Here is a 288,358-nt window from a genome sequence, read left to right on the forward strand (position 1 = left end):
TAACTCGCACCTCTTGAATAGTTAGTCTGCCTATTTAGCTGTATTTTCTCATAAAAAATGTTTGAGGCTATATTTTAAGAGAGGAGTGTTACTCTGTCGACTGTGTCACTAACTGTCTTGCTGCAGGCTGACACTACGTCTGGGTGTGTGTGTGTGTGTGTGCCATCTGTGTCCTCGCCCTGGTCTTGCCAGGGGCTCCCGTTCCTCTCACACTCCGTAGATGTGTTGCAAGTGTTGATGGGACATTTCTAAACATTCTGTTTTTCCCCTAGGGTTTCCTGGCCACTCGCCACACACCCTGCCTGGGAACATATGCCTCTGGGGTTGATTTTAAATGCCATGTTGTGTGAGAAACATACCTGTACTTGTCCTTTTCATCCAGATCTTATTACTGAATTAAAGTTCTCAAAGCAACAGCAGTGTGTGTCTTGGGGCCTGGCTTGGTTTCTTACTCTAAAATGCATATCAACAAATCTCCTACCAAAAACTGTAAGAAATGTATTTATGTAATCTGTTAAATTTTAATATTATGACTCATAGTGTAATGAAGGAGGAAAGGCCCCTACCCCCAAGGCCAAGAAACTGTGGCATAAGAACCCTGGTCTATCATTTATAATTCATGGCCTGAACAAATAATCAAAGAAACAACCACAATACTGCACTCCTTACTATTACTTGTCTCCTTCTCACATCCTTGTTAAACACACAGATGGCACACACAGATAGGATAGCTGGTGGTGTGGTGGTTAGAGTTGCTAACTGCAGAGCTAAAGGTTGTGGGTTTCAATCTCCCCTCCAGCTGTAGAACCATTAAAAAAGCTACTTACTGTATATTGCTCTAGTGAAGTTGTACAGAAGGGTAAATTTTTGTAAGTTGCTTTAGCTGGAAAGGTTAGTTAAGTGGGGCAACTGGGAGCATAGTGGTTAGAGCCCCTCATGTTGGACCCAAAGATTACAGGTTCAAGTTTCACCTCTAGCAATAGTATGGGGTGGCATAGTGAGTAGTGCTGCTATCTCACACCACCTGGGTGATGTGAGAGGAAATAGGTTCAGTCCTTGCTCAGTTTGTGTGGAGTTTGCATGTTTGCTCTGGTTTCCTCTCACAATCCAAAGACATGCTGTTCAGATTTCCCCATAGTGTGTGAGTGACCCCCTTGTAAGTAGTGTATCTAGCAGTGAAAGTCACCTTGGTGAATAAGGTGTGTGGGCTGATAACACTACATAGAGTTCATTGAAAAATGCTTTGGGGGGAAGTAGCTGTTAAATGAATAAATGTAGTATGTGTGAGCAAGGTACTTACCTTAAATTGCCCTAGTAACTTCCCCAGCTATAAAAATGGGTCAAAAGTTGTATGTTCTCTTGGAGAAAATCAGCTACGTGAATAAACATGTATGTAGCAATGCAAGGGCTGCTAAGAGTGCTCAGATCACTCACACAAGAGTCAGCCTTTCACAGTCAAACTGGTGGGTGTGTGCTGGTTGAAGCTTGTGGAGGGGAAGGTGTCAATGTGAAGGAAATGTGTGATGGCATAGAGGTGGTAATAGTTTGCTCTCTAAATGATCTATTCTTCTAGCAATGACCAGCAATTCCTTTGCCATCATGCTAATGGAGTTGAGGAGGCCACTTTCACCGTAGCACAGACACGCACAGCACCCACATCCAGAAGGACCTTTTACTACATTCACTTCTTGACAACTAAAGGGTGCATGAAGAAAACCTTGCCGGTTTTCCTTTTAGTTGTCAAGAGGTGAACGTGGTGATAGACGGGCCATGGGTGCTGAAGTCGCAGTAACGAACACAAGATTGTAGTTCAATACAGAACGTGAGTGTGAGGTTTTTCCAAACGTGGGGTCTGAACGTGATTTCCGTATCTTCATGTGCACCTGAGGAAAGGGACAGAATAATCTGGAACAAACTGTGTGTTCCCTTTTATCCCTTTTATGTAGTATGGGCAAACCCAGTACTCTCAGTACTCTCAGGTAACGGGGTCTTTGTACAAGGGAGACCCGCCATAACAGCTTCTTCTTTCACACAGCGGTTCATGCCTTATTATTCAGTGCAACGGCATTTTTGCGAGCACGCGCTCACCCTCCCGCACGTGTCTGGCGCGATTTTAGCGTGGGCTCGGGAGGGGGCTCCAAACCCACAAAGACGCGCTCGAACCCTCGGAACTGGTTGTCAACAACACTAGTACTGCTGTTCAAGGTTCAGAACAGTAATTCAACAACAAAATAAAGATGTAACAAATTGTCACGGGAACGATAACTTTGAGAAAATAACAGAACACTGACACCAATAAATCATTGAACAATAGTCAGAAACTAAAACTTGAAAAAAGTTTAACGAGAGACGAGATGGCCGAGTGGTTAAGGCGATGGACTGCTAATCCATTGTGCTCTGCACGCGTGGGTTCGAATCCCATTCTCGTCGTTCTTCTGAAGCGCGCTAACGCAGCAGGTGCTTGTTTTTCGGGCGAAGCGGGTAGCGTTAATAAAGCTCCTCAATTATGAATTATGGGGTTTCCTCCTACATTTCAAGCTAAGTGTGTCAGTCATGATGATTCATTGCTCTGTACAGACGGTCGGCAGAACTTTACTCCGTCCGTGTATCTACCTCTCTGTACCGCACCGCAGACAAATGTGTACACTAAATACTACTGTTCTTTTGTCAGTAGCCGTTGTGCTCGGACCCTGGTCTGAACGCTGTGAGAAATCGCCGCTGTTTCGGGTTGCTCCGCCGAAGCTCCATGTTGTTGCGGACGGCGAGAAACTGGAGACCCAGTGACGGCTGCTGGGCGACGCGGCTCGATTCCCTTCAATGGAGGACGAAGATGTAGTAGAAGTAAATACAATGAATTACGACGAAACAACCTGGAATAACGAGAGCAATCGTATCTAACGTGGAGGCACTCGGTTATTTCGTTTATTTACAGTTATGACGAGAACCTGCTCAAGGCCGCTGCGCCACCACACCCCTCAAACACCAACCCTCTAGCCTACATTCCGAATGAAGACATCGCATATACACATCATATATACTGTGTATATAATATATATATAAATGATGTCAGGCTTGCGTGACCCTGCTCGAGCAAAGCGGTTTATGACAATGCATGCGCGTTTGATGTTTATGTTCTACTTTCTAGAAATTGACAAGAAGGTTCGGGCTGTGCGAATTACGTTATACACTCATGCGTACACGTTCTTTATCTTCTGTGTATATGGATAAAGAATCATGTTATCAGGGAGCGTAATGTAACGACCCGCGTTACGGAGAGTTTTGGTGGGAAACGGGTCTATTGGAAATAGTTGTTTTGGGGGTAGAATATAAGGGGGTGACTGTTTGCCAGCAAGAAAAAGAGAATGTCTCAAGAGTGCTAAACAGGCTGGTTTGAGGCACAGCTCCTTGAGGAAAAGGGGTCTTCGGACCGACGACATTATTTCTCGGTGTGCCGCTGTTCCAATAAAATGTTAGTGGTGAACGCTACCTGTGTGTCCTATTTCACCCCATTCGAACCCAGGGTGCTGCGCGCCATAATAATATAAAGCGAAGCAAACAGTACAGCGCTGTGTTACAGCATCAGACAGCGGGGTATATGGTAGGCCTATATATTATATACAAAGTTTACGCGTGGTATACAGAGTGTGCTACAGTACCACACTATACTGTTATATTATGGACTCCAGGCAGTATGATAGTTGGGAGAAGTCTCTGTACCCTTGAAGGTACTTATCTTAAATCTGTCCACCTGTATGAATGGACGCGTGACTGTGAGGAGTGTAAGAATGCATGTTACTTTAGAGACGAGTTATGTAATGTAATACTGTACTTTATTTTACTGTACATCACTGGAATGAAGCTGGGGTAACATGCGAAATGCGCACGAGACTGTGGCATGACCACGTACGGAGTCATTTGTGAACGCAAAGACTTTCAATGTTCAGAAACACTTCTACTATTTAACGTTGCATGTACACACAGCGCCGTCGGGAGTCCATGGTGCAGAGGCGCGCGCGCGCACACACACGTCACTGTGCTCGTTTTATGATGTAGGGGACGCTGCAGACGGGCAGTGAGTCAGCAGCTGCTGCTGCGTGTGCCTCATCTACACACTGAAGAGCTGTTCTGTCAACGAAAAACTGCTTCGAACGGATCCTGCGCAGCGCAGAAATGGCGGTTCCCGCAGCCGCGGATGCGCGGCCGAACTCGGCGAGACAGAGCGGCCCGACGAAGAGCTCCGAGCCCGAGTTGGACATCGGGGAGAAGGAGTGGGAGAAAATAACGCGGAGCAGCGGCGGGGACGGAACCTCTCTACCGCTCCACTCGCCCTGGACCTTCTGGATCGACCGGTGAGAACAGGGCAAAGGCAGAGGGACTGAGTGAGTGAGTGAGTGTGTCAGTGTGCGCGCGAGCAAGAGAGAGAGAGAGAGAGAGAGAGAGAGAGAGGGAGGGAATCAGCTCATATCGCACCACCTCACGTCGGCTCGGGAACTGACATAAATGCATTGGCATTTTAGTTCATAGCGATATTATGTGCGCGTATATAAGGGGAAATACGTTTAGTGGTCCTGTTAATTTGTATGGGCCTTGTGATTAAGGCCAACCTGGTAGCTGTTTATTTAATTGGCCAAGTAACTTAGATATCGTCACAGCCGCGCTAGCAAAGCCGCGTTGTGACACCACCTGTATTTACCGTAATAACTCATAGTAATTGCTCTCTAAAACCCTGAAGTGTTCGGGAAATTTAAGAAATGCCCCATTGTTTGCTTAAAACTACTTAGATTTTCTCAGTGATTCAACCAGAACAGATCGCATTGTGAATAGCTATTGTATTATTGAACGAAATGTGTTTGTGTTTTAAATCTACAAGTTGTTATACTGAGGTATTTAATTTCCCTTTACCTGTCGCTTATAATAAGAACTAAGAAATAGCATAGGTTATCGAAGGTCAAAGGTCGACTTTTTACTAATTACGATTATTTATTGTGTTATTTATATTACTTTTATCTTGTAACAATGTAATCAAGGCTTTTTAATAATGGGGGGGAAAGTTATTCTTACGTTTTGGGTTAATCTGCAAAATCACTATTTAATGTGGTAGCTATTCTGTGCATTTTTAGCATAATTAATGGTAATTATGTAAAATCTCATCTGGTTTAAGCCCACATGTGTATGTGGCATTTGACACACAGCAGCAGGACAGACACTGTGTCATAATAATAATAATAATAATAATAATATTGCTGCTATTAATAATATAATTAATTAATCTAATAATTGATTTAATTTTAAATTAAAAAATTAAGATTTAATTTATTTAATTTAAGAACTAAAACATGATATTTATAATAATAATAATAATAATAATAATAATATTTCTTGTTTTAATTTCGCAGATGCTTTTGTCCAAAGCAACTTACCATATAAGGTTTGTGTATGAAGTTGCTTACAGTTATTTGCCCATTTACACAGCAAGGTATTCCAACTGTACTGGTTCAGGGTAAATACTTTGTTCAAGGGCTCTACACCAGGAGGTGGGTTTCGAACCTGTGTTCACACTGAGTGCATGGCAGCCACCACTCCTCCTGCTGCCGTGGTGTTTTATGTGTTTTATGCTAGTCTTGAACAGCATCGTTCACTGTGGTCTACATTTCGCATGACACACACACACACACACCCACCCCCCGTAGCTGCTCAGGTACAAGCTTGTCCGTCATACCTGCTTAGAGAAGAAACTCTGTGCCAAATGCTGCAGGAACCAGGACTAGCTTGTCTTCTTTAGGTTTGTATTCTTTTGCTGGAAGTTAACATTTCTCTTTACCTGTTAGGCAGCAGACTCACGAATGAACACCGTTAATAACACGTACCGTACACTGTATACGTGTTCCTTTTGAAAAAAACAACAACGACATGATGCAGTGTCCTCGAGTTACTCTGGAGTCAAAACAAGTTGAAGCTCACCCCCAGGGGTAGGTAGGGGTTTTGTTCTGCCGAAGATCACCTTGGGTCTTTTAACTCGTGAGCGGTGTATTGTACAGCAGGCCACTCATTTTTGGGTGCGCTGACCACTGTTGACCTTGTGATCACAGAAAATTCGGGGTGTCCACCCTGCTGCTGACATTACATGAGTGCGTCCTCTACAGCATTTCCTGTGTCAAATGAAATGTTTCACTTGACAGACTCCACTGCAGTTTTATGCCGTTGCTGTTTTTTTTTTTTTGTATTTTTAACCATAAGTGATTAATGTTGATTTCATCGGTCTGTTTTTTTTTTTTCCTCCCTCAAATCAGCACATTCTAGTGCCATCTTTTCAGTGGCATTGTCACCGCTGACCTGACTGGCACTGGTCCATTATCACTGCAAAGAAAACAATTGTCAAAGTAGGGTTTTTTTTACACTTTAAATTTTCCAAACATGATCTGTTTCATTTTTTAAAAAATTTTTCGGGAAAATATTTTTAGGCCCAGATATGCTTCGATACTCTTACCTCACCGAAGTATGGGGACAGGAGGTAGTGGCATTCTGATTAGAGCCATCGTCTTGCAGTCAAAAGAGCTGGGTACGATATCCTCACTCCTGCTGTAAGCAAGGTAATCGGCCCTGAACTGATACAGTAAATATTTTCCAGCTGTATGAAAATAATTTTAAATTCCCTAGTATCTAACCCTAAAATTTCAAGTAGCTTTGGAGAAATCTTAGCTAAATAAATTAACAATGACGTACTTCACCTTCAAGACTAGGATTATGAATACAGCACAGTATAGCTGTTGGGTATCCAGCAGTGGAGGACAATGGATTATTTTACCTCTCATACAGTAAAAGAGCTCAAAAAGTCAGAATTGTTGCTCCTGATTATTATGTTTTGCATTAATGCAGTAAATCTGATTAATTTATGTTTCATAAACTAAGATTAAAAGTGAACCATGTCATGTTTGCTAAGAGAGCAGAGTCCAGGAGTTGTTCTCTCGGACCCCAGCTCACACAGTGACCTGGAATGACAGTGCAGCTTTGCTAGCGATGTTATTTGGAAGTTGGCAGATGATGTATTACTTTGTAACACAACAAAAAACAAGCAGTTAAAGTTTAATAATTCGTCTAGCTGACGCCTTTTGTCGCAGCAAGTAGTGCTGCCGCCTCCCAGCGGCTGGGTGGTGCGAGAAGACGTGGGTTCGATCCCTGCTCAGTCTGTGTAGAGTTTGCATGTTCTCCCCGTGTCTGCATGGGTTTCCTCCGGGTGCTCTGGTTTCTTCCCACAGTCCAAAGATATGCGGTTCAGGGGAATTGTTGACTCAAAATTGCCTTTAGTATGTGAATGGGTGTGTATTTGTGTGTATGGCTAACCTGCGATGGAGTGGTGTCCCGTCCAGGGTACATCTTCCTCAGCCTTTCCTCCGGTGATTCCAGGACAGGCTCTGGTTTACTGTGGCATTGCTCAGGACAAATGTTATTAAAATTAGAGGGATGGGTGATGGGGGGCGCAGTGGCGCAGCAGGCTTGGCAAGGCCCTGCTCTGTGGTGGGTCTGGGGTTCAAGTTTTGCCTGGGGTGCCTTGGGGCAGACTGGCATTCCGTCCGGTGTGTTTCTTCTTCACCCCCAGCCCTGCGCCCTGAGTTTCCAGGTTAGGCTCCAGTTTGCTGCGACCCCACTTGGGACATGTGGTTTCAGACTGTGTGCGTGCGCGTGTACGTGTGTGTGTGCGTGTGTGTGTGTGTGAGAGAGAGAGATAGGTGACGCCTTTGTCCAAGGAAGTTTACATTTGGGTTCTACACTAGGCTACTTACCATTGTTTATCCTTTTATACATCTGGGAATATTTATTGTGTTGGTTGAGGGAATGACAGCAGGAGTGGGGATTTGAACCCTGGTTCGTCTTCTGGGATTCCGTGCCATGTGATTACATAAAAACACTACTTTAATCACGGTGTTAATAGTGTTCAACTCCCTTCCAGATCATTGCCAGGTACAACAGCAGCGGAATGTGAATCAAACCTGAAGAAAATCTACACCGTTCAGACGATTCAGGTAAGACATTTTCACCACATCATGGCTTCCAAGAAAGATCAGGTAGAACCGATGTGCAAGATACTTGGGGAACATAGAAATGAGTTTGTCATTTCCCACACCGAAATCCGGTCCGGCTGTGGGTACGGTGTAGACGTGTTTTACCAGCTGATTGGAGCCTGGAGTTCTCCGTTGCTGGCCTGGTTTGGCAGTGGGTGCAGTGGGGAGGTGGAGGTAGGGTTTAGAGCAATGCAATATCTTGATGGAAGGCTGTATGATGTCCACATGGGGTCCTGGGCATCCTTTGCGATTTATCCCCAGGCAGAGATTCTCACCCAGTAATCGGTGGCATACAGAGTGACCTATAGTACAGCCGAGTACCTTGGAGTTCTTCCCCTCTGTCTTATGTGTGTGAACAGAGCTTCTGGAGTGTCTACAACAACATCCCTACAGTCTCTTCCCTGCCGCTGAGGTGTAGCTATCATTTAATGAGAGGGGAGAGGAGACCACTGTGGTGAGCTTATTTGTCTTGTACTCTCTCTTTCCTCCCCTCTCTCTCTCTCTCTCTCTCACTCACTCACTCACTCACAATTTCCAACCTGCACACAGACTTCTGTTTTGTTTTTTTCACAAATGTGTATATGACCCTTACATATTGGGGAGATTTTCCAGTGTTAAGTGGCTGCAGTAGCGTTTGACTGAGGACATCAAAAGAGATTAAAAGAGATTATTGGTTCCCATTTGTGTTTCGATATATACACTTCACACAGTGAAGTTTCTGTACATTATTGCATTTTTGGTGCTTTCGATACTTCTGTTGTTTTTAGTTATTGTTCCTCGTACTGTCAACAGGGAAGAAGAAAGTAATGCCAAGGGTGGTGTTTGGAAGATGAAAGTGCCCAAAGAAAGCACTGTAAGTTTGCGCGGCTTTTTCACGTTCTTTTGTACGGTGAGCATAATGAATAAATCAAATTATTGTTCTTCTTCTGAACAGACCGCGGTTTGGAAGGAGCTGCTGCTTGCCACCATCGGAGAGCAGTTTACAGATTATTGTGCTTCAGGTGACTTCCTATGGCTTTCCAACCCATTTCCCATCACCTCCATGCTGTACATAATCTGAATTTGTGAAAAATCAAATTTTTTGTGTGAAACATAGGCCGCATTGTAATGAACAGTTTAGTTCTTTGAGTTGAATGAACAATGACAGTTTTCATGTGTGGTACACTACTGGCTGTAGGTGTGTGTGCTACAGCTCCCTGTGGGGAGCACAGGATCTGAACAGTATAAAGGGATTTGATCTTTCTCTAACCTTAAAATAAGGATAGTAAAAATGGGGCATTTCTTCATTTTGTTGACCCTTTTTTCAAAGACAAGTCAAGCTACTTACAATTATTTATACAGTCGAGTAAAATTTTACTGGAGAAATGTAGTACCTTACTCATGGGTGCCATAACTGGAGGTGGGATTCGAACCTGCGACCAAAGGCTGCAGTTCGGCAGCAGCTCAAACCACTATTCTCCCAGCTGCCTTTTAATATTGATGGAAGCTATGATGGTTCTCCTTTAAGTTGTTTAATATAATGCACCAAAATTTACATTTTACACTCTTGTATTAAAGAGCAGTGATTATGTGTCTTATGACATTTGGCCCCAATCATTGTCTTTACTTGCTTGTAAGCTGTGACAGAGGAAGTGACAGAACATGAAGGATTCTTCTTTCTGGTTTAGAGGATGAAGTAGTTGGTGTAAGTGTCAGCGTGCGGGATCGAGAGGACGTCGTTCAGATCTGGAATGGAAGCGCCGCTCTTGCCAGCGAAGCCAAAGTCCTCGGGAAAATTTATGAACTTCTCCCGCAAATATCTTTTAAGGCCGTATTTTATAAGCGTAAGTGCCACTCTCGCCTCTTTTATACTGGATGTCAGATGAATTGGAGCCATTGTACCATATTTTCAGAGAACTACATTTTTTTTTAAAAAACTTGTCATTGCCAGTGCTGTTGTAAATGGTTTTCTCTGTGGTATGTGTCTTCCAGCGCATGTTGAGCACCGTGCCTTCGAGGGAGGCCGATCCAGACATTAACAGCCACTGAACCCCCGTGTTGAGAAAAGGAAGGGGATGAAAAATACCCCCTAGGGTGATCACTACTCTGCCGACTTTGGAATTTCAGTTGTCCTTGCGTTATATTCCCATCTGGCTGCACTTCTCGTTGACTCAGAATCAAAATGTGAAACCCCATCTTGGCGTTTATGGGTAGACATTTGCGTTGCGGACATTTAGAGTGGTACCTAGGGATGTAAGAAGGGCCTTGCCTTGTATGTGCAGGGATTGTAGCGTGTTGCCACTGATCAGCATGTACCTTTGGCCAGTGATGTCACAAGCAGAAGCTCATCGACTGCCTTACAAAGATGGCTTTCACTTCACTGTATCACCATGGCAGCTGATGCAGTGAGAACGAGCCGACTGCACCTTGCGGTGATGTTCTCCAACACGTCACGTGGGGAATAATGCTGAAATAGGATTATTGTAGAATTGCTGTGCACTGATTTTTTTTATGTCTGCACATGTGGTAAATCGTGCTTTGTCTGTTTTCAGTCTGCAACCATCACACACAGACAGAAAGGATAACATGAAGTTTGGTGCCAAAAAAATGTCCACCTTTGCAGCAGTGACTCTTCTGTTTAATGAAGTAGACAGCTCACAAAATTGCGTGCAGGGACAGCTATGAGTAACATTGAGCCTGTTTTACCTGTTATGACTTTAGCAAGCTGAATATTATTTTTAATTTTGTCTCTTGGGATTAAAAAATTATGCAAAAATGTTTATTAGCGTTATGTTACACAGTACATGGAAAAAATGTGTTTAACTGGACAGATGTTTGCTTATAGTTTTGTGATTGACAGAACACTTTTTTTTTTTTTTTTTTAGCCCTTTCTCAGAAATGTAAGAATAATCAGCCTTTTTTTGTTGAATTGAATAATGTTACATTCTGTTGTTTGACTTCATTTTCTTGGGCCATTCATTTGACTCCTGCAATATCAGGAATCAGAGCAGATGCTGTGATTTAACAGGTTTTTTCTCTTGAACTTACCACAAGTGGTTCACAGGGTGTCCTTAATTTGCTGGGTCTTTTTCCCTATGAATTCAGTGTTACTCACTGAGCTGTGTTTTCAGGTGGCTTTATTTGTATTTGTGTCTGAATATTTGTGTGACAAAAATATTTTCTCTATTGCTTTTAAAAAATATGCCACCAGAGTTTGGGTAGAAGGTGTATTTTCTTTACTTTTTTTTATTTTTACCAAAGAGGCTGTTTCCTTTTCTGGTTCTTTCTCCACATTGTAATGGGTTCATCAAGTACTGCACAAACAAAGCAATGACTGTACACTTTATCTGCCTAAATTTTTATTAGACAATACTAAACTTTTTTTTTTTTTAAAACCAGTAGTACAATATTTTTATATTAGTTTCCTACAGTTATACATTGTCTGGAATTTTAGAAATAAAATGTTTTAAAATTTATTCTTGAATGTATGTTACATTTTGTTTTCTATCTGCCAAAGCAGAATCAGTAGATCAGGGAAAGGCTGCTTTGTGACTCAGGTCTGTCATTTGAAAATGCGCCAAAAGCACAATAAATGTCAAGCCAGTAATATTTAGAGGTGAAATAATTTTGACATGTATGCATTTATAAGTATTGCTTTTTGTTATTCCTAGGACATATTGCTGTGAGAGCATATATGGAAATTTTTTTATTTTTCTTATTTTGTTAATCCTTGGTTGCCACTAAAGATCTGAGACCTCACACTGATTTGAGTTTCTCTTTTGGAATTGTGCCTTGTGCCATAGTTTCAATCTTGAAGTGTGTTGATTTATTTGAGCATATTTAATCATTTGTAAAGAAAATACATTTTTGCCTGTAGGTTAAAAAAATAAACAAGTTAAATTGTTGATGTGGCTTTACTGTTATTTTGTATTCATTTAGATGGTGCATTTCTTCAACATGTGGGGGGCGCAGTGGCGCAGCAGGTTTGGCCGGGTCCTGCTGTCAAGCACTGCTTAAGGGTGCCTTGTGACGGACTGGTATCCCGTCTGGGGTGTGTCTTCTCCCCCTCCAGCCCTACACCCTGTCTTGCTGGGTTAGGTTCCGGTTCGCCGCGACCCCGCTCGAGACAAGTGATTTCAGACAGTGTGTCTGATTTCTTCAAAGTGACTTACATTGTTAAGTTGCTTAGTTATTTATTCACTACAATTTGTACATCTTTTTGATTTTATTTTATAGTTCTTCCTACCTGCACAATGCACCCACCTGCTGTATATTAAAGTTTAGCTGTACCAGTTGTTACAGTTTAAGGGGCTCTTTGGATGTAGCCCTACCATAAGTAAGGTGTTTTGGCAGTGTTATACGAGAGATGGATGGACAAGCAGTTATAAAATATTGTATAGGAATCCAAGGGGTGCGGTGGCGCAGTGGGTTGGACCACAGTCCTGCTCTCCGGTGGGTCTGGGGTTCGAGTCCCGCTTGGGGTGCCTTGCGACGGACTGGCGTCCCGTCCTGGGTGTGTCCCCTCCCCCTCCGGCCTTACGCCCTGTGTTGCCGGGTAGGCTCCGGTTCCCCGTGACCTCGTATGGGACAAGCGGTTCTGAAAATGTGTGTGTGTGTGTGTGTGTGTGTATAGGAATCCAATAGTGACTTACACTCACCGGCCACTTTATTAAGTACACCTGTTCAACTGCTTGTGAATGCAAATATATAATCAGCCAATCAGATAGCAGCATCTCAATGCATTTAGGCATGTAGGCATGGTCAAGACAATCTGCTGAAGTTCAAACTGAGCATCAGAATGGGAAAGAAAGGTGATTTAAGTGGCTTTGAACGTGGCATGGCTGTTGGTGCTAGACGGGCTGGTCTGAGTATTTCAGAAACTGCTGATCTACTGGGATTTTCACGCACAACCATCTTTAAGGTTTACAGACGATGGTCAGAAAAAGAGAAAATATCCAGTGAGCGGCAATTCTGTAGGCGAAAATGCCTTGTTGATGCCAGAGGTCAGAGGAGAATGGCCAGACTGGTTCAAGCTGATAGAAAGGCAACAGTAACTCAAATAACCACTCGTTACAACCGAGGTATGCAGAAGAGCATCTCTGAACGCACAACACATCGAACCTTGAATCAGATGGGCTACAGCAGCAGAAGACCACACCAGGTGCCACTCCTATCAGCTAAGAAAAGGAAACTGAGGCTACAATTCGCATGGGCTCACCAAAATTGGACAACAGAAGATTAGAAAAACGTTGCCTGGTCTGATGAGTCTTGATTTCTGCTGCGACATTCAGATGGTAGAGTCAGAATTTGGTGTAAACAACGTGAAAGCATGGATGCATCCTGCCTTGTATCAACGGTTCACGCTGGTGGTGTAAAGGTGTGAGGAATATTTTCTTGGCACACTTTGGGCCCCTTAGTACCAATTGAGCATTGTTTAAATGCCACAGTCTACCTGAGTATTGTTGCTGAGCATTTCCCTCCCTTGATGACCACAGTGTACCCATCTTCTGATGACTACTTCCAGCAGGATAACGTGCCATGTCACAAAGCTCAGATCATCTCAGATTGGTTTCTTGAATATGACAATGAGTTCATTATACTCAAATGGCCTCCACGGTCACCAGATCTCAATCCAGTAGAGCACCTTTGGGATGTGGTGGAATGAGAGATTCGCATCATGGATGTGCAGCCGACAAATCTGCAGCAACTGCGTGATGCTATCATGTCAATATGTACCAAAATCTCTTGAGGAATGTTTCCCTCACCTTGTTGAACCTATCCCACGAAGAATTAAGGCCGTTCTGAAGGCAAAAGGGGGTCCAACTCGGTACTAGCAACATGTACCTAATAAAGTGGCCGGTGAGTGTATATGTCCAAAAGCATACTTTACACACACAAAATAACACTTTTCCCAAGATGTTACGTTACCTTTTTGCTAATGCTGTTTCGGTATTCCATTGTAACCTTTGGTGAAACATTCACTTAAAAACTCAAGAGTGACTGATATATTCAAAAACATATTGTACAGGCTGAATAATACACACACATTTTCTGAACTGCTTGTCCCATACGGGGTCGCGGGGAACCGGAGCCTACCTGGCAACACAGGACGTAAGGCCGGAGGGGGAGGGGACAGACCCAGGACGGGACGCCAGTGTATCGCAAGGCACCCCAAGCGGGACTCGAACCCCAGATCCACCAGAGAGCAGGACCTGGTCCAACCCACTGCGTCACCACGCCCCCCATGGCTGAATAATAAAGAACATGTATTCTGTCACTATGAAACGAAAAGTGCTCAATAAAAAGAAATTGATTTTTTTTTTCCCCCCAAGATGTAACATTACCTTTTTCGATATAATGCAATGACCCCCGTTACTGGTGTTTAGGCGGGAAGATTTGTTTATCGTAGATAGTTGGATTATGGGTAAGTTGTAAATAACCTGTTAAACCACTGGGGACACTTCTGGGGGAAATAATGGGGTGACCCTGTTTGGGACTGTGTTGGGTGAGAGGCTGGGGGAGTTAAGCAGGCTGGGAAGATGGCTTGGAGTATGTTTTTTTTTTTTTTTTTTTTGTGTGTGTTTTAAACTAGGCTTTGTCATGTGATCTTTATTTTATATTAGTTGGGCTTGTTGATTTTTATTGTTTTATTTTAAATTTTCTTACTGATGTGGCAGTTTTAGGATTCATTTATTTGAATAAACATTTAAGTTATCGGAAATGATGAATGCAGAAATTTATTCCAGTATGGGGAACCAGACACCCTTGGTGGGCTGGTGATCCATTCTGATCCGCGGGCGTACCCTGCTGTAATACCCTACTGTGTGTAAAAAGGGGTAAAGTGCAACGGAGTGCATTATGTAAGGCCGCAACAAGTCGTCTCGGACAGAGGAAGCAGGTGAACAAGGAGCTGTGCTCACGAGCATCAAGAGCGTCGCGAGCGAGTGTGAGAAGCGACCAGAGTGTGGCGGTGCGCGGCCAGTAACGCAGTAGCCAAGTCACGTGCGGCTCTTCCTCGCCGACCGCTCTCTGAGGACACAATGCACACATGTACACGGCGTACCGTCCGAGTAACTTCGTTACTTTCTGTACTGTCTCAGAGAGGACCAGGGCGGAAGTGCAGTGTTATCATTTAATGGTTAGCGGAAAACATTTTTTCGTTTCCAGGTACAACACAGAAAGAAGGAACCGGGTTTCAAAGTGTGTGACCCCACGCAGGAGCAGATTTTTGTTTCCTTACTTATCTTAACGGGCTGCCGAAACTACGGTCCTTTGCCACCCCGGACTGAACAGTCTGAAGTGTTCCTTCCTTACCGCACTCAGGGTGCTGCGTTTACCTTTCACCTACTGTACTCATTTACAGTTACATTTTATTCCTTTACCAGACGCTTTTCTACAAAAGCGACGGACATCTCGCATAAAAAAAAAAAACACACACACACACAAAAGATCAACAGAAATTGAGACTTGTCACGTCAGTTGTGCCAGGACTTACGTATCGATGTTGTTTATTGTTGTTTACCAGCAGGTGGATGTGACGTCACACTCATGGAACATCAGTAACAAGAGCGTGCACGCCCCCCCCTCCACCCCCCTCCTCCGGGTCTCCCGGGGCGCGTGCATCGGTGGCAGCGGCGCACGCGTGGCTTCGCACGCGGGACGGGAGGTGTTGTGAATCCGCACGGACGGACCGAGTTCAGAGTTAGTCTTCGCAAGCGGAGTAACACTGTTCCCTTGTACCATTCGTTGATGTGGCGCTCGAGCCTGCGCGTGCGAGGCTTTCCCGTCGTGTCAGGAAAGACGGTGAGCGTCTTGTTTTCGCCTCTCTCTCGTCGGAGCGGTTTCTCTGTCTTTCTTTGGTAAGTAAGTAAGTGTGTCCGCGGCGCGTCCCCCTCTCTCTCTCAGTCATCATTGTGTGCGCGCGTGGAGTGTGACTTTGTTATTCCGGGAAAACACAGCCGACGGAAACGGGTTCTTCTCGCAGAGACGAACGGTGACGGTCAGTTTCGGTGGGTCCGAGACCAGAAGAGCAGAGAGGGGAAGAAAGAAGCAGAAGGCGGTGAAGAAGAACTGCTGCCGGGCGACACCGCCGGCTCCTCCCGCCGCCCGCAGCCCTCTCTGCTCACGCTTTCGTCGAGCGCACGCGAAAACGAAACACAAAAAAATGTGATTATTTCTTAACGCGTTAGCGGCGAAACGGTAGAACTGTGTGTACGAACGGAACGAGCAGCTGAAGGCACAGGTACCGCTAGAAGTAATTATAATCATGTGTTCCGTGCGCACTGCGTGTCCGTTCCCGTCTCTGCCAGCGCGCCGTCTCGAGGAAAAGTGGAATTTCCAGAGAAGGGAACGAGCTGAGGACAGTGGTGGTGTGGAGACCCCGCGTGGGCTCAGTCGGTGCACAGTATTATACAGTTTACCTCGTTTCAGTGCTCTGACAAGCCAAGGTCACTTTCTTTCGAATTCGTCCCTCCCTGGTGTTAAGTTCCGAACGGGCTCCCCTTCCCCCCCCCGCCGATTGAGCGACAATGAATGAGCGAACGATGCGCGCTGTGATTTTTGCGCTCGCTTTCCCAACTAAGTTCCTCCTGCATTCACTCCTCTCGCTATCATGTTTACGGCGTTTACTCCGTTACTGTGTTTGCAGGCGCGAAGAGAAGGTTTCTGGCAAGGTTCAGGTCAGGATGTCACCGCCGAGTTCGTCCGTTTCCAAACAAACGACGTCCTTGCTTTTTTTTTTTTTTTTTTTTTTTTTTTTTTTTTTTTTTTTTTCCCCCCCCCCTGCACGACAACGGTCACAACCGCAGCCGTTCGAAGTAGCGGTGCTCTTCAAGAACGTACAAACATGACATATCCCTGAAAAAAAAAAAAAAACAAAAAACAAGTACGCAGTACAGGAGCGACATGATGATGTACACTTACTCTAGTGTGGTTACAGAGCTACAGTGAGGGGTACCGTGTGTGCCTGTGTCAGAAATAAGTGTGTCAAGGTGACCATAGCATCACCATAAGTCACTTAAGTCCCCCAGGTGTAACTATGGCCTACTTACACCTGGGGGACTTAAGTGACTTATGGTGATGCTCTCTGGGGAAAGCGAAAGGTGAGTAAAAAAGTACTTAACTAGCTGCTTTTAGTGAGGTTTACATTTACATTTATTTATTTAGCAGATGCTCTTCTCCAAAGCAACTTCCAATGAAGTCTATGTGGTGTTATCAGCCCGCACACCTTATTCACCAAGGTGACAAACTGCTAGATGCACTACTTACAAGGGGTCACTTGTCCATACATCAGTGAAACGCACACTCTTTGTCACTCACACACTATGGAGAAACATGAGCAGACTTTGGACTGTGGGAGGAAACCCACGCAGACATGGGAGAACATGCAAACTCCACACAGGCTGAGCGGGGATCGAACCCATGTTCTCTCAACGCCGACGGCAGCGCTACTCGCTGTGCCGCCGTGCCGCACCGGTGAGCCTTTATGTTCCTTTGTACATTAACTGTACAACTGTACTATATATATTTTTAAAAAGCTTGACAATAATATGAAAATTTAAAAAAAAATCCAAAAAATTGCAGATGGTGCTGTTGTGTTAAGATTTTGGCCCAGCGTGTTTGCACGGTATTTGTGGGCAGTGTGTGCCCTAGTTTAGTCGGTGTTTGCTGTACCCTGCACTGTTGTACAACATACAGGCACTCTGTACAGCGGACTACTGCTTCCCACAAGTTTGACCTTCCAGCTGAAAAGTTCACTGCTTTTATATGCTCGTAATAGTCATAGGAATAGTCCAATTTGGACGTTTAATGGGATATTCCAGTTAGGGTGCCTTCCATCAAGCTACCTAATTAACTAGTTATATTTGTGTTCTATCAGAAATTGTATTTTAAACATAGATATGTTTTTCCACCGCAGTTAGGCAATTAATGGTCCTGCAAAAGCCTTGCAAGATTTGTCATTACAGAGATACTTCTGAGATGGGCGAGCAATTTCTCCAAGTCATCTAAGATGACTGTTGTGTCCGGCTCCTAAGGCACCGTGTGAACTTGCGCACTTCAGTTAACCATTGATTAAAGTGGTTGCATACATATGCATGCTATCTTGCCCATGTTTCTCAGAAGTGGAGTAAGGAGCACATTTTGTTAAATGCTTTTTGGGATAAAATGTTCACATGTGCATTGTTGAATGTTCTCTGTAAGATAAATGCATAGATATACTTGTAAATATGGTCACTGATCAGGAAAGGGCAACGTCTGAAAATGTAAGATAGCTGCCACATAGAGAAAAGTATGATGAACACAGATAAAAATGGCGGAAGATAAATGTTCATATATGACAACATGAATCAATGTTAGAATTTTGGACTCGGTAATCGAGAACGTTACCAAACAAGGTGTCCCAGCCAATGTTTTGTGGCATTTCATAGCATCTGCTATGTGAAAAATTGCATGCAGCAGGTGCAAAGAACTTTTAAATATAAGAAATCCACGTGAACGCACTGTTTGCAGTAGGTGTTTGAACATTTCAACCAGTGGACATGAGGAAGTTGCGGCCATTTGGAATAATTTGAACAAGATTGTTGCGATTGGAACTGCATGGGTGGTGGTAGAATGTGCTGGGAGGAGGAGCGTGTCTCGAGAAGCTTGCTGCCACAACAGTGACGCATGTGGGATGAAAATGAACAGCCAAGTAAATATTTACCCAAGGCCTTGGTCCTGAGAGGAAAACAAACACACTCAGACTAATAAACAGGAAAACAATGTTGGATGCTGTGTCTCCTATATCTGTGTGGCTAGGACAGTCCAGCTGTTTGTCTCATTCTCCATGACAACGGACCTCAGAGAGACCTGGTGAACCCAAGTTCTGTGTCTCAGTTGACCACTGTAAATTAGTGGGTCAGAAATGTCTGGAAACTGAAGTTTCTAAAGAAACTAAATGTCATCTTCACATGGTATGTATTTTTCTTTAGCTTGCTCAAGTGTTTCTTTTTCATATTATAATTACTTCAAGGCTTACCTAACACCTTTATCCAAAAATACTTGCTGTTTTATGCATTTATAAAGCTGAATATCTTGCTGTAACAGTTCAGGTTACAATTCTCAAGGGTGCGCAGATGGTGTGCTTGCCAGGACCGGCAAACTTTGGATCAGAAGTTGTTTACCTGATGCTTCCTGGGAGTCAGAGTGTAGCATTCCTTTGCACCCCTCCCACACACATCTTCCACATGACCCTTGAATAAGGTAATGCAGCTGGAGAGCTGACCTCTAGACATTGCCCTCTTTCCTGCCATGCTTTGTGAAAGCAGCAGGGCCTCTAAAGCAGCTTGATCTGTGCCCTGTGCCCTCCGTTGAGTAATGGCAGTTCACTCAGTTTTCACTAGTGTAAGACAAGGGAAGCAGATTAGGGATAAAACTGTCTAGCCAGTGCTGTACTCATTTAGCAGCCTGTATAGTTGGTGGATGTTGGACTTCAACCTTCTGCTCATTTGTGACTGATGTTGCTTGCTTCTCTCTGACCTACAGTACATGGAAGCATATTTTTTTAGCTAACTGATTTACCTAATCCCCCTGCCCACCCAACTTGCTTTTCTTACTTACATTTACATTTATTTATTTAGCGGACGGCTTTCTCCAAAACGACGTACATCTCGGCAAAAATAGAATTTGTGCATCACGTTAAGAGAAAGAGACATGGCTGCAGGCATGTGATTCTTAAGTAAACCTAGTTTGTTACTTTCCACTTGATGCACCAATGTTCATTAGTTGAGTAGGTGCATAAAACACAGGATAGATGAATCCTGATAACCTTCCTACAAATTTTGTAAGGTACACAGACATTCACATATAATGCAGGAGTATTAGCTGTGTAAATGCTTGTCTGGGGATGATCATAAAGTTACGGTGCATGAGCATTTACACCATACATGAGCTGTCTCGTTCTCCTAGTCATCCCCTTCTAGAAGTATAACATGAGGTATTTTTGGTACCATGGGGGTGTGGTGACGCAGTGGGTTGGACCGCAGTCCTGCTCTCTGGTGGGTCTGGGGTTCGAGTCCTGCTTGGGGTACCTTGCGATGGACTGGCGTCCCGTCCTAGGTGTGTCCCCTCCCCCTCCAGCCTTCCGCCCTGAGTTGCCGGGTTAGGCTCCGGTTCCCCGTGACCCTGCATGGGACAAGCGGTTCTGAAAGTGTGTGTGTGTGTGTGTGTGTGTGTGTGTGTGTGTGTGTGTGTGTGTGTGTGTGTGTGTGTGTGTGTGTGTGTGTATTTTTGGTACCTTTTTCTTTCCTTCTCCAGTAATTGATTGCCGTTACCATGGTTTAACAGGAGTTGTAGAGGATTTAATCTTGCAGTCGCCATTCCAGGGTTAAAGTAAAGAGGACTTAGATGGTTCGTCTGAGATGACATAGTGATTACGTAGTACCTTTACTAAAATAAAAAGAATGTAGAAGTCTTGTGTTTTGCTTTGAAAAAAGATAAAACAAACACAAAAGGTTTAATCAACAAGACTGGAAGGAGAAGTCTCCCAAAATAGCACTAACGCAACATGTAAACTCTCGCACACATTGACTGAAGCCACTTGTCCCGACTGGGGTCGTGGCGAGCCGGAGCCTAACCCGGCAACACAGGGCATAAGGGACACACCCAGGACAGGACGCCAGTCTGTCGCAAGGCACCCCCAGCAAGACTCAAATCCCAGACCCACCAGAGAGCAGGCACAGGCCAAACCCGCTGCGCCATCGCACCAACATGTAAACTGCCACTGCAATATAAGAGAGAATGCAAAAAATAGAAGCTGTAAATAAAGAGAGAGATGTTTGTCTTTGTGTTTCACAGTGATGATGACTCTGTAACCATACAGAAAATCTGAAGTGAGTTGGTGACCTGTTTCTGGGACGGAATGACCCTTTTGCAGAAAGCAGTAAAAGGGGTAAGCATCCCTCTTTGTCCATATTTCAGATTTTTTTGCAAATTTACAAATTCTTTTTCTCATATTATACACCATTAATTATAAATCGTATAACTTTGCTTTTAATGGTGTAGTACAAGTGTTGGGTGGCATATTTATTGTCTATTTTACATGTATTGATATGTTTTTATCTTTATGTGAAGCTTCAGCCTTAAGCTTCATAGGTTGGATTTGTTTTGATGTAATCTGTAATGCACTAATTGTATTTTTCTCTGAGATGTACGTGGATTTGGACAAAAACATCCACTAAATTAATAACTGTAATGTAAATGCTTTTTTTTGGTTCAAAAAAAAGCTATGAATCACCAGCATCCTTGCGTCCTTCTTCTTAAACAGAAGTGAATGGAACGACTTATGTTCTCTGAGCAACATTTTTGTGGAGGGTAAAACATTTGAACTGGATTTTTGATGTGGTTGCAAGAAAACAAAAAAGTAACTTGTTGACAGAAAACATCCCCCCCAGTTGGAACCCGTGGTTCCCCATTTTACCACTGTGGCTCAGTGAGCAAAATTAGGCTTCTGAGAGAGTTCAGCAACAGGTGATGCTTCTGTGCTCACATTTGAAATTTTACTGTTCTATGCATGCGTTTCTTATCAGTTTCCCAGGACAATTTTAGATATTTCCTGTCCCGATGGTATCACAGATGATAAATTGCCTTTTACAATCAAAGGGATAAGCAGCTTGTTGGAATTCCATAATATGCATATTTATTCATTTTCTTTGCAAATCACAATTGATGAATTTTATATTTTTGAGGCAAATCAAAATTTGTCAAGATGACCTTATCACTCCCTTCAGAATGAAAAACACATTGACCCAGACAGAGTGTGAGACCTTGCTAGGAGTTTGTTGCTGTCTGTGCTTGGCTATAACAAGGTGATTAACATCTATAGACATGCACACAGCACTGAATAGCTCCTAAAAACCCTCTCTGGGTCACAGCCATACCCTAATGAACCAGGTTTCTTCTCTGGCTAGTCAGGTGGGGGGTTACCTATGCACTCGTTGAGTGTCATCTACAGCCGCTCAGCCTTTTGAAATACCTTGTAGCAGATGAGTTCTATGTACCCTTAAAGAGATGTGGGCCATAGGAGGGCAAGAGTGGAAAAGCAGCATGTGTTAAGTCATGGCCCACAAACCCTAACCCCATCTCCATTACTTTCCTACTGAAATGGTTTTTTAAAAAAAAAAAAACCACAAGAGCCTGAAGACCTGTTTTTTAGCTTGTGCCAAGGCAGTGACAGTTGACAGAAGGGCTGCGAGGCGAGAGTATTTACTTACAGTTAGTCCCGAGAATACACATTCAGGATGCGGTTTCACGCAGGATGCTTGCCTCCCCCCACGTGTATTTGATCATCTTATGAAAGAAAAGCAAGTGGGATTTTTGACCTCTGCAGTCGGGAGAAACGGTCATTCAACAGGTCTGGGATGACTGTCTTTGCTTTGAAAAGCACAGTAAGCCCCTTGACTATTGAGCTGTTTGCTTTGAACAACAGTATTTCAGCTTTCCTTGTGCTACTGGCATTACGTGAGTGATCAGAAAAGTTCTCGTGCTACAGTCAAATGATGAATCTGTGAGAAGTGCAGAATAGGCATTTTATGATGTTTGATTACTTCACAACGATGAGTCATAGCGTTCCCTCATTCTGCTTGCCTGTGCCCATGTCTAGAATGTCTTATCTTGCTCTCATGAGATTCACAAATTCTTTTGTACGACTGAAAACTTCTGTAGCCAAATCATTTCTGCAGTCTACATCGCAGGTTCCCGGTTGCTGTTTTTACTGCTTGAACAATCTGTAGCAGTGTTTGTGTAAATCTGAAGTATTTCTGTGATGACAATCTAGCCCGCCAGTTGGAAACCCACTCTGTGTAATGCTGCCACGTGTACCAGTTTCTTTGCAGTTCTCTGTATTCGTTTTCATTGTCCCAACATGTCTGTGTGGAAACTTCAGTGTGAATGAGTTCAGGAGATCTAACCGTGTCTCACCGCATCCCTCATGGTTGGAAACCAGCGACAGCAACTCCTCACCTGACATGTCAGTGTTCTCAGTGATCACTGGACTCATCCATGCCCTCTCTTCCTTGGTGTAGTAATACCAATATTTAAGGGTCAGTACTTGTTTCCTTTATTTTATTATTTTTTTTTTTAAACCAACTACACCAGTTAATCTGTGATCATTTTTATGTGATATTTTTACTTGAAGTGAGAGCTGTGTGGCCATATTTGGAGCTTTGTCCATGTAACTTCTTTGTCAGCATTTTCATGCTGCTAGTTTTAAAATTCACTAATGTTTTAGAATGCAGTTTCACCAGCCCTCATGAGTTTAACCGAACTTGGGGTTCACACTGACCCAGTAGAGCTTCCAAGATCCTTCATTGCACGTCTCACTGGGCTGAATCCATCGTGACGTTTCCTGGTGTGTTTCCGTCAATGTATTACTTCTGTGAATACCATGTACCCTGACAGTGTGTAGTGTTCTGCAGGAAGTGAGCTGTTTACACAGAGCCGTACTCCGCAGGGATGTTGTGTATCTGTTTTCTCTGTTGTCATGGTGACTCTGGATACAGCTCTGCAGAGATGATGAGGTCTGAATAGCACTGTGGAGAGTTGTCTTTTGCTGGTGGTCTGAAACAGCCCCCTCGTAATTCTTTTCTCATTTTCTCATTCATCACCAGCCACCATCTGCCTTGACCTGTTAGGGAGTTCTGACTATACCTCATTCACACTACCGTCATGTCTGACATCTGTCAAAGAACCCCAAGGCATGCAGTGTTTCTGATGTTCACTGCGATGGAGTTGGGAATCATTTCATGCATTAAAGTGCATTTAAGGAGTAAAATCCCCATAAACATTGGGGGGAAAAAAAATGTGTGTGCATGTGCACTAATGTGAGAGAACATCCATGCCCTATTGTTTGGTCTCGCAATGGCCAGGTTGTCACCTATCTGGTCCAGCATTATTAATACCGCATTTTCATGTATCTGGACCGCCACATCCAGGCTGGTCCGTGACATTCTGTCTGCTACAAAAAAAAGACTGCATTTAAAAATTGCCTCAAACGACTGTGTAACAGAGACTTTGAAACACACTGCATAGTGGGACCATATACTCATGCTGTGTTGTTCTGGCACTCTGTCTCACTTGTGTACTCACGTGTTTATTTGCATCCTCTGTTTTGCACCATTGTGCTTTAATTTTCTAGTTATTCATTATCTAGAAGTGACATACAGCCTTTGTTTTCCTGAAAACTCAACGTTTATAAAATCATTATCATTAAATAATATATTTTTTTTGTATTTTAAATAAGTCATTTCATTATGCAGCGGGTGTGATTTAAGCCTGCATCCTTTGTATTTAAAGGGTGTGGCTCTAGCCACTAAGCTACCGGCTTCCCCCTAAAAAAAATTTAGCCAATATTAAGGTACTCTCATATTCTGCAAAACATTTAATGGATTTAATGCACCTGTTGGCTTAATATGTGAAAGAATTATGTATAGTTTTACATGTACTTATGCAACAGCCTCCAAATAATAATGAACCTTTTAATTTGAAACAAAAGGCAGCTTGTTCAAGTTAAAATAACTTCAGTTCATCAGAAATTATACCCTTCACATTTATGGTTATATTGTTCTTTGGCATTGCTAATCAGCTGTGCTTGAAAAGCTATCCTGTATGCAGTCGGTGTTGATTGGATTTACATGTGGACTATAGGTGTGTTCAATACAGGTTTTGTCTGTTCGGCACAGATTTCACAAGAATATTCATGATGGGGAAAGTAAGTGTCTGGAGGCGGGGGGAGTTATAACAACCTTACTGTGTACTGTATTTCTGTGTCCTCATTGTAGAGTTTTGAGAGGCATACTGTATGTCTGATACTGTGGCTTGGAACACATTCCCAAACAACGGATGAGGCGTTTTCAGATCTGCTTATCCTTCTGAGGGGTGCAACAGGATGAGGCAACTCATAACTTGTAATAATTTGGGTAGATCTTTGTTCATGTATTTCCAGTCTATCTGTTGCCACAGGGCTGGGTGGGATGTCTTTGTAAAGAAGTGTAATACATTATAGTGCTCCCTTTCCTGCTTGGAAGGTTATGCCATATGCAAGACAAGCTAAATCAGAACAAGGTCTGCTTATTGTAATTTATTTTGCTTATTTTGTGGACTGATTTGTCAAGTCTCATTTATTAAAGGACTGAACGGTTAATCTCTGGCTCAAGAGCAGTTCAGTAGTTGCATTCCTGAGTTTTGATACTTTGGCTATAAAAGCTGCTTTGTAAGAGTTTAATTTGGAGTAATATGGTGAACATGATTATCAGATGAAATGTAAGCAATTTGCGTTGTTGTAGAAAACCAGTGCTTACACAGGCACAGGCATTGTGAAGGATAGGTGTTTAGTGAGACTTCTGAAGGAATGTAGGGCATTTTATGTACTTCAGGTACCACACGTAAGATGGAATGCAGAATGAGACCATTTAGACCAGGTGTATTGAATGTACAACCTACATTATTGGGTGGGGATTTGGGTGCAACTAAAAACTGTAATTACATGCTACGTGAAGAAGCAATAATAACATGCTAATAACCAAAGTCAATGAATAAATCAATTATTCTGCCTATAAAGTTATATAGTAAGTAAATCTATCTCTGTACAGCCACAGTGTCAAATGCCTTACCCAAGGGATCAATATTGTGACGTTCTGCCTCAACCATGCTGCTTGCAGGGGTGCTATTAATGAAGGGCTCATGAGATGGGACCCCAGGAACACGTACTTCGTTGTGCCTTGATATGTCTCGGCTGCAAAACTTGACAGTGTGCAGGTACCCTGCTCAAAGCTCCAAGAACACACACAACTGGCATAGCGGTTAAAGTTGCTGCCTTTGGCTCTGATTTTGAATATTACCTACTGCTTTAATGCCCTTTAGCAAGGTACTTACCTGAAATTGCTCCAGTAAAAATTACCCGGCTGCATAAATGGGTAACTAGTTGTAGGTTAGAAAAAAAGCATTAGCTAAATGAGTAAATGTAAAGTGAACAAAATTTATACAAACGCTGAACTTGAGCGGCAATTCATACTGGATAGGACATTGTTGCTACAGTTGTTTTACTTATCCAGGTTCATCGGAAACAGTTATTCACAGATGTAAGTTGTTCTGAACATTGACCTAATTCTTGCACTTAAGATATCACCCTTAGGTATTCTTATACATGTGCAGAAATAAAATATTTTATGCATGTATTTATTATGTTATATACATATCTTTATTGTCATGGGCATACCTTGATGAAAACTGCCAGCTGAGCAACATTGGTTATACAATTGCTTTCATAAATTCAGTGACTATGCCCATGACAGTAGCTTTAGCTTTGTTGGACAGCTGATTCTTCCTCGGATGTTAAAAGTTTGTGGTTTGCAGCCACCATGAATCCTAGTCAGCATGCTGTATGAAACAAGTTTGACGCCCTTATCTAGACTCTCCGGGACCAGAAGCCAGGAAAACCCTCTAACCTCCTGGTCGTTGCCTTTGCGGCAGGTGAGCAGATTGTTCTCCACAATCAGTCTCCTCTTATTGTTTTTGTCGGTAATGTGGGTGTATGATGTCTTGATGCAGTCTACCAGTCAGACTTGAAGATAATTGCCTTATGAGTCTTATTTCTTTGAATAAGTAATTGTTAATCTACAAAAACAATGTAGGTGGCACTTTGTAGAGCAGATGTAAGCAGTTAGATTCATTTCAAAATGACTGGATTTTTTTGTTTTACTTTTTTTTTCTTTTTTTTTCTTTTTAAAGCAGTAACTTTGTTTTGCACAACCTAAGCAGAGACAGAACTGGACTAAAAAGAAATGACTGAATGGTTTGATTTTCTTCCGTCATGCAATTTAGCCATTCATCTGGTCACACTGTTAGCTGTGAAATATGATTAAGGTGAAACAATGCATTAGGGATGAATTTTGTATCTACATCTCAATTTGGGATGGTGCAAATAATTATAACTCACTATTGTTCCATGCTTTTAGTGGTGCATGTAAATAAAGAACAATGGCAACATGTTTTAACCTCTGAAGGCAAAGTAGCCAGCGTGCACAGAGATAACAGAGGCCCGTGGCCATAATAGTTTTTCATTGCTCCTACCACCTGCTATACATCATAAAACAAATTGCATCGCTGTCTGTGTTTGATATTCTGTGGACTTCATGCTGTTTGTTTCTCAAACAGGTTTGTAACGTGCTTTACTTAGAGAACCCTCTGTAAAATGTCCAAAAAAGCTATGCATTTGCAGATCATATATATATTTTTTTTCCCCCCAGAATGCCGCACACCCCTTTTCTGTATTACAGCCTTTTTTTCTTGTCGGGAGCAGTTACGGCACAACTCAATTGTTTTCCAGTGAATATCAAACAAGTTATACATAAACAAGTCACGTATTTTGTTATAAACATGAAATGATGCGGAAAGAAAGAAATGATGATGCTTTTTGCCTTCAGTATGTCTTATCGGAAAATGTCTCGCAGGCTGGGGTTTGGGTGCCAACTTGCACTCCGGTACAGTATATATCACCATGTGTTTGGCACTGCTGAGAAGTGCAGTTATGTCGTCATGATCTGCAAAATTTCCAGTTTGCAAGCATTCTTACTCAGGGTTACATGCATAGGCATAAATTTAATAATGTCTGTCTACCTGCAGTATGTTTACTGATGTCACTTTGGCTGTTGATATGTTTACAGCAGTCCCATTCTACAGTCTGGCATTAACATGTGCAGCAATTTTTTTTTTTTTTTTTTGAGCCATGCATCCGTGTTTGCAGAGTGCTTGTAAATACTTTTGGTTAGGGTGCACAGTGTGCAACCAATTGCATCTTGCCTTGTTCTAGCAAGGTAAATTGAACAAACTGGAACAAAGGGTTTTATGTCAGAGTTGTACCTTGCTATTTGCTGTTTGTATGGTGCCATTGTGCTTGTTGAATTTGTAATAACTGTGATGCATTGCCAAAAAATTGTTTGTAAGCCCTTCCATTTTTGTCATTTAAATTTAAAGTAGCATAAACTTGATATAGAAAACTGTAGGTGAAAAAAAGATATGAAAAAAAGATCTTTTGCTGTAGCCTTAATAACAATTTGGGGAAAAAGGAAACCCATTACTGGAATAGCTGTGTGACATGTGGCATAGGTTTAAAATTTTTTTGGATTGCCAGGGGTTTGGTCAGGTATGGGGACAGTTTGTGGCATAGTGATTGGAGCTGTTGCCTTTGGACCCAGCGGTCGCAGGATCAAGTCTTACCTGGAGCAAGGTACTTACCATTAAATTACCCAGCTCTATAAATGGGTAAATGATTTTAAGTTGCTTTGGAAGAAAGCTAAATGAATAAATGCACATACTGAAAGGAGACCTGCAGATGATACTGCAGGAGACGATATTGTTTGTTTTTGAAGTAGCATTCAGACTTGCATTTAAAAAAAAATCCTTATCCAAAATGGTGTTTCATAGACTGAACAGTTTTCGGTGCCCTCAAAGTAGGTGATTTAAGTTAAATTAATCTAGACTTTCACAGCTTCACATCTCATTACTCATGAACTTCATCATCATGTGAGCTGAAGCCATTAAGAAATGTCAGTTTTTTTTCAGTGGGGGGAGAAGGCACCATATATAGCTGGGTAACCATGACAACACTGAAAGACCTTTAAAGTTTTAGAGATTACATATTTTAATGTAGTGAATATTTTTTGCTGCAGTGTATCTTATAAATCACGTTTAGAGCAGTGATTTGAAATGTTTCTACAACTTATTATTCCGAAGAGCACATTTTTCAAAATGCATTTTTCCAAACTGTACACACTTATTGATAAATATTATAAAGAACCATTGTTTTGTACACTTGTCCATGTGTGTATTGTGTGTGTGTCATGTTAGTTATTGTAAATATATGGGCTCAACTGATGTAGAGAGCTGCTCAAAAATCACAGTGAACATCATAGCTGCTTTAAATGTCATTTGAATTTTGAAACATTTGTTTTCCAGTGAATAAACTAATTAAAAGTTTAGAACTATACAGCAGAAAACTAACAACAGAGCTGGATTCCATTTATTACATGTTTTCTTAATGGGTTATTCCTCTCACATAAAGGTGTAAATGTTTGTTTTTTACATTGAGTCTGCAATGTCAAGCCATTTATAGCTAGTTCTATTTCATTATCATAATGGCCTCTTGAATCGTGCTTTTTCTTTTTCCCTTCAAAAGAAAGGTGCTAAACATTGTTAAAAAGATGTTAAAGCTTCTAGTAAAGTTGGCGTTTTCTTGGTCACTGCTATTTTTGCAAATACTGAGGCAGCCACTTGTAGCAATTGAAAATTTTGCTGCTGGTTAATGCTGCTGTTGTTTTGCTGCTTAGTCTGATGCTTTTATCCAAAGCAGCTTGAAGTATTTCAATATCTATTCAGCTGGGTTTTTTTTTTTTTTTTGCTAAAGCAATTCAACATAAGTGTGAACCTTGATCAAGGGTGCCACAGCAATAGCAGAAAAAAGAATCAACTGAAAAAATTGACTGTTAAATAGTAACTGTGAGAATGCAGGCATCCTTTATGAATCTTTTATCCAAAATTTTGCTGTAACGGCTCTTGGGTTTTGATGCCCAGTTTTTGATTTCTGGAACAAATAATGTATAACAATTTATTTCGAAGCATTTCCAAAAAAATGTTGAAAGTCACACATCATGCAAGTGAAGCAGATATGCATTTATGTACTGTAATTGGCAAAAATGTACCATCAGCTCTTTCCTATTGGTTTCCTGTATCGTGTTTGCTTTCTTTCCACGCATTTGTGCAAGAATGACTACCAAGGCCCCTCCACCCACCACAACTCACAATCAACTGTGATTGTGACTTCACTTGTGAGAACAATAACAGTTCATCACAGCAGATTTCCTTGTTTCTTTTAAATTGCACTTTTGTTTTTTAAGCATAAATTTAATTTTTGAGTGTTCATTGCTGTCTACTGGATATAAGGAAAACCATTTCTAAAATATACTGCCTGGAAAAAAAACATTCATCAATTGCCTCATTCATATGTGATAATCATTAAGAGAGTCACATGTCTGCATCTAGATCGCTCCATCTCTTGATCTAATACATGTATTGTTTTCTTTGGAGAAAAGAATCTGCTAAATTAATAAATGTGTTCTATGTCATGCTGAAATCGGAGTTTAGTACCGCAAAATCTCTTTAACGCCCCTGGGGGCTTTACATTTTCCAAAAGGGCGGCGTTTATTAGAGGTCATATGGTAGTGAAATTGATCATCATTTCTCTCCCTAAAAAGTTCATGCAAATGCCACAGGTACATCCTGAGTGAAAATGTGCTTGAGAATGTTGCTGGGGGTAGTACTCGCCTTGCTGGGTGTGAAATTTCGGACTCTGAATCTGACCAATCACATGTGATAGACGTCGGGGAGGCGTCGGATCACGATAGTCCCGGAAATTAATAAACAAGTCGATTATCTTTGTTGTACAGTGTGTAAATCATGTGTTAATACAGTTTAACAGTTGTCAGTGTCAGTGTTTTTCATGGAAGTTTGATATGTTCACATAGTTATTAATGTGTTTGTGGATTGTTTCATGTTATGGACTCCGGAAGAGAATGGGATTTAAAACTTGGTACCGGTAAGTGGCTTCCCCCCTCCCCTTCTTTTCTGATTACTCAAAAAAAATATACCGAGTATTTTCAAAAATGAGTGGGGGCGTTAAATAGGGATTTTACGGTGTTATATTTGTGTTTTAGTGATATTTGGAAAAGTGATTTCGGTTTTTGGATGGGAGGGGAATGCATGTCCCCCCCCCCCCCAATTTAAATCAAGCTGTTGCTGTACATGGCAATATACACTCTGATAGGTTGATATGTTTCAGCCATGTGCTGCATTAATTGGTTGGCCATTTGTCTTATTTCACCCCACTTTACTTTCTGTCCCTATTTAAATATACAGCTGAAGATGTGCACATAATGAAAAAACGTTTTCCCAAATCATTTGCTTGGGATGTTCACAGTACTTTTGCATTTTTTTTTTTAAATTGTAGGAAACAAATTCCAGGAAGTGAGGACAGATTTGGTTTCGACTGATGAGCAAATGGTTTTTTTTTTTTTTTTTTTTTTTTTAAAAAAAAAAAAAAACAAAAAAACTACATGGGGAGTATTTACAAATGGTGACTTTTTTTTTAATGCTCCACTAAAATAAATATAAGCTAGATAAATGTAATCTTTGTTAGTATATTAGTCATTGCATTGCCAACCCACGTGCAGTTCTGTGTGTTTGACAGTTTCGGCCAGCATGTCCTCACATTGTAAACCTCTGCTGCTATGACATCCTGAGGCGCATAAGGACATATTCCAGTCTCTCGAGCCCTTTGTTAGTAAACTTGCCACTGACAGCGTGGCCAGAACAGGATGTTTCAGTAGTGGTGCCATCTCAGTAGTACAGATTTGCTGTTGTGAAGCTTGAAACTGTTGTGTTGTTTGCTCTAAACTTTGTTGCTTTTGTCTAGGCTAAGTGTGTCGGGCAAGTAGCAATGTAAATACACTGTTTAAAAAAAAAAAAAAAAAACAGACAAAATCTTTTCGTACCCTAAAATCTATCTTTTCAAAATTGCTTAGTTTTCACTAACTAGTGCAGGCGAGTTGGACATACAGGCTAACAGATGAACAATATTGAATCAGTATGTAGCCCTGTAGGAGTACAGGTGAATATAGTCTTAACTTAGAATGGCTATAAATAGTACTTACCTACTCTGCTAGTCATAGTATCTGTTGTGCAAATATAGCGTGCAAAACAGCTCGCAGCAGGGGCCACAAATCCTCTTCGGCCTGCTATGTGAAATGAGTTGGACACCTCTGTAGTACCAGTCAAAAGTTTGAGTGCACCTACTTGAAGTCAGACATTCCTGGGTCAAAAAACATAGAAACTGGACTTTGAAAAGCAGGAATTGGTTTGAGGAACTAATGAATCAAAGTTTGAAATATTTGGGTCCAGTTGCTGAGTATTCGTATGACACAGGAAGGTGAGTGCATGAGTTGTGCTTGTGTGGTTCTCTGTTCAGCATTGATGATGCAGCATAATGGCCTGGAGTTGCTTTGCTGGTGACAAGGTTGTTGATCTTTGCAGCATGCACCATGGCAATCTCAGGCAGCATGGTTATCATAGCACACATCCCAGGCATGCCATTCTCTCAGGATTCTCAGCAGTTCATTCTTCAGTAAGATACTAACCAGGAACATACCTCAAAGTTGTGCGAGAACTATTGGGCACAGAAGGAAAGTCTAGGGCAACTGAAACCAGTCACTTAGGTGTAAAATGGTAATTTAAAAAAAATAATAATTTTCAGCAAGTGTACACAAACTTTTGACTGGTAATTTAACAATACATCTAGGGTTTGGAAACCCAGGTTGTAAAAAGGTTGCATGCACTCTCTAAAATGGAGACTTCATATAATATATACAGTTTTTACATTGGAAGCACCATGCTTTCCCAAATACTCAGAATGGTTTTTTTCAGTGCATGGTGAATTAATGAAATATGGCTTAAGTCCAGTCATGCTGCATTGCTATGAAAAGTAGTATTCCCCCCCACAGTGATACAGGGATTATGTGTTTAATGTTTGCATGAAAATCCCGCAGTTTGGAAGGCAGAGCCCTTTGGAGCTCTTAAAGCTGACAAGTACACTTGCGGTAGCAGAGACTGGATTTCAATGGTTTTATCCTTGATTTTACTACATCTTAAGTGGAGGTGTGTAGTAATGAGTTACTTTACCCAGTTACTTGTACTTAAGTACATTTGTGGAGAAATATTTCTTTTCAGAGTAAAACCATGACACCACCTCTGCATTGTTACCCGTCAGTCAGTCATATTTAGGGTGAACCATTAAAGTCTTCACTGTCAGCTGACTTCTTTTGTTCATTTCATTGACCAGGTTCATTAGCACTGACACTTCAGAGTCCAGTGTGGGCCTTTGGTTGACAGTGCAGTTAACTCGTCCAAGGAAGCGAACTCGGGAGTGAGCGAGCAAATGTAGTACAGATTCTTTTTTTTTTTGAGATCAACTTCATTTTGATTGTCTACTGACATTTACAAAAGAGGCAGTACCCAGGGTAGTGTTATGGGAAATGTACCATTTGTTAATATTGAGTATTAATTCTGTGAACTTGTTTGCCATTTATTCTAATTTAATGTTGAATGTGACATTTGAATAATGTGAACACATTTTCCTTGTTTTATAGTGAAGTTTGACAATATAGACTATACATCCACTTACTAACTTGCTAACCCTGTCATCCTTATATCAACGTCAGCCTAAGCCCTGGCGTCTCACTTAAGTGGCAAAGTTCGACACCATTCAACTAGCTGTACACCTTTTATTGAAATCAGTGCTTGTTATTGTCTAATATTGATGACTGACTGAGTAATGCAAGTTTAGAGAATGTGACTAACCCTCTGGGGTTTTATCTTTCGATTTGGAGCATCAGAACTGACTCGCCTGTTTCATTTATTAGTTATTAGTTATGTTGTACTGTGTCCTGTGTACTGCGTACTGTGTTTGGCTACTATTCCATCTGCTGGTCTTAAGAAAATTGTGTTTTTGTATCTTTGGCAAGTGTTCACATAATATTGAACTTTTTTCAGTTTGGGGATATCCATTGCACTTCCTGTGATACTGACAATACAGTACATCTGACCTTCAGCAGAAAGGCTTTTCATTAGGGATATTATAGCTCCTGCCAGCCAGTTTCCTGAGGTAGTGTCTAATTAGCTGCGTAAATCTCCACCACAGAGTGACAAACGTTTCACTGTCACACAAAATAATCTTCATTCTCTTCCAGGGTTTCATCCTGATCCAGTAAAGAGAGGTCAGCCAGTGAGAGGAAATGACAGTGATGGCCCTTATCAGTTGGGATCTGCAATTTGCCGAGTGTGATGTTACGAGACATGTCCTCCCTTTGCTGCCAGTGTACATGGTCTTTGCTGTCTGCTCCACAACATACATCTAGCAGTGAAAGGGCTACTTGATGGAGGAAGCTGATGCTGTACTGGGGAGGAAAACGGTGCTCTTGCTGTTGTGTTCAGAACAGATGGAGAATATGAGACCCTTCATCTTATCTGTCTACATACTGTTGTGAATGTCTCTGGTTTGAGAATATGTGTGCAGGTGTCCAAAGCATGGCTGTTCACAGTACATCTGTTCAGTATTTTCTTTATTGGGCTTCACACATGTTTGTTAATTTATTAGGGACCATATCTGGAGACAAAACCAAATAAATTGCTGCCCTTCTATTATAGGTTAAAAGTTTAGATTCTGCGATTTGTTCCACAGACACGCTTTTCGAACTTTCAAGGAGAAATGCGCCGTGTTTAATTTTTAATTTGGCTTTATCTTTTCAGTGTCAGAGGGAAATTGCTGTTCCAGTTGTGCTGTGTAGTGCAGTTTGCATGTGTATGCACTTCTGTTCATAACATTACATCATTTATGTTTTTCATCAAGAATGACAGTTAGACAAAGGTCTCCATGACAGACTTTCAGTTTTTATAGTGATACTTACACATAGCATTTTCCAGCTATGATTTGAAGGCAGAACCTTTAAGTTATTAGCTGTAGAATTAAGTATTCTGTACCAGCATTGATTCAAGCATGGCTTGCTGAACTAAGGAACTGAACTAAATGCTTGGAAGTCGAAAAAACTAAGATACTACCCCTTTTCAGTTTGTGGTCAAGTTTGTGGCTTGTTTCTTTCCTAGGAGCATTGTTCAAAGCTGTTGAAGAAAATCTGTTTTTAGAATACGTTGAGCATCAGAGATGAGGAAGTCCAATCCTCAAGGGTTGCATGGTTGCCTGGTTTTTGTTTCACGTTGCATCTCAGTTCGTTATTGTTTTGTGTTCCTTATGTAAAAATGTTGGTTTATTAAAAGGTACAAGAAAAACCAGCGGCTTTTGAGGGATTCCCAGTCCCTAGTTGTGCTGACATCATAAAAACCAGGTTATCATAGTGAAACAATGCTTAACGGTTTTAATTTTCATAAGGAGCCTCCAGCAGCGTACCTGAAGAGTGAAGGGATCTTCTGTCGCTAACATGAGGTTAATGTGTCCCATTGGCAGAAGAGTTGTTCTTCCCTTATCAGGAAAAGGGTCTGTTTGACTTCTCCTGACTGTTTATTCTTTTCCTTGCTGTTTGAGACATCCTTGACACCCCAACTCCACCCTCCCAGACCTGGGCTGTGTCACCCACCACTGCTGTTTATATTATCACTGTCTTGAATTTCACCCACAAGTTACAGAAATTCTGCTTTGTTAAAGTAGAAATAGGGTGTATAGATGTTGCGTTTATTTACCTCTTGCCTTTTGGCTTCTTTATTTGCTACAGCAATATTCCCAGTTGGCTTTAGGGAAACTGGTTTCCTTCTGGGAGCAACAATTTGCTCCTGAGAATGGCTTCAGTGTCTTGATAAAAGGAGCTCAATAAAAAGAAAACAACCCTTTCAGGAGATTAGATACAGTAATCTGATGAATGTTATGCTTATCTTCAGCTTCAGCAAGTGGTTACCAAGATTAGGTTTCTTCCGCCGAACGATAAGTTTGTAACAGCAGCTGCAATTTTTCAGTCATTGATGCATTTTCATTTGTGACGGGGAGTGTTGGGGGCAGGCAAGTTGTTAAATTGAAGATATGTTGAGTATGTTATGGCAGTCATGTCTCTCAGGGCATCAAGGTATTATGGCAGACTAGGCTGAATTTAAAAAGGAATAAAAAAGGAGTAAGAAATCTGCTTTGTAGCTCCATTGTCTGCTTTCTAGGTCTAAAAATACACACACACACACACACACACACACTTTCAGAACCGCTTGTCCCATACGGGGTCACGGGGAACCGGAGCCTACCCGGCGACACAGGGCGTAAGGCCGGAGGGGGAGGGGACACACCCAGGACGGGATGCCAGTCCGTCGCAAGGCACCCCAAGCGGGACTCGAACCCCAGACCCACCGGACCCCAGGACCGTGGTCCAACCCACTGCACCACCGCACCCCTGGTCTAAAAATAAACGTGAGAAATTTTGTACTGGCGTGTATTTACTACAATGTATTCAAGTTGTGCATGTGTCGCTGTTGAAGCCTAGTGCCATTCCCCAAATGATTATATTGACCTATTTGGTTAACTTATTCATTGTCACTGGTAAATCTCCTTGTGGTTTGGTTTGTACGATATGACATATACGTCTAGCTTGGGCTCTGGGATTCCCCCCCCATCTCTAAAACACACACACACAAACACACACACACATTTTCAGAACCGCTTGTCCCATACAGGGTCACGGGGAACCGGAGCCTACCCAGCAACACAAGGCCGGAGGGGGAAAGGGACACACCCAGGGCGGGACGCCAGTCCGCCGCAAGGCACCCCAAGCGGGACTTGAACCCCAGACCCATCGGAGAGCAGGACTGCGGTCCAACCCACTGCGCCACCGTACCCCCTTATCTCTAAAATAGACACATACTATTTATTCATTTTTATTTATTTATTTTTTTTCTTCCTTTTTTCATGACCATAATGCTTTCTGGTCAGCAGTGCATCCTGTCATTCTTATTTGCATATTTTAAAAAGAATTTCTTTTAGGTGAGAAGTGATAAAGTTGTAAGATTTTGTTTTCACTGCACCTATACTTCTGGTTGGCAAAGAAAATTATACGATCGAATAAGCCTGGAATACACAAGCCCAGACTGCAGACGTTTCTCTGTATGAAAAAACAAATTTCTATCAAACATTGAGTGGATGAAGGTGGAACATTTGAGTTAAGTGAAACCATGAAGCCTTAACCATTTTAGTGCTCCTATGTCATCACACCTGAGTTAAAACTGTAAATCTAAGCAGCAGAATATCAAAACTGTTTTTGTGTTTTGTAGACAGCATTATCTCTGAGAAGAATGTTGTTGTTCCCAAGCTTGTCAGTTTTCCGTATACACAGCGGTACAGGTTCAGGGGTAAGGGTTTGGTGAAAAGGGCTGGAAGGGCGGGGTGCAGGTGTTGGTGGAAAATTTATAAATATGGGGACAGAAGATGAGAAGTAGGAGTCACACCTATGTTTTTATGACTGCCTTAAGTTCCATGGTTTTGTTGACCAAATTGAATTTCTATAATTTACTAGGCTTTTAAAAATGTATTTTTTTTCTGGTGAATAACTACTGAATTTAAAGTTCATTGTTTGTTGGCTGAACATGTGCCTGTCTTGGATTCTATAATCTGAGCTTCTACACAGCTGGTTGTTAGCTGAAGCAGTTCAATACCTTGGTGCTTTCAGGTCTAACAGACATTCGCCTTGTCCTTCAAACCTGCAACCTTTTAATTCCAAGTCGCTTCCTCTGACCATGTCGTGTTGGGTGTTGAGATTGGGTAAAGTCTTCTCGATCGTAGGCTTGAATCTGCAGAATCAGTATGTATGACATCATGGTTCAAAATCTTTTTTTTTTTTTATAAATTTCTTGTAAACGTTTCATTCATGCTGAGTTTACACTAACACCCCATTTGATTTCCCACCAGTTATGCTCACATTTCTGCCTTTTAGGTCATTTTCAGATTCCTTTAATTTACATTTATTCATTTAGCTGGCACTTTTTTCCAAATCAGCTTACAATATTAAGGTATTTACAATTGTTTACCGCTGGGTAATTTTACTGGAGCAATTAAGTGTAAGTACATTGCTCAAGGGTACTACAGCTGGAGGTGAGGCTTGTACATGCAACCTTTGGATCCAAAAGGCAGCAGCTTCCACCACTATACTACCAACCTCAAATATACAGTGTTGAGCTACGTACAATTATATATTAATTTATACAGCTGGGTTTTTTAGCTTGATATTACACTCGTAAAATTCTCATATTAATGATAAATGGCCTTTGTACAGTCAGTCAGTACAGGCGTCGATTGTTTCATGAATAAAACTGAAAAATATAATGCACATCAGAGACGTAAAGGTTGTTCCTCAGTATGTGATAGTGTTACACTCCATACTCAAATACAGTATAGTACTGCCGATACGCATTCGCTTGCTGTGGTAAAGGAAAAAACTTACTATGGCTTAAGTAATTTATGTATACAGTAGTATTGTTGGATACATTATTCTTTTGTGTTGTGATCACTCTCATTTACATTTGCCAACTTTTTACTGAGTTCATTTTTCCAGTCACCTTGATGTGCTCTGTATATTTATATATTTGTTTCCAAAGTGATAGAATTTTTGCAAACTTTGTGCATGTGTGTTACAATGTACAAACACAGACATTTTCCACCACAGAACAGTTTGACTATATACAATCGTTGTTTGGCATCATTTTGTACATCTTTGTGCTCTTTGCCATTTCATGCAGGTTGTTTCCTTTACCTTACTTTTAGCACATTGACTTGTTGATACATCCTCTGACCCAGTGCAGATGTGACCGTAACTGGCCTGGAAATAAACAAATTTTATTACCATATGGAAAAAAACGTGTGTGCTTTACAGAAAGTGGTACTATCGGCCACGAGTCAGCAAAAACTAGAGCTGGAAAACCTGTAATAAAAACAATCTGTGTGGAAGGAAATGACACGTTTACTGTTTGGCACAAGTTAAAAGGAGCTCGGGTGTCTTCATGTGCTCACTGATTATTTCACCAGCAGCTCCTCCTCCACTTGCTTCAGGTTGCGAAGTCATGATGCGTGAGTCTGGGACAGACCGGGCGATGAGCGGCACTTACGATGGACGCGACTCGGAGATGGACGGGAGGCCCAGTGCGGAAGCCCCAGGTGCCCCTGATCTCCCCCATCTGCAGCAGCAGCAGCAGCAGCAACTACAGGTAGACTTACTCCTCTCACTTCTCGGTCTCCATCTCTCTTTGTCGTGTGTCAGTTGGAGTCTCCCTGTTATTCGTGTCAGGTTGGTCTCAAGCACTGCAAACAAATGATCCCTTGAAGAGGAGTTCAGCGTTGCAAGGTTCTCCTTTGGTTACTTCTTGTCTTACCACAACCGCTTGTCAGGTTGTACCATTTTGGAAGCACTAGGTCCAGATTTGTCTGAATCTTAGGATGGATGAGTTGTTTGATACCACAAGGTTTTTTATTATTATTTTATTTAGATTTTTTTAAAAAAAAAAAAATCTAGAATTCTTACAGTATGGTTATGAGTATTCTAACTTGTAGAAACTAGTATCAAATAGGACTGATATATTCACTGCAAGACTAGTTTTATATGAAGGAATTTTCTTCAGCATCAAAGGCTACATTAAATTAAACTTTTACAAAAAAGTTTCTTTTTCTGTGACATGCTATATGGACCGTGAGAAACTGTTATATTTGAAGTGCAGGAAGTTTGACAGATTAGCATGCTGGTGCCTTGACAGCGATCCGGAGTTGCAGAAATTGTCGTCCCTACGACAGAAGCTTTCAGTTTTTGGCCTGCTTTTACTCAAGTTCCTCTTTTTACTCAGCTGCTATTCAACAGATGAATGTATTATGTGAACTGTGGGACGAAACATTCAGACCAGTCTACTCTTGTTTTGATCGCTGTTAACCTCCACTCACCTCGGCCAGCCTGCGAGTTTGATGAGCCTTGTTCCAGACCTGTGGGTTACACGTTTAGATAGCCGTGATCGGTGTTAAACGGTGTCAGAGGCACTTTCGGATTTCCACCATTTGGAATATGGAATTTTGGGCTCTGCATAGTGAGACCGGAACAGACAAAGTGGAGAAACAGTCTGTGTGAGTACAGTTCGATTGACTGTTAAAAATGGTGGGAATGCTTACCTTACAAAAACACATGCACACTGTCTCACACACACGCACACTTACATAAACTAAAAATCTTTTCAAGATGTCTGCAGTGACAAACTGTTTTGAAGCTAGAAGAAGCCGAACAGAAGTCCTCACTCAGTTCTTTATGGAGCTTTCAAAAGTATTTTAAAATGTTAATATAAAATGCTTCGGTGTCACTTAGAGAAATGCGTGAATTTTACACTTATTAATTCCAAGTAGGGGTGCGCGGTGGCGCAGTGGGTTGGACTGGGTCCTGCTCTCCGGTGGGTCTGGGGTTCGAGTCCCGCTTGGGGTGCCTGGGTGTGTCCCCTCCCCTTCCGGCCTTACGCCCTGTGTTGCCGGGTAGGCTCTGGTTCCCCGCAACCCTGTATGGGACAAGCGGTTCAGAAAGTGTGTGTGTGTGTGTGTGTGTGTGTGTGTGTGTGTGTGTGTGTGATTCCAAGTAAAGCAAAAGTTACCTTTTTGGCAAATGTGTCCCGTCCCCCCCCCCCCCCCCGTTATATATGGTTCAGTTGTGTCTGTGTCTAATCAACATATATCCAGTCATAATAAACTCTGCAGTAGACAGAAATAAACGCTTTGTGCAGGGCTTCTGTTACTGGAAAGAATATTTTTGTACAAAAAATCACAATTAAGTACTTTTCCCAACCATCACAATGCAGTAACTAACATTACTCTAGAGGTCCAAGATAGCAGCTGTTCATGTATTTAGACACACTTAAACACACACATCCCTGCCAAAAGTTGGGTTAATTTTTAGAATTAAAAATCCAATGTAACTTTTCCAGGGATGTGTGTGGACTTAAACTGTAAACATGGTAAATATGTGTTTTTGTCCCGCTCAAGAGGGAAGAAAAATTTGTGTGTTCCCACAAAGACAAATAAAGAGTTTTCTGTTCTTACTGTCATGTTTGTGGCACTGTTGTTGTTTAGCTGTTTACGGCAGCAGACGTGACGTGATGTCATGGAATGTCTGTCAGAGTAGTAGACTGCAAGTCGACCGCCACCACAGACAACCTCTTGTATTGTGGAAATAATGTTTCTTCTGAGCATGCAATGACGGTGATTATGATGTTGATAATGTTGTTGCTGCTGTTTCATTGCATAGCCAGCAAACCAAAGCCACAGTTTTACCCATTTATACCGATGGCTGTTTTACTGGAGCAGTTCATATTGTCATTACCTTTCTCTTTGTTAGTACAGACATGGCCTTGCCTGAGTTGAACCAATACCCATCAGGTTCCCTCTCCTTGTATCTTGCAGTACTACCTGCTTCCCCAACTTTTTTAGATCCATTGTGAAGCAAGTTAGCCTGCATTCCTTTTTGGAGTGCGCTCTTAGACCATTATGGACCATTTTGACCAATGGATATGGACCATTTTGAGCACTTCTGCTTGAGGGGGGGGGAGGACAGGAGGTGACTGGTTTGAACATTTTTTGTGTTCTCTTAAAAGCAAAACCTCAACACAGAACATTTATTGTACTGTTCCACAGAATGGTTCTGTGACTACATGGATAAGAGTAGGAAGTTCATGCCAGGCCCACTGTACTGATTTCAGTGGGAGGATGTCCCTGTGTCGTATCGGTACGCGTTCTCAACAGGCGGCCAGGTCTTCTCCCGTTCTTCGCTCGCTATCCATTTCCAGCCGTTTACTCTGTTAATTACTTCTACTGCCAGAAGCAGCAGGGTTATTTAGTGCAAAAGCTGGCTGCCTCTATCACACAGCGCCTGTCAAGTAATTCAGTGGATAAGTGCTATTCAGATGACACTCTTTATTTTTGTCCCTGTGCTCTGGGGGATGGTGCTCATGAGCTTACACCACTGAAGTAGCTATAAACAGAGAATGGGAGGGAAGAGAAAATCCTTTGCAGTGAAGAGATTTTTTTTTTTTTTTTTTTTTTTTTGCCTTTTCTCCATGTACATCCAAGTGTGCTGGTATGTACACTTGTCCTGCTAAGTCCATCCAGTGCTGGCTTCTCTCTGTTGGCTTCTGCAGTTTGGTAGGTTTGTATGCAGGCAGGTGGTTTTTCTTCAAGATACATTCAGTGACTTTCTGTCTTAATAGATTGATTTGTACTTTTTCAAAAATCTGTAGTCATTTACTAAACTGAGGCCACAGATACGGTGCTAAAATTCTGGTGAGAAGGGAAGGAGTCATTAGGACACCCACAGGAGATTGGAGGCTGAGTCACTAGGCTGCAGTGGGCAGATGATGAGTTAAATGATGAAACTTGCCTATGACGACATTAGGTCACATTTAATTGCTAGTTGTGTAAGGATGTGTGGTCTTGCATAAAATGTCAGATATGTAGCCTGACTAGCATTGGGAAGTTATTGCTCTGCTGCTAGAAGGAGTTGTTTTACCTACTCTAGCAGCAGTGTCTTACGGAGGATCCATGAAATTTTTGTTCCTGAGTTGTCTTCCTTCCAAATATGTAATCGGTGAAATGGACGATTTGAACTAATGAACACTGAATACATGTGACCGTGTGCTCCAGGTTTAACTAATGAAATGGACCTTTGACACTCCAAAAATAGCACTGCCTGCCTACCTCTTCTCTCTGTTTTACTTCTTTTGATTGTTGATGTATTTCCCCCCAAAAACGTACAGTATTACGTTTTTGCGGCTACACCTTCTACAGTTCTTCTCCACTTTACAAAGATAATGTGTTCCAGGAAAAACTGTGAACTTTGATGACTTGAAGGCCTAGCTGCCATGAGTTTCAATGGTAAAAGTTTTGGATGCTCAGGAGCACATAAAAAGTGAGTTCATTTATGCTAAAATATCACCTACATTCACTCAGCTCTTTCAGAATTCCTACATACCATGTTTAAATGATCGCAACAAAACATGTATGATATTCAGCGATTATGTAGTCATTCAACTAGTAATGCAAAAAGTAAAAGGAAATGTATGAGAACACTGAAAGTGAATTGACACTCACTGAACAAACTGACATTTTGTCTCTTGGCACTGGGCTACACTTTTGGACATGCGTTTGATCCTTACTCAGTGGGGAGTTTGCATGTTTTCCCATTGTCCGCTGAGGCTTCCTGCCAAAGACCAGGTTCAGGTGAATGGGTGACTTCGAATGGTTAGTGCTCTGCATGTGCATGTTTGTGCGTGTGTATGTGTGTGCGTGCATGGCATGTTTGTCCATTTCAACTTTCTTCACACTTTTTTCTGAATTCTTCACTTAGCTTAGTCATGATGCACATATAGGCGTGTAAGCGGAGAGATCCGACGTTGTAAGTGTGAGATAATGCCTGGCACGTTACTGTATGTGTGCCTTACCCACAAGCATGAAAGAGCCTATTAAGGATGAAATGGGCAATGTTTCCATACAGAGTTGCTACTGCCCCCACTGCATTCTTCCACAACAAAAATTTTCATAAGCCAACTGTTCGTATCTTAGGTGATGACTTTTTGGTGCAATTCAAAATATGTTCTTTGATTAGCGGTCCTACAAAATTGCATCCCAGGATTTGAGGTGGCAGTTTTCATGTTCCAAGTCTGTGTGTTTTTTTATGCCAGTGAATCAAAGAGATGGAAAGTGAGGTCTGCTTACATGTGAATGTACATTTTCATACGATGAAAAAATAGGACTGGAGGGAGATACAAAGAAGTGTTTCAAAATAATGGATATGTTCAGAGTTAAAGATGGGCAATTTGCCCTCACTGCTAGCTGTGCCCTTTGAAGACATGGCAATCTTCAAATTGGTGGCACCCTCCTGTTTCAATGACACGTTTCTGAACTCCAGCCATTGGACTTTTCTCATGTGCCACTTTCCTCTCATTAACTCCAACATCAACCTGACACTGGCCTATCTGTCACACCTTGTAAGTGCTGTGTCCAGCAAAGGGATGTTTTCTCAGGTATGTGGAGTGAACACAGTCTGTGCAAATGGCTGTTTGACTTCTTGACAAAAAAAAAAAATTGAAGTGTTCAAGTTGGCAACATTGGTTTTTTTTTTTTTTTTTTGTATTTAGATTTTGACGTTTAATTTCTACTGGTGATTGACTTCATGTCAGTCTAACATACCCATGGGAAGAGCTTTTTGGACACAACAAAGGCTTAAAAGTGTTGATTCTTAAAAGTTTCTATTGTTCTTTCAGTTGTATGGCTGCAGCTTCGCAACAGCAAATCTTGGGATTATCAGACAGAACATCTTGTCAAAATTCAATTTGTCAGTTTCACAGGATTGTAAAAAGAAACACTGCAGGCAGTAACTCTCAATTAGTTTTCAGTATGGGAACATTGGACACCCTACGCTAAATATGTATGTTACATGTGGTGAATTGAGATGGTTATATTTTCTCCTTTCATTCACATCCATGGTTGCCATAGTAATCTACCAGAATTGTATCATGTTGTCTGACAATGTGGCATTTTTTGGGATAGCTTCACAAAGATACACTGATATTTATAAAGGGAATATAGATGGACATGAACAAAGTGGTTTCCTTTGTTACAGCCATCATTATTATTAGTCACTATTGCTGGTTAAGTGAAACAAGCTCTTGTTATCGTTAACTTCTACCCCCCATTCCAGCCGCTGCTATTTGTTCTACATGCCGCTTGTCCATCAAAAGAAAACAAAGCTTGTTGTGGCTTCAGACATTGTTTTTAGGGTTAGGGCTGTTAACAGTGCTTTGTATGGCAACAGCTGTATTTATCTGCAGACTTTCACACAAAATGAAGTTACAGCTGGAATAAAATACATTTCTAGAGGTGAAAGCGTTATGTGTGTTTCACTGTCTCTGTTTGAAGTGTAGTGTAGTGGTTAACACTACTGGCTTTGGATCCAAAGGTTGCAGGTTTAATTCCCACCTTCATCTATAGTACCCTTGAGCAATGTACTTATCCTACAATTGCTTCTGTAAAATTTCCCGGCTCTATAAAGGGGTGAATAATTGTAAGAAGCTTAACAGTGTAAGTTACTAAGTGTCAGGTTAATGTAAGGTCGTTTTTAAAGTAGGTATTTGAATCGAACAGTTCTAAAAACTCTGTATTAAAATGAAGACACTAGGTAGTAGCAGGATGTGTCATGAAAGCCATCACGTTGCACGAGAAGAACGTGGGTTTGAATTGCTGCCTCTGTTATCCATCCTTGAACAAGGTATTGGTCTGACTCTACACAAAAAATGATCTTGCTGTAGAAATTGTACGTAGCTTAGTATACAAATCTAACATTGTAATTTGCCTTTGAGGAAGGTTTCAACTAAATTAGTCATTTAATTGTATTATTAGTCAAAAATATGTTTTTCTCTCTGTTTTCTGGTGTAACAGTTCGTTGATCATTTCTATTTTAGATCTCTGCTTTCGTGAATCGTCCTGTCGCTGCAAGTTTGCCCTAACGCAGATGTATGCCTCTACACTGCGTACTCACATCTGTTGTTGCTATAGAGATTCACTACATGGGCTTCCACATGGAGGAATATGAATTACGCGAGAACCATAAATTACTGCGGAGCTCTTTTATCACAAATGACGGAACCAATAGTTCTACCCAGTTGTGCACATATATGGATTTTGTCTATCTGAGCGGATGTGTTTAGGGTGTGTGCACCCTTGTGTTTGTGTGGTTTTGTTTGCACTGTGTGTCATTTCCAGAACACTAAGGAGAGAATGTCAGACAGAAGGCTTTCCATACCCTGCAGTTGTATTCCAGCTGTGTGATATCATCCAGAATGCCCCCTTTTCAGTGGATGACCTGTATATTGACATGCTGAGTGTAGCTATGTGTGCCAGTAACACACAGGTCTGGTGCCCTAGAGTTTCTCTACAATTCGCTAGCCAGCATAATGAGTATATGACTATTTTTTTGCCCTTCAAGTCTGTATCTCGTTTGGTTACTCCATTAGTCTCATTTTGAGTTTGACGCCATTTTCACATTGACTAATCTGAATGACTCAATTTCAGTAAACCAAATCGAGCCGTATTTAGGGAACGTCCTAAACGTGCCTCCGGCCTGGTTTCACACTGTGGCAGTATCAGTCTTGCTTAGACAGTGCGTTCTTTGGAAAGAGTGAGCGGGGCTGTTTGCGCAGGTGTTCCACTGCCATAGGTGTATAAGATCCACGAGACCGTTGGGGGCAGACAGGCAGTTTTTTTTATTATTATTGGGTTTTTTTTAATAATTTTTATTTTTTCCCCTTTCACCACAGCTGTGTTTCCTGCCTCCCTGGCTCCATGCACTCTGTATGACACTCACTGTTTATTGGAAGGGGAAGGGGAAAGGGAGCGGTCTGATAGGAGAGCATGTGACCACTCCCTGTGTCTGTGGCCTGTGGAGGATGTGTCTTTCTATAGGTGGAGAACATTCGGTGGAAAAGCTTTCGCTCACTCTCTAGGTGACTTATTTTGTGGAGGCTTCAAAATTCTGCTCAACATGACTCATCAAATATTAACATCTAATGTTTTTTTCTCTCAAATTTCTTTCGATGTTTTAGGATAAACACTCTGTCTTCTTGCTTTAATTTGATGTAAGTTGTCTTATTTCACTGTTGTTTTTGAGCACATCAGCACACTGTGCTCACATATACCTGTAGGAAATCACCTGATGACATTAAAAATTCACACCCCCTCCCATGTTGTTACCGGATTGTTTGACAAAAGCTTCGTAAGTGGACTCTGTGTGCTGTGTCTTGTGACCAAGTCAAGGCCCTCACCTCTCCCTGACAAAGTGGGGAAAATCCAGTAATGATATTTACTTTTAGTTCTTATTTTTGTAACAGATCCATGATGTCATCATGACATGTTCAGCCAAGAGTCTCTGGTCTGGGACTCATTAGAAGCTGCAGTGGCAGCAGTGGAGCTGGAGCTTGAGGTGGAGTTGCATCTGGAGGAGCTCCAGCGGTCAGAGGTTTTCCTGCTGTGGGGGCTGTCAGGAGTGTGGACCAGGGTGGGACCACCAGGCTGGCTGACTGTGTCAAATTTAGGCACTTCTGGGCAAGCCGAGCCTGCAGGTCCAACAGGAAAGGCATCTGAGATAGTGGGACAATGGGGGCTGAGACGGGAGGTCCAGGACAAAAGGACAAGGGGTGGACGTGACTGAAATTAGCCTCCAAGGTGGAATCCTGAATTACATGGTTTGTTACAGACCCTGTTGAGTGGAGACAAATGTGAGATTATGCAAAATATTGCTTAAGAGCAAGTGCAGTTTTTTTTTTTTTAAACATTTTAATTGGATTTGGTTCCTTCATAAATTCTCTAGGAGGTGTAGAGATGTTTCAGTTATAGTTCATGCATAGGGTTTCCCCCCCTACATTTGCAGTGTGATAAATTGTCCACAGCATCAGGATTACATGTTTTTTAGTATTATGGCTTTAGAAAGGGTCTTAAAGGAACATAAAAAGTGTTTTTGTCTCTACTCATTTTTAATGTGTGACTGCATTGTTGCTTTGACTGGATTAAATGTATGCTAACGTTTTTCCAAGGCAGGAATTAATAAGAGGTGTTTCACTTCAGCAGGTTATAAACGGCAGTGAGGCACATGGGCTGTGCTCAGTGTGTAATGAATGGACCTGAGTGAACTGGTGAATGAGGAGGTGTATTTAATACTGAGTGTGACATGAATGCAGCTGTAATGCATGAACTGCAAGCATTCAATGCTCGGCATGTACTGCCAGCTTTTCATAATAAGCCTGAACCAGAGAGTCTGGCCCAGTATATCGGTAATCGTGGAAGGGAAGTGTGAACATTTGAAGTGTCACTTTTACATATGTGGCTGATGGTACTCTCAAAAATTCACGACTTGACCTGTCAGGCTGGTGGGGAAAAAAAAAAGCATGGTAAGTTAGACAATGTGCAATCCAAATTGTGTTTCATAAACCGCTTCTCTAGCTACCTTACTCATGTTTATTTCTCACTGAATAGAACGGAAGGTATTTCAAATTTTTTTTAACAGCTCATATAAAAAAAGTTGACAGATAAGACCTAAAAAAAAAATCCCCCACCCCTTAATTTCACGCTAGAAAATAAACTTCACAAATATTGTTTTGAACTGGATGTAGTGATTCAATATGAAAATGGTATTTTGTTTGTAAAAACCACAGAAGCCGTGAAAAGCACTCTTGCCAAATTGCAAGACACAATTACACAGGAAACATTTGGTTAGAAAAGGATTGCTGTTGTTATACTCAGAAATCTGTGCCACGCGGTAAATATTTAAAAACATTTATTGAAATATTCTAATGATAAAAAGGAAACATTGCTCTTACTGCCAATAAGGTAATATATTTTACACGAAATATGTACTGTTTTCACATTTTGTTGGTTGTTTAGGTAGAAACCAAGTATCATTTTATTGAATCCCAGTTTTTGATTTTTCATGTTTTTGGCATTTATTTGAAGTGCATGTTTGAGTGGTTATCCTAACTGTCACTAATGTGACATCAAATCCCCTTTTTTCCTTGTAAAATATTTTTTCTAGCAGAATTATGGATGAATGTGTTCCTGTAAGGTAGTTTGACTACTTAAACCCTACTACCAGCGACTGTCACTGAGTATGTTGTAATCAGCTGTAGAGTGCCCTGGCAGCTGAAAGCATTGTTTTTGTACTTAGTACATATGTTAAATTTTGAAAAATACATTTTCCGAGTATCTTGAGTAGCTAGCTAACGTGTAGTGCTGTGGTGATGTCGGGAGGCGGACTGTTGATGCGGAGCTATAGCGGTGCTGTGGTTAAGTTGGAACTTCCCTTCGGTGCCTGGCTGTTTGAGCCGTCTAGGGCACCCGGAGATCTCGACTCATGCTAGCTAATATCGGCTGCCTGGCGACGTGCTGTTGGCATTTAAACCTTTTTCTTTTCTGTCTTTTAACTGTAAATGCGAAAGCCACTAGAAGACAATAGAAAGCATCACCATGAGGTTACCGTGTGTGAGTATGTGGGAGTTTGTGAGATTGATGACAGACACTGTTAAAAGCTGATTTCCTCTTCATTGAATTCAGTGTCAGGAATTTTAGACTCGTGTGTTATTTTGCAACCGCCCTTGAAAGTTACAGTCTGTCAGTGTTTGCGTCTCTAAACCATCCCACGGGCTGAAAACTGAAAATAGAGATGGCACAATCTAGCAAGGTACTCCCTTTTTGTACCCTATATTACCTGTAGAAAAATTACACTCGAATGAAACCGCTGCTGAGAACCTAATATCAGCGAGCTTCGTTTTCATAACATTTGTGGTGTGCTGATATATTGTTTTATAAGTGTACCTTTTTGTGGCGTTAGGTGCAATACATTGAGCTCTGTGTAATCTATAAAATCATGTGGTACAAAAATAGCTGTTTTCCAGTTATTTTGGCATGATTTTTATTGCGGCTTTGGTGCTCTGTGTGATTTGCTTAATTTTTCTTACAAATGATTCAGAACGAGACTTGCCAGCTCTGAGTTGCCCAAGACGGTGAAAAATAAACAACTGCACCGACATTTGTTGAGATCTGGGCATATGTCTGACGTTATTTTCTCATAGCAACTGCTGCAGACAAACTGTGGTCAATGGCATTCTGACACATGGAAAACAAACAACAACAACAGAATGTGTGGACTTGCGTCTGCTGTCATGGAAACATGGGTGAGGTTTATGCGGTTGGCGAGTCCTTGTACAAAACAAATGTGTGAGGACACACTGGCCCTGGCCCCGGCTCTTGAGTTTCTGTGAAAGGAAACCGCTGATCCCAGCTAAACACCATCTAATGCTGATAGACATGTTACAAGGTCTTCTTGGTCACCAGACATGGGTACATGTGTATACGGGAGCAGGTGTCATTTCACGCAGGTCTGAAGCACCATTAGTCATTGTCAGCAGTAATCCTTAATTAAGTGTAAGCAATGGAGCTAATGATTAGTCACTAGTTGTTTATCGCTGACCATAAATCAGGTTTGGTTCTTGCATCGCAGGCTCTCTTGATTTGGAAGACTGTATGGAAACCACTGCGAGCCAGCAAAGTGTGGGAAAAACCAAAGTGTGACAACTCTAGCATGTCGTTTTTTTGTCCCTGTCTTTTCCATTTTACTGAAAACAGACACAGCTTTACAAGAAACTTGTTTGTTTGTGGTTTAGGATTTAATTAAAATTCAAATGTGTCTCTTCATTTTTTCCTGTACTCCGCGTGCGTGCGTGCGTGCGTGTGAGCGCACACGGGCACGTGTGGTTATGATTAGGCTGTTTTATCTTTTATGTAAATATTTTTAAAAGGACTAGTTTTGGAGATGAGTAGTAATTTACTGGAGGCTCATAAATGGTTTTTACTTTGCATGTTCCTGTGTGAGGATTGCATTTGTTTTTGCTAATTTCCTGTGAACTAGACTTTCTCTGTTTAGAGCATAACTCAAGTAAATTCCTTTTTCATTATTATTGATAGATAATTAGTATATAATATATACTAGAATTATTAAATGAAACTGTATGTTAGAGTGTGTTAGAGTATTTGTGATGAATTGAAATGGAATATCTTCATTCAAATAAGATTTTAATCTTGAAACACAGGGTAGTTGTATATAAATAGTAATTAATTCTGCTGAATTTTGAACTGTTGCAGATGAGGACAGTTGCTTTTTCATAATACCAAGGAATAAAATTCCTTATGCAGATTACTTGATTTGTTTACTTTTGACACAAGGCAATGCCAAATGTTTCTCTCTCATATTTGCTCTGAGAAAGATTTTAAAAAAAAAAAAAAAAAAAAACAGAAAAAGCAAGCTCAGCAGTCAAAGTATCTGGTAATTAGGCTGTAGTCGAGGGTGCGACTGGCTGAGGGTGTGGGTGGGAGCAGTCTACAACTTGAGGACTCAGATCATGCAGGGTCTCAGTTCTGCCTCTGAGAAAATTTTGACTCGGAACAACAATAATTACTTTGAATTTGAGAAAAATCTCTTCGCTGGCGTGACCGGTTATCAGAAACCTGTTCTAAATGGCACTAAAACCAGACCTCTTATAGGAGCTGTGTGTCTTGCTTGTAGGGAGCATGCATACACACTTTGATTTCCTGTGTTAAACCATAGTTAGTGTGTGACATACCACCACAGATTAGGTGGCTCTTTGTCCTTTTCACAGCTTGTCCAATAGAGGGTTATAAAAAAGGCTTGCAGGGTTTTCTGCAGTATAATGGTGGGTATGTTATAGCTTTGTATGGAAATGTGGTGGTTGTTTTTGAGCAATAATTAGCACTGTAAGTTAAAACAAAGTTCCTGTTTACATCACACAGTAGTGGAATGAATAAATAATTCCGGTCTAGCTATGTGGTGTGTAAAAACTTGCTCTCTTCTCTGGTCGGTACAGCTTCCAGTGTCAGTCGCCATGACAACCCCCCAGGTCTTGACTGCACAGCAGATGCAACAGATGCTGAGCCCTCAACAAGTCCAGGTCTTGCTCCAGCAGCAACAGGCCCTTATGGTACAGCAGGTAAGTGTGTCTCACTGTGTCTGTATGTAGGACGCTCAGATAGAATCTTTGAAAACACTTATAATATTACTACTGTATCACTTAATACAGCATGGGATACAATTATTTATTTTCCAATTTTTTTTTCTTTTTCAAACATATTGTCCCAGAACATGTAGAGGAGTGGACAAAAATAGAGAAATGAGCAACAGTCAGAATTAAGAGTATGGAGAAACTTTTAACTTTAAATGAAGGGATTACGTTTTGAAGTTCTAAAGCTGGAAAAGAACCGCCGCAATTTCAAAACTAGAAAAGGACAATAAAAACGGGACTCTGTAGCAAAGTTCTCAGTGGGCAACTGCGTCTGTATGAAAGAAATGCATAGGTGCTGTGTCATGTAAATAAAGTATAAAAAGACATTTTGATGCAGTGAGCTTTCAGTTTCATCCACTTATTTGGTCACCAGGCATCAAATCTTTTGAAGAAAAAAAATGTGGCTAAAAAGAACACAGCTGCAGAGACCTGGAAACCTTAAACCTAATCCCTGTTTTGGCTAATTATAGGACTGAGTTTTCCTCAGGCAAAGCATAGAATATGGGATGTATTGTAGTGTCTGCATAACCTCATGTGCCCCCAAACCCTGTCTCTGTAGCAGCACCTGCAGGAGTTTTACAAGAGTCAGCAGGACCAGCTTCACCTAAATCTCCTGCAGCAGCAGCAGCCACATGCAGGGAAGCCAGCTAAAGCAGTAAGTTGTGCTCTTGTATGCGCTGACCATGTGTGTCATTCTCAGTCAGGAAACTGTGCAAGCAGTGTCATTCACTGAGTCTGGGAATCTGACCAGCTGTGTCTTTCATTCATTTGTTCAGTCAGGGAAACTGACCTGCAGTAGTATTCACTCCGTCACTCAGTCAGCTGTCTGTCAAAGTGCACTGTTCATCTGGCCATCTAGCCATTAATTGAACTACAGGAAAAACATGGAAGAGCTGTGAATCTCTGGAGACTGACATTTTGCTGCTATTCCATTTCTTTACGGTGCAGTCGTTCTAAGGTATGTTAAAACACCCAAGGCTACAGGACTTACCATTGCACAACTCTGAAATGGTTCAGTAAATGTCTGATGTGTGCATTATACCGCAAATTTGGCGAGTACCTCAAGAATGGAATTTCTGCTGCGCAAATAATATAATTTTCTCAGGGAAATCCCTCACTCTCGACGGAAACCTGTAAACCCCCATAAACATGAATCACGACATTCGCCCAGCAGGGACACTTCAGCTAATCACCTGTATGTTTCAGCCTCACTTTGTGATACAAGACACGTCTGCGGGCTGACACAAGAGCCCACACTTCCTCAACCCCGTCTTTCCATCACCTTTCTGTCCCACTAGCACTTTTTATGCTTAGGGAGGAAACTGAAACTGGAGGAGGTACAACAGCCAGCTGAATGAAGACTTGCGTGTACTGTAGGAACACAGGAAACTCCTGCCCCTGGTCACAGCTCGGATTTCTGGCAGCCGCCGAGGCCTGTTTTCCCCACAGTGGGTCTGTCTTTCAGCAGCTGCCTGGCAGTTAGTGACCCTCTGGCTGCTTTTTGCCGCCTGTGACAATAAGAGCTTTCTGAGACCTTGAACTCTCTATTCAGAGTGTGAGATGAAAGGGTGAGTACTGTTCTGGCACCCACCCTCTCAAAGGTTGCTTGATTTCACTGGATGCTCTCTTAGTTCTGGAAGCTGCTGACTTGACCCCAGTTCAGAAGCAAGAAGGGGGGAGTATAAGCCTTGCCCTCAGCGCATCTGTCTGTGGGTGTGAAGGCTGTTTAAATGCTGTCGTAATGGCTGGGTTCCTCCTGAAATCCAGTCACTGGCTTTGCATTTAGAAGAAACTGCGATGCGAATCACTGACCCCAGTTTTCCATACATAGAAGGTATGCCTTTAAAGCCTTTAATATATACAAGATGGACAAAATATTGATGTTTCTGGGTTAATAGAATGTTGCCCACAGACCCTGTACTCCAGCAACATTTGTCACATAACAAAGTAGTTTACGTCATTCGCATTATGATTTTTGCCATCTGGGTTCATTATATGCCACATACCCTGGTTATTAAAGGAACAACCAGCCAATGTCCACAACCGCTTGTCTTGAGCAGGGTCGCGGCAAGCTGGAGCCAAGCCGGCAACACAGGGTGCAGGGCCGTAGGGGGAGGGGAGACACCCTAGATGGGACGCCAGTCCACCGCAGGGCTCGAACCCCAGACTGGCTATACAGTGGGCACTGGCCAAACCTGCCATGCCACTTCACCCCCCATAGTGAACAGGATTACAGTAAATAAGTAAAACTCGATATTCAAAATATGATAAAAGTGTAATAAAATCTGAGAAGGTGCTGTCGGGAAGTACTCTGCTGCACAGAAAAGGGTTTGTTTCAGACTCATTGTCTGCCTCAGTAAGTATTTTACAGTTCCATTTCCAGCAATCATTTTTGGCATTTTTTCCCCATTCTTGCAAACCAGTAGGTAATTGAAGTGTTTAACTTCATTTCAAGCCTATGCTCCCTTGTTAAAGGGTTTTTGTTCCCTTTTCTAATTATATAGCTAGCAGGGTCATTTACTTGTTTTTCTCTTTTACCTTGTCACAGGGATCAGCTCTACAGCTTTCCCTCCAGCAGCAGCTCCTGCAGGTACAGCAGCAGCACCTCCTCAGTCTACAACGGCAGGGTCTGCTGTCCATCCAAGCTGCTCAGGGTGCATTGGCCCATCCCCTTGCTCACGGTGAGTGACTTTTCAGTGACTAGTAACCTTCAGAATTGACCCCACCTCCCTTACAGGTCCAACATAACCCGTGTTTCACACCATTACATTGTTACCACAACCCCGTTTGACTTCTGATTCAGTACAATCGTCCTCCTCCCTTTGCTGGTTAGGATGATTTTTTTTTTTTTTTTTTTTTTTAAATAAATTTCTTCTTCAGTGACCAAATAATTAATGGTTACTAGTCCCCCATGGCAGAATGCTATTAGAGAGCAAGTATTTCTTTCTGTGGGAGATCTGTATTGAATTATGGAGCTTTGTGTTGCATGAGATGCTGCAAACATTGAGTGATTATTTACAATAGTATGCAATGAGGAATATTCAAGAATCAGGCAACCTTGAAGAAAAAAGCCAGCACACTCAGGCATTAAACAGAATCTAATTAGTATTATAGCTTTGTTTATATGATGTTTGGTTTAATTAAGCAGTGATTACCCATTAATGAATGAAATTATCTATTTTATTGGTTTCAGGTGGGGTTCAGGTTGAGCGGCCGCATTCACGCAAGGAAGCCAAAAGCACAATGGTGAAAGAGGAGAACGGCATCAATATCCACGGCAACGAGGATCTCCCATCCTTTGCTGTCAGCTCTCCGCTGCCTTTCAGCCAGCAAGCCCCCATAAATGGACAGCCAAAGAGAGAGAGGTAGCTTTGCTTCTCACCATAGATATGCAGCAGATGGTATTGCGGTCAAGGAACTGCAGCACTCTACTTGTACCTCAAATTCCAAAAAGAGTACTTCTGCTCCTAATAGAAATGACCTTATATCACATGGATTGTCGGTGTTTCATCTCTGTCTGCAACATTTTTGGTTTCAGTTTACATTTATTTATTTAGCAGATGCTTTTCTCCAAAGTGACTTCCAATGAACTCTATGTAGAGTTATCAGCCCACACACCTTATTCACCAAGGTGACTTACACTGCTAGATACACTACTTTCACTGGGTCACTCATCCATACATGAGTGGAACACACTCTCTCTGTCATTCACACACTATATACTACCTTTTCTTTTTGTCTTTTTGAAGCATCCGGGCGAAATAAATATTTTTAAATTGCTCTCATAATTTTGTAAGTGATCTTTAACAAAAGTAAATGAAAATCTTGAAGTATGTTAAATAAATTTTAAAGAGGCCCATACTTGATTATCATAGCAGAGTACTATAATAACAATTACATGCCTGTATTGTAATTTTCCCAACTGCGCTCTAAATTACATTTGAAAACACCGTAAGAGACAGATGCACTGGTGAAACTGAATAGAAACTGTTTTTAAAACCCTCTCAAGGACACAAGGACTTCTTGTGTATTAACAATAATCCTATGGATGCTTGTGAGTCGCCTGAAGTATGAGTCCATTTCCCGAGGAGTGGATATCTAATCTTTTTCAAGAGCTTGTATGAATGAGCTCTTAATTGATGCTGTGTGAGTGCCATTATAAGAATGCATTTGTCATCCGAATGGCGGATGTGAAGCCCCCCCCGTTCCCTAGTTCAGTATCTCCACACTGTCACTGTATACGCGGTACTTGTCATGCAAAACGGGCCCTGGCACAGCCGTTTCTGCAACCGAAACCATAAGTGCATCCTGTGGCATGGCCGTTGGGGTACTCTTCCTCCTGCAGGATGGGGAGGTGGGGAATTCAATCCTCTTGATGGGCAGAGGAAAGAGGAGAGAGAGCAGGAGATGGCACGTTGTGCTTCTAAAAGAGAACTCGGTCAAAAACTTGTAACTCAATCTGCTGTTTCATTGACGTTCCTGGGTATGCTTCGATTACAGTGTAGCTGGACTATGTTGCATGAAATTTATAACAAACCTATGGAAAATGCGACATTTAAGCCATGTGATGCAGCAGAGAACAGTTGGTGTTTTCACCTAAACTATTATTATTATTATTATTATTACTATTATTATTTCATTTAGTTGACTCTTTTTTTTTTTTTTTTCTCCAAAGCAACTTGCAGTGTTGGGTTTGTATACTAAGCTACTTGAAATGTATTATTCGTTTATACAGTAACTGTACAGGTAACTTTTACTGGAGCAGTCCAGGGTCAGTATCTTGCTCAACGTACTGTAACAGGAGAGGGAAATTGGAACCCAGGTTATTTGATTATTAGGCAAAAGCTCTAGCCACTATGCTACCCACTGCCCCAAACTCGTTACCCTTTAAATATTTAATGGACTTCGCAAATTTCAATTTTCGTGTCCGCCGTAGAAGAAAAACTTATGATGCTATTACTCAACATTGAGGCTTTATAATTGGTAACGTTTTCAGCATGAACAGCTGTTCTTTGATAGATACACGCCTGTGAGAATGTTTTAAGCAGGATGAGAGGCCAATTGAACAAGGTCAAACATCAGCATTAATACAATCAGGCACAATTGTTTCCTCGGATACACAAATGTCATTTCCTGTGAAGTGAGTTCCAAGGAATCTGTAGACCTTTATCTTGTCCATTTGGACTCTGTTTGTGTGAATTATGTTATAATTACATTCAGTAGGTACAGGGATTATTTTAATCAGGTAATAAACAAGAATCCACTGGCACTTAATTTCCCAAAAGGTTTCATTATTGTCAGCATTTCTTTTTCTGAAATGGGTGACTGAGATCTTGTTTGTCAATCCCTGCTGTATGCTCAGAGATTTTTGTTTGTTTTTGTGTGTCTCCTTTTTGCTGGAAATAGAATTCCATTGTGTGCAGTGTTCTCTCCAGAATTAAACACCAGTTTCTCTATTTGCGTACATTTGTCTGGACATCACTGCTTCTATCTCCTGTCCTTCACAATACTTTGTGCATCTATGCTTCTCCCTCCAGTTCCACACCAGATGTCCACCGCCACGGCAACCACCCTCTCTATGGACACGGAGTGTGCAAGTGGCCTGGGTGTGAGGCGGTTTTTGATGACATTCAAGGATTTCTCAAGTGAGTAGAATGGTCAGTCTTATATGTGCAAAACCAATTAGGGAACCATCTAATCTTACATTACCCAATGAACCACCCATAAACTGGGGAAAAACCTCTTTGAATTTTGCATTTTCACCTCTTTTTTTAAAATTCATGGCCCACTCACTCACTTACTCGCTGATTATCCATTGCAACTTATCCACATATACATTCACGCCTATTCTGAATGCACAGGGTGCTCGGCTAGTCACGGTACACCCTGGATGGGATTCCGGTCCATCACAGGGTACTAAGACTGACATGCACTCCTTCACTTGCACATACTATGGGCAGTTTAGAGTCACAAGTTCATTTGAAACACGTGTCTTTGCAAACTCCAGACAAACTGTGCAATATCAAAGCTCCATTCAGTTCTCGGGCTGCAAGGTATCCTCACTACATGCGTCGCTGCCGTGCCCGTTTTCTCTGCCTGAGTCTGGTCTCTTTGCTCAGTTGTTGCTGCCATCCTGTTGGTAAGCAGAGTTGTTGTTGAGGAGAAGGTAAACAGCTTGTTGTTGCTGAAGGTGTTTTCCACATTGCTCTCTGGTGGTCCTGTCTTCTCTCCTGTGTGTGTGTGTGTGTGTGTGTGTGTGTGTGTGTCAGAGCTCTGTTGGCACATCATCTCCCAGAGGGCCCCCACGGCCATCCTACCTCCGCTTTCAAAAACAAACAGTGGGAGAGTGTTTTTGTCCTCCACGCTACATTTGGACTTTGGGTCAAAGTTCACACCCATGTCAGCTGGGGGGGATATGTTTAGCGCTCTGTCCCACCCCGTGGCTAGTGATAAATCTCCACAGCTCCTGTAGGTGATATTATGACTACTGTATGGAAAAACCGCTTGTCATGCTGGTGCTACAGACACCCTATTTCCTTTATTTAAATTCAGTAGATCACCTTCAGATTCATTAGATCTCCTTGGATGTATTTAGGTTCCTAATTTAGTCTTCAAGACGTTCTTGGAACATTGTCTATCATATAGAAAAGCCATAACGCTCATTTTATAGGCTCATTCTGGAGAATATAATCTCTTCAGTCACAGAGCAATCTGATCTCCCATTTTTAGTAACACGGAAAACGTGACTTTATTCAAAAGGACAGTAAAACCACAGTGACAGCAGAGAAACCTGACAGCAAAGGCCACAGGCCGATATGGCGCTGCCCCTTTTCGGAAAGAACAAGTTTCACACGGACTGGATACGTGTTGTAAATGCTACTGCCACCATAATCATGTAAGATACCACTTTGTCATTGCCAGTATTAACTGTGAGGACTTGTTTACAACGGTTGAGGCGATAAAGAACCTGGAGGTTTGTGTGCAGCAAAACGCCATCCATTTGTTCCAAGTGCTCTTTTATCTAGCTTTTTCATTGAAGTATTTTCGAATAGAATAAGAATTAAGGTGAAACCCATCAAAAAGAATGTGCTGTTGCTGTCTGCAGTTTGGTGAGCAGTTGGTGTCTGTAATTTTCTCTCTAAAAGGCCACTGAACCGGTCTGTTTTTACAAGTGCTCTCTATGGCAACCGTTTGTTTATTTTAGGTTTCTGCCAGATCATCTTAGAACAGGTTTTAAAACATGTGGTGTATCTCCTTAAGCAACATCCATCACTCGGAAAGCACACAGACGCAGGCTCACTGTGGCGTTACACACTAGAAAATTTCCACAGAACATTCCGCAAATCAGTGGTGTGCCGGACATGAGCGATGTTGTACAGCAGACATGTGTCCTGACCTATGTAACTGTTTTTCGTTTGCACAAGCTTCAGCTTGCAATTTTCCATGTTGTTGATGTTTTTTTTTTTTTTCTTTTCTTCTTCAAGTGAGGAACTTTCATCTGTAAAAGTGTAGAATGTTTATTCCCCCCAATTATTATCATAAAAAAAATTTACAAAGGAGAGCTCAATGAATAGTGGTAGACTGAAGCTTGTATGTCAGTGGAGAGTAATGTGTATGAGCTTGTGCCCTCCAGACACCTGCACAAGGAGCACACGCTGGACGACCGCAGCGCTGCGCAGTGTCGCGTGCAGATGCAGGTGGTGCAGCAGCTGGAGCTGCAGGTATGAAATCGTCCTCACTTTGCCATTGCACGTTTTGCAAGCATCTCTTCCATCATTGTCAGTTTCTTCGTCTAGAAGGGGAAGCGACGTATTTTGCCATCTACAGTCAGTATTGCTGAGTGCCGTTCTTGATCTGGAATATTTTGTGGCGTACCTCATTTATGCAAGCCACAAAAAAAGTCTTCCAACATTAAAACCCACACACACAGAGTGGCTGAAGCCGCTTGTCCCAGGCGGGGTCGCAGCAAGCCAGAGCCTAACCTGGCAAAGTCTGGAGGGGGGGGGGGAGAGACAGCCAGGATGGGATGCCAGTCCATTACACAGCACCTCAAGCGGGACTCGAACCCCAGACCCACCCGAGAGAAGGACCCAGCCAATCCCACTGCACCATCACGCCCCCCCCAACATTAAAACCATGACAGTATAATTTTCTTACGTTTTATAATAGTGAGGCCTGTGAGTTCACATTGACAATGATTGGGATCTAGTTTATGTGTGTCCGGATTGAGTCACATTATGATAGTAAAAAGTGGGACAAATAGCAATGAAACACAGCTCTGTTGGCTGATGTGTAGTCCTTCACTGCCCCCCAGTGGAGCTGGTTTGCCTGCATAACAGGTCTGTGCCGTTTCATGTTTGTGTGCAGACAAACTTATGAAGGAAACCCCCTGTTTATGTGTGCTTACGAGAGTTGGTACAAGGCATGATGGATTTGTGCAGCACCCTTGCCAGCCACTTACAGTGTGAAAATTGCACAAGACTGTTGAAAGATGTTCAACGCTGGACCATTGAAGCTACTGAGCCTCTCTGGACCTGTGATGCAGAGGCTCTACTCAGACCATAGTACTGGAATAGAGAAGGGACTTTTGCCAGTCCTGTTATGAGTTTTGGTGTACACTTTGATCACACGGTTTGTGGGGTAAGGTGGGGGCTGAGGGAAACCACCGTGTGGTCACGGTCAGCCATGCTGCGGTCTGGTGTCACCGTTAACTGTGCAAAAGATACATAAAGGATGAGCAGATGACACTATATGTGGGTTCAAATGGAAAGCCTGTTGCATAACCCTGCAGTTGTGGCATGCAGAAGAAGAAAAAAAACTTTCTTAAAAGTCATTTAGTTTTAGATGTCAAGGTGTGCATTGCTGATGACCAGTGCGATTCCTGGTTTCTGCTCACAGCTTGCCAAGGACAGAGAGCGTCTGCAGGCCATGATGAATCACTTACATGTGAAATCTACTGAAACCAAAGCTGCCCCACAGCCAGTGAGTCCAGTGAGTGAAATGACTGCCAGAGGCTGTTGACAAAGCTGATGTGCAAATAAATTTTAATTAATTGATATTATGCCATTTCAGGATGTTTCAAGGGTCCTTAGCACTAATGCTGTCTTCCTTTTGTCTTTTGTCTTCTCTCAGCTCAACCTGGTGTCAAACACCATCTTCTCAAAGACGGGCATTCCGGAGGGTTCTCCACCCCTGAGCTTGCCCCAGAAGCCAGCCACATCCATCTCCCAAACCCCATCTGTCATCAGCACCAACAGCCTGTACGCTGTGGGTCCCGTCCGAAAGCGCTACTCAGACAAATACATGCCCATGTCCCCAGGTACAGCCACAGTACTGACCACCATACCTAGCAGCTTGGGGAACTGTGTGCTATTCCAAGTGGTACATTCCACCTGATACAAGTTGTCCTTCCTCAGTTGATCGAGGAAAAAAGGAGTGAATGAAAGAAGTAACACTACGACATAGGTCTCAGCAGAACGTTAAGTGAAGTACTGCAATATAAAGAGACCTGGATTTTTATTAAATATTGCCTCGCTCCACTTAGTTGTCTGTAGACTTCAAAACATGTGAGACATCTATACATTAGCATGTCGGAGAAGTGCACGTCTGAACTTTTTTTTTCTGTGTGTCTCATTGCACTTTAAACATTGTGTCTCCGATGGCCGCTGATAGATATGGTCCAGAACAAAGAGTTCTACAGGAGTACTGAAGTAAGACCCCCGTTCACTTATGCCTCCCTTATAAGGCAGGTGAGAAACTTCACTTTGACTTTCCTTGTTCAGCTGGGATTTAGATATATGCCATTTGCCTTGATTACACACAGTTGGGTTGTGTCTGTAGTGTTCTGCTTTTTATCCTGATTTATCCTCGTCTTTGTCTTGTATTGGGCAACCCCCCCCCCAAAAAAGAATATAATTTGCTGTAGTGGTATGGGCTATGTATATTGTGTGTTTTATGCTCAGAGTACATAAACCTGAGAATGATATCTGTATCTTGTTTGACACACGTGTAAGACAGGTTAATACATTTGTAAATCCAACTGAAGCTGCTTGGGTTTTCATTACTTTCTTGATGGTGAATCTTTAGAGTTGTTTCATACAAGTCAAAAATCATAAATTTTTTCTCTATTTCCAGGCCATTCTGGAATCACCAGAAAAGCAGCTGACACTAAATGAAATCTACAACTGGTTTACAGCAATGTTTGCTTATTTCAGACGCAACACAGCCACATGGAAGGTAATGCAGCAGGCTTAACGGTTTTTTTTTTTTATTGTTATTATATATATCTCTTTAATTTTTAATAAAGGTTCAGTAACGCCACTGAGCGCTACTGGCTAACTGCAACCTCTAGATAATTCATTTTTGTATCTTTCAAATGATCATACAAGCTTTTATTTTTTTTTAATTAATTAAATTATATTCTATAATATATTTTTCAGCAGTTTACATTTAAATGTGATTTTTTTTTTTAGTATATTTTATGTGGCATCAAACTTATTGAAATTAGTTTTTTCTTGTACAAATTCATGTCTTCAAAATCACATTCTTGAATAACTTTTTTGTGCATATGAGAGAAAGGCTTACTGGTGTTAAAATAAAGTGTTAAATGTATATTTTATAATGGGACTCTCTTTCTCCCCCTTGTACTTACTGCAGAACGCAGTCCGCCATAATCTCAGCCTTCACAAGTGTTTTGTGCGGGTAGAGAACGTTAAGGGGGCTGTGTGGACGGTGGATGAGGTAGAGTTCCAAAAGCGAAGGCCGCAAAAGACAAGTGGGTATGTTTGCTTTCAGTTTCTTTGCTGTGGTGCAGAATGCAGCTCGTCTGACAGTGGCACAGCTGGCTGGTGCCTCTGAATGACACCTTGCATTAGCGCCACCTACTGAGTGTGGTCTTTGTGTCATACTTTGCAGTTCTTCAGCTGCTGTTGCTGTAATGCACAGGAGTTGCCTGTGCTTACACGCTTTCCTGTGCATCTCTCCAATAATTTCCTTTATTTCTGTGTTCATGTTCCTCCTTCTGCCTGCCCTGTACTTTGGTCCTCATTGGCTGCTGCTTTTGTGCACCATTTCTTCACTGTTTACATGAACTGAGGGATTGAAGTGTGAATTTCTGTGTATTCGGACCCTTGTTGATAAGAACAGAAAACATGCAAGAGTTAGGGCCTAAAACTGCATGCTGATCAAGTGTTACTGAGTCTGTAACACAAGCTTGTCTATCTGCTTTCCCAGTACAGGTGGTCCCCAATTTACAATCGGGTTACGTTCCGCAAAACTCATTAGAGGTCGAAAATATCGTAAGTTGAAAATGAACTTAATACACCTAATACACACCTCTGCGTGACAGACTGGGAGATGCAGATCGCTACCGCTGCCCAGTATCGCGAGAGAGTATCGCACTGCTTATTGCTTGCATGGGAAAAAAATCAAAATAAAAAATTCAAAGTACGGTTTCGACTGAATGTTTATCTCCAGCTCACCATCGTAAAGTTGAAAACATCGTAAGTCGAACCATCGTAAATCGGGGACCACTTGTATGTGCATATACTCTGGTAGTATAGGATAATATAGGAGAATAGGACAATTTATTTACTTGACAAATATAACTGCATCAACAGACTTTTTTAAAATATCCCCTGGAATCAAATATCTTTTTTTTTTTTTTAAATTTTTTTTTTTTAAATGAATAATGCAACTTACAGTGAGTTCTGTCTAGTTTTTCACATAAACCTTTAGAAGTCTGCCTTAAATGTTCAGCATCTCACACATCAGTGTAAAATGTGATAAATTATTGTTTAAAATTCCTTTAAGCTACTAGAAATCATATGAAATGCATAATTGATCTGATTTCTGTTTGAGATCCACAGAAAACCTCTACTTGCTCAAGTACTTTCACTGGCACTTGTAGAATCAATTTGCTGCTTGTCTGCTTTTTTTTTTTTTTTTTTATAAAGATCCAAATATGTTTTTTCTTGTTAATTTTTTTTTAAATTTAAGAAGTTCTCAGTTTGTACAGCAACCCGAGCAGTCTGATATAACCCAACATTTGACCTTCAGATCTTCATCACTGATGAAGTGCATGCAGACCAGCCTGTCCTACAGTCCAGTTCTAGCTAATTTTGAGGTAAGAGCAAGATTAGACTACAGCTTTTACAGGAATGGAGCACACTGCTGTACCCAGTGCAGGTGTTTGAGTGGTCACATTTTATGGAATTATAACCTTTGAAATATACTATCTGTTGTTGCCTTTTAAAATACAAATCCTGAGCAGTTCTCTACCTGCTTGTTCAGGTGCCGGTGGGGGACAAACACATCCCACTCTACACTACTACTTCTGCAGGGAGCCCCCCCCCAAACTCACAGGCCACTGCACCCTACGAGGAGGCCAACGGTTTCACGGAGGAGAGCACTGACAGTTACGAGAGTCCTGGACCTTCCTCCATGCCAGTCACGTTAGTGCCCCCGATTCTTGTTTGATCCTTGTCGGAGAAGAAACATGGACTAGGGCTTTGCTTTTGCTATATATCTGGGGCACAAAAAGGGAAAAGGAAAATTTCATAAGATTCATAAAAGGATTTAGAGAAGTAAATCAAAGTAGTACTCGCAGACTAGCAATTTTGTGTCTTACAACATCATTAGAACCTAGTCTTGCTTGTTGAGGAGAGAGAATAGGAATATGTTGAATGTTGTGAGCAAAGCCTGGCAGCTCAACTGATCTAACGCCATCATATTGTTTTAATGTTTTCATTGCTCTCATGCCTGTTTTCTTAATAATTATCGAAATCTAAAATGGTTCCCTCACCGGAAGACTCAGTCGCTGCAAATAAACTAAACTATAATGAATAGTTTAAATAAATAAACTATACTAAAATGACTGCAAATACCTTTTTTGTATCATTGCAAAAAATGTTTAGATGAAAATGGGTAGTGCATCTGTATTGCCATTTTTAGTACATTTATTTTGGTTCTGTAGGACTGAGGTAAATGTCAAAGATGAAGAAATGGACACAGAGGACCAGGAAGTAACACCAAGTCACGTGATGGCCGAGGACCAAGACTCAGACGTCAGTCAGGACAGGGAATACGCAGATCGATCGAAGGGCAACGGCGATGCTCATCTTGCGTAGTGAAAATCAGCAACCAGTGAGGAACTGCAACTCCTTTCCATCGCAATCGTCAGTTTTTAATGACAGCGACAGAATGTCTTAAATGACTCAAGTACCACTGAACCCTGAAAAAAATACTCCAAAATCCAGTTGGTAGTGTTTTGTATTTAATTTCTACTTTTCTGCTTTTCACGGTCGAGTTTTTTCTTATATATTGGTAGATGGATCTTTTTTTATTTTATTTAAAAAAAAAAAAAAAATAAAAAAAAAAAAAATAAATAAACTTGGGTCTTTCAGCTGGTGCTGAATTGAAGGGCAGTTGATGGGTGTCACAGGGAGGGGCCTGTTCAGTTAAATGGAGCATGCAAGTCTGAGCAGCCCTCACACACCCCGACCAGTTTGTCTAGAGGTAATATTGACAATATGTTGTGCATCTTGTTCATGGCAACGCTTTGATTGAATTGTAAAGGTATTTGGTCAAGGGCAGAAATGACATTTTGATCTTGCCTGTGGTTCATACAGACTGCACACCTTCAATTTAAGACTTTTTTTTTTTTTTTTTAAAGCTGTTGTAAGAATTCAGGTGAACTGAATTAAACTGATGCAGTAAATATAGAATTTTAAAATGTCATAGTGCAGTAACAGAAATTGAAATTGTTCAGAGCTATAGAAACGATGCACCTCCTGAAAGGAATGGTCTCAGCAACAGACTTAGCCCAATATTAAGGAGAACAAGTGAATGAAACTTAAAATGAAAAATTATATTATCAAAATGCTCAATTTTAAGCAATGGGGTCAAAGTTGTCCGCTTCTGTGAGTGATTATTCGGGGCCTTTTCCAGAGCATCTTTTGTTTGCTCATAGTGACTTGCTCGCAGCAGTTCTCGTTTTTACAAGAAATGCACTGTAATGCACACACCAGAAGCATATTTAGGCTTTCATCATAGCTGTACCTGTACCCCCTGCGTGGTTCAGTCAATAATTACTGTGTGTGTGCAGTATGTGTATATACATATATATATATATTACACACATATACATGCTGTCCAATATTTTGCACAAGTTATTTTGAATTTTATTTGTCAACACTGAATGTGATTGTGGCCCATATTTACCATTATTAGAAAGGTGAATGGTTTAGTTAGGCCAGGTCCCCTTCCAGGGATCAGTGTCACTTGTCAGGTTTATTATGCAAGTTTTGGTACAGACTGTACAGCAAATGGCACTGCCATCCTCAATAGCCTGTTAACACAGTCTGTTAAATGCCCAAAAAGCATTGCAAGGAAACTGGTAGATTCTGGTGAGCTTGTAAAAATGAATGGATGTCCTCCCAAAAAAAAGAAAATCCCAGCCATTTAATCCACCATTGTGCTGAACTAGCTGTCAATGGGGTCTGAAACAAAATTAACTTGGTTTCTTACAAACACGCAGCAGCTTGGGTGTGTGCACAGTTCAGAAAATTGTGTGATGATTGCTAATTATAATCCTGGTGTAGTACAACTGGACAGTGCTGCACATTTTAGGCCGCAGCGCACACACACACACACACACACACACACACACACACACTGAAACCACTTGTCCCCTGCGGGGTTGCAGTGAACCAGAGCCTAACCTGCCAACACAGGGCGCAAGGCGGAGGGGACACACCCAGGACAGGACGCCAGTCCACCGCAAAGCGCCCCAAGCGGGACTTGAACTCCAGACCCACAAGAGAGCAGGACCTAGCCAAACCCGCTGCACCACAACACCCCTTCTGCAGCATACAGTAGAGGTTTATCGCATGTATCTTATTTCTGTATGCAAAGTCTGGTTTTATATTGCACAAATCATTGACACCCTTACATTCATGAATTGGAACTTGGAGAATACATTGCATAAGCTTGGTACTTGCCCTCTTTGCCAAGTAAAGTGTAAAAGGTGGACACTGAACACAGTGTCTTTGGATGGCTTTCAGAGAGACCATTTTTTAAAACTGCAACAGATTTTTCAATTTCTTTCATTTTAGGCTGTTAAGCTTGCAGTATTTATTTAGTGTTTCTGATGTTTCTTTCTCTTGACCAAAGATACAAAGCAAAGAACAGATTCTTTGTACCTGTTCCAAATGTTCAAGCTAAAATCCCATGTAAATAAATGATTTAAAAAAAAAAAAAGTTACATCTTCTGTACAACAAACAGGTGGTGTTCTTACAGTAGCAAGCTTTTAAACCAAAGCTGACATATATACACAGAGGGTGTATATATGTATATATAAATTATATATCTACTGAGAACACCATGGTAAGGAGACTCAGAACTGATGTATATTTTTGTATGCCGGAAGTACATCAGTTTTACACAGATGAATGTGAAGAATCATGTGAATCGACTGGATTGCAATGATTAAATGTTCAATGGCATTTTATTAATGAAGTTGTACCGAAAAGATTTTTTTCATATTATTCTCACCCATTTGTTAGGTAATTCCTGCAATGCTTTGTTTCTTTAGTTCCTGTAAACTTATATTTTATAATAAAAACAATTTGAACAATCAAAACAATGGGTAAAAACACTGGCAGTTCTTTCTAATCTTTACCAAGACTTGATAGCTAATGCAAAATAATCTGTTTGTGCTGATCCTCCCTTTCAGGTTTGGCTGTGTGATCATAGTAAGGGCCTTCTTGGGAGAAAAGGCCACTTCCATTCCCTACTGCCCTTCTCACTGTAATGACTATATATGTGTTGCCTGTCTGCTACTTTCCACTTGTGACTCCAACTTCTGTGAGGGTATGAGCAGTAGATGGTTGTTAAAACTGGCTGTCAACATGCTAGATTTCAACTTAAATGTTTGGAACCTAAAAGGGGGTGCGGTGGCGCAGTGGGTTGGACCGCGGTCCTGCTCTCCGGTGGGTCTGGGGTTCGGGTCCCGCTTGGGGTGCCTTGCAATGGACTGGTGTCCAGTCCTGGGTGTGTCCCCTCCCCCTCCAGCCTTACGCCCTGTGTTGCCAGGTAGGCTCCAGTTCCTTGTGACCCCGTATGGGACAAGCGGTTCTGAAAATGTGTTTGGAACCTCTTTTCCATCACATCTTAAAACGGCAACCTTATTTTTACTCTTGTTGCTATTTATTTCCTCTCCTACTTTCCAGCACCTCTTTGCCATATGGTGTCCCAGCAGTGCTTGTCACAAAAGGGGTTGGTGGGCTGGGGACAGTGCTTAGCGACAGACCTGATGGTAATGTAACGTGGATTATGTGTCTTCAGGTCAGCAGGCTGCAATGCAGAATGTATCCTCTCATAGTTGGCCTTGTAGATGTAGATATTGGGGTCTCCTAGGTCATGCTTTCAGCAGAAAGGGTTGTACTGAATGTAGTCACGTAAATCGAAGGATGGTTTCACTCTCCGTTGCCGTGTCTGTCCCTTATGACGCAGGGGTCCACTGGGTTTTGTGCCGTCCTGGGTCACGCAGGGTGTGTGAGGAGGATACCGGATAAGCGCTCCTTGCAGTCTTGTTGCAGCAGGTCTGATCGCTGTGGAGGACACAGTGGCCACAGGCTGTGTTTAAAGTGCGACACTTTGTGGCACATCTATAACGCATGAATTGTTCATTAACACCTTGTTAAAAGCCTCCCCAAAATAGACAGGTATGCCCTCTAAATTGGAAGAAAACAGCTGGTCTGCATTCATGCTATTTACAGTCTTAGCGTAAGCACATTTTTTAGTCTCAGTAAAAATTTCATGATTATATTCAAGCAAGAATATATTGTTAGTTACAAGTATTTTAAAAACCCTGCACCACCTTAAACTGTCCTTGATATCATATACATCTGGCACCAACAGACCCCCTGCATGGGAGGGAAGCGGAGAACACATTTAAAAGTCTTGAGCAGGTGAGGTGACTGCCCCCCCCCCCCCTTTTTTTTTTTTTTAGGAATAGAGTAGAGATGGTTTTTTCATATATCCTGAAACTATGCAAAACTCTTAGAAAACTCTGCAAAATAAATTCTTATTCAGAGACAGCCATGTGGTCTCTACATTTATTCGTTTAGCTGATCCAAACCATTTTACAGTGTTAAGCTTCTTACAGCTATTTACCCATTTATAGGGCTGGGTGTCTCTTACTGGAGCAATTCAGGGTAAGCACCTAGGGGTAGATTGTAGCATAGAGGCTAGAGCTGCTGCCTTTGGACCCCAAGTCACAGGATCAAATTTCACCTCTGGCTGTAGCGCCCTTGAGCAAGGTCACATCACATCATCAGAACCGCTTGTCCCATACGGGGTCGCGGGGAACCGGAGCCTACCCGGTAACACAGGGCGTAAGGCCGGAGGGGGAGGGGACACACCCAGGACGGGACGCCAGTCCATCGCAAGGCACCCCCAGCGGGACTCAAACCCCAGACCCACCGGAGAGCAGGACTGTGGTCCAACCCACTGCGCTACCGCACCCCCTCCTTGCGCAAGGTACTTACCCAAAATTACTCTAGAGGGGGGAGAGAGAGAAAAAAAGAAAAAAAAAAAATTACCTGGCTGTGTAAATGGGTAAATAATTGTCAACAGATTAACAATGTAACATGCTTTGGAGAGAAAAGTGTCAGCTAAATGAATATATGTAATGTACCTTGCTCAGAGGTACTGGAGGTGGGGACTGAACCTGCAATATTTGGGCCCAAAGGCAGCAGCAGCTCTAAGCACTATACTATGAGCTGCTTGCCCTCTGTAACAAGCAATGAAAATACAAGTATCAGTCACATGTATAAAACTGCAAAAGAAGTAAATAAGTTAACCATTATGCTGTAAGTTTAGCAGTAATGAAAGATACTAGTGCTAAAGTAGAAATAGAGGGTTCCAGATCCAAATCAAAAAAAGGGGTAAAGCTCTTACATCATTCAGTGACAATCTATAGCACTGACTAAAGCACCCGATGGAAAAACTACCTTGTAAAGGGGTGGGGTCTGGTTTACTTGCAGCACACGTTAGGGCTATGTACAGTATGTATATATGCGAGGTGAAAAAGTGTTGTTGTTTCGCTTCTTCCTGCAGGTTACAGGAATAGCTGGAAGTGTAGCTTAAAATGTGAAACATACTTAACGCAATGCTGTGGCACTCATCCGAGACAGCACACATTTCAAGCACACGCGCACACACACACACACACACACACACACACACACACACTTCTGAACCGGTTGTCCCATACGGGGTCGCGGGGAACCGGAGCCTAACCCGGCAACTCAGGGCGTAAGGCAGGAGGAGGAGGGGACACACCCAGGACAGGACGCCAGTCCATCGCAAGGCACCCCAAGCGGGTTCTTGAACCCCAGACCCACCGGAGAGCAGGACCTGATCCAACCCACTGCACCCCCCCTAGTAAACAGCTAATTATGTAATATAATAAAATGTTTACGTGCTGCAGGAAGTTTAGAAAATGAGGAAAAGATTATACTCAAAACTATTAAAAAAAAAAAAAAAAAAAAGTGGTTATGAAAAAGCATCTTAAATTATAGGGCTATTGCAAACCCTAGCAATGATTATAATTAATTTTGACTGAATCATCCTCTGATCCATACTTCGAATTTTGAAATTTTTCCCGGGCAAGCAGTGCGTGGAACGATACTCTCCCGATGTTGGGCAGCAACAGCAATCTGCATCTCCCATTCTGTCACGCAGAGGTGTGTATTAGGTGTATTAAGTGCGTTTTCGACTTACGATATTTTCTACTTATGATGGGTTTTGGGGAACGTAACTCCATCGTAAATTGGGGACCACCTGTATGTAAACACACATACATCATCCAAAGCATTAAAACTACCTGCTTAATATTATGTAGGTCCCCCTCATGCTGCCAAAACAGCTCTTAGCTGTCGAGGCATGGGCTCCACAAGATCTCTGAAGGCGTCCTATGGTATGTGGCACCAAGACATGAGAAGCAGATCCTTTAAGTTCTGCAAGATGCGAGGTGGGGCCTCCATTGATCGGACTTGTTTTTCCAGCACATCCCACAGATGCTCGGCTGGATTGAGATCTGGCGAATTTGGAAGCCAAATCAACACCTTGAACTTAACAATTTTTACATTGCGGCAGGGCGCGGCATCCTGCTGAAAGAGGCCACTGCCATCAGGGAATACCGTTGCCGTGAAGGGGTGTATGTGATCTGCAGCAATCTTTAGGTTCGTGGTACATGTCAAAGTAACATCCACATGAATGCCAGGACCCAAGGTTTCCCAGCAGAACGTTGTCCAAAGCATCACGCTGCCTCCGCTGGCTGGTCTTCTTCCCATAGTACATCCCGCTACCATCTCTTCCCCAGATAAACAAGGCACGCACCTGGCCGTCCACACGATCTAAAAGAAAATGTGATTCATCAGGCCGGGCCACCTTCTTCCATTGCTCCATGATCCAGTTATGCTCACGTGCCCATTGTAGGCACTTTATGCGGTGGACAGGGGTCAGCATGGGCACTCTGCCCGGTCTGCAACTACGCAGCCGCATACACAACAAGCTACAATGCACCGTGTGTTTTGACACTTTTATATCACAGCCAACATTAAGGTTTTCAGCAATTTGTGCTACAGTGGCTCTTCTGTAGGATTGGTCCAGATGGGCTAGCCTTTGCTTCCCACACGCATCAGTGAGCCTTGGGGGCTCATGACCATGTCGCTGGTTCACCGGTTGTCCTTCCTTGGACCGCTTTGGGTAGGTACTAACCACCGCATATTGGGAACACCCCACAAGACCTGCTGTTCTGGAGATGCTCTGACCCAGTCGTCTAACCATCACAATTTGGCCCTTGTCAAAGTCACTCAGATCCTAGCGCTTGCCCGTTTTTCCTGCTTCCAACATATGAAATTCAAGAACTGACTGTTCACTTGCTGCATAATATATCCCACCCCTTGACAGGTGCCGTTGTAACGAGATAATCAATGTCATTCACTTCACCTCTCAGTGGTTTTAATGTTTTGGCTGATCGGTGTATATATATATCTGGCATCCCATCTAGAGCGTACGCTGTCTCACACCCTGTGCTTCCAGCATAGGCTCTGGACCACCATGACCCTGCAGTGGAAAAGCAGTCATTGATGGTGAGTGGTCCTCTTTAGAGTTTCTTCTACAGGAGGATAGATGGGAAACCCTTTCCCTGTCTGCCTTATTAAAATGAAAGGGTTTATGACAGTGTCCTCTTGTGGCAGATGGACTACAAGGCATCTAGAGTTGCACCACAGTTTCACTTCCTTTTTTTATTTTTATATACAGTATGTTTTCAGTCATATACTTTTTTTAAATTTTATTTTTCAGTCTATGGGTGTTAATAATGTCCACTTGGAGTTTCTGCAGTATCCAGGACTGCTTGTGCTAATTCTGTGAAATCATGGTCTGTAATAATAATTCCTGTTTCTCTGAGTTAAATATCAATTTTGGAATGCTTAATTAAATGGAGCTGTAGCACTTTCCTCTAGCAAGCAAATTATTCCCAGCTAAAAGTATTAATCCAAGTTTAATGGAGCTCTATCAGTGAATGAATGGATGAGTAAATAAGTGGTAATATATAAATATGAGTGAAGGATTGTAGAGGAGCCGAAAGACAGGGCCAGGGAAACGGGGTGTCACTCTTGTATATGCACTCTTTTGAAGTGTGTATGGGAGCTTAAATATACATTGCTGATAAAAAATCAATACATAAAATGTGATTTACCTGAATGAGATGGTCGAGATGGAGTCAGATGATGGTAGGTTCCAGTTATGTGGGTGGCCAACTGTTTCTCCCTTGAGGAAAAAATGCTTCACCATATTCAGTTTAGTAAATGACCAGCTGTAATTATGACTAAAGTTTACCTGTATGGGGCATGGTGGTGCAGCAGGTTTGGACAGGTCCTGCTCTCCCGTGGGTCTGGGGTTCAAGTCCCGCTGGGGTGCCCTGTGATGGACTGGCGTCCCGTCCTGGGTGTGTCCCCTCCCCCTCCAGCCTTGCGCCCTGTGTTGCCAGGTTAGGCTCCTCAAGTCCCACGAAATAGTGCTGCTTGAAAGTATATGAACCTTATAGGGATGGTCATTGTTCTTGTATACAATATTAAAATTAACACACACACACACACACACTTTCAGAACCGCTTGTCCCATACGGGGTCGCGGGGAACCGGAGCCTAACCCAGCAACTCAGGGCGTAAGGCTGGAGGGGGAGGGGACACACCCCGGGTGGGACGCCAGTCCATCGCAAGGCACCCCCAGCAGGACTCGAACCCCAGACCCACTGGAGAGCAGGACCCGGTCCAACCCACTGCGTCACCGCACCCCCTTAAAATCAACATACAGTCCAGATGTTAAATCTTAAATTAACTAATAAATAAATGATTGTGATTTCCAGACCGATTCTACTTACCTACTGGGTTTAACCAATACCTTCACTGAAACAGTGGGGTATTTCAATTCAAGCAACCTCATTCCCCCTGGGGAAACAGCTGTACATAATGGCTTCATTTTCATTCCAGATGTGTGCAGATATGAAGACACAAAACTTTGACAGCTGTACGTTGTGTAAATATCTCTGACAGGTAAATCCCAAAGCATAGATATAGAGGGAGATCTTAACTTGGAGATGCTCTTTGGAACCCTTAGAAATGCAGAGACCATGAAAAAACTGAAGAACTTGAATTTTTACTGTATACTGGTTAAACAAAAATGGATGGATGGATGGATGGATGGATGGCAGGTACAGATTTTCATTCGTGTCCCATTTTAAGTTCTGTCTTGTTAGTATATTGTAGCATTATACACATGCCTTTGGTGTTACATTGTTAGTACAGTTTATTGTACTGCATTGAGGAATATTGGAAAATTCTTTGTTAGAACAGATAACCGACTTTTCTCCTCATGTGAAAATGGAATTAGTTACTTTTGATCACATGAAATGCTAATGAAATGTCAAGATTTTCATGATTGCTGCAGGACAATGGGTGTGTTCAGCAGGGGGGAACAGAACCCAGTGTAGTGAGAAGGGCTGCTGGAGAGTGTGTTCAGAGGGACTAATGAATGAATGAATGAATGAATGAATGAATGGTCACAGTGGACCCTGACCCAGAGCAGCTGGAAGAGCTGAGAGGGTGTCAGATTTGTGTGTTCAGGGGGAGGATGGCTTTCTGGGCCGGGGGGGGGATGAGACAGACTCCCTAACTGGTAGGATCAGCTGGGCGCTGAACACTTCCACAGTGTCGTCCTCCGCCGCAGAGACACAGCGCAGCTTTTGGAGACCGCTGTCATCGAGCAGGACACACACACACACACACACACGCACATTGAAGACGGCGGAGCGGTGCTGGATAGACGGTGAGCGGCTCTCTCTCGTGATGGAATTGACAGCAATGCGTGCGTATACACACACACACACACACACACACACACACACACACACAACAGTGTTTATGGTGCATGGAAAAATTCAAACTGGGACGAACGGAACTTGTATAATAATAGGATGTGTTGACCGGAGCAGTAGCCAGTTCGGTTCGGTTCAGTCCAGCTCAACTCAACTCAGCTGACCGACTCCGGGAATACAGTGGCTCTCAGCACTACCTAGTGTGACCAGTTTTCACCAAAAAGTATTCTTCATATGTAGATGATATTGTTACTAATATGGAAAAAAGAATATGTTTAGCATTATGTAAACAGCAATCCATCCCCTTTTTTAGATGAGGAGAAAAATCCGTTATCTATTCTACCGAAGAAGATTTCAATCTTCCTTAATGCAGTACAGTATTATTGTTAATATTTATTAGTTCATCCATCCAGTTTCAATAACCAAGCAGGGTCGGGGTGATCCGGAGCCTGTTCCGGAAGTACTGAACGCAGGGCAGAGGGGGTGCGCACACATTGGACGGGACGCCAAGCCGCAAGAATATTACTACTATTACTATAACTCAGTTTTGTAACGAACCGCATTGCTGGGGAGTGTTATGTTTGAGCGGGAAAACGGGTTTATTGTAAAGCTGAACTCAACTGTAGATAAAAAAAAAAAAAAAAAAAATGTGACTAAGTGAACTGCTGTGGGGACTCAGGGGTAATATGGATGTCTGTTGGACGGTGTGGGGGACAGGAGAAAAGTCCGAGGAGCGTTAAACAGGCTGCTTTGGGGTGCAAGTCCTTGAGGAAAAGGTCCTCGGAACGAGTGCGTTATTTCTGTTGATTCTACCGATACCTGCTGTTTCCTCCCCAACAGCACAAATGAAGAAAACCTGATTCGTTAGTGTTGCATTTGCACTGCTGCAGCTGAGATATTAACATTTATTTTTTTCCGAAAGTTACGTCACTCCAGAATAATACATTAACTGTTTATTAAGGACGTGCATAACATATTCATAAAATAACTAGAAAATAAAAGAAATTAGTCGTTAGCTATTTAAAAACCATACTGTTCTGCTGCTGCCGTAAACAGTCAAAATGGTTTTTGTATTGATTTAATTTTCAGATACTGTTTGCATTTAACTATGAAACAAGTTATTTTTTTCCAGCAAATATAGGATCACTTGTATTGATTATATTCTAGTTGTCCCAGTTAAGTCTGCTCAGGAGGAAAGCATTCATTCATTCATTCATTCATTCACGCCTTCAGTGCTGGGTTTGTATAATAATCTGCTTACAATGATTTAGTTGTTTATACAGCTGTGTAGTTTTTACCGTGCTGGTTTGGGGGGGGTGCAGTGGTGCAGTGGCGCAGTGGGTTGGACCTCGTCCTGCTGTCTGGAGGGTCTGGGGCTCAAGTCCCGCTTGGGGTGCCTTGTGACAGACTGGAGTCCCATCCTGGGTGTGTCCCCTGCCCCTCCAGCCCTGTGCCCTGTGCTGCTGGGTTAGGCTCCGGCTCCCCGCAACCCCATATGGGACAAGCAGTTCAGACGATGTGTGGGTTCAGGGGGCTTTCAGACTGCAGGTGTCACAAAGAGCCAAGGAGATGCAAGGGACACACTGCCATCCAGAAGACAAGTGAAAGGGAGATACTGGAGCTGGAGACCAGAGATCAGTGTGTACCGGCCGCAGAGGTCTCCTAAACCTGTGTCCTTGTTCAGGTGGGGTACTGCTGGACCAATGAGTGGACGAGCTCTACGAGGGATCCACAAGCTGAGCACCATCTCTGAGCAGGAAGGGGACAGTGGCGGGGGCTCTGTGGACTCTACTGAGGATGAGGGGTTTGCCAGATCCAGCAGCAGTAGCAGCCTCTCCAGTGACTCATTTCAGCCCAGCATAGGAGGTTTGTGTCTCAGCATCCATAGGATGTCCACAGTGCTCATCAGTGCATTTTGTCTATACAGACCCACACAGCTTACATTTTCACATGCATGAATCCTTACATTTTCCAAACAGTTTGGATGATGTAATTTAATGAAGCACAGCAGCCGACTCTCTATAAGGAGCCGAACTGAACCCATTTAGTGCAATTCCAGTTCCTTGACCACAGTCCAGCGCCACTCTGCCGAAAGCTTCCGAAGTACAGCCACGGGAAGACGTGTACATCCTTTACTTGCGAACCATTGTCAACTCAACCGATTAGTAATAGTATGTGAAGATATAGAAGAATGCTATTTTAATTTGGTCTCAAATAGTAACATTGCATGATGTCCGATCTATTGTTTCTATGTGTTTTTTTGTCTGGTTTTTATATGATCTTTTCATGATCTATTCTGTTTAATCCAATTCTTGCGTGACTTTGTCAACGTTGCATTAGTCGTTCTTTCCTCTGTACGAACTCTTCTAGAAAGTTCAACAGAAATGGATAACTTCAAGGGTGGCACAGTGAGTAGTGCTGCTGTCTCACAGCTTGTGGGTGGTGTGAAAGGATGTGGGTTCAATCCCCTGCTCAGTCTTTGTGGAGTTTTCATGTTCTCCCCATGTCTGTGTGGGTTTCCTGTGGGTGCTCTGGTTTCCTCCCACAGTCCAAAGACATACTGTTGAGGTTCACCCATAGTATGTGAGTGACAGAGAGAGTGTGTTCAACTGATGTATGGATGAGTGACCCAGTGTAAGTAGTGTATCTAGCAGTGTAAGTCACCGCGGTGAAGAAGGTATGTGGGTTGATAACACTGCATAGAGTTCACTGGGAGTCACTTTGGAAAAAGCATCTGCTAAATAAATAAATGTAAATTACTAAATTATCTATCATCATTACATTATTTTGTTTTTCTCTCCCAGAGGACTGTGCAGCTATCATACTGACCTGTCTGTTCTGCCAACCGTCCGAGTTCTTCCGCATTGTGCCGCTTGCATGCAAGAGGGCCGTGGACCGATGTTTCCCTTCCTGCAAGTATGTGTTTGCCGCAGCGGAACCCGTTCACGACGACTGTTGCAGCTGCAAGTTGGACTTGGACTGCAACATACTGGGCTCCTGCCACGAGGCCACCGAGGTCCTGGAACTGGCGCTGGAGATCTCTGAAGTCTGCCACCACTGAACTGCTAGAACGGCTCACGATGCCGCGTGTGCCTAGCTGGAGCATGGAGAAGGTGTGCTATAGACCTAGGTGAACAGTGTATGTGTAGCCCAGTGTGTACCGTCAATCCTCCTGCTGTGGGACTTCACTTGCGTTTCCTCCAGGTGCTCCGGTTTCCTCCCACAGTCCAAAAACATACATTTCGAGTGAATCAGTGACGCTAAATTGCCCACGGTGTGTGTTGCTCTGGTGTGTGGACAAGTGACTGACCATAGGTAGTGGACTGTCCTCTACTGAGCATTGTCATCTTGGACGGAAAAGGTTTCAGATAAATTAATAAATGTAAATGTAATGGTCATTTTTAAATTCTGGTTATTTTAAACAGTACACTTCATTTTTTTCAGTGTATTTCAGTCACAAAAAAATGTAAGTTATCATTGCAATTAAAGGAAAGGAAAATTATGCATAATTTCTTCTAGCTGACAGAGTAGTTTTTGAGACAAGCTCTCATGGGCCACTGAGGAAGCCGACCGCAGCGGGCACATCCATTATTGGTCTTCTCCACTTTAAAGCATTAACCCTGATGGCATGCTGTCAGAGATGTGTAACACTAAATCTTCAGTTGTCATCTTGACGTTCTAGTGTCTCTTCTGTACACGCATTCTTGGATCAGCATCAGCCGGGATGTCTCCGAAACGAAAAATATTATCAGTGCAGCACGTTCAAATTGTGGGAACGATGTGAAAGGTGACACATACGCCGTGAAAGAATAAAAGAACAATGTACAGAAGTTAAAGGGTAAATCATATATGTGATGAGTTTTAAAAAGTGAGTGAAGCATAATCTTCCTCATAACATACCTCTTTGTAAACAAACCCATAAAGCTGCGGTGGTGAAAAATGGTCAGAAAATTCAGGGTCCAGGAAGCACTTAGTGGTAATCCTGTCCGTAGGAGGATGCAAACCGGTGAAGGAAGAAGAGCCCTCAGGGGGATGAACCTTCATGGCTGGGGTAATGTATTATGCTCTCTCACATCATGTGTCCATTAAAATGGACAGAATATGATTAATGGACCTGTGAAACGTTTGTGATAATTTTCCTTGACAGTAATGCATGTTCAACTTCAAAGAAGAGACACCGCTGGACCTTAAGTTAGGACGTACCGAATGTGTTCTCGGAACAACAGCGCTTTTAATGAACCGTGATGCTCTAGTAATTTAATTGGGCACAGTGTGGAAGCTGTGAAAATCTACTGTGATTTCCTGGTTTTCTGTGCTGTTGCAATTTCTTTACGTGAGCGTTTGTGTTCTGCGGTGCCTGCGCCTTGATACTGCTTTATGGGGAGTTTTCAGTTATTTCTCCTTTCGAAGAAAGTAATTAAAGCAACGGAAAGTTAATTCAACCAAATGCAAGATATCAAATGATTTAAAAAAAAAAAAAAAAAAACGTATGGATGAGTGACCCATTGTGAGTAGTGTATCTAGCAGTGTAAGTCACCTTGGTGAATAAGGTGTGTGGGTTCATAACACTACATAGAGTTCATTGGAAATCGCTTTGGAGAAAAGTGTCTGCTAAATAAATGTGAATGTACTGGGCCAGCTGACAGCCCATGTCTTTCACTGGGGCTGGAGTCCTACGCTGCGTTGGTGCCCCGTATGCTGGCATTAATATAACCTTTATTTAGCAAGCGCCGCCCTTGTCCAAAAAAAGAAAGTGCTTCTAAACCAGTCACCTCTGCAATGTACAGTCAGTAGGACTTAAGTCTCAAGGACATGTCTGCAAGTAACGAAAACACAAGAACAACATGTCAGGGGAAGAGGTCAAGTGCAACAGAATACAAATTGATTCAGGTAAAGAATACTTGGAAGCGCACAACTGGAAACTGTCTAGATGAAAATGACACAGGTCACGCATCTGCAGCTAAAATGTAAGTCCTCTTGAAACTACATGTGTGTATAATTTTGTGTCACCGGGTCCTGCTTTCTGGTGGGTCTGGGGTTCGAGTCCCGCTTGGGGTGCCTTGCGGCGGACTGGCATCCCGTCCTGAGTGTGTCCCCTCCCCCTCCAGCCTTACGCCCTGTGTTGCCGGGTAGGCTCCGGTTCCCCAGTGACCCTGTATGGGACAAGCGGTTCAGAAAATGTGTGTGTATTTTTCCAGAGTCCTTCCAGAATTTTACTGCTTTAATATCAAATTTTTTTTCCTTCCTGTTGGGTTCCAGCCAGGAAAGCTCCACAGACTATGGAGTCATCTGGACTGTGATCAGTCCCATAATGTTCTCATACAAGGTGGTACAGTGTCAGAACCTATTGGACCCTGGCAATGACACTCTACTCAATGGTCACATCAGGGACCCCCAGCAGCTGCAGGCCTACAGAAGCAGCTCAAAGCCTATCAGGCGATTTGTGGTCATTGATGAGCGTGTCAACATCTTTTATGGCACTCAGGTGGCCAACTACTTTGCAGCTATGAATGTTCTTTGCAAACTCCTTCCACTTCCCACCGCAGAGGAGAACAAATCAATGGAGCTGGTGATGAGGATCCTGGATGAGGTCCACAAGTTTGGCATCGACAGACGTGCAGAGCCTATCATAGCCATTGGCGGGGGTGTGTGTCTGGACATTGTGGGTTTGGCTGCTTCTCTTTACAGGAGACGTACCCCATACATCCGTGTGCCAACCACCCTACTGTCCTACATTGACGCCAGCGTGGGTGCAAAAACGGGTAAATTTCGCCAACTGCAAAAACAAGCTGGGCAGTTACATTCCCCCTGTGGCGACTTTCTTGGATCGGTCATTTATACAGACTCTACCACGGCGTCATATCTCCAATGGATTGGCAGAAATGCTGAAGGTATGACTTTCATGCAGACTAATGCGATATAGGTACACCCAAGATATAAATAAAATGCCCATCATTTCAGAGGAGGTAGGCTGTGGCTGATGGTCAGAGACCTCCAGAACTGGTCCAGATCAGGCTTCTGTGGCAAGGCCTTGCTATTTCTAATCACGTGTTATGAAATTCTTGGGGCAGAAATAAACACTTTATTTTAAGCAGTGGGGTGAAACAATGATGCTGTGAATCAAAAAAAATAACTTTCACTTCTGGCCAATATATTGTGAAATAATTTCCCCTCAGATGGCCCTGATGAAGCACAAGGGCCTGCTGGAGTTGCTGGAGAGCCACGGAAGGTTCCTTCTGGATTCCAGGTTCCAGTCGAGTAACGAGATAACGGATCACGTAGATGCTGCTGCCACGTCCACCAAGATGGCCATAGAAACAATGCTGGAGGAGCTTGCACCAAACCTCTGGGAGGATGACTTGGATAGACTAGTGGACTTTGGTCATCTCATCAGCCCTGAACTTGAAATGGTAATGAACCAGTGACATCTGAACAGCAGTATTGTGAAGGAGACAGAGAAACACATGAACACATCAGAGCAACGTGTGTCATGTAACAGCATACAAAATTGCATGCATGGAGAGCTTTGAAGACTGGGGGAGAAGGAAACCTATTCGTAACTGGTGTATCTATGTAGTCTCTTAATTTAACCCACCAGCATACTGTATGGTCATCAGTTCCTATATTCTATAAGTAGCAACGAGCTTTTTCCAGTGGGAAAGCGAAGGGAAAGAGCAAAATGTGAAGCTGAGCAATGTGCCGAATGTGTTTCTCTACTGTAGGCGGTGCTACCCACCTTGCTGCATGGAGAAGCAGTTAACATCGACATGTCCTTCATGCTGTACGTGTCCCGCGAGAGGGGCTTCCTGACAGCGGAAGAGACGCGACGGGTTGTCCGCTGCATGCTGGCACTGGAGCTGCCCGTGTGGCACCAGGACTGCACCCTGGACCCGGTGCGCTCATCTCTGGGTGAGCGCTTGCGGCACTCGGGAGGACCGCTGCGGATGCCGCTGCCCACCGGGCTGGGCTGTGCAGGTGGGTTTCATGCCACCAACAAAGACCACTCACTGTGTGACCCACGCACACTCACCTGGGTAAAATCTGGGTATACTTCACAGTAGGGTATTATGTAAGGGCAGCTCTTCTCGGTAGAATGAAGCCCATTAAATTCTGCTACGTTTACATTCTTCAAGCATTTTGATAACTGAAAACTTGTGACTCTAAAAGGCTATTTTATTTCAAACAAATCATTGATAAATATATTTTTCAAAAGTAACTTTAAAAAAAACTTTTATATTAAAAAAAAGTTACTTTACTAAGGTCTCTGCTGTCCATCATCAACACTTGTATCCGTTTCAGCTGACACTGTCTAAGGAGGTATTCTACTTCTTGAACAAAGAATACTGATTGCATATAATTGCAGACACACAAAATACTACCAGGTATTTAGTTAGCAAAAATAAATCCAGTTAATGAAAGGAGATGTAAAGAAAACAACTGACATGGGGGTGGGGATCTACACTAACACTTGCAAAGGCTCAGTTGATGCATGCTGCTGTTTTTTCTTATTATTGAATAATAATATGTATTATTATTTACATATTGATAATTTTATTATTCAGAAAAAAAACTTTCAAAATGAAAAAGCTGTGAACCAAAATAGCACACATTGCATTCAGACAGAACTACCTGTTCGGAGTTCATTCTGGCCCTCTCATTATTCACACTTCCTGGAGCAGAGCTCTTCAACGATACCAGCGATGAGACCCTGCAACAGGCTTTTGAACGGTGGTGCGAGGAACTTGGCGAGAGGCAACCTGAGGGAGCCCAAGCAGTCACACTACACGTTCTGTAGGTCTTGGGAGACTTCTCTTGAACACCATACGGAACCAGTGCATCCGCACTGGACTGCAGCAAAGCACCATCGGATATGACGGAACCATTTTCCTTGTTATGTATAGATTGAATAGACAGCGCTTTGAAAAATAATCATGAAAAACCACTGGTGTGATTTAAGCAGTTTACACAATGTTTTGCTTTATAAACGATGTTTAAGAGATTCACATACTGTATTAAGACATGGTATTTTGTGTTTTAGAGCATGATAGAAAGCTTGATTACTTGAAATCCATCCATCCATCCATCCAAAAGCAATTCTGAATGTTGATGGGGTTTTAAATTTCTCTTAACCATAATACATTCTAATGTACCAAGAAACAGCTCTTTTCCCAACAAAATGAAGAAAAACTACAGAACGGTGTGCAGCTCTGTCATATTTGAAATCCTGCAAGTGTTCAAGGCATTTTCACATTTTTAATGAATGCAATAAAACAGTCACACAGTGTATCTGAAAACCACTTAATATTCTTTAATATTTATATCATGAAATTGTTTACACATTCAGTCCCAGTGAAAACAAGTGGTTGTCACCGATCCATAGTACATTGGTAGCTGTCCATCGACAAGGGCTGCCTCAGTCTCCCCCCCATGGACAGTGTTTACCACATTACAGTAGCAAGCATCTCAGCAGAGTCCTCTCTTGATTGACACTCTGTTGACACCCGACAGGTCAGGCTGCAGCAGCTACGCTTCGAACCTGATGCCGGCGTTCGCCAGTGCATAGCATGTTCTACCAACAACCCTGGCAAGTGCATGCTGTTTGTGCTTCACCTATGGCCTTGTATTGCTGGCACTAAAGTATTGCTTCATACACCGAAGGAAAGTACAACAGACACTTGACAGCAATAACACCGCCAACCAAACCAAAACAAGTAATACAAATAAAGTCATATATACTGCATTGCATACTTCAACATTCTGTTTCTTTGATTTTGGCAACGTATTTTGGCAGTTCACACTATATCACATTCTGATGAAACAAAAACACTCGAAGCGAGTGCAGGTCTAGATTCTAAACTCATTTAAGGCTACATGTAGAAGGTTAAGTTTGGAGCAGTGATTTTCTCAGGACCAGGCTGTAGATTCTCCTCCAGGCCACTGCAACTCGCTCCTCTGGCTGATGCCGCGCTGACATGACACATTTGTCCTAACAGCAAACTGGCATCCTCCGTAACCCCTCGAACCTAATTCCACCCAACCACAGAACCTGAAAGCGGACCGCTTTTTAAAGTTAAGGCACATCTTTCTCAAACTCCCTTAGCCCTTCCCCATTCTCACGTCCTTTCACCTCACCGCTGGAGAGCTGAAAACGAAAGTCTTCACTGGCTCCTGACATCTAAAATGCACAGGCACAATAAACGTATTTACACACAATTATCATTATTGCATAGTGTACAGAGTAGCACATAATTGGCACCATGGCACTGAACAAATGCAACCGATTTCACAAAGTTGTCTGGAGAAACTGCTTTTTCTTTTTAAAAATTCTCCACATTACAAGGTGCAATGTCTGACTAATTGCAATCTAATATCAACAGTTATTATTGCCATAAAAGTATATTATGAGTCCTCTGCTACAATTCTACTCATGAGTCAAATAGTGGAAACAATAGTAGGTCTAGAATTGCTCATACAACACCATTTGTGCATTATAAACCTTACATTAGATTGTTAGAATATAAAACATCCGTTTTAAATCTTGCAGTCAGATTTCCTTCCAGTTTTAATATCCACAAGTTATAATTTAAAAAAAACCCACAAGTCTCCCTATATTCCTTTTGAATAGAAACTTCTGCACAATAAAAAATACCCAGAATATTACAGTTCAACATAAAAGAAAGGCATGGAAAAACAGAAATAATTTACCTCATCAAAAATATTTGTGGGGAGCTGATGGATTTTTTATTTTTTATTTTTTTTTAAAACGCTGACTATTAAAGCGATTAGTACCATAAAGTTTCAATTTCAAAATATATTTAGCGGAGTGTATGAAAATTAAGAAACCTGGTGTTGGTACACTTTACCTACAACAAGAATACAATATGTACATAGTGAGGGTAGGCTTTAAAAAAAAAAAAAAAAAAAAAAAAAGATGAATAAATGCACGGATTCCTAAAAAGTTCAAGCTGCCATCATGGAGACAGTAGGAAGTGATGGCTAATCCAGTAGCTCTGGCCCACATCTGGACTCAGGCACTCAAGACAGGGCAGCTACCCTGACAGTAGAAGCATCCCTGAATCAAGCTTTTATTCCTGTGCCTTGGCAGACAATAAGCTAAGGGGCCGCAGGTAGCCAAGTAGTAAAGGGGCTGAATTTGCAACCTAAATGTTGCTAGCTGAGTCCCAAGAAGTGCAAGCTTATTCAAAGATTCAAGCGCTGTTTCGCATTGTTTGGGATTGATTGTAAATGTAATAGTGATAATTTGGTATATTGACTGGTCACAGATGGATGTGCCGATTCCAAGAGTTGACTGACAAGACGACGCGGTATTCTCCAAACTGGAGGTGTAGGCTTTGGTACAAGGACTGAAATTCTGACTTAGATGGGCCCTATGCAAAAAAAAAAAAAAAAGCGTGCTCCGTTTTAGGCCTGGGAACCACAATCTGTACAAGCTTCATAAAGCCATTTTTTAGAAAGCTTAGGTTAGGGGAATGCTATTTATTATCAGTGACCCCCCCTCCATAAATATGGTAAATGTTAATGTTAAATGTATGCCACATGGATAGGCAGTTCTCCCCTAGCAGGCCACTTTTACAAGAGGTGTAATCTGAGTTCACCTTCAATACAAGCACTCTGCACAGCTACGATGTGATCAACCCACGTGTTTAGAGTATAGGTTACACAAACGTGAAGAGTTGGAAAAATGAGCAAACTCTCATAGGCTTGTCTTTGGAACGGCAATTTTCCATTTGCCATTAAACAATGTGACCTGCTATTTCTTTCCAAAGCTCTCTATGAATATAACTTAAATATTTACAGTGGAATTCCAAAATGATCATCTTCAAAGAATACACTGTATCTATGTAATCATTTCCGATTAAAACAACTATAATGTCAGCTAGTGTATATAAAATCACTCCTTTACAAATAAACTGATTTTTTTTTGATACAGGTTAATGACTTCATATAACTGAAAATAAATCAAAAACAAAAAAAGTTACTGAAAAAAATGTAAACAATAAAAAAAACAACACTTCAGAAACAAGGCTTTGTACCTCTCCCTCGCAGCAGTGTTACTGTGCCAACTGTTAGTAGTTGTACAGGGCAGGCCACCAACAGGTCGGCGCTAACAGCCGTGTTCGTTCTCCTCCATGCTTATGCTGCTTCTGCGGCTGCTGTCCTGAGAGGCGCCTGGTGAAACGGAGGAGAGCAGGGGATCGCTCACGCCAACTGGTGACAGCGTGCCATCCATCAGGATGTCGTCCAGCTTTGACGCCACTTTTGCTGGCATTCCATAGACTCTGGGATCGCCCTGCTCGGGGTGGTTGTCGCTGTAGCTGATGGTGCCGTCATTGAGGTCCAGCGTGGTTGGCCTGGACGGGTCAGAGGCTGGGTGGTGCCCGTGGGGGTACATGTCCTGGCTGCAGTCTCCCAGGACTGGCTCCTGCTTGATGGCCCGATTGGTGAGTTCTGAGGGGCAGAGTGCGGACGAGGCAACCACCACTAGTCCATGAGCACGAGCCTGCATTTCCAGCTCCTGGATGACACCGTGAGGTTGCAGATAAACCCAAACACACATACAGAAAATAAAGCTTTAACGTTATAAATAGCTTAAGAAATTAAGACTTGTATAATTATCCTATAATCATCTCCAACTTATCATATGATAATAAGCATTGTACAATTTCCCTCCAAAATATATGGAAAAAACAAAAATTCTAAATAAATATCTTTTGTAGATTAAAGATGGGATTTGAATAGTCAGATCAATGTATAATAAACATGCTGTGCCGCGAGGCAGCAACGCTACTCCCTGCGACACCGCGCCGACAGTCAGCGAAAGCTCATTTAAGGGAATACGAATCCCGGGCGTATTCTGCATTGTGCTCAAGTGCGCCCCCGGTGGGGATTACCTGTATCCGTAGCATGAGGTGCCTGTTGGCATGCTCCAGCTTCTTCTGCCTGTTCTCCAGCTCCTTGGCGCGCTGCTGCTCCCTCTGCAGCTTGCGGATGTAGTCCACAGAAGCCTTCAGGATGGTGCCCTTGTTCCACCGCATGTCCCTAAGGAGACGGCAGCCTCAGCAAATACTCGCACGCCACGTGGCAGCAACCCGACAAAACACGGTCGTTTTACCATTCGGCGTTTACAACAATGCAACGCATTGTATGGAAAGTGCAAAATACCAGGTAATGGAGCTCTGATCTACATGTCAAACACTTTCTTGCCATGCACTACCCTATCCTGTAATTGTCAGCTAAAGAGATAATAGGGGGAGGAGAGGAAAAAAAAAAAAAAAAAACACCAAAAAGTTACCAAAAATGGGTGCAGCTGAATTTGTTTGAGATACAGCCGAGTTATAATTTGTTTTGAAAATGCGTGAAACTAACAGACAGTTTTCAACTTACGGATCATTTGATTTTGGAATCAAGGTTCCGAGCTCTTTGATTCGGTCATTGATGTTAAACCGGCGTCTTCGTTCAACTGAGGAATCGGTTGGGAGATGAAGTATTAATACAAGACAGCAGAGCCTGATGAGTGAACAACACCCACTCTTCATCACTCATGCACATACACATGGTCATTTGCTGCAACACACATTTTAAAAAAATGTCTCACCTACCCCTCCTGCAGTCCTGCCACATTACATGAGGGAAAGCCAATCTGATACATAACCCAGTAAATGATGGAACGCCGGAGCAGCAAAGATGTTTTAATTGTTTGGGTGCAGAGGGAAATGGCCGGCTAAAAACTCACTGAGGTTGTGATTGTCCTTCTTCTGCCTCTCCTTTGCCAAGGCTCTCACTTCAGCCTCTGGAATAAGAGAGAGAAATTAATACAGTGTGAAAGTCCTGTAGATACACCAGAACGACATTGCTACATTAATCATTACTCAAGAAGCCTCATCATAATCTACGTCTTTTCACAGTAAAACGATTATTACCTGTCAAGTCCAGTCAGAAAGGCTCATAACTGAAAAACCTGATACAGATACAAAAATCGTCCTGTATTTCAAAGACTGGCCATTGGACCCACTCATAAGAAATTAATAGTGTATTTTGTACAGATTTAGTGAAAATATCACATATTGTGTGCAATACTATGTACATCTTTCGTAAAAACATGAATTTTCATTGAAAGTTGACCTTAATGACTGTAAAATGGACCTGTGGGCACAATTTAGGAGAATAGCATAACACTTTTTAGTAAAGATCAAAATTTAAGAGATTATTAAAAAATGAGTACATCATAATTATTGTTCAGCAGAATAACAAAACACTCTCTTGAATACCACTTAGTTTTTTCTACAACAGTACAGCAGAATTTCCATTTCACCAATACAAACAAACGATACTGTTTTAAAAAATACAAGTTCAGTTATTTATTTTTAAAACTAAACACAAAGGAATGTGGAACACGTACAAAGCTTGCTTTCAGCAACAAAAAAAAAAAAAAAAAAAAAAAATGTTTTAATGTTTAATATCAAAAAATATTTTCAGAGCAAATATAATGCGTCTAATTACAGAATACACTTGCATGGTTAAAACAGGTATAAATGATGGGACATACCTACTGGAAAGCCCTCAGGCCTTTGATAGTTTTCAAACTTGCCACAGGATCCAGACTTGTCCAGCATGTGCATCAACGCCGGAGCTGGGGTAACTATTTGGCACATTATATTTTCGTTGTGTGTTTTGAATTGCACACAATATGGATATATTTGCATTACGGGCCGTCTACATAAAAAACCTAGGGTTCAACTGATACACAATTAATACACGGCCTTGTTTTAAAAAGTGCAAGGGGGTATAAATAATTTATTATTGCGAAGCATTTGGAAGACATTAATCATATAACACACAATCCAACATGTACTTCTCCACACTTTACTTTTCATAAGTCAATAAGTGTTGGTGGACTTCTGCTTGCCTCGAGACGGCAAAACGCATCCTGAGCCAATCCGAAACTGAAATGTGGAGATAGTCCTCTAAGGCTTCTGTTCGCGCTCATCTTCCTCGCCTGCATGTTGTTCTAAGACGACTCAGAAGAGCAAACTGCGCTGGAGGGGAGACGAGCGCTTCCCAGCCTGCAGCCTACGCTATGCACGCAACGGGTGGTTTACCTGAGAGTTCCCTTTTGATGTTGGACAAATTGGCAGGGCAGGAGTTGCTGATGGAGAGCCCAGGGGGAGGCATGCCCTGGTTATTGTACAATTCCAGGAGACTGCCGGACACCGGGATCTGCAGCAGACCAGGTCTTTCAGTGCGAGCGCAAAGAAAAAGAAATGCTTCTACCGTCTCAGTCAACTAAGTAACATAACGTGAACATCTGGACAGTGGCCCTGGAACCCATTCAGAACTGATTCTGGACTGGCACTTCTCTATAAAAAGAGGGTGTGATGCATCATCAAAAACCACAGGTGTCCTTGTGCTGCAGTGGCAAAAACCACAGATTGACGAGAACCAACAGTTTAGACTACAGACTGCTTCGTTTGGGACAAAACAGAAATCATGTGTGCATTGAAGAGCTCTAAGGCATGCTGGGAAGGTGTGATATAGAGACAAAATTAATTAAAAGAGAAACACAATATACTTTTGACGCCCTTTAAGGATTTACTTGTTTCATTGCAGTACTGCCTTGATAATGATTACGTTCTTGTATATGGAGCCGGAGCGTTTGAACACAATGTTTTAACAACTTAAGTTTTACTTTGGAACAAAGAGACGTTCTGTATTAAAGACGAACTGCTCATTCCCTCAGTCACGGTCCTTAATCAATGATCGTGTTGCCTTCCGCTGTCGTTGTTCTGATTTTTCTATGGTAAATGGCCCAAGCCAGCTTTTCATGTGTATTAATCTCTTGCATGAAATAGTGGTCTCTGTTTAACAGCTTTCTTTACACTGACAATATCGTTATGCTAAAATGTTACTGGCAATATTAAAAACAACCAACATTCACTTTTTCCATTCTTGCATTTTCAGTCCTGCTTATATATGAAAATTCTTGCATATATTAGTACAAAGCTAAACAGTACAAATGTCAGTCTAAACAATACCGTATTTGCCATTTGAAGACTTGGATCCATCAGTCCGAGGATATCGTCATTATAACTCGATTCCAAACTAATAATGTCATCAATAACGTCGTCCATCTGGAATAACAAAAGATAAAAAAAAAAAAAAAATGCCTTTGATATGTTATCTACACTGTCGTCTCGAACAAATTTCCCTTACTGCTTATACTTTTTTTTGGAAAAATAATCAGTTGCTGTTCATTTAAATACACTAAAATCAACAAAGTCAACTGTCTTATTTGTTTGTCTTATGCCTTTGTTCAGCGTTCTGAGTCACTGTCTGAGAAGAGTGCTCTGTTAAAAAAAAATTGAATTGAACAAAGACCACTGCATAATTTACACTGGTCAATAATTTAAACTACAATATCCTACAATCCTTTTTTCACTGCCTGTAAACAGCACCAACATAACCAGTGTGACCTATTAATCTGTTTACATAAAGCATGTCAAAATCAATACATTTTCATTTTGTAATGCATGCAGTTAAAACAATTGTTTTTGAAAAAACAGTGCATAAAAGTGACAATCAGTTGTATGAAAACACAACAACATTTTGGATAAAAGAAAAAGTAGATATAAACAGGTTTAAGATGAATATTAAGGGGAATGATGGCAGGGAAGTGGCCCAGCTGAAGGACAGGGTTAGGGTTCCACTTCTCCATACCAAGGTCTCCTATGGACTCTCTACTAGAGCTATTGGTCGGAAACAGTTAAATTGTTCCGGATTTTATTTTGCAAGGATTTTGACGTTAAAAAGAACTGTCATATTATCTAAATGATAAACATTTAAAATGAGCAATTTTGACCAACATTTGTTAAAGACACATCAAGAAAAAGAAAGTGCACATGTTATTTCGAGCCGGACACACACACTGCTGACCCTGTCTGCGGTGCTCTGTGCGCTCCAGAGGTGACTCTGTCCTGTGTGCTCTACCTCTTTCTCACAGTTGGAGTTGAGGGTCAGCAGAGCCATGGGGCTATTGGGGGCACTGTTGCCCGGTCCTGGGGGCATGCCCCCGTGCTCCGTGGCCTGGTTGGTACAGGGCAGGCTGACAGATTGGCTGCCCAGCTTGTTGCCAAGGGTGGTGGAGAGGTACTGCTTCACCTGCTGCCGTTGGGCTTGCTGGATGTGGTACTTGGTGGGGTTCTCCAGGTGCGTTTGGACCTGGTCAAGAGATGAATCCCCACAATGGAGAAGGGTTAACATGGATCACCCCTTTTTTTTTTTTTTTTTTTTTTTTTTATTGTAAGCATTAAGGTGAAACATAAACGTGACTTTTTAAAACATATTAAAGCATATCATGGCTGTTACTCTTTGAATTTTTTTTTTTTTAAACTTTGAAACATATAAAAGCCTGTTGCTGTATTTTAGCAAAGTAACAGTGCAGTTAGAATAGAATACACGGAAAGAAACAGATGCATGAAAGAATTTGTGATTAAACCTCTTAAGACATAGACCCATCAATGATCTCTGCAGTCATCTTCTATTGAATGATTAAGAAATAACAGCTAATGTAATAATAGAAAAAAATTCTTATTCCGATTGCAATACTGACACCTGTAAAACAAAAACAGTGGCAACTATGAGTAAACTAAAGGGTTTACCTGATAATGACTGTATTCAAGCATCTCCAGCATACTGAAATATTTGTATTCCGTTTTTAAATCATATAAAGTTTGCACAGTAATTCCCTTTTCAGATGGCGCTAGCTAGACTGCTGTGTGTTATATGAGCTTTGTAAATATGTACAGCACACTTCAACTGAGGGGTGGAACTTCACGAGGTCATCTTATTAAAGAAAAAAGAACTTATTAGTTATGCATGTACAAAATTAGGAAGAAACATAGAGAACCTTTCTGCTCTTGTGTTGATCTATCGGAAATAAAAATTTGTCTTTTTAAAGATGTTTTGACGTCAGTATCTGTGTGCCACAAAGAGCTCATTCTGGGGTCTAGTTAGCGTCTCTAAACTGACACTAGCTTCGGGCAAGAGACTTCTTCATCTTTCGTTCCACTACTCTAGTATAAAACATTATTTGTTCTTAAGGTCTAGCACACAGTCAGTGGCATTGTTGTTTTAGAACAAGGCAATGTAAGAAAATATAAATCCTTACTATTTTATGGGTACAATTTCTGTTAGTTCATATAGTCCACTAAATTGGCAATGGCCTCATGAAGGAAAAATAAAAATGAATAAAACTGACTGATACTATTCTTTCAATCAATTGTAATATTTTTAAGCTAATATTTTCAATATATTTTATCTAATAAAATAACAGAAACCCATATTGTAACTAGTATACATATACAGCCAAAAATAATGTAATGCAATACTGTGATCTAGCTCTCAATTCCGTTCACTAACTTTAGAAAGAAATCAACAGCTAATGTATGAAATTAAGACTTCGCTGTGGATTTACCGTATTCCTCTTACAAAATCTCACATGAAAAGTAATTATATACAATTAAAAATGATTACAAGACATAATAGTGGGTTTTAAAGGTTATTCGTTTGACCTTTAGAGACATTTTCATTACTACATTCTCAGAATAAACTACAAAACGAACATTGTACCGATGGAATGCTTTGGAACAGCTCCCTAAATCCAGCTTCAACGCACCATGACTAACTGCAGCAGCAGATATTCGATATGCCTGCCATAACGTTAAGTGCGCATTCACTGCCCGGGGCACAGATGAGCGGTCCTACTGGAACAGCCCTCAGCTACCTGTGACATTTCTGCAGAATGCGAGGCTGCTCCCTACTAACGTCTCGAAGATGTAACCACAGCGAAAGGACTACCATAAAGACGTGGATGGCAAAATGTCTAATCACCAAAGGGAGCTTCGTGAAACAAACAAGGAAACTTGTTGTTTGAGTGCCAGGAGAAGAAGCGCAGGGAGGGATTGAAGGGGCTTTCAGACGACAGCGCCGAAACATGTGCAGACGCCACACGTGCAAGAGCTAGTCAAAGCCCAGCATGGTGCAGCCGCCGGGAGGTCATGGCCCATTGGTCAATGCCAGAGCCAGTGCAGCTAATCTTTCCAAAAATTCCCTCCTCCCAAAAGGGGGGAGAGAAAAAAAAAAAAAAAAAAAATCTTCCCCTTTGAGAAACTCTTCCATTTTGCAAATGGTAAGGGGTATTATTTCTGTTAAATTGGATATTTTTTATCTTAAGTAAAACTAGCATTCATACACTGCCAAACTCTCAATAAGCACACACAGATGCACACATGTATCTATGAACACACGTACACAGGAGTCTGGGTGTCGACTAACTCTTATTCAGTACTACTGATATTCCAAACACAGGATTTCTTTAGAGCCACTACAGCTTCTCATTATGATAACTGCGGCACAAGAAATAGAGATCACTGTTCTACAGCCGTAGGGGTGCGGTGGTGCAGTGGGTTGGACCACAGTCCTGCTCTCCAGTGGGTCTGGGGTTCGAGTCCCGCTTGGGGTGCCTTGCGATGGACTGGCGTCCCGTCCTGGGTGTGTCCCCTCCCCCTCCGGCCTTACGGCCTGTGTTACTGGGTAGGCTCCGGTTCCCCGTATGGGACAAGCAGTTCTGAAAATGTGTGTGTGTTCTACAGTCAAAATAAACATGAATATGCCCCAACAACTTGCAAATGTTCATGTTGTGAAGGAGTCTAATTACCATTCACATTTTCCGTTTGGGGACCGAAAAATATTATCGGTAGTCCTTAATGTAGTTAGACACACCCATTCCTCATATAAAGGACGAAATTTGTTCTGTGAAATCACTTTGTTAGCCGATTTCCTGTTGTGAACGGGTCCAATTACCATTATTTCTTATGAAAAAGTAATCCGTTCCAAAAGTGAAAGTCACCTAAAATTAATAAAAATATAAAGGTATCTCTATGTATTACAATATTAACATAAACATATTTTATAATTTTTAAAACAGGAATTACTCATATATTGTCTTTCAATGTTACATTTTCATTCATTCATTCGTTCATTCATTCATTCACTACCAATGACCACTTCTTTAATGCAGGGGCACAGGGGTCTGGAATGTACCTGTGAAACAAGGTACCCACTGGATAGAGACATTTTGATAACTTGGCTCATGGATGGCCGTGATATGAAGAAATAAAGTTCAAAAGATTATTGCTTATGTCTTTCACTCTGCAAAACCTGCTGAAAACTATGCTGCTATAAGATCCTCCTTTGACTGTAAGACTAAGGCTTTAAGATGGTCTAAAAATATTAAATTTTGTTGCGATTCTTTGAGACCCCTTGATACAAGGGTGACTGTACTGTAACTGCATTTATTTTTATTGATCAGCCTAACATTACTTTTTATAAGCAGAGCTAACGCAAGTTTATTTACATTTATTCATTTAACTGATACTTTGCCCCGAAGAAACTAATAACGTTAAGCTACTTATAAATATTTACCCATATTATACAGCTGAGTGATTTTTACTATAGTAATTTACACGGCCAGTACTGTGGTTTCTGGCACCCCCAGGCAAGAATCAATCCAGTCCCTGTAGACTATTTCTCTAGATTAATCCAAGTACACACACACACACTTTCAGAACCGCTTGTCCCATACAGGGTCGCGGGGAACCGGAGCCTACCCGGCAACACAGGGCGTAAGGCCAGAGGGGGAGGGGACACACCCAGGACGGGACGCCAGTCCGTCGCAAGGTACCCCAAGCGGGACTCGAACCCCAGGCCCACCGGAAAGCAGGACTGCGGTCCAACCCACTGCGCCACTGCACCCCCCCTCTAATCCAAGTACACATACATATATTACTACTATTGTAATATAGATAGATAGATCATAAAGCATGGAAATAAAATTTGATTTTATGAAGAAAATGGTTTATTAAATGAACATTATATATGAACAGAGCACAGATTTATACTGTTACTACTCAAAATTAACTGAAACTAAACTTGTTTTCAAGGCTGAACTTTGTTAAAATAGATACAGTATGTATTATTTGCATAGAGTGAGTTTCAAACAAAATGTTGTCTACAAAATTTCAAAGACACATGGCAGCGATGATATGATTATAAAATGAAGCAGCAGACCTTCTCCAACTTTCTAATTAAAAAGTTTTTATTATTCATTTTTACAATTTTTTTTTTTTTGGATCACAATTTTAAATTTTAAAATCACAAATTTTCAGTTTTGGTAGTAAAATTTGGTGTCCCCAAAAGACAGTGCCCATAGGTTACTGCCTAGGATTGCCAAATTATAAAATGAGCCTTGGCAATTTACAGTACAAGGTATTTACCGTAAATTTCCAGGACTCGTTTTATAATCAGGGTAGTACAACAGCAGATATGAATTAAACCTGGGTCTTTCAACTGCAATGACAGCAGCCCTAACCATTACACTACCTGCTGCACCCTTTTACATATATTTTCCCCAAAAAAAAAAAAAAAAAAAAAAAAAAAAAAATTGCAACACTCTTCCTTTTAATTCCAGATTTCTGTTTGCCTTAATGAAGAGTGACAGTTATTCATTAAAGATATACTCCAAAAACAGAATGTCCATGACATATACACTGCAAGAAACTATGTTCTTATGACCCTTTCAGATCTGGACACGTACTGGATGTTGCACTAGTAGCTAAAACCTTTAAATTGCACACGCTTCGTGCAATGGCAGTTACACACTCCTTTTTATGATCAAACTACAACAGCTAGACTGAGTTGTAGGGCTGAACATTGAAAACGCTGCTTAACCTTTACTGCTCCAGTTAAAATACTGAGTTACATCAGCCAAACGGAAATAACTGAATCGATCGATCTCTTAAAATTTTATCTTCTCTCACATAACCATAACCTATGAACAAAAAAAAAAATTCATTCTAAATGTAGTTTGCATTTAAGAGAAAAACTGTTTACTCAGTCAGGAGATTATATTGGTGCAATATTTGGAAAAAAATAAACAGTATGTCAAGTATAGATGGGGAGCAAATTACTGTATATTACTGTCTAAAGTTACTGTTTTAATGTCTAAATAAGCCAGGGAAACTGAAAACCTGAAAATTGCAAAGCAAGAATGGTGGGGAAAAAAAAAAAAAAAAAAAAATCGTCCTCAAAAATACAAAAAGCATACTAATAACATACCTCCTGCACATGTACAGTAATACAGGCAGGAAGTGTGCTGTGTGGCTCCTGCATGACTAGAAAGAACCCCTCCCGAAGCCAGCTTTGCTCATCTCCTAGCCCATATTCCCCCCCAGGTCCGCTCAGCCTTTAAGAAGCACTGTGTGTTATCCCTTACTCCCCATCCTCATCCACTGATAAAGGCCTGATATTTTTAGACCGCCCTTGCTGGCAGGGCTGCAGGCTATGTTCACTGCCATTCACAAACCCCTGCACCTCTTGAACCCACAGGCAATCGGCTAATGCTGAAGAACAGACTCATACTAGTCTTCGTCCACGTGGCCCTGAGACTCCAGGATGGCTGCACAACTAAACTTAAGCACTGCGGAGTTTCAGAAATGCATACATTTATAACAATCACAAACAATACATATCTGAGTAATTACAGCCCTTTCCTTTCCAGGAAATGTGGGTGGTTTATTTGAAAGTTTGAAAATGCATATGATGAGCTGGGGAATGCAGAGGGTGCAGTTTAATTATTTTTTTTTTCCTCTCTCTAATTGTTAGATTAAATTATTATGGATAATTTTAATTTTTTTTTGGGGTGTGCAAATAAGACAAATGTTGTGGAAATTCATTTGTTGAACACAGTTTAATCAAATCACCTGTAACCACTGGAACAGAGGAAAAAAAAGTTCTTTTCACCTTATCAGAGCTCTGGCAAAACAGAGCAAAAAACTCAAACATTTAAGTTGTGTAGCATAAAAGAATTATACCATTATATAGTTTACAAGGACATGAAAAGAAGCAAACTTACAAAAAATATGAATTTCTAACCAACTCTTACAATAAAGGCAAGCTGTACAGTATAAATAGGAAAATGGAGTACAGCAGAGTTTTAGCAAAGCAACTACGCCTTCATATTTGTGCAGTATAAGGGGATTATGCACTGCGTTTCATTCTTTATCAATAATCTACTATCAAATGCAGTGCCACAATAGTCCGGAACCTATCGCAGAATGATAGGATGTGAAGCAGGGTACACTCTGAATGGGATGTGAATACATAACAGGGCAATTAGAGAAACACCAACACAAAGGGCAATTTTCCATTAACAGTTGAACTGAAAGACACTAAGTGTAAGAGGAAACTGGAAACTTTTTTTTTTTTTTTTTTTTTTTTTTTTTAAATCAAAGAAGTGTAAAGTTTTACATTACAATAACATTTATTCATTTAGCAGATTCTTTTTCCAAAGCAACGTACATCTCAGAGAAGTTGTTTAGAAGGAAAGTTTAACTGTATTTATGCCTAGTGAAACGATAAGAAGCATCCGTGACGAGAGAGAAACTAGAGCACTCCCTGGCAAAGAATTGAGAAGAAGAAAAGCGATAGAGGGAAAAAAAAGTAATGAATACGTGGTTAAAATGTACCCTTGAGGTAAAGAAGGCAATGCATGTTGTACCAAAGGGCAATAGGCTATTGTGAGAAGAAGCCCTATCTAACACTGAACAGTGACTTTCAAAACACATCTTGCTTATCAAATCACCCTAGGTTTTTTTTTTTTTTTTTTTTTTTTTTTTTACCTCTCCTGTCCAACCATGCAAAATAATCCTCCTAATTTCATCAGGGCAGTTACAATTTCCAGATCCTCATACTTCAGATTTTACAGGACTACTCACTAGAAACTGCAGCTCTGCCCACCTTACGTGAACCTGGCACTATGTTCCCTGGCGTTTAATGCAATTTGAGCCCAATAATTCATGGACTCATGGTATAGCCTCATGCACAGCATCACTTATAGACCTAATGAACCATTCCACGTTCTTTTTTCATACATCAAAAACAGTGAAAGATTACAGTGATTAAATCTGCTTATCCAGCACGGCAGGGGAAAAAAAAAAAAAAAAAAAAATTTAAAAAAAGCTTTTTCAACCCTATATCACAAAATGGAATTCTTTGTTTCGCCTGTCTCGAAGAAGTGAGACATCTGCTGTGAGGCGTGAAATTGGCGGATTGTTTGAACTTAATCCTTCAGGTCTTACCATTCCTTCATTTCCCTGCAACAAAATAAGCGCAACAAAGAAAGCTTATGAGTACATTTTTTAAAGCATGCTTATAAACTGAATTCAAAGTCCACTCCTGTCCTCTGAATGATCCTTCCACAAGACACAAAAAAAAAAAAAAAAAAGAAAAAAAAAGGGTAAAATATCTGATGCAACTTCTTGACTCTAGCAAGACGTGCAGTCTGCTGGCAAGCTTTTCAGACTCTGCATATTTGAGTTAGCCATTTTTTTTTATGCTTATGTATTGAGTTATGCAGAACCTTTCTATTCTTGTTCCAATATGAGGACAGAAATGCTCCAGTGTTGACATTCAATGGACCCCTGGCTTCTCCACTTCAAGCAAGATGACTTTCTCCATGGCAGATGCTCAACAGACTAAGCGTGAAATACAAGGTTATTTCTCTCATCTTATTGTAACCCCTACCTCACAGAGTCTGTGCTTACATTTAGAGGCACTCATAATTAGAAAATACTTGCACATTTTATTATATTCCATTTAAGATGACCTTTCTGGATTTTTTTCCCTGATGGAAAACAAGAACACAGAGACACAGACACACACACACAATTCCATGGAGGAACAGATTGTAATGTCACACTTGTAAATATAAAAGAGTATGTTCATTCTCTGTGAAATAAACACGTTTTGCTACATTATGTGCAAGCGCACTGTTTATGGTCCCTTTATCTTGTTCTCAACTAAAGTTTTGCTTTCAAAATTTCAAGTGCCAAGCTAGTTACATGCACTTTTATGCTTTATTTAAGATGAAGCAACATAATCATATCGGGAAACTTGTGCACCTACTGTGGAGACTGGCATCAGAGCAACAGCTGTGAATAATCTCAAATCAGGGCAAAAGAAAGCTGAGAAGTAAGAAAGTAAGACACGGAAAAAACAAGGGAAAAGCCTCACAACTGTGAGGAAGAAATAAAAGCAAGGACCGATCAGGGGTGTGTGAACTTCCTTGCTTCTCATTGTGCCTGTAGGTTGAGAGCTGCAACAGCTAAGCCTTGCCTCCCACGACGGGGAATCCACAGTCCTGAACTGAGTTTTGTCCCACATAGTTGGAGGAGACATAACTGAAATAAAACTCTGGGGAGAGTGTTGAGAAATAAACTGATCAACACTGAGCACTGCTAAATCTGAATGAAGAAAGAAATGCTACCTACATAGTACAAGTCAAAGGCCTGAGTAGAGCTGGGCAACCTGGGCAGTACCTGTTTGGGACAAACTCGACCGAAGAGTGGAAAAGAAGTGAGCCACAAGTGTCCTACATCTCTGGGAACTTCTGCAGAAGAACTAAGAACGTCAGCAGCCCATTTTCTGTTCAAATTTGTTAACTGAATGCCTTGCAAAAAGACTATTTTGAACAAAGTGTATTCAAACTTTTAATTTGTATCCATTTTTATACACTCGATAAAAAACAGACATCTGACCAGCTCAGTTTGGTGTTTTAATTATAATAAATAAATAAAAATAAATAAATAAATAAATGCTTTATCACTAAAAATAGAAGCAAAGGAAAGGGGAAAAAAAATTGTCAGTGAAACAGACATTCTCAGACAACATTCAGAATACTATTATTTACAACAATTTACAATCTATTTAAAGGCTAATTAAGAGCTAAACAGTTTAACTGAATGGTGCTGTTTAAATTATAGCAATTTACACTTCAGTACAGAATCACTGCTCATTACAATTCATTTTGGTTTATATCTGTTAATGTACCAAAATTCTATAAAACAATCCAGCTGCACAAAAGGACAAAAGTGCAAAACTGTCAGGTATACACTTCTCAAGCTATGAAGTTCAAAAGATATTTTAATAGTAAAGAATAACAATGAGAAAGACTGATGTAAACATGTTTCACCTTTTTTACTACTTCTGTTACTTATTACTTCTTCTTTTAGGAAGCTGCTTTTGCATCAAACTTTCCTAGCACACCTTATGGCGGTGACAGACATAGCATGGGAAGGTTATCATAAACCTTATCATAAAAGTGATAAAAAATTAAGGGTCAAAGGTTATGGTTTACTGCTGTTGCCTCAGGTAAGGCGCTAAAAATATTCAAGCCAATGGCATCGAAAATGACTGAGAAACCCTTGCGAACACACAAGATTGAGTTTTATGTGTTTTTCTTGATGCAGATCAACACAGATTTAAATGGTGTGTGTACACAAACTGTAATGAAATGGAAAATAATTTGTGATCTCAAATTGCTGACTGGGTTTGAAAACAATGGAAGCCTCTGTTTCAATGACTGTTGAGTGTGTCTAGTAATGGAGCCCTAAAGCAATTTTTTCTTCTTTTCCTGAGTTTAAATAAAAAAAAAAAAAAAAAAAAAAAAAAAAAAGAGGCGCTTTTCCTGTAGACTAACACATATTTTACACTAACCGCTTAGCTGCTGAGAAAACCGTGACACGCATCTCTTTCGCCAACACATTGTGCCTCTAACATTAATCGTACCTCAAGCAGGAGACATTTTCCAGAATGTTTCAGTCATGCCGAAGGGGCAACACTGTCCAATTTTTAAGCCATTTAACAAAACCGTAAACTTGAGGAATGGCGAACAATAGCAATAAACCACTGGGGTCTCACCAAGCGGTCCATGACTGCAACCTTGTCTCTGGGCAATATTCCTTCTGACAGAAGTGATGCAAACAATTTGGCCCCACAGAACCGCTGGTCATTGCTTTGTGGATTGATGATGGCCAGAACCAGTGCGTGTTCTAATATGCTGCGATACTTTTGACATTTTGCATTAAAGACCTCAGACTAAGGACTGGCAGTCCTCTCCCTGGCATGCCACATGTAGGTTCTATATTACAAGCAACATACTGATTATTCAGACAGCAGGTAGCATAGCAGTTAAAGCCACATCCTTTGGACCTGAAGGAATCCGGTTCAAAGCCCACCTCCTGCTGTGGTAACCTTGAGCAAGGTACAGTACCTATCCTGAGCTGGTGCACTTAAAACTAACCAGCTGTATAAATGGGTAAATAACTAAGTTGCTTGATAGTGCCAGTCATTTTTTGGGAAAAAGTATCAGCTATTTTGACAATTTCCAATGAAAATTAGTTGAAAATGCACATTTTGATTTGGCAAATTTTGAAGCTGTCCAAGTCCTTGATTCCTGATCCTCCAATTCCCATAGTACAAACACATGTGATCCAGGTGAATTGGTGAGTCTATATTGTCAATAGTGTTTGTTTGCATAATTGCCCTGCAATGGACTGGCGTTCTTTCCATGGTGTACCCAGTCTTGCATTTACCAGGATAGGATCCAGAATACAGTGACCCTACATTAGGGAAAGTGGTAATCGGTAATGGAAGAATGAATAATTGAATGAGTCTTTGAAAAGGAAAAGATGAACCGTCTGCATACCCAGTGGAATGCTTGAGGGTGACGGTATCCAAGAAGGGCACTCTCATCCTTCAAGCTTTTGAAGTGGAAAAAATTAAGGCGTGCCACATTTTGTCTGCTGTATTACCATGTACAAATCATGTTCAATACCCAGAGCTTCATTCTGAAGACGACAACATTTTAAGTGTTCCACGTGTCCTTGGCAACTGCCAGCAGTTATTAATTGCTGAAACCAATTGATTCTGTGAAGAAAACTGATTTCAATGTTATCACGTACTCCTATCTTGGTTTTTCACTTATGTGATCACCCTAAATATAATATTTACTAAAATATTTGTGTGCTTTCATTGAAAACTGAATTTTTATATGAACTGGAGGACAGCTTTCCTATTATTCAACTGATCCCAACTCCAAGAGGTGAGGAGCCAGCAAAATTGTGTTTGAGGTTTTGTACATTTTGACTATGACTCAGCTGCCTCGATTATAGCAGAACAACATCCGCTTGAACCTGAAAGCAGCCTTCCTACAGACAACCCATGATCCACAAAGGCAGTTATAAAAACTTAATTTTTGAAAAACTAACAGTTTAACGTAAAATGTGGCGTTAGCGTGCCAAGTTAGGTCATTTATGTGTTCATTGCTTGAACAGCAAACAACTTTAAAGGGAGTTCTCAGAAAACTTTTCTGAGCAGATGAACAAATGTGGCTTTTTATGAAGACTTGGGTGAGGGGGGTGGTGGTTTTGACAAGCCATTAAACCCAGTGTAGAGCACTTCAACCAAGAGCTGGCACACAATGACATAGCATTATCCAGTATTAGAGAGCAAGGCCTGCGGCGCTAAACTCAGAAGGTCATCATGACCACAAACTAAACAAGCGCAACCATGCAGCCTCCTGCTTTCATGCGGCAGTACTTTATGCCCTGCCTTATCTGATGGTATTTAAAAGTCATCCGCTTAGAGTGCATTTGCTCTGATGCTCACTGGAAGCCAACAGTTGCAAGCACTGTACGGTAGTGTAAATAAATGAGCTCCTTGTGTGGTCTTCTGCATGGATTGCATTAATTATCAATTACTGATTTAATAAAATAAACAATCATTTTAATTTTTAAAAAGTTCACGGAAGATTGAAAGATTTTTCAGGTGGTGATGAAACCCTTAAAAATATATTAGTCTATAAAGCCATGACATTTGCATTAGATATTGATTTCTAAATGAGAAATTCTTTTACGAATATAGAATGCCAGATGTACCAAGAGACACCCCAAATCTATAAACAGACAAAATAGGAAATCCTTTCTTTAACAAAAGTAAATTAATTGCCTGTGTAATCAACACTGTATCAGTGGTGGGTGACACAAGCGAACAGATTTAACGGGTTTGACTATACATATGTAGGATCAGCACGGCTGGGTGGAGAACAGTACGAGTGGGAGAGGTAGCAGGTCCCTAAAACCTCCAGGAATGGAGATCTGTCACATGAAAAGAAAAAAAACACCTTGTCTTTGTACTGTAAAAAAGTTGGACAATAAAGTGAAGAACCTTCTGTGTCCAAGTTAATTCAATCACATGTCCTGTCAATTGGACCATGTTCTTCTCGCAAGTCTGAAAGGCTTTTGTCCCTGTGTATCAAACATTCAACAAAGGAATTCATTTGATTTCATATCTACAAAAAGTTATGACATTTTTGGTTACCTACAAAACCTACAAAACTGCTACTGCAAATACCAAGTAATATCAAGGGGATATACAGTATAGCAAAGGTTAATGGCCTTCAGTCTCAATAACCGAGGAAGACACTCACTAGGCTAAGCTGTACAAAATCTGAATTGGAAGTAAGAATATATCCATACATAACATTGGATTTCATCGAAATTGAAATAAGATTAAAAAATCCTGAGAAAAAAATCATACACAATGCACTTCAATAAGAATGTGATTGCAAGAATGATAAACACACATAATAAATATGCTTAAAAAAATAAATAAAAGCTGGCTATTTAAAAAGCAACAGTTTTTATACAATTCTGAAAATCACAGATGAATTCTGTTAAACTGACAAAACGCAAATGCCGGTTTATTCTACTTATGCACATGTGAAGTGTTCTTGACACTATTTATGTCCCATGACACATTCAAACCACTTTCAACAATACTTCTGTGTTTAAGCAACGTTTACGCTGGTATCGGGAAAATATACGACTGCGGAATCGTGGTGAAGCCTAATGTTCCTGAAGTATGCCATGGAAGGAAAGTAGCGGGCCTAATTATGAGCATTCTTTGTTGAATTAGCGTTCAGTGTGAGGTCAGACAGTGCTTACCTTTGTCTTGATCCATAAACCGATCCCTTGCTTATTCTTAGAGGTCAAAGGTTATTTGGCTAATTAAAGAACCAATCGGTCTTTAGCCAAATTCATCTGAGCTTAATGTTTTCACTTTTAAGGTCCAGCAGTTTCCCCTGGCAGCACTAAGCTAATTTCGCTCGCCTGCGTAGCTCTGTGAGCGTTCTGCTAATCGAGCCGCAGACGGGCACCCCAAGCCGCTTCGCAGCGCTGGCCAGAGCCGCCCTTTCCTCTCCGTAAATCACACAATCGAAATATGTGCTTAAGCCCCTGCTGAATTAAAAGAATTTCTCAATTTATCGCTTGAAATCTGTGGGATATTATATCCAGAACTGAGAAAAAGAGGGCAGAGCTTCACAGATGCTGAAGGCATGAGGGAACGCAAAGTGTGGAAGTTCCAGGAATCCCTGTGCTGCGTACTGCCAAACTACAGGTTCATCACAGATTAAAAGAGACTGGTGTATACAGCATGGTCACTGGTCACACTAATAACTTGCTGTGAACCGTATCAAAACATGTTTACAGTATCATTATGAAACTACAGCTGTAAGGGATGACGCAATCTTTAACTTTAAATTAAAAATAAATCAGAACTCTTACCGCTTTTGAAAAGAATGCCGCTCGTGCAAAGCAACAGAAACTTTTCAATTAAGCCAACTTGTTACTTCAGAAGATTAATATATAAAATACTAAAACACCACTGTAAAATACCACTAGGAGCATACCGATCATCCCAGTGTAATTCATGTATCTTAATTTAGCTTTTTTCTCTCTCATAAATGCGATTTATTATAAGGATTTTTTTGGCTCTATGATTATTGTGGAATTTCATTTCAACAAAGCCCAAGCCCTCTCGTCACAATTATTCGTCATTTTCCTCCACGCAACTTTACCTATAGTTACCTATAGTTATTAAGCCATTTAGACTGCTGAGTAAGCTTTTACTGAAGCAGTTCAGGGTAAGTATCTAGGGTTTAGCTTAGCTTTTCAGCAAGACATGGGACTTGAACCTCCAAGCACTACACTATAGGTTCTCAGAGAAAGTGCAGGAGAGATACATTTATGTTAGCTATGCTCAATTTTACATGTCTCATGAATCTTGTAAAAAGAAAAGAAAAAAGCAAAACCATCAATTTTTAAGTTCTTAACTGAAAACGTGCTATAATGTCAAAACACAAGGACCTGCTACATAAATGTCACTGATGTAGTCTTACTGGATATAGAAGCAGCATAATATGTGCCTGCAAAAGCCATTCCACATGTTTTCGCTGTCTTTCTTGAAATTTGGTATTTGAGACATTGCAACCATCCGGTTCAATAGAGAAAAAGGCTCTCACTGCAGCAGCAACACAGAGGTTTCACAGGTCACATGAACCCTAGTTCAGGCGACTGCTGACGCTGATAGGGTATCAACAAGTACATCAACCAGTATTAAGTGCACATTCTTGTGCCATTTCATCCATTATTTATTATATATAAATCGGAAGAAAGACAACTTCGAGCACAAAGCAGGGGCAAAACAGACTGCTGGGTACTGGGAGACCAAAACACAACAGCAACAGTGCTCAATGGAGCAACGTACAAGTATCTGGAGGACATGTCGCTAATAGTCACTCAGCAACAAGTACCAACCTCAGTACCCAGTGAGGTTATGTGCATGCAAATTACCTCCTGCAGGATTTCTTTATTACCCATGCACTTCAGCCTCTATCATCTGAAAGTTTTCTCTAACATTTCACAGCATGACGAAGGTGAATAGTGATGTTTTTGCACCCAAGTGCAATTAATACAAGTAAAGACAAAGCCAATACTACGATACTACTGTTACTGCAAACCCTATTCCAGCAGTGCATGTATCCAGTTAAAAAAACCCATAATATTACTTTCAGAATCCACAAATTTCCACCTTATATTTTAACACGTGCCGAATTTATCATAAAACTTAATTTGCCCTTAACATAAAAAAAATGGTCCCATTCACAATAAAACCTCTAAGTTATCAAGTAATGTTCGATGCTTTAAACAGGTGTATGCTACATTAAACGTACATCTCACAATAATAAAGCAATGTTGTTCTTCCTTTTAATGAAATTCAACATGCTGCAAAATTCCAGAAAACCCTGCATGCACTTATACTATGCAAAAATACATGACGTTTAAAAAAAAAAAAAAAGAGAAAAAAAAAAAAAAAGTCAACAAAGCAACTCCCTAATGCAATGAGGAAGTATAAGTTCTTAAGAAAGGATTGTTGAATATTTCACCTGGTTCTTTGCCCAAAGATCTCTTGCGCTCTTCATTGTTATCATTGAAAATGCCAGTTCATCAAACAGAGGAATCTGTAAAAATTTTTTTTTTTTTTTTTTTTTTTTTTTTTAAATTCACAACGCAACCCCTTACCAAATGCTGTTAGCCGGGTGTGCTTTCAAAAGCGTAATAATTGTGGAAGTCATTTACACGCTCTTCTCCTCATGGCACTGATGTAGTAACAAGTTTGTAGTTTCCCCAACTAACAAGGCATCAAAGCTATGAAAAGACGTCAGTGTAGCTGAGCAAATAGGATTAAAGATGGCTAATTCCGAAAGGCTGGAAACACAGCATGCATTAAAGAGGAATTCTCTCTGAAAAGATAATCCCCATATGGATTTTAACAAACTACATTCTGCTGTGCGGTGGCACGGTCACTGAACTGAGCTGTGGAGTTACTGTTCAATATCAGGGAACACTTCAACAGTCCCTTTTAAACACCTAGGAGTGGAGAACGCATCAGGATGCGGGCAAGCGGCACGCCAGAGCATGGGATGCGAGCAGGCGGGGCAGTCGGGGACCGAGGGGCTTACCTTGAGCACCTCCATGGGTACCTGGGCAGCTGGGGGGAGGCAGGGCGGCACGTTGACGTTGATGGCCGGGGTCTGGCCACTGCTGTGAGGCAGAAATGACGAGGCCTGCTGCCTCTGTTGCTCGCGGCGCTCCTGCTCCTGCAGCTGATCTCGCATCAGCTGCTGTCGGAGCAGGATGCGTGATGTCATCGCGGAGGTGCTCAGCGGGGGCTTGGAGGAGCCATGCTGGTCGGGAGGATTACTGCAGGCGCAGCCACCGGCAGAAGGGGTGGGAAGAGCAGCAGGAATGCTCCGTTAGGACCCAATTGCCTCGTACACATGGCACCTCCCGTCTAAATTATTCTAACTAGTCAAGGTTAACCGGAGAGGTGAAAAAATTAAGTACGATTTCATAAAAACACATGAAGGTCTCACACTGAAACACCCGATGAGTTGAATTTTTGTGTCACGTCTTGATGTTTTCACACGGCAGATCACTGCAAGTTATTTCCATACACAAAGGGTTGCGTTTGTTTTGTGGTGTCAGGTTTTTGTACCTGATTGAGGTTATTTAAAAGAGCGCCATCCGCAGAGTACCAACGTTGTGCAAAGCTGACCTGATCTGGGATCGGTAACACCTATGCCTGTGGCCAGCTCAAGAGGATTCATGTGACTGAGCGTGGACCACACAGATCTTCAAAGGCTGGGCCTCCACGTTGGCAATCATCTATTGGAGGGTGGAGGGTGGGGAGGGGGGTTCTGGGCTCAAGGTGTGCGCCACAGTGACGCTCTCCCAGGACCAGGATCCACGACCTGCGTATATGTTCCCCAACATCCCACGTTTTATCGGAAAGACCCCAGCTGCTCCGAGGCTAAAACAATGACCCGTGTGCCCCAAACGCAAATCCAGTTTTGTGCAACTATTGTCAACGTCTTGTCTGCAAGCTGAAAGTCGCTATTGTGCAAGCTTGAGGGTTGTGTAGGGTGGCAGCATGCTTTCGGTATAATACCACTCTCCTTAAGCAGCATTTAACATCTTAATCTTATTTTCTTATGGTGCAGGATATCTGGCACTGGGAGAAATCCCCTTAATTTGGATTAATTCGGGAGAGTGCTTATGAGCAGCTCTCAGGGAAGAAAGAATGGGGAGAGGGATTTGGGATTCTGGAATCTTTCTTCTTACACATGCTCTCTGTCTGCCTTCGTACCAAGTTTAGCACCTTATTCCCAGACAGAGTCCTTCTCTCCCCAAGAAAAAGGGCTTGGAACAGGTTAAAGGGGCTGTCGACACCAGGCATTCCCCAAAAGACTGATCCTTTTGATGAACCCTCAACAGAAACTTCCAGCCAGCACAGCTGCGGACTAATCGTACTAATTAGCCGGTCGAACCAGACACAGCCTTGGTCCACAGCAACCGCTTGGCATTGGACTTCCCATGTTTAATAATCTTAAGAGTCTTGTCAAATATAATCATTGCGGGCCTGGCCCTCGCAATCTGGAATCTGATTCATCTCGGAATCTGAGGGGGCAGAAAAGGGACCTTTAACTTAAATGTGACAAATACTCGAATGTCTCGTTCCACAGGTTAATCTGTACTTCGGCGGTGGATTATTACTCGAAGTCGTGGAAAAAAGAAAAAAAAAAAAAAAAAAGTGCATAAAGAACAGCCTTTTGTAGTGCTGCCCCATGTCAAAACCTCAGCTGAGAAGCAAACGTCTACTCCAGGAGAAATTCTCGAACAGAGTGCATTTATTCTATATGCAGGCCACTCGCACGCTATATTACACTCGTGCTCAACGACTTCCCCTTCTTATCGAACTGCATTCGAACGTACCGGGATTTCAAAAAGTTAGCCTGTTCCGATTATCAGTTCACCTGCAGCAAGAACATTCAAACGACGACTATTAGCCAACTTGTACCCTGTAGCACCCAGGGCAACAAAGCCACTTTTTCATCACAGCAACTGCTTTGAATGCATTCGGATTCCGTGTTATTTTAAGAACAGTACTCTTGTGTTTTGTGATGTAAACACAAAAATTTATTATTTCACATCAGTTAAGGTTATATTGACCGTGGGCACATTCAACATTAGTCTGCATAAGGGATTTTTTGTTTTCCAAATGGCTAACTTTACACAAATGCTTACGTCTATTTTTTTTTTTTAAAAATTACAAGGCAGTCATTCACAACATCATAGAACTAAAATTGTATGTAATTTATGTTTTATAACATTGTTAGTATGAATCTGCAGGACACAGCAGATTAATACTGATGAATCATCAAGCTTAGCAGTTAAAATGATTTGTGTTCCACATGACTGTCCAAGCACCGTTGTTCTGAAAACCACTTTTACTACTAATAATCTGTTTCAGACAACAATTCACTGGATTTATAATGTACTTCATATTCTGAATTCGCTCGGGTGAGTCAGGTCCATACCGTGGGCTGTTTTGGTACACACCATTAGAAAATTTACCTTCACATTTATTCATTTAGCAGATGCTTTTCTCCAAAGCGATGTACATCTCAGAGAAATAACAACGTAAATAAAATGTATTCTATTGCTGTGAAAGTACCCCATGTTATCAAATCATTAAAAAAGTGCAAATGCAGTTTTGCAAGAAAAAAAAAAAAAAAAAAAAAAAAACTTTTGTTTTTACAGAGTAATTCATTCTAAATAAAGCAACTTGAAAAGAAAAAAGTACTTTCATATAGAAGTCTATTAATTTTTTCCTACGACGCATTATTATTGGACGGCTTTGTCCACCACAACTTACTATACTAATGTACAGCATAAAAGAATAACGATGGATTCAAAACTATACAAACAACATCAGAGGTGTGAAACAGGTCTAATGAATACAAGAGTTGCAGGGTACTACAGCAGGAGGCGGGAATTAAATCTGGGTCCTTCAGATACAAATGCAGCTGCCCCAGCCATTATGGTACCTGCTACCCTACAGCAGGGATTGATTTTACACCATATAGAACCGTGTGCTGGGTTCTGTCCTCCTATCACACTACAGTCCAATTAGAGGCTGGACAGTTTGAAATGGATTGGTAATTAGCAAGCAGATGAACCAACACAAATGAAGAATCCGTTTGCCGGAATATTAAATACATTGAATTAGGTTTACTGATCGATTTAATAAAAAGACCGAACCTTCCATCGCCAACAGATATTTAGTGTTTTGTGACCAATAGATTTTTCCTGCAAAAAGCCCTTTCTAAAAACATTAAGAAGTAAATGTAGAACTAAAATGTGGCATTTTTCACAATCAGTAAATGAAATACAACCATAGTAAAATTTAATTTGTTCAGACAAAATAGAGTCTACAGAAATGGTTGAAGTTTCTATTGGAGCTGTCATGAATATTTCTTTTGTATTAATATTACTGTTTACGGATATAAATGTGGGGCACTTCGTAGTGCTGGTTTCCTCCCACAATAGGAAAGCAAAAGGATATGAATTTTCTAACACTTCTATATGTACGGATACACAGCCTCTGATTTTACAGGGTGAAAACAGTGAATCCTTGCAAGGTCAGATGGTGAGGTTGGTGAAATACTCGGGGCCTCGTATGCAATTTTTGTTTAGGCTTAATAAAGTATTTTCCTCCTTTCCTTTCCCTTCCCTTCCCACCTCCTGGTATTTGTGGTAATGCCAGGGACAGCCTTAAAATGTAATGTTAAACATCGTCACGATATGTGTGAGTATCACCCCCTTTATGACACAGCTTCCAGTGAGTGAGAACTTGAAAAGGGGGGAAAAGGAGCTGACAGAGTTCGGTGAGAGAAAGGAAAGGAAAGGAATGGAATGACTGCCGCAGGCACTCAAAGAGGTAGAGGCAACATGGAATCAACCAACTTGAAAGCAAAAAAAAATAAAAATTAATTCCTTCATTTGAGCTCAAAACTCTGGTAGCAATGAAGAATCAGTAGCAACAGTGATACCGAAAAAAAGTTTTTAATATTCAAACAGGAAATTAGTTATTGTCTTAGGCCTAAGAGAAAGTACCCTCCATATGTGGTTACCGGTAAATGTAAACTTTTCTGCATTTGTGAGGCTGCTACTCGAGCCCTTGAGCTTTGCCAGGAGATGTTCTCCATCAAAATGAAACAGAACCTCCCTCTGTTAGTCTTCGCCAGGCACTTCTTTCCAGCCACTGCACTCACCTGGCTGTCAATGACAGCACACACTCGTCCCGCTCACCTACATGCTGCACCTGTGACGGTTCAGAGATCACACATTGCAAAGCCTGGTGTGTGCGTGTGTGCGCGCGTGCGTGCAAACCACTTGCAACCGCATGTTGCCATTATGTTTGAATAAAGAATAAGACTAAAAGTTTATGCAATTTCAACATACATTTTCCCATGGGAAAATGTAAGATTTAATTAGTACCACAACTGAGGGAATTAATGAAACACCGGCGACTGCCAAATTCCACAATTTATGGAAATTTTCACCATCACCCAGAGCAAGTGCTTTAAGAAGGAGTTTCCTATAAATTGACAGCGAGACTTAAATAGGAATAAAACACGGAACGAATCTTCTACGGCCACAGACGGGTTAATCTACTGCGCTGGAAGATGCCTGCTCAGTTGCGGCGGGACTCGGAGCTTGGATCAGGACACGTTATCACCTCTTGTCCGACAAAGAAACGGCCGAGTCCTTGAAACTGCCCTCTTTAAGCAAGCCACAAAAGAGCTATATATAGCGCGAATGAAAAAAAAAAGAAAAAGAAAAAAAAAAAAGCCCTCTTTGTCCTGCGTGCTTGGAGTAATTTTCCACTTTTGAGCGCATTGCTGGAGCACACCTCCTCAGCCCAATGCCGTGTGTGTTTATAAACACAATGTGGGCCCAGTCCCGCGTGGCCGACCACACCTCGCAGCCAATGGGCGCGCGGTCCCACCCCGCACCTGGGGCAGCCGCAGCAGAAAGCGAGCGCTGTTCCCCGCATGGGAGAGCTGAGCATTGCGATTCGGAACGGGCGAGACCCCTGAATTCATCAGCCCACACCGGTCACGCGGCTCCCAGAATGCACACATTATTTCATCTATGCAACTATGCATCTAAGTATTTCGTCTAAGCAGCGCGCACAGAAGTCTGAATAAAAAGGCAACGGTCGGGAATACTGAGAAGCAGTGATTTTAATCAACTTCTGCAATCGATCAGTTTTTAATGGGCTGGCATAGCAGTGAGAAGTCGATCAAACCGATGGACTTATCAGTTGAAGGCGGCCGCCTTACAGAGTAATCCTCCGCACGGATGCACGCGGCGCTCGACGCTGAACGCGCACAAACCGTGTTTTCTAAGAAAACTATTCTGGGAGTTGAGTGCGTCTCCTCCATCTGTTCATGCGGTACCATGTGTCGGTTTCTGCCGCACGCCCAGGGCGACGGCGCTGCTCTCCTGCGGGATGTGATCGTCGAGAGCTGTCCGAAACGTTCGCAGAGACGCATCGCAAGGCACCGCCCGCGCAGACACGACGCGTCCCGACAGCACTGCCGCCGCAGAGACGGAAAGTTCATAGCCGTATTTATAGAACACAAGCACGCGCACCGTCTAACGTGCGTCCTCGTACTCGCACGAAACACCAACGCAAGCGCACACAGACACAGCACTCCAGCCTGCCTTGGAACCCTGCAGGTACTCACAGGTCATAACCGTGGAAGGAGCAGGGCCTGGGCACTCGAACCACGAGAGCCTCCATCTTTTACCAACCCTGAAGGTGCACTGCCTGCCCTTGGAGGGCAATGAAAGTCATGCTGGTGCTGCAGAGCCGTGCGTACGCGTGTGAGCGTGTGTATGTGTAAGCGTCTGTGTGTGTGTGTGTGTGTCAGGGGTGGGAGGCTCCTATCGGCCTTGGCAACTCCAATCCCGGCACGGCCAGACAGAGGGGAACATGGGGGGGATGCCGAATGGGCTGTCCGACAGACCTGCTCAATCCACCGCCTACCTGCGGGTGCAGTCTGTCCGTCCGTCCGTACTCGTACGGACACACACACACACACACACACACACACACACACACGAAAGCACACACACAGAGAAACGCCTGTGTGCACAGGCTCTCGTGGGTTGGTAAAAGATGGATGCTCTCGTGCACGCCACAGACACACTCGCACAGGCCTTGGATAACTTGCCGTTTCTAAACAAATAGTGAGCGGATGCAAATAAACAAGCGTATTACAAAAGCAGGACACAGCTACGAGTGTTTTGGAAACAAATGTTCTTGACGTTAACCGGAGCATTTCACCGACTGTCTGTTTCACCCTTGCCCCTCTCAGGTGTGCGTTTCCCGCCCCGGGAAGCAACCCGTGGGGGGGATGGCGACGGGCAGTTTCGGAACCCGCACTCTACATCACGAGTGGGACCCTTCCCCGAAACCAGCTAGCGCTAGGGCCCTGCGGAGAGGCACGGGCACACGCGCAGCTGCCGGACCGCCGGTCGCCCGCATACCGGGCTGTTTCCAACGTCCCTGCCAACCGCCGTGACCGAGGGGTGGGACAGGCACGCTACGGGGCCCGCGAGCCGAACGTGCGGCGGCTCCGAAGGCACGCGCCATCCTGACAGGCGCACTAACATCCTGCGGACCGCGTTTCAGCTCCATGCCCTAACTGCGGCAGGCAGGTGCATGCTGGTGCGCGGCTGGTCTCATCACTGAACCTGCTACTGGAGCCCTGAGCAATGCACTGTGTCCGAAAGACATCGGTAAAACGCGTAGCTGTAGCAGGGCAATTTTGTTTTCAAAGTCAGCGCTATGCATTTCGTGGCATTTCACTTTTGCCGCTATCGTAATGCACATCTGACACTTACCCCGCATAACTTAAAATTTCTCTCATTCATACAGCTGAACATTCCACCAGAGGAATTCGGTTCAAGTACCGCATTTTGACGGTACGACGGAGAAACCCCTGCTGGGACTCGAACAAGCAACATTCGAGGCCATATTCTTTACCGGTTCACTACCACTGTGGACAATCACTATACTGATTATACGATTCATTTATCCACAGCGGCTTACAGTTTTCACTTGTTTATGCAGCAAGGAATTGGAGAAATTCAGGTTATGTTCCCTTGCCAAGGGTTCTATAGGTGTCTCGTAGCAGGCGGGTGGTGCGAGAGGATGTAGGTTTGATCCCCGCACAGTCTGTGTGGAGTTTGCATGTTCTCCCGATGTGTGTGGGTTTCCTCCAGGGGCTCTGGTTTCCTCCCACAGTCCAAAGACATGCTGTTCACCTGTAGTGTGTGAGTGACAGAGCATGTGTTCCACTGATGTATGGATGAGTGACCCAGTGTAAGTAGTGTATCTAGCAGTGTAAGTCACCAGGGTGAATGAGGTGTGTGGGCTGATTACACAGTTCATCGGAGAAAACAGTCTACTACATAAATGGAAATGTAATGTAAATGGGGACCCTGTGGCTCGATAAAAGGATAAATCTCAGCATCCCATTATCTATTGATTGTAATGGGACAGCCAGTGATGTGCAATGATCCCCTCTGTACACGGGAGGGAGCTCTTTCTCCTCTCAGTGTTACACCTTCATGACTGTCTTCCCAGGCGGTGCCTGTGGCTGCGGCTTGGGGGACGCCGGCAAACTTGGCAGCAAGCAGCACCACGCGTCTCTCCGAGCACAACAAAGCCTCCCTTCGCGGAGAACGAGTGCTCTTTCCAGTCGACCGACACATCTGGCCGCCTCTGCTTTTTCCACAGTGCTCTGCCTTACGGTAAGATTTAATGTTGAGCCTGGGTTCGAAATCAGCCGCTTGGCACGCTGTGGAATTTGAGGCGAAAGAGACATTAAGTTGTCTGGGCGGCAGGCCCCACGTCCATCCCTGGCAGAGGGAGCATCCCCGCTGGAAGGATCTCCAGTTAGTGGGAAGCGCTGACCCCCGCAGGCCCCCCAACCGCCCGCTCTCTCATCTAAGGTGTCGCATCACCTTTAAACGCCACACAAGGCACTAGATGGATCTCTCCAGCCTAGGACCATGGTTCCCCCCCTGGAGAAATGAGATCTAACCAGACAGAGACACAACACCAGCCTTTTATCTGGGGCAAATGGATGCTTTAATGGAGACACGTGACCGACAGGGTGCAGGACTGAATACCGGTGAATGGAACACATGTCACTGCCAGGAGAACGGCAATGAACGGTAACCGAACACGTAGATAACGCAAGGGATAAATGACTGGACATCTACAACTGGAATTCCCCCTAATAAGAGAGGCAACAAAGCCAAGAAGGCAGCGTATCTTTTGAAATTACCAGAATTCTCCTATTTACTTCAGCAGTAACTGTCAGGAAAGGATTGCTTAACACGTGGCAATCTCCGTCCGCATTTTCAGCCCTATAAAACAGAAACCTGATTTATACTAGTGCGTTACTTCTCCCCGCCACCGAGAGTTATTCTTCAGCACTTTGGCCTGTTTAAATGGAAAACGTAAGAACATCGTGGCATTGCAAAACTGGCAGAAAAAAGGAGCATCTCCAAACATCTTAACTGGGTGACTGGGATCAGCCGTTCACTGCAGAGCTCAATTAGCTTCACCGGGTGTCATTTATAAAATGATTTTTGTTGAAAACTAAACATTGGCATTTAGCACCATAAAGCAAATATCAGTACACTTAGATTAATCTATGTATACAGACCACTACATTTAAGTGTCTTTCGGGGGACTTCCTTTTAATGGGGTGCCAGAAACCGTTCTCCCGCTGCCTGAAAACACAAAAGTACACTAGTGGCGTTGTATGGTTTTCTAGAAGGTACCACTGAGTGCTTTCATAGCAGAGAGTTCATAGAGAACCCATGTCCCTCTCTACGGGAGCCCAACTGTAAACACACGCTTCTCCAGTCCGCCGTCTTCCAGCACGTGCTTCGCAGCAATGACAACACATGTTGGGGGGTAAAAACAGCAAAAAAAAGCAACATCTTATTTTCAAACAGTAGTTATTTCATTTAAACAACATACCAATTAAACAAGTGAATTTACCAGATCACTGGGCAACGCTTATGAATAGGAGATGGACTGGAAGAAAGACCGAAAGCAAAGGCATACCCAGTTTCCTATAAAGTGTCTGCAGAAGAGCTGGGAAAACATGTCAGCTGATGTCCTCATCAAACTCATGAGCAGAATGCCTCATGGGGGGGAATAAACTACAGAACCAGGAGTCAAATCTTTCACCAATACTATAGGTAAAAGTTTCTTTCCTGAGATCTCTCACTGAAACCTTTTGTTTTTACATATTTTTTATTAATTCTTTTTATCCCCCCCCCCACAGAGAAGACCGATTACAGAAATGAGTGAAGAAAACGGGATTCCACTCGCCTACCTTGTAATCTTCATCGTGAGCAATGTGCTCCTTGAAGTTTACTGCAGTGTCTCTGTGGTCAACACTGTACAGTTGAGGCTTTTAAAAGCACCTGCTGAGCTGGAGCTTCCGGGAGATGATATGAGTCGTATGCTAACTCTCCCTCCCCCCTCTCTTTCCCTCTGCTTTTCTTTCACTGTGTCTCTCAAAATCCCTGTCTTTGCTTTTCTTTGGGGAAAATGGTAAAGATAAACTCTCTGAAGAGCAACTCAACTACTCTGTGCAAAATGGTGAAATTCTTCTCATGACATCTGCTTTAGAGCAGGGTTGTGAAAAGGTAGCAGGCCATTAAGTATACTGTTTTTTTTCCCCCCCCCAATCAGTATACTTTAATTGCTTTAAAATGCTTGATAATTTGCCACATACTCCATAAATCACTCTGGAAAAACATCTGACCCTTTCAGATGCATTGCACTGTTTTCCTTGTAATTTATGGAAAAAAAAAAGTCATCCAGCCATTAAGGAAATGGCTGTGTCAAAACTCTAATTAAGTGCAGCAATTACAACAATAAACAGCATAAAGATCAACCCTTCATGGAGTCTGACATCACTATTTCAAACCATGGGAATGAAAGAAGTTTTACTTTTCCACTCATTTCGCTATGGGCACATTTGTCTAAAATTCCATAATAGCCAGAGTCATTATATCATTCACTTCTGAAAAGTGGCACAATGATAACTCATCAACACTAGGCAAAGGTATATCAAACACTCATCAACAGTGGCCACTGGCACATCAACCAATGATCAATCCCAACAAGAGGCATCAATCAATGATCAATCCTGACCATTGTCACATCAATTAATGATCAACCCCAACCACCGGCACCCCAATCATTCATCCATACTAACTACTGGCACATCAACCAATGATCAATCCCAACAAGAGGCACATCAATCAATGATCAATCCTGACCACTGTCACATCAATGAATGATCAACCCCAACCACCGGCACCCCAATCATTCATCCATACTAACCACTGGCACATCAACCAATGATCAATCCCAACAAGAGGCACATCAATCAATGATCAATCCTGACCATTGTCACATCAATTAATGATCAACCCCAACCACTGGCACCTCAATCACTCATCCATACTAACCACTAGCGCATCAACCAATGAGCAACGCCAAACACTAGCCCATCAATCACAGGACGATACTGGCCCATTTACAACAGTAATGTATCTCTTCCACATACAGTTAATTGACACAAACTGACCAATCATTTCAGCAATCTTAAATAACACACGTGTACAGACATACATACCGACATACGTAAACGGAGCTTCAGTTAGGGCCTCAGTTTATTGCCTATACGACGGGCTTCAGTTTTTTTTTTAGTACTGCTACTCCTTATCACTCTACAACTGTTTTTTAGGAGAACTTTTTTTTAAATCCTTGTGATTTTGACTCAGGGACGGGCGTCACCCATGCAAATTATTTTTACAACATAAAGGCTGGAAAAATCTATTCCGTATCTTCAGCACTGTCACCAAAAACAGGAACCACTACATGACTCAAGTGTTTCTATGCACAATTGGAGTTTAAAAATACACTCCCATCCTCGCCACCCTCTTGTGTAAGATATCCGACCACATCGGCCTCGCGTCTTCCTCTACGGCACCGTCGCCACGCCAGTTGTCCGTATGTCCCAACGGCAGCTGGAAAGAACCCAACCTTGAAGCCGGTTATCTTCCACAACGAAAACTAAACATCAACAGTGGAAGTGTTGTTTCCACAGTAGATGCAGAGGGGTTGTAGACAAGGTACAGTTTCACATGTACACTCAACTTTCTAGTGATCTAAGGGAGACCAGTCCTCTGTTATCTTCATCCCTCCTTGCTTCTACAATAACACCATGAGATAACAGGAGGAACCCTTGAGTTTAGCCTCCCGCGGTGACTAAGCACGCAGTAATGTGCTTACACAGTCCCTGGCCCACGTCTCAGACGAGCACCTGCCGCTGTCTCTCGGACGCTGTCCTCTATCTTGGACTTAGCACGGGGGGGCACCCCAGAGAGATTTCCTTACCTGAAAGTACCCTCAGTCCCCATGGAACTGACTCTTTCCCACAAGGACACCTTCTGCACTGCAATCAGTCTGGGTCAAAACACATTTACTATCAGAAGCTCTCCATTTTCATTATCCTCAAGTGTGATATGAGTTTATTAGATGAACGGCAAAAACGATCCGTTTCCTACTCCTTACGTTATGAAAGCCAATGTAGCTTTTACACTTACTATACCGTTCTTCTTGAACTTTGGCTATAATATGATGGCCAACACATTCTGTAAAAGTTGTACATCCCCCTGAATAAAAGCATCTGTGAAACAACCCACAGTTATGATGCATGGTATGAACACATCTTGTGGGTGAAAGAGAACCGTAGTCATTCCTGCATCATCATTATAGCTTTTTTGGAAAAACTCCAACAAAATGTGTTGTGTCACACTCGTTAAATGGCACATCTCTCAAAGGGTACTGTGTCCAAGAATGAAGAGAAAAATAATGTAAAAGAGTATCTTTGAATAAGATGTGAATGTAAATCATGTAAATCAGTGCACTCGCATCATTTTCATTATAAGTTGTTGTTGAGGAAATTTCCAAGTATGTTGATCCACGATAGGAAGTCTGGCAAATTAACTTCATTATTCTGCCTTTGAGTGGGGGGTGCGGTGGCGCAGTGGGTTGGACCACAGTCCTGCTCTCCAGTGGGTCTGGGGTTCAAGTCCCGCTTGGGGTGCCTTGCGACGGACTGGCGTCCCGTCCTGGGTGTGTCCCCTCCCCCTCCAGCCTTGCGCCCTGTGTTGCCGGGTAGGCTCCGGTTCCCCGTGACCCCATATGGGACAAGCGGTTCTGAAAATGTGTGTGTGTGTGTGTGTGTGTGTGTGTGTGTGTGTGTGTGTGTGTGTGTGTGTGTATTCTGCCTTTGGTTACAATACAGAGACAGTGATGAAAACATCTGTCATTCCCAAAAATAGGCAAGGCACTGGATCAGGCATCAGCGCAGAATAGTTGCAGTTACATGGGAAAAGGGGACTAAGATACAGACTCAACGTGTCTGATCATTCTGACTGCAACTCACCCTCTGTGTTCTATACTGTTTCACCACCGTCACTGATTTAAATCTACCTCAAGGACAGCCCAAAAAAGATGCCCATGTAACCACGCAGCGGCACTGTCTGAGAAATAAGAATTTGCACTCAAATTTTGCATAGGAAAAATGAACCATTTTCAAAAAAAGAGCTACATGCTGAAGGTATACGGCAAAGGCCTTTGCTTGCTGCCCACAAAATAGAGAAATGCAGACCCTCGAGGGCAAGTGGCAGGTGTGTTGGAGTTCGACACACTCAGAATGAGAATACACACATCCACACACAACCCCCAACTCCAGAATGTTGAAATCTCACTTCCATTGCTAAATTTACTATAGCAATTTACACCTCACAGGCGACAAAGTGTGTTTTATCGCCTGCCTGGTATCTAAAATTAAGAGTGTTAGTTTTGCATCAGGGTCTGAGTACGGGAACCTTTGGTGGGTGTTTAATTACATGAGTGCGTGTGAAATAGACTGAAAAAGTCCAGAAAATTTCTTGAGACTCTTAAATTGTGATAGGGTGTGGCGGTGCAGCAGGTTTGGCTGAGTCCTGCTCTCTGGCAGGTCCGGGGTTCGAGTCCTGCTTGGGGTGCCTGGCGATGGACTGGCATCCCATCCTGGGTGTGTCCCCTCCCACTCCAGCCTTGCGCCCTGTGTTGCCGGGTTAGGCTCCGGGTCGCCGCGACCCCTGCTTGGGCGCAGCGGCTTCAACCAGTGTGTGTGTCTTAAATTGTGCATCCAGGTAATAGTACTTTTCATGGTGTTAAATCTTCTACATGAGCAAAATATGTGTGCAGAAGAATGGTTTTATGGCGCACCCTAACATGAATCTTCCTCGACTGTGTGTTTTTTCTGACCTTCTAAAATAATTTTTTGGCCCATTACATTTTGAACAGTATTACCTTATTGCCCAGAAAAATGCCCTAGGAAGACAACGAGCATAAAAAGCCCCTCATGCGGTGGCTGAAGTCGCACCGGATCTTTCCGCTCTCCGATCCTGTGGGGCAACACCAGGTGCGCGCGCTGTTCGTCTTCCCGGCAAACGGCGTCAGCCTCTAGGCGGGACCACAGTAACAAGAGGGACTGGGAACCTCGTCAGTGCCCGACGGACCATTATACAGGTCAGCGCCAACCCACCTCAACACACAACTTTCCGACAGGCGCCGGGGAAAGAGCTCAGGCCTCATCAATATCTGAACAATTCCCTAAATACACTGAAATGGAAAGGAAAACCGGTATCTTGGCAGTTTCTGTTGGGATTAAGAGGAAGCTGAAAGTGTGGAATGACACTGCACTAAAGTTTTACTCAATCACGCACAAACAGCCTCGGTTTCACTTCTCTTGGCACTCGGGTTTTGCCGCAACGTGATGTTGATGCGCTACATCCTTCTATTCCCCCGCATGGGAAGTAAAAGACTAGAGGGCTGCGGCGAAGAGCTTTGACTGAGCTCCGAGAAATTTCATCAGCTTTTCTACCCCTCCGCTCCACCACTGCCTGTGCTGCGGCGGTTGAACGTAACACGCACTCAGATCCCATCTCATGCACAGGTGTGTTTAGCCCAAGGAATCCAGCTGTGCTGCCAGTAAAGCACAACGGAAAGGAAAGGAGTGTGCAGAAACCACAAGGTTTATTTACAGGAGTCATTAAGGAGTGTTGATGGGAGGATTGAATTGTGCAGTAATGACTTCAGTAAGTCAGGGGGCGCGGTGGTGTGGTGGGTTTGACCAGGTCCTGCTCTCTGGGGTGGTTTGGGGTTCGAGTCCCGCTTGGGGTGCCTTGCGATGGACTGGGGTCCCGTCCTGGGTGTGTCTCCTCCCCCTCCGGCCTTACGCCCTGTGTTGCCGGGTTAGGCTCCGTTTTGCCGCGACCCCGCTCGGGACCATCGGTTTCAGAGAATGTGTGTGTGTGTGTGTGTGTGTGATTTCAGTAACTCACACCGGTCAAGGATGACAATGACTAAAAGGCTTGAGTGCTTTCACTCTGATGTTATCCCAAACCCGAAAAGGGATGTTACTTCCCAGCCTGATGTACTGGTAAAACCCTGGCATATATTTCTGTGAATGTGAAACTTACATTGTTTTGTAATAGAGCTTGTTTACACAACATACACACATATACAGTGGGAGGGGTTTGGAAAATTTCAGAGCGAGGATTTAAAGGTTAAAGGTCCTCGTGCTGTGTGCGATGACAGTTTCTTCCCTTTTCTTTGACACGGTGCTATTTAAAAACAGTCAAACAGAAAGAGTGAGAAAGAGGCAGACAGGACAGAGGGTGCAGCGTTCAATTCGTCACTGGTATGTAGGGTAAAAGAAAGCGTGTGCTCTACCCCCATGTCCAAACAATGACTACGGTGCTACACGGAGCCCAAGTCTCCAGTTCGAGGCTATTTCAGCTACTGAAAGACTGGGCTGCCACATGAATTCAAAATGGAATTCCTATAGGGTCAGCCACTTTTATTGCCAGTTTGCGGTAATATTTACCACTGCTGTTCATTCAGAGGCGTCTCTGATCCACCTCGGTGGACGTGACGAGAACCTCAGCCTCGCAGCCCTCCCGTGGCCAGAAAGAGGGCGAAAGGTCACCTCCAGATCATGGCCGAGTCAGCGCTGTCGGCATTGTCCAGCGGCACGGAGAATATGCTTTGTTTGCACAACCCATCTACAACAAGCCCTCTCGCGTAATTAGTAACTGAAATGTTCCTGAGAAAGTTGCACAAAGGATCGCAATTAGACAAACAGACAGCGGTAACTGCGGACCGTTTTTTTCCACGTGTGAAACGCGGTTTTGAGAATCATTTGCCGTTTCAGGAATTAAATGAAAAATGTACATGTAAATGTAAATTAAAACACTACGATGCTTGTTGTTACTTTTACTGAAATTAAGCCTGTCACTGCACTTCTGGAACACGGTCCACTGGGGGCCTTGCAGTGAAAAAGTGTCTGTGAGATCGTAAGATCATATTCCCATATTCCCCCTCGGTAACTGGGCATAAACATTCAACATGCACTTATTAGGAAAGCTACACAAATAAAGACATTTTCTACAAGCGATGTACGCCAAATAAGAACACACACATTCCTGCCAGAAAGTATGTGAAACCCTTGTGTTCCTTAGATTTACCACGTTATTTAATGAGAATCAGCGTTTCTCATGTGACATAATAGGTGTGTAATAACCAGTTCCATACGTTACTTCAGAGGAAACTGTGTGTAGTAGAAACACAGTAGTAGTGCAGGAGCAAAAATAAATGAACCCCAAGTTGAACCTGTTAAAGTAGGTAAGTAAAGAGTCATTTATTCATTCTACACGATTATTTTAAGATTTTACATTTATATAAGATCATACGCACAGCATGTATGTATGTATGTATGTATGTATGTATGTTCATATATATGTAAATATATATGTATGAATGTCGGTAGAATCGAGGAATGTGTCTTTGAGAAAAACTGTGTATATCTGATGTATTTAAAAATAATGGAAAACGTTGTGGCCCGAGCTGTTTGAATACTCTTCATCCTTATTCTGAGTTATTCTAGTGATGCAGTATTAAGTGATGCATTAGTGAGTGAGTACTAAGTGAGTAGTAAGTAATTTGTAAATGAGTAGTGAGTGAGTAGAGTTGTAAGTGTTGTTGTTCTGCAGTTATGTCTCCTTCTCTTAATGTAATGCATAAATTGTAGTTTTGCTGAGATGTACGTCGCTTTGGACAAAAGCGTCTGCTAAATGAATAAATGTAAATGTAAGTGAGAAGTGAGTGAGTAGTAAATGAGTAGTGAGTGATCTGAGTTGTAAGTGAGTAGTGAGTGAGTATTAACTAAGTAGTGAGTGATTAGGGAGTGAGCTGAGTTGTAAGTGAGTAGTGAGTGAGTATTAACTAAGTAGTGAGTGATTAGGGAGTGAGCTGAGTTGTAAGTGAGTAGCGGGTGAGTATTAACTGAGTAGTGAGAGATTAGGGAGTGAGCTGATTAGTAAGTGAGTATTAAGTGATTAGGAAGTGAGTTGAGTTGTAAGTGAGTAGTGAGTAAGTTGTGTTGTAAGTGAGTAGTAAATGATTAGTGAGTGATTAGGGAGTGAGTTGAGTTGTGAGTTAGTAGTAAGTGAGTAGTGAGTGATTAGGGAGTGAGTTGTGAGTGAGTAGTGAGTGATTAGGGCGCGAGTTGAGTTCTGAGTGAGTAGTGAGTGATTAGGGAATGAGTTGAGTTGTGAGTGAGTAGTAAGTGAGTATTGAGTGATTAGGGAGCGAGTTGAGTTGTGAGTGAGTGAGTAGTGAGTGATTAGGGAATGAGTTGAGTTGTGAGTGAGTAGTAAGTGAGTAGTGAGTGATTAGGGAGCGAGTTGAGTTCTGAGTGAGTGAGTAGTGAGTGATTAGGGAATGAGTTGAGTTGTGAGTGAGTAGTAAGTGAGTATTGAGTGATTAGGGAGCGAGTTGAGTTCTGAGTGAGTGAGTAGTGAGTGATTAGGGAATGAGTTGAGTTGTGAGTGAGTAGTAAGTGAGTAGTGAGTGATTAGGGAGCGAGTTGAGTTCTGAGTGAGTGAGTAGTGAGTGATTAGGGAATGAGTTGAGTTGTGAGTGAGTAGTAAGTGAGTAGTGAGTGATTAGGGAGCGAGTTGAGTTCTGAGTGAGTGAGTAGTGAGTGATTAGGGAATGAGCTGAGTTGTGAGTGAGTAGTAAGTGAGTAGTGAGTGATTAGGGAGCGAGTTGAGTTCTGAGTGAGTGAGTAGTGAGTGAGTAGTCACAGTAGCGGGTCCTTTTTTACATGCTGCACATACATTGGGGTCCGAGCGGCAGCAGAAGGCAACAATATAATAACGTGTCTTACTGTGCTGTACTGTGTAAAGAACCGCACCGCCGGCACAATATTCCTTCACCAAGTTTTATGTTCACGAACGACAAAGCAAAGGTAAATACTTACAGTCTCGCACGATTTGTTAATAACTTTCCATTTCGAGTTAAAACACATCACTAAGTGTCTAATAGCGAAAGACGGTCACAAATATAAAATAAATAGGGCCTGTAGCGGGATGTGCGCTCCCTATTAATAAGCACCGCAGCGCATGTATTTTACGACATTTTATGTTGTGCCACTTTTTTATGCTGAGACGTATATTATTGAAAATACAGCTGTAGGTTTGACGCGAAACACATGAATCCGCTACGGGAAGAGTAAAACACGTCTGTCAAGCAGAGACATGATCATGATGATGATGATCATTATGATCATGCGAACCGTGAGCTTCACTTCAAACACATACTGCTCTCAAGTTCTGCTCCCGCAGAAACGACGACGTTATCATGAAGTGGCACCAGAAACTCACACGCCCAACGCGAAGTAAACGTTTGCTCCGCTAATATTTGCAGATGATGATGTTTTGTGACAAGACGACGACACCCCGGCTCCGTAAGTGGCTGCAGCACGCGACGCGGACAGTAAGGTTGCGTCATGATCCGCCTAAGTCACAGTGTGAGCTGTGCGCACCAGGCTCAGGACTGTCAGCTGCGACTAGTCTAAGTAAGTGTCAGGGGTGCGAGGTGTGCGAGGGGTGCGGGAGGTGCGTAGCGTGGAAAGAAGCGCAGGCGCTCAGTCGGATCGTCCCTGAAAACTCGTGAGAGACTCGGAGCGCCGCGCGGGCTGTCAGAGAGCAGCGCCGGTGTGAACATATGGAAGGGATCCAAAAGCACATTCCTTCCACGAAAATAGCAGGACGCCAGGAGCACTAAATAACCGTCGGAATAACTCACTCACTGTGTGAACCCTCGATGATGTCTGTGTGTGTGTATCTTTTTCTTTGCTTTTTTTTAAGTTTTATTATGTCAGTGTAAAATAATAAAACAGATGAATTTACTAACCTGTTTTTCAGCGGTTGGCTCTTCAGTTCATAATATGTTTTCGGTTCATGCGAGAATTCCTCTCCGATTTCAAAATCGGGCACTATCCCCGATTCCGACTGCATTCTGCGGCTGTCACCGTCAAGTTTGCCCGAAGTTTGCGTTATAGATTTAGGCAGCGTTCACAGCCCCGTACGAACGCAGTTAACAGCCGTTATGGTAGCGACCGGTCCTGTCCTCCGAGCGCTTAGGGGGCGGTAAAAACCGGTAGGACATGTAGTCCTGTGGAACTGGTCGTTGCCTGTCAGCAGGGGGAAGCCTACGCAGAGTAGAACTACAAAACCCAGATAACTTCACGGCTATGCGAATTCGCCAGCGTATCTCGGGCCCCGTTTTGATATGTTAGTGTCAGCAGCTTTTGATTGGCTAACGGGCGGTTCGGGCTGTGGGACTGTGCGCAGTCCTCCCATCTCTATATGGCAAAGTGAGCCTGCTGGCGATGCTCTGCACTTTGTTGTCTAGTTTAAACAGTTCGATGGAAGTCAGGACAGTATTCCTTTGAACTTGCTGAACTGTTATTAGAGCTACTGTGCACTGCTTCAAAACACATATTAAAACCGCAAGGAATTTACATAATTTCTCAAAACTACCACAATGATTAAAAAAATGGAAAGCCCCCAAATGCAGACTCCAACACGCACACAACACGGCCTATAAATTATTACTTGTTATGACTTATGTTATGTATCTGTTGCTCTGCTTAAGTCACCTTGCTTGGTGAATAAGGTGTGTGAGCTGATAACACTACATAGAATTCATTGGAAGTCGCTTTGGAGAAAAGCGCCTGCTAAATAAATAAATGTAAATGTAAACTCTGCAGAAAAGCTCTTCCGATCTTACATTACATTTACATTTACATTTATTTATCTCCCGACACTCTTTCTCCTGGGCTCGGTCGGTGGAGAGAGAGACCGTGAACGCTGTCAGGGACATCTAATGGAAAGTTTACTCTGACACTGACTGGAAATTAAAGCTGCCAGTTTGCCCCCTTTGAGACAAAACGCGAAGATCAGATTCATCACCGAAGGGAGGTTTTGTCTCATTTGATTTATTCGATTTGTTTATGGACGAACACTGATCAGGGACGACGTTGTCACCTCCGCTAGTACATTTACACACTTCCAGTAGGTGGCGCTGCACAGAGCCAAAAAAGCGACGGTTTTATTTTATTTTATTTTTAAAATATTGTGCTCATTTTGTAGCAACACCAGTGAGCATTAAAATTCTTCAGCAGAATTTTGCTTTCTCCCCTAAATTTGCAGGTGAAGCATGTTTTAATCTGTCTACTCCAGCCTTCTTTTTATTTAACACACCATACCTCTTATTTACATTCCCTTACATTTGTATATAACATACCTGTACATACATCTAATGTCTAGTGTCTATTTTGTATATTGTATTTTTTTTTTATTTTTGTATATTTTTATTTTTTATTCACTTATTCTATTTTTCCCTTGTGGGATCTATCTATCTATCTATCTATCTATCTATCTATCTATCTATCTATCTATCTATCTATTATCTGTGTCTTGTCACTGTCATTCTGTCTGTGCTGTGGAAGTGTTTATACAAAATAGACACTAGACATTGTATGTATGTATGTATGTATGTATGTTATATACAAATGTAAGGGAATGTAAATTCCCTCTATGTGTAAACATACTTGACAATAAAGCTCATTCTGATTTTTTAAATATAAAACTACAGCACCTGTGTAAGTGACTAATGCATAACAGTTTTGAAAAAATACCCCGCTTAAAGGCACATAATACTTTGTTGTGCTGACATGTCACTTTGTAAAACAAAGCTCAGTAGTGGGGATGTGCCTCAGCACCACTCGGTTACTGTTCATATTTCAGGGGAAACTGTCAGACGAGCAGCAGGCGTGAAATCGCCGACATGTGAAAGGAGCCCCAACTACAACCGAAGTCACGACGCTGTCATTCAACGGCAGCTTACATTAGACTTTTTTTTTTTTTTCATGAACAACAGCACTAAGATTATAAAGCTGGATGGCTGAATGATTAAGGAACTGGATTTAAGATTAGATGGACCTGTTTCTGTGTGGGTTTGAATCCCACTTCTGGTAGTTGTGAGCAATTTGAAAATGTGCAGAAGCATGTTGGATTCTTGCTGGTGTGGTGGACACAAGCTAGAATGGACCATGACTATAGAAACTGCTCAGCTGTATAAATAGCTGTAAGTAGCTTAGTGCACGAACCCAACATTGTAAACTGATATGTAGAGGTGTCGACTGAATTAATTAATAATAAGTAACTAAACAGAAGTATCACCAACATCAGTATTCAGACTATTTACTTAGTTGAAGCACGTTTGGCAGCGATCACAGCCTCGAGTCTTCTTGGGTATGACGTGACAAGCTTTGCACACCTGGATATGGGGATTTTCTGCCATTCTTCTCTGCAGATCCTCTCAAGCTCTGTCAGGTTGGACGGGACTGTTAGTGTACAGCTATATTCATTCAGCCTAAGTTAGAATCATATGCCATCCATGTTTTAAAAATCATCCTTTAAATTAGTCAGACTGCAGAGGTTTATTATTATATGGGGCCTCTCACAATTCATAAAATCTGGGTGGAACATGTCAAAAGCAGTCTACTGAAGATGACATTGTTTATAGCCATTAACCTGCTCTGATTTGTTTTTACTCAGTACTACATGGGCACTGACATTTTTTTGCTCCCTGCTGCCAGTGGCAGTTTTTTGTCCCCAAACAGACACTCTCTATTGGTCAGAATGCTCTATTTTTTGACAGTGTGGAACAGTTCAGAGTATCTCATGAAAGCTCATAATTGTCCTGTTTCTTGAATAATGTTAATGAAGTAGAACCAAGTTTTCCTTATTGACACCATTAAACATAGAATGTATTCATGGTAGAAGGCTTTCACATACTGAGAAACTTCCTAGCTAATATGTATAAAATGCTATTCACATTGTGCCAACACTGAAAAAAAAAGAATCTGCATTTTCCCACCGCTGTACTGACATAAGCGAGAGCTGAAATATGTGTGGATTTCCTAGCAAATTTAAAGGAGTATTGTACTCATAGTTCAAAGACCTGGCTTTGACTAGCATCAGTGGGACAATACAATGTTCTTATTTTTATTGCACTTGCCAAAAATGTAGGATAAAGTAGAAATAGACGATTATATTTCATATTATATACGTTAACATAGACCCAGATTAGCTCCAGTGCTTCAGCTAACTTTAAGACCCCAGTGCTTTAAGACCCCATGGTTTCTATTGCAACCATTTGTACTGCTGAATTTGAATTAATGTGGGCAAATTCTACAATTTAGGGTAGGAAAAGCTGCACAGAGGAAAGCTGTTCTTGTTAGTGATTTGTAAGTCCTGCTTTTATTGTTTCCTCAAGGAACTCATTTTAAAGGCTGGAGGATCATTAAGTTCTAATGGCAGGATGAGCATCTTAGGCATGTGAAACTTCCCTGTTCTCAGTGTGTATCCTGGGTACAATGTTCTCATGGTATTTGTCACTGCTGGAGGAAGTATGGTATAGGTAGCCAAGCCTTGAGATCCATTCCACGTGGGGGGTTTGACATGGCATCAGTGGTCTCCTGCATGACTGGATCCACGTCACACAGAAAACCTCACCAGCTGTATCCAATGCATTTGATAGTCTTTTCTGTGTACTAATTTTTCATGAATGTGAAGTACTTGATCACTTACCAACTCTTTCTCTGTTCTCTTAGTGGTGAGTTCTTAGAAAGAAGAAAACACAGCAAAATCAGCTGGAGTTTAAGCTATAGAAATAAAAGTCAGTTTATAATGTCATTTTCTGGTAACACTTTCATCATAATTTTGTAAAAGATCTATCTATCTATCTATCTCCACTGTAGTCTTTATTGTGTTAACTGGAAAACAAGTATCTTGGTGATATAATAGCTAAATAACTTCTGTGTACATCTGTGGCTTCCTTCTTGAAGCACATGGTATTGCTGAGGTTATGTTATTACGAGAATTATTAATGAAAGGATTAAAATTGTAAGTTTGCAAAAATGGAAATCTTTGCTTTTAGGAATGAAGAACAAACACACACACACACACACACACACACACACACTTTCAGAACCGCTTGTCCCATACGGGGTCACGGGGAACCGGAGCCTAACCCGGCAACTCAGGGCGTAAGGCCAGAGGGGGAGGGGACACACCCAGGACGGGACGCCAGTCCGTCGCAAGGCACCCCAAGCGGGACTTGAACCCCAGACCCACCGGACAGCAGGACTGAGGTCCAACCCACTGCGCCACCGCACCCTCTCCTGAAGAACAAACAACTTCATTATAACATAATCAAACGAGTAATGCAATGATAGCAAACGAGTATATGAGAGCAATACAGGAATCCAGACTACACTTTTCACGCTTGATGTCAGCAGGAGCAGGTAGGAACAGAGCGTTTCTGACTTGCTCAAAGTGAGGGCAAGACAAGGTGTGTGATGTCACAGACAGGCGGGGAGGACCTACGTGCCGTCGGACAACCTGAGAAGAGAAGCTGAGCAATAACCAGTAAGTGCTCTTTAAGGAAGCCTTAGCACTGTGGATTAAGTCCCTGGATTTCAGTCCCTATTAACAGGTACCAAGGATTCTAGAGTAGCAACGTGAGTATGGCTATCTTCTGTAGAATTAAAAATATTTCTGGTAAATGGTACACTTATACAGTACATCTCAAATGTTCGTGATGCTGTACATGTATATTTAACATTACAAACTACATCTGTTTAGTCTATGTATATTCTACGTATGTATTTTACTCTGTATGTGTGTAGTGTAGTTTCGGAAAGGACAATGTGTTGCTTCCAACCATGGGAAAATAGCAGGCTTCTCACTGCACCCTTTGAGAATGATGATTTTTATTTCTTTGGAAATATCTGTTTCCTGGAAATAGGTGTGTTCTGTTCCAAAAAGTGAGGTTTCACATCTGCTTTAATGGCCTTTTTCTCTTCTGTTCCATTTGGTATCACATTTGCACGTTCCCTGTAGTGCAAATTGTGATTATAGACAAGTCTGTCATTCTGACAGAGCAGTTAGTCATTTTCCATCCCAGTGTTAACACCCAGGGGCAGGTAACACACTTTTACTACTCACTCTTTGTGGATGAGAGATGCATAGCTGTAAATTTACATCTGTATAATATCATCTAACGCAGAATTTGACATGCTACCTTGTAAATCTCTGACTCTATGGTGTAACTCTTCAGGTGGATCGGTAAATTATCCAGCTGCATTCATGGAGAAAGTATGAGTAATTATATCATATACAGTGCTGTTGATCAGTACGTTTGAGAAATACCTGTGAGGAAGTGGAACAAAGTAATTATTAGGACTGTAGGTAGTATTACACACACATATTGACTGAAACTGCTTGTCCTGAGCGGGGTCGCGGCAACTGGAACCTAACTTAGCAACACAGGGTGCAAGGCTGCAGGGGGAGGGGAAACACCCAGGATGGGACGCCAGTCCATTGCAGGGCACCCTAAGCGAGACTCGAACCCCAGACCCGCCAGAGAGTGGGAACGGGCCAAGCCCGCTGCGCCGTCACGCCCCCCTTAGGTAGTATTATGTAATACCTAATTTATTTTCCTGTATTTATGTTCTCTCTTGTTCCTAATCCCTAAACGATTTTTTTTTTTTTTTAAATTTCAGCAACCTATACACCTTCTTTTAATCTGTCAAAAGCACAAAAATAAACTCTTTTACACGTGTGCATTTTTATATAGTTCCGAGAATTGAAGTGAAATGTAAATATCCGTGGTCTCCTTGGAACTTGGTGGAACCACACACCTATGTTGTCTGTCTGCAGCTTGGTTGAACTGCAAGCCCCTGTGCATGGTCACCTGTCAGTATAGTGAGATAATTCTTTGTTAAGCACACATTGTACAGAAAAATGCAAACATAGCTACTTCCCGCAGTATGATCACAGATTACATAAGATATGTTCTTTTCCCTCGAGAAGCAGGAAACGGCAGTTAAGAAGAATTCATGGACCAACTGGAAATGGGAGAAGTGAACCTCTCTGGAGGGGGCACCTCAACAGGTGAGTCACTGTTCAACTTAGCAGAATAGTTTGGAAAGACACATGAGCTGAACTTTCAGATCTGCAGTTTTTAGTATCAACTCCGGTTCTGTAAACCTTATCTATTGTTTGTGCCACTCTGGACCAGTAATGTGTGGAGCTGTCAGTTTTGGCAGCGGTGAGTATCATCACCTCCTGCCTTCCCTCACCGAGAGCCCTAAGCTGCAGTGTGGTTTGTGGTCTTATTCTACAGCAATGCAAGACTCACAGGCAAGTGAAGAGCTCACAGAAAATATATCTGCGCTGAGGACAAGGGTGACTGAGATGGAGGGCATCCTGGCTCAGAAGCTAAAGGAGCTGAAAGAAATATGTCTGAAAGAAGCTGTGAGAACACTTTTCTCTCTTGTTTCTTGTCAAGAGATGGTTTCTTGGGCACTGGAGGATGCATTTTGTTGCACTCTTTTTTTCAGGCGCTGACTGGAAGGCTGCCTAAGGAGTATCCCTTACTGCCCGGCGAATCTGCACCTCGGGTCCGACAGCGTGTCGGTGCTGCTTACAAGCTGGATGACATTTTTTCACACGAGGTACTCATGCCAAGACACAGCTGAGTATTATCCGAACCATGTTGCGATACCATACCAATTATAGAAAACCCTGCTTTGGTTTGTAGAGGTATGACTTCACAGCTGTAAACTCACTCCAGCTATATTTCCCTGTAGGACCCTTACCTGAGGAACTTGGAGTGCAGGCTTGCTTTGCAGCACAAGATTGTGGAAGCAGCTGAAAATTTGGCTGCTGAAGCCAAAGGGTGCAAAACACTGAAGAAGCTGAGGAAAAAAAGCTGTGTGGATGCCATGGAAAAACTTAGGAAAATAGAGGAAGAAATCAACCAGTACAGAATAGCAATAGAAGAGGCGCCAAGACAAACACCCTCGCCGGTCAAAGACGGTACTACTGACTAATTGTCTAAACATTTGTTGTTGATTTTGGTAATTCTTTGGAGCTTGCAGTGGATGGTTTTTTTTTTTTTTCTTTCTCATTTGCATGCCTGTACCACTTTCCATTTGTTTGCAGTGAAACCAAAGTACTGCACTGTTGTTTTCATGTAATAACATGTTTTTGTTGTACCGTATCCTCACAAGAACTACTTCCCAATTTTGGTAGTACCCTTTGGATTAGATATCTTTAAATTCATTATTTGGTGTTTTCAGATATCTGTGTTAAAGAGCAGAGACCAGAAGGTATGCTTGAAGGACACAGCAAGAACCATTTGGAACAAGCATCCTTCCGCAAATACATGCTAAACTCTTACAGCAACCATCACCACAATAAGCACTTTAACAGGTGGGATGACTGTCATGCCAAAAGATCCTTGAGAGGAAACATGCTTTCCTTGATGGTCATTATTAATGAATGCAGACTGAAGGAGTCTGTATCAACTGAAAGAGGACTCATGGTTTTAAACTGGTTTTGGCTCTGTTGCAGACCAAGCTACAGTGACACTTCAGAAGCTCTAGAGAATAGACCCAGAGGGGCCTTAGATCTCACTAGAAGCCCTTTCAAAACTCCAGCTGGAAAATCTCAGCACATGTGTGGCATATCCGGTGCGAACCTAACCGGCCTCAGCTCGATTTACCAAACCTGCTGTAGAGCCCAGTTAAGGTACAACTTAATTTGTATTGCAATGTTAATATTACGTTAAATTGCAATGGTGGAGTCAGACTGTATAATTAAGTGAATGTCAGACTCATCAAGTTTGCCTAAATAAGTTAGACTTTTTCCAAAGACCTGGTTTGATGATGTTTTTTTGCTGGCTGTGATAGTGAGACCTTTCTCCTGATGTTTTTACAAATGTTAACATCTATAAAATTGTCATTTGTACAGACTGGAGGGGAACGATCAGTTCGCGTGGTGCAACAGAAGACAGAAGTCAAATTGTGACTTCCTGAATCAGAATGATTTGAAGGATAGGCTGATATTTTCCTCTGAAGGTCTTGTTGGCCTCAGCAATGATGCTCCAGACAACAGTTTGTCACCAATCAGTCAATCCAATCTGGATCTAAGTAATATGAACTGCAAAGGGAATTTGCTTACCCAAAGGCCATGGTGTCCCAGGAAGGGACAAATCTATACCAGCAGCGGAAGTACACCTAACCTGGGATATAGTCTAGCTTGTATCCACAGCCACCAGGCCTTGCCTCAAAATCCACCCATTGTGCATTGCATCATTGGGTGCTCTTCTTGTTTCAACCCTCAGTTTCAGCCTCATGAAATACCTGAGTCTGATGGCAATCCTCAGGACATTTTTAACCCATCATACCAGACTGTAGCATATAGCAAACATCTGCCACACGGACACAGTGAACATGAAGGCATGAACAGGTTGCTGCAAAACTACAATACTGTGAGATCTTCCTGCCCCAGAAGGTTCTCAGGGCCCAAGATCGAAAATGTGTCTAGAAGCATCCAGCGGACCCTGGTTTTAGAGCACCTTCAAGGCTGGTACCACCAAAGTTTGGAACGCCTGAATCAAACCCATGGTTTCCAAACTGCCTCCAACTACAGTAAGGAATATAAGCACATCCTGGGCTACCAGACCCTACCAGCACAACGCAGGCACTCAAAAAAGGTGACTTCAAATTGTCCAGGTGAGGCTAGTTTTCCCCAAGTTTGGATAAATGAATCGCTTTTATAACTATGTGTAAAGTACCAATCAAAAGTCTTGAATAAACTTTGGAGAAAATAATTTATTTTACAAAGGATTTGATTAACAAGTTTGTGCAGGAGCGCATCCCAGCTTTTCTGCAGCAGTTCCCAGAGGAATAAGGCAGTGAAGGGTTGCTTTCCTCTGGCTGTTCTGTCCAGTTTGTCCCAGACAAGTATTGGCCAGGTTGCTCAAGTGTTGCACAACTCAGATCTGTGACTGATGAAAGTGTGTTTTCATTAAAATGTGTTTGTGAGCAGCAAACTTCTTTAATTGTCTTTGCCTGATGCTTTCTTCCATAATTGTTTTCTAAGTGCATGCCATTTTATTGCTTGATATTACAAACCTGTAACCCTTAGACACAAGGACCTTAAGTTTAAAACTACCATAGTACACTGCTGCCCTTACTTAATATAATTCTAATGTCATCTGATTCTGTTCTCTGTTGTAGTGCCCTCGGCAACCAGTGTGGAAAGATGCCAGGATCATGTCATCACAGGTCAGATGGAACAGATTACACCGCTGTCTGTGCACCAACCTTGTCCAGGATCATACTTCGCTATCTCCAGTTCAAGCCCTGCCAGCAGTAAATGACAGGTCTTGTCTTGGTCCACATGGCTGTTTGTCATTTCCTCATGCTGTTTGACAGATATTGACAGTTTGACAAAAGGACACAGTCCAACACCAACGCTGTGTCTCCTCCTGTCTGTGTCTTCTTTCTCAATGACTGTTATTGGTTTCACAGCACATGTAAACTTTGACCACCTGGACATGCTAATCATCAAAACCACATCAATAACTGTTAAGGTGGTATTTTAGGTCTGGTGGATCTATGACGGCAGTGACACAAAGACAAGTAGTCTGGACCTGTAGTCTGGTGCACCACTTCCTAGAGTGACAGTCTGACCACAGTCAAGCCACACACTACATCTGGTGTCTGTGTGTGCTCTGGGCCATAGTCTCAGATCCCTCAGGAAGCCAAGAATGCCAAGGAAACAATGGGAGCAATGATACTGAGCCCGCCGCACCAGGCTTAGACTTGTGAAATCTGCGCATGACTGCATTATGTCTCGCACAGGACCATCACTAAGAGCCCACACATTTTCCTCTTAATGAGTTAAAGGACAAGTTTGAATGTTGCAGACAATGTCTCTTTTAATAACAATTTAGCACAAATTGTGATGGAGTCATAAACTGGTTCCCCTTTAAAGCAGCAGTTAGCTGTGGGTTAAATTCTTCGCCGCGGTGAAGGATGACTAAGCTGTGATGTCTGATGACGACAATTGCAAGGGGAAACCATCTGGTAATGCTAGACCACTGGAATCACAACTGTGCTGAAGGCTATGCTGAGCTGAGAAAAACCTGAAAATCACAGTCAAAGCTCTTTTCTATTTCAGTACTCTCATAGAACCTTTTGAGAAAACCCAGTCTCATTTATATCCTCATAAAAGCAAAATAATGTCTTAATGTACTCTGTAAGTTTTACATTTTAATGCTGTCTTTAATTCAGTTAATCTGATGTAGCTGTGTCACATGTCATGTGTGCCAAGAGCATAGTATACTGTACATTTAACAATAAAATACAAGTTTCTACTCAGGGTGTAACTTATAGCACTACTTCCCATCGCCTTAACTTGGTAGAAGGTGATGCAACATTTTTCTGAAATTAAATTCACATATATATTTACATTTATTCATTTAGCAGATACCTTTCTAAAAAGCAACACAAATTTTAGAGTAAAAAAAGTGCATTTTGTACAGACATGCAATTTGTACAGACTGTCAAAACACTATTAATTCGTCCGATACCAGTGATTTTTGCCAGGCACATTACACTGATAAATATAAAGTTTATCGAGGCAGATGGTGTGGTGCACATTCATAAGACTGTTAGGTGATTTTATTGTATTAAGGTGTATCAATTTGATGTACAGATCAATATGTACATTTTGTTTTTATGACCTAAAATGAACCTTGTGTAGTTAGTTCATTTTTTTCTACTTTTTTTCTTTTTTTTACTTTTTTACTTTTCATTATTACAGTGAAACATAAATGATGTAAAAAAAAAAATGATATTTAGATATGTATATTATTTTTCCAGACTTAATAAGGGGAAGAAAAGATGTATCTAACAAGATGTGAAAATGATACTGCTTTTTAAATTCAAAGTCAGCAAAATATGCAGTATTGCAAAATTGTGTGGTTTGTCTTTGTGAAAAACTGTAGTAGACACAGAAGATCCCTTTAAAACTTTAGACTGTAGATTGATTTTTATTACCATACGAAAAGACTTTTTCAGAAATATTTACTAAAACAAAGTCCACATTTAAATTTAAGTTTTTATTACATACAGTAAAATCTAAAACAATATTATAATTTTAGCATTCTTGCCAATGAGGTAACTTCAGAACAGTTAAAAATACATAACACTGCATGCAAAAAGTACATTGGAACAGGTATCAAAAATAACAAAAGCTTGCATTAGTTAAAATAAAAAAATGAAATGACACACAGCTACCACCTGCATAATGAATATTACCTCTCTCTGTTGCCATGGACAGTCTGTGCCACTGCTGGATTGTAAATTTTTGCTTTAGATATAACAAAAGTATGCTAATTGATCAAGTGCAGTCCTCTTGAACTGGTTATGGGTATGGCAAATCCAGACAGTTCAGTTATGTGAGGGGAAAAAAGCGATGCTCTGTATATCAGGCTTTTTTTGGTGTCAGCAGTGCCCCCATAAGGCTCTTGAAATCATGTCTTCTCAGACAATGAATTTGCCTTTCTAGGGTTTGCATCAACTCCACTAAATGAGTCAGACATAATTCAGTTCAGATGACTGAGAGAAAATATAATTAGGATAATATGTCACAATAAGCATCGTCAAGATAAACAAGATGATAACTATTTACATTGTTGGATGTAGTATAAATAGAAAATTGGAAGAAAGTGGACAATGCTCAGTCTTCTAATTTGAGTGCTATACAGGAAATGATGTTATTTAATTAAAAAAAACCCTTCAGTTTTTTTCTATGTAATCTGCATATTATAACATTTCCTGTTTGCGTCTGTCTCAGCTTTCACTTCATGTTTAGTTGTCAGCTCTTTTTTAAACATGGTAATTCACACCTCTCCATCACACATGGCTAAGGCATTAATAAAATCATGGACTAACCATCTTTGGTGAGCCCACCTGTTACAATTCTCTGTTATAGCATTGATCTATCCACATGTCCATAAACAGATCATGAATCTAATTGTTGGAGCTAGCCATGACATTAGTGGAAAGCAGAAGAACAAAATGACTTGCGGCACTTTGCCCTTCTCCATGGAGATTTTCAGACAGAGATCCACATGGTTTTCTACTGACTTCTTGGTCTCAGAGGGCCATTACGAATCACAGCTGTAGCAACTAATGACGTTGTACAAAGTAGATGTAAACATACTGTACACTTGTCTTCAGTTCCACTAACACTTCCAGAAACCTTTGGGAGCTGCTATATTTGCATAACAGGCAGTTGTTCATCTGCATAACATGTAGTCAGGTTACCGTGCTTTATGCAAGAGAAAGGAAGAGACAGGTATCTGACAGTGGGCTCTTAGGATTCTTTTGCCAATCACAGTAATCGTGAAAATGCTATGAGATATTTGACTGGTATCTCCTTGTAATAAGCTGGACTTGTTCACTTTGAGAAATGTATTTGGAGACTTGCTGCATCACAGTTTCTTCAGAAAAGCTAAATTTGCATAGTCATTGCTTGCTTACCTCCTTTCCATGCAACAGCTCTCTGGGCACGTTTATAGAGCTCTGTCTGAAGGATATCATTACCCACACCTTTGAACTTTGTGCAGGTGGGTCAGAGCTCCATGTGCTCTGGCTTCTGGAGTCATTCCCAGGCTTATAAAGAATGCCACCTGTTGCTATCCATCATGTTCTCCCTCTCTCCCCAGTTAGTGGGCACAGAGAAATATCAAGGGAGCTTGTCCAGCTGACACAAGCTGCTGAAAAAAGAGTATGTTAGTATCTTTCCTTCTTGTGCCATAAATACCTTCCCCTTCGACAAATGAGGCTTAATTTTAGACCTCCACGAAGCCTGAGCATACTCCTCCTTCCCTCAGCCAGAGTGAAGTCTTCAGAAGCAACGGGTGTTTATCGTACTTTAAAGACCATAATATTGCTGGTGTTTTTAATTTATTTTAAGTAAAAGAAGAAAGGGGTGGAAGCATGTCTAATCACAGTGATTCGGAGTCCTACACGGATGAAATTGATGAGGATGCGATCTTGGCCAACCTTTCTCCGGAGGAGCTCAGGCAGCTCCAGAGCGAGATGGACGTGATCGCTCCTGATGAGCAGGTGCCGGTGGGTCAAAGGCAGAAAGACCAGACCGAGAAGTCCCCCACTGGGTCCTTTGACCACAGGTCACTGGTTGACTACTTGTACTGGGAGAAGGAGTCAAAGCGCATGCTGGAGGAGGAGAGAGTTCCCGCAACCCTGCTACCCAGTGAGGTAAGAGTGCCAGGCTGTTGTTTACTTCATCTCCCATAAGTCTCCATACATCACTACAAACACTTGAAGGGAGACAGGTTCTCCTCCATAATCAGCAGATATAAACTTTAGTATCATATCTTTTTCATTTTCTCTTCATTTTTTTTTTATATCTTCCAGCTCCTTAGGTTTTAAAATACTATTCATGCTATCCTGCCAAATATATTTTATATAAATTGCTATGCGTCAAGATAAACACGTATAACTGATTTGGCTTTACTATTCTGTGTGTAGTTTGAATACTGAAATCCAGAGGTACTAAACTTGCTGCGTGAGAAGAGCACTCTATAAAAAATAAAAATAATAATAATAAGTAATAATAATGTGACTTGTTTTTGCCAGAAAAATATACCTGATTACACAGGCCAGAGCAATGAAGATGAAAATGATTTGGAAAGTGTATGCAAAAAAACTGAAGAAGTGAAGGAAGAAAAGGAAGGAACACCAACACAAACAGATCAAAACAATTCCCTGGAGCATTCGTCAAACTGCGAGAAAACATCCTGTGTTACAAAAATCACAAACATTCTGCTCCCTCCACCAGAGTTTGCAGATCCACAGGAAAAGACAGAGGAAACCTCAGAACCAAAGGACAGTGAAGTAGAGGTACCTGATGATGCTCAAACATACCTTGTTCAGATAAACTCAGAATCCACAGAGCGAAAGAATGTCACAACAGAGCAGAAGACAGAGAAATCCACAGAAGAAACTGAAGGTTCAGAGAAAGAAGAGAAGAAAATATCTAGACTGAAGATTCCAAACAAGCTTGCCCTTGAAGGCAACTTCATCAAACTGACAGCAAGGCCCTCTGGTAATGACACTAACCTGGAAAGCACTCTGGACAAGATCCGCAAAAACAACCCCGAAATCAAAGAAGTCAACCTGAACAACATTGAAAACATTCCCAAAGAAATGCTGAGGGACTACGTCAACAGCCTGAAGAAGAACAAACATGTGACAAACTTCAGCATCGCCAACACAGGAGCAGATGAGAACATTGCCTTTGCGCTGGCCAACATGCTGCGGGAGAACCGTAGCATCACAACACTGAATATTGAGTCAAATTTCATTACAGGGAAGGGTATCATTGCCATCATGCGCTGCCTGCAGTTCAATGAGACCCTTACAGAATTGCGCTTCCACAACCAGCGCCACATGTTGGGCCATCATGCCGAGATGGAGATATCCCGCTTGCTCAAGGCCAACCACACGCTGCTGAAGATGGGCTATCATTTTGAGCTGCCAGGCCCCAGGATGGTGGTGAACAATCTTCTGACTCGTAACCTGGATCGCCAGCGGCAGCGGAGGCATGAGGAGCAGAGGATGCAGCAGTTGAAGGAGCAAAAAGAGTTGATGGAAATGTATGAGAATGCTCTCAACCTACCTCCAGGACTGCTGGAGATGCTGGGGGGTTACCTGCCCCCCATGGCTCTCGCTGAAGAAGGTCAGCGTGACGTATCTCCGGAGCCGTCTCCTCCATCACAGGCCCGACGGCAACTGGAGCCACACCCTCAGCCGCCAAGCTCTGACAGTGGGAATCCTCTTAAGAACATCCAGCTGAGAAAGACTCCCAAGCGGCGGGACCCCTTCCTGGAGCTCAATCCCAGGGAGGAGAAGAGCGAAGAAAGGCCCAGTATACAGCTGCGGAAAACCCCTAGACGCAAGGATGCCAGTGTGGAAGCACAAGGTGATGAAAGAGCCAACCTGAAGGATGTGATAAAGACTCTAAAGCCAGTCCCCCGCCAGCGACAGCCTCCCAAGGTTGAACTAACCCCTCGTGACCAGCTTCTAAATGAAATCCGCCAGAGCAATGTGGCCTATCTCAAATCGGTGAGCATGAATATAAATTCTCCAGTTAGCAGATAATCATATAACAGACTGTCAACGTAACGAATCTGTTTTCATTTTTTTGGAAAATGACCATTCCAGCATCATAAGTATGAAGACATTGATAGTGACACTTTCCAAGATTAATTACTAGGTACAGCTGACAGAAATGTTGTGCAGGTAGGAGTAGTTGTTATGCTTTGCAAGATTCCTTCTTGAAAAATCTCCAAAATATGAATGATTACATGACGTAACCTGTTGGCGCTTCAGAGCAGTCAGCAGACAGTACAGTATTTGCATTCACTAAACATATGTGAAAGCATAAAATGTAAGCACACAAAACTGCTTTTTTTTATAGCTTTTGTAAGCTGCTCTCAGGAGCTTGAACTTTATTTACAAAGAAATTTTATATATTACTCATGAGTCAATGGTCATAGTCTATCAGTAATAATACCCAGGTGGCATTTTGAAAATCTATTTTCAGTAGTTTCCATTTCTAAGGCATATAAATACTTTGGCTTACATCAGAGTAAATTATAAATCAGGGGGTGAAGTTTGCAGTTTTTCTTTTTTTTTTTTCCCCCAACTGATCTTAAGCTGGCCTTCAGGCCCTAATGACATCCGTTCTTACCGAGTCCTCTCTAATTCGCCATGATTTGTTCCTCAGGTACCTCTCCCCAAAGTGCTCGAATCAAGGGAAACCAGCCTTTTCTGAGACACTGGAGATGTGTGTATCTCCTCTGTGCCACACACACATCTGCTGAGAGCCATCTACAGCAAAGATGCACCTGGTCACATGGAGGTGCTCAACAGCTGCAGCTGGAAAAACCACCAGCCTGAGCCTATAGAAGACTTGGAAGGAATATGTATCTGAAAAACAACATGCTGAACCAATTGTATATTGAACTTTCCCTTATCAAGGGTTGCTCCAGGACATACACCAAGAAACACAAAACATGAAAAAGGTCTAAAGTCCTAATTGAAGTTGTTTGAAAATTATGTTGACATTAGTTTACTTATATCTATTCCTGTTGTGCTTTCACACTCATATTTGTGTAATGATTTGTTGTTAAATTATATGTCAACACAAAAATCAACTGTGTCCATTACTAATAACCACTTGATCTCATGGAGGGCTGCAGTGGTTTGGAGTCTAGCTCACAGTCCTGTCTAGCCCATAATTTTTTGAATTTTATGTAAAATATTGGAATCTACAAAGACAAACTTGACATTCAATAAAAAAAAATTAAGAAACCAAATATGAAACAAGCAAAATATTAAGCAACAAGTTCATGATTTACCTTAAGGATATTAGAAATCAACAAAGGAACAAACCAGCAGTTACACCTAAGTACTACTGTCACACTTCAAGAAATAAAAATTTTACAGAACATTAATCAACAACACAAAAAATGCCATGGGGTTTTGTTTATTTTGTTGGAGGAACAGTATTACTGTTCCAGGTTTACAAATATATCGTCAGCTCATCAGCTGAGGATCGCAGTGGAACAGTCCTTTGGAACAAACCCTTAGATTTACTTAAAGGGCACACAAACAGTACAAAATAAAGACTTTGCATTAAACATTTTAATTGCAGCAGACACAACTGTTTCATGTGCCAGTTTAATTTGGTAAATAAATATATTAGCATGCAATTTTGGTGCTTAGACAGGCAACATGCTTGGAAATTTAACCCATAGTGCAGTGAGATGAAATTGTGCCCATCATTTCAGCAGGTTTTTGAAGTCAATAAAACAGATATTGCACTGTGATTTTTGCATAAGCAGACATTACAACTAGGGTAAGTAGTCTAACTTCTAGCAGACAACAGCCTAACATCTGACAGCCCGTCAGAGGGGAATGCGAGTTGCGTACAGGCAAATGAATAACAAAGACCATTTTGTCAAGTAACCTCCAAGCTCTTCGTCTTGCAAAGAGTACAAACACAAAATAAATGACTTTCATCAATAAGCAGGAGATGCTGGGCAAATGAGAGGTTACCATTAGTACTTCATATGCAGAGAGATTAAAAGTTAATTGTACATCTATTAATATCTTACACGTATTGTACAGGCAAGACATCCACTGACAGTGTAAACCATTGTGTTTTTCTGCAAAATGACTCTAGAATACATAACATTCCAAAACACCAACACTTGTAACACAGCTGAGATGACAGAACAGATCAGGGACATAAATACCATGTAAAACAGACAACTGCCAATACTTACTATGTTCCTCAGATTGCATAGCCATATTACTAAATCATCTCAAAGGTCAGGTTCTGGGTGAAAAATATTACTTATGCATTTGTACATGCTGTTAAGCAACAAAAATATGTAAATTCTGTGCCTTAAGCAAATTACAATTAAATAATCACTCCATCATTCAATAAACTCATCAAGGACAATTTGTCCTTTAAACAAGGGCAAGAATTAGAGATGACATAATGTAATGTTATGTTAACCCGGGACAGTATTTAAATTGACAGTTTTATCAAACATAAGCATTCAAGAGTGAAGACGGAAACAACAAATGGATCCTCTGTAGGGACTGGAATTAGGAAAACCTGACAATGATATTATAATTAGGGATATATTATTGTAAATATGTCTCTTCCGGTCATAACCTCTTTCTGCATGCCATATGTGTTTTAAAATGAGGAAAAAAATTATAATGGTATATTTTAGGAAATATAGTATATTAGGAAATATACAAGGTGGCACAGTAGATGTATCTACACCACACAGCTATGTATTGTGTATTAAACTATGTATTAAACACTTAAACTTTAGCAGATGATAGAAGATGTTCCCCCTAAAAATGTTAAATAATAAATCAATTGTGGAATGTGACACTATCTGAAATTGTCCATGGAAAAAACAAAAATTTTATACACACAGACACATATAGAAAAGTAATAACAACAACAGAATAGTAATAATAGTTTGTGCACGCTCAGCTCAGATGTTTCTCAAACTATAATATGCACCTTCCGGAGACAAACTGAGGCTTTCACATAGTCAAAAAGAAACAGAAATACACAGAATAAAATGTGTTGAATTTTTTAGCCCAAAAAAAAAGACAAAAATTTGTAAGTTTCTGTCAAGCGTGGTGCACATTGTGGCAAGGAACACCTGAACGAGGAGGCAGCAAGCTTGTGACACAAGCTCCCTTCAGGCAACAACATCAAGATCACTCCTTGAACTTGCTCTCCAAGAAATCTTGTATCTTGTTCATCCTCTCTTCCTGCTGGTCCAGTGCATCCAGGATGATTCCCATTGGAGACTTCTTCAGCCCCACTCCCTCAATCTTATTCTCCAGCTTATTCTTTATATTTCTCAAGCGCAGAGAGGCATGGACCAGGATCACTGTTGGGCAAAGTAAAGGAGAGTCATAGCACACTAAACCTTGATTTAGCAACAAACATGTCTATTTATCTGCTGTGAATAATATTTCTGTACTTATCCTATCTGTAGAAATACACACTTTTAGTGAGTGACTTTAGGTTAAAACCAACAAGGCTATGACTTCAACTTTTTTCATCATCAGGTTGCAATGCTCATTTTATTATTTTTACTGGCCTACCACAGTGGCATGGTGTTTCGTGTTCAAATGTTCATCCCATGTTCACATGAGTCTCTTCTCTCTGCCTCTGTATGTGTGCGTGCGAGACTTCCCTGCAATGGACTTGCATCCCCTTGAGGGTACACCCTGCCTCATGCCCTGTGCTTCTGGGATAGGTTCTGGATTACTGCAACCCTGCATTTGACAAGTCGTGACTGATAATGGAGAAGACCGATAATTGTCCGCCCTATATAAAACCTTGACTCTTGCATTTCGTGCAATTGCTGTGGACAGCAAATTCTGTTCTTCCTCAGACGTGGGGGCTTAAGTTTTGTGCACCGGTGTACAGTCATTTCTGCTAATATGACTTTTCATAACACAAACTGACTCATAGGTGATGGTAAATAAGGTAACGGTGTCAATATAACTCGAAACTTGAGTTGACATGTCATTTTGTTCCTAACACGTTTATGTTTGTATCACTGAGTAAGTGAGCCTAGGGCGTGTGGGGGTGCAGTGGATTTGGCCAGGGCCTGCTCTCTGGTGGGTTTAGGGTTTGAGTCCTGCTTGGGGTGCCTTGCGACGGACTGCTGTCCCATCCTAGGGGTGTCCCCCTCCAGCCTTGCACCGTGTTGCCGGGTTAGACTCCGGTTCGCCGCGACCCCGCTTGGGACAAGGGGTTTCAGACAGCGTGTGTGAGCGAGTGAGCTGCACTCAAAACAACACAGCTGAACACAGCGGATCGTGGAGGGACACACAACACTCACATCTCCTCCATGCTTTGTTTTGTGGCGATTGTGAGGTTCTCCATTTTGAATGTTCTAACCCTCTTCACTTTTCGCAAAATAAAGTTATTATAATATTTCTGTATTATAAACGCAACTTGTATTTAAACTGTGCAACCAGTTTTATTACGACAATTATCACACTTGGGAACGCTTAGAATTATGAATTTGTTTATATTCTGAGTGGTCCAACCCATCCTTATGGAGCAAGGTTTTACAGGAACACATCTATCACGCTGTAACAGAAATTACAGTCTCTCACTGTGTTTAAAGGTCTTCCTCCATGGTAACCACTCACTGCAAGCCGACAGCCCCACAGAGAGGGGCTTTAGGGCACTGCCTGCTGCTCACTGTCTATCAGCTACCCTGCAAAGTCCCAAAACCCAACTGGTAAACTCAACACCCCCCAAATGACCTTCTGGAATCTTTTGCGCAAGCTTTGCTGCTGCTTGAGAATTAATCCTTCAATTCTCCTCTGCTCGCTCGCTCTCTCTCTCTCTCTCTCTCTCTCTCTCTCTCTCTCTCTCTCTCACAACTTTTACCGTGTTTCCCAACCCCTCCCTAGTTATGCTTTAACAGCCTACTGGAAATACAGGCACCGAACTGCAGATAAACACCGATGTTGCCCCAGGTCATGTGCTTCAGTTGGGAACACTGATGGAGGGGACCACGTCGAAGGAACTTACGGAGCAAAGGGAAGGTGATGCCGAACAGGAAGACCATGACGCCCCCACACAGTGACATGAGAAAGTAGCTGGCAACCATCACAATGACGACAAACAGCGCGGGGTTTTTCTTCTTGAAGTTCTTGATCATGGCCTTGTTTTCCCCTGCCCACACTGAGCCTACAAACACCAGGGTGACCACTGCCCCACCCAGAATCATGCCCAATGGATTCATGAACCTGCAGGGGAGCAGAAGAGGACATCAGGAATAGGAAAGCACAGTTCACAATCACAGCTGCTTTCGTTATGGAGCAGAGGTGTTCCGCTATAGTCCTGAAAGAAAGGAGAAGGGTGTCATTTCAGTCATTCAGTGAAATACTATGTTCCATTTGCTGTCATTACTGAACCCGTTAAACTCCATTTCTGAGCTCTCACCTACGTAAGAAGAGATGGGAAACCTGCTGAAGGGCATCACTTCCAAGACTGAAGCTGAACAGGTGGCCTTGTGCAGCACTACATACTCTCAGTTTCCAAAAGCCACAAAGCACCACCTGGTGGTCAGAGAGCTTCCACATCACCCCAACACTGCACAGGTGGACCTTCACTTAGCACATGTGAGACTCACAGTGACCTGTACTTATGGCAGCCATCCCATCAACTTTACTACATTATTTTTGAGTCCCCTGGCTTGAGTCTCACTTCATCTGCTGTACAATAAAATTTGCTGGCCAGGCTGAGCAAGGAGCAATATTTCTTATTGACTCACCGTGTCTATCAGTGACTTTTTTCATTTCAGAAACATTGCTTCATTTACTGAACATTTTGTTTTGATTCCACTATAGCTACTTTTTTTTTTTTTCCTTTTCAATGGATTGAAAGTGCTGACTGGTGGCACAGAAAAGCGGAAAAAAAAGGAGACAAACAAAAGTGAAAATAACAGTTCTGTATTAAAATACTAGACTATTTATTACTGTGTATTTGTATAATTTTAACATGAATAACATCATTTTGGGAAATATATAAGCAAGCATTATTATACAACACAGAATTCATGTTAATTTTTTATAGGGGGCATGGTGGGACAGCTGGTTTGGTCTGTGCCTGCTCTCTGGTGGGTCTGGGGTTCAAGTCCTGTTTGGGGTGCCTTGTGACAGACTGGCGCCCCGTCCTGGGTGTGTCCCCTCCCCCTCCGGCCTTACGCCCTGTGTCGTCGGGTTAACCCTCGGATGCAGTAAAAAGGCATTGGACAAAACAAAGAGAATTTCTTTCTAACATCAGTCATTGTCTACTGACCCAGCACAAATGAATTCTATGAGCTAGTAGTTACTAGCATATTTGCAAAATGGTCTTAATCAAAGGATAATGACAGGCCATTTAATGCTTTTTCAAAATAAGTCAAGCTAAAAAAGTTGAAGTCCTTCATTCTTGTAAGCTGTCACATAAATTTTGCCTCCATCATCCCTATCCGTTCTTTAACAGCTTTGTTGAGCCTTTAACATCAGCCATGCGTCATGAGAGCGAATTAGCTGACTAGCTGCACAAGCTATATTTAGAGGAACAGATTGTGATTTTCCAGACTGGAAACAAAGTACACCACTACATCAGAGACACAAAGTGACTCACGTACAGGACAGTATCTTGGATAGCTTTAGCTGCCTACAAAGTCACCTGGGTTTCTTTCCTGACAAGTCTATTTTATGTTAAATTTTATAGGGGACCACAGAGAGTTTAACATGCAAGGACATGACCTTGTAACCTAGAGGTTGTTAGGTCAAGCTCTCCTTCCTGCTACTTCAACAGCACCCTTGAGTAAATCACTTAACCTGATTTCTATCAGAAATCACACAACTTCTATAAATGGGTCAAGTATTGCAAGTTGCTTCAAAAACCACACACACACACCAGCTAAGCAATGTCAATTCATAAATAACTACAACTGAAATCATGCAGTTAATCCAGGCATGCATAGATGCTATGGTTAAACCAAGCTTTTCCATCAAACTATTCCAGTTAATACTGCATCATTCTTAAAATAAAACAGCAGCCCTTTCTTTGTTTTGCAGCTTCACTAGCACTAATTCTGGCTGTGTAATAGAAACACTTAAAACACTTAGGCTCGTAAGAAAATATTCTTGATTTAGAGTCCGTGCACCTCTTCCATCGAGGGTAATAACACCACAATCTGCTTGCTTACTCCATGGAGACTGCAGTGGGAATGAGTGTCAGTGAAGGTTTAGTGACAAAACTGACGCCAGCAGTAAGTACTGCCAAGGCTGTGAGACACATTCCAGCTTGGCCAGTGCACTGACATCATCTTCTGGGGATGTTCCCAAAAACTGACAGCACAGTGAAATCCTTAGTCAAAAACCAGTCCCACACATAGGTAGGTACCTCTGAGAAACATATGCCTATGGAATACTCCACAAACGTAGACTAGTTCCTAGGCTGCATGTGTCTCTGTGAGCTCCTCACTTCTGTTTTGACAGGTCACCAACCACTCATTCACTTATCTACTACTGACAGCACCTTGGTCCCTTGGTTGAGGACTTATGATAACAGACAGTAGATAATCGATTCTAACTGTGGTTATGATGACTTTACTCTTCTGGCAGCTACTCCTGAAAAATGCTGTTTTGCTCAAAGAGAGTAGTAGCATCCGTGCCCTTCCAGGACGGATTTGGCTGGGCATCCGCCATCCCTTTTAGATGTTCACGTCAACACTGGCTGAGAGATCTAGCAGACACTCTTATGGAAGATGAGCTATTACAGAGCGATGATGGTACCTTGCATGCACAGTCGGCCTTCTATACATTCCAGTCAGTAACTTCGAGTTTGAGGGGCTGTCTTATCACCTTCTACAGAGACAAAGTAAGATTTCACAGCAGTAGGGTGGTCACTGACTTCATGCCTGAGGGATTTCAAAATTGACCTTACTGAAAGACTTCCAACACATTAATTAATCAATAACCATGCTGAGATGACAAAGTTCTTATTGGAATGTTGTAATTAACATAAATTGAGTCCTTCTTTGATTGTAGTTAACATAAATAAAGACGAGAACGTCTTTCTTTCCTCGAAGAAACCTCAAAAAGTCATAATTCAACAAGCTGAAGCTAAGGCCTTTGACCAACATGCTATGATCGATGCCTACAGAATGGGGGAGAAACTATCATATTTTTGCTACTGCAGCACAGCAAGGCCAAGCCCTCCGGACTAGGGCTGAAGCTCCTAAATCTCTTATTACGCTGTCCAGAACAAACAGGTTTTGTTGCGAATAAAATAAACTCCTTTCGTGTCTCAGTGACAAAGCGTAGAGGAACCGGGCCCACGGCGCTGTGTGGAGGACGCTCTCCGGAAGTACTTAGTACGGCAATTTGCGAATAGAAAAAAAGAAAAAAAACTCAGTTTGCTGGCTGAAGTAGTTTTAATGAAAAAATGATAAAATAATAATGTTTTGATATTGCGTTACAGCCGTCGAGAGAGGCATGGACACCGTGCTGCGCGGCGACAGCGTAGTTAAACGAGAGAGTTTCGCTGCGGGTCTGAGCGCCTCACACACAGCCCGCCTCTGACGGGAAGGCTCCAAGCTCGCGCCGACAGCAGCGCGGGACGCGAGAGACGTAACGATTAGCCACGGCAGACAGATACGCGTATGAAGGGCCGGTGGAAAGTCGGCTGCTAATGCCGCAGCACAGCTGTGCTGCAACGCACTCACCCCACGATGAGGAAGAGCACGGCGGCCACCGCGAAGTAGTTGGTCTGGTAGTATAAAAGGTTGCTGATGACTCTGTTATTCCACTTGGTCAGGTCGCTTAGGTCGGGTTTCGCGAACCTGTCCGGTCCGGGGAAGAAGTCGTCCCACGGTCTGAGAGGTGCGATCTCCATACTCGCCATGGCGGCCTGGCTGGGAGCTGCGCTGCTCGGGATCAGCCCGGGCCGTAAGGCGTCAGGTGGGGCAATAGGAGAGTGGACGGCTCCACTGGAGGAGGCACACTGCTGTGTCCCCTCCCTTCCTCGTCCTTTACCACCACACCCCCCTCCCCGCTGCAGGCATTTGTAAACCGATGTGATCAGTGAATGAACAGTGTGTGTACAGTGTAGTGTACCGCGATTTACTGCGAACCGAATATAAAGAGAGCTGAACGAACCTGCGAATTTAATTTGTTTTGCAAGGAAAAATCAGATGGCTTTAATTTAATGATTGATTAGGACAATACCTCACGTTTTGAGTTTTCACAAACAAGACAAGTCCCTTTTATTGTATACAGATAGGTATTTACTTATTTTCGACTGCTAAGATTCTGAACTGCGCATGCTCTAATAACACAGTAGAAATCTACTAGAAGTCAAGTGCATCGTCAACCTGTTAACGCACTGCGGCGGGATGATCGCTGAATCCATGCAATTCTTTTTAAAGATTTATTATCCACATTTTGCAAAGTTTATAACATGTTCGTTGTTGTTAGCAGAGAATCAGACATAACATTGAACACATTGCCACTGGTTTACATGATCATGGAATCAAGAGAAGAGACTAAACGATTAATCATGCAGTAACTTGATACCACCAGCAGAAGGGAGCACAACACCTAATACACAGTGTAACTGCAATGTTCAGCACCCACTACACTACGCACGGTTTACCGTCGGCTATTGGTTTAATATTGCAGCTTTCTGGGGTTTTTTTTAATTAAATAGTATCCTTATGTTTTACTTTAACCATTAAAGGGAAAAAAGATTTAGTGTCACCAATGGTGAAGCGATTTCCGTATATTTACAATAAACTTTGTTGCAAACCATTCCCGAATGCGAGGGTATCGTGGCACTTCTGCTGGCGAAGCGACTTCCTCACGTATACCGACGACGCTGTCGCATAGCATTCTGGGATGACATGGTCTCGAGGCAATATGGCGGATGGAGAGGAGCCGTAAGTGTCGCTGGACGGCAAAAGCAAACATTAGGAGAAACAACTGTTTGAGTCTCGTTGTCGCCCGCTTGGAAGTACGAGCGTATGTGACCCTTCTTTTACTCTCTCTTTGTAGGGAGAAGAAAAGAAGGAGAGTAGAGGAGCTGGCTGAGAAGTTAGTGATGAAATGCTAGACACTGCAGCCAGGTTTGAGGTTGCGCGGCAGAGGTAGCTGAGCGGCATTTCGTGTGGAAATTCATCCGCCGGTTTACTCTCTTCACATGGTCCGACCTTCCTAACCAGCTAGCTGGCTAAACCTCGGAACAGCGCAGTTGCCTGACGACTGAACTATATTCAAGTGTCCCAATAAATAAAAATCGTCTCAAAAGCTGGCTACACACTGAATGAAATCAATATGTTACGCGCTCTGACCTAGCTAGCTAGCTAGTTATCCGGACGCCGTCTAGGCAAAAACTGAGACGTGTTAATTATTAACATGGTTTTGTCGGTGAACCGGTGGTGAATCTTCACATTTAATGCATAACTCTGTGTCCTATGTGCCACCCGTGAGGACAGACGACTGTGTCGAGTCGTGGAATTAAGATTTTTCTAGCAGCACCAGTAACATACTCGACACACACAGAGAGAGTCACACTGGGGATCGGATACTTAACGTTACGTGCTCAGTGACTGTCATTACTGTATTTTAATCACTGATCAGTAGTTGAAATATTTCAATTCAGTAGTTGTTACATATCAATTATATATTTAAAAACTTTACCGTGCTCTTGATCATAAACATATTAAGCATTACCGACTGGTGTCAGCAGGTGGAATAATAATAATAGGCCCGTTTCCTTGCATCCTGCAGGTTACATGATTGAATCCTCACTCTTATGTGGTTGTCCAGCAGCATGGTACTTAATTAAATTGATACTGTGACAAGTCCCTGCTGTATGAATGGGTAAATAATTGTAAAGTTGAGCATAAGAATTGTAAGTTGCATTCTATAAAGGTGTTGCTAAATAAAGGTTAATACTAATGAAACAGGCACATGACTGTTTGCAGAGATTCGCTCTTAAATGATCCCAGCAGTAGACAGAAGATTGGCTGTTTGAGCTGCCAGGTTGAGGACATGGCAGTTTGATGGTAGCAAAATAACCTCAGAGCCTATAAAACTGCACTAAAAACAAAATTTATGTAGTTAAATTTTTACAGATCGGGTGGCATTTTAATATGCACTTCGTCTGCTTTTTGGAACTGCAGTGTTTACTTTTGCACCCAGATTAGGAACGCCACAGAATGCGGATATGCAGTAAATATCAGAGTACATAATTTTTTTGAAATATGTCATAGATCATTACATGAAAAAGGATCAACATAATATGCAACCTGTAGTTGGTAACTTCGTCATAGCCTTTTGAAATTTTTTAGGTGAGTTTAGGTTGTTGATGGCATGACTTTTTCTGTGTGGTTTACAACTGAGGCTGTAGCAGAACACCTGTGTTCTGTGCAGAATGGCAGTGGACAGTGGACATGGGGGAAACGCCAGGGACTGGGACGGGCGGTGGAACCATGTTCAGAAGTTCCTAGAAAGACCGGGACCATTCACTCATCCTGACTTTGAGCCCAGCACTGAAGTGAGAGCTCTGCCTCTAGATTAATTTTAAATTTTATGTTAATAATATTGAGATTTCTTTTTCTTTCTTGAAATTTACTGATTAAACTTTGTTGTAACTGAAAAGGGGAAGACTGTAAGATGGGTACTTTATAAATACAGACTTGCTGTTGCCTTTGTGGTGCTTTTAATGTTGTCTTCTACTTTAGGTTTTCCTCTTACCATTATGCTTAATTGCTTTTTAGTCACTCCACTTTTTGTTAGAAACTTGCAAGATTCTTGTTATTGGAGCAGGTGGACTGGGATGTGAACTACTGAAAAATCTGGTAAGACCTTACATTTTTCTATGAGAAAACATCTAGGCATCTGTTGTTTTGTTGTTCTGTATCAAAAGAGAATGTGAGTTTATCTTTCAACTGGTTCAAGAAACCCTGATGTGTTTTTTGTTTACATAATTCCTTCCAAATTCAGGCCATACCTATGATACTTCAGTGTATAAAGATATGGTGTTTGCATACATTTGTTGTTCAGTTTCATTTTTGATACTGAAAGAATTATTCTTTACTTCCTGCCAGTTCAGTGTTCTGTGGAGCTCTAGTGCTGTATTTACAACAGAGGGTCACTAGTGCCAGTTTACACTAAATACTGAAACAAGTGTTTTATTGAATCATTAATACAGATTTTTCAAGCAGTATAAAGCCAGTTCCCTCCATTCTGTTCTTTGTTGGATTAGGCCCTCACTGGATTTCGCCAGATTCATGTTATTGACATGGACACCATTGATGTATCGAATCTGAATCGACAGTTCCTTTTCAGGTGAGAGCCCAAAAAATTGCTTTTGATTGAGCAATGTAACTTCATTATACAAAATGCTAAAGAGCGACCTTTGTGTTTCTAAAGATCTAAAGATGTTGGACGACCAAAGGCAGATGTAGCAGCAGACTTTATCAACAGACGTATCCCAGGATGCAATGTGGTTCCGTATCCTTTGCATTTTGACTGCAAACTGGAAAAAAATGACTGGTTTTACTATCTGATTTGCTCCATGTTATTAGTGAATGTCACATTTTTTTCCCCTTAATTACTTCAGATATTTTAAGAAAATTCAGGACTTTGATGAGTCTTTTTATAGACGTAAGTAGCAGTATTACATATCCAAAACCTGTTAAGGTATAGCAGAAAAAATTAATCTATTGTAATGCTTCTATTACCCAGTTTCAGAAGCTTAGATTATCAAAATTAATCTTCCTAAAGCGGAAACATAAAAATTACTGTTCAGTTTACATGTTAGACACATTGCCATTTATCTTGATTTTCTCTTTTGATTCTCAGAATTCCACATAATTGTTTGTGGACTGGATTCTATCATTGCTAGGAGATGGATGAATGGCATGCTGGTATGTATTGTAATTGATAACAAACCAAATTGGCTGCATGGCTTTGTGTGTGAATGTCTTTATTTAAAGCTATATGGTGATGTATTCGGTCTTGTAGATGTCTCTCTTGATCTATGAAGATGGAGTCCTGGACCCCAGCTCCATCATTCCCCTTATTGATGGTGGAACCGAGGGCTTTAAGGGCAATGCACGTGTCATTCTGCCTGGCATGACGGCCTGTATCGACTGCACTTTGGAGCTTTACCCACCTCAGGTGAGCGATGTTATTTAATTGAGACACATTGTTACTTTGGGAATCCCAGATTGTGTCTCTGGTTCAGTCTTTAACTTAGTGGTACTCTGTAGACCTGCTGTAATGTGGGATTGCACATAATGCAGTCACAGCTTGGACCACAAATTTTTTTGATCAGTTCCTTTCCACGTGTCCAAATCTCGGTGGTTCTCAAACACGTTTCGGACAGTCGAAAGGTAAAGTTATGTAATATAGCCGTTAGTACAACACAGACCTACAGTGAAAAATAAAATATGTTGACATTTTGTGAAAAACCTTTTGAAGTATGCCTAGTAGATCTATGTTGTTTGTCACTCATGTTCTAAAGCTTTTTATTACCACGATCTTTTGGTGTAACTTTGCTCTCTTGCTCCAAAGCAGTATAGCTTTAAATTGCTCAGACGTTGGGATACTAATTTGGAAACAACTGTCAGATCAACAGTGTTGCAGAAACCCTTTTGTTTTACCCAAGCTTTTAATTTTGCTTCAGTGTCTTGGTCTATACAATGCCGCTTTCACTCGTTGAGCAATGATTTGCAGATGTAACTAATTTGCAAAGTTGGCCAAATAAAATGTCTTTGTCGTTAAATTGCCCTGTAGCAATAATAGTGTTTGTTACATAATGCTATTAGTAATTACAAAGTACGTATGCTGCAGCATTTCACTTATTTTTGCTCACACACGTGTGGGGACCATTGCTTTTACTTATGTTAATCTTCTCTCAGCAGTGAACTGGAGTTAAACTTTCTTCAACCTTCGTCAAAAGCAGAAACTCATTACAACACAGACTCACTTATAACGCGGCATGAACATTTGGACCCCGCCATCCACGTTGTATTAGGTCTACAGTGTATCATCACTTTAAAGCAAAAAAACTTAGATGCTGACATTGCCAAGTGCAATATTTCTTAATAGTATATTATTATTGCTTCTGAAGTCAGCTAGTGAGAATATTTTAGATTTAAGCATTGTTAAAGCTGAAATGCAGTTGTAAATGTACTGTAGCTTTACAGTCTTTTAAATGTTCATAACAGGGACACTTTACTTAATTTTCCTTAATTTCCCCCATAGATCAATTTTCCAATGTGCACTATTGCATCCATGCCACGTCTACCAGAGCACTGCATTGAATACGTCAGAGTGTTGCAGTGGCCGAAAGAGAAGCCTTTTGGAGGTACTCTCCACTACATTTACATTACACTTATTCATTTAGAAAATATTTTTCTCTAAAGCGACATACAGAGTAATGCTACTTAAAATTATTTACACATCAATATAGCTGGGTTATTTTTACGGGAGGAATTTAGCGTAAGTACGCTGGCTCCAATGTATTACACCAGCAGGCTGGTTTTGAACTTGTGACCTCTGAGTCCAGAGGTACCCGCTTCAACCACTTATCTACCTGTTGCCCCTGCTGCCAACAGTTCTAAGTCTTTCACATTGGACCAGAACCTTTTTAAAAATTTTTTCAAACCACTTTTCATATATACTGGACACCTGAATTTAGGTTTATTTCTTTAGGAGACACTTTTCTCCAAAGTGATGTACATTTCACAGAAAATACATGGGACAGCTGGTAGCATAGTGGTTTGGATCCAGAGGTTGCAGGTTTAGTTCCACTGTTCGGCTGTAGTACCCTTGAGCAAGGTACTTACCCTAAAATGCTCCAGTAAAAAAATATCCAGCTATATAAACGGGTAAATAATTGTAACCTTAACACTGTAAGTTGCTTTGGAGAAAAGTATCAGCTAAATGAATAAATGTAAATATCTAAATGTAAATACAATGAGTGCATTGCATGTTATTAAGCTATCTTTACTGATTAAATGACCAGATAACATGTAACCTGTGTACTTTCAGTTGCCCCAGTGTGCATTTTGACTTCCTTTCTGATGTACCCTGTTATTGTAGAAGATGTCCCCTTGGATGGTGACAACCCAGAGCACATCAAGTGGGTGTTCCAAAAATCCCAGGAAAGAGCATCTGAATTCAACATCACAGGAGTTACCTACAGACTCACTCAAGGTAAGTGCAGTACTGGGGGGGGGGGGGGGGTGTTTTCAGGAGGTGACAATTGTTAGATTTCCAAGTAACTTAAAATCATTGGTGTTTAGTAGAACAGGTAACAAACACTGATCTTTTGGATTTAGTAATACAGCTGATGGAAAGCTCCTGCTTCATTACACTGCCCCCTGATGCTGTTCCAGTTACTTTTTTCTTACTACTTGGTATAATACAACCTATGTAAAATGCATGTTTACAATCTCTTATTAGGTGTAGAATTGTTAAATTTAATGGATAATTACTGGCAGAGCTCATTAATTGCAGAATTCGCAATGCTAAATTGTTTTCCTTTGGGTTTTTTTTTTTTTTTTTTTGAAAAAAACTTACCCTTTTTACTTTTGTTGAATAGTGATGTAGTAATGGAATGTTTGTTGCCAAAGAAATTACTTTTTAAACAAGCTAAGCATCAGCATGGGGAAAACACTTCACCAGTTCAGCCAGCTGCCTGTGTTTAATTTAACTTTTTTGTCAGGTGTTGTCAAGAGGATAATACCTGCTGTTGCATCTACCAATGCAGTAATTGCAGGTATGTTGCAGGAAGTTTAAAAAAGGGGGGGAAAAAAAAAAAGTCATTTAGGGAAGAGTATTTTATGCGTAAATATTACTACTGTTAAGGTTAGTTTGGCATATATTTCATGGCTCCTTATTCTTTTGTTTTGCTTTTGACAGTATGTTGCTGTACTTAGTATTTCAACTGTTTTAGCTGTTGACTGTTATGTTAACTGCACTGAAGCTGTTGTTTTTTTAAGGATATTATACAAGAAATCTTTTTTTAACCCCATCCCCTGTTTTTAGCGGCATGTGCCACAGAAGTTTTTAAAATCGCCTCCAGGTTAGTCATGCCATGTATCTTTGTTATGTATGTATTGTTTTAACAACTGATGTGAAGTTGCTGTACTCCGCTGTACTCAATGTTAGACTACCTCTTTTTGCAGCGCCTACGTTCCATTGAACAACTACCTGGTGTTTAATGATGTTGATGGCCTGTACACCTATACTTTTGAAGCAGAACGAAAGGTGAGCCTTTACAGTTGTCACCAGTGTTAAATCTCCTTGTGCCTCTTTCCTTGCACTTTATGCTTTTTTCTTGAAGATTTTAGAAAGTTATGTTTCGCAACATTACTCCCCACCTGGATGGTCCACTCCCGTTTTTTTGTACTGACTACTGGCTTGTCTCTCCAGAAAATGTTCTCAGTGATAACTGTGGAAATATATAAGGGCATCATTGATCTCAAGTTTGTTTTTAAATGTTCTGGAGAAGTTGCAGTTCATAAATGACACCTTTGTTGACCGAAATACAATCAAAATATGAAAATTTAATGTAAGACATGCAGAAATGTCACAGTTGTTCATTCTACCTAGTGTTTTCAGATCATTAGGGCAATGCCAGTGTCACAGTGCAGGGTACATATGGACTGAAGCATCTCAGTGTGGTGTTTGACTTGATTTTGTTTCACTCCAGGAGAATTGCACAGCCTGTAGCCAGGTGCCACAGGACCTGAAGTTTGCCCCATCTGCCACACTACAGGACATCCTGGAGTATCTGACAGAGAATGCCTCCCTGTGAGTATGCTGCCATTTCCAGTGTGCACAGTGTAGTCAGGATGCGGGTTTTAAAGTGAAACAAGCCATTTTTTATTTTTCAGCCAAATGAAATCTCCTGCAATAACAGCAACAATTGATGGGAAAAACAGAACACTTTACTTACAGGTATAGAACCTTCTTTTGTGTTGAAATACTGTTTAGAAGTAGGCCACTCAACTAATTGGGTGGCTCATTAAAGTAGTTTTGGTGCATGTAATTTAAATTTTTGCACAATGAAAGGGTCCAAATCCTTATGCAAACAACATATTTCAGTTTTTATTAAAGTAATGCAAAACTCATGTTGACTTAAAATAATTAATTTTGAGTAGTATCATTTTGAATTAAAATATAATATGGAAAGAAATATTAAAACACCATTGTTATCCAGTAAAATGTGAGATTGTCTGAATACTTTTGCAAGTCACTGTATTTTGTGTGTGTGTACATAAATATACTTTTTCTTGGGGAATTAAAAAGTGAATGTATAATATTTTCAGACCGTAGCTTCCATAGAAGAAAGAACAAGACCAAATTTGTGCAAAACATTAAAAGGTAAGTTGATGTCTAATTAAGTTAATATATATGGCTTTATGTAAAGCAGTATATATTTATTTTTTGTGCACGTTGTGACCTTTCTCTGTGCCTGTGGTCACATGCAGAGCTGGGGTTGACTGATGGACAGGAGCTGGCAGTAGCTGATGTCACGACCCCCCAAACAATGCTCTTCAAGCTTCATTTCACCTCCTAGGCCAGGTGCCTCAGAATGTCTATAACTTACAGTAGACATGCAAGCATATAAGGAAAGGATATACTGTAGACAGATCACTGATAGTTTCTTTTCCTGTAGATTATGGAAAAACAAAGTTGGAAAATATTTAAATATATTTAAGTGGTAATGTAAATAGAATTCATGTTCTGGCAAATGGTAAAAAAAACTTTGTACTTGGGTCTGTGTATTAACTTACAATATTAGTCTGTTTGCATATACCAGTGTTAACTGCTTTGCTATTTTCAGTTTTTTTTTTTTTTTTAAAAATTTCATTTAGTTTGGCCATATAAAGCCAGTAATGTTTTTCTATGCACTGAAACCACACCGTTGCAGAAAGAGTACCGTGTCTCTCCGTATCTCATGGATCCAGCGGTTTTGACCACCTTTGTCAGACCCTTGGTATTTACTTGTTGGTGTTTACTTGGTTTTCTATTTTTTTAAATTCCTGTTTTTCCTGACTAACATGTAAATAAGTTGCAAACATGTTGAAAAATAAATTTTTTCTTAAAACTTGTCTTGATTATGATTTGAATAGATTCTGGCTGACAGCAACAACCCATTTACCTTGTTAATATGTGTCAAAAACAGAAATTTAACTGTTTAAACTTTGTCATTATTGTGTAAATTACATGACATTATTGTTGGTATAATGTACAGGTGGATACACCAATAAATTATGCTCTTTGCCAGTGCTGATATTATGCATTTATGCACATAAAATTTTATTTATGGCTATTTCCTCTTTAGTACTGATTGAGAATTTACATAAAAATAAAAAAGTATATATTTAATGTGCGGTCCTTAACACCTGAGCTGTATCATCCTCATCGCTCTGAGAGCGTACAATATATCGTTTTCAATAAAATGCAGAGTACTAGCCTTTTCTCTGTGTTGTCATATTTATTTAAGGACCCTGCCTGCAAGGCAAAATAACTGGTGTCTTCCATGAAAAAGCAATAAATTGGCAAGTTCATCTTAAATCAAAATCATTTTTCACATTTTCTTAATACAGTGAGCAAGTAACACAATTCAAATACTGAATAACATTGTTCTTCAAAGCTGCACATAATTCAACATACATACCTACTTTGTTCCCCAAGATCTGCTCCTTCATTGCCATTCATTCAAAAATGACAGAGAAATAATCTGCATTTGAGCCACATGTTCACCAGTGGTCTTAAAGGGGGAAAAGTAGACACCTTTTATCAAAGCAGAGTACAATTAAAGTCATTGAACAGTAATATTTGGGAAAAGAAACAGATTCGTTAAATATACATGTTCATTTTGTGTTGCAGCAATAAAAGCAATGAAAATTTACTACTACTACTAATAATAATAATGAAATATCAGTAATAAATCAGAGTCTCCAAGTTAGGCTAAATGTTTGAGAGACACGAGTTTGTTTTAAATACGGAAAGACATGCTGTCTGAATGAGTGTTTCAATATTACAGATCAGTCAGTCAATCATCCCTTTAAGTAATGTTATAGAAGCATAGGCTAAATAAATGTGTAGTTGCAGAGTAATCTTTACCCCAAGTTCTCTGGTGTGTTCTGAGTTTAGGAGGCCAGGTTTTTGAATGCACCCAGTGGTTCTAAACTCCAGTCAAAAGTGTGAGAACAAGCTCCGTCCACCTTGTTGGTCAAGCTGGGGATGGATTGCTATGCGGAAGTGTTCAAGTTTTCATAACAGCTCAGCTCTGATCTTGGTGTTTTGTCCACTCTGTTATAAGGAGGCAGCTGCCCAGCTATGAATAGTGTTTCTGAACACCATGGTAAAATATTGTGCAATGATAAAAGCAGTTTTACTCCCTTCTTACTCTATCAGCTGTATGTGTTCATGTCTCCAACTTCATTACTCTGTCTGCTGATGTGCCAAGGTTCTAAGCCACAGATCAATTTCCCATATCACCTACTCTCTTTACATATAGAATGTAGAAAAGGAAATCTGGAATACCTTATTACTATTGTAATTTAGGGGGGGGTGTGGTGGCACAGTGGATTGGACCACAGTCCTGCTCTCCGGTGGGTCTGGGGTTCAAGTCCCGCTTGGGGTGCCTTGCGACGGACTGGCGTCCCGTCCTGGGTGTGTCCCCTCCAGCCTTACGCCCTGTGTTGCCAGGTAGGCTCCGGTTCCCCGCGACCCTGTATGGGACAAGCGGTTCTGAAAATGTGTGTGTGTGTGTGTGTGTGTGTGTGTGTATTGTAATTTACATGTACTTTAACTGAGGGGAAGCTGGTAGCATAGTGTTTACTGCCTTTAGACCCAAAGGTTACAGGTTCGAGCCTCACCCTTAACTGTAATACCCTTGAACAAGTAGCTTACCATAAATTGCTCTAGTCAAAAGTTACCCAGCTATATAAATGGGTTAATGCAAGTAGCTGAAGTGTCAGATAAATGTAATTAATTCGTATTTGGCAAAATAATAAAGTCTGTAATTACCTAAGGAAATCTCTCATGTGAGGCTATTTCATCTTATTTGAGGCAATAAGGAAAGAGGCGAGAAATGAGCAGATGGTTTTTTTTGTGACTGAAAATGCTTCCTTTTTGCGGTTGTGAGGTTCTATTATAAGCAGATGCTGCTATCACAAATTTATGTAAGATTTTTTTTTAAAAGTTAACTGTTATAGATTTTTTCTTAGACTTTAGAGATAGGTAAACTGAATCCATCCGTTTAAATCATGCTTATCCATTCAAAATTTAACATCTTAGGCTATATATAAATGCTTCAAGTGATAACAATTTCAATAAAATTCATGAAAAATAATACATTTACTGTGCATCTGATGCTGAGACAGTTTGTTAGCATTAGAATTTCTTGAATTGATCTGAAATGTAGCAAATGATGCCACTATCATCATGAAGCCTTTTTAAAATTGTGTATCAGACAGTTATGAAAATACAACCTCTAGCGGAGAATAACTCATTTGACAGATTTAACCAGAGCAGATCATATACCTAATGTCACTGACACCATGAGGGACATTTCAGTCTCTCCTCCAGCACCCAATCTGTTGGGTTCATGTCATTGTTCACTGTAATTTTTTTATGATAAACTTGATGATGCCTGGATTTCAATAAAATGCATTTTTGATCAATGTTCTTATTCAGTTTTATTCAGTTTTTTAAGCTTGGTGGAAATAACTGATACAGCACTTTTTAATATTAAACAATTGTGGCGGGCATTGCTAGACTTACATTGTTTTACCCTTTTATCCATTAGGTGATTTGTACTCTGTTAATTCAAGGAAAATACCTTGATCAAGGATAATACAGCAGTAGTGGATTTCTACAGGGGACCTTCATTTTACAAGGCAACTGCCCTAACTCCTACACCACTTACTGCCTCTTTTAGACTACGTCATTTAGAAACGCCTGGGGGTTCTTTGGTCAAATGGTAAACTTCTGGTTTGTTGAGATTAGTGCTTGAAATCACGTCAGTCATTAAAACCTTCTCTGAAATATCATGAATGGATCACGGGTCCTGGTGTGGCCACTTTCTTCAGAGAATCTTGTGGCAGATCACAATGGCTGTCTTCTTACAATAAGTCTGAGAGCAACATTCAGCGTGCATGTAAGTTGTGATTATTTGGGACTTATTGCAGGAACCAGAGCAGACAAAGAGCACAGACAGCCAGATGAGTTGTGTCTAAAGATCACCACAGGGATTAGAGGAGCCTTCTGCTGGGGATGGAGAAAGGCGTCTAGGGTCTAAAGTGTAAGTAATAGAAACTACATTTCAACTACATACATGTGCTACTTGATAGAAATACCCTGCGGTTTTTGAACTGTTTAAGTGTGTGCATTTAGTTGTGTGAGTAATTAATGGATTTGGTACTTTCTATATAATGAGAAGCTTACTGCAATAATAATAATAATAATAACTGAAAGGAGCTAAATACTGCTCTTTATCTGTTTTAAACTAATATAGAACAGTGAATTTCTTCACAAAATAATATTTACATTTATTCATTTAGCAGATGCTTTTCTCTAAAGTGACGTACATCTCAGAGAAATACAATTTGTGCATTACATTAGGAGAAAGAGACATACTTGCAGACATTTGATTCTTAAGTAAAGTTAGTTTGCTTCTTTCCACTGTATGTATCAGTGTTCTTCACACAAGTAGCTCCATAAAACTCAGAATAGACGATTCCTGACCACCTTGCTAGACTTTTTTTTTTTGAGATACACAAACATTTACATACATATGCATGTAATTAGTTCAAGGGGGTGCGGTGGCGCAGTGGGTTGGGCCGCAGTCCTTCTCTCCGGTGGGTCTGGGGTTCGAGTCCCGCTTGGGGTACCTTGCGACGGCCTGGCGTCCCGTCCTGGGTGTGTCCCCTCCCCCTCCGGCCTTACGCCCTGTGTTGCCGGGTAGGCTCCGGTTCCCCGTGACCCTGTATGGGACAAGCGGTTCTGAAAATGTGTGTGTGTGTGTGTGTGTGCATGTAATTAGAAGAAGAAGGAGAAAGAATTTATTGAACTGAATGTATTGACAATGGAACTTCAACAAGTTAATCATTTTTGGTAGTGACATTCATATGTTCACTAATCATGATGTCAGTTGGATGAAATTGTCAATACGAAAAAGATACCCAGACTAAACTTCTAGTGTGTATGTGTGAGAGAAAGAGTGTGTGTGAGAGAGTGTACCTCTCATCACATGTAGTAATTGATTTCTGCATCAGTTTAAAGTCAATACAAATCATCTAAGTACTTAGTTTGTCTTTACTGCCCTTGCCTATTTTATGGCATTCTGTTTCACACCTACAAATTTTGAGCAGACATTTATAGACATTATAATGTGACAAATGATATATAACCATACCCTGTAAGGTTTGGTCTGATGTCTCGTCTACAGTGGACCCCCTCAACCTCGTACCCAATGCAACCCTGCTCAGGACAAGCAGCTATTGAAATAAGATGGATGGATGGAAATAGGATGGATAGATGGATTATGTAAGCCTTGCCAAACTTGGATGGGAGTCTTACATATGTGCTTGAGGTTATGAGATTGTATTGATGGTATGATGGTATAACAGGGACATTTTAAAGCCATGTCTGTTATTAACAGTGCTACCGCTTTTCTCTGATCACATGATCATTACGTGTGCACCTGGATATCTACATGTGTGGCATTTCACAATATTATTGATATGAAGCTGTGATTAACATAGTTGTCAGGTACCATAAAACACTGCGTTAATTTAGGCTAATTGTTTTTGTAGGCAAGGCTTAGTGAGAGCAAAGGTGCCATCCAGATATCTGCCATCTCGTGTTTTCCTAGTAGGGGGCAGAAGGTGCGAGAAATGTACGGTGGGGTAACTGGAGTGTGCAGATCAGAAGTTGGATATGCTCGATCAGCTCATCCTTACATAAAGTTGCTCGACTGCCGCTGGTGCCAGCAGCCCATTGTGTGTGTCAGCTCTGAGGAGCAGGGATTATCATAATGGAGCCGGTCCTGAAGTCTGCTGGTTTATGAGAGACTAGAGGGTTCCCTAGTGAAATCCAGTCGAGTTCTGCAATTACTAGTGAATGATATGCTAGATCTTAATGACTCACTGTAGGGCCCCAGGAATTTCAAGAACTACTGAAAACTAGAAGCAGCGAACTATATGTACTGCATGCTCCTGGGGAACTGAACAAACGATCTTTTCTTTTTTCTAAAGCTCCTGTTCACTTGTATTCCCCTTTACATGCAACATCCAAGCCCAGGAACAGATTAAACTAGTTACTGCTGCATTATACGTAGAGCACCTTGGCAGTATGTTATCTTCATGAACTTGTTAAGAATACTTTGTAAAAATCCTTCTAGGGTGCTTTTTATAGGAATAAAGGTTTTTAATTACTTTTTGTAAAAGCTAATGTTTTGATCAATTATTTCTAATTTATGTTCTATGAATTAATGACCCCGTCCTGGGTGTGTCCCCTTCCCCCTCTGGCCTTACGCCCTGTGTTGCCGGGTAGGCTCCGGTTCCCCGTGACCCCGTATGGGACAAGCGGTTCTGAAAATGTGTGTGTGTGTGTGTGTGAATTAATGAGTAATTAATCATACAAACAATTAAGCAAGAGAAAGATTGATGAGCATTATTCAGGTTATATGTTAATTGCAGTGGTAAGTTTGAGAGACATAAATCACCCAAGTAAAGTTTAAGAACTTACAGCTGCTGTTTGGAGTTTCCACACATTGTAATGAAACCTTACTTATATTATTAGGGTACCTTGTTATTGAAATACATTAGAAGGCCCCCTGAAACAATAGAAAGTAAGCACTGCGATTCCCTTCAGCTAGCCTTTATATTAAAATTTAGCCTCTAGTTTAGGTATATTTATTAAACTAGTGAAATATTACAATGGCAATACCTTTTATTTAGTTTTCAGAAGCATTTTGCCTGGAAGGGCAAGATCCTGGGCAGTGTAGTGGTGCAGTCTGTAGTTCTGGTGTTTTTTTACAACACTTGGGCTGGTGGTCCAGACATTTGTCTGAATCCAACTCAGCCTGTGCGGAGTCTGCATGTTCTTCCAGTGTTCATGTGGCTTTCTTCCACATCTACAGTTTCCTCCCACTGCCCCGAGACATGTGTTTCAAATGGTCTAGATTGTGTGTATGTCTGAGTGAATGACTTTTTCTGTTCTTCCCCTGGGATGGACTGGCGTCTTGTTAAAGATGTACTGTGTCTCACACCCTGTTCTTCTGGGATAAGCTCTGCACCACCTGGCCTTGCATTGAGCTGCAGTTTTTTATAATGGGTGGATGGACAGGTTGGATGTTGGAACTGACAGTCAGAGTCAAGATGAGCCTGGGCAGAGTAAGGAGTCATTAACCAAAATTGCACCTAAATGTTGTTCCTCTTCAATCTTCTTCAAGCACAATGAGTGCAAATACACAGTAGTACACAAAAACTTCATCTTATGGCAGGAAGAGAAGGGACAATTTAGAGCCTGTTCTGAACTGGGACCCAAGTACTACATGGAGTGTCTGATGCACAAGAAGTACACACACACACTTTCTGAACCGCTTGTCCCATTCGGGGTCATGGGGAGCCGGAGCCTAACCCGGCAACACAGGGTGTAGAGCTGGAGGGGGAGGGGACACACTCAGGACAGGACGCCAGTCTGTTGCAAGGCACCCCAAGCAGACAAACTGCCAAATTGCTCTCTGCTGGATTACTTCCCAAGAAAGAAAGAAAGCAGGCGGCCAAAAATAAACGTGTCAAGGAATTTGTTTACAGGCAAGCGTCAGCTTGATTGTGACTGACCCCGCTCCCTGTCAGCAGCTTGGACACATCAGGAATTGTAATTATGTTCAGGGTTTTAAGACTGATTTATCACAGCAGCTGGAAAGGGGGATTGGTGACCGGGTTTGAGCTTGTCTGAGGGTCTAATTCTGTCATTCCATGCAGTGTCTGCACTCAAACAACAAGCTTCAGTTGAATGTAGGACTATAACTTACATTTACATTTATTCATTTAGCAGATGCTTTTCTCCAAAGCGACGTACATCTCAGAGAAAATACAATGAGTGTATCACATTAAGAAAAAGAGACATAGCAGCAGACATGTGATTCTTAAGTAAACCTAGTTTGTTACTTACCACTTGATGCACCGATGTTCATCACTCGAGTAAGTGCATAAAATGCAGGATAGATGAATCCTGATTAACCTTCCTACATTTTTTTTTTTTTTTAAATACGGTACACAAACATTTACATACAGTGCAGGAGTAGTGGCTGTGTAAAGGCTTATCTGGGCATGATCATAAAGTTACGGTGCATGGACACTTACACCATACATGAGCTGGAGAGATCTTGGGCAAAGTGAGTCCAGAAAAGGTGAGTTCTTGAATGTAGACAGAGTTTTTGCAGTTCTGAGTGAGAGGGGAAGGTCATTCCAACACTGTCATAGAAAGTGGCTGGAGACAGGAGGTAAGTGAATGGACCCAATTGCAGGTTGGTTTTTTTTCAACAAGGCTCGTGGAGTGAATAGTGAAGACCAGGGACAGGCGAAGGTTTTCCTGGTGCAGACATCACAATACAGGTAAGACTAAACTCAGCTGTTGAGAAAACAGGCAAGGGTCAAGAATCAGGAAGTTGAGAAAAAAGCAGGACATGAAGGTTAAGAAGAAGAGGCTGATACTGCAAATCCACAAGCGCGTTTACAAGAATCTGCATCGGTATGCGGTCCCGAAGCTCCCTTTATACCGGGACTCATCAATTAGCCGCAGGTGTTGCTGCTCTGCTCGTTCCCGGAGGTGTGGCAATACCCCCCCTTACGGGCGGCTCCTGCCACCTGCTGAGGGCGGGGTGCCGGGCAATCCGGGTGGTCTCTGTGAAAAGAAGTGATCAGGTCCAGATCCAGGATGTCTTTTGCCAGCACCCAGCTGCACTCCTCCGGGCCGTACCCCTCCTAGTCGACCAAATTCTCCATCCGGCTGTGACGCCTTCGGGAGTCCAGGAGCTCTTTAACCTGGTACTCCGGGGTTCCATCAACCTGTACCGCTGGGGGTGGCTCTGAAGCCCGCGGGACCTGGAGGTGTGGCACTTTATATGTCTTAAGAAGGGAGACATGAAAGGACGGATGGACCCGGAGAGACGGGGGTAGACGCAAGCGGTAAGTGACCGGAGTAACCTGGCGGATGATCTGATATGGGCCTATAAAGCGGGGCTGAGTTTTCAGGACTGGCGGCACATTTTCAGGTTTCTGGTCGACAACCAGACCCACTGGCTGGGACGAAAGGAGGCGGGCCGACGGTGGCGATCTGCCTGATACTTGTACTGTTGCATACTGCGGCGTAGCCCGACTGTGACCATTCTCCAGGTCTCCTCACTGTTCTGGTACCAGGCATCAATAGCTGGGATCTCTATGCGTTCCGGATGCCAGGGGAATAGGGGAGGCTGATACCCTAGAACACTGGAAAGGCGTTAGTCTGGTGGAGGAATGAGGTAGGGAATTGTGGGCATACTCACCCCAGGGTACCTTTTGGGCCCATTGCTGCTGCTTCTGGCTACAATAAGACCTCAAGAGCCCTCCCAGGTACTGGTGAAGTCTCTCGACCTGTCCATTAGCCTGGGGATGATACCCAGATATTCGGCTTACCGCAACCCCCAGCTTCTGCCAGAAGGCCTTCCAGAGCTGTGAGGTGAACTGTGGGCCTTGGACGGATACTCTGGAAGACTATAAAGATGAAAGACGTGGTGAAACAGGGCCTCTGTGGTTTCCAAAGCTGATGGGAGTTGCGGCAAGGGTATCAAGTGACAGGACTTTGAGAACTGGTCGAGGACGGTGAGAATGTTACCTTGGGACAGTGGGAGGTCCACCAAAAAATCTATTGAGACGTGCGACCAGGGCCAAGCTGGGACAGGGAGAGGCCCAAGCAGATCTGCGGGCTTCTGAGTGGAGGTCCGGGCTTGGGCACATGTCTCACAGGCCTCTTTATACTCCTGCACATCTTCCCTTATGGACGGCCACCAGTAATGGTCTTGGAGGAGGGAAAGGATCCGTCAGTGGCCTGGGTGTCCAGCTGCTGGGGATTCATGAGCCCACTGCAGGAGGGAAGGTCGGAATCTGACTGGTATGTATTCCTTACCTTCTGGTTGGCTCAGAGGTCCGGGATCCTTTTCCTGGGCCGCCTGGAGCTCCTGCTGGAAGTGCCACCTTACCGGAGCCACTACCCATTGTTTCTGATAGTTGATACAGGGACGGAGGGCTCCGTCTTTCTTCGCTATCAAAAAGAACCTGGTGGATGCTGGGGAGGTGGATGGCTGAATAATCCCGGAGGCTAAGGCCTCTTTGACGTATTCTTGGAGTGCCTGTTGTTCGGGTAGAGATAGGGGATGTATCCGGCCCTGAGGTGGAGACGTGCCCGGCAGTAGATTTATCGTGCAATCCTATGGCCTGTGTGGTGGCAGGTTGGCCGCCTTACTCTTACGGAAGACCTTTGCCAGGTCCTGACGTCTTGGGTGCGTCTGGACTCTTTACAGAGGTGGCTTGACAGGGTAGGGCCAAGCAAGTGCTGGCACACTGCGATCCCCATGCTACTAATTCCCCCTTGCTCTACGAGAAAATGGGGTCATGTTTAGTAAAGCATGTGAACCCCAATAACCCCAATATCACCGGCGTCTCCGGTGACTGGATTAGATAAAATGTGAGGTCCTCAGTGTGGTACACTCCGACCCGGACCCGCAACGGCACCATCTGCTTCTTCGCCACACCTGTGCCCAGCGGCTGCCTGTCCAGGGCCTTGATCCGGCAGGTGACTTCACATTGGCGCATCGGAATGTCATGGTGCTGGGCGAAAGTCACATCCATAAAACAACTAACAGCCCCTGAATCGATCAGCGTGCGAGTCTGTACCCGGGAGGACCCGCAGCATGCCTCTAGTGGTACCGTTAATTGTGACTCAGTGCGGAGGGCGTCATTCACCTCGGTTCCATGTTGAGGCTTGCTGGTGGGTGGTTTCACAGGGCAGCCGGCTTGGTAATGCCCCAGCCCTCACAGTACAGACACAGCTGGCCCTGGACCTGCTGCTGTCGCTCCTTGGGAGAGAGGTGCCCCTGACCCAGCTGCATCGGTTCCAGGGCCTCCGAAAGCGTCACCCTCTCCACTGGGGGCAGCCATGGATGGGTAGATGCTCCCGAGCGAGGTTGTCCATGACGATAGCGTTTTCTATGAAGCTGTCCAGGGTCCGGTCCTCCCCTCAGTATGCCAATTTTGCTTGAATCCAAGGATGCAGCCCGAGGCGAAAGGAGGCCAAGAGGGCCGCCTTGTTCCAGCCGCTCTTCTCTGCTAGGGTGCGGAATTTGAGGGAGTAGGCTGCCACGGTCTGATTCCCCTGCTGGATCACCATCGGTCGGTTGCTGGCCGAGAGCGCTGACAGCAGGTGGTCGAACACCGGCAGAAACTGCTCCAGGAAGCGTTCATAGGTGCTGGGCTCCCGCTTGTGCCGGACCGCTATAGCTTAGTCCAGCGCGGGTCCGGTCAGGAGAGCAATTAAATACGTTATCTTACTGGCATTCGAATGATAAACCTGGGGCTGGCTAGCAAACACCAGTTCACACTGCAAGATAAAATCACGGCATTTCTCAGGCTAGCCATTGTACCATTCAGGCGTGGCCAGCCGGGGGCCCGTCGCTGCAAGACACGGGGTGACTTCTGATGACGTGGATGGTGATGCGGAATTGGCCATAGGTGCTCTCACGGCGGCCGGTTTGAGCGTTATGGCGGGTTTGGAGACTGGCAGCTTACGCACCAGTTTTGGAGCGTCTTCAGGATCTGCCGCAGGGTCTGATCACGTGAGCCCAACAGGGCTACCTGCTCAGACACTGCCTCTTGCAGGCTCACTAACTCTGCAGGGTCCATGGTGAAGGTGGATTCTTCTGTCATAGAGATGAGCTGGAGACAGGAGGTAAGTGGATGGACCCAATTGCGGGTCGATTTTATTTTCAACAAGGCTCGTGGGACAGGACCAATAGCGAAGATCAGGGACAGGCGAAGGTCTTCCTGGCGCAGACGTCACAATACAGGCAAGACTAAACTCAGTTGTCGAGAAAACAGGCAAGGGTCAAGAACCAGGAACTTGAAAACAAAGCAGGACACAAAGGTAGAGAAGAAGACACTGATACTGCAAATCCACAAGGGCGTTTGCAAGAATCTGCATCGCTATGCGATCCTGAAGCTCCCTTTATACCGGGACTCATCAATTAGCCGCAGGTGTTGCCGCTCTGCTCGTACCTGGGGGCATGGCAACTACAACGGAACCAGAACCGAGAACCTCTGTGCTTTACTTTTTGTAACTTGTTCTGTATAGTGTTTTTTTGGTTTTAACAGATGTAGAAATCTTCCCTTGTTGAAAAGAATTTCACTTTTGATGTGAGTATTTTCAGTAATTCTTGTGTAATTTGGCATTCCTGCTTTATTAACCTCTCATTGTATTTTGTTCCATAAAAGCCACAAATTATCACTTAGGAATATATATTTTTCATATTAATATTTTATTAAAGTTGGTAGACTCCTCTAGGGCCCAAACAGGGGAAATGTAATGTATTTGGCACGCATGAACAGTGATCATCATCTCAGACAACGGCTAAACAGTCGGAAAATTTTGAATGACAATATAAATCAATATGAGGGGGGTGCGGTGGCGCAGTGGCGCAGTGGGTTGGACCACAGTCCTGCTCTCTGGTGGGTCTGGGGTTCGAGTCCCGCTTGGGGTGCCTTGCGACGGACTGGCGTCCCGTCCTGGGTGTGTCCCCTCCCCCTCTGGCCTTACGCCCTGTGTTACCGGGTAGGCTCCGGCTCCCCGTGACCCCGTATGGGACAAGCGGTTCTGCAAATGTGTGTGTGTGTGTGTGTATAAATCAATATAAGGAGTAGACAATATAAAGATTAACAGCACCCAGAATACTATTTATTATATTTACATACTGTATATGTATCTTATGCACAATAAATAAATTTAGGAGTTTATTACAACTTGTCTCTTTCTCAAAAAGCTATAATAAAGCTATGATAAAACCTAAGTAATAAACAGAATGAAAGGAAACATCAGTAAGAATGACTTTGTGTGAACTTTACTATTTTTATAATAATTTTTATTACCATTCGCTCACGAGGGAAGGATTACAAGTATGTATTTATGTAATTCTGCAAACTGTCTCCTTAGGTAACAACAACAACAACAACAACCTTTATTTTATAGCACATTTGAAAGCAACTTCTCAAAGCCTGGAAACTCCACACAGGCTGATCTGGATTCCTTTTCAGAATCACAGTTCAGGAGCTGTGAAGCTACCACTGTACCATCATGTTGCACAGAAACAACAGAAAAAAAGAAGAAATTCAGAAGAGCACATAATGAAAAGATAAATTGTGAGGGAGGGGGGATAGAAAAGGGAGCATGGAAATGTGTTATACGTAAGCAATTTTGAACAGGTAGCCCTAAGCCTGGATTTAAAGGTGTCCAAAGCAGATCTAACACTGCAGACTTGTTTGAAATTATATTTTGTCTGTGAAGCAGGAATTTAGCATATTTGGTAAAAAGCAAATAAACCTCTGGTGGCTCAAGAATGCATTTTTTTTCCCTCATATAAAGTAATGGTAACGAGCAGTTCCTTTCATAAGAATTCTCTTTATGAGCAGATATTTAGGAACAAATTATTTCTGTTTTGTGAGGGAACCCTATACTTTGCTGTTTGCTATTAACTGGTGTACTGTTGATGTTACTTCACCACTGTCCACTTGCACTGACTGCATTCTTTTTTTTAACCAGAAAAGTTTGTATATTGCTTTGGATAAATGGGGAAAAAATAATGTAAATTTCTAACGAGAAAGAGGTTCTATCTGTTTCTGTCATTGTCTTTGGGTTTCTCTTCAGCAGAAGACCAGCAGGATGATGTTCTGCTTCAGGTCAAGGTGGTGTTCTGGGGACCACTCCCTCCTGATCTACATGATGCTACTCTGTTGCCAGCTGTTGTATTCTAACAGCCACAGTCCATGGACAGAGAAAGGTAGGGCTTCCTTCTCCCCAGACACATGGGGAAAGTTGTCACTCTGAGAAATGACCCATAACATGATCATCTTTTCCATGGGGCAAATTTCAGCAGAGTAAATGAGGGAGTGTTAAGAGCAAAAAACTAACCTCCATAAATAAAATTCTTGTCTTTATTTAAATTTTAATTAGGAATAATCATAATAATAACAATACCTGTACACTCTCAAGGACCACTTGTTTACCAGTAAAGCTGGATGTCATTTTTTTCAGAGGCTCAGGCCAAAACATTTTACAGAGACACTTTGACTGATGGTCAGAACTGACTAGTGTGTTTTCAGTCCAGGGCTGTCTGAAGGAATTTCACAAAGGTCGGGTAAACCTGTCACACCTGCACTCATTAACCAGATAGAAAGCGCAGTTCTGGCAGAATTATATCAAAAGGACTCGTATCTGCTCCAGCATTAGTATTCATGGTTTTAAGCAGTGACGGAATAACCTCTCTCCTCCAAATTAGTTGTCACCTTTGTCTAAAAAAGCATCGCTGCATTGAATGTGAAATTGAAATACCACTCATTAACTGAGACTCGCAAGCCAGCCATTTCGGATTTACATAATGCATAATGTTCTCTCACCTTCCACGCTTCCATAAATATTTTAGGATGCCAATAGGTCAGATGCTGGCCTCTTTGCAGAATGCTTCATTAACATGAGGTGGGCTAAGCTTCCTAATACCAATATCTTCATTGAGATGGCTTCACTTCATTTTGTTCTGTAGTCAGGTTGCACTGCAGAATATAAGGTACAGAGCTGAATAAGTCCCTTCCAGGTTCCTTTGAGCCAGTGAAAGTTCCTTGTAGAAAGGTTTTCAAGTATAATGTTAATTACATCACTGGTTGCTATTTCTGAAGGTCATCTTGACTCATGTCTCCTAATGGTTGATGTTGCCACATGGTGGCACTGAAGGCCCAGCAATCCCTCCATGGATGATCAGCCTGAAACATGTCATGAAGCACATGTACGCTTCTACACAACAGGGAACAGGTTCAATTCCAGGAAAAAGTCTTAAGTCCATTTACTGGAAACTAATTTGATCAGGAAATTAGTTGCATATCTTCCAGGCTTTTTGGAGCAGTTCCCACAGATGTAGTGCACTTGTGTGTCCCTTTGCTTTCACTCTTCTGTCCAATTCATCCCATTCAGGTATTGCCCATGTTGCCCAGGGGGAATCACACTTTTCACTGACGCTGTACGACACACATCTGGAAACTTTAGATTAAAGAAATAAATAGAAATTATGATAATTTTCCTCTGGATTTTAGTGTAACTGTGTGTGTGTCTGAATGAGTACTGTGATGAACTGATATATGTCCACATTTTGCCCTCTTTCAGGCTCATGCTTTCTGGGACTGGCTCCAGATCATGGTGACCTTAATTTGACAAGTGATTACTTAAAATAGGCAGATGGAGGAAGAATGGATGAATGTGGTTAACTTCTACTTTGCAGGACAAAGAGATCTGAGAGACCCAGAAGCTGTGATAACTTTATTTAGGCCTTTTACTCTCCTTTGATTCTCTCTGTCCAACAATATGGTGTCATTCAGCATGAAGTCCCTCACTTCTTCAGACTGAGTTCATTTTCTTTCCTCTCATTTTCCTAGCATCTAAGCTGATCCTTTGTCACAAAGGTGCATCTTTGGGTTCTACTTATTTTAAGAAGAATCACTCTAATTTCAGATGATAGCGCAAAGTGTCTGTAGTGAGATGTCTCAGGTTGTTCTTTATTTGCTTATTCTGAGTGAGAGAGTTACAAAGGCAGAGAAAAAGGAGAACAGCAGAAATTGTTGCCTATTCTTCAGTTATGCATCCCCCCCCAGTGTGACCTCATTATGTCAGTAGGAAGCAGCCTAGCTTTGTCTTCTATCTTGTGTTGTGACTGGGTTGGAGCACCACATGGTGGATCCTCTTTGGATACACCCTCCATGGCTGGGGCCTCACTTGGTACACCACCACAGGGCAGGGCCTCATTGAGTACACCCTCAGAGGGTGTGGCCTCAAAGTGTGGAGCCATTGGGTGCACCCTTATAGGGAGGAGCCTCACAGGGTAGAGCCTCATTGGGTGCACTCCCACAAGGAGGAGAATCCTTTATCCACTCTGGATGAAGACAGTATGCACAACCTTTGTTACATTTACACTTATTCATTTAGCAGATGCTTTTCTGCAAAGCAACATACATCTCAGAGAATACACACACACACACACACACACACACACACACACACACACACACACACACACACACATACACACACACACACACACATACACATTTTCAGAACCGCTTGTCCCATAGGGGGTCGCAGGGAACCGGAGCCTAACCCGGCAACACAGGGTGTAAGGCCAGAGGGGGAGGGGACACACCCAGGACGGGACACCAGTCCGTCATAAGGCACCCCAAGCGGGACTCGAACCCCAGACCCACTGGAGAGCAGGACTGTGGTCCAACCCACTGCGCCACCACACCCCCCTAGCTACATAAACATGAAACACAAAGCCTACAGACTTATAAATCATACCTACAAGTTAACAGGCCAGTAGTTGCCATTAATTGCATTTTTTTCTGTGTTCTGTCTTTTTTGTTGTGTTGTTTTCTTGTCCTGTTCCTAATTAATCACATTTTTACTACAAAGAAGTAAACATGCAATATGCTAATAATAAAGTGTGCCAAGGGGGTGCAGTGGCTCAGTGGGTTGGACTGGGTCCTGCTCACCTGTGGGTCTGGGGTTCAAGTCCCACTTGGGGTGCCTTGTGACAGATTGGTGTCCCATCCTGGGTGTGTCCCTTCAGCCTTACGCCCTGTGTTGCCGGGTTAGGCTCCGGCTCCCTGTGACCCCCCCAGGGGACAAGTGGTTCAGACAGTGTGTGTGTGTGTGTGTGTGTGTGTGTGTGTGTGTGTGAGTGACTTGTACCACTTTGTCCTAAACTGATCTTTATAATAATAATAATATAGCTTTTCTATGGGGTATCACAGTATAGTAGAAGTTTGTCTCTCCAACCCTGAGTCTTTGTACACTTCCTCTCTCTCCTCCTGTCCATCTCCCAGCGCTGTACCAGGTGAAGCCAGGCACCTGTGAGGTTGTCGCAGCCCACCGTTGCTGCAACAGGAACAAAATTGAGGAGCACTCCCAGACGGTCAAGTGCTCCTGCTTACAGGGCCAGGTTGCCGGGACAACAAGAGCACAGCCCTCCTGTGTTGAAGGTTTGATGGTCTGTCTGTTCATTACAGCACTTCTAGATGTTTCTTTCAGATACGGGCGTCACACGTTTCATATCTTGAAATTGGATATTGATCTACAGTGCTTGAAAGTATGTGAATCCTACAGGGATGGTCATTGTTCCTGTATAAAATACTTAAATAAACTCATAAAATGAATAAATTATTGCGATTTACACGCCTGATTCTACTTACCTACTTGGTGTATCCAGTGCAACTTGGGGTTCACTTATTTTTGCACCTGCACTCCTTCTGTGTTTCTACTACACACGATTTCCTCTAAAGCAACATATGGAATTGGTCATTACACACCTATTATGTCACATGAGAAAGACTGCATCTCATTAAATAATTTTGTGGTAAAACTAAGGCATATAAGGGGTTCACATACTTTCAAGCAGCATAGTATAGAGCCACCTCTCGACTTAGACAAATAAACCGTTCTTCAACCCCTTATGTAAGTCGAAATTTACGTATGTCGGATCCCCCCTCCCCCTCCATTACAGAGCCAAGCCCTCTCATTTCCTTCGCATTTGTTGCAAACATGGGTATAAAAAAATTACACAGTATTATTCTCTAGTAAATGTCAGACATTAAATACTGTAATAAGACACAGGCCTAGTCAATGAAATAAATTTTTACATTTTTATAAAGCATAAATTTAATTAAAAAAGACTACTGCATAATAGTATGCGTACCATATCATATGCAGTAGTCTTTTTCTGGCATAGTATTGTATTGTACTGTGCATGCTTACCTTATATAGTAGTATGCTGGCACAAAAGAGGGTGCTGTTGTTGTGTAATCATTTTTCCATCTCAGTCATTGCACCTTGATGTTTCTTTGTTATTATTGTTGTTTTCATGTTCGCTATTCCTTTCACATGCTCCTTTACATGTGCAACATCCTTCACTATCGTATGTAGCTGATGTGGCTAAACCTGGTTCACGTATAGACGATAATTTTTGTCCACCTTCAGACTTCCTTATGTTTAATTCAATCTCCAAATCGATTGTTGTACACTTGTGAGATGGTTCTCGTTTTTTTTTTTTCAAGCGTATGTTTACCACCAGGCATTGTAAATAATAAAAAGGGTAGAAAATATGTGAAAAAAGCACTACACTAACGATAGGAGATGCGTTCACGGCTCAAAACACGCGGGACTGGGAAGATGCAGCTTCCTGCCTTGTCTGGCTACACCGACTTACGAGCAACGTATTTCAGATGTGTTGTGTAAAATAAAAGCGTGATCTGTAAATAATGTGCATGCTGGGAATTTTTACGTAAATCCGGATTTGCGTAAGTCGAATTTACGTAAGTAAAGGTTTGTCTGTATATACTTTAGGTTATATATCTAAGCAATGCTTATTATGTGTCAAAGTAGAAAAGCATGGTCGAAATCTGACCGCTCACCTATAATTCTTGTTTCAGTTACATTATGCCTAGTCTCAGGCTACCCACAGTGTAACCATGCCTGAAGACCTGTTTTCAAGCAACCCCACAGCCAAGGACTTGACATTCAAGCTGTAGGGTAGAAACTTCTTCCCAAACACTGGTCACGTGTCCCACATTGCAACTGCATTAAACACCCTCTGCAGGTTGTGTATAAAACATTTACAGCAGACAGGAAGTGATTAACATATCTTTTCCAGCTAAAGCTGATATGAGTGTAACTTTTGTGCATACAGCGTTACCTTTTGTGGTTAGTCACAGAGTTCTGAAAAAGTGGAGAGACTGACTTCTTCAGTGGACTACTAAAATCTTTTGGTACATGCAGTAGTGGTAAAGTCCAAAGACATGCTGTCCAGGTTTACCTGTAGTGTTTGAGTGATAGAGAGAGTGTGTTCCACTGATGTATGGATGAGTGACCCATTGTGAGTAGTGTATCTAGCAGTGTAAGTCACCTTAGTGAATAAAGTGTGTGGGCTGAAAACACTCCATAGTGTTCATTAGAAGTCGCTTTGGAGAAAAGCATCTGCTAAATGAACAAATGTAATGCAATGTAATGTAAAGGCCAAGCTTTTATCATGGCAAAATGGATAACATTTACATTTACATTAACATTTATTCATTTATCAGATGCTTTTTTCCAAAGCAACACACATCTCAGAGAAATACAACTTGTGCATTACATTAGGAGAAAGGGAGCCATGGTTGCAGACGTGTGATTCTTAAGTAAACCTACTTTGTTTCTTTCCACTATACGCACCAATGTTCATCGCATGAGTAGGTGCCTAAAACTCAGAATAGACGATTCCTGATCACCTTACCACAACTTATTTATTCTTAAAAAAAATTTTTTTTTTCTTAAGGTACACAAACATTTACATACAATACAGGAGTAGCGGCTGTGTAAAGGCTTATCTGGCATGATCATAAAGTTGTGGTACATAAACATTTACACCTTTATTGGATTATGTGCAATGGCTCCTAGTGCAAGTACCGTGCTCTTCTTGTTAATTGCTTCTTAGGTAGATTAATATGGATTGATCAGAAACCAATATAAAACTTGAATTTATTTGCAGTATTCTGTTTAGAGGGGGCGTGGTGGTGCAGTGGGTTGGACTGGGTCCTGCACTCCAGTGGGTCTGGGGTCTGAGTCCCGCTTGGGGTGCCTTGCGGCGGACTGGCGTCCCGTCCTGGGTGTGTCCCCTCCCCCTCCGGCCTTATGCCCTGTGTTGTCGGGTAGGCTCCGGTTCCCCGCGACCCCCTATGGGACAAGCGGTTCTGGAAATGTGTGTGTGTATTCTGTTTAGCAGGTGCTTGTTAGACATTTACAAAAAGTATTAAACTGTATTGAACTGAACCCAACTGGATTCCAAATAATTTAACGTTCATTTGTTGCCTTTTAAAAACCAGGATGCCAGAAAATCAGAAACCTTGGAGTCTGAGACCCTTTAACGTACCAATCCGGCTGGAGGCCAAAAAGTCTCAGTGAATATTTGCCAAATAAGACAGTGCTTGTTGGAATACAAATGATTTATACTGGGTCCTTGTGATTGGGTGACATTAAAGTCCATCTATAGTAAATGATCCTGTGTGTATACGTATAGATCTTGTTTCTTGCGTTGGTGGAGGGAAAACACAAGTAAGCATTCAGCTCACACTAAACAAATTTTGGTTAAAACATTGAAACATGAGCACTGTTTATTTTGGATCTGTAAAAGCACCACATTGTTTGCTTCTGAGACAACTGGCAAGTGTATTTCATAGATTTTTTTACTACCTCTGAAACTGACCATTTGAGAACTAACCTGAAACAAGTGGAGAAACTACAGCTGCAGCAGATTTTCATGATTAGTCCAACTTGACTAACGTCGCATTGCAAAATCTTCTCTCCAAGTTGGTTTTCGAGTACATGTGGGTGAATTATTCATTTTCTTCACAGCGCCTGCTATGCACGAGTTTCCAAAGAAGTAAATAGTTCACAAACTGCCGCTTTATCACGGCGCTCTGGCTGCGCTGCTATTGACACAGCTATTAAAACATCGTTAGCCGCTGATTGAGCCGCTGGGGAATGGCACCGCAGCTAAGAATGTCATGGAGGAGTAAGCAGTATTAATGAGACGTGTATGTGCTGCTAATGAGGGACTGCTCCTTTACGCTTGAGTGTCATCTTGGGTGACGACTGGAACGATACCCCAAATGTCAATCTTGTGCTCAACCACTGGTTCACCTGCCAGCAGCCAGCATGACTGTTTACCTGGACATACACCTTTTCACCCTGAAAACTATGCAGGCAGAACTGTCGTGAGTCCTGTTGGACCTTCTGGACTTCAACACATTTATCAGATAATTTTCCCAAAGTTATAGCTGATAAAATGTTTTGCACTTTAAGTTGCTCTTTACACTGGAAATTGAGGTGTTACGGAGGTCTACTGTGCTTTTGTCGCCTTGTGAGGTCCGTAATGTCCAACAGTACAACAGCAGCAGTCCAGAAGGTGACTAGAAATTGGCGATCTTCAGTAAACAAGGCTCAATGGGTCATCTGTGTGTCTTCTGAGATTCCTTTCAAGACCTCCTTCACATTTTTCTGTTTTGATAACATGGCTATACAACATAGTGTTAATCCTTTCTCAAAAGGCATCACAGACCTGATTCAATGCTCATCTAATTCGACCTATTTCAGGATGCACAAGATCCGGGATTCCAGTGCAGTCTCTTTTAACGCCATAAAGAGGGATAGGATCTGAAGAACAGTTTACCTGCGATCGGGTGTCATTAAATTTTGAAGTCACTTCCCTGTCAACATGGTGCAGTGTACATGGTGTGCGTTTTTACAGATGCGTGACCAGTGGATGTGTCTGTGTTTCAGCAGTCAGTATACATATCCACAACATACACACACACGCATACTTTGGGATAGTCACACGCATCTTACCCTACCTTTACAGCACCCCATCAATTGGCTTCATGGAGATCTTGTGGCATTTGAGACAGATATTGCTTTGAGTAAAAAGCAAGCAATTAGTTTGTTCTTCTGCAGAAAAGGCTGCTGTTTGGCATAAAAGTTCCCTATAAAGCTGTTGCTACTTACTTAATTGCTTACTTCATATCCAGAGCTTTGACATATAATAATAAACCTCTTAGCTGATCTGTGTTTTATTCGACCACAGTTCTTAGACACCTACACTCATGAGAACCTGGAGATGAAGTGGGCTGAAGTTACAACTCTGGCCATAAGGGGGTATTCTTACTTTAGACAGAAGGAAAAAATGCCACAGAAACAGATAATCACAAAAGGAAAAAATAAATAAAATCAGTAACAACAAGAACAATAATACACACACACACACACACATTTTCAGAACCGCTTGTCCCTTACGGGGTCACGGGGAACCGGAGCCTACCCGGCAACACAGGGCGTAAGGCCGGAGGGGGAAGAGGACACACCCAGGACGGGACGCCAGTCCGCCGCAAGGCACCCCAAGCGGGACTTGAACCCCAGACCCACCGGAGAGCAGGACTGCGGTCCAGCCCACTGCGCCACCGCACCCCCTAGAACAATAATAATGCACTTGATTTTTCTCATGACAAATTATGATCAAATGTTTTTTCTTTTAGTTTCATGCTGAAAATAAATTTGAGTACATTCAAGTGAAACTTGCAGGTACCTGTTCCTGCAAAGTAGTATGAACCCCCATTCCTACGTTACATCCATTCATCCACTCATTTTCAGTAATTGCTTATCCAGTGCAGGTTTGGATTCTGTCCAGGAAGGATAGAGTGTAAGGCACACCGTGGATGGGACACCCCTTAATTGCAGACAGATTCACACAGCAGAGGCTATTCGGATAGATCAATTCACCTGAAACACGTCTTTGGACTGTGGGAGGAAACCAGAGCACCCTGTCGGAACTCAAATGAACATGAAGATAACATGTAAACTCTGCACAGACCAAGTTGGATTGGAACCCAGAGCCATGAACTGTGAGTCACCAGGGCTTCTCAATGCCCCACAGCGCTGCCCTAATTGTTAGAGCACTTCCATAATTTCAGCATTACCAACACAGCTTTGTGGTCTCACATCTTGGGTGTGAGTATAACATTACAGGTACTGGGGTGCATACACAGCACAGCAGTAGTTTCTGTGGTGTGGTTTATTTGTTCACTTCACACTGATTTTGGGTGTGGTAGAGGCTGGCATGGGGTGATTTGCGATTCCTGCTGTGGCAGTAAGCCAACAGTATCCTCCTAGCCAGGGCCTCTGGCTCTCTTCCAGCAGCTCGTCTCTGTATTCGTGCGTTCAGCATGTTTTTCTGTGTTTGTGTGCAATGTTATTTTATTTTTTACCTCCTACATCCGCACGACACACTCTTTGTGTGGACTAGAAACTGTTTGGATAGCAAGCGGAAAGCTGTGAAGGCAGGCAGCCTAGGAAAGTAGGCTGATGAGAACGGGCGAACTAGGGAGGGGGCAGGGGAGGAGCTCGCTCCCTTTCTGTTTGCAACAACAGAGGAGAACTGATTAGAGGGATAGCTGCTCGTGGCCGACTCGCCTCGTACGCCGTCGTGCTGTGAAGTTGTTCACGCACAGGCATACACTCGGCGTCCTTGTGCTTTGGGTGCCGTTCCACACTTCCCAGTAACATTGACTTCTGCACTTCATGCAGCTTCTTTCCCACCTTCTCACTAAGACTGTTCCTCCCCGACAGCATTGCGTGCTCCGTGTTTCGCCAGCCCGAGGGTTTAGACACAGCATATGCCGTCATTTGGCAAGTTGAGATCAGCAGTGATGGCGCCACTGGGCGACCGTCAGGACAGCGTTGTGTGAACATGTTCCTCTTGGCAAAATATTTAATGGGAGTCTTTTGGCCCCAGAGTCCCATGAGCCCTGCGAGTCTGACACGAGTTCTCACCTTCTCCTTCGCTCTTAGCAAAATGGGCTCTTAAGTGAGCCTTAATTTCTCCCTGTGTGCAAAGCACTTGTGTTTGTGTGTGTGCAGGGATGGAGCGGAGCTTCTCATGGTCAGTACAAGGTCTTGCTCACACTCAGGTCCTTTCGCTTAGTTTGCCGTCAAGAAGAGAACCTTCTTCTTTTTCCCCGCTCGTGTTTCTCTCTCCTGGCATGGGCTTTTTGTGTGGGCTTGCATTTCAGAAACTGGAATGGAGCGCTGCTTCTCACCTGTCAACCTTTGGAATCCCTCGGTTGCCATGGAGACGGTGAACAGTCATGTGTAGACAGCGGTAATAACTGTGTCAGTCAGAAGTATCATTTGGTCAGAAAACAGATGTCTTAATATAGAGAGACACTCATATCCATCAGAACAAGAAAACATTTTCAGAACGACTTGTTGCTTTGCACATAATTGCTGTGTTGTAGCGACTGGCCGTGCAATTTAGCAAGTTGCCGAATATACCCTAAACATCTGACCAACATCTGGGAGAGGTTTCACTGTGTTCCAATAAACTTTTAGTGCAGTCTCAGCCCTAAAGGTAACTAGATTAATTGATTACATATCATGTGTACTTAGCATATTATATTTCAGCTACAGGTGGCAGACAGCAAATTATCCTATATATTCTCATAAATCATATTAAACACTCTCAGAGAGTGGTTGTACTGACCACACCACACTGAAGTTTATTTTACAGGCACTTCAGCGTATCATTTAAAGCAGACCGGGTAATCCCAGCCCTTGAGTGCTACACTCGTGCTTTTAGAGCAGCCTTCTGAAATGTAGCCACTTCAATCCAATAATTAAGAGCTCGACTGGCACAGAAACCTCCACAGCCCGTAAACCCCCTGAACCAGGGATACCCACTCTTGTGGTGAGACGTCCCATTCAGAAGAGAATCTTGGTGATATTATCTGTTCAGAAGATAAGTATTTTGAACTTGATTAATGATGATGATGTTAAATGCCAGGTGGAGCGGCTGGTGTGAAAACATTCCCAAACAATCTGATCGGAATGAGATTTTTTTTCCACCCAGACTAAATGGAGGACATTTTCCAGATTATGTTGGAGTGAGATAATCACCTTTCAGGTATTTCTGATAGAACAACAAACAGAGCAATTTGCGCAAGTACGCAAGCATTTTGAGCGAGATGCTTCTTCAAAAACTCAATAATGATCACAAAAAAAGTGGAACTCAGTGTAATGATAAATGAAGTTAATGAAAATATTTTTAAAACAATGGAAACTTCTTAATGCATTCTACTAATTTCTAATAGAGGCAAGAACCCTCTTAAAAACTGGAAGCATGTTTGAACTGTAGCGTCCGGACGGGAGTCCGACACGGACGCGCGTTGCTATTACGTCCAAACACAGACGAAATGTAAAATGACCTCACGTGCAGTGTGATGTTAAAAGTGCACTGTGCGTACTGTAAGACACTCGGTGGAAGTGAAACAGGAAACACGAGACCAGGAAACACACACGGTATTTGAACTACAGTGAACAATGAAATGCTACTCTGTGAGTATGACCGCAACCCCGAGACGTGGCAAAATACCGGACTGGAACACTGGACCAGGACTGAAGAACAAGAGGCAGGAACTGACGGGACGGGCACTCGGGACTGGAACATGAACACCTAGGGAACAAGAGACTACGAATTGCCAAGAGAGCACAATAGAACCGCTGATTAAGAATCCGCAAGTAGTTCTGCTCCGCTGGCTCCTTTTATACCTCCGTGTCCTATGCGACTGTGAGGTGATACGTGAGCATTACCTAGCGGCACTGAGTGGCGCCGCCTCTGACCAGGAGGGGCAGTGACCCCGTGGGACGTGACATGAACATTATGAACCCCCCTGAAATGGCCTTTAGGTTCCACTGTTCACCACTTGTGTTTCTTAATACAAAGTGAGCATTTGAAGTAATGGTTTACTGATAAGAAGCCTCATATCAAACCGTGATTTCTTTTTACTATCTTTCAATTCTGTGGCAGCCAAGGAATGGCTCCAAGTTAATGTGTTTTAGCCTTTTCGGTTGTGGTAATCAGTAAGGAAGCAGGTTTGTGTACCCCCACCAGAACTTTCACAGTTATTCATTGAAAATCATCACTGCATCTCCGAGCAGGTGTTTCGCAGAGATTTGTTTTTGAGCTCCAATGAATACCCAATGCAGACTGTATATATATATATATATATTCAACTTTACAGTTCCTAAGATATTGCTGACTGGAGAGTCCTTATCTCTACATTTAATTCAGATCTGTTGTTTATTTTCAATATTCTTATTTGCATAAGAACTGTTAGGGGACTGTGGCATAATCATCTGCATCCATACAACTTGAAGCTTCTCCAATGTAGAGGAGGGACAGTCACTGCTCAGTGGTTTGTATGATAGGGGTAAGTGCCATTTGATTGAAGTCAACTCTAAGTGAGCACACACGTGGTCTTTTTTTATGGTAGGGTGACGTGCGTTAGTGGTTTACTTTTGCCTTCAGCTGCACAGCTTTACATTGTAAGAGGAAACTCAACGCAGATACATGGTAAACGTCCAAACTCCACACACGCTGCAGACCTATATCCAAACCCACAGCTAAGGAGATGTGAGGCCCCAGCCTTACCCACTGTGTCACCTGAGATGCAATAGGATTTCCCCCAACTCTTTTTTTTTACATGGAAAGGTAGTCTGGCTCTACGGTGTATCTCCCCATCTTCATAAAAGGTTTCTCACTTGTGTGCCTCACCTATTGAGATAACGGTGGTTTACTTTTGAAACACAGATGAGTGTCTCACCTGTTGGAAAAAAATTGGTTTACTGCTGAATCACTAGACTGTGTGTCTCACTTGCTGGAAAGTGATTGATTTAGCACTGAAGTACTTGCCTATGTGTCTCACCTGAACAAATGAGATTGGAGTTCCACTGAAGGACTCAGCTGTGTGTCTCACCTCTTGGAATGAGACTGGTTTTTCATTTAAGGACTCAGCTGTGGTTCTTACCTGTTGGAAGACTGACTGAGCAGTAAAGTGCTTATCTGTGCTCATGTACTTTTTGTGTCCAGCCTCCATCGTGCTGCAAAAGTGGTGGTGTCACATGCAGCCCTGTCTAGATGGAGAGGAGTGTCGAGTCCTTCCTGACCTTACTGGCTGGTCCTGCAGCATCGGAAACAAGATCAAGACTACCAAGGTGAGAAAAGGTGTACATTAGAGAGCAGTGCACAGAGTCCCACAAAGGACAGCATGTGAACAGTGTCCTAGGAACAATCTTCAGGCATTCAACTTCAAAAATGAATATTAATGAAGGCACTACTTTTAAGACACCTGGTTTATACAGAAGAAAGGAATTAACTTATTCATATTCCATTTCTCTTTTTCTCATTCCATTTCTCAGTCCAGTTCTGAGATATTTCTCTAAAACGTTCTGTGCCCAGTTCTTATGTCTTATGTCTCTTGGGCCGATGATACAAATGTCTTTTACTTCTGTTTCAGTTTAATGAAAAAAGTTTGTTGGATTATTCCTTTTCCCATTGACTCTGATTAGACTTCTCACTCTGATGCAAAGTTAGGGAAAAAAGTAGACGAAGTTTGTCCGTGCATTCGTCTCTCACACTTAAAATGGGTGACTACAGAAGGAAAACCTCTAAACAAGAGTGTAGGATAAAGAGTATTAATATGTTAATCTACACAGAGATTAACAAGAAAGCAAAGCAAAAGATTGTTAAATATAATTAAGCTTTTTATAAAACTGCCTCACGTGGCGTTATCAACCTTGAATTTTTTTGTGTTATGATTTTGTTATGATTTTTGTAATCGAACAAGTGTGATTAACTGAGAGATAAAGTATTAAAACCCTGTAGTGAGGGGTTTAGCAGTGCTATCAGAGAGTAATTGTGCCGGGAGCACAGTAACAACAGGGCATCTGTTGCATTCATTAGGAAGTGTTCATCTTGCCGGCTCCGCACTGTGTCTATACTGACAGTTAATATAATTGATAAGAGCAGATAAACCGAGTATGGAGATAAGCTATAAGAAATTTATTTTATTGCAAAGTTCGCGGAGCCATGGAGCAGCCTGTGTGTGAAATTATCTAGATAATTTGTTTTTTTTTTTTGCTCGTCTTATTTCTTTTCTGGCTCGTGGAGGAGAAACCTGCTACCAGCAGCAGGGCGTGAACGGGAGCTCTCAGGATGTGTCCTCGCACTGCCGCGTTTTAATTGCGGTTTCACTCTCCGCAAAACAAAAGTCATCGCAACACTTCCTGCTGGGCCTTCATAAGACCCAAATATGATGCCCCACCTCACTCTTTTAACTACTTTCCAAGTGCTAAAATTGTTGGGTAATAGCCCCGGGTGCCTCTTCTTTCTTTTAAATAGCATAAAAAGATATTTACCCAACAATTTGAGGACTTCTAACCTCAAATGTACTTACCACTGATGCTTACTTTTGTGTTTGTGTTACAAGGACACTTAATGCCCTTACAGTGTCACACTGTACTGTCTGTTTGATTGTATGACAAAAGGCAGCAGGTAGTGCGGCAGTTGGAGATACTGCCTTGTGTGCACCCAGGAGCAAGTCCCACCTCCTGCTGTCATACCCTTGGGAAAGGTACTTACTGTAAATTCCTCAATTACCCAGCTGTACAAGTGGGTAACTCACTGTAAGTGCCTTAACACTGTAACATGCTTTGACTTAAAGCACCAGGTAAATTTATACCATTCTAATACAAAACGTCTCATTTGATCAGAGCCTGTAATCTTTTGATGGGATGTTCAGTTCTCTCACATTACATAAGAATGCTATTTAACGTAGGGCTAAAATGAGGGAATTCAGCATTGGGCAAATTCATGCTTGTATCTGAAGCAGCTGGGCTTTTTTCTGCTCATCTTTCAGCTGTACTTTGTGGGGTCGCTGCTGTAGCACTCGTGTTGAGACCTTACCTTTAAATACTTAATTTATTTTGCCTCCTCAGGGTGGAGCTGAAATCTTCAATGATAAGAGAAGCAGTTTTCTCGGGAGCAGAGGTGGTCCCTGATTCCTCCTTTGGTGTCGCTTTTTCGCTGGAATCATTAGAAAATAATGTGCAAGAACAAAGACATGGGTGATTGAGGAAACGCAATTGGAGCGAATCCTCCAGATAATAAACCGCTAAGGAACTGCTGTTTGTCCCTTCACTTCCTTTGTTTATTTTTTCATAGGTCACGCGGTAAGAAGAACTATGATATTCTGCAGTGCACTGAAGAATAGGTGCTTTTGTGGATCGTCAAAGGCTTGGATTGTCCATCCATCCAACAAAGATCTATTCAATTTGCAAATTCTTCTTTTTTTTTTTTTTTCAATTCAAAAGAACTGGTTCATCAGTAAAACAACAAATTAACACAGAGCAGGAAATTAAACAGTCAGAAAAATTAAGATGAAAATCTTCAGAATTTTCTACAAATTTGTCTAATTGTTTAGCTTAGATATATAGTTTTTTATTTGTTAGTATGGTATTCACTTTTGATATGCAGCAAAAAACACCCCTTTGGTGCACAGCCAATGTTTAAACTGCACTTGACAGGTTTTTTCATAAATATGCAGCACCAGTCAAAAGTGTGAGTTCACCTGGGCATGACCTGTATAGCGCAAAATGGACAATAGAGTGAACGCAAAGTGACCCACAAGGGTTCTACATCTCTGGGAGCTGCTGCAGACATGTGAGCTGGGAAGACATGGCAGCTCATCTCCTGATCTAGTTTGTTTGTTCAACGAAAACACTCTATTTCCAACAGGTTGACTCACTCTTTTGACTGGGGCTGAAAAAGAACACGCACAAGTGGGACTGGCTGAATGAAGGCTGTAAATATGCACGTGTGAAGCCGGCTGCCTTCGGGAGCGGATGTGCACGTGGTGTGTGAGGGAGGCTGCCTGGCTGCAAGATGTTAATGTTCACGTCCAAGAACTAGCAGACTGCAAGGCATCCATGCACATATGCTAAGGGGATTGGTTGCCGGCATTATGCAAATCAGCATGTCCGACTGGGATTGGTTGTCTGTTGGATGTTTGCATACGTGTCCAAATGCGATTGGCTGGCAGGATGTGACTGTGCAGACTGCAGGATCCATATACACATAGATGGAAATAGCTGGTTTATAGTTTATGAAAGGAACTGGTTGCGATTTGTAAATGTGTACTTCCAGCTAGGTCTGACTAACTGCATGTAGAAGTGCATATGGTTGATTGAGCGTCTGATGTGTGTTCTTACAAATACGTACATATTTCAGTAGTTGTTTGGGCTAATCCTAAGGAAGCACACGTGCAAAAAATTACAGTTGAATTTCTCTTTTGAATTATGTTCTGGCAAATAATTATGAGTCATTTTGCTATGCAGAACTGATTACTTGCAGACATAATGCAGTGGTTAGCGCTGCCACCATGCACTGAAGGACCCAGGCTCAGATCCCACCTCCTGCTGTCACCCAGTGGCAGTTCCTACTGCTAGTTTCAGATGCCTGTTTGTGTTGCTGCTGTAGTTATTTCAAGTTCTTCAAAAGTGTAACATTGAGTCTGATAGATTAGACAGTAGATTTAAGGTTTTACAGAGTGTAGCTTTCTAAACTTTTCTTCCGATTCATCATCTCTTGGTGAAACAATGGCTTGGTATTCATAACTGTCTATGCACTTGTACTGTTAAATCTGGCATTGACCATTGTGCTTCCATTTCTCTTTTTTTGTTTAATCCCATATTTTGTTAATTATACTGTATTTCTGAAATAAGAGTCATTAAAAATGTTGCAATCTAAAGGTCTTTGTGTTTCAACCATTTTTGCATTTAGTGACGAAGGGCGATGCATTTTCCCTGTTTATGTATTTATGCTTTGGTGGCGTTTATACTGCTTGCAGCGCCTCTCACTATTTTCAGTTTCTGCTTCTGTGAGGTAGATTTGTGACTGAAAAAGAAGTGGCTATGGTGCAGCAGAGGGATGGGAGGACGGTGGGACGGATCCCATTAGTGTGCATCCTCAGCTAGTGCTAAAGTGCTTCCTTTTTTTTTTTTTTTTTTTTTTTTTGAGCAAGCCCTGCAAATCATACAGTTTGTGGGCTGTGATAAATGCTCAGCTGGCATATTCCCTGGATAGAACCAGGGATGGGGGAGACAAAAGGGAGACCGTTGGCTGTAGTGCTCTTTACCAGAATGAAACCTTCCTAGAGTTTCCCACAGGTCCCCCGGGTCCAGCCATAAAGTGTCCGACATGCAGTTCCACTGGCCTTGGAGCTCTCTCTGCCTATTCCCAGTGTTCCATGAATATCTACTCCCACACACAAAGGCAAGGGGCCCCATGTGCAGCTGGCTTTTCACGAGGTTGGTTTGTGGTTTCCAGCAGCTCTTAATGTCAGGTTTTTCAGCTTTGGCTGCCTGTTCACAATGATCATTAATTTTTGCTAAAGCAAATCACATCTCTCTTGTTGTACAGTGTTGTCCATTCAGACTCCAGCAATGGCTGTAATGATGACATCAAAGCCAAAGTGTATTTAATCCAATGTTTTTTTTTACCATTAAGTGCAAAATCACACTTTTTCATTTCTGATACCACTGAGCCAATTACACTGTGTTTACTCAGATAATGACCAGAAAAAAAATGTCACCTTAGAACTGGAAAGTAATTGGCACCCTGTGTGTGTGTGTGTGTGTGTGTGTGTGTGTGTGTGTGTGTGTGTGTGTGTGTGTGTGTGTGTGTGTGTGTGTGTGTGTGTCAGAAGAGAGCATGAAAAAATTCACTATGTGCCTGTGTGTCTTCGTTTATGTATGTGTTCAGAATCAAACTGCACGATGGTGGGCCATTGGCTTGCATGTCACCCCCATCTTTGACACCTGTCTCTGGAGAAGATTCTCTCATTGTCTGAACAACAACGATCTCATCACTCCTAATTGTTAAAGCACTAGGTAAAAAAGAGAAATTAAGGCTGTTTAAGCAGTACTTATGTATATATATAGTTTTATATGGAGGAGCATCTGTGTTTAGAAAAACATTACACTTTATTATCAGCAATCAGATGTTTTTCTACACATAGGAGGCTCCGCAACGTCTACAGTTTTCTCAAGTCTCAAGTCAAATGACATTGCCTGCTTAAATATTCTCGCTGAACCTCTGGGAAGGTGGGAATATCTTGCTTTAGGCAGGTAGAAGTCTTAATGAGCCAGTTTTTCCGTCTGCTTTGTTAAAGGGCTGTAGGGCACACGAAACTGCCACCAAGAATACAAATAAATGTTCACCTTTCACACTCACTAGACCACTCTTGATCCGATGTCACGCTTTACCAATATATACAGGTGGATATTTACTGCGGACTTCTAGGTGTTTAAATAGACTACTTAGACCATGGGTTTCACAGTAGGTGCCCTTAAATCAACCGTATCAACCACAGATATGCTACGTACCGCCTTGTACAAATGTTGAAGCAAAACTGAATATAGAAGAAATATCATCATGACCAATAATTTTGAACCTATTATCTTTATTTTCAAGGTGCTCTAATGATAATTCATTGCCGGTCGTATGTTAATCAACCGTATACTTTTTTTGGGACTTTTCTTATATAAGGTATAAATATGTATATCATAGTTAATGTACTTGCAATTTTAATGCACTTATAACTTAATGGTGTATTTTTTTGCTGTGAGATGTATGTTGCTTTGGGGAAAAGCATCTTCATTGAAAAAAAATGTATTGTCTTTCACTAAATATGTGAATTGGTTGTGGAAAGATTCAGAAACAATTTTAAATGTTATAGGTGAAAGCGTCTAGTGTCATTTTCTGAGGTGTGTCCTTTGGATTCACATTTCAATCATAGGACTCAACCCTGCCGTACATTCACAGTCTCTTAGGGGTCGCTGCATTTCTCTGGAGCATTTTGTGTGGGAGCTAGGATGCAAAATGCAAACATCCTGTGACTTTGCTCTTCTCCACCCTGTCTCCTCAGGGCTCACATCCTCCTTCTCACTTTGCCTCCTTGAGCATCTTGTGCTCTTCCCTTCTCAGCTTCCTGAATGCTCCTCCGCAGTCCACCTCCTACTCCACCCCCATTCACCCCACTGCTCACATGTTCCTCCACACATCTTCTGTTATGCTACTCTCCACCCACCTTTACCGATTCTCACACGCACTTCCCCGTTGCTCCTACACTGCTGTTCTCCACCCCACCTCCTCTTCAGCCTCCAGTTCAGTCCTACGTATGAGGGTATGGCGTGCAGCTGCAGACCCATGCTGCTCAGGAGTGACAGCATCTTTGTTTGATATGCTAATACGGATTTGATATTTTCATGAACGGGAGTGTTTCTGTGCTCTGCCTTCATCCCCTGTATGAGAATATATTTAAAGCATGCGGCTGTTTACCTTTGTAAAGCACATTTCTCCTGGGAGGTGACGGTAGCCATGGCTCTGCTGCATGATGGCTCTGCGGCACTGATCCAGTGCGGCTCTTCCTTACTCCTGGGCCTTCGGAAATCAGCACGGGAGTTCCACAGTCCTTTAAGCAGAACCTCTGTGTTTATAGAGTGTAATACTTAAATATTCACCCGAGGTTCAAAAAGTACCAAACAGCAGACGGGGACAGAGCCGGTCTGATTCAAATAGTTTCGATTCAGAACGGACATTTTAATAAAAACCTGTTACCAAAAAACAGAAAAAAGATTTAATTATCTCAGCAGACCCCCTCTCACAGAACTCCACTGGAGTCTGTTTTTCTGAATTTACTTTTCAGTACAGTAACATATATCTGAAATCTGTTCAAGCTATAAGTAGGTTTCCCAGAGGCACAAGAGAACTCCTCCATGCAGCTTCTGACCCTGCTGCTGGCGAATTCCTCAAGCTGAACTCAACACTGCTGACCCCTGTTCCTTTTAGAGCTGAATGTATGATTTGATTGTCTCAAACTGAGACACTATTGTGGCTGCGGAGTCGTTCACAGCCGTCTACTACCTGTATACAACATTTTGTCCTGGACATGAGTGAGAACATGAAAATGTTAACGTGAAGATTTTTATGAAGGATGTCTTAACCACTAAAAATATCAATTATGTCATCATCTGTTGTACTATTTAGCTCATGCTTTGCCAAACTGACTTACAGGGGTAGGTTTGTACACTAAGCTACTTAATGGAGCAAATCAGTTTTACTGTAATAATTTAGGGTGAGTACTTTGATCCAGGGTACTACAGCAGAAAGGACTCAAACCCGGGCTTTCTACCTGGAAGGAAAGAGACTTAAATCACGGCTCAGCTTGCTGTCCCTGCTACTATGGCATTATGGAACTGTACGAACCTGGGAGTACTTAATAGAAGACGTCACAGGCATTATAGTTTAAGGTACTTCTTAAACTTTAATTTGATCCTGTTGCTACTCCACATAGCTGGAATATATCTAAAAAATACTTCAAATGAGAGGGTGATGGCAGGTGTACTTTGAGCATCAGTATGAATCACATCATTCAGGGTCAATGTACAGCCAGGTCATGTATTTGCAATTAAGAATAAATAGCTAATCCAGAATGAGATGTTTTTCTATGCAAAATGATGATGGCGACATTTCAGAAGTGAAACTAGTCATTATGTAATTGCTGCCTTAGCTTCTTGGTGGCAAAGAAGAGCACAGGGTATGACCTCCTGGAGGCAATTAGTTAGTGAAGGCTCTAATGGTCTGAAGAAATTTCCGGAACACTAGCCTGGGAGCTTCCCTGGATCCCGCAGCAACTCCTGTGTCGCCACTGTAAAGCAACTCCGCTGTGTCCCTGTTACTGGGAAATTCATGGGACATTCATGGCTGGGTGTCCCATGAACATCACGATGCAACCCTATCCAACCTTTTCAGAACTATCTCTTCACCTATCTACGATTCTGGAAAATACTTCACCTGCTTTCTAATATTATATTATATTATATTGGGGGGGGGGGTGTGGTGGCGCAGTGGGTTGGACTAGGTCCTGCTCTCCGGTGGGTCTGGGGTTCGAGTCCCACCTGGGGTGCCTTGCGACGGACTGGCGTCCCGTCCTGGGTGTGTCCCCTCCCCCTCTGGCCTTACGCTCTGTGTTGCTGGGTAGGCTCCGGTTCCCCGTGACCCTGTATGGGACAAGTGGTTTCAGACTGTGTGTGTGTGTGTGTGTGTATATTATATTGTATTATATTTTATATATGACAAGTGGACAACATATTTTCTTCATTGTTTGAGCTTAGCAGCTCTGTTAATGAAGCTCTTGTAAACACTGGCAAGCTATTTCCAGGAAGGTTAAACATATGACATGCAATACATTAGAGATTACATTGATTAATTTTCATTTGCAGAACTGATTGGTTTTTAAAGTGGTGCCAGCTTGTTATTCTCCCAAAACAAGGTAGTTTCCCCCTGGGGGTAATTATCTCCAGGTTAAAAAACAGGCTGTGGTATGGTGAGATTGTACAGGACAAGATTTGCTATAATTGTTTCCAGTCAGCAATATTATTTTTTTTTTGTAAAACAAATGTACCTGCTACTTATATACAGCATTTTTACTGCACACTGCTTTTGTGCGCATCTGATCTGACCATTTGCTGAAGTGATTCTGATGAACTTTAAGGGTTCAACAGCAGTACCTCTTCATGCTGATGATTAACGGTTCATTTTTATTTGGTTCAAAGTTTATGCCTCTGTTACAAAAGTGCAGTGGACACATTGCTGAACAGGCTTAATTACACACTAAAGGATTTTCAGGTAAAATATAAATCAGTTTAAATAACTGTTACTGTCAGCTTCAGACATGACGTTTCAAAATGCAATTTAGAAGTGCCAGTCACACTTCCTGGAAAAAAGGAAATGTTTCACATATTAAATTAGTCTGATTTAACACAGAGGCACTTAGCAGGAGCAACAAGAGATGCAATAGTAACAGATGATTGTTTAAAGACTTAATTTAATAAAAATTTATCCACTGTCATAAAAATACAATATATAGCCTTTCAGATGCATTTCTCCAGTTAACTCTAAGTGTGTAGAACATGAAAAGAATGTTACTTAATTTAATGAGTAATGCAAAACAATACCGGTACTTTTTCTATCAAAGTTCTGAAAGACCAACATTTATTAAAATTAATGGCACAGACTACATCATAATTTTGTTGAAGTGCTCTGTTTTAGGGGGTGCAGTGGCGCAGTGGGTTGGACTGCAGTCCTGCTCTCTGGTGGGTCTGGGGTTCGAGTCCCGCTTGGGGTGCCTTGCGATGGACTGGCGTCCTGTCCTGGGTGTGTCCCCTCCCCTTCTGGCCTTATGCCCTGCGTTACTGGGTTGGCTCTGGTTACCCTGTATGGGATGAGCGGTTCTGAAACTGTGCGTGTGTGTGTGTGTGTGTGTGTGTGTGTGTGTGTGTGTGTGCTCTGTTTTAAAGGATAAGCAAACTGATGCATTTCTCTTGCAGTCTAAACAAACATCTAACTGGCAATATGCAGGAACACATCATTTTGAAAATTCGCTTGGCAGCATGTATCAGCATTCAGGTCAAGGCATGAAAACTGAAATGTATATAGCTCGCATTCACAGACAGCTGCAGTTTTACTGTTTATCGATAAAAATTGTATTACTTCAGTTAAATCCCATGCAACTGTTTCTATTTTTGTGATATAATTCATAAACGTTACATTTTATTTAGGGATGTGGTGGTGCAACGAGCTTGCCTGGGTCCTGCTTTCTGCTTGGTCTGGGGTTCGAGTGCTGCTTGGATGCCTTGCGACGGACTGTCCCCTCCCCCTCCAGCCTTGTGCTCTGCATCGCCAGGTTAGGCTCGGGCTCGCCACAACCCCACTTGGCACAAGCGGCTTCAGCCAGTGTGTGTGTGTGTGTGTGTGTGTGTGTGTGTGTGTGTGTGTGTGTGTGTGTGTGTGTGTGTATGCTGCAGCCTAAAATGTGCGGCACTGTCCAGTTGCTTCCATTTTATTTAAATGGAAGCAGGTAGTGTAATGGTTAAGGCTACAGGTCCCTGATTTGAATCCGTACTCTGATTGAGGCACCTTTCATCAAGACATTTACCTTCAACTAATACAGCAAAAATGCACTACTGTATAACAAGATAAATAATTGTAAAGCTGATTTTCTGACACACTAATATATCTTGGACAAAGTTGTCAGCTAAACAGCTAACATTACATAAAGTATTATTAATAATAAGCAAAGCGTATCATAAACACAAAAGAGAAATATTTCATTCTGATCTACGCACACTGGCTGAAACCGCTTGTGCCAAGTGAGGTGGCGGTGAACCGGGGCCTAACCTGGCAACACAGGGTGTAGAGGTGGAGGGGGAGGGGACACACCCAGGATGGGACGCCAGTCCATCTCAAGGCACCCCAAGCAGGACTCAAACCCCAGACCCGCCAGAGAGAAAGACCTGGCTAAACCCGCTGCACTGCCCACCGGGATATACTCTTAAAGAACAAAAAAGAACACCTTTCGTGATACAAATGTTCTTAAAATAAGATATATTTTAGCACTCCTTTTTACTGTTTTCAGTGTGAATTTGAATAAATTTTTTTCAAATTATTTGCATTAATATTCATCCAATTTTAGCAACCGCTTGTCCTTAGCAGGGTCACTGTGAAATGAAGCCTATCCTGGCAGCATTGGGTATGAGCCTGGGGTGATACACCCTGGATGGGATGTGAGCATTAATATGCACCACCTTCTTATAAAATAGAATAAATGCAAAATAGATATATGTAAACCGAAAAACTGTGAAAGAAAAACGGCATTAAAACTGATTATATTCAGTTCTCAAATTAGCAAAAAACGTGGAGTGATTTGCTATTATTAACATCACCCCTTTTCATATAAATTTTAGATATGCTTTTCCCTACTTTTCTTGGTCAACCTGGAAGCCCTTCTGGCATTTTTCTTTGGTCTTTTTTTTTGCTGATTTCCCACCCAGTGTAGTGTGTGGTTAGTGCATGTGCATAGGAGTGCTACACTAAAGGTGAAAGCAGAGCAATGTTCCACAAAAGGCATCAGCAATGCTCCCCTGCTCCCCTGCTCACATACCTCCTCTCCTCCAGATTGAATCAATACTGAGAAATCCCTCAAAGATGAATCCCCTTACAGCACATCAATTATTCACTTTTGTATTTTGTAGAAACGATTGTTCCTGTTTACTAGGTGACGTGGCGGGCCAAAATGTTTGTTTTCCCCAAGGCGTCTATTCGATAACATTGGAGTCAGAGTACGTTTACTGCACTGCCAGCAGTGATGAATGTCTATAAGCCATAAATGTTGCTATTCAGGTGTGAAAGCTTTAGTGTGGAGGCTGCTATACCCCACTTAGCAGGTAATGTTCTCCCAGTGTAATGTTATACAACAGCATGGTATCACATGCTCTTGAATGTGACCTTAATCACTCACTACTTGAAGGGAAAGTATGGAAGGTGAAGCAGCCCACTGGAACTTTAGTTGTAGTGTTGTCTATAGCTATGTTTTGGTTATGAAGATGGGTTTGCAACCAGGCAGCAAAAAGCAAGCAGGACCAGATGGGACAAATGCCATAATGTCATATTACAAGATATATGACATTGCTTTCTGAAATCCTATTATGTGGCATAAGGTTTGTTTTTTTTTTCTATAACCTATAGCTGAATAGGTAATGTTATAATAAGTTTAAATGTTTTTTTCTAGCTTTTGGAAAATGGAAATCCAGCTGTCACATTTTCATATAAAAAAAGAAATATTCTCAGCAGTCCAGGAAGACATTTCATGCAGCAGTACTTTAAACATCCTGCTACTGATCCACTTTCACGCTTATCCAGCCAGGACCACAGTGCCCCACAAAGCCAGACTCAGGAAGTTGAGGATGTCCATTGCAGGGCAATCACACAAACATTCACAGACAATGTACACTCAACAATTTACCTAAGCATCATATATGCCAGCCAAGGCTTTGCATACTGTCTGCAACCAGATGTGAGGCTTCAATAGAAATTTAATTTAATTTACAGCATTGTGGTCATTTACTTAAGTACATTTATGCTTACATTAGGTACTCTAACAAAGAATGGTAGGAACTCAGTAAAAAGTCTCCTGCATTAAGGGAAACAGCTGTTTTTTGAGTAAAAGTCCTAGACAAAGAAGTTTATTGATTACTCTTTAATTAAAATGGATGTCCGTATCCATGTCAGTGTGCTATTGCTCTTTGCCGTAGGCATTCGCTGTTTCAGTTGTATTTATACAAAGCCTTTCTTTTTTGCAAGGTTGTATTTCTGTTTTATGGGCTGCTATTGCTAAAGTGTTGTGCCTCAGTGGCCTGAGGCATCAACAGCACATCAGCATTAATGAGAATGTGCACCTGCTCTTAGATCATTGACCAAACCTCTTGAAACTGGACACTGTCAGGTGCCGGAAACTAATGTAGAGCTGATTCCTTATACAGTCCAAATTGGTATTACATGACATTGAGAAAAAAAAAAAAAAAAAAACACCCCGAGCTAAGTGGAGATACTCCACATGTTGCTTACCTGTTTCTTCTTCTTAGAGACAGCATGCCTGCATTACAGCTCAGGCCAACACTGGAAGCATCTACATGTATTGGCGGTGATGTAAACATCAACGTAGATTGTGCATGGACTGTGATTACCACAAAGTTGGGACGGGTAAATGTTTAATGCCTGTGTGAAAAATGGCTAAAACATAAAAGAAACAACAGGTTAAATAAAAATAGGAAAAAATTGAATATTCACAGCAAAGCTCAATGGCTCACATAAAAAAATAAAAAGAAAAATTATAACAAGTGTAGTGCAGTTCAACAGGTCATTGCTGATATCCAGATACACACGCACACTTTCTGAACCGCTTGTCCCATATGGGGTCGTGGGGAACAGGAGCCTAACCCGGCAACACAGGGCGTAAAGCTGGAGGGGGAGGGGACACACCCAGGACGGGACACCAGCCCATCGCAAGGCACCCTAAGTGGGACTCGAACCCCAGACCCACCGGAGAGCAGGACCTGGTCCAACCCACTGCATCACCACACCCATATCCAGATACATAAGTGAAAAGAAAAACTATGTTCCACTGTTATTAAACATTTATTATTTCACTTTCCTTAAGCCTGCTTGCACTGCTTAAAAAACATGTTGGATTGACAAAACTCCATGATATTCTATTGCAAAATAATAATAAATGACAACTGGGCAAAAGAGCACAAGACTGATCATTACCTTCAGCTTCAGTATCAGCTTAAGCTTAATACTTAAACATTAGAAAGTAATTTTACATTTTGTCTAAACTGAGGTAGCATGAGTAAATTCTAAAGACTCCAGGATTTCAGGGTGTGTCACACTGTAGTGTTTTCAGACTGTGGAACTGTTAACAAGCTGAGCAGAGTCCCCCTGCACAGCTGCTGTGAACGATTTAGATTTGGATTGAAACCCGCAAGGTTCCCATAAGGTTTTCTGACTCTGGTTTTAATTACAGCTTCTTTCCCTGTTACCTTGTCTTTGAAATTCCCACACAACACGGAGCATTGCACTCATTCCTTGGTTTGGAAATGCAAAATTAGACTTGCTAATGATGGCAGGGATCTGTTTACAGTCCTGCTAATGACAAATTCGGTTGATTTACTGGAACGATGGAATTATGCTTCGACTGAGGTCCAAGGACATAGTCCGTATGAATAATCCACTGGAAAGAAACAGAATTCATTTATGTGGTCAGAAATAGGCCTGTACATCAAAGTTATTTGGTTTTCAGCTTGTTACTCAGCTCTGGACCTTAAGAAACAAGTGTTAACTTTAATTTTCTTCATTTTTTTTTTTTTTTTTTTTTTTTTTTTAATTTCTGCATTGAAAGATAATGCCTAAAATTATACTGAACCCCCACTTTCAATAGTCTTCGATTAATGACTTATTAATTAGTTATACGTTGTGCAAATATAGACATAGAGAAACAAAAAATGAAACCATTACTCAAAAAATTGTAAGAACCATATATACTAATTATTTTATATATGAAGCAGCTGGTAGTGAACTGGTTAGGGTTGCTGCTTTTGGATCCAAAAGTCATAGGTTCAAATCTCATCTAGCATCTGTAGTACCCTTGAAAAAAGTCCCTGAATTGCTACATGAAGAATTACTCAGCTGTCTAAATGGGTAAAAATTTGTGAGCCACTTCAGAGAAAAACATCAGCTCAATGAATGAATGTGAACATAAAGTGCAGAGAAGAACTGTTTTTTTTTTAAATAACTACTTTTTATTATAACCAAAATAACCGTTCCGATGTAATACAAGTATTATAATGATTCTTCAAAAATATTTTTTAAGAACCATTTTATGTTCTCTGGTGGACTCAGACCCAAAAATATTTGCAGCATCCTGCAGTAATTCTAATGAAAAAGTTAGGAAGACAAGGTTTTATTGGGGGTATAGTGCCGATAGTGGTGTTTTTTTTCTTAATCTTTCAGCAAGAGCTTGATCCACAGCAATGGTATAAACTGTTTTATGTCATTTTGAGGAACTCCATGCATATCCTCTGATGCTGCCTGTGCTACTAAAGTGAAGTCAAAGCAGTGATGGCTGACATTTATTTTAAATGCCCCTTTTCTGGTGTGTTAAACAGTAATGTCTCTAAGTGACAATTCCAGCAACTGAAGTGCATTAATTTTTGCCTCATTCCAGGGAGCTGACATTCTCAGTGTGTATCCTCTGTGTGAACTTCTGGCCATGTTCCTAGCATCTCCAAATGCTTTGGGCCTCTGTAAACAGTGGATTCATTCCTCTTTTTGGGCCAAGTAGAAAAGAAGTCTTTTCTGGAATAAGTCAGAAAAACAAAGTTAACAATTTTTGGTGGCATTTATGTAAGGTGTCAGCTAGGGGCAGTCAAAGCTACCTGGCAACCTGTGCTTTGTTTACCGTCTCCTGTCTACAGGCTTTGGTAAGCTGAAGATTCTGTGTCCTTCACTGTCTGTTTAATTCACCAGTGCAGAATTCAGTTTAGACGTAATACACGGATCACAGAACAAGGCATCAATGCGATGTCAGATTTGATTCGGGACATGTGGGACTCTTTTCATTTAGGGCTTGTCGTTCACCTGTGACCCCTTCCTATGTCATGCAGACAACAAACACATAATTATTTTCTTTTCTTTTCGGAGAATGTAATGTGGCCTGTAGTGATATGGAGTTAGCTGGACAGAGGCTCCAAACATAAGCGCTCCAAATAAAAATTTTGTACGAGAACAAAAATGGTGACTTTTCCTCTTCAAACATCAGAAATGTGACAAATGAATGAAGAAATTAAAAGCAACAAAATAAAACAGGGTAAATACAAAACACCCACACCTTTCATCCCAATAATCTCACAGAGCAGACAGTGTTTTCCCAGTCTTCAATTGCTGTATGTATTGTCCCCAGTTGCCTGGCATTGACTTTTGTAACAAAGTTCTACTGCAACTGCAGATTAAAATAGCATTTAGGATGTTATGAAACACATTGCTGATGTGAGCAGAAATTACTTGCGACTCGAGCAATGACAGCTTCTCTATTGCACATTTTAATTCATTTCCACAAGCTTTTATTATTTTTCTTCCAATTAGTTTTGATAGTTAAAAATCACAGTGGATTACAAAAGCTAGCGTCATTAATGTGACGTTAAAGGAGACAGGTGATAATGGTTCAGGGGGCCCCTAAAGCATCCTTGTAGCATCACTTAAACCACGATGAGGCTCTGCACTGATCACCGCTCTGCAGTGTCATGCTTGTCAAGCTCTGCACACGAGTAAGAGACATCTGGCTCTCCAAGGAAGGCCTGGGAATGGAGAAGAAGTGATGTTATTTAACAGAGCTGGCCTCCGGGACAGTACCAGCATTAACATCACAGCAGCAGGCAGGATGAAGACATGCTGACAAGATCTAATTCTGAGCACAAGTGTGGCATTAGTTCTGCTACCTGCAGGGTATTAGGTAAACAGATACATTTAAACATTAGAAGAAGAGATCCTAAAGGGGCGGTGTTAGTCACAATGAAGCTTAATGTAACTTCAGCTCAAGCTTGGATGTTTCATATGCTTAGTGGATTCAGTGATTTGACAGACTTTGAGAGCAATTCTGTGCCTTTCAATCAGTGCAAGGCAATGTCTTGAAAAGAGTTTTTATAGTACTGTATGTATTTTCTTTTGAGGAGCAGTCTATACATCTCTTCACTGGTGTCTTTCTTTCAACCACGTTTGACTCTTTTGTAAGTCTTTTGTATGTATACAATTAATATATAACATTTAACATTTTGACCACGAAAACAAAATCAAATGGCATTAATATTTCTACAATGAGAAACTGAGATGTTAACAGCTGACTAAAACAGTGATTAGCCCTGAACGTCATTGTGATTTAAATTATGCTAGAAGGATATTTAGTAAGCCCCAGAACCAGTCCTATCTGTCTACTTTACTGGCACATTACTCACAATTAGTTCCCATAATCTCCTCTGGCATTTCTCTAAAAGGGCGAACGAGTATATAGAAGTAGTTGGTCTTTCAAGCAGAAATCAAAAAAGTAAATTTATCAGGTAAGAGCTTCTGTGAGAGATACAATTAGCAGGTCAAACATGAGAATAAAACAAACATGAACAACTTGATGTATCTAGTAAAACTTGTTTAACCTCATGCAAAAAAAGCAATATTCATCACTGTAAGCAACTTGTCAAAAACGGTGTCTCATAAGCATATAAACACAGATGTTATTCTTCAGTATTCTCATGGGAACACAGAGTGATGTACAGCAAGAGATCTGTGTAGGTGGAATTTTAGAGTTACACACTGGAAGCACAGGGGGATTTGGGGTTTTGCTTGTTATACAAAAAACTAAGATCCAGAGGGAAGGCTAAGTATTATCTAGGGAGAAACCCAGAAGTGGCCCGGATAACCAACTCTGCATGCGTGCTGAGAAATGTAGCCTTATATGAAGACCAAAAAAGAGAAAACAAACAATTACTCAGGAGATGAAATAGGACAGATGTGCACTCAGCTCATCTCCTCGCTCTGCTTGAGGGCCATAATTTCCTCAGGAAATGTGCTACAGATAGGTGGCTGAGTCCGACTGCTGTCCAGGGTACTGAACAAAGCAATGTCCAAGAAGGGGGCTCTACGTTCATCCGAGCTTCTCTCCTTATTTGGGTGGTTCCTCTGATCAATGTCCACAATCCAGAATTATGTAGTGCATTTCAATGCTTATACATCACGAACACTGTTTACAGAATACACAATTTCTTTCTTGCTTGACACGGTACGTGAACGGAGATCCTATCAGAAAAGGTAAAAGAGAAAACATTTGGAGTACATAGTGCCTTAAAGAAGAGGCCAGTGACATAGAAATCAGTTGAACACACATCTGGTATTTTTTTAACAGAATATATGTATACAAAGGTTCATACTGTGTACAGTGTACATATAGACTATATGCACAGAGACACAAAATGTTGGTGCAGAGAGTACCACTGTTATCTCAGAATTTCTGCACGATGGTTTGCTTGCCACTTAGTCTGGAGTTTTCTTCTACATTTTCATGTGTTCCCACTGACTGACCTGGTTTCCTTCCAAAGTCCAAAGACATGCATTTACAGTTAATTTCAAGCTTAGAATTACCCATATTGTGTGTGTGTGTGTGTGTGTGTGTGTGTGTGTGTGTGTGTGTTGCTCTGGCGTGAGGATGCGTGATTCACTGCAGGTAGTGTATTATAGTTTACCTAGTATTGTCAGTCGCTTTGTGAAAAGTGTCTGCTAAATGAATACAATGAAATATATATATAGATATATTTAAACACATATAAAACAGTACATTACATTTTGTGTTTTTCTTATTGGGGTGACATTTCTAAGTAATAATCTAAGCAGCATTCAAGAACTGTGCTCCAAAGATGCTGAAAGCAGTGAGAGAGAAATTGATTCTGTGAGGAATAGTGAAAGTGAGGTTGACCCTTCTTTTTCCTGCTGTGATACTGGAAGACCCTGTGAACCCTTTGATTGTATTTTGTCTGGAGCTGATGACTCATTTTCCGTGCAACTGGTCCTTGTTGCTGCTGCAGTTCTGTGAAGGCAATATTTTTAAGATTTTTTTTTTTTTCCTGTAATAGATCAAAGTATTGTAAAAGTAACTTTAGAGTGAGTCCGATATTGTTACTCCTACTATGTGGTGTGTGACTTCACACACCCCAGGTGTTTAGTATTCATTGAGGTTAAAAAACTGTATCTGTGGATCAAAATTTGTGTTCAGGGGGAGACTTGCTATAATATTCATATGATAGCCACCCATTGTGAAAATTATGGAAAGGATCATGTGCTTACGCAATTATTGAAATTGAATTGAATAACTGAAAATATTTCTTATTGTCTGTTTTGTTTCAATGTTCATAAAAAATTCTCAGATTCACCTGAAATATACATCTTTGGACTGTGAGAGGGACAAACCTGCGTGAAAAAAACCTGAACTACATGCATTTCAGATGAAACAGACTGAGTTGGGTTCAAACCTATGTGTGAACATCCCTGGTGCTGAGAGGTGGCAGCGCTGCCCTGTAAAATGTTTTATGTGGCACTGAAGACAACTTGGTAGGATGACAGATGTGAGTAAAAAGAGAATATACATTATTTTTTTATGAGAATGATAAAAAAATTTGAACCTTTTACAGCAAACCAATACTAAAGACAAACATGTTATAAAATCCTACGAAATTCTTTGTAGCGTATGTCACAAAAAACCTTGCTCCACCCACAAAAGAACTTTGTCATCGGTGCTGCTGTACCTTTATTACTTTTACCTGCCCATATTCTCTCAACCCTATCATCAACTCATCAGGTGGTTGTCAGTGTTGCAAAATAAATGCCATGGGGCAAAGATTTTTAAATCAATATTTTAGATCAATGGAACTCATTTTTTAGCTGTAGTGACATTATAGTAATAACAAACTGTTTTGTAGCCTTCACTTTCTGGCCAAATAACCTGATATGAAACCGCTATAATTGGAAACTATTTATACCAATTTGTGATCTTCGACTTTAAGCCTTTTATAGCATTTCATTAAGTTTTTTTTTTTTTACAATCATTTATTTTGACTGTGCTTTTTAGACTGAGCTTAAGAAACAATTTGCTTGTTATACTTCAGCCTCAGAATGAAAACATTACAAAATAATCTAGATTTATAAGATTTCAAGAAGTGAAGTTGACTGTTGACATTATTTATAATTCTCACAATGGGAGGCTATCTTGAGACAAGTTGAAGTTGACTCTACTCTTCCTGGATCGGGGCCTTGTCGTGGCGGAAGGGCTTGCGTGATCTAGGGATCTCTAGAGCTATATTGTCAGGAGGAGTATGCTCCTGATAGGGTCTCTCAAGGCAAACAGGTCTGGAAGGAAGATCCAGACTAACACGATCCAAAAATGCCCATGAAAAAAGTAGACAAGACAATGTTTACCCTGCCAGAATAGGGTCACCGGGACCTACCCCTGGAGCCAGGCCTGGGGGTAGTGTTCCTAGGTGAGCGCCTGCTGGCCGCGCAGTCCACAAAACCCGGCCGGGCTCAGCCCGAAAAGGCAACATGGAGGGGCCATGTGGGCCCATTCCCTGCAAGGTCCTACATGGGGGTCAGGTGCAATTCCTTACAGGCAGCAGGGACGGGTAGGGTGGCGTGTGGCGTCATGGCCCCTCACAGCAGAATCTGGTTCTTGGCACAAGGAATGTAACCTCACTTGGGGTGGAAGGAGCCAGAATTGGTGCAGGAGATTGAGAGATACCAATGAGATATAGTTGGGCTCACCTCCACTCACAGTATTGGCTCTGGAACTAAAATTAATTGATAGGAGATGATCTCTCTCCTACTCAGGAGTTGCACAGGGTGAGAGGTGCCGGGCAGGTGTGGGATACTCACAAGCCCCCGGCTGGCTGCCGTACAGTTGGAGTTTGTCCCCTTGGACGAAAGGGTCGCCTCAATGTGACTTAAGGTTGCAGAGAGGGAAACGCTGACTGTTGTGTGTGCTTATGCATCAAACAGCAGTTTAAAGTATTCAACCTTTTTGGAGAGAGTGGGTGGGGTTTTGGACAGGGCCCCACCTACAGACTCCATAGTCCTGCTGGGTGACTTCAACGCTCATGTTGGCAATGACTGGAAAATCTGGAGTGGGATGATTGGGAAGAATGGCTTGACCGGTATCACACCTCTCAGCCTCCCTGGGAAAGCCTATGCCAGGGTGCTGGAAAGGAGGCTCTGGTCGATAGTTAAACCTCGCATTGAAAAGAAACAATACAGATTCCGTCCTGACCGTGGAACAGAGGACCAGCTTTTTACCCTCTCACAGATAATTGAGAGAACATGGGAGTTCGCTAATACAGTCTACATGTGTTTTGTGGACTTGGAGAAGGCTTACGACCGGGTTCCCTGAGAAATTCTCTGAGAGGTGCTTCCGGAGTATGGGGTGCCGGGGCCGCTACTGTGGGCTATTAGGTCTCTGTACGAATGGAGTGACAGCTGTGTCCGCATACTCGGCATTAAGTCAAGCTCGTTCAATTCGGGTGCTTTGTCTCCACTGTTGTTTGTGATTTTCATGGACAGGATATCAAGGCGCATCCGAGGTCAGGAGGCCATTCTATGTGGGGACTGGAAGGTGATGTCTCTACTTTTTGTGGATGATGTTGTCCTTTTGGCACCGTCACTCGGATGTCTCCAGCATGCATTGAAATGGTTTGCAGCCGAGCGTGAAGCGGTTAGTATGAGGATCAGCACCTCCAAGTCTGAGTCCATGGTTGTCTTTCGGAAAAGGATTGCATGCCCCCTTCAGGTAAGGGGCGAAAATCTTCCCCAGGTGGAGGAGTTTAAGTATCTTGGGGTCTTGTTCACGAGTGAGTGGGAGAAGGGAGCGTGAGATCGGCTGCAGACTCGGAGCAGCGACGGCAGTAATGCGGTCCCTATACTAGACTGTAGTGGTGAAGGGGGAGCTGAGCTATAAGGCAAAGTTCTCTGTTTACTGGTCAGTCTATGTCCTTACCCTCACCTGTGGTCATGAACTCTGGGTATTGACTGAAAGAATAAAATCACGGATACAAGCGGCTGAAATTAGTTTTTTCTGCAGGGTGATGGGACTCACTCTCCATGACAGGGTGAGGAGTTCTGCCATCCGGAAGGATCTCAGAGTAGAGCTGCAACTCTTCCACATTGAGAGGAGCCAGTTAAGATGGTTCAGGCACCTGCTAAGGATGCCCCCTGGGTGCCTCCCTTTGAGGGTATACCAGTCATGGCCAACTGGGATGAGGCTCCAAGGTCAGCCCAGGACCCACTGGAGAGGTTACATCTCCCAGTTGGCCTGATAACAGTTGGGGATCCCCCAGGTTGAGGTGGAGAAAGTTGCTGGGGACAGGGGCGTCTAGACTGCTTTGCTCTCCCTGTTGCCACTGCAACTCTAGTAGGATGAACGGGTAAGAAAATGGATGGATGGATGAATGGATAGATGGAAATTCACTCTATTCAGTCCCTGAGAATAAAACAAATACACACTCAAATAAACCCATAAACAAGGCATTCATAATAATAGTGCACATATTTTCTGCTAGATGGGCTGTTTATAGAACTACAGAATCATCAAATCAGCTGTGCTGACACAGCTGCTGATGTCACTAGGCAACTGGGACGACTGAATAGTTGAGTGCTTGTGTGGTCAGTATGTGCCACCATAAACGGTCTTTAGACTATTTATGCTAATGGTTTTACTGGTGAATTAGAATACCAGCAAACAAAATGCATACAAGCACATCATACAGTATGTTTAATGGTATTTGAACCTTTAGCTTAGTCATAGTAGCATGCTGTGTTGCCAGTGTACACTGGGTTACGTGAGCAGTTTTCAACATTTCAGAGTACTTCTGAAAGTAAACTGGCAAGAAAATACTCTTCAGCCAAATATTTAAAAATTATTACACTTATATATAAATATGTTTGTGACATTTTGGATTACACACTGTCCTTATAATTGTGTATCTAACTTCTACCCAAATGATAAAGAAGTGAGGAAGTGAAGTCGGCATTGTATTATATGTCTTAATCCACCTTCCAGCTATTATCCCACTGCCTTCCCACTGTATGTGATTCACTTTTACAAGTATTTTATATTCTGCAGTATTTTTTTAAAATGACCAAGGTATCTTTTGCTTTACACACTCTGTGCATAAGAGCACAGCAACTCCCAACCTGCAATTGGTCTGATGCACACTGTGAGGACACTATGAGAACTCAGTTTTAGTCATTCAATTTAGCCAGTTTTAGCCAGTCTCCAGAATTAAGATCCTTCACCTCCAGCTGGTCCGTCCACCTGTTGAGAACTCTTGGTCCTGTAGATATGTCCTGCACAACATGGGCAGGATCCACCCTTATCTCAAAACCAGCTTTACACAGTTTCAGGTTCAGGCCGTGGTGACATCCCCCTTAGACTACTGCAGCTGTCTCCTGTCTCCTCCATGAAACCTCTCTAGGTGATACAGAATGCCACTATATGAATTGTGTTTGACCTACCAAAGTGTTACCTTTCACTACCTATCAGACCTGATTACTCACCCTGCCAGATTGAACATTAAATATATCATGCTTCAAATAGTGACACCAAAAAACATGATTGTACTTCAAGAATCGTGTGTCTGCTTCTGTGTTGTTGGTAAAATGTCCTTTTGTTTTTGCTAAGCTGTACATGACTTTAGAGAAAAGTGTCTGGTACATGAAAAAATGTAAATGTAAATGCAACTGAGGGTCACATTAAAGAGGTGTGCTGCACCTTTCCAAATTTCTCTGTCTTTGCAGCTATTTAACATCAAATGTGATCATATCTTTATGTCATATGTAGTAGTGCACGTATGGAACCTGAGAGAGGAAAAAGTGGCACCAGTATTGTTTTCTTATTATTTCCTTAGTGTGAAAGGTAATGAAATGTTCAATCACATGTGAAAAAAATAATCCCCCCTCCCAACTTTAATCAGTCAGATTAATGGGGTAATCAGTCTGCAGTTTGAATACAATCAGATGCCAGCTCTCTCTCCGGTATCTCCAATATCTCTCCGTATCTTCAGTATCTCCAATATTTATCCATTCCTTCTGTTTAATTTGCAACACATATGGCAGCTTAATATCAAACAACCTGATCTCATGTTTGCATTTTGTGTGTTCCATCCTGCAAAATTGTGCTCAGTACTATTCCCTCAGCAGGCAATGGAATTAATTTAACGCAAGTAAAACACTCACATGACTAAGATTTAAATACAATGACAACAAAAATAGCTGAAGTAACCTAGAGGACATAGCTGATTTCCCACTGTCTTATGACTTTCCTTTAACAGGAGAAGAAGGATGTAGCGTCAAAGATATCTCTCTCCCCCATGGACACATGGCACACTTTCACCTGTCTCTGTAGAAATGTGACCTACACTAAATCATCAGTCATTTGCCACACTGATTTGTGTTGCATGAATAAATACTGAGGGAGCAGTAAGGCTACTGAAAGGCCACTTTTTACTGTAGATACCTCCATATACAGGGCTCTAATCAAAGCTCCTTAAAAACAGCTCTCCATATAATCAAGATGTGACATCTTAGCTGCCTCATAGCGTGTCCCATGTTATTGGACTCCTGTGTGCCCTCATTGCACATTAACTACAGAGCACACTAGTGATGACTTCTGATTGGAAATCATATCATAACCATACAGCAGATACAGCAGATACAGAAATCATATCATAACCATACTTCCTTCCAAGTTGTCAGATAAATTAATCACTGCTTTTTTTTCCTGTTGGTGATTTAAAGTGAGTGTCAGCATCTCTGCTTGCACCCAACATGATGATGGCCAGATGGCATTCAGAGCTAAATGGGTCCTATGTGACTTGAAGCCTTTTGTGCCACTGTTTGAAAGTTGGGGTTTTGCGCTGAGACCAGAAAACCTGCCACAGCACCACTCTTACAGAATGCTGAGCAGAGGGGAATGTGAACACATCAATGTCAGCTGACCAGAACAGGCCCATTCATCATCATTCACAGAACATCGCTACGAGACCAATTAGTGCAGCAGGTGGCATGATGAGAAAAAAAAAAAGGTTGGGGACCAAAAGGTTTCAGATTCAGAGGGGAATGTTGTTGTACCCTGGGGAGGGATTAATTGGACTTACTGCTATGAATGTATAGGCGTGTAAATAAATGCAATGCTGATTATAAGGTGATTTACTAATATGAGATTAAAAACAATGTAATGTACTTATTCAGGCTTGATATACTGCTAGTACTTTCACAGTGAATTTTTGGCCATGAGAATCCACCTTTCAAAAAGATAGTAATTTGATACAGGTTGAATGTAACAGTTTCAATTTATTTCATTGCTATAAATGTTAATGACAATGACCTTATCTTGTCTGTCATGATGGGCTGGACGTAGGCTGTTCTGATCTGGGCATGTCTGGCACTTTGCTGTGCTGTCACCCACAGGATTCCATTTAGCTCTCCCGTCTCAGCTACGTGGGATGTGACTGCTGATCTAAGAAATTAACTCTCTCTGTTGCTCCTGCCAGTATTCATATATTGAGCCCCTAAAGTAAAAAAATAACATTGCCAAACACTTGTAAAAATGGGCAAGTTCATTCAAAGCCTGAAATTGCCCAAGGGAGCTCCAGCCTTTAAGCTGAAAAAAAAAAAAAAACTGCCTTATTCTAAACAGCAGCTGTAAAACTGGGTAATACACTTAAATAAATCATAAATAATGATCTATTTACAGAAAAGTGTAAAATGTTATCGTCAGGTAATGTTATTCGAATCCGTTATGATGGGTAAATAATAAGCTATTCATAACCGTACTCAGAAATGTTAAAAATAGTATTTGAACAAATGATGTGAGTGTATCTACTGTGTATTGTTGCAGTTAAATATGAACACTTTCTCATTATTAAATTTTTTCAGAATTCCAAATTTGAAACAAATGAGAAAGTCAAGAAAATGTAAGGAGAGAGTAGATGAAAGTGGTGTGCAATACAAGCAATTCTCAAAGGTGTGAATTTGTTTTCTTTCAGTGAGTAATGAGGTGAGAAAATGCAGATTTAAAGAAAGACAAAAGGAGAAAAAAGCAACATCTTTTTTTTAAAACAAGCTATGCATTCTTTTTTTTTTCACAGCAGCCAGTCAATACATGTTTTAATGAGGAAGAGAGTAATTAAATAAAAGAATATTCAATCAAACACTAAAGTTTTACTCAAGCACAAACACGTGAAGAAATTTTGAAAAATTTATATTTACTCATTTATCTGACACTTTTCTCCAAAACGACTGTTAAGCTACCTACAACCCATTTATACAGCTTGAAAATTTTTGCTGGAGCAATTAAGTGTAAGGATTTTGCTCAAGGGAACTATGCATTGGGATAGAGGTGGGGTTCAGACCTATGATCAAAGGCAGCTGCTTTAACCACAATACTACCAGCTGCCCCAGGTATAGTATTTCTGAAAAATCAGAAATAGCCCATACATTTTGAACACAGTTCGATATGCCTGGAGATATTCTGTAGGTCACCAAGATTTCCAGATGCTTAGCAGACACTTTGATCTTAGTAACTTACAAGCAACTTACCTTGCTTACAGTTGTCCCCTTTTATCCATCTGCAAAACTGGGTATGACCATTCAGGATGCAGCATCTATTTAAAACTGCCACATAGACTCCCCCTACAAAATTTCATATTCATATTTCATATTAAGTTCTTTCAAACTTAATTGTTGACCCATTTTCTTGCTGCAGTTTTTTTTTGTAACTACTGAGATGCTCAGGATGTTAATATGGATTTGTCTCTGGTGGCACTAAATATCAATGGGTTCTCCGCTATTCTTCGCCTTACCAAGGACCTTTCGTTTGCCCTGCTGTCTGTGTTCCAGCCTTAAACCCACAGGTCCATAACTCTATTCTTCCCTAAAAGCTATACAAACAATATAAGAAACTGAGGGATACAGTATAGCTGCAGTATCCCACCTGACCCCAGACAAGAAAACCTTTACCATTTACTATATAACCCTTTCCACTGGCATTGAAAACTCAAGATCGTGAACTCAGGAATTCTTATCATTCCCTGTAAATTGTTCCCTTGAAGCAAAACAAACAAAAAGTTACATTAAAAAACCACATTAAACATGCTGATTGATTGTTCATTGTTCTTCCATGATGATAATGAGCTTTTTTGTCCACCATGCCTGAAAAGGAACAAGGCTGCAAAGCTTTGGGAAGGGAATTTTTTGTTGCTGTTTTCTTGTAATCTTTCTCCATTGTCAAAATATTTGGCTGTCAACCATATCAACTGTGCAGTAAACTGCCAAAACCTCGCCTGGGGGAGCAGTCCAAAGTCTCATTTGCTTTTGTAAGCCACAGAAGATCCAGTCATTGGTATTCTGAGTCATTGGTCTGAATGTACATTTTGAATGCCGAGTGCAGAAGCTTTGTGCTTTGCATGCGGCTCGGCTCCAGCGGATGGCCTGGTTCTGCTCTCCGGTACTCCCTGTGGAAATGAACACTGGAACCGTCTTCTTCCTCCTGCTGCTGCAGCCAGATCTTCCCATTTCCTTCTCCTGATTTTTGCTCCAGTTTAGTCGTTTCCAGCTCTCTGTGGGAAGCTTTCTATACCCGGCCCTCCAAAGCCCACTGCTTGCTGTGTGCCCTGGATGTGGAGGTGTGTGCTCCTCCGATGCGCTTCTGGCAAACACAAAGCAGTTTTAATGGTAATCTTTGAAATGAGGGATCTGTCACTACTGGTCTGCTGGAGATTTACGTGTAGTGGTCAATTGAGATGATGTGGCTGACAAAAACCTGGAACCCCTCAGTATAAGACTGGATGCCTAGAAGGCAGAACATGAGCTCCTGTGATATAAACCTACCCATGTCAATTTATTCTCAACATGCATGCCCGTTTGCACTGATTGGGAAAACGTTGTATCTTCCACAGCTGTCAGGTGGCAACCTGTGGGCATCTCACTGGCCTCAAGCTGGCACTTATGTGGTGGATGGCTGCGATAACCTGGTCCACTTAACCCAGCTATGTCCGCACTGGATGATATAGCTAAGTCCTGAAGCACATCTGAGCTATGGCTTTGCACACTTTTAGTTAGCTGTCACAGTTCAAAAGAAGCAATAGAAATACTGCATGCAGTTTTATATTTTGAAGAAAAGCACGGGATATATCTTGGACTGTACTTTGGATTTTAAACCAGATACTAGAAAATATTCCAATTAGTTTTATAAGCCTTATATTTAGATTTCATATTTACTTATGCATTTTATTTTTATTCCGTTTCTGAAAATGTACAGCTTTTTTAAGTTCGATGTTGGTACGCAGCTGTGATATTACACAATACACACAAAAAAAAATACTAAAAGTTAAACTCAAGCTATGGAAACTGCGTTAGAGGGGCATCTGGACTACAAACAAGGGATATATTGCTCATGTTATTCTCCACAAAGGAATGTATGGTCTTCAGAATCCTACAAATGAAGATAAGATCTTGACCTGGATGTACTGAAACACTGCAGTGAGGAAAGTCCTGCTGGGCAGGTAGTGGTTTTTAAACTAATGTTTGCCAACATGTTTCCCCTGGTGCTCCGTAAAAGCAGTGCTGTGTATAATCTGCTTTTTGATCTATGTGATACAGTGCGTCGGAGCGTGGGAGTAGGGTAAGAATGTACGCATTTAGGTGGGTTGTTTTTCTTCTTTGTAGTGCAAGGAACGTCTTTGCACGGAAGCAAACGGCTTTTTGGGGACAATTTTCTTCTGTATATTTTTGTTTAGGCAACTACTTTGAGGATATCTCCCTGATACTGTTAGCTAAGATTAGAATATAAATTAATGAATAAAATATAAATTTGATTTCCTCCTCTAGGCACTTTATGCAGTAATTTTGACTGAATATTTGAACACTAAAAATTTAGAAATTTTCATGCTGTGGGGATACACCTATTATATTTGTTACTTTTTTGGTTACACAAGATACACGCACACACACACATTCGAAAAGTGCGTGGCGGTGCCATGTTCCGCGCCGGACAAATGTAGATGGACCCAAGTGCGGGGCGAACCTACTGTTATTATACAGGATCCAAGAGACGTGGTCAGAAACAGGTGAGGGTCTGCGAGGTGCGTTCGTCGGTCTGAGGGCAATCCAAAAGGTGTGCTCGGGTAAAAACACAGGAAGGCGGAATAGGATCGGGAGGAGGCGCGGGTACGAGGAGAAGGGAAAAGGTCAGGGAACGAGAATCAGGGATGAGGTCGGGAAAACAGGCAGGACAATCACTAAGCGAACTGAGCAGGAGGCGAACAAGGTTCTGCATCTGCCTTAGTGCTGCCATGGCCTTTGATGCCTCTGTCTCTGTTGAGCCCCAGGTGTGCCTTGTTGCTCCGGAGGCATGGGCGTGGCAGACTGATGGGGATGGGGAGCAGGATCTTTAGTAACAGTAGTTTATATACGTGTGGAACAGAGACGAGTTAATTCTTTTGATAAGATAACCAATAAGGGCACCAGAATGCAGTAATATGAAATTGTTCTGCAGACTTCTGCCAGCTTCCTCTTGTATGACATAGCCTAGTGCATGTCTGTTTAGTGGAAGAGATCACCTCAGACATTGTAGTGCTCTAGGCAGTCCCTTGCTACACACAGTATACACACAACTCTCTTCATCCTGGCCTCAGTAAATGTTAATCAAACATGTTCTTTTTCCACTAAACTTCTGCTTTATTGCCAAGTCACAAACTAAAGCTGGCAGAGCTGTCACCTCCAAGATCAGTCTGGAAAACCTACGGTGTCAAAGTTGTGAGATCTTTTCAGCAGATTATGAGTGATTCCGTTGACAGGATGTGAAAATTGAATGAACTGATGAATCTTGCGTGTATGTTTTTAGCCCAGCGTATCTGTCTGCTGTCAAATTGTACTTTTCTTCTCTCTTTGTCACCAGTGCTATTTATCTATGCTTGCGCCATTGCTCGTAGTTGTGAATTTAATGTTTCATGTTACTTGATCATAGAACCTTAAGGCTGTTTTTTCACAGAGTATTTTCCATCATTTTACGTGTTTCACCTCTAGATAGTTGTATTTCATGTTGAATTACATAGGTATGAATTTCCCTTTGCCTTGTGCATATGTGAAAATATACAGTTTAGCAATCATGTCTGTTCAGCTAAATTAATTAAAAGATGACACCTGATTTTTTTTCCTGACATTTCAAATGCAGCTGTAACACTTGCAATAAAACTCAAAGCAGAAGGACATTTCAAAACCTTTTATGAAGACTGTTTGAATAGAAACACTTGCAGAGTACAGGAAAACACATATAAATAATCCCAACAGTTGTATAAACCTCATTCACTGAATAAACTGTTTATCCTACCTTTCTTTGACAGGGTTACTGAATAAAAATAGTTGTGACAGGGATATGTCTGACCTTTCAAACACTTTTCTGTTTCGCTCACACTTTCTCTGGCAAGGCCACATGTTGTGTTCCTTTTTCTCTCACAGCTGGAGTTACCTTTTACTAATGGATCATAGATTCTTGTTAGCTGTTGACTGCTGTGGCTTCCCGCTGCAATTTTAATAACAGGACTCTGCCTGTTGCTTCACTGTTCAGGCCAAATGCGTTCCAAAGGGACAGCACTGGGTCTGAATCTGCTAAACTGGATTTAATCTGGATCAATTGCTCATGGCAAGGCTATGGTACTGGAAAAAAATTGCATGAAACAATGTATTTCAAATTATTTTCAGAAAGCAAGCAATCAAATGCGTATAAGTAATTTACCACTGACAGAAATTTGCTTTGTATTAATCTGTGAGGTAGCTATGAGGGTAAGTGAAAAAGTTTTCACGATAATGATTTCATGACTTAACCTCATATTTAGTTCATGTACTTCAGATTATTTTCCTTCAAGATTAATTCAAGTTTTCTTTCTTTAATCTTTGCTTAGATATTAATCTTTATAAGAAAAAAAAGTACCTCTCTAATAATGGCAGTAAAACCGCTTTTAAAGCTGTGAAGTCTCATAAAAAAGAAACCATGATGTGACTTTGTACATATGAGGCAAGTCTTGTCATGTCTGATGCAGCGTATAGTTATTGGTGAAGAAAAAAGATCAATTGTGCTAAAGCACCCACAAGGGTTTTTATGTTATTTAATGTTCTTTGAACAGTTTGTGCCCATTGGAGGGGAAAAGAAAAAAAAAATCTTTCAGTTAAGATTACATTCATCAAAGTTATCATTATGTTCTTGTCAAGTGCTGTCAATTTAGCCAGCAGTTGATATGAATAAGTGTGACATTAGTTCACAGCTGCCTCACAAAACCGTTATAATAAGACAATGATATAATGCCTGTCCTTGGTTTGGTAGTGATCTGATCCCTCTGCGAGGAACAACATTTCCCCACACAACTGCTGTAGAAAACGTAGCAGTCCTTTAGTCCCTGCTAATCTGTCCTTTCTCACTTACCCAGAGGGTATGTACGTATTTTTGGAAAGCCAGAAGGACACAATTGTCTCCAACAAACTTTATTGTTACCTTGTTGGGTATGGTGGATTTTCAGGACAGGACTTGAAGACTATGCTTGGTTGCTCATACACAGCTTTCTTAATGGTTTCTTAATCCTGTCCCATTGCATATGCTGGCGTCTCTACCAACCAACCCTTTTATTAACTGGTATGTTAAACTTTTGGTAGCCTGTTCAGTGAAATGCTTGTCAAAGTAAGATTGTGCTCATTTGAACTTAGTCCTTGGAATACAGGATGGAAACTGAGGTAAACCTTGGATGGATTGCTAGTTTGAAAAAACTACCTGCCACCCCAGAATGTCTTTATCCAGTCCAAAGAGGGATGAACATTGAATTTCCATAGAAGCAGAGCCTAATTAAAATGTCCTTTGAAGAGAAAAAGGGAAACAGGTTTCAGGACTAGTATTTCAAAACTGCTTTAAGGTGATTACAACTACTGTCATATTTAACGTTGCAGGACTCGTCCATGACTTTTTTTTTTGCATTTTTCACCTAGACAGCATTCTTAGATTGTAATGATCCAATGGAAAATCTTAAGAAATTTAGGATGTTAAAAGAGAGGATTTTAGTGTGTCTGGTAGTCTGATTAACTGTCCAAATGTCATATTCAACATGGCCTTTGGATTTTTCATAAGTAATTCATGCTGCTATGTTCTAGTGTTTGCATGTCCTTTTCACATATGGATACTACTCTAATAACATTAGAAGGTCTACAGCTTCAGTGCCACCACCTGAAACAGGATAAAAATGTGGTTTTACAAATTAATTTTAGAAATGGGATTTTTTTCCCCCTGGTTTTAAAGATAGATTCACACCAAGCAAGTACAGTTGCACTGCTTCTGTCTGTGGTGGACATGGAAGTGGCATAGAGGACTGCTTCTGGCCTCCTGATACCTACCCTGTGGGATTAAGAGCTGTCTGCAAAGCCTGTCAGTTATGCAAAGTTTTCTTCCAAAATAGCTTCTCCAAAAAAAAAAAAAAAAACTCTTGGGCTTTAGAAGCAGGACTTTGCTTCTGATACAAATCTCAGACCAGTATATTAAGACATCACCTTCCATCTTGATACAATCAAAGAAGAAGTGCCTGATTTTTAAACTGTTTTGGGAATTATCATCCAGTTTTCTGTCTGATATTTAAATTAATGAAAAGAAGCAGTAATCTTCTTGCCTTTCAGAAATCCATGTTCACATGGAGAATGTTGCTTTGGGTGTGAGAACATCATTTTTTTTATGTATCTTGGCAGCATGAAAAGTGTAATTTCAGTTGAGATTTAATACAAAATGGCAAATTCCATAATAGAACTAATGAGACAAGAACAGTTTCTAACACTGTGCTATGATTAAAGTGGTGCATATGTCACTTTTTTACTGCATTTTCACATGCACTGAACATATGATGACATTTTCTGTCACTTATCCAGCTTCAGAGACAAAGGTGCTACTCATAAACAACACATAGCAGTGTGCAGATGATTACATTTCTGAAACACAGAACAAATTTAAAATTCATTTTTTGTAAACATTCTTACTATCATTACTGTAAATAATTAATATGACACAAAAAAGAGAATTAACAACACCAAATAATTCATATAATGCAGTTTTAATGTTCAGGTATGGCCCTAAAAGATTTCGTATCGGTCAATTCCTGGAAGCTCTGTTATTATCTTGGTTTTCTAGTAGGTTCATAATTATTGTTTAGGTGTCAATGGGATAATAGATAGATAGATAGATAAATAGATAGATAGATAGATAGACAGATAACTGCAAAAGATCTGCTCCTTTGCAAACATCCTTTGTCATACAACGCATGACTATTTTACCGAAATGCCAAAATTTGCTGAAACAAGTCAGAAAAAAAAAACTTTTTCATTGTACTGTAAATTTTAACAGCTTGATGTCATATAAGGCTACAGTTTTGGAAAGACATAAAATGGCAAAATGGAGCTATTTGAAAAAAAAGAAAAACCTAGGTAAAGCACTTTTGTATGTACACCCTTTCTGTAATTGTGATAAAGCAAAATCTGATCAGAACATCTGTAGATTTGTTGATTTTATTTTTATTATTCTGCTCAGTCACAAAATAACTGTTCATTAATTATAATACATCTTTTTTTTTTTTAAGGAGTACTTTCTAATGCTGCTTTGTGCAGAAAAAGACAGAAATGAGCTACTGCTGCATTTGTTTTATTTTTTGCACTGATCTCCTCTGTGTTGCATGACTCATGTTGTCCCATGCCACTTAGGGTTAAGATACAAACCTGTAATTTATGACAAAAACAAAGCTCCAGCCCACAGCTGTTTTGCCATTTCTTGGTTCTGTGCAGTTATGTACCCCTGAACCGCATCAACCTCCTTATGTTCCAATACAGGGCACAAATATACTACCAGTCTAGATGATATGAGACTTCTCATTTGTGTCTAACTAAGTCTGTTACTGAACACATACTGAAAATAAAAATTGCAAACATTTATATACAGAGTCTTTGGATACAACGAGAGCTCCTGTGAACTGAGAAGGGCATGCCAACAGAAAACTTTAAACTGACTGTGTACATCTTTCTCAAGGATACCAGTTGAAACACACCAAACCTTGTCCTTTGTGATGGTCCTAGCCTCAACATGTGGCTTGAGGGGCCAACTGTCAAAAAAACCTTAATGTGACAGGGGTGGTTAGAGCACTGGCGGCTCGCCGATGCCAGAAAGCGAGCGAGCTAGAGGAGAAATGAGGCCTGCATCCACATCAGTCCACCCAAAGACAGAACAGCAGATTCGTTTTGACTCTCCTCATGCTAAAGCTCCTGAATTCAGATATGCTATTCCCTTGGGTAAAGGAAATGTCTTAGCATGACACCTTGCACCCTTAAAGTCACCCTTTGTGCTCGTCCTTCAACTTCAAACTGAGGCAGTGAAGCCAAGTTGTCAGAAACACAGTTGTCGTATGATGCCACCACCAGTCATTGATCAGGACATTTTAGTCTAGGTGGAAAATCCTCAACAGAAAGTAGCCTTAAGTTAGCTGAACTTTTTTGTTTTCCTTTAATCGGTGTTTTGTTGATGACCTAGTGCTGAAATCCCCCATGCGTAGCCCTTGTCTTAGGTGGTTGCTCTCCGTCTCAAAGAATAATCCACGGTAATTGCCAAAAAGAGAGCTCTTTGCTAGGTCCGCTGATTAATCTGAAACAGAAACACAAGAAAACAAATCATATCAGATTGCACGGAGTCATAAAATGATAAAAAGGCCATGATCAGACTTCATTTACGTGTCCTGCTTTGGAAAATACTGATATGAAATAGACTGTGAATGACTGCTAAATTCACAGCAGATGTGTGCTAGAGTTAATATATAATCATTGAAGATCAAATGAATATCACTATGTTTTTGTCAAAATTGTATTCGGTATAAAGCATCTCCCTGTTCAGTGGTATTCTTTTTGACTGCTGTAGCAGACAGAAAAACGGGAAAGGGAGAAGCTCAATTAAACTACAAAACATAATAAAAATTTAAACATACAGAAAATGTTATTGTTAAGAACTGCTTGCTTTCACAGATACCCTTCCGCAAGTTTTGGCAGATTACCGGGAACTCCCACATGACCCCATTCAGGGGATGGGCTTCTGTGTTTTTCTCTTATCACCTGTGTGTAGGTGATGCAAGGAACTTTCATGTGGGAAATATGGTGCGTTCTCTGCACAGTAGGACCACGGAAACAGAATTTGTTTTGGCGGGTATTCTGTTTGTGCTACAGACAATGTTTTTCCAGAGCTTCACAAATTGTTTCCCTTTTCTCGAAGTCAGAAACAGCAGTGGTCCTCCTAGGACTTGAACCTACAACCTATTGGCAAGCAGCCCACTTGCACAATCTCTAAACAACCTGATGCATGGGTGACAGGATACTGCCAGAAAGACCTGTGAGTGCCTTATGGTGTCTACGCTCAGGTGCTCACAAATGCAACACACCTGCCACAGAGATTCCAGCCGGCCCCGACGCAACACCTCAGCCTTCCGTTCCATGCGGGACTGAGGGTGATTCACGCCAGTAAAAACAACTCGGAGACGAGAGTGAAAACAGAAACATCTGTTTGCTATTTTTCTGTCTCCACCCAGGACTGAAACTGAGTTCCTAGAAATTTTGGCAACAAGTCCAGCTTTGGTGTATTTGGCTAATTCTTTGGACTCTAAAGAGTACTAGGTTTTGAAGCACATGTATGTAGAAGCAGCAAGTGGTAGGACATGTTACTGTGCGATTTCTTTTTTCTAGAGCTGCAGCTTTCCCACCTGAATTACTTTTTCTTAAGTGTCATACTGAACACAACCAAATCGTTTTCCTCTACTGCATCAATTATCCCTAGTCTCCCCACATCTCATCTCATGCCTTGAAGGCTATCAAATGCACGTACGCAGCACCCTTGATAGTCAATACACATGAAAATGTGTCTGTTTTGTGTTTGGTTTCATCAATGAAATGATGCAATTCTATTAAATATACCATTTTGCCTCACTCACAAATGTTATTTTTCCATCTTTTATTGGTCAATTCACATCACTGTTGAACAAAATTTACTAGTTGACACTAGAAGTAACTTTATACTATTATCCAGTTATGAACTGTCTTCCATGTAATGAAAATTTGTGATAGAAGACAATTTTTTTTTTCCTATTTCTTCAATTAGCAAACAACTCCCCATCGTTAGGAACAAAGTAATCAAATTTATTCAGAGTGCTTCCATTCCATATTGTAGAAGTTTTCAGAAAGTGTGGGAATAAACAATTATCACAGATTAATAGAGCATGGGAGTTCTCCTCTTGCCTCTTCACCTCTTCTTTCTTTCCCCTTTTAATCCAAAAGTAAAGTTGTTACCCTTTTTAATTTCATATTCTATTTATATTTCATGCTTCATTATTTTACGATAATGATTTAGTTAAAATGTCATAAATATTACTTCAAATATTATGTATAAGAATGAAACTTGTGATTAAAGGTGTTTATGTAGGTAACATCTGATTTTATGTTTCTCTCGACTATGATTTTTTGTAATGATGATGATGATGTTAATACTTTCTTGCTTTAAGGCTAGTATCATACAAAGGTTACAATTTATTTATGATGGGTGGAGGACCATGTTATAATTACACACACACACTGTCTGAACCACTTGTCCCACCCATATGGGGTCACAGGGAGCTGAAGCCTAATCCGGCAACACAGGGCATACGGCCGGAGGGGGAGGGGACACACCCAGGATGGGACGCCAGTCCGTCGCAAGGCACCCCAAGCAGGACTTGAACCCCAGACTCACTGGAGAGCAGGACCCAATCCAACCCACTGCGTCACCGTGCCCCCCTATGTCATAATTATCCTTTTCACAATAAAGGGAGCCAGCTTTGTTATTTCTCTGTTAAATGGAAATTCAGCCGGCGGACAAATTTCCCAGAACTTTGATATGACGTGATTTAATTCGACCAAATGAGCTACCAACAATTTTCAGTAATAGTTTAATCTTCAAAAATATTGCTTCTGTATCCCCTTCCAACATGGCTGTTTGCTATTGTCCCTGGTTTGATTCTTGGGGCCACATACAATTCAACAGATATAACTGTTATCTACAAATGGGGCATTAAAAGTGTAAATATATTTTTTAAAGTAACTCAGTAAAGTATGCTGCAACTTAACACACTTTCACTCACCCATAGATGTGGTGCACCAGCTCAAACCAACCAAAAACACTCTGGTGTCATCAAAGTTTAAAGAACAACAAGATCAGGTACATTTTAAATGGTTGGTCCTTTTGCATACCACTTAGCAGGACAGCAGTAACGTTACAAGACACATTTGGCAGTTTAGTACCACAGTGAGGAATTGCAGTGAGTACAGTGTTCCATTCTTGGTCACATTTTTAATTATCGGAAGTTAACAGAAATAGAAAAATCTAGAGTTTCCTGTTCTCTGAGAACACAGTATAGAAAGAGGTGAGACATTTGACTCATGCATGAAGGGCAATTATTTAGACATTTAATGTGGTGGTTTATCATGCATTCTGTACAAACCTATGCTTCACCCAGCAATAACTCATAGCTCAATGTAATCTTTTCTAATTATCTGCATTAATGTTTACATTAAATTTTTCATAGATCATACACTAAATAAGATAGTATTTGACAGACAAAATGTTGGCACAGGCCCAGAGTACAGATTAACAATTTAGTTATATTTATGATAACCAAAGTGTTGTGGAAAACACTATAATTCATAATTTTGAAGTAGATTGCACAAAGCCATTGAGATAAACAACTGAATAGTGCTATTACTAGTTTTATGAGATTATATTCCGATTTTAAATTCTGAAACTCCCCCAGGCACTTCTAGAACGTATGCTTTTTTTTTTGTTTTAACTCATCATACCACGAAAAGATGTGTTTTTAAAGCATTAATTTACTTCTCACTTCAAAATGTTTTGTAGTTTGATATCAGAAGGGCAAATGAGTGAAATGTGTATACAGTGAGAAGACTATTTGTGCCCTTTATATACATACATGCACAACTAATGTATGCAGTATGTTACAACAATTAACAGAGAATGCAGGATCCACATCTAAAAATAAATTCAGACAATGATTAAATCAAGAAAAATTTAATTTTTTGTAAAACATGGCAAAATACAAAGTAGAATGACGAGTTTTTAGTATGGCTCAGGATGAGAAACACATATTTGTTCCTTTTTTTCTGTTAGCTTTATTACAGCATATGTTTGCTTCACCTTGATGAGTTTCTGTATGCTCTTTATTTGACAAGTGTACACTTCATGACCAATGGCTCTACTTGCAAGTCATTTTGCTCTGGAAACAGCAGATGGGTTGGACTACAACATGTGCAGCAGCTTGCCTGAACTTGATGGACTAACTTTTGCTTTCCAGCATGGAACACATGAAGCCCAGACCACGGTACAACATTGCGGTTAATACAACATGCCTCTGTAGTGTCCTAGGGCTCAGGTCCCACAAGTTAAGCTGGTGGCTTAAATAAGTATTCTTTAAGTGAAAGGAAAGGTGTTCTGTCGTAGAAAAATTCCTTATGGAAAAATCTAATGGATTTACTCTTATATGAATCCTATGACATGCTGTCTTCTGTCTTTTTATATGTAATTGTCCTCTTGTAAATTAGGGGAAATTATATTTTAGTGGTAATTCAGGGACCAAGAGGTACTTGAAAGATTGCTCTATCTGACCAGTGGAGAGGAGAGAGGGTCTAGGCTGAGCCTCTGTCTGTGTCTTGAGTCTCCGGACCCTTTTTCTGACCAACAAACACAATGCCTGCCCTGCCCTTGTGTGGTGACTCCGGAAAAGATGGCCCTTTCTGAAAGACATAAAGACACAGAGAGACAAGGGGAATCAGGTGCCTGTAGCTTGTACTCTCACCGTCATGCAGTAATTCTGAACCTGGGGTTGAAGAGGGACTACAATGGCTCATCATATCCTTTCTGGTAAAAGAAAAAAAAAGGTCCTGGGGACTATTTGGAACATGGTATATTTTACCACTGAGTAATGAGGTACCTCACATTGAGACTTAGTGGAAAGTTAATTAAAAAGGTTCAGAACCATTGCTCTAGTAGTTTTTTTTTGGTGTATGGGAGATGATTAACTGATCTATGCCTGATGATACTGTTCACTGCTGTTTGTCAGAGCAAAATCACCAATGTTTGGGGACCAAACAGTTTGACAGTAGGATTACAGAGTTAGAGGTGTCATTGGAAGCAATATCCATGGGCTCTGTGCAAAGAAGAAGCCCATCTCCTCACCTAAGAAACAGGCTAGGGTTGGGCATATGAGTAGGTCCTTGCACTGTCATGAACCATCTGAAGTCCAGGGGAAAAACCGTATTGTCTCTAGCTGGATTAGTTATGCTTAGTGCACTGCATCCAAGTTCCTTGTGCGTTGTTGAACAGTTGACGTGTTAGATGGGACATAGATGACATGCAGCTGGCACACACTTTCAAGACACGGTTATAAACACATTACTGTTACGAGTGAAACCCAGCTATACTAAGCAGTCATGCTACTTGGAGCTGAATTGGTGTAGTAATTTTTTATTCTGTACAGAGAAATTCAAATGAAGTGGGGTGTCGAAAGGGCGAACCTACCTCCTTTGGTGCCAGGCTCCATGCTGGCAGTGTTTGCACAAGTGAGATTCAGGGCTAAAAGGATGAATACGGCTGGGTGTTCTGCAAGGGAAAGGACCAGGAAATGTTAAATTCAAATCCAGCACTCTCTTACTAACTTCTTACTTTTGTAAGCAAGAGCCACGGTTCCGCGGTAATGGGAGTTGATGTGGATGTTTTTTTTTTTTTCAGGTTCGGTGCTGCTTAAAAAGGTCAGACAAAAGGAGAAAATGAAAAGAAAGGTAATTTAAGAAATAACCACAATTTACATTAATGTTCCAAAACAGTGGTTCCTCATTATAACAGAGCAGGGTACTGATTCGCCATTTTTCAAAGAGTTTCCTAATTGTAAGTGACCAATGTTGTAATGAGGGAACACCGTATTGTGAAGTCACGTGAGAAGGTGATGCATACGCTGAGAGCTTGGCATTGTGCTAAACGTTTAGAGGGGGAGAATCATAGATCTTACCTTGGTGAGCTGAAAAATGGTCACATCCTGTCAACGCCTTTTCTCTCTAGCTGGACTTGGAAGATCACACAACCGGGGGGAAGGGGGAGGGGACAATACTTTTGAAACAACGCTTGTTACCTTGGCCCTTGTTTACATGTCAGTCTGTCTTTGTCCAGAGATTTTCCAATAAGTGCTGAAGATAAAAGCTGAATGACACCCAATACACCTTTCATACCATACATATACTGCAGTTCACTGAAGAAAATACCCATTGATCAACCTGTTTGTAGTTAGCTGGCATATCTGAGTGAAAAGTAGGACTCCAAGAGAAGACTTTCTTTTATGGTGCACTCCCAAATAACAAGAATATTTTCAGTGCTTTAAGGGCAGAAAATGATGTATTGGTTAAGGACCGAGTGTAATGGTGACACCAGCGTAAATTTGTATGAAGTGTAATAAAACAAAACCAAGGTTTTGAAGCTGTGTGTCTGAGACACCTGTGTATCAGTGAAGGATTACTGGTTATTTCATGCACACTAAAGGTGTTCAGCATGAGAATTCTGGAAGGATAAGATGATCCATTGGCCATACATTTCCACGGATTGAGTGTCTCTTGTACATACATTATTGTACATTTTGACATATGAAGAGCAGTCATACTTCTTTAGGCAAAGGCCTAAAAAAATTTAAACATGCTATAAGATGTTGAGTGCCAGACACCGATCTTTGAAACAAGGAGAAAAAAAATGATTAAAACTATTGTTACAGCAGATTTTTACCTGTTGGCTTTTGCCTGCAGGAGTTATGGATTTCTATCTACGCAAGACTTACCGTTGTCTTAAAAACCGGACTGGACTGAACATTGATTATGCATTGTGCAGGAAAGATATGAGCTATAATACAATACATCTGGTGCAATACCTCTGGGCATGATTTTTCTTGTGTAAAGGATATGCCTTGCAAAACATCTCATTACATAGGAAAAGGAATTGCATTGCTCCTCTTGTTTGCATGTGTTTACTTGGTTCTGGAGTTCCAGGACAAGGAGGTGAAGGGGTGGTTGACAGCTTACCCTGGTGGTCTTTATCTTGTTGCCAGAAGAGCACATCCAGCCAGAGTTGTCCGGAAGTGTCTTGCACTCCTCTCCCTCCAAACAAGGTTCCATCTCACACCACCATTTCCCAATGACAATGGATGCTGTGGTGGGAGGGGTACAAAAAACAGGACATTGTAATGATTTCAGAGTCCCCAGGTGGCCTTATGCAGCTCCATCTTACCACAAGGGATCACTACCTTACTGCAAGCTAGGCTTTTTGCAACAAGCTAAGTCATTAAAAGCAGACACATAAAGGAAAAGAAGAAGTCTTGCTGATTACAGAAATATTGGTACGTCCTTTGTACATTCAATACAGTGAGTCCATTGCAATTCAGTTTAAAACACAGGGATGCTGTGCCTACATGTATTGTTGGTGTTTGCAGAAAATAATACACATTTTTTTTGCAGAAAGTAATTTTTTTCCTATTTGTTTGGAAGTTTTACTGAAATTATTTTTCAAATTATGAGGCTCATTGAACTAACTGATCTATGACCTTAAATTTACGTCATCGGCTAAGAGCCTGGGAATAACGATTAACTCGACATACAGTATCTTTCACTCGACATATCAAAGCATCAACACATCTGCTCCCCGATATCCACAAGACTTGATCATTCTCTACACCCCAACCAGACTGCTACGTTTCTCTACCTCTGCCCGCTTGGTGGTCCCACACAGAAAAGGTCCAAAATCGAAAGGACAAAAGTTTTTAGTTCTGGTTCCTTTACGGTGAAATGAGGTCGTTTCTCTCGTTCATAACTGCTGAATCTTTCTCTAAATTAAAGAAGGGTGTCAACACTTGTCTCTTTCAGACTCACTTCAGCCCTGATCTCATAAGTGCATGATAAATGTTTAAGTGTTTATGTTCACAAATATATGCGTGGACATCTGGAAGTGTGGTGGTTAGAGCTACAGCCCAAGGGTTGCAGGTTTGACTCTTGCCTCCTGCTGTAGTACCTTTGAGCAGGGTACTTAGAGTAAAACTGCTGCAGTAAAATTACTTAGCTGCATAAATGGTGAATAATTGCATGCAGCTTTGGAGAAAAGCATCAAAAAAATGTTTAATAATTTTTTATAACAATTTGTTTAATAATGGGCCGGGGTGCGGTGGCGCAGTGGGTTGGACCGCAGTCCTGCTCTCTGGTGGGTCTGGGGTTCGAGTCCCACTTGGGGTGCCTTGTGACGGACTGGCGTCCCGTCCTGGGTGTGTCCCCTCCCCCTCCGGCCTTACGCCCTGTGTTGCCGGGTAGGCTCCGGTTCCCCGTGACCCCGTAAGGGACAAGCGGTTCTGAAAATGTGTGTGTGTGTGTGTGTGTTTAATAATGGGAAGACCCTTATGTTGTTACTGGTACCATCTGTTATCTGTTTCATATGTTATTTGTTATATATATATGTTATGCATCCTATCTGTTTCATATTACTGAGCACAAATTAACTGTGCTCAACAACGATGTATCTGCATCCATCTGTTGACTGTGTGTATTGTTCTTTGAGATGTACGTCACTTAGGAGAAAAGCATCTGCTAAATGAATAAATGTAATCTAATTTAACTTGCCCTAAAAAAACAGGGTGTATTCATGTCTCATAATAACAGACTCTTAAATAAGTCAATAGTTTCTTTTTTAAATTACAGTAAGCATTGAAATAAATATAAATAAAATCTAAATGTTTTCTTGCATTGCACATTGTTTAGTGTTTCGAAAATTGGTACATTATATTAAAAATATTTCTTAATTGAGGGGGGTGTGGTGGCGCAGTGGGTTGGACCACAGTCCTGCTGTCCGGTGGGTCTGGGGTTCAAGTCCCGCTTGGGGTGCCTTGCGATGGACTGGCGTCCCGTCCTGGGTGTGTTCCCTCCCCCTCTGGCCTTATGCCCCTGTGTTCCCGGGTAGGCTCCGGTTCCCCGTGACCCCGTATGGGACAAGCGGTTCTGCAAATGTGTGTGTGTGTGTGTGTATTTCTTAATTTAGAAATTGTCATAGGTTATGTTGTTTGTAGTTTAAGTTTAAATATAATATCGACCAATAGGGAAATTAGCACATCACCTTGAAAAAATATCAGTTATGCACTTGATCTAAGCAAGCTTTCGAGCAAGTCAGTTTCATTAGCTTTCAAAAAATCTGTGAATCCCATAAAGGGGAATTTTTCAGCAGACCAAATAGAAAAAATAGGAAGAAAAGATGTCATGGATACATTTCCATGCTTGTCAGTCCATTAGACTCTGCTCATTTAAACAATGAAGACCACTGTGTATACACAGGGGTGTGAGTGAGTCCAAATATTGCGCAGTGGATGTCTGGATGTTTTTGGATTGTTTGCATTGCTTTTATTTTGGCTTCATAGTAAAATGAAACACCTTCTCAAGTATCTCACTTTCAGAAGGACTACAGACACAAATCGAGGCCGCAAGGTTTCATCATAATGCAGGAAACAGAAAGAGCACGGACATCTAAGACAGGACTGTGGACATCCCGCATATGGACAGATGTGCTCAGGGACACAACTATTTTACTGTTTTTTTTAACCTTTATCATAAATCTTTTCTAATTCTATCATCAATAGTAGGTCCTGAGATAATTTATGTTCATTTTGGGGTTGGAAGCAAAACAAAGTAGGTGTTAAATTAGTGTGTGTGAGATAGTGAGTTAGATAGTGATGCAGGATTGGTATGGATGTGTGACAAGGGAGTGAGACGGAGAGACAGATGTGAGAGATTGTGTGAGCAAAACCTATTATGTGACTAGACATCCTGATATTGCTGCATTCGGAGGACTAAACTGCTATAAATACAGTTAAATAAAAGGGGGCACATTTCAGTTGTGTGTCATCATAAAGGGCTCTGCCTGCCTAATGAAGACATATTCCTTCTAAGCCTATCTCCATAAATACAGCCTCTCTCCCATCATTGAGATAGTTCCATTTGGGGGAAGGTATGGACAGGCTAGAGGTTGGACATTTGGGGGACACCAACTTGTGAGGGTGGGAATGTGCTACTTAAATGAATTTAGCATGTCGCATGTCCCCACCCACTGATACTGTAAAAGCACCCTTAGCGCAGTAAATCATCCAGTTCCATCTGTTCCTCCAAAAGATATTCCTGGGCTGCAGGAGAGTGGGGTAAAAGCATGTAAATGCTGTTCTGACTTTAGACTTGCACCTGACTTTAATGCAAGGTTGAATTTTAACTCCCAAAACAAGGACAGCAGCAGGGACAGTCTCACACCTTGTTGCACTGTCTAAGTTGAGAATGACGGCTCACTATGTTAGCAGCCTGATTTGTGCTGTTTCAGTTGTTTTGGATTGAGTTTCTACCTTAAATACCACAAGGTCTGTTTTTCCTAACTGTCATTTGGCTGTAACCTCTGCTTTCTGCATACACTGGTAAAGGTGTTTTGGACCAGAGAAATCTTTTGAAGAACAATGCCATGTTTTGTGGGGGTGCGGTAGCACAGTGGGTTGGACCAGGGTCCTGCTCTCTGGGGGGTCTGGGGTTTGAGTCCCCCTTGGGGTGCCTTGCGACAGACTGGCGTCCCGTCCAGGGTGTGTCCCCTCCCCCTCCGGCCTTATGCCCTGTGTTGCTGGGTAGGGTCTGGTTCCCCGCGACCCCGTATGGGACAAGTGTGTGTGTGTGTGTGTGTGTGTGTGTGTGTGTGTGTGTGCGCGCGCCATGTTTTGTTCCACATGTCCTCAGAAACAATTCTGAAACTTCACCAGAATATTTTTTTTTCTTCTCTGTAGCCTAGTTATGCACGCACGCACGCACTCACGCACACACACACACACACACACACACACACACACACACACAGTTTCAGAACCGTTTGTCCCATACGGGGTCACGGAGCCTACCCGGTAACACAGGGCGTAAGGCCAGAGGGGGAGGGGACACACCCAGGACAGGACACCAGTCCATCACAAGGCACACCATGTCATGGGACTTAAACCGCAGACCCACTGGAGAGCAGGACCCGGTCCAAGCGACTGCACCACAGCGCCCCCCAGTTACATACAACTTTTTAGATATTTAATTTCCTGAAACCATGCAATGTCAATGCTCTCTCCATCTCGTGGGTATCCAAAGTTAAAAGTAACTGTTGATCAGTAACAACTCATTGCTGTCATTGCCACCTTCATACTGGCAAAATTCAAAGATATTAAGGCACTTTATATTTCAAAGGTACAGCAGCATGTGGGATGCTGCTAAAGAGCTACACATCATTCTGTGTTTTATCTTTCTGCTGACTGGATGTTTAGTATGGAAGCTACAGTAATTGCTCCCATTTTTGTACTAATCTAAATGGGCACCACAGGGACCTAGTCTGCAAACCTTATTCAACAACTTTTAGGGTCCACATGTACATTACATTACCAAGTCTACAAACTAATATTTATTAATTTCGCAGTTTGCTATAACAATCTCTAAATATTTTATGTTTTATATACTTTATAATTCTTATAAACTTGTATTCATTTCATGCTAAACTTGGTTGTCAAGCAAGATGTAGTAATGTGTTTACTATTAATTCTGTATTTACTACCTATTTTTAGTACATTCTTAAACTCCTCTTCTTGCTAGTTCCAACAAAAGTTACCTCATCTGATTCAGGTCTAAATCACCAATTAATTGATAGGTAAGTGAAAGTCCCATAGGTATGTACACCTTGAGGACTACAACGATTAATCCTTGTAAGAAGCCCTAATGCATCCATCAATGTTTTTGTAAATATTCTAGTTCATGCCTTTGAAACGCTAGGCTGATTTGGTTAAGATTAAATCCTGCATAATATGTCCAACTGTACACAGGGCTGCTTTGTGGATTTTGATCTGGTAATAAAATAAATATTAATGTTTTAGAATAGAGGAATATGACCTCAAATAGAAATGGAAACCAGATGTCTGATATTTTTCAGAATGAGCAGTTTAAATGGGGTCAATGGTAATATACATGACTAATATAAATCTGCAGAAAAGAATATGCAGCAGCTGTGCATGTCTTAATGTTGGCATTGTCAAAAAATTGCACTGGGTTATATATAATTCATTTTAGTTATTTATTTATTTATTTATTTTAAAGGTGGCCTGGAAACTTCCTTTTCAATACAATGCAATACTGTTCTATAGTTAACTCTTGGAGTAAGGCACTCTTTTTCGAGAAGCAGAGCATCACCAACACAGCAGAATCAGTTTTTAAAATCTGAGGAACAGGGCAGACTGAAAAGTGTCATGAGAAATATAAAATACAGTATGTGCAATATATTTTGTATCTATAATGATAGCAATCAACAAAGAGAAATGTCGTGAGAAGCAGCTGAAATGGGAATAATATCTGAAAATTATTTTCACAATGAAACAGAACAGGCGTTTCAGAGGCAGCAGGCAGTTAATGACATGGACTGATGGTCCTGGAGGTTAGTGCTTTGAGAACCCATTCCTGCTATTGCTGTTGTACTATTGAGCAGGGAATTTAACCTGAATTGCTCCAGTGAAAATACTCAGCTGTATAAATGGGTCAGACAAATTTCCGCTGCTTGGTATGTAAACATCAGGCAAGAAACAAAAGAAAAATACAGAAAATGGCTTGCTTCAGTATAACAACCAGAGTCCAAGAATAACTGTGGCACATTTTGAGTTGATACTGATTTCCTTTGAAGCCATTTAATAAATAAATCAGTAATTAAAGGTATAAAGGCTTCAAAATTTTAAGTGCATGAAGAAAAACTGTAGATGGTACTTTAAAATCACTCCCATTTTCCCTGGACACAAATGGAAACCGTAAAACCAGCCTCTGTTTAAAGGCACATAGTGACAGAGACTTATTTAATTCTCTTGGTTGTTGCTCTGTACAGACCAGCTGGTGTAAGACACAACTTTATCGTCTTGAAAAAATGAGATAAGGCCACCTTAACAACATAGCCAAGACTGTCCAACAGTCGTTGAATAAGTAAGTGGTTTTTAACCCCTGCCTATCTACCATTTCTTTGCGTCCGAGCATTTAATTCGTTTGCCATTAAACAGCTACTGACTGAATGAACCTGGCTGTCAAAAGCAGACAGAAAACATTCCCGAGAAACAACATTTTCAGTGGTGTGGGAAAATGTGTTTATGCCAGTAAAACATGTTTCACTCATTTAAGACATAAAAATGCATAATTATTTCTTTTTTTAGAGTTTTGCCACTAAATATAGCTAGTATTAAGTCATATTTAAATGAGTCTTTCGCTTACTTTAAGGCTGACAGAATAATGTCAACTCTGTAAATATTCACATCACAACAAAAATAAGAACTGCTAACCTCTAAATGTAATTTAAAAAAGAAATGCAATACTCTCACACACACACACACACACACACACACACACACTTTCTGAACCACTTGTCCCATACGGGGTCGCGGGGAACCAGAGCCTACCCGGCAACACAGGGTGTAAGGCCAGAGGGGGAGGGGACACACCCAGGACGGGACGCCAGTCTGCCACAAGGCACCCCAAGCGGGACTCGAACCCCAGACCCACTGGAGAGCAGGATCCGGTCCAACCCACTGCACCCCCTGAAATGCAATACCTTTTGTATGAATTTATCATTACTCCTTATGAATGATTTGGAGGAGAATTTGAGGAATAAAATTAGAAAAATGTAATCATTCATTGTGAGTATCAGCAATCACTTGTCTAATGTGATCAGCCTGTGCTGGAAGCATAATCCCTGGTCTTTCTGGAATGCCAGTCCTTCATAGGTAAACACACACACACACACACACACACACACACACACACTCACACACACACACACACACACACACATACAAAGGGCAAATACATTTTTGGACAGATGGAGGAAACTGGAGCACCTTGGAGGAAATTCATGCAAACATGAAAAGAACATGCACACAACACCAGACAGACTGTTCCAGGATTCCTTGAAACAATTTCAATCAAGGAATGAACCGGTTTAGATAAACAATTAATCAATTAAACTAGCATCGTCAAGTGGTCAGCAATTTGTGTCAGTTTAAGAAACCTGTTACAGATACATCAGCAGCAGGATAATATCATTTCATCCTTCATAAAAATTAAGCAAGCTGCATATATTGCAACTATATTGCCTCTTTTGAATTCATTGAAACCTAAAATTATTTCACATTTCTTAGCCTTTCAACAATTCTGTGGTCAATTTTTGCAATAACTCTTTAATTGAAATAATGACAACATGATTATTCATTTTAAGGAGGAAAATGCAAGAAAAGTATTTGCTGATCCTTTCTCTAATATGTATATTCTGTGAATAACACTTGGTTTCACACAATTAAAAAATGACAGTGGATCCTCAGCTAAACTGTTAGATTCAACGAAGCTGGTAGTTAACAGTGTCTCGATGTGCAAGGCTTTCCATTAACAGCTCAATCAAGCATAAGTAATTAAGTTTGGAACAAAAAACCCACGCAGGAGATTGGCAAGATCATAGCTGAAAACATTTGGTCTTAAGAATGGATTTTCTGCTGAATGAGCAATTAGCACTTCTCTTGGAATTACAGCTAAAAAGTTACTTGTTTGCAGGACGTACTATGAACAATACTTTGTGAAAGTCTTCTGACATATGTTGCCCCCAGAAAGTGGCTTTCATTTATTCATTCATTCATTCATTCATTCATTTTGGCATTATGAAGATAAAGGGCCTCTGCTAAATGTGTAATGTTCACAGGTAGGTTGCAATGTTTAATCAGTTTGCACTCTTCTACTTTAGAGCAATCTGCATTAAACAAGTAAAAGTCACACAATATAGGAAAAACAAATCATGTCCGAATTATAATAAATATACTCTGGTCATTCTACAAATCTAGTCATGGAGGTCCTCAGAAATTGAAGGATGTGAATGAGAAAAAACATTGACTTGGCTAACAGTTTTTGTTTAAATAGCAACCACTCGATTTTCTGACCTGCAAGAAGGAGTTTTGATACTGAATGCTGAGGAACTCTGCCAGATCCATAGGAAAAAAAAAAAAAAAGTTTGTTTTTGAAAGGAAAGTCTCATTCTGAAATGACCTTGATATTAGTTCATATGTGCAGGAGTGTTGAGACATCTTTCCTCCTCTATAAGTACCGAAAGTGGTGTTACTGGAGCCAAGTATGAAAGCAGGACACAGTAACGTGTGACCCCTGTCATTATTCCCCCACTTGAGAGTAAGTGATAATCACAAGACACTGCCACATGTCCAGTAGTGATTGATAACAGCCATGTGCACATGTGGCACACGATTCATGAAGCAGAGGTATACTTCTGCCTGCCCAGAATCCCCAGTCCTTATTTATATCTCTTAGTGAAACCAGAACAAGACAGCAATTATTCTCATATCTTTTGAAATGTTTTCAGGGCTGTCTATTGACTGTTTCCAGTTGGAATGAAAAGGAAAATGCAATTAGGTTTTAGATCTTCACTGAGCTCGCTGGTGCTGTTGATTTGCCGGATGCCACAATCAATACAGGACACCCAAGGATGGCAAACTCCATTTCTTCAGTCTCCTCGTATGCTTATGTTCTGCCTCGGTGACTGATAATTCATTCTCCTTTTCAAGTCAATCTCCTGCAGATCTGCAAATGTTTTCTTATTTTACCATGTTTCAGAAGGTAGTGCACTTAGCCCTGTTTAGCTGCAAGAGTGACAAGTGCGTAATTAAAGAGATCTATCTTACTGCCAGCAAGATATTAATTCTACATTTGTGGTGTAAATATGTTAAATACTAGAATACAGGCTGGAAGCTCGGTCAGGCAAGTGTGAATCAGAAATACAGATGGGAGAATCAGAAAAAAATGCTGCCTGAATTTAGCAGTTGCTGGGGTATCACCAGGACAGGGCTTAGAATTGAGAAGAATTCATTCAGATTGTCTGCTATCTTGCATCCATTTCAAAATTAATTAACTGTTGAATGTCTTAAATACGTTCAAACTTATTGAACATATATGCCAGTTAATATCAACAATTCAGCTCTTTACTTTGCAAAAAAAGCTTTAATTTAAAAAATCCAAGTGGTTATTAATTTGCCCTATGACAAGATGGACAAATAAGTGTCAATCTATCAAAAAAACTGTTAACAAGTATGAATAACCCTGAACATATCTTTATACAGTTCATTAATTTTGGTAATTACCAAACCACCACTTCACCACAATCCTCTGAGCCTTTGACCCCCATCTCTACACTATTTTCTCCATTCAAATTGTGAAGACAGCTGTGAGCAAGACACATCAATTATTGATTTAATTAACACTTCTCCTTAACATTACTATTTAAATACATTTTGTAGTAAGCAAACACCAAACATAGATTCTTGAAACAACATGGTCACCATTGCTATCTACAAATAATATGGCACTGTGATGTATTTGTAGAGCACCTGGTTTATCACACAGCTCCTCAAAGAATGGTGACATCCATCCATTGTCAACAACCACTTGTCCCAAGCAGGGTCACGATGAGCTGGACCCTTACCTGGCAACACAGCCTACAAGGCCGAGAGGGAAGGGGACACACCCAGGATGGGATACCAGTCCATCACAAGCCACCCCAAGCAGGGCTTGAACCCCAGACCCGCCACACTACAACACCCCCCTTGAAGAAGGTTGAAATGTTGATATTGTTATATTTATTAAATCACTTATAAACTAGGCGTACAAGTTAAACCTACCTAAAGAAATACATGTGACAAGCAAATTACAGTGTAATTGTTTTCTGTAAATTGGCTGGACAAGTGGTTCCCAGCCCTGGTCTTGTTGACCTGCACAAATGATTGTATTAAGCTGTATGAGTAAAATACTTGAACAAGGACTCTAAATGTTTATAGTCCCAAAATGGCCAAGTCAAATTCATGACTTTGTGAAATTGTACATATCACAACATAATAATTCAGAATGTGTGTGTATAAGTTTAATGCAGCCATCTTTATTAAAAGTGTCAAACGCTGGTCCAGTGTGCACTTACAGCCACAAACTTTTTTTCTTTATCTTGACTGTTTCTTTGAATGGTCCGGTTTCAGCAGATTGCATTGACTTCTGAACTCCTTTTCATGTGTGAAGTGCTTCACTTGTCTTCACTGAGAGTCTCGGCCCTCTTTCGTTCTAAGCAACCTCATAACCTTTTACTGCAGAAGTCTCCCTCACGATGGATGTTGCTGAATGGAGGGATGTGTTCTCCAGCAAGGGAACTTAACCGTCTGGGTGCTTCAGCAATATACAGTAGCTGGGCATGGGTGGAGTGCCCTATGGCAGTTAATCCTGAACACTATGCTTTTCTTCCCCCTCATAATTTATTCATTCATTAATGCACATGTTCACAAGAGCAAACATCATGGGAATCCCAACAGGCCTTTGATCTGTCTGAAATCCGCAGAGCTGCAGTATGGAAAACAATGCTGACCCGTTTTTCTGAGAATTTTTCCTTCCTATAAACGTTATATCTTGCTGCAGTCAAGTCTGCTTCCTCTACTCACTTAGACAACCTGTAATACATAGCTGTGAGACACTGCATTGCGAACGACTGTCACAGTGTATACTGTTAATACGTATTAATTTTAACTCAGTAGGAAAATCTTGTTGCTGGAGGCAGGGCAGTCATTTCCAGCTTCAGAGGGACTTTTCTGGCAGCTGTGTGTGTACGTGTGTGGATGTGCACCACAAACTTGTCATGCAGAGATACAGACACTGACAGCCTTATCCGTCTTTGCTCATTTCCTCTCTCAGGTTGGCTTTCCTGTCCTCTCTGTTCACAGTCTGCCAGACCGCGACTGACAGCAACATTAATCTATAGAAAAACAAAGGCTACTTAAACCCATTTTACCTGTGTGACCCACCGGGAAGTGTGTGACTTTGGAGTTGAGGGAAATGCTGTGCAGTTTTTCAATCTTTATTTAGCAAAACAGAAAAAAAAGGAGACGGACAGAGAACTATAGATGATTCCAGCACCATACAAGTTTTTCTGCCTTTGTCTCAGCTTGAAACAATTACAGATGGCACTCCCCTTTGCACTTGAGCTGCCCAGAAGAACCCATGCTCAGGTGCATCAGCCAGATGATGGGGTGTCCCAGTTGGCTGCCTGCCTCACTCCCTCCTACTCAGCCCGTAGCCTTGGCTGGATCTCTGGGACACAATGGAGGTCCTAGGGCATCCAGCCATGGCACCTTCAAATTCTTCATGAGCATTCTGAGCATGAAGGTGGAGTTAAACTAGCAAATGGGGTGATGGCAGTGATCTGGTTGAAAAACCATCCCCATCCTGTTTCCAGGGTGGTCCTACTCCCTGGCAGTAACTTGTTCTGCTTTTGATGTGGAAAGTAAGTTTCCTCCAGGTAATCCAATAATACACAGAGGTTTCAAAAAATGCTTGGGTAAATGTCACATCTTTGGGGTTTCAAATCATTTAAGTAATTAAGTGTCAGTTCCAATGGGTCACAGATTGCTGGTTTGCCAGAGTCCCCACAGATGTGACTGGAGCGTAGTTTTGAGAGTCCTCCTGGGTACCGTTGGCAGATATAAGACGGAACGTTACATATGGAACGGTTGTGCCTCCTTGACAACCTGGGTTCTCATTTCACGATACAAAAGTGCAGGGAAGCGGCCAACACACAGTGGGCTACGTGCAGTTTTAAAGATTCAGACTTTAGTTGCCGCAGTCTGATAACAGGAGATCAGCAAAGTTCAGAACACGCTACCTTTGTGTTATTATTCATATTGATATTCATTTAGTTGGCGTGTTATTGATACTCATCTGATGGTGTGCCAGTTTTTTGAACCAATTGTCCCCCATGGAAACCTGGGAGTTCAGCTGTGTTTTTGGGACAGCTAACCTGATGGTGATACAGAATATGGGAACACACTGTAAGTTTAATTCAAATGGAATGTCAAAGTTGGAAATGGAAATGCAATGCACCCTGGGAGCATTCTGTCAAAAGCCAGGGTGCAGTTGTGGGCTACATATAAATGTTACAACAAATAATATGTGAACATAACACCCAATACAATTTTAACCGCATTCTAGTTTACCCCTTTCGGTTTTTAGAAAACGGAAGTATTAAAACAAGCTACGGACATTATAGCTGAAGTTTGCTATATGCTAACATTTTTTTAAGTTATTTTACTTTTTAAATTTAAATTTAAGACCTTTTAAATTTCTTTGTAATCCAGGCATTTTATGCCTCTATCAACAGTATGTTTAGTCAACCCTCCTGCAGAACAAACAACTATGCCTACCACTAGAATAGGCTTTGTTTTTGTTGTTGATGGACAAGGGCCTTGTAACATTTGGCACCATCATCAAGGCTGGTGACAAGCTGTAAGCACTGTGGAAGTGAGTTGAATGAATGCAGCCTTACTTTTCTATACTGTTTCTATTCTGCCTGAGAACATTTTACTGCTAGCTAACAGCTGGATGTAGAAATGTAAGTGTTTTATAGAATAAAAGAGTGAAGAAAACACAATTAAAAGATATGAGTACACCTGAATGTAATGTGCACCAGCAAAAAAAAAGCGGCATTGGATACACCAAGTTTCTAGATCCATATCACTTCTTCTGCTGGTGAAATGTGCCCTTGCTTACCAAATAGTTACTTTGGATAAAAGCTTCATCAGCAACACGGATAGCTCTGTAAAGACACTGGAACTACATGGCTTTTAGGATAGGAACAGAGCTTGCTCTCTCTCTGTTCGTAATTCGGAAAATGTTCATATCCACACAAAAATCTCAATCATCAGGAACCCAACTCAACAGCCAAAAAATGGATTATTACAATGATGATTAGGTTATTATACCAAAATAGTAGATCTTTGAAGGTGCAAATACTGGACTTTCTCAGCTGTTATCACGCTTAGAAGGTGTAGATATCCTTGTTGACTTCTCATGCCTTATTTTATATTTCACCTATATTTTCACATTGAAATAAAATGCTGCCTCTGATTTGAGTTGGACTTGACATTAGAACACTTAATGTTGATTTCCAATTTTTTAAATAGTTTTAACACATAAAGAAGTAAATCAGGAAAACAGCACCAGGGCTGAAAAAAGAAGCACAGGTTCTTTAAGTTGAGTGCAGTTCACTACAAATTATATCAGCATATCTCTTTTGGAGACTCTGCTCCTTTCCATGAGCACTCCTCAAGGTGTCTCAGATGGGTTTGCATGCCCGCACTAAAGTGGAGCTCACTGTTGGTTGCATCCCCTTTGACTGCCTGCCACAAACCACTGGCAGGCAATAACAAATAGCTGTGTAGATGCAACCATGGACAAAATCAGAAGTACTCACCCAGTCAAACCGCTCCTGTCTTTTGCTACTTATAGAAGCAAAAAATGAGCCATGAATATATTTTCAGTCAAATTTAAGCAAAATTATTTTGGGCAACAGGAGTGTGGGGGTGTGGCTGTGCAGCAAGTTTGGCTGGGTCCTGCTCTCTGGTGGGCCTGGGGTTCAAGTCCTGCTTGGGGTGCCTTGATGGGCTGGTGTGCTGTCCTGGATGTGTCCCCTCCCCCTCCAGCCTTGCGCGCTGTGTTGCTGGATTTGGCTCTGGCTCGCCATGACCCTGCTTAGGACAAGCAGCTTCAGCCAGTGTGTGTGTGTTGGACAATCTAAGCTGAATAAGGACCCACCACACAGTTAAATATTTCAATGTTTAAAAACTGTCTAAATACAGAAGACACACGCTTCATGTACAGCACTTTCTAAATTACATTTTTTGCAACTTCATGTTGATGTGCGAGTGTCCTAGTCTTTTTCTCCCAAACCCTGCTTATATTTGTATATTTTAGCGTGTTTTTTAATGCAAAAGTGCATGTGTACATAAGCTTTTGACTACATCCACTCGCTTTTCCATGTTTACTGATGGCACTGAACTTAAGTGGGTGCGTTCTTAGCTGTTTATTCTGACATAACTGGGACAAGGTTCTACTTGTCAAAGCTACTAATCAATATCTGATGTATGATAATTCCTTTGCCTGTGTGCTAGCGCTGCATGCGGCACCTTCAGCGCAGATGTCACATTCTCTTAGGCTACTTCATGTCAACCTTCCTTCCTTGGTAAAATAAACATTCTCCTAATATGAAAATGATGTCAAAACATGAGATTCACTCAGAAATATGGCTACAGTTCTCCACAGCTAAAGAGGTTAATGCCTTTTCAGAGAACATTTCATTAATGGGGTTTAACAAATTCCTCTTAAAAGTCATCCAGTGGGGGACATCGCTCTCACTTTCTCTCCATCCCAATTTAGCCGTCCTCATAAAAAAAGAGAAGTAGAATGAGTGCACTGTATCTGGCAGGCTGTGGTCTGTGTCGAGGGTACGGGGCCCATCAATTTTCCTAAGGCTGCGTGAATGTCCTCCTAGTGTCATTTCTCAAACAGACAGGGCATTAATAACCAGGTTGCTAAAAATCTGCGTCTATCTGGGCCGCTGCGGTGCCAGTAGTAGTTACGTATATGTACTCTTCCGGTCTTGATACAATCCTTTTTGACTTGAGAGAAAGCACATTTTGAATGAAGTGGACCGACCCGTGCCACTTTTCAATTAATAAGCAGTTTTAACTCTTCAGTTGAATTTAATCACTTATTATAAATTCGGCATCATTTCATTTCAGTAATACTGGTTTATTTTTAACTGATTTATGTCATTCTAATGTTTTCAAGATCAAATTTTAAAGCACATATCCATAAATGAAATACATACTGAAAGCATAAATTTATATACAACATCCAGCAGTTATATAACATCCATCAGTTAGTTAGTGAGTTCCCCAAACAGGTTAGTGAGCTTTGGTATATCCGTTTTTCAGTGAAGAAAAGCAGATGATAAAAAGTCTGCCCCATCCATTGTCAAGGTTAAGTTAAGCTCACAGCACAGCTGTGTCTGAGGGGCCGGTGACGAGCAGTCAGAAAACACTTTCCAAGAGCATCATTAGGATGTCTTTTCAGGAGAAGCCATGGGATCATCGCTCCAACACTTCTGTCCAAACAAATAGACTGAGAAATGTATTGGACTGGAAGGACTGGAGAGGCCATAGGAAGTCTCCTTTGAATGAAGATGGACTGACATGTAAACTTCTATTGCTAGTAAATTTAATACTGAAATTCTATATTAGCCAGCACAGAAATGTTACAGCTCCTGTTCTTCCAGCCAAACTGAAGCATGCAAAAGGAGGGCCAAGCAATTTTTTTTCCTTTGTCAGCTGCTTAAGTAGCAATAATTAATGCAATATATTTGAGAGCTCAGATTCACAGTGTAACATGGCCCTGCTACATCTTAAACACCAGTGCAGTTACCTAGTCAAATAATGTTTTTATTCTGGCTTTTTAAATTTCTTTTCGTCTGGCTGTGATGTGCAAGGTTCACAGCAGCAATTTATTAAAACACAGTTGGGCCCTCTACCCATAATTCTTTGCAGCACTGCTTGAATCTGGGCAACATGCAGCAAAACCAGGTTCATCATGCTGTCAGAAAAACACCTTGTTGCTGTCGACAAGACTGTGTCCCCAGTGTTTTAAGATGAACAAAGCTTGTCAAAATTTTTACACATTTCACATGCCAAATTTTCATGAGGGTAAAAAATGTAAATAATTTCTGCAATGTCAGCAAAATTAATAAATGAGCACAACTTAAGAAAAAATTAGGTGTCAGTTTATTTTCTGATATTTAAATACTGAGATCTTCTTTAACACCTTCATGAATTTTGAACACTTTTTAGGGTATTTTAGACCTGATAATTCATAGGACTATCATTTTGAAAGCTTTGGAAGTACTGCTTCCTCAACTGCCACTCACTTAGGTGATAAATGTTTCTCAAATTCTATATAATATGAATGTCTAATTAACCACTAATGACATACAACAAATTTGGTTTTATGAATCATTGTTGTATCTGTCCTTCTAACCCAGAACAACATGAAATGTAATTGAGCCAACAAGAAACTGTTTCATGATACTATGGAGAGCCACTTTAGTTTGCCTGCAATACAGAATTGTAGTATTTCTAGCTCTGGGGCCTATTTGGAGCTCTAGGGACTCACCGTCAACACAAGAAGGCTTGTTCCTTGTCGTCCCAGCCACTTTTCCTGGCAGGCACGAGCACTTCACTGTCTGGGAGCGCTCCTCAATTCGATTTTTGTTACAGCATCTGTGAGCTGCGATGACCTCACAGGTTCCCCCCTCTGCCAAAAGACACATACAGGTTAATGCATCTGCCACTTGTATCCACATTTACCACATCTGGCTACTGTGGTGTCTGTCCTCAGCTACAGGCTTTCTAACAGTGTTTCATGGATCACAAAGTTTAAAATAACATTAAACATGTATATAATTTGAGAAGGAAAAAGATGTGATATCACAGCAAAACGGGTTTTATCTCTAAATCATGAAGCAGATACACACACACACACATTTTCTGAACTGCTTGTCCCACACGGGGTCACGGGGAACCGGAGCCTACCCGGAAACACAGGCAGATAAAACATTTAAATTTAAAAAAGACCAAACTACATTTATATTTATTAACTTTGCTGACACTTTCCTCCAAAGCGACAAACAATTTCAGATGACCTACAATTATTTACCCAATTATACAGGTAGGTAATTTTACTGGAGCAGTTTAGGGTAGGTACTCTAATGTAACAGTTTATTTCAGTATAATTAATAATTATAAAAATGCTATAACTTTTGGCTATTGTAAAAAAAAATCCTCGACTTAGATATTTGCATTTCAGGATCCATTTAATGTGGAATAAAGGATTTCTCAAAACAGAGGGCATGTGTTGGTTGAGTGAGTAATATAAATTAAGATGTGAGAACACTATTATTAACCGCTTTGTCCAGGGCAGGGTGGCGGTGGTGAGATGCAAAAGGCACCAGTCTGTCGCAGAGTTGATTTATGCTTGAATTTTCAAAATTCTGTAACTGCTATTATTCAGAAATCCACCCAGGCATTCCATGCAGCTGCCAGTATTATCACAAATGACAATCACAAGCCCACTAATATTCAGTTTTGTGGCAGTGGTTTTGGAGAGCTCTTTTGAAATTAAACAAGTTAGAATTGTGCTGTCTTTATAGATATGTAGATATGCTGTGTTCCGCCCGCCATTTTTTGGCCACATCACAAAAAAACAGGAGCGGCACTTTAACTTGTTCCACAATAGGCTGGAATGCGGGGCGGCAGTAATTAACATTTGCCGTTCGGTGCTTGGAGCCTTTTACTGCTTTGGCTTTCATTCTTCTGTGTTGGGAATAGACACACAAGCCCCATGTTCCTGCTTCAGCTTCACTGTTGTGCAATGATGAAAACTGGGACGATATTTTTAATACAAAGGCAGAATTGCAATGTGCTCCCAGCATTCTACATTGTCCGCTGATACATACAGAACAGTGCACTTCTCCTCTAGTCTCCTCTCGTCTCCCTACTGTGCTTGACGTTGTAAGTAACAGTAATATTAAATGTTCAGCAAAAGAAAACAAGTTAAATTATAGCACAGATACAGGCACCTGCATTTTCTTCTCAAATCAATAAAAGCTATTAAATTTTCATTGTTCTCAGTTAAGCTTGGATCAGTTCCTGCTATTCATATACCTGAGGCAGTATCTATAGCCTTTGGATGTGGTATTTTAACAAATAAATGAATCCTTTTACAAATGCAATGTCATCCACACTGTCGCAGCATGTTTCAGAGTAACGTTTTGCAAGAGGCAGACATGGAGAAGTCCTCTTATGAGGCATCATCCATTGGATCAAGGTAGATACATGGATGTGTACAGTCCAAAATGGCCATGAGGACCTTTATCAGTGGCAAAAGAGCACGGGCCCATTGTTAGTGCCATTATATAGTTTTTATGTGTTATTACTAAACATCTGACCACCTCTGGTAGTAAGGCTGCTGACTGCAGTGACTATCAGATTTTTCCACCTAGCTGGTGAGTTATTTGAGTTGGCATGACCACAATGCTAGCCAGAATTACATTTTTAAATTCAAAACCTGTTTTTGGACTTGAATTGCATTGAATGAATGGAGCTGAATATGACAAATGATATGAGAGAGAGATTGTCTTTTCAACCACTTGGGCAAATGGTGAAGTCTGTGATGTTTTTGTTTTTCACCTCAAAGTCTGTGCATTGTTTTAAAGATGGAAAAAGAATAGTATGAAGGCCTGCGCATCAGCATACTGTGAAGTTGTCTTTTAGTATCTCAACTTTGAAATACTATATCCTTTAATATTTGAATTTTCTTAAAGAATACAAATCTTCTTTTGAATTTTATTGAACTGCAGACTACACTCTAATATAGTGAGTCGCATAAAATGATCACTTTATTAATAAATCACTATTATAAAAAAAGTGTAGAACAATTGGTTTGCAAGATTTGCAGATTAGGAGAAACCATCCATCTATGCCTCAGAACAGCGTTATATGCATCTTTGGATCAAGATTTAGGTTAAAGAGCATTATTTTAATTCCAGCCCATTTATTAACCACTGTTAAAGTTTAATATTGATCTTGCAAGAGTAAAACTGAATATATGTGTGATTTGTTTCAGTCAAGGTGCAACTCTTTGGCTAAAATGTTCTTTGAAATTAAACTCGGCTGCATATTGTAAATGACAAAGGTCATTACTTGAAAAGCTTTTAAAAGTCTGGGAGCAATGCATCAGGTGGCCTCTCTGCATAACAGCGCCAATAAGATGTTAAGTCCTCTTCGTCAAGCTATCGGTGTCTGGGTAACAGACGGCAGGCAGGGCTGAGATAGCGTTAGAAGTCATACGCAATGAGTCATGCCATGGAAGTGCAGACCTCTGACAGTAATGACTCGGGTAACTGCGCTCCACTCTGTTCAGGTTGGAGTTGGGGGGGGGGGGGGGGGGGGGGGCACCGTGTGGAGATGGTATACCAGTTCTAATTTCTTTCCTGCCTGCTCTTTGCTTTGATTTTGAATGCATACACATTGCTTTGGTTTGTGCTGTTAGGCCACTGGGCAGACATGAAACTATTGCTTACCATCTCTGCTTGAAGTAAATACTGTGCCATTTGTAACGTGGTCAGACCACGATACAAGGAAGTTGGCTCAACAAGAAGACACCAGGCACTTACGTTATACTGGTATGTCCTTTTCTTTGCCCATGACTCCTTCTTAATGAGAACATCATTACCTGTGTGGAAAAATTTAATTTTTTTTTTTTTTAAGTCTGAAGGTGAGCAAAATGGATCATTTGTGAATTCTCTGTGCTGCAGCTAATGTTCTGATAACCTTGTACTGCCCTGTTTGAGTGAATGTCTTAATTGTGTGCAGAGAACAGTCAGTCTTCATACCATTAAATTACATCACAGAAATAGAAGTTGTGCAGAGGACCTGTCCCCTGCTGTTCCCAGAGGATTCTTGCAAAAGTGGCACTGCACATAATGAAAACCTGAAAAGTCCTGCTGGGACAGCCATGACAATAAAAAAGGAAATTCTAAAAAAAAATATAAATTACTTCACATGCAACATTTCATCTAAGAAAATATCCAACCTTTGTATCTACTTTTGCTTTCATCGGTCTATTTTACTCCCCCTTTTTAAACTTTTTTGAGTTGTCTTCATTAAGAAATATTAAGAAACATTACCATACTCTGTAAATTGACTAACTTAAAACTCCAGTGTTATGATTATAAATGTATTATGTAAATATAACACTTTCTAAGCCTTCTAAGACGTCATTCATAATAATGATATTCACAATGCGTGTTAGTGATTTACTTACAGCTGAAACTTTGTAAAATACAACTGTTGTGGACACATATTATAATTTGTATAGTTTTTACCTTGAACGTGTAATTGTGACCATGATTCTTTTTCCTCGCTAAAGATGCTTTCATTGTCAGCTGTGCTGAGTTAAGGTAAATGAACAGTGGAAAGGCCTGAAGATTGTGGGCGGAGGAGGTCCTGCTGCCAGCAACGCTGTCTGACTCAGCTCATAAAGACCTCCTAGATGGTATTTATTGTCTGGCTTATTGAATTATGAGCCCTACCTACAAACCCTTGGCTGCCACTAGATGACCTCTTTAGGATCGTCATCCAATTTGCCCAGAGTGAATCCATGAGATAGCCAGGTACCGCTGCGTGAGCATCTTCCCCACATCCCAGATCTTCAAGGATCCAAGAGCCCTACACCAGCAAAACTGAACTCCCTATGTATTCCACCTTGGATTTTTAGAGTGGCTGTAAATTAATGTATATTCACCTATTCTATGTTCATTCATTTAGCAGATGATTTTTCAAAGTGACATGCAATGTTTATTTTGTAGTAGAGTAATATAACACATACACATACAGTACACTATATCTAGAGGCGCCAGCTAACCTGAAACACATGTCTTTGGGCTGTTGCAGGAAACTGCAACATCTGGAGGAAACCCAAGGAAACATGGCAAGTGTCGCATTCGGACGAGAGTCAGACACGGACACGTGTTGCTGTAATGTCCGAATAAGTAAAATATAAAGTGTAATAACCCCAGGTGCAGAGCGAAATATCTGGACATACTCTGGACAGCAGCACAAAAAACAGGAGTAGACAGGACAGGCACTGGGGACTGGAACATAAATACTTATGGAGCAAAACTTGAGAAACACATAATAAAAGTAAGTTAGGAAATCACAATGAAATACTCATTAAGAGTCCACAATCCCGCATCAGTTTTTTTACATATTCATTCAGCCAACACTATTCTCCAAAGCAAGTTACCATGTTAAGGTTACAATTAATTTCCCATTTATGAAGCTGGGTAATTTTTACTGGAGCAATTTAGAGTAAGTGCCTTGCTTAAGGGTCCTACAGCTGGAGATTAAACCTGCAACCTTTAAATCCGTATGCAGTGTCTCTAACCACTACGCTACCAGCTGCTCTTATACTTGTGCTTTAGTCCTTCTTTTACTTTTATGCTTTAGTGTCTTCTTGACTTTTATACTTTATTTACCTTTTATACTTGACTAATCACCAGATTGTGAACAGGTGCATAGGTCTGGGCTAGTGGCACTGAGTGGCACCTCCTCTGGTTCCTAGGGGTATTATCCCTGTGGGTCATGAGGTCAGGGAGAACATGAAAACTCCACACAGACTTAGTGGGGTTCAAACCCATGTCTGTTTGCACTGTCCAGATGCTGTGAGATATACCAGTACTATTTGCGGTGCCACCATACTGCTCTTTATAAGCTGGACTACTGTGAATCTTTTGCAAAGTGCCTTCTTTCTAATTTGCTAACATTGACACATAGCAAAAATTACCTTAATTTGTATTTATAAAATTTATTACATCATGCTAAAGATGCATGTTCTGTAAAATGCTTTATCTGACACACGTGGAGTTAATGAAAGTTGTTTAATGACATTCTGGGAGTCATTTTTGCCAATATGAATGTAGCCCTGAGTTAATGTAACTAATTAGATTTGTGATTTGCAATTTTTAATTTTTTTCTGGCAGGGAATTCTTCGTAATGTCTTCTAAATAAAAACAGAGCAGGAATCTTAATTTCAAATCGAATTGTTCGTAAGATGTGGCCTCAATATCATTTAACCTGTCTTCACTTTTCATGACTCTAGCGGTCCCTGAGTAGAACTATATATATATAGGTTTGCATACAATGGTACACTGTGTTACCATAAATATTTAAATGCATGTTAAAACAACTCTGTACCCACTGCTGAGCTCCGACGTAAAGTGAAGGATGAAGGCCTTGCCATCCGCAGCGCTGTCGCTGCCGTCACTGTGGTCTACATCCACGTGTGATGGGGTTACGAGCCATTTAATTTCCCCAGGGTTGGGCTGCTGCGTTAAGCAGGCCGATGCGAACAGAGCAGACAGACACGGGCACTGCCCTGCCTGGAGCGAATCAGGGATTGATAAGCTCCCGAGGATCACTCGGGATTGCTGGGCTCGCTTCGTGAACTTTGCTGCACAAGGCTCAGCTTTAACATCTTTTAAAGAGGTTTTATTCCAAGTTTTGCACCAGTGTATCATTAGAGTGGAGTCCGCACTGCACCAAGTGCCATGACACAAAATGCATTTCGGGATGCACGCAAAGAACAAACCGTACGGAAAGGAGTGAATCTTTGACTTGGAACAGTTTGCTTTTGTCACTTAATACATTCATTTATTCATTATTCAAGCTCAACCTTGTATGCACATGTACAATTTGGTTTTTTTTTTTTGACATATTTTTTCTGGAATAAGCAGGAGTAATCTAAGCACACATACTGAAAAAAATCGTTGCTATTTAAATGGGGTCCTGTATTTAAAACATTAAAACTTATTCTACAACATTACTGAGTATTCCTACCCAGTAGTTCATGAGTTCTGAACTACCAGAGAGAGCACCAGCCACATGGCAATTTCCCAAGTTGGGGCAAGAGAACATCATTTATGACAAGTATAGGAAACAAAGGCAAACTGTTCAAAGCGGTATGCATGCCAGCCAGCCATTTATAGGCTGCTACACCTGCCCAGTGCCATTGTGCTGTCAGCTGTCATACTGCAGTCCACATTCTGAATCGCCCAGCAACAATAAGATGCTAATTTGATGCGAATAATATGTGAGCACTGATGACAGCAAATAGTCACAGTTAAACTCAATATTAAAAAAATATTGGAATACCTTAACAAATGCAATAACTAACCCCGAACATTTTTATGCAACATCCTACATTTGACAGTTTAAAAAAAATGGAATATAAGAAGGGAGACAACTAAATCTAAAGCCAACTGGATAAAACTGTCACAGCTTAGCATCATTGCTTCAAACTTTTCTTGTATTTTAATTTTTATGTTATTTCTAAAGAGAAGCACAGCATTCATATTAAAGTTTAAATAAATATATTTAAATTTTTGAAGGAATAACTTAGAGCTTTCCTTTCCAAGGTGGTACACTTTGGAACAAAATTTAAATATGTATACGTTCTTTGTGTACTTGCATCTTGTATAGCTTACATTACACAAATGGAAATTTAATTGGGATGCAACATTCAAGTTTTTAGAATATGCATTGTTCTTTTTCTTCCTTGCGCTGATTTCATCACATAGTCTCATTAAAGTATTAGGGAATTTCACATGATTCATAATTTAAATTGCATAATGCATTACTTATTGTTTTGCGACGACATTAAGTACATAAAACATTTATAGTCTCTGTATGATGTGTGTTTTTTAAGATGTCACACTGCAGCTAAATAGTATTAAATTAGCTTAAGAGGAACTTTGAAACTGCCTAACAGTAGTTTGCACGAGAGTGGAGTAAAGTAATGTGTACTGTGACAATTTTAGGCAACTGTCTGAGCATTCCCTTCTTGAGTCCCCAAACAAATTCTAAATTGTGGATTCTTCAGCTTTGATATTATGCCTTCTCCAGCACAACTTCTTGGTAGTCTGTATGCAGCCATCATCATCTGACTATAAAACCAAGATTTTTCCTCTGCACATCAATGAATGTGATGATAGAAGTATTCCAGTAATCCATCATATGGTACAATGTGGCCCGAGGTTGGCCTTCAACTGTTCAATGTACCTACCACTTCAGTTCCGACAACACCAGCATGACAAAGTAATCGGAAAAGCAATTAAGAAACTGTTTCTAACTTGTTAAACATGAAACATGAAAATTGCTTGCTGACATCTTACAAATCCTTCTTCAGGCACCTCATGCTGTATACCTCTGTTCCACCACTAATATTTTCCTATTCAAATAAATTAACTGACAGTCAAATATGCAGTCAAATATCTATTAACATTGAAAATCTACATATGCATAATCCATCCATCCATGATCACCAACCACTTATCCAATGAAAGATGATGGTGATGATCCATAGTCTGTTCTAGAAGCATAGCATGTAAGGCAGGGCACACCCTGGATAGGATGTCACTCCATCACTGATATTAAGAGTATTGTAAGTTCCAAATGTAATGTAAGTTCCAAATTACTCATGAGAAGTGTAAAATTGCAGTCCTTGACCATGTTCAGAAGGGTAACACTTGGAATGACATGGCTATGGCAGTGTCATAGTAACTGTGCAAGACGAAAAACAACGGAACTGACACTCTTTGCAATATTTGCAGCAGTAGCTCTTATTCATGACATGACCAACAGGGAAAAAGACAAGGCTATATTCCATACATCAAAGAAAGGCATTTAGAAAAGATAAAAAGTTATCTGGAAGTCCAGGAGTCAAAAACATTCATGTCAAACTGCTTGCAAATGTTAAATCATTGATATCCAAACATACAACATGATGCCCCAGGCTTAAGACCCTCACAAATCAATGTGTTACTTTAAAGCCACACTCAGTGGTCCCATACAGTTTTAAACCCTTTTCCATTGCCCTATGCCTCAGTTTTTCATAATATCTCCGCTATGCCCCGAAAGTGTGAAGCTAGAAAGGACGGAAAACACATAAATGCAATGTACAATATGCTATCCCATGTTTTACTTTAGGATAAAAATTTTTTCCTAACAGCTAGCAGTTGTGGATTGAGCTGCGTTCATTCATATTTGATTTCAGTGTATTTGTGGGGGCAGGGGTTACAAACATGTCAAATTTTAAATGTCCTGCTGTAGAAAGTCTTGAGAGCTATTGCTGCTGTGTATAACATGGAATGAGCTATGTACTGAGCAGATACCAGCTTGAGAAAGAGATCAAGATGATACAATTTCATATGTGGGATCACACTGCAAACTTTATAGAAAATATAGACTTGTGGACATTAACATGATTGAAAGTAGGCGCAAACATTTATCTAGGAATATGTAATCATATTCATAATTGGAACATTAGGCAACACATTTAAAGCAAAAAAACAATAATCAAATGAAAGAATTCCTGAAGAAGATCTCACACACACACACACACACACACACACACACACACACACACATTGGCTGAGGCCGCTTGGTGAACCAGAGCCTAACCCGGCAGCACAGAGTGTAAGGCTGGAGGAGGAGGGGATACACCCAGGACGGGATACCAGTCCATCACAGGGCACTTCAAGCAGGACTCGAAACCCGGACCCACCAGAGAGCAGGACCTGGCCACGTCCACTGCGCCACTGCGCCCCCCCCCCCACCGAAGAAGATGAATGTATGAATTATAATACTGTCCTACTTTCCTCAGCCTTTATTCCAATGACGCTCTTGCTGTGGTCTAGTACAGGCACAACCGGACGACCAGCTACTGGGGCACAGCCTGTTTAATAATTGATGACACCTGGAATCAACTTCCTAAATGTGGAAGCTGATTTCTTAATTAAATCTCAGCTCCTCCAGCATCTACAGATGAAAAAAGAATCCGCAATAAAATATTTCTAAAATCTGATGCAAACACAGAGCTCTTGCGACGGTCCTCAGAGCATCAACGGCAGATGGGTGTCTGGGGTCCACTCTTCTAAGGCTCCAATCTTCCTAGACAAAACATTGCGATAACTATCTTTGAATGTGGTAGCCTGATATGTCCATATCCTTAACTCCATTTCCCCCCTTCGTGCAGTATTTTGTCACTGTGCTGATTGTTGTCAGGTTCTTAGACATATAATTAATCACTGTCATCGATTAACAAAACACCAACACCATCCACACTTCTATAACCATGTTCGCTGCCAACAATCCTATCCGCTTGAACACCTGTGGCAAACAGATGCTCAGGTGCGGCCAACAGGACACTTCCAGAGACAGCAGTCCACCCTTCAGGAACCATTCGTCAGCCCCGTTATCAGCTCGAAGAATATATCATTTCTGTGGGTCATAGGAGGCCGTAGGGGGCCATGAGGGTAAGGTGAGGGCCATGGAAAAGGCCTTCCTCTCCTCTCCTTATTGACGCACCTGCGATAAACCGCCTGCCGCCGTCCCTTACTGTCGGCTGGACAAATTGTCCCAGGAAACAGCGCTGTAAATGAATGCAGAATCATTTGACTCGCGAGGGCCCACTGAGAACGGGCAGGCGGCAGGCAAACATGATTACCCAGAGCGCACCTGTTTCAACCGCGTGCAGCTGTTTCAACAAACTGTTTTCTGCGCTTCATTAACCAGAGATGTGGGCTGTCAGGCTTTTCGCGACTCCGTGAGTTTCCTAGTTCAGTGAGAAATGCAGATTTGCTTCGCCATCCCTGGATTGCCTATGCATTCGCATTAACAGGAAATTAAATGAACAGAGCCATTTTCTGTTTTGGCCTGTTTTCTTATCATAAGGAGAAAAAAAAAAAAACAATTGAGGAGGTCAATTGCAGCAGGGATACAAAGGCTTTAATCAAATTGATATGTAAGTGCAGCTCTGCGGCATGCACCCACCTGTCCTCCAAGGTATCAAGAACCCTTAATTAAGCTGTGGATGTTAGATGAGCTTCCCAGGAGGCCATTACGAGGTTATCCTTTAATGCAGTCAGACTGAGAAGCAACGCAGCTCTGTCCTCACTACCCCGTTCCTCTGCGGCATGAATTACGGCCTTGTTATTGCGGGTCACAGACAGCTCACTTACACCGTGGCTTTTAGTTAAAGGACTGCGTTTTCCTCAGTGTACTTCAATACCACACTTCGCAGTAAAGAAGGTTCACTGTAAAACTGGGCAACAAGTGAAATTTTATGCTGAGGAAATGTTGCCATATCAAAAGTTTACACATATGCCAATATTTGTTATGCAGTTTTTATTTTTTTGGTCACTCTAAAATGATTTTTGACAGTGTTGGATCACAGCTCTGTTTTATTAATCTTGATCTTTGTCCAACAAGCTCTAATGACTCCTGCTGAAAAAGTTTTACTTTGGTACACAACCACTGCTGGAAATGATGGAATGCAATGCATAGGGCAGAAAATGTAATTAAACTCCAAATGAAATAAGACTGAGTTCAAACACTGTGCCAAAATCAATACACTTAGTTAACTTCAGATGGAATTTGTTTTTCCAATGAGGAATAAACTTAGGAAATCCATGGACTTCTATGACAAATCACCTCTCCCTAGCATTAGAACTGCTTATGTATTTATTGAAGTGAGTCAGAGATTACTTCTGGAATAATTCCAGAATAAAAATGGTCAAGAAATGTAGGAGAAGAGCAGAAAATAATATATATTAATTACACTGCAAGAAAATTGCCCTGACCTGGCTTACTGTCAATGAAATGGCGCTTGAAACAAAGATTTAAAATTTAGCTGCAACAGAGGTAATAAATAAACTTTTGATGGACTGTAATCATAACAGCTACTCAGAATGAGTGCCCATGCTGCAGATCACAAAAAAAAGATGTTACTTATCCGTGGTGCATCACATTACATTGCGACTAAGTGCTGTCTGACACACAGATGAGTTCATTATGACCTATGTGCCAGCACTACAGGGCATTTTCTCTTAGCCAGGAGGAAAATGGCAGCCTAATTATTTCTGGCTAGGAGTTTATAAAGACTCAAGGCTACAGGGGGTCCATGTTAATCCATAACAGCAACCATTTACACCGCTGCTCCAAGCTACTGAATCAACCAATTTTTCACAAATTAATTCCTAATACACATACAGACATCATTGTATAGATTATTCTTTTATGATCTTAACTCTATTTAAAGTGTTATGGCAGAAGGTGTCAACAGATTGCTTCTTCCATTTTAATAAGAAGGTGACTGGGAATTAAGTCTTGGAATGGTTGTTCTTGTTCACAGTAATGACAAAAATGGCATAACCCTGGACTGAATGACCCGGGTGACATTTTGTTGCAGTGGAGCTGCACCATAATTACACAAATCTCTGTCTTTCACTCGCTTTACCTTTCTCATTTACATAAGTGGCACACACCTCCGCTGGACTGCCTTTGTGAGAGGAAGCAGTAGGGAGTAAAACAGATAACAAACCTAGTGGGCTCACTAATGGTACTGAACGCATTAGTTTTACTCTCATGTAGATTAAGTGTGTTGATTACAATGCTGGCATTTGTTAAACAGCGGGGCTACAGGTGCTGTTTATACAGTGAAATCCTTTGCCAGGGTGGCTTTGTTTTCTGATGAATTAAAATCAGGCAATAAATCCAAACATTTTTTCCATAATTAAACACGAGCCCACTTGTTTTATTTTCATCTAGCTATGTGTTTGTTAGAATGCATGTACTATGTCTTCGTTTGTTTTTAATTGCGCTCAGTTAACAGCAAAAAGTCTCAGGATTCAAGCCAGAAATTCTCTTGCCATTGACATCTTCAGCTCTGATGATGCTGCTATTTTAACTCAGTCTTATACTGTGCATAAGATATTTTCACATCTTGCAATCCAGGATGTTCTTGCCTTCTGCAAACCTGAGTTTCAGATGGATTAAAATTATATGATTGTCCCGTGATCCACTAGTAACACATTATATCACTCCCTACATTTTTTAGGTAGGCTCTGGACAACCATTAGGGCAAACTTACTTGTAATGAATGAATGCATGATTTGATCAACTCAGATCAGAGAGATTTAGCTTTGAAGTGACATTTGTTAGGCTGACCCTTTTCTCCAAAGTGACAATGTTAGTGTTAAGCTACTGAGTATTACTTGCCTGTTTATACAGCTGAGAAATTTTTACTGAAAGAATTTAGGGCAAGTACCTTGCTTAACAATAATACAGCTGCAGGTGGAATTCAGACTTATGGCTTTTGGCAGCAAAGGCAGCTGCTCTAGCCACTAGGGTACCAGGCGTCCCAGACAAGTACTATGTGATGGACTTGTGTCTTGTCCAGGGTGTACACAGCAAGTCTTGTACACAAAGATTCTAGGACAGGACAGGACCTGGATTACCTTTATCCGGACAAGGACAACCAGTGAATGAAGGTGAGTGTATGAGTGAGACTGAAAAGTACTACATCATTTAGACTTAATTGTTCTACATGATGATTGCTGTATAGTCTGTTGTATTTTCTACATCTGCAAAAAAAACACTTAAAAAAAAATGTTATCTGGATTATACCTGACTTCCTGTGGTATCTTTAATCATGGTTATAATAAATCAGCACTGTAAAATTTGTAAGCAGTGAATTTGTGATGGGTGGCATAGTGGTGCAGTGGGCAGCACAGTTACTTCTCAGTATCTGCACCGTTCAGGCATGGGTTTGATTTCAGCTCAGTCTGTATGGAGTTTATATGCTTTTACTGTGTCTGCACTGGTTTTCACTCACTTTCCAATGACATGTGGTTCCGGTGAATGGAGGATGCCAAATTGACCATTGTGAATGAGCGTGTGTAGCTACCCTGCAATGGACTGGTGTCCCATCCAGGCTGTACCTCTGCGCTCATCCTTGTGTCCAGTGGTTGTGGGATAGGCTTCAGACTACTGTAACCCTGACCAGGACAAGCATGTATTGAAACTGAATGAACTAAACTGATGAATGTCTGAGAATTTAAAGGGTTGATTTTAAAAATATCAGGGGCTGACTTCTGAAATGTTAGCTATTACTGTGAAATAAAATGGACACCAATATATATTTTTTTTCTTGGTTATAAATTCTAATATTATATATGTCTACAAACCTTACCAACAAGGAAATTTAATATCTATTAATGACTTTTTTTTTTGCTTGGGTGCCTTCTGAAACCCACTAGCACTTCATAGCTTGTCAGCAATGTATGTTTTTAGTTTTCTTCTATTTCAGAATGGTTTTAGATCACACACAGTGTATGACTTTTCTGTATTTCACTGTACTGTATATTGAGATTTCATGTGCATTAATTACATTGCATTAATAACACTATATTGAGATTCTATATCTTAATACAGTGGTGCTTCAGTTGATTTGCATTTTACATTTACATTTAAATGTATTCATTTAGCAGACACTTTTCTCCAAAGTGTTGCACATCTCAGAGAAATACAATTTGTGCATTACATTAGAAGAAAGAGAGACATAGTTAGAAATGTGTGATTCTTAAGTAAACCTAGTTTCTTTCTATCCGCTATTATGCACCGATATTCAATGGATGAGTACATGCATAAAACTCAGAATAAACAATTCCTGATCATCTTCCTACATTTTTTTTTTTTTTTTTAAGGTACACAAACATTTATGTACAAAACAGCAATAGCGGCTTTGTAAAGCAAACTTTAGTTTCACTTGGATTGATTGTCTGTTGAGGGGCGCGGTGGCGCAGTGGGTTGGACCGCAGTCCTGCTTTCCGGTGGGTCTGGGGTTCAAGTCCCGCTGGGGGTGCCTTGCGACGGACTGGCGTCCCGTCCTGGGTGTGTCCCCTCCCGCCTTACGCCCTGTGTTGCCGGGTAGGCTCCGGTTCCCCGTGACCCCGTATAGAACAAGCGGTTCTGAAAATGTGTGTGTGTGTGTGTGTGATTGTCTGTTTCAAAGATCTTATTAATATACCCACTAGTTTTCTACCACTAATAGTGGTGTCAGTTCTTTCCATGAAAACAAAACATAGTCATTTATAAATGGTAAACCTTCTTTAAATTTTATAATATGCCAGACTTTCATTTGCACAGGGCCAGACATGAGTTAAAACAATGGCTCTGGGCAGTCTCTGTCACTGCTTGCTTCATGCAGCTGTAACACTGAGAATTAAATAAATTTTTTAAATATGCAATTCCTTTTGTAGGGAATTTAATTTCAGGCTGCAATTGAATAAAAATGCCTTGGATAGGAGTGGGGTGCAGTGGTGCGGTGGTGCGGTGGGTTGAACCACAGTCCTGTTCTCCGGTGGGTCTGGGGTTCGAGTCCCGCTTGGGGTGCCTTGCGACGGACTGGCGTCCTGTCCTAGGTGTGTCCCCTCCCCCTCCGGCCTTACGCCCTGTATTACCGGGTAGGCTCCGTGACCCCGTATGGGGCAAGCGGTTCTGAAAATGTGTGTGTGTGTGCCTTGGATAGGAATCAGGGTAGAAATGTTTTTTCTAAGAAGTAGTCTGTGGTAAGCGTTAATTTAATAGTTTTAAATTCATCGTCTGCTTGCCTACACGTAATTTGAATCTTTGGTAGTCTGATAAATGAGTCATCAGACAACATCACTCTGAGAATGTTGAGAACCATCAGACATATGACAGAAGAAAATTAATCTCACAACAGTTAACTCAGAAACCTCAGGGTTCTCATTTGAGAGACAATTTATCTCTGCCATACCTTCGAAAGTTAAAAAGTAGTACAAAAAACAAATTAAGTTTAAATGAATTAGATAATAAAATTAATAAACTCTGTATGAGTATCACAACAGATACTTTTATCTGCTGTTTTGAAAAATAATTAAATTTTGGTGAAAGTGTTTCAAAGAAGAAACTTTGGAACAGTAGTTTGGAAAAAGCTAATAAGGATCATGGTAAAAGAAGGTCTTTTGTCTCTGCGTTTGTGCTTCCATGCTACTAGAATAAAGTGCACAGTAAAATATGCAGAGTGCTATTATCAGCTCTGAGGACTTTAAATTCTGAACTGGATAATTTGGTTCCACTCTTTGAGTTTGCAGTGGACTGGACACTACTGGGCCTTTCAGGCTTTCATCATTTTTAAGGACAAAAGCGGTCGAAACAGCCACACTTTAGGATGTGAATATGTTTTTTTTTTCACCTGCAAGTGCAGGAATGAATGCTGTGCCATATCTGCCCTCTTTTGTGTGGCTTGCATCTGACTTCCTGTAGATGAGAGGCCACTCTTCATCTTGGGGGCCTTTGAAAGGATTTTTAAAATAGCCCCTTTGCCCGGGAAGCAGGTGGTCATGCAAACTCAAGGGAGGCAGACACGCATAAAGGCTAAGAGCACCTACCTTGACATTGATGTGAGCCAGGGTGCCTAAATCACACAGAGCAAATGTAATGGAATTATGCAAATGGATTATTTTCCACCACTGAAACTCGCTCACAAAAGCAGTGAGACCCATGCACGCAGCGGGTTGCACTTTGAGAACCGCTCGGTTCTGGGGTGCCTAATGCTGCAGGTGTGTGAATAGCTCATTCAGTCTCGGTACTGTTCCAAAACCAGGCCCACCAGCTTAATCGCCACCCTCACTTCCCACCCCCCTCACAGTTGGAGCCAAGTGAAATTCCTGCCAAAGAGAAGAAGATTAAAATCCCCCACAGTGCAGTGCTGCACAAGACTTTGGAAGAGGCAAGGTTAACATGTGTATTGATAATATTTAATCTGATATTATCTCCGAGATATAGTTTTTTGACCCTTGATTTTTGAAAAAGGACACGTGAAAGCATAACACAAGGGACCAAGAGTTGGACAGCAGATAAAGAAATTCACATGTGAGCACACACAGCACAAAGCACACAGTTCCTTGAGACAAACTACACACAAATTTTCTGAACCGCTTGTCCCATACAGGGTCATGGGGAACCAGAGCCTAACCCAGCAACTCAGGGCATAAGGCTGGAGGGGGAAGGGACACACCCAGGACAGGACGCCAGTCCATCACAAGGCACCCCAAGTGGGACTCAAACCCCAGACCCACTGGAGAGCAGGACTCAGTCCAACCCACTGCGCCACCGCACCCCCCATTAAGACAAGCTAGTACAGTACCATTTTAATAGTACATGTTCCACCACCATGCAATTTTCCTATAAGAAAAAGAGAGATTTATCACGTTGTTTCTCTTGCAAGCAACTTGAATTCTCTGAGTTTCTCAGGGCCTGTGAATGACTCTTTGGTCGGCCACTAACCGATCATGTCTAGGGTCAATGAGCAAATTGCTGGTTGCAAGTGATGAGACCAGTGAAAGGTTGCTGATGGCTGACTATGTGTGCAAACCACTCACTTCAGTTACAAACAAATTAATTCATTCCTTTCTCACTGAGGGAAAGTAAGAAGTTAATTCTGAGCAGGCCACTAGTTGTAAAACAAGAGATTGCTTCTGGTTAAAGTATTGCCTACCTTCAAGAACTCTTGGTAAGCATAGTTGTGTTGATTACTACATACCGTGGGAATACTTTCACATAGATCATTGTTTAAGGAAACCTTCTGGCCAGCTCTACTTGGTCAGACAAGAGCAAGGCAAAACAAAACAAACAGTCAGGGCGGCATGTTGAGGAACACCTGCTCAGGGGTTGGTTAATTTCATCAATGTTACACTTGGAAATAATTGCCTGATTTGATTTTTTGGTGGAGAAGGGCAGGATTGAGATTACATCTGGTCCACTGATACCCACAGAGTCACCATTTACAGAAGAGATAGTATCTAAAACCTCATAAGAAATTTCTGCACAAACTGTGGGCTACACTGCCCATCTGGAATGCTGCACCAGCCAGGATTAATTCAGCTTAATTAAAAACTAAGCCAGCCAGGATATTTAGGCAGACTGCTGAATGTTAACAGAAGACAAGATCCGCTAAGCGCAATTAAATGCAATAGCTAGGAACCTGTGTAAAGATGGGAGGAGGGTCATTGAATATTCATTTCAGTTCGCTGGAAATATCCCAGATACTGGGAGAGTGTCAAAAAATGTTTGGCCAAGAGCATGTTTCTGAGGGAGTCTGAACACAGACGTAGAAGACCTGGTGTTGTGGAGCACTGCTGAGAGTAGCTGTGGGGGCGCTCATTTGTATCCTTCCATTGTATCTGTCTGGAGAGATACAGCAGGGATTGTTCAAAGTGTAATTATCATTAAATATAGATGCAGAACTCCATAGTTGGATGAGCATGCCAATAACAATAGACGGGTTTGTTTTCTTTAATGGGCTTTGTAATTACATAAGGAAGACCCATAGTTCTCCTGTGTTCTGCTAGAAACAATGATACCCAGCAGGTACACCTTTCATGTTTGTTTATCTAGAACCTAAAGCTTTATAGGTGGAGTTGTTTTATATTTATCCACTTAGGGGTGGTTGGTCTCCCTGGCTTTTATCAATTGTAGAAATGTACCTTTCATCAGCTGACCAGAATGGCCAGTGCTGCTCTAAGGGGCTTGATGTACATCACAAGTAACTAAAACTATGAGAAGCTTCTGTAGACCATCAGATGTGTGAATAAGGGGCTGTTAGTCCACCACATCAGCAAGCAGGCTATCACAGAGACCAGCGGGTGACATTACTCATTCATTGTCCCCTACTTGACTCTGCAGATTGCAGCTGGGCACAAAGAGCATCATACCCCAAAGACAACAACCTCAGATAATGAATGCTTTAAAAAATGTGTGAGTGACACTGAAATAGTAAGTAAAGAGCCTTCTTCAGGGGTTGCAAACACAACAGCCAACTTCCTCTGGTCTTCCTTATTTGTTATCTGATTCTACAGTTCAGGTGCGGTGATTTGTGGGTTTGCTTTTTCTAATCTTCTAAAGCAATGTTGTTTCAAAACACACAATATTAAAGCAATTTTCATACAGGAACAATTAAAAATTCAAATGCACGAAGGACAGTATTTCTTAAATTACTGTCACTCTGATTTATGAGGTGTAGTTTAACAGCTTGCCAAACATCTTTAGTGCTTTTCCAGCAAAGTGTATATCATTGCATCACCACTATGTTCAGTGACAAGTTCCAAAATCCTTTAGAGTTTTCCACAGTACACTACCTTGCTGGAGGTGGATGGCAATGTCATATTATACCCATTTTTCTGTAGTTCTCTCCCCATCCTGTCACTGGAGAGTCAAGCTAGCACATCCCAACCAACATTCAGCACTCTTTCAGTTGCTGCATACAGCATTCTCACGTGGCACCTTAGCCTGCATATTATACAAGAATATTACTGAAGACACTAACCTGACTTCCTATTGTGTCCATTTATGCTCATTGTTTCAGTTCACAATAGGGATTCGTCACAATATAACAGAAAGAAGTTAAAAGTTATTTTAAGTACTTCGACCCAGATTTAATGACTAAGTCTACATTATTGTCAGCCATGTGCAGTTCAGGCTGGGTGGAGTCACTCTGCAAACTTAATAACAAAAGATATAGCCAGATATACACCAGAGTTTTCCAGTATGTTGCACGTCTCTTGTGAATGATATACAGTGTTGTGACACAGAGTAACAGCTCTTTTTCTGTTTCACAGTACATAAGCCCTGATTTTGAAGTATATAACATCTAAGCGGCATGTGTTTTTTTTTTTTTTTTTTCCGATATCATTAAAGTATCCCTCTACCTATGTATAAATATCTATTCATATAGCAGATAATAGAGATATATGTTTAGATTTTGCTGTAGTGGTTACGGACAATGCTGACCACTAAAATGAATGACCTGTATAATATTACACTTTCTTAATCAACTCGCTTATACCTATAATCACATAAAAGTCTCTGGGGAAGCAATTGCACACAAACATGCAGTCTGGTTAATAAGAATGATATCTGAGCCTTTATATTTCGTTTTTATTGTGATTATGATTTAATTTGATTTCTGTTTTACTAATGTAAAAGTCTTGATCTTGCGACAGCATATGCGGTAGCAACACAAAGTACCTACATGCATGTCTTCGAAACTTGAAGGATATTATAAAATGGAAATTATAATTATTAAATGTAAAGCAATTATACAAATATTTGCATTCTGAAAAGCTGCGAAGAGCATAGACCACAGTTAAAACATTTGATCATGCCATGCATTTCATTTAGCATTTTCCTTTGCCAACCCTTTGGAATTTATTTCAGTAAAAATGTTTTGCTGCAACTAATTATTCATAAGTGCGTGCAGCAATGTTCTCTCACACTTCTGTGTCTCATCTGTGCTCACGTCCTTGCGTGGAAGCTGTGATGGCTTTGTATGAATAAAGCAGAGCCAAGCGTGACACTGGAGGACAAGCTGCTGGCTGCATCACAGTGCCCTGGCGGGTGAGCATGCGGCACTGCTCTTTTGCAGGGTTATCATTCTGGCAGAACTAATAACCATAATTCATAAGCTTGTGCTGTCACTGTGTAAAAGCATCCCGCTGAAGATACAAAGCCATTTTCAGCACATTTTTACTTTCCTCATATTAAGGCAGTATATGGATTAGAAAAAATGATAACAAGTAAAGCATCAACACAGCAAACAGGCAAAGGAATCATGTGTTACTATCTTTGTTTTCTTAACTTTGCTCTTCTATACTTCACAACAGCACAACAGCTTTTACAGAGTATTATTAACCTTCTGTACTTAAGGTAGAACATGATTAAGAAACATGACTCAGATTTAATAGGACATATCTTTGGACATATTTTCTTATCTGACTCCGTAATACATACTTGTGATTTTCAGCCTTTACTCCAGATTTGGAATATTAGCAAAGATGGTTAAGTATTTATCTACTTTTATAATCACTACACCACATACTGCCACAGGGTTACAAAATGTAAAGAGCTCAGTGTGAGTATTCCCATTCCCATTGCATACAGACAATGACTGTATGATTTCAATCAAACTGTGAATATAAAATGTATCGATGAACAGAGCTCTATGAGTACTAAGCATGACAACCCATCTTAGTAATGCAATCAGGAGTAACATAAAATGTTTCCCCATGGTTTGGTCATTGTTGATTTCAAAGGTATTATTCTTCAATGGCTTCCTTCTTCCTTCGACATAACCATTGCACTCACTGTACATGAGACCACAAAATAGACTTTTATTTTGTATAGTACTATCATTAAGTTTGATTTGAGTGACACACAGCTTTAGAAACAGTAAAAAGCGGAGAGGAATTGAAAGTGCCAAGACCACAATGGGAGCCGTCTGGGTAGAACAAATGAAACTGTAATGGAAAAACATTTTCAGCAATACAGAATTAATCATAGAATACCTGATGTTTATGTTTTTGTTTGTTCACTAGTGCTGTCATCTCACAACTCCAGGACTGTGGGTTCAAACCTAGTATGCAAAGATATCCTCCAAATTCTTTTTTATTTTAAATTTTTCACTCACAATCTAAAAGCAGTCTTCACAGTTCCAGTGAAAAAGGTAAATCCAAGTTGTCTATATTGTGTTAGTGTGGGATATGGCTATGTGTCTGTCTTGGTGCCTTGGAATAAAGTGTCCAGGGTGAACCTCCTGTTATGCTCAATACTTCCTGGGATTGACTCCAGATCACTGCAGTCTCAACCTATGTAGACAGTTGGACATCTGAAGTAAGTCAGGCTAAGAGGATTCTCACAGATACAACAACAGTTCTCTACTAGGGATTTGTAGCAGCAAACCTGTTTGTTTGTGACTCCAACTCCATATTTACTGTAAAGCACTGCTGCTAATCAGTAGGAGCATAACATGGCACCAGACAGAGGCAGGGATTTTAGAACTGGGACAGTCCTACCTCAGCTCAGGTTCAGTGCGTGCAAATCTCTATGTGCTGTTGTACACATTGAGGACAGTTGCTCAAGATGTCAGTCAATGCAATTGGTGCACCTGCATAAGCCTAGAAAAATATCCTTGTTACCTGCTAAGCAGAGTCCCTAGGGTTTTTTTTTTTTTTAGTTTCATATACTAACATGAAGTACAGATATTGCCGATTACTCCATAAAAAAATCGCCCTCATTTTAAGAGGGCATGACCTACACAGGACAAATATTTTCTATAAGACTAAAAGACTGTGTCTTTTTCTCTTAGTCACATTTATGTTCTAATGACTTTTTGACTAACAGCACCATTTTTTTATTAGTTTTATGAACAGCACAGGGTCAAAACAGCATACAGACAGACAGCATACTGAGAAAAGCAAGTATATCCACATATAGGGTTAAGATATTGCAATTTATCAAAGCTACAATCACTTTCTAATAACTTCCAGAAGGGTGTCCAGATATTCCGTAATTCAATAGAACTGTCATTCAAATCAAATGTGAATTTTTCAAGTGCAAGAAACTGAAATGCTTCTATCAACTATATGTTTACAGATGGAACTTCAGGTGTAGACCACACCATTAAAATACATTTCTTTGCCAAATATGTAAAAGTAGATAGTCTCTATATCATAACATCATCAGGAAAGGAGTTTGGGTTGTGATTTAAGAGAACAGTTGGGGAGAAATCAATCAAGTTTTGTTAGAGGTTTCCTGAATCATTGCATACTCCCCAGTCCTTGTATTTATCACATTCCCAGAATAAAGGTATGAAAGTGCCCGGAGAGGCTTCGTTTTTAAAACACAGCTGGGATGCCCCTATGAAGGTGCACTGGAGTGAAATAGATTCTATGAATGAACCTTAAGTTTTGTTACTGGATACTGATGCCTCAGTCCAAATAGCACCATTTTTTTAATTTAATTTATATATCTGACAGTTTTGTCCAGGGCAATGTACAATGTTTGGCTTGTCTACTAAGCCAATTACAATGATTTTACTCATTTATATAGCTATTTAATTGTTACTGAAACATTGCTTAAGGGTACTACTATTGGATTTGAATGTTGTCCTATCAATCCACCCACAGAGATTTCAGTAATCATTCAAAACGCATTTTTTTAATTCAAACTTTTAGTTTCCAACTTGGTAGGTGTTTCATGCTTTGTAGGTTTCAGCTTATTGATTTCATTGCATTTAGGTCATCCTTAACTGAGAAATGTGTATGCTGTAATTTTGAATGCTGGACTTGTGAAAATTGCACTTTAACACATGAGCCCAGAAACTGCTGAAACTTTCTCTAGGTGACTTGGACTGTTTTTGTTGTATGCAGTTCAGTTAAGCTGTTTTGTTTAGTTTTCATTGGACTGTAATCAGGCCAGACTACAGAAGTGCAAATAAATTCAAATGTCTCATTTAATCTTTTGAGGACAGGAGAAAAAAAAAAAAAAAATTACACAGTGCTTTTAGATCAGAATTTTGAACAAAAAAGTAATCTATCTTTTTGTTTTGCTCTGAGGAAAATACTGCAGGGCCAGGCAGAAGAAGTGCTGTAATTGCATGTCCTGCCACAAGCTTTAGAGCCATTAAGATCCTCTATTGTGAGACAAAAAAGGAAGTCCTCTCTCTGTGGAATAACAGAGCAGTAAAGCAGTTTTATATTTTGTTTATCCCCCATAGAGGATGGAAATGTGTGCACTTTACAGTCCTCAGGGTCTTGCTACATATAACAAATTCTGTCAGTACTAATATCATCTTTCCAAAACAATCTTTGTGTACTAAAATCCAATTTCAAGGCAACACCGATTTAAATAAACACCGGCAGAGTATTTGCACATTTGGTTTAAGAGATATTGTTATTAGACAGTTGCATGTGGCTGTTCTGTTCAGATTTGCTTAAGTTAATTCTGGGTCTGTTTATATAAAATGCTTTGTGAATGAAGTGGAGAGCCTGCCTGCTAACTGAATTTCTTCTCAAAGGCTTTAGTTAATATTGAATCAATGCCAGACAGTGTAGTAGTTGAAGGCCTGGAAATGTGGCCAAAAACCCAACCTTTTCAAAGAGCTCCCATGAGCGTGATACTTGAAAATTATTGCTTCATCATATATTCAGTTACTAGCAGACTGTAAAACTAAATGTGTCACTTTGGTAAAGAAATAACTTGGTATGGAAAACAAAAATTAACAGTGATATTAACAATACATGTACTGCACATCAGGCAGTTATTCAGTCTCTGAAACTCATTATCAGGCACATTTCCAAGCATGAAAATAAACTTTGATAAACCTGTGACAAAAATAATTTTCATACATACTTTTAAAATCATTACACAACTGACAGTGTCATTAGTCGTTATTAACTTTAGCTTTCACTTTAGCAGTAACACTACTATAAATCAGATCTATGATAGACAGACCATTTTGGCATAAATCTCTGCCTTCTGAGCTAGCAGTCTTTTGAGAAGTGGGCTGAGAAGGAACTTGGAATTAAGAAATGCCTGGTTCCTATTCTGAGCTCAGGAATGATGAAACTGATAACACCCAAAGTAATTCAGAAAAGGTGAAGCTCAAGAAATAAGTTGCTGCAGATGCCTGTGGGCCGGCATTAACACTGCAAAAAATGAGGCAGGATGACAATGACATTATAACATACAATCCTACCATAACAGGACTTTCAAATTCTGGGAAGAATTAAATATTTATATTCTAACCAAGGATGTCATTGTGGCGCAACAGGTAGTGCAGGTAGGTGCCTAGGCTGTTTAGGCGTAGGTCTGAATCCAGCTCAGTCTGTGTGGAATTGACATCTTCTCCCTGTGTCTGTGTGATTTCGCTCAATGTGCTCTGGTGCCCTCCCATAGTCCAAAGACATGGAGTTCAGATGAACTGGAGATGCTGAATTGACTGTAGCATGTGACTGTGATTGTGTGTCTACTCTGCAATGAACTGGCGTACCCCCCCATCCTTCCATTCACTGATTCTGGGATAGACTCCAGACTTCTGCGACCAGGACAAGTGGTTAACAAAAGTAAGTGAGTGGCAGATATTTTTATTAAACTTGGCCAGTGGCTTAACATCCTATTGAATTCAGGTGCAAAGAGCAGGGGGGCAATAGACAGAAAAGGGCAGGTTTCCTATCTTTACTTAAAACAAGGCAAAATAGAAAATTTAGGATTGACTAAGATGACGAAAGACTACAGTGTTCTGCATCAAGAGGACTGAAAATCCAGACAAGGGGTCATATTTTAGGAGCCTTGAGATTGTTTACTTTGCTGGAAAATATTTTATCAAGCTCTCACCGAATCCCCTTGCCTTTTATCTCCATCCAGAAAGAGCAAAATGAAACAACTGAATTTAATATATGGCTAAGCCTATTGCCATCACTTACTTTGTTCTACATTTGCACAGTTTGTAAAACTGTGGTTTCATGAAGAAGGTACCCCATCAAAAGAATCTGGAGCACTGCAGTTCAGAAAGTCTCCAATGCAGGACTTCAACATGACTGACATGAATTAACGCTGGCTGGTGGGGATGATCAAAATGACTAGTGGCCACCTAACAATCTCCAATAGGTTCTCCATGGTGTAATGAAGCACTGAAGGAAGCTGAACGACTTCTTTATAAAGTGACAGTTCATATGTTCTGTACACTCAGCTTAGTATATAACTAACACATTTCCATGCCAGGTATAAATTTCCAGACATTCTGTGTCTATTTGTAAAGTCTATGTATACACTATAACAAAAGGAAAGTGTTGACATGGCAACCAAATGCCTGAACTCTCCAGACTGGTCACACACCAGTGCAAATTTCACTTACTATGTCTTGCTTCCTCCTAGTAGAACCATGTTGCATCCCACATCACACATTCATACACACACTGCTTGGTGTCACATTCATGTTTATTTTCCAAACCTGATGTTTGCCCCCTTCCCCTTTTTGAGCCAAGATGTTTCCCTGAAGGGCTCAGAAGCATTATAGAAACTGCCAGGCTGCAGAATAAGAGTTTGGGAGGAAGCAGGATTAATCCATACCCAGAGGAGCCATCCCAGGACTATCAGCTGTTTTGTCACAGTCAGCACATGTGTACTTTTTTCAGGTACAGGTCACTAAGCTCATTTCTATTTCTATTGGCCTTTCCCATGAAAAATGACAAAACTGACCCTTTTAGTAGAAGAGATGACCCATTGAATTTCTAGGATAAATCACTTTGACTGGTACAGGACTTTGATAATATATACCAGTTGCACTAAGATTTGGTTTGCACATCTTGGCCAGAATGACATTGGTAGGTCATCTACAAAGGATTGAAATTTTTAATGAAATATTAACCCAAACCCAGTTCTTGTGTCATAATGATCTGTAGACCACTTTAAACCTCTGTTGATGTGTTTAGTAACATCCACACTGACACAAAGTTGACAAAACAGACATAATTAATTCTTCAGGCCAGCTGAGGAGACAAAGGTGGCTGTGATATTTTTTTTTTTCATGTTGTATGCATTTTACATCTTTCTTCTTATTCAAGCAGATTATTATAGTATCCTATTCTGGATCTTCTGAAAGGAAATTTCTTAATTTTTGTCTTCAGGATTTTGGCTGCTGCTTTCACAGTTATATACATTGTTTGATGCAACTGACAGCAGGCATCCTGCTACAAAATGTATAAAGGTCCAAAGATAGACTAATTCATTTTACCTGTGATGCATTTCTTTTTTCTGTTGTCTGAAAGACCTATTGCAAATCGGATTTATTTATTTATTTACTGCAATCAAATTAAATTCGTTTTCAGTGACAAGTGATTCATTATGCAAAATTCTGCCCAATTTCCTACCTTCCCCCATGAGAGCAAAGGTGGCAGCTTCCTCATTCACAGTTTCCAAAAAAAAGAGCCTCAATTTGCGACACTGCATGGGCTCCTGAGAATCTCTAGTTGACTGTCAGCTGCATTAATCTGACATCCTCCGATCAATCTTAGTGCCTTGTTACCTGCCAGTGATGGGATTGTCGTAGAGGTTCGGCAGTAACAAGGTCAGGGGAGAGAGTGCTCTGGTCCAAGGTCACCTTGACAAAAATCTTAATTGTGGCAGATCTGCTGCTGCTGCACCAAGGGTCATTTGCTGTGACTGAGTGCCATTTTGACCACAGTTACGTAGAAACAAAGAACTGCAGCTCGTGCAACAGGATGTCATTTGTGGACAGGATCAGAGCTGCACAGGATAAGCTGTCCTGCGCTCAGGGGAGAGGCATTTAGTCTTAATCCACATCCAATGGCACTTAAGAGACACACAAATCTCCCCAAGCCTCCCCTTTTTGCTGCGTTTGCTCAGGCAAATCTCCACTGGAGAGATCCCCGCCAATCCAACTCTAAAAGTGACTGTTACGACCTTTAAGGCTGATCACATCTTCTTTCAATGTCTTTTGTAAAGTATAATTCCTTTAAATGGGTTGCTTTTTAAATACCTAGGGAGCTTTGTGTACGTCACGAGAAAATTCTGATGACAAGAACATGCAAATGACAGGTACACCTAGTGAAGCCTACATGTGAGCTGGTGTGTCTCACCCCATGCAAAGCTCCTGCCAAAAATCCAGTCTTGCGGTTAAAGGATGAATGACTGCTTTACACCCTGCCTTGCGAATCCATTAGAACCCCAGGCTTCGAGGCCAGATCCAAACCATCTACAATCAGTAGAGGCTCAAGGAGAAACTCTGCAAGCTCACTGGAGCCATGATGACATCTATTTCAGTGGTGATCAGCAGAGATATCAGGCACATTAAGCAGGAGCTCACAGTAACCTTACATCGCATTATTCAGACACTTGAAGTGTGCTTTTTCTGAGCTTTATTTACAAAGCTTAGGTTTTTCTTCTGGACATTAGCTGGATATTATTGTTAAATCACTTGCAAAAGACCAGAAAATTGAAAACCATATATTTTTTTTTTGTTTCAGTTTTTACACTTTCCTCCCAATTGATGCCCTGTATTATCCTTTATATAATTGATGTCTTTTTTCCAAAGCAACTCATAATTTCATGTTTACTCAACAACAAACCACTGACAAATCCATTTGAACAGCATTGCATTTTTACCAGTGCGGTTCATAGTAAGTTCCATGCTCAAGGGTATTGTAGCAAGGCCAAATTTAAATTGCAACCTTCTCATTGCAAGGCGATGGCTTTAACCATTTAGTAAGTGGCAGCTCCCAGGGATTCTCTATGGCTGTTCACTATCCAGTTCACCCTGAATGTTCATATGAACGTCTATTCTGAATGTGGATAGTTGCTATCTTGCCCTCTCTGCTGATTTAAGACCACTATAATCATAAAATGTTTAATCTACATTGACAACATTGTCCAACCTTCCTAGCACTTAAAGCCTACAGCTAGAGCACAGCTGGAGCTGCTGGAGTAAAACTAAACATTTGGGTGGTCAGACAGATGCCTCCAGCAAGGTAGCATAATAGCCTCACTGTGCATTTCCATTTCATCTATCACACTGCTCATCTCATTTCATCCACTCAAAAACCTGAAAAAATGCAGAAATCCAGTCGCCAAAGGTAAGTGACATAAGAAAATAGAAGCAGTGAGTTGTCAACAAAGACTCTATTGATAAGTGGAGTCTGATGTTTTCAGTGCCCAAAAGCTTTATATTAAATTTAGAGTTCCAGTTTTTAAAAAAATTTAAAGCTTAAAGGCATGTGCTTAAAACATATTTGAGTACTTCTTTACGATTATTGCAAGGTATAAAATACCTTTTCATTGTATTGTATGCTGGAAGAGATCCAGTACAACAAGAAGAAATTTCAGTACCTGGATAACCTGGTAAATTGTATGTCATACATTGTGTGTAAAATATGTATCTTTAATGAACGTCTGACCTCTGTTCCTACAAAAAATGTGCAATTTCGAAGTAGCACACTTATAAAAAAACTTCCTGGCTGGCTGTTATGAAATCACTACTTGACATAGGTGATGACCATAAAGATATCTGCAGCTTTGCTTATTTTCTTAGGTCTACGGTATGATTTAAACAACTTACAAAAAGAGAAGACATTAATATGCTGTTAGTGCTAGAATGACATTTACATTTCTGAGGGAAAAAAGTGTATTGTTAAAACAACACCGGAGCCAACTGTCTGCACTCCCAAAATTAATGCATATGCTAGGGGTTTGGGGACTTCAGCTGAAGATATGCTGTTTTGTTCTGTGTAAGCATTTAATTAATTGACTGGAGTAATTATTTGAATGGGACACTGTAGTGCAGTGTGCAATGCTGGTGCTCCACAGCTGTCCAGCTGCTTGAGAGGAATAAGGTTTGAATCCAGCTCAGAGGTTGCATGGTCTCCATGTATTTGCTCGTGCACACATGCATGGAAAAGGGCAATGGCAAACTTCTTCCATTCCCTCCTTTGTCTCAGAGATCAGGCAAGTGATTACTATGACTTGGCTTCAGCTTGATGGCACATGCATTATTTGAATAGGAAACAGTCTTATCTGTAGGTGTAAATAAGCTGTTTGCAAAAAAAAAAAAAGCAAAGATCTGAATGAGTGTAAACACCAAAGATTGCAGTTGTTCATCCTGGTGTTAAAAAATTCATTTTACATGCCATGCACACACATTGCATATATCATACCATTTCACAGCATTTATGAATGTTTTATACTGCCAAGATGACAGTCATGTTATGGGTGATAAATTTGCCACTTGACGTTTGACATGAAAGGACTATAACACCTCTATGAACTATGTCAAGGTACCATAAAAAAGAATTCAAGTGCTTTGGGCTGGTTCAAATTTTTTGCTTTGTTACTTAAATCATACTGTATAAATCATATATGCTTTCTGAAACCTATTTAATGTAAAGCATATAAATTAATTCTGAGTGGATTTGAAATGCCCTTTAAAAACATATTGGCAGTGACTATATTCTAGAGGTTGTCCGAGTGTGACCAGTGAAATGAAAGCAAGTTTCTGAAGTAAGGTAATTGATGGTAAACCCACCGTAACAATATTTTCTGGTAGAATAATTCAGAAAGGTGATATGCTCCCGTGTGATTTTATGCCTATGCCTCTTTCATTCAGTGCATAGGATATCTCACAGAATATTCATTTTACAGCAATATTTTATTTTCTGTTTGAGATGATTTTGGTATTTATCAGGATTTTGATTTTGTGTCTTTAAGAACAGACAATACAATAGTACAGTTTTTTTTTTTTTCCTGCCTTGCCTGGCTGCTAATAACCATATTGAAATGTAATTGAGATACAGAGTGGTGGAACTGGAAACCAATGCAGATGCTATTTTCATGTTGTTATTTTCATGCTGTAACATAAGGGTGCAGTCCCTGTTGGCACTGCTAACGCCCAACTTGCTCTCCAGCTGTGCTCCAACCACAGTTGATATGCTCTGTCATTACTGTGGCTGCTCAGAGGATGTAACGAACTATTCCCAGCAATTCTCCTCCCTAACACAGTATTACTATGAAAAAAAAAAGCTTCCCTCATTTAATCATCTATTCCCAGGAAGCGCCTACTCTTCTTTCACTCCCCTGACTTACAGACCCATATTTTGAAAGGAATTGATCACAAAAATGTAAAAACAAACAATTTCATAGCGTGCAACATATAGTGTTTGCTTGATGAGGAGGTTGGGAAAAAACAAGACTGAAGGACTGTTTTCACAGCATGCTCTGTTAGCTAACCTGCAGTTTTAGGCAGGGTGTACCTTCACTTGGTCCACAGAGTGGGAAGGCAGCCTATGCAGGAAAAAGCATTTTGTATTATATGATTTCAGCAGTCAAATGTTGAAGAAATTCACTTGGCTTCAAATTTCTGGATGTAGATGCTAGGACCTAAATGGTGCTGAGCACCATTGTGGCAAGTCATTAAAAAAAAAAGCTTTTTAAAATTTTCTTTTTCTTACAACTAGAGAACTAATTTGACTGAATAGATTTTATAAAAGGATTTTACAAAGAGGCAGCAGCATATGTATAGTGTTATTTGCGTCTTGATTTCTTTGTCACTGAAAGAAACAGAAGAACAGGCTACAGCTTCCTTATTGTTTGATTGAAATTAGGGCATCCAATTGTGTGAACACAATGACGACCACTTGCTCACATGATAATGTGAGGAAAGATGCCAGGCTTACTCTGGATGGCTCTGCTGAAGACAACAAATAAGCATCTGAACGGCAATAGATAAGTTATACTGAAATCATGTAATAATAGTTCTCTGTTATGTCCTGCATTGTTTCTCAGTTTAGGGGACATTAGTAAGGGGCAGCAGATAGTGTAGAGGCTCAAATTTCTGAAATGCAATTAACAGACTCAGGTTCGACTGCCATTCCTGGTGTACCCTTGTACATGTATGAGAAAGAAAGACCCTGGACTGGAGAATTTGTGATTAAGCCACAAATACTTCCTAAGTCTTCTACAACTTAGTGAAACTTGGCACACTTACTATATTATTACGTTATCATGAGGCCAGGTGAAAGAATATAATCTGAATGCCATGAAATTATAAGTGGAGGATGTGAATGATTAACTCCAAATTGATTTTGCTGTCTTTAAACAAAGTACACAACTGCACACACATAGAAAAGCACACACAATCACAGGATCACCCTGATTTCAAGCAATAACCAATGGCAGGTGTTGAAGATATTTTAGAGGAGGTCAGGTATCTTAACACACATACTATATACAGTATATACAGGTTATATATGTGTGTATTTTATATATATATATATATATATATATATCATCCTAGGGCCATAAAGAGCAGTGTGTAAAACTCAATCAAGGACATTTTATTTATAGCAGGTAGTGAAAATGATCACCTTCACAGTGTCCCAGCCATCCACTGCTTTTGGCAATAGTAAGACAACTTTGAACAGAAAAAAAAAAAAAACCCTTATTTTTACACACAACAGCAGAACAGTTACTGTCAGACTAAACAGACAATTCTAATTTCATTATGTTATTTAAAATTCAAGAATATATGCCATTTTTAATGCCCTGACAATACATATTGTTATGTCACCTGGGGTCATTTGGCATTCAAAGTCTGTCACCATCAGACACCCTTGCCCAGGCAATCCAACCAGGATCAATCAGACCCCACCTTGTGTCCAGGTAGCTCTACTTTGAGCTCACATTTCACCTGTCCTGATCCACAGCCATCTAGATGTGCTCTCTGCAGCCTCAGTCAAAACTTTTACAGCCTTCATCTTCTGTCTGTGCTTCTCTACATACTATAGCAACTAAACAAGTACTTTCGAGCAAAACCTTTCTGAGCAGTACTGCTCCACCAGTTCCTTGTAATTTGCCATTTTTGTTTCAATAGTTCCTTCCATCTATTTTTCCCAACGATTCCCAAGACTTCAACATATAACTTTCTTAGAGGGTTCAAACAGTAGGACAATTTTTGGCCTCAAAGATTCTTCTGCGACGGTGGCTGGAAATTTAACTTGACTTCCTATTGTAGTATTGTACTGCTGCTGAGGATGTGCTCTAGTGTTGTTGTCTTTGAACATAACAGACATTATGAAGAATTAACTTTTCACCAGCTGCACAGGTTGTGTGGACTAGGCAGCACACCATAAACTGCTTAGATCAGGAGTTTAATATGCTGAGACATTCAAGACTTGATCAACCGCTACACCCCAACCAGACCGCTTTGCTTGTCTACTTCTGCTTGCTTGGTGGTCCTGCACATGAAAGGTAAAGTGTGGAGGTTCTCAGTTCTGGCTACGTTTTGGTGGAATGACCTCCCTCTCTCACTCAGAACTGCTGATATTCTGTCTACATTTAAGAAGAGTCTGAAAACTCACTTCACCCAAGATCTCTCCAGCTCATTTACAGTGTAAATGTTCATGCACTGTAACTTTATGATCATGCACAGATAAGTCTTTACACAGCCACTACTCCAGTATTCTATGTAAATGTTTGTGTACTTTTTCAAAAAAAAGTAGAAAAGTGATCAGGATTCATCTATCCTGTGTTTTATGCACCTACTCATGCGATGAACATCGGTGCATAATAGCGGAAAGAAAGAAACTAAATTTCCTTAAGAATCACGTCTGCAACTATGTCTCCCTTTTTCCTAATGTAATCCACAAATTATATTTTCTATGAGATGTATGTCGCTTTGGAGAAAAACGTCCGCTAAATGAATGAATGTATAAAAGTAAATGCTCTCCAGAGCTCTGCCCAAAAGACTGTGAATTCAAATGCTTGTTCACCACAGTATCCTTCAAAACTATTATTAAACCACTTCACTAAGCTGGGTTCTCCAAAATGACACCTCAGGTCACCTGCCATACAGCAGGCGCAGGCCAAGCCCACGGCACTAAACACCACCCCCCCCACCCCTCCCGGTAAATGAATAAATGTAACTGTAATGTAAACTTAACCAGGGTAATACAGAATATTTTGTATTTTGTGGGGTTGCGTTGCAGCCCATATTGATAATACTGTACACAGTTTTTTTTTTTTAAATCTTTGAGGCCTTCAAATTATACCATCCCATGAGTGTCATCGTGAAATGTTTAGATTTTTTTATTGTTCCTATCAGTGCATCAATTATTGTCTCAACTCATTTGTTTGGTTTAATCATCTATGGGACTGTTTCACTTGTTCCATACTCTGTTATGTGGCTTCAGCCTTGTAAATTTTGTCCTGTAATGGGCATTGTTTTCCCTTTGTCCTTTAGGTTACAAGAAAGTGACCATTTTTATCTAATTCAGTTCATATGAGATGAGAACGTGGTACCAAAAGCCGCATATTCATTCAAGATACACAGGAAAACATGTTATACCCCAATCCATAAAAACCATTCACAGGCAACAAAGTTGGCTGTCAAATTACAACACTGGTACTTAAAATGTTTCCAGTCCAGATATATGGCAGTAATTTTCTTATTTTTATTTTTTATTTTTTTTTTTATTTTATTATTTTAATTTTATTTTTTCTTTTTTTTATTTTGATTTTTTTAAATTTTATTCTCTTGTCTTTTTTTAAATATATTTCTCTTTTAAATATATTGTCTTGTTTGCAAGGGGTGCGGTGACGCAGTGGGTTGGACCGCAGTCCTGCTCTCCGGTGGGTCTGGGGTTCGAGTCCCGCTTGGGGTGCCTTGTGATGGACTGGCGTCCCGTCCTGGGTGTGTCCCCTTTCCCCTCTGGCCTTACGCCCTGTGTTGCCGGGTAGGCTCCGGTTCCCCGTGACCCCGTAAGGGACAGGCGGTTCTGAAAATGTGTGTGTGTGTGTGTCTTGTTTGCACAGTCTACAGAGATGACTTTATTAACATTTCACTACAGGTTGTATGTGTGTATAACTGTGTATGAGACAAATAAAATCTTGAATCTTGGATCTTGATTAGCCTCATTTACGTATTGATAACAGAGAACATCAGTGATAAATGAACAGATGGCATGGAAAGTAAATATGTCAGATGGCAGAAGGTACAGAGCAAGTTGTGGTAGGTGGTGTAGCAGAGTGGTGCATCAGAGAAAATGAGCAGAGCTTTATTGTAATGCCACTCCACTGTGGGAAAGAGCCAAGGTGGTGGCATTCTAGGTTTCTCGAAAATAGCATGGAAAAGAGGAAGCAGTACAGGAGAGAACAACACTACATTTTCATTGTGTGACCTTAAAGCCTATGCTGTGCTGTCACACTCTGCATTATACATCGGGACCGCATCTTTTGGAAGGTAGATTGTCATGTGATTCGCTGAGAGATGCTGATGTTGTGCAGAAAGAGCTAACATGTTGCTACAGTGCAGACCCCATGAAGGCAACGATTTGCACTGTGTGCTGTAAATAAAATGACCTGGTTCTGAATTTTCCACTCTGCACATTATAAGTATAAGAGAACCATTGTGTTTTTCAGCCTATCTTAAAAAATACATATTCCTGTGTCAATGCAAGAAACTAGAATTTTCTGAGCTGCTTTGTGTGTTTCCATGTGTTTGTGATTTTTTTGAAAGACAGTCATATCAACATCAGTCTTGTTGTTCTTCTCCCTAACGTAATATCTTTTGATGGTCTTCACATCATTTTTATTAACTGAATGAAATATTTAAAGTGGCAGTTTGTGTTAAGAAATAACACACAAACAATTGTACTTCTTCTGCCAATATTGCATACATAATCTCAAAAATTGCAGTCCAAGCTGGAAAAGTATGTGAAGTCTTGTATTTCTAAACAAGAAATTAGATTATTTATATTGTAGCATGATCGATACACATTTTTTTCAAGAAATGCCAAACACACTGCAGTCACACCATAACTTTGACTAGTACTTCACCAAAGAATTTCAGTGATTAAGGTTCCTACTGCAAGTAGCCTATCTGGCCTGAAGAAATTCTGCATGAAGATACTAAAACTTGTTGTGTAACACTAAACCCAGAATCTAACAAAATGACTACAAAAAGTGAAAGGAAATTATTTACAGTACCTCTGACGTCATACATGACTTTTATTCAAAATTCCTTTAGGACATACAGTACATACAAGCCTTTTTTGATGAATTATAGAGAGAATTATGCTCCAGCACAGGATACAGCAACTGAGATGAAATATGGATTATTCACTACCTTTTATGACAGCTAGGTATTATCTGTTTTGCAGAGGCTGTATTTTTGGTTTAACTGTCCTGGGAAGCTAGTATACCAATAGCTTAAGATGAGGCACCCCATTACCTTCATCTCAGCACTATGTTTGGACTATTTATGTGATCTGTGTTAGTATTGTCACTGAGCTCCTCCCCATGTATTAGACTATACAAGTGGACTTTACAAGCTTCCAGAATATGAAAACTGAATGAGTAGCCTCTTTGCTGAAATTTATTTTTATCGAAAGTATTGTGGCACGCAGCACCGTAGGTTTGGATGGGGCGAAGAAGGACGCGGAGGCAGCGTTCATGACAAATGGTTTATTAGAACACCAGCGCCAGGGAAATAATGCTCTCGGTCCGAGGACCCTGTTTCCTCCAGGACCTGCGCCTACAGCCAGCCTTCCCAACCTGCTTAGCGCCCCCAGGCTCGCCTCTCTTTCTCCCCAGGCAGACGCAAACACCCCCTTTTATTCCCCATGTGTCACCAAACACTAACCAATGACAATAAAACACATTTCCTGCTAAAAACAGTAACGCGGGTCGTTACAGTATCATAAGCCATCCTTAAAAACTTCAAATAAAATAGGATCCCTGTTTTTAGATAAGGAGAAATTTTGTCTGAAAGAGATATGTTTTAGGCCCTTCTTGATTAGTAGGAAGAATTCATAAGTTCGGAGGAACAACTATCCTATATTCACCATAAGAAGCCACATGACTCCTTGCATCATAAGATGATACCCAGTCCTACAGACCCTATTCTTGCTGACCCTCCACCATCTCTCTCTTCCCCAAGTGCATGCATGCTTTCCTTCCCTCTGTGTCCATCTCAAAATGCTCTCTCACAACTTGTAGAACTTTATTCAGGTCACATATGTGAGTTTTTTTCTTTTATTTTATTGCAGCTTTGCCAAATGCAAGTGTTTGGTGTATCTCGACTGCTAGATCTCTTACTGGTAATCGCAGATCCTAAGAGACAACAGACTTGTCTTTACCACCAACACTAATATTTGCTGCTGTGGCAATTAAACGCTTGTCATTTGAACAACAGCATAATAAATAGAACAGCGGGATGTAGTGGAAACTGAGTATAATACATGGGATACTGGTTTAGAAGCATTAAGGTAAAGCCATAGTACATTCAGTTCCACAAGGATCGAGAATTTATGACCAGCAGTTCCCCTAAGATACAATGAAAGACACGGTGGACATTGTTTGTGGTTCACTGAGAATGAGAAGTCCTAATGTCCTCATTTACTTTGTCTTCCTGGGATTGGTTTGAACAGAAGTGTTGAAACCTGTACAGAAATTGAGGCAGGAGGCATGTATGAAAATTAACATATAAAATCACCATTATGATAAAATATAAATAGGCATTGTGCTTAGATTATTGTTTAACTGGAGGGGGACAAATCCCCTTCATCCACTTTCCAACAAGGTGGAGTTGTTCTCCATTGCCAGAGCTGTCCAGTATTGTGTTAATAAAAGCCTTTAGCCCCACTTCTTTAGGCTCTCCTTGTTATCAGGAGACTGGCCCCCAGTGACCCCATAGTGATACATGTGTGATACCTTTTTGAATGATCCAAGGCAACAACCGGTCCGAGTGCTTCATTTGCTCACGCAACAATCAACACATATCTTTCTAGAACATTTCAGATGTGCACACAGCTCATCCACGGTACTGAAAAAGGCTTGCAGCGCAGAGCTATTTCTTTCTTGCATTGTGCTTGACCAGAGGCTTTATGGGTATCGACTGTTTCCAACTTAACAAGTGAATAACTGTAGGGTCTGTGGGTGAGGAATTGATCAAAGCTCAGACCCTGAGATTTCAGGCTGTCTTTGTCCTTGTTCAAATAGAGAGGCATGAAACATCTGAGAATTCCTCATCAATAACGCTTTAGCTTATGCTTTAAGACCCTCAGACAGAATCATTCATATTAGAAACATTCTGTTACATGCTGTGTGGGGGCTGGGGATTAAAATGTTTTAGAAATGTATCACCTCTCCACTTGCAGAGTATTTCAGCTAAAATGTTGTGTCATCTTTGAAAAAGCTTTCCTAGTGCAAATATAATATTACAACAGTATTTTTAAATGGTTCTGTATTTTATCTTACATTACATTGTCTGTTCACTTGTACTATTTTTCACCCACAATTGCTTTACAACATTGTTGACATATTCATCAGCGCTTGAAATATACACTTGTACTAAAATATGTTTCAGAACCTTCATTTACATTTATTCATTTAGCAGACGCTTTCCTCCAAAGTGACGTACGTCTCATAGAAAATACAACGTGTGCTTTACATTAGCAGGAAGAGAAACTTAGATGCAGATGCATGATTCTTAAGTGCAGTTAGATTCTTTCCTCTAGATGAACCAATGTTGATCACACAAGCAGCTGCATAAAACTTAATATCCACGATACCAGATCACCTTTCTGGTAATTTTTGTTTATTTATTTTTTTTTGGCGGTAAAAATATAAACATTTACGTTACATTACAGGAGTAGCTATGTTAAGGTTTATCCAGGCATGATATTAAAGTTATAGTGCATGAACATTTACATTTTACATGAACTTAAGAGATCATGGGGGAAGTGAGACCGGAAGAGGTGAGTTCATAACATGATGTGGGCCTTGTAAACACATGAATTTTTATCTAATACTGGATTTTTTTCTTATTCCCCCTTTAAAAAATATTTTGTATACATTTGCATTACTTCATTCACTTCACTTCACTTTTCTCCAAAGCAACTTACATTTCTGAGCTACTTACAATTATTTACCCATTTATACAGCTGGGTAATTTTTACTGGAGCAATTTTAGGCTAAGTACCTTGCTCAAGAGTAGTGAGACTCAAATCTGTAACCTTTGGGTGCAAAAGCAGCAGCTCTTACCACTACGCTACCAGCTCCGCCCATAGAGTCATAATTTCAACCTGCAGTGCTTATTTAAAGTAACAGATTGGAACAAAACTTACTAGACTTACCACAAAACTTACTATACCACTAACAAAATTTTCCAGAAGTGTCTACTGTTTAGGGGGCGCGGTGGCGCAGTGGGTTGGACCGGGTCCTGCTCTTCAGTGGGTCTGGGGTTGAGTCCCACTTGGGGTGCCTTGCGATGGACTGGCGTCCCATCCTGGGTGTGTCCCCTTCAGCCTTATGCCCTGAGTTGCCGGGTTAGGCTCCGGTTCCCCGCGACCCCGTATGGGACAAGTGGTTCAGAAAGTGTGTGTGTGTCTACTGTTTATCTATTATAACCTAGATGTTTGTGTCTGAACCAAGATACACTTCACAAGTATAAACATTGGCCAGAGTGGAAAAAACAAATCAAGCCGGAAACAAATATCTCATGGTCAGAGGGTAAAATGATTACATTTTTCCACCGAGTTCCTCCTTCAGCGCTTTGCCTAACTGAGAACATGACTTACTCGTTCAACAAGCTTTGTCTTTTTGGTGACATAACATTACCCCACACAATGCAATTGTTCCTAGAAAACCCTGTGAATATGGAGAATGCAAATATGGAACCACTGATACTACGAGGAAAAGAAGGTTGGGTTCCTGTGGGACCCTGTTCACCATACACTTTTGCTACCTATCACCATTAACTCATCATATTGTGTACTCTTCTTGTAAAACACAGCTTACTTACAATGTGCATTTTATAAATGTATATACTATTTTATTTATAATAGTACAGTACTTCTAGTGGGGGCGCGGTGGTGCAGTGGGTTGGACCGGGTCCTGCTCTCCAGTGGGTCTGGGGTTTGAGTCCCACTTGGGGTACCTTGCGGCGGACTGGCATCCTGTCCTGGGTGTGTCCCCTCCTCTTCCGGCCTTACGCCCTGAGTTGCTGGGTAGGCTCCAGTTCCCCGCGACCCCGTATGGGACAAGCGGTTCAGAAAATGTGTGTACTTTTAGTCTTTTGGTGTACCAATACTCACTCACTCACCCATTCAGTCACACTGTCACTACTTGTGCACTTAAGCATTCACACACACACACACACACTCACACTATCGCAAAATCCCTGGAAAACAAACATTGACAACATTTCCAGAGAACATTAAAAAATTACAAAATAAAGAAAATTGCATCAATATTGATAACATGTAAAGATAACACATACAATTAAGAAATATGCTATAGAAATCCCTTAACGAAGTTAATCTGACATTCATATTTTATCAATGATGCACATCACAGTTACCAAAATACTTTCACTTGCATTATGCTTGGAAAGCGGTATTGATTAAAAAAAAAGCAAAAATGGGGTAAAACTGCAAGAACGTGGATGCTCCACAAACAAACGTGTTAACACTACGAGAGCCACGAGAACAAGGAAGAATCCTTTCCTTGCTGTAGCCCATATGCGACGCATGAACATCCGTTAATGGTGTCTAATTAAAGACCTTCACTATTTGGCTCTGTACATGTAATTGGTTGAGATGTGAACAGGAGTAGGCTATGTGAGAATATATGCCTGCTGGTGGTATGTCAGCATCATAGTTTCACATTACATTCAAGTATATACAGAAAACACGAAAAATACCTGCATTAAATGTTCTAGAATTTTCCAAAGGTGGAAAAAGGGGGAAAGAATAAAATTTACAGGAAGATACAAATAAATAGGCAATTATACTCTAGTGTGCATTCTGATGATAGTGCAGGACTCTTTGATGACAAGGGTATATACATGTGTTTGCTGTACTTTATTTTCTTTCAGTCTCTTCTATTTTAAACTTTTTAGAGTGATCTGAATGACCCAGCCTGCTTCACAAGAGATGCTTTTTTCTCTTTGTGCTGTGTATCACAGTTCATTTGTGATTCAAAGCTGAAACACCTTTCTTAACCTTGCAAGGAATACGCTGAAATCTATTCCAATTGCCTATCATTTTCTAAGCCCATCATAAGCTTATTTGAATACAGCTAAGTCAAAATTTGACAGTAAGGCGGGAGTGTTAACAGAATTATCTATTTTGGTGTCTGCATGAAACATTTTCTAATTTCGCTCCAGTCTGGTTCAGTTGAGTCAGTCTGAATGGGGAAGATGAAAAACACATAGACACTTCCAGAAGTAGAGGCTTTCAAAATCACATAAAATAATGTTTTCCTAACCCAGTCTGAGCTGCTCCTGCTCTTATATTTGACTGCTAGGGCCATCAGAAGAGTTTTGAAAAGAACACTGAATTATGACCCAGCCTCAAAAGCTTCACTTGTTCATCAAGAATCTCATCATTTCCGAGGTGAAAGATATTTTTCATCCTGTCACATAGATTGAAGAACTTTCCTTGTACTTAATGAAGTTATGCTATCAAAAAAGAAGAGCGTAATTTATTTCCTGTGGAATATTAAGTTCACTTAATTTCAGGAACCCTTACAGAATGCTTGAGTAGGCGGCTGTCCCAATACTTCTAGGAAAATTAGATGTGTTTAAGAAATGGCATGAAAAAATGGAAGCTTTATATGTCAATGTTTAGAATGGATACTTTGATGAAACACTGGATTTGTAACATTTACATTTACATTTACTCATTTAGCAGACGCTTTTCTCCAAAGCGACATACATCTCAGAAAGACAGAAAGACAGCAACTATTTCTGAGCTCTGATGAGCTTAAATGCAGCAAGAACTTACTGTAAAGCAAGCTTTTTCTGCTCACCCTGTTTTGTTGCAATATCGAAACAATGACTATTGCCCTGGCTTCTCAGATCTAAGGTTAAAATTCATTATATGTTTTGTTCAGCTATAAACAAAAAGTACATCTTTTCAGGCCAAACAAGTGGAGCTCTGGTTCCAGATTGAGTGCTGTTGAACTTGTGGGTCAGGAAAGAGTTCACCATGTTGTAAAGTAAATAAAATGTTAGATTTAATTGTTCCTACTGAAAGCTGTACAATGGCACAGATGGTAGTGATGGTTCCTGGGCTGTGTGTTTGGGTGTGTGCTTAAATCCAGCTACGTACTTGGCTCATTCTCAATCTTATTTCTTCCCACAGTCCAAAGACATGTTTCGGCTGATTTTCTGACACTAAATTTTGCTTTTTGTGTGTGAGTATGTGTATGTGGGTGTGTGTGCGTGGGTGTGCACATGTGTAGTTGCCCTATGATGGACTGATGTTCTACACAGTGTATACCCTATCTTATGCCCTGTGCTTCTGGGATAGGTTCTATACAACTGCGATCCTGTAAAGAATGAATGATGATAACGAATTAATAAACTACTATTTTTTACTGAAATTCATTTTCATTTAGGGTTTTAATATTTTGAAATAGAGGGGGGTGTGGTGGTGCAGTGGTGCAGTGGTGCAGTGGGTTGGACCGGGTCCTGCTCTCCAGTGGGTCTGGGGTTTGAGTCCCGCTTGGGGTGCCTTGCGATGGACCGGTGTCCTGTCCTGGGTGTGTCCCCTCCCCCTCCGGCCTTACACCCTGTGTTGCCGGGTGGGCTCTGGTTCCCCACGACCCCACTCGGGACAAGCGGTTCAGACGGTGTGTGTGTGTGTGTGTGTGTGTGTGTGTGTGTGTATTTTGAAATATACAAGCAGAATTTGATACATTTATTATTATGCTGAACTGTTTATTTGTGATACATTTCAATAGTGGGTACAGTAAAGCATTCCATTTAAATTTGTGAACCATGAACCAATTTATTATTGGTACACTAGCTATTGGTTCATTGCTGTATTTGTTAGTTTAATAGATCTTTAATGTTCTTTATAAAGAGAGTAGAGTTTCTGGCATGGTAAAGTACTTCCAAGATGAATAGTAATATCATTGTTATAATATTTATTATAAATTCACTTGATCACAAATAATAAAGAAACAATGTTATAGTAATTCATTTTATAAATATATAGGGGCAAATACTTGACATTTATTACGCTTTGTTTTTAATACCCAGTTCCATAAAAAAATGAAATTTGAAATATGGTGATGTTTCACATTTACAAATAAAAAAACAAGTGTGTGAAGTGATTTGATGTAAACCGCAGGGGGATTTTTCATCTCTATCCTAAATCTCCCAGACACTTTTGCTGCTCATTTCAGAAGTAGCCACAACAAAACAGGGTTTAGATACTTACCTCCGTAAATTCAACGTGACATAAAGATGGCAAAAAATATGATCCATGTGACAGTTTTCGATTGGCCTAATTGGTGATGGAGTGTTTACTTGATTGTTCTCAGCACCTATGGAGAGACTGGCTGAGCTGGGGGAGGGCCTGCAGGGCCAAGCGTGGGGCGAGGAAGGCAACCAAGTGAAAAGAAACACAGACCCACTACAATTAAATGACGAAATGATTGAGCACTGCTGCAATACAGCCCTGGAAGATTCTGGGATTCTTGTAGTAACATATTCTCCCTCCTGGCGAGGTGTCTCCTCACACCCAGCACCAAGCTGTAAATGGCCATGCCTGGTTCTAAATGAGCCCATCCCTCACTGACAGCTCAGATGCTGACTGATGGGACTGTGAATTGCCTATTATTAAAATAAATGCATTGTGGCTGATTGATGTTTCTAGCAGTATATCCAATAAAATGCTGTCCAAGGCAGGTCCATGTTTCCTCTCCCTGTTATAAGGTGGCTATGACAAGAAAACATTCTTGTGCGTTTTTGTTTCACACTTCACATTTTTATGATTTTACAAGCTATATCTGCTGTTTTATAAAGGTTCTACTGTCTAAGTTGCCTTTGCAACACACACACACACTCACACTGTCTGAAGCCGCTTGTCCCAAGCAGGGTTGCAGTGAACCGGAGCCTAACCCAACAATGTGGGGCTGGACGGGGAGGGGACACACTCAGGACAGGATATCAGTCCGTCACAAGGCACCCCAAGCAGGACTCAAACCCCAGACCTGCCAGAGAGCAGGACCCAGTCAAGCCCGCTGCACCACCGTGCCACCGTGCTACCACACCCCACCCAGAAGGGAAAAAAAGTGTTTGTGTTCAATGACCTTGGGATCTTACTCATAAGTGATGATAACAGGAAATGGAAGATTGATAGGCAGATTAGGGCATTCTCAGCGGTTTTGTGCATGCTGTTCTGATCTTTGAATGGAAGGGAGAGCTGAGCTTTTCAACAAAGTTTTTGGCTTACAGCTCAGTTTATGTCCTCATACTCACCTACGGTCATGACTTTTGGTAATGACCGGCAGAATGAGGGCGTGGATACAAACAACTGAAATGAGGTTTCTTCTTGGGGTTGGAGTGCTCACTGTGTGTGACTGGGTGAGGAGCTTGATGATGCGGGAGAACCTTGGAGTAGAGTCTCTCCTCCCCTCTAAATTGAGAGGAGTCAGTTGAGGTGGTTTGGGCATGTTGTAAGAATACCATCTGGTTGGCTCCCACCAGAGCTATGCTAAGCATTTCCCATTGGGAGCAGACCCTGGGGTTGACTCAGAACATGTTGGGGAGATTATATCTTTTGGTTCACTGGGAACACCTGAAGATCTGCCAAGAGGAGCTGGAAATTGCTTCTGGGGAAATCAGGGCCTCAGCCGGCCTGCTTGGTTTACTAATATCACAACCTTTCCTAAGAACAGTAACCAGAAGAAACCAAAGAAACTGAGCAGCTGGACCCCTTGATCCTTGAATATTTATACTGATTGGCTCTCAGTGTCGGTTTGTGTAAGTTTTCCTTTTTTCCAATCTTGTACTTGTAAAGGTATTGAATGGGGATGGTCCAACAGTCTGCTGGTACATGATAAAAATGTATAATGAACAAGACAAAAATCTGCCTTATGGCTTTGTAAAGCTGCCATTAACAACATCCAATGTTAAAGTTTCAAAATAACAATCACAGCAACTTTCCTGAATAATTTTATTTATTTGTTTAGCATAACAGGGGGTGCGGTGGCGCAGTGGGTTGGACCGCAGTCCTGCTCTCCGGTGGGTCTGGGGTTCAAGTCCCGCTTGGGGTGCCTTGCGGCGGACTGGCGTCCCGTCCTGGGTGTGTCCCCTTCCCCCTCTGGCCTTACGCCCTGTGTTGCCGGGTAGGCTCCGGTTCACCGTGACCCCGTAAGGGACAAGCGGTTCTGAAAATGTGTGTGTGTGTGTGTGTTTAGCATAACACTTCGTTGTACAGTGGACCAGCATACTAGTTCAGCTCCTTTCTCCCTCACTAGTAACATATCTTACCCTCACATCCTGCCATTCCCTCTTTAACGTTCAGGGCTTTATTAAAAATATTTCCAACCATGCCAGTCAACAGTAAAACAAAAACAAGTATAGCTTTGTTATGACTGAATAAAACCCAGTATAGGCAAAGTTGGATTTTTGTTTTTAGGTTGTCTTTTTTACATAAACTTCAGTTTGCGTTTGAAAAACAATTTGTTTCTTAAACTTAAAAATGAGGCTTATTAACTTCAACAAGGAAATGTTTGCATGCAGGTGTTCCAAAGCTTTTAGTTCTTGGACCTTCTACACAAAGGCATACCTACAAAGTTACGTACAGCAGAATGCAAGCAGAAAGTGTGAACATTAAACACTGGAAAACACCAAAAAATACCCAGTTCATATGTAAGCCATGCACCTCACAAATTAAGAAGTTGTCTCTACCTTCCACTGATACAGTGTGCTGACAATGCTGCTCGTTATGTACTTCAGTGGAACCCTGACAATTGCCTCAGATCTCTGTTTTAGTCTAGTCTTAAAGAAATTGAAATCTGAGAGCTGTCAAATTTCTTGTTAACTCCAATAAAACTGACATTTTGGTTTTGGCTCCTACAGCCCTTAAGCAAAGGTTGTCTGGCTATAAGACTAATATAAATGGGTTCTCAAACCTGACTGAGGATTTCAGTTGATCTTTAGCTCATGTTTAATTTGCAAAAGATTTACTTATGTATATAATTTCCAAAGGAAGCATTTGTAATCTGAAAAATAATTTAATAACAAGGGTACCTTCTAATGGATGTCAGAAGTGCTTGATTACTGCAATGCATAAGTTTCTTCAACTCATTTAAAGTCACGCAACACAGAAAACCAAAATAAGACCTTTGGATGTGTTATTTCCATTCTTTTATTGCTTCATTGACTGTAATATATGTATAGTTCCAAGTTAATTTTAATTTACTACTGTTGATATGTAGAGCTTTTAAAACAGATGTCCTGTGGTTCATTTGACTGAGCTTTTTATTCCTAATGATCCTACACATTAGATCATCTCCATGTGAGAATGAAGAAATGTGCCAGGTCTGATGATGTGCAAAAGTGGAAGTGCTGACAATTCCTTTTATTATAAAGCCTCTCAGTTTATATGCAGAACATCATAATTTATGGAGATTGAAATTATCTCTAGTTTTATTAACCATGATAACTGCTAACTAGAATGTGGTTGTTTTATGAGTGAAAGTGTTTTATAGAGGCTGGAGAATATTCATTCCAAAAAGTTTCTTGTTTGTCTCATAAAGGTTTCTTAGTAACATACTGATGGATTGAAAAGGTCATTCCAACACTCAGTGAAAACCATGCTCCAGAAATATGTATATTGCAAAGATTTTTTTAATGCAGAAGTTAAATTTGGTAATTAAACTTGCACATTGTTAAAATGTCACCCAAATCACTTTCCATTATTAGCAGAAACTTCAAGTTCACAAGAGACTGTTTATAGGCCTCTACACTTGTTTACATTTATTCATTTAGCTGACACTTTTCTCCAAAGCAACTTACAATGTTAAGGTTATAATTATTTACCCATTTATACAGCTGAGTAACTCTACTAGAGCAATTTAGGCAAAGTACCTTGCTCAAGGGTACTATAGCCAGAGGGGGGGGGATCTAACATGCAACCTTTGGGTCCAAAAACAGTAGCGCTAACCACTACGCTACCAAGTAACCCCTGTTTGGTTGCATCGGACATTTATGTGGACATGTATGTGGGTTAATTGCAGTTTCCAGGGCTGGCATTGCTGTCTTGTTAAGCTCCATTTTATTCATCGCGTTCAACTGTTGATTCACTCTTTTTTGCCTTTACTTTTCTATCTCCTCAGTAATTTTCACTTGAGAGAGAAACCGTTTATAAGCACTGAAAAACCCAAATCAGCTTCTGCAACATTCCGTCTCTGAAGAAGATATTACATCGAAATGTTTACACATTTAGGTCCTAACAGTGTCATTGTGTGAAGAAATATAAAATAAAAAAAAGAATAAAAACAACAAAAGAAATGTAGCTCCTTTTAAATACAATGAATCACTTACAATGCACTCATGGCACAAGGACTCAATAATGGCCATTACCCAATCTTTGAAACTGGCCATTTTGAACTTTAACAACGGAATCTGCACACATATTTGAATACCGTATCTTTAAAAATACCCATAATTACAGTCCTATAAAAGTGACCAGAGGGTTAGCATTCAATTCAGTTTCTGATTTACGTAGAGCACTGTATAAGCACTGACTGACCCTGCAGCTATGAAGAGGAAACACACCCTGTAGGTCAACAGAAATGGAACTAGTCAGCACTGATACAGGAATACACAAAAGGGTTTTTTTTTTTTTTTCTAACAAAACTATATTCAATATCCAGTGTAACTGAACTTTATATTCATCATATTACAGCCTCCACCATGTGAAAGACCCTCATCTTAAAAACAAGTATGAGAAAAAGTTACCCACCAAAGGACAAGCTTCTTTTTAAAAATGTCATGATAGTTTTACTCAAAATGTCATGTTACCTGTATTGAGAAAACTTGATGTATAAAGCAATCACCTCAAAGCAGCTATAGCAAAGTGCTAAAAAACAGCTCTTGAGAGTGTTTCAGTGCTTATGGTCTACACGATTATCATTATTTCTTTTCTTTTTTCTTTAGCCCTGTCAGTACAGTGCTGTACTTCAGATGAGATTTCGAGGCAAATTACAGAAGAGCTCTTGCTGAAACCCACGCCTCATGTGTATTTCATATGATTCTACAAATGATTAGTTCATTGTGTTGCAGAGGAACAAAAACAGCCCTGGAGACACTATAAAAACACAAACTTTCAGCCTCCCAATATTAACTGAAGCAGTACTTGAACAACGTTTTGATTTCAGGCTGCTGCTGCAAAAATGATTGGCTTCTACTGTATAGACACAGAGGTAATACATTGTTGTAACCTATTGGTAAAAACTGTCCCATGGTAAGTTGTATATTAAAATTCACCTTTGTTTTACAAGCAGGTTAGCAATGGGTAAAGACTATGACTGCTTTATTCAAACACACTTCATATTGCTTGAAGAAAAGAAGTAATTCAATGTACAAGCCATATTTTGTACAAGTAAGATGAGTGGAATACAACATGAAGAGAAATACCAATATACCAATATCACTTGCTATTTAAAGAATTCCAGGAGGTGTCTGCTAAGCTTTGGTCTGACTTTTATAATGGACAATTTTTTAAATATTCAAATGCAAATGCAAAACCTGCATCTCTGTAAGTGTAACCATTTAACCTTTTATTTTTAAAAGTTACAGTTAATTCTACAAAAAAAAATCTCACCTGTTCCTAAAATGTTATTGATCTGTTATTGGATGAAGATCTGTTATAATGCATTCAGTTCGATTCAATTCAATTCAGTTTTATAGAGCACTGGAGTGACAGAGCACTAAACAAGGTTAGAGTGCTAATTGATAAGAACATTATAATAATGAATCATTACAGTCCTGATTGTGTGAAATTGCCCTCTAATCATACATACTCCCTATTTCTGAAGACTGGTAATAATTTCCTTTTTGTTCTACTGACATTGAAACCATGTCTCTCATACGCTCTCATAAAATTCTAGTGTTTGCACACCCAGGTGAGTTTGCAGCCATTTTTTTTTTCTGTTGCAGCCTTTGGAGTTTTGTTACCTCTTCTCCACTGCTTTATAGCTCTTTTCTCAGAAATGTCATAACGTGCACCCTTATTGCAAATTTAATGCTAATTGCTAAGGTGATTTTATCTCTCTGTGATATTTGTGCTTATTTCTCCGTTAAGTGCCCTCAGGCCACATACTGGGTAAGGCATTATAGAAAAGTAAACTGAAGTGAATATTGCGTTTTGCATGAAAATTAGCAGGTTTCCTTCTGGCATTTATGTGTTGAGCATAGAGAAATGTTAATCACAAGTATATTAGAGAGCTAAAAAAGTCAAACTCAGGATTACCAAAATTCAGGATTAAGGAACATGAATCATTCACAATTAGCTTCAGAATCAAACTTTCTAATCAGTGATAGTCTGACTGTTACATTCCATGAAATCACTTTGAGTTTTTGTCTGGAGGGATGTTATCATGGTTGCTATTTTAAGTAATCTCCTGAGAGAGGGTTTCCTATGATCTTGCAGTTCATTATACAATCTGTGGAAAGAGGGAAAAAATGTCGTGATACAGATTATGAAAACAAAAAGAAAAGAGAATGTTTCCTTTTATGCAGTGTGTGTTGCAAGTAATTAGTAATATATCCATCATATCTGTTCATGTCTAAGTGGCAATTGATTGAACAGGAAGAGACACTGTGCATGAAAGATGGGTAGGTGAGTGGGTGACTAGAACAGCTTTCACACCTGCATATTAAGTCCATGTCAAGATGCCCAGGTCTAGGTCATGATGGATGTATCACTCACGCCCACAACTGCCTCCACAGGCAGTAACCCGTTGAGAGCCCTAGTACGTTTAGTATCAGCATCACATGGTCTAAGTGACATTATGATTCCATTTAGACTGAAATGTAAAATATGCCCAAAAGTACATTCAGACTGGTTCACTTATGATGCTGTCAGAGGGATAATTTTAAAAATGGCCCATCTTTTGTCTCAGGATACTCACAGCCCTGCAAACAGACATTTACCGAAATCAGTTTCAATAAATGTAATAAATTAACTTCTTTTTTTCATGTAATCCTTTCTTAATAAACAGCAAAAGCAGATGGTAGGATCCAGTGCTAGAAATCCGTTGAACTGCTAGCAAGACCTCAAAGCTTTTTCTGAACCTTACGCTGCGTGTTCCAAGCTTTAAGTAAGCCTATAGCTGTTTATATTTTTGTGGAAGAGGCCATTATTTAAAACAGTATTCAGCATAAATTACATCATATTGTGAAATGATGTTTATCTGCTAATTTAAAAAGTTCTCATAATTTCAGCACCTCGGCATTTAGAAGCATTGACATTTACCCAGCTCATTTAAATACTTTTTCCCATTAATTCAGCATCCATGATCAGCATTTCTACTTCTAGTTTTAGAGGACATGTACATACTTATATATGTAGTTTTACTTAACATCTCCATCTATACAGTAGCTATTTCTCACCCCCATCCCTGGTAAACAGAGCCAAAAATGTGCTCTATGTTATTGTCATAGTGTAGTAGCTGCCCCAAATCTGGGCTTCTGTAGGCAGTACTGAAATGTGACTATTCCTCATGAAACTTGCACTTCAGCTGTGGAATTTCTACAGAACACCCACTTCAGAAGCCCAGCGCCAACAAAATGCTAGCATGTTATGAAACTTGTTCGCTTGGGTGTTCACAGGATG

At 41.2% G+C, this 288,358-nt stretch overlaps 10 protein-coding genes and 1 non-coding gene across 35 annotated transcripts in view; 8 read left to right on the plus strand and 3 right to left on the minus strand.

The window, feature by feature from the left end:
- The first annotated feature begins 2,348 nt into the window (after positions 1 to 2,348).
- trnas-gcu (transfer RNA serine (anticodon GCU)) lies at positions 2,349 to 2,430 on the plus strand. The gene has a single exon. It is a non-coding gene; the product is annotated as a tRNA-Ser (tRNA).
- Positions 2,431 to 3,840: 1,410 nt separating this feature from the next.
- Positions 3,841 to 12,031, plus strand: LOC108939223 (eukaryotic translation initiation factor 4E type 3-like). Its single transcript, XM_018760381.2, has 7 exons — positions 3,841 to 4,349; positions 7,949 to 8,021; positions 8,420 to 8,514; positions 8,853 to 8,913; positions 8,995 to 9,061; positions 9,728 to 9,883; positions 10,032 to 12,031. The coding sequence occupies exons 1-7, from the start codon at positions 4,171 to 4,173 to the stop codon at positions 10,076 to 10,078; spliced, it is 678 nt and encodes a 225-aa protein (XP_018615897.1). The 5' UTR covers positions 3,841 to 4,170; the 3' UTR covers positions 10,079 to 12,031.
- A 3,496-nt stretch (positions 12,032 to 15,527) lies between these two features.
- On the plus strand, positions 15,528 to 65,964 carry LOC108940043 (forkhead box protein P1-B-like). Of its 5 annotated transcripts, none has more exons than XM_018761847.2 (17): positions 15,528 to 15,898; positions 20,874 to 20,967; positions 38,710 to 38,864; positions 51,102 to 51,224; positions 51,856 to 51,951; positions 53,845 to 53,977; positions 54,490 to 54,661; positions 56,834 to 56,941; positions 58,930 to 59,017; positions 60,195 to 60,287; positions 60,429 to 60,615; positions 60,969 to 61,045; positions 61,431 to 61,532; positions 61,953 to 62,074; positions 63,354 to 63,420; positions 63,588 to 63,748; positions 64,270 to 65,964. In XM_018761847.2, the coding sequence occupies exons 3-17, from the start codon at positions 38,721 to 38,723 to the stop codon at positions 64,421 to 64,423; spliced, it is 1,827 nt and encodes a 608-aa protein (XP_018617363.1). In that variant the 5' UTR covers positions 15,528 to 15,898; positions 20,874 to 20,967; positions 38,710 to 38,720; the 3' UTR covers positions 64,424 to 65,964. The 5 variants fall into 5 exon arrangements, with proteins under 5 accessions (XP_018617363.1, XP_018617401.1, XP_018617392.1 ...); XM_018761885.2 differs by having other exon boundaries at positions 60,195 to 60,278; XM_018761876.2 differs by having other exon boundaries at positions 51,859 to 51,951.
- Positions 65,965 to 75,447: 9,483 nt separating this feature from the next.
- LOC114909209 (myoD family inhibitor domain-containing protein 2-like) lies at positions 75,448 to 76,805 on the plus strand. Its single transcript, XM_029246921.1, has 2 exons — positions 75,448 to 75,610; positions 76,549 to 76,805. Exons 1-2 carry the CDS (start codon positions 75,448 to 75,450, stop codon positions 76,803 to 76,805), a joined length of 420 nt encoding a protein of 139 aa, XP_029102754.1.
- Positions 76,806 to 78,556: 1,751 nt separating this feature from the next.
- On the plus strand, positions 78,557 to 81,539 carry LOC108939417 (2-epi-5-epi-valiolone synthase-like). Its single transcript, XM_018760752.2, is given in 6 exon segments — positions 78,557 to 78,711; positions 79,004 to 79,507; positions 79,509 to 79,635; positions 79,921 to 80,154; positions 80,467 to 80,719; positions 81,424 to 81,539. Coding segments are annotated over 6 exon segments (1,389 nt in total).
- A 1,993-nt stretch (positions 81,540 to 83,532) lies between these two features.
- On the minus strand, positions 83,533 to 124,047 carry LOC108940304 (microphthalmia-associated transcription factor-like). 12 transcript variants are annotated; one of them, XM_029248822.1, is made up of 10 exons: positions 111,159 to 111,308; positions 105,522 to 105,762; positions 89,750 to 89,980; positions 88,798 to 88,893; positions 87,865 to 87,982; positions 87,312 to 87,404; positions 86,499 to 86,555; positions 86,150 to 86,225; positions 85,657 to 85,804; positions 83,533 to 85,280 (listed from the first exon to the last, which is right to left on the minus strand). In XM_029248822.1, exons 1-10 carry the CDS (start codon positions 111,212 to 111,214, stop codon positions 84,870 to 84,872), a joined length of 1,527 nt encoding a protein of 508 aa, XP_029104655.1. In that variant the 5' UTR covers positions 111,215 to 111,308; the 3' UTR covers positions 83,533 to 84,869. The 12 variants fall into 12 exon arrangements, with proteins under 12 accessions (XP_029104655.1, XP_018617884.1, XP_029104661.1 ...); XM_018762368.2 differs by having other exon boundaries at positions 89,696 to 89,980; XM_018762375.2 differs by lacking the exon at positions 111,159 to 111,308 and adding an exon at positions 123,833 to 124,047 and having other exon boundaries at positions 83,534 to 85,280.
- A 5,843-nt stretch (positions 124,048 to 129,890) lies between these two features.
- Positions 129,891 to 133,720, plus strand: LOC108939422 (FERM domain-containing protein 4B-like). The gene is made up of 8 exons (XM_018760765.2): positions 129,891 to 129,945; positions 130,178 to 130,308; positions 130,395 to 130,508; positions 130,644 to 130,872; positions 131,136 to 131,268; positions 131,410 to 131,586; positions 131,809 to 132,572; positions 133,080 to 133,720. The coding sequence occupies exons 1-8, from the start codon at positions 129,891 to 129,893 to the stop codon at positions 133,220 to 133,222; spliced, it is 1,746 nt and encodes a 581-aa protein (XP_018616281.2). The 3' UTR covers positions 133,223 to 133,720.
- Positions 133,721 to 136,591: 2,871 nt separating this feature from the next.
- Positions 136,592 to 140,234, plus strand: lmod3 (leiomodin 3 (fetal)). The gene is made up of 3 exons (XM_018761945.2): positions 136,592 to 137,135; positions 137,517 to 139,004; positions 139,669 to 140,234. The coding sequence occupies exons 1-3, from the start codon at positions 136,854 to 136,856 to the stop codon at positions 139,714 to 139,716; spliced, it is 1,818 nt and encodes a 605-aa protein (XP_018617461.2). The 5' UTR covers positions 136,592 to 136,853; the 3' UTR covers positions 139,717 to 140,234.
- A 180-nt stretch (positions 140,235 to 140,414) lies between these two features.
- LOC108940111 (PRA1 family protein 3-like) lies at positions 140,415 to 148,781 on the minus strand. The gene is made up of 3 exons (XM_018762021.2): positions 147,734 to 148,781; positions 144,040 to 144,257; positions 140,415 to 142,372 (listed from the first exon to the last, which is right to left on the minus strand). The coding sequence occupies exons 1-3, from the start codon at positions 147,910 to 147,912 to the stop codon at positions 142,197 to 142,199; spliced, it is 573 nt and encodes a 190-aa protein (XP_018617537.2). The 5' UTR covers positions 147,913 to 148,781; the 3' UTR covers positions 140,415 to 142,196.
- Positions 148,782 to 148,821: 40 nt separating this feature from the next.
- LOC108940090 (NEDD8-activating enzyme E1 catalytic subunit) lies at positions 148,822 to 157,500 on the plus strand. 6 transcript variants are annotated; one of them, XM_018761971.2, is made up of 18 exons: positions 148,822 to 148,945; positions 149,061 to 149,099; positions 150,441 to 150,564; positions 150,788 to 150,868; positions 151,276 to 151,358; positions 151,443 to 151,523; positions 151,633 to 151,676; positions 151,875 to 151,939; positions 152,037 to 152,192; positions 153,282 to 153,384; positions 154,125 to 154,235; positions 154,747 to 154,800; positions 155,070 to 155,106; positions 155,210 to 155,291; positions 155,737 to 155,837; positions 155,921 to 155,984; positions 156,356 to 156,410; positions 156,518 to 157,500. In XM_018761971.2, the coding sequence occupies exons 1-18, from the start codon at positions 148,905 to 148,907 to the stop codon at positions 156,604 to 156,606; spliced, it is 1,410 nt and encodes a 469-aa protein (XP_018617487.1). In that variant the 5' UTR covers positions 148,822 to 148,904; the 3' UTR covers positions 156,607 to 157,500. The 6 variants fall into 6 exon arrangements, with proteins under 6 accessions (XP_018617487.1, XP_018617477.1, XP_018617496.1 ...); XM_018761961.2 differs by having other exon boundaries at positions 148,823 to 148,945; positions 154,122 to 154,235; XM_018761980.2 differs by having other exon boundaries at positions 148,824 to 148,945; positions 149,061 to 149,152; positions 154,122 to 154,235.
- Positions 157,501 to 216,373: 58,873 nt separating this feature from the next.
- The window catches only part of LOC108939607 (chemokine-like protein TAFA-1), a 100,714-nt gene continuing 28,729 nt past the window's right edge, over positions 216,374 to 288,358 (minus strand). Inside the window, exons 3-7 of one of the 5 annotated variants that reach the window (XM_029249733.1) lie at positions 239,068 to 239,208; positions 223,006 to 223,130; positions 221,952 to 221,960; positions 221,465 to 221,545; positions 216,374 to 216,502 (exon numbers count right to left, since the gene is read on the minus strand). In XM_029249733.1, the coding sequence (XP_029105566.1) occupies positions 221,519 to 221,545; positions 221,952 to 221,960; positions 223,006 to 223,130; positions 239,068 to 239,208 (302 nt within the window). In that variant the 3' untranslated portion in view covers positions 216,374 to 216,502; positions 221,465 to 221,518. Of the gene's footprint in view, positions 216,503 to 220,021; positions 220,681 to 221,464; positions 221,546 to 221,951; positions 222,007 to 223,005; positions 223,131 to 239,067; positions 239,209 to 288,358 lie in introns of those variants that run through there. The other 4 variants (XM_029249732.1, XM_029249735.1, XM_029249734.1 and 1 more) reach the window with 4 other exon arrangements.

The sequence above is a fragment of the Scleropages formosus genome, chromosome 2 (assembly GCF_900964775.1).
Source record: "Scleropages formosus chromosome 2, fSclFor1.1, whole genome shotgun sequence".
Lineage (NCBI taxonomy): Eukaryota > Metazoa > Chordata > Actinopteri > Osteoglossiformes > Osteoglossidae > Scleropages > Scleropages formosus.

Bases quoted from the DNA above. Each gene is read 5' to 3' on its own strand.
- LOC108940304 (XM_018762359.2), bottom strand. From the start codon at position 123,936: ATGCAGTCGGAATCGGGGATAGTGCCCGATTTTGAAATCGGAGAGGAA. The intron at 87,983-88,797 runs GTATTGTTTAGA...GGTCTGCTGCAG, and splicing joins GTCTTCAAATGGCAAATACG to ATCCCGGTGTCCGGCAGTCT. The intron at 85,281-85,656 runs GTAATCCCCACC...GGTGTCATCCAG, and splicing joins ACCTCATGCTACGGATACAG to GAGCTGGAAATGCAGGCTCG.
- LOC108940090 (XM_018761961.2), top strand. From the start codon at position 148,905: ATGACATGGTCTCGAGGCAATATGGCGGATGGAGAGGAGCC. The intron at 153,385-154,121 runs GTACTCTCCACT...CTGTTATTGTAG, and splicing joins GAAAGAGAAGCCTTTTGGAG to AAGATGTCCCCTTGGATGGT. The intron at 155,292-155,736 runs GTGAGCCTTTAC...GTTTCACTCCAG, and splicing joins CTTTTGAAGCAGAACGAAAG to GAGAATTGCACAGCCTGTAG.
- lmod3 (XM_018761945.2), top strand. From the start codon at position 136,854: ATGTCTAATCACAGTGATTCGGAGTCCTACACGGATGAAATTGATGAG. The intron at 137,136-137,516 runs GTAAGAGTGCCA...TGTTTTTGCCAG, and splicing joins CAACCCTGCTACCCAGTGAG to AAAAATATACCTGATTACAC. The intron at 139,005-139,668 runs GTGAGCATGAAT...TTTGTTCCTCAG, and splicing joins ATGTGGCCTATCTCAAATCG to GTACCTCTCCCCAAAGTGCT.
- LOC108939422 (XM_018760765.2), top strand. From the start codon at position 129,891: ATGGACCAACTGGAAATGGGAGAAGTGAACCTCTCTGGAGGGGGCACC. The intron at 130,309-130,394 runs GTGAGAACACTT...TCTTTTTTTCAG, and splicing joins AAATATGTCTGAAAGAAGCT to GCGCTGACTGGAAGGCTGCC. The intron at 130,873-131,135 runs GTACTACTGACT...TGGTGTTTTCAG, and splicing joins ACCCTCGCCGGTCAAAGACG to ATATCTGTGTTAAAGAGCAG.
- LOC108940111 (XM_018762021.2), bottom strand. From the start codon at position 147,912: ATGGCGAGTATGGAGATCGCACCTCTCAGACCGTGGGACGACTTCTTC. The intron at 144,258-147,733 runs GTGAGTGCGTTG...GCTCCCCTGCAG, and splicing joins GTGCTCTTCCTCATCGTGGG to GTTCATGAATCCATTGGGCA. The intron at 142,373-144,039 runs GTAAGTTCCTTC...TTTGCCCAACAG, and splicing joins CATCACCTTCCCTTTGCTCC to TGATCCTGGTCCATGCCTCT.
- LOC114909209 (XM_029246921.1), top strand. From the start codon at position 75,448: ATGAGTGGACGAGCTCTACGAGGGATCCACAAGCTGAGCACCATCTCT. The intron at 75,611-76,548 runs GTTTGTGTCTCA...TTTCTCTCCCAG, and splicing joins ATTTCAGCCCAGCATAGGAG to AGGACTGTGCAGCTATCATA.
- LOC108940043 (XM_018761847.2), top strand. From the start codon at position 38,721: ATGATGCGTGAGTCTGGGACAGACCGGGCGATGAGCGGCACTTACGAT. The intron at 53,978-54,489 runs GTGAGTGACTTT...TATTGGTTTCAG, and splicing joins GGCCCATCCCCTTGCTCACG to GTGGGGTTCAGGTTGAGCGG. The intron at 62,075-63,353 runs GTATGTTTGCTT...TTTGACCTTCAG, and splicing joins AGGCCGCAAAAGACAAGTGG to ATCTTCATCACTGATGAAGT.
- LOC108939223 (XM_018760381.2), top strand. From the start codon at position 4,171: ATGGCGGTTCCCGCAGCCGCGGATGCGCGGCCGAACTCGGCGAGACAG. The intron at 4,350-7,948 runs GTGAGAACAGGG...ACTCCCTTCCAG, and splicing joins TGGACCTTCTGGATCGACCG to ATCATTGCCAGGTACAACAG. The intron at 9,884-10,031 runs GTAAGTGCCACT...TGTGTCTTCCAG, and splicing joins TAAGGCCGTATTTTATAAGC to CGCATGTTGAGCACCGTGCC.